General features: G+C 37.5%; 3 protein-coding genes and 1 long non-coding RNA gene across 15 annotated transcripts; 1 reads left to right on the top strand and 3 right to left on the bottom strand.

Moving 5' to 3' along the window:
• Window positions 1-66,012: 66,012 nt before the first annotated feature.
• LOC310902061 (uncharacterized protein) lies at window positions 66,013-95,948 on the bottom strand (the record flags this gene model as incomplete). The annotated part of the gene is made up of 3 exons (XM_083842972.1): window positions 95,888-95,948; window positions 67,667-67,760; window positions 66,013-66,630 (listed from the first exon to the last, which is right to left on the bottom strand). Exon 3 carries the CDS (start codon window positions 66,409-66,411, stop codon window positions 66,013-66,015), a length of 399 nt encoding a protein of 132 aa, XP_083699098.1. The 5' UTR covers window positions 66,412-66,630; window positions 67,667-67,760; window positions 95,888-95,948.
• Window positions 95,949-98,858: 2,910 nt separating this feature from the next.
• On the bottom strand, window positions 98,859-249,367 carry GULP1 (GULP PTB domain containing engulfment adaptor 1). 8 transcript variants are annotated; one of them, XM_083842930.1, is made up of 12 exons: window positions 249,229-249,367; window positions 175,128-175,218; window positions 163,692-163,753; window positions 140,394-140,465; window positions 131,917-132,015; window positions 129,250-129,387; window positions 127,509-127,625; window positions 127,031-127,123; window positions 118,297-118,521; window positions 115,359-115,497; window positions 108,736-108,830; window positions 98,859-100,937 (listed from the first exon to the last, which is right to left on the bottom strand). In XM_083842930.1, the coding sequence occupies exons 2-12, from the start codon at window positions 175,153-175,155 to the stop codon at window positions 100,866-100,868; spliced, it is 1,140 nt and encodes a 379-aa protein (XP_083699056.1). In that variant the 5' UTR covers window positions 175,156-175,218; window positions 249,229-249,367; the 3' UTR covers window positions 98,859-100,865. The 8 variants fall into 8 exon arrangements, with proteins under 8 accessions (XP_083699056.1, XP_083699060.1, XP_083699057.1 ...); XM_083842934.1 differs by lacking the exon at window positions 249,229-249,367 and adding an exon at window positions 249,114-249,213; XM_083842931.1 differs by lacking the exon at window positions 249,229-249,367 and adding an exon at window positions 198,194-198,314.
• Window positions 249,238-269,530, top strand: LOC310902059 (uncharacterized protein; the record flags this gene model as incomplete). 5 transcript variants are annotated; one of them, XR_014586431.1, is made up of 3 exons in its annotated part: window positions 249,238-249,513; window positions 265,197-265,299; window positions 267,027-269,530. XR_014586431.1 is itself a non-coding variant. In XM_083842969.1 (2 exons), 2 exons carry the CDS (start codon window positions 249,238-249,240, stop codon window positions 265,230-265,232), a joined length of 312 nt encoding a protein of 103 aa, XP_083699095.1. In that variant the 3' UTR covers window positions 265,233-265,580. The 5 variants fall into 5 exon arrangements, 2 of the variants coding, with proteins under 2 accessions (XP_083699095.1, XP_083699096.1); XM_083842969.1 differs by lacking the exon at window positions 267,027-269,530 and having other exon boundaries at window positions 265,197-265,580; XM_083842970.1 differs by lacking the exons at window positions 265,197-265,299; window positions 267,027-269,530 and adding an exon at window positions 264,170-264,577.
• LOC310902069 lies at window positions 250,735-272,790 on the bottom strand. Its single transcript, XR_014586462.1, has 3 exons — window positions 271,222-272,790; window positions 270,488-270,537; window positions 250,735-251,236 (listed from the first exon to the last, which is right to left on the bottom strand). It is a non-coding gene; the product is annotated as an uncharacterized lncRNA (long non-coding RNA).
• Window positions 272,791-288,358: the final 15,568 nt, after the last annotated feature.

The raw sequence follows: 288,358 nt of genomic DNA, 5'->3' as shown, positions 1-288,358 counted from the left end.
CATGAAGAAATTTGAGATAGCAAAGCGCCAGTGCTTTGCCTCACTCAGTACCAATAGTTTTGATCCCCTAGAATCACGGTGCCACAGAATTCAAGTCCTAATGCACACAAGGTAACTTTATTAAGGTGTAAAACAAGGAGAGAAAGATACTATGGAGGTTTTAGGACAGCTGTAGTCTAGTCTACAGTTTATTTCAAAATTAGGGTGACATGACATGAAACAAACCAAATGTTTGATGTGGTGTGAGTTTAACTGTATAAACAATCAGTCATTAACTAAGAGTATATTTTGTGTGAAGGCAACACTCACATATAATTTAGATATTACTGAGCCATTAATGGAAGTGACCACATTAATAGTATCCTACAGCTGTTAGTGGATGTGCAAGAAAATGCCACATCAGTAAAACCATGACTGAAGATTTAAAGAATTAGAAAATGTTTGCTTTAGAACAGGGATAAGAGAGAGGCTTAAGAACTTCTCATCACTAGTGGCTTAAAAAGCAGCTGTATACTTCTGTTTTGCTTAAGCAGCTATGTACCAGCTTAAGCACCATTTTCTAAACAAAGAAAAACCTTTGGCTACTGATTCAGAACCTCATTTTAATACAAGACCATAACAACAGTAGTAGGTTCCTTTATTAAATAGGTTATAGTCCATATTTGACAATGTTTTGGGGTTCCAAAAAGTCTACTAGGTGTTTCTCAAACATCATCAATAGGGTGGACTAAAATACAATTATGCAAGTCAGAGCAAAATGGTAGGCTAGAATATTAACACGGAAACTGAAACCTAAACAGGATTCACACAGTTTATGCACGTTAAATTTTGATACTACTACTCACGTGATCATGGGAGTTTCATAAATCAAGGTGCTGAGTCCTCAAAAACTATAGTAATTTTGTTGCTACTTTAGAAACAAGATACTTGCTTGGTTATCACCTGAAATTAAAATTCTGGCATGGAAAAGTAGCGGTGAAATGCTAGTACTTCTTAAATGGCCTTGAGAAGAAGTTTTTGTTTATGTTACCAAAGGTAAAAGTCATTCTGCATTATCCACAAAGGACAGAGAATACTTTGCTGATAACCACAACAAATGAAATCTTTCTTGTAAAAAGTTGTACAGTACACCACTGTGAAGTCCTCACATATCAGAGTATCCCTGAACAGTACTACAAAGCTTTATGCTTTCTTCAAACCTCCTATATGTTCCTGTATTTTTACAACATAATTTCCCTTTATGTAAAATATGCTGAACAGTGCATAATTCCTTCTCTGTACAGTATATTTTGCTTTATGTCCTACTTCTATCAACCTCTATATTTGCACAGAGATATGATCCCATTTATTTAGTTTAGAATTTACCATATTCCGTGCAATGAAATGGATTATTTTACTTTCTAAGTTGCCAGGGTACTTTTTTTTCCTTGCAGATTTATGTTCAAGGAAATATAGATAACATTGCTTAAATGTTTGCTCCCCTTATCTTTATGTTCTAGTCAAGTCTCTTGCTTCCATTCAGAGAGAGAGAGATCCACATATAGATATCTATTATGGGAATGTAGTGAGTTCAATAGCAACAGTTTCACATTTACCATTACCATCCAAAATCTCACTAAAAAGTTGATTGAAGGATATATTTTTTGTATATTCACATAAACACATAGGTCTTTTCAATTCAGTATCACTGGTTTCTCTGGCTGTTTTTTTTCCTCCCAGAAAATGGAAGAGCAAAATAATGTTATTAAACCATACTGATCAATCCAATTTCTCTAGAAGCATAGATCATCCTATCAGTGACATCCACAAAGAAATTTCTCTGAAGCTAGACAGCTGAAGCTTCATTAAAATATTTCTGTATGCCTCTGTTCACAGTTAAAACATACATAATATACGCCATGATTAACCACAGCAGAAAAATTCACTTGCTATTTCCAAGAGTAGCTCACAGAAGCAATTTCAGAGAATTATATGCATAAAGGGAGCTTACAGTCCATCAGATGTTTATGCATTATATCTGGTCAGGTATTCCTTATTATTCACATGTCAACATTAATACATGCTGAAGAAAATAGATTAATGCTGTTTATGCCCATAGCTTATAGTGCATGCCTAGAATGAAGCTATCAAAATAAATTTGTTCATTTTGGGAATTTTAGGTTAATTTGATGCTATAATACTTTAAAGTTCATAGTATTTCTGATTTTCAAAGCTTGTCTACTGTGCATAGACAACCTGCTCCACATAAATATTACTTGAACATAAGTGGAAGGATACGTTTCACAAAATTGAACTACCAGAACATTTTAAAATTAAATCTTTATCACAGCTTAAATAGAATCAGATTCGTTTTACTTGAGAGAAGAAGCTGCACAAGCAGCATTAATGTACTATAAAACTAGGTAATGTAAAAAAAAATTTTTCTCTGTGATCTTTGAAGTCAGAAGTGAATTATGCTATTTAGATAGTTTTGTCACCTGTGAAGTAAGCAGGTATTAAAGGCAGATAGCAAAAGCTGTAAAATCTGTACTGAATAAAGGTTTAGTACATTTGGGGTTTATCAGCAAAGCCTTTGAACTTGTGAAAGATTTATAGTGTGTTAATATCAAATACTGCAATACTAATAAAACTCTTAGAAAAAAACTCAATTTTGTAGTGGGGTGGCTGATATTTCTCTTATTCTGCTTCCTGACCTGCAGAAAAGGGAGAAGCACTTCAGTAGTGAAAGTACAGGTCAGAGCTGCATATAAGAGCAGAAGGTGACAAAGGTGGCATTGAAGATGATGGTAGATTGGCACCTGGTAATATCTTACATTGTATCTGACCTTTCATTTTTTTGAAGTTGTAGAAAAGACATTTTTCATATGTAATAGATCTGTATCAGATCTTTATCAAGACACCTTCATTTCTCACCTCTGTGGGCCCAGTTCAGATGGATTTATTCAGGACAACTAGCGCTTTATTTATGGTCCAGATGGTACTACCAAAAACCATTTCACAAGGACTCAGTACTACTTGATCATGAATAGTGTGATCCTTCACAAAAAAATAAAAAATAAAATAAAATAAAAAGAGCTGACCTTCTGGAAGGTCTCTATCTCTCTGAGGTTAGCATAACCCCATCAGTCTTCCCAATGGAACACTGTATATGATTGCTTTTAGGAAAAATAAAACACTGAACAACAACAAGAACAACAAACAGTATTTGTACACGGATGCTCGCTTTCTGAATGGAATTCTTTTTCTGGCAGTTTTGAAGGCCATCTTGTGGCCATGGCATTTCATTGTTGTGCCTCAAAACAGTTTATTTTGACAAATGGACAAATTCTGATCTCACAGTCGTAGCAGTCAAAACTAATGCCAGGGAAGACATCAGAGCAATTGGGGTTAAGTGAGGTGAGCAGTCAAATTTTATGACATAAGCTCCCACTCAAGCTGTACAGTTACTCAGATTATATTAAAAGTAAAAAATGGGATTTATTTTTTTTTTTTAATTTCTTTTAATGGGGATATAAGTATGCATATAAGGAAATCTTCAAAGCACGAGGGTTTCCCCCACCAGTCACAAATACCGGCTCTCGTGCAAGACCACGTGGGAATCGCAGCTCTTATGCACCCACTACAGGAGCCCAGCACTCAGGTTTATCATGCTTCAGTTTAATGAAGCAGTGCTTAATGAAGCAGTTTTCAACAAACAGTGAAATCTCTGATGGAGCAGCCTCATTTCAAAGAGAATTTGCAACAAAATGCTATAAGAGATCTGGTTCACTTGTTTCAAGGAAAGAATATCCTTTAAAGAAGGACTTTATCTAAATCTTCAAGGTAGCTTCTCCTGTGTTTCTTGTACAGTCCCACAGGAGCCGATGGGAATTCACTAAGGGGAAAAAATAATTTAAAAAAATGGGTCATGTTTTCTTATTTATGCAACTTAGAAGAAAAAGTGAAAAATACTAGAAAAGTGGACTGATAAGTCATTAATAGGTGCATACCAGAACATTTCTAGAACAACAATGTAGCATAGTTTTCATCCTCCAGACTTCATGGCAAATGATTTTGCAGGATTTTAGGAACACATCTAGATGAGTCTTTTAAGGTTGACACACAAGTACACATTCGTAATCGCCACAAGTACATTGTTTGTTACTGTACTTTGGCACAGCTATCCTTTTCCTTCTCTCTTTCTGGATTTAGTTATAATTCACATCAAAACATTTAGTCACACTATTTAGATTCTTTTAAGCACTCCTTTAGTTCCTACATGGAATGGTAGGTTGCTGAAGGTCCATGTTAAATCACCTTTAGCGTCTCATTTTGGTTTATAAAAATTGATCTCGGTAGGAAAGAAACTGCAGATTATCCATCATGGTTTATCATGTTTTATTGGTTTTGTTGTTGTTTTTTTTTTCTTTTTTTTTTTAAAAGAAAAAAGACATTTCACATTCTGATAATGATTCTATTGACTAAAGAAAACTATGTTGTGAATTTTCTGACTAACAAACATTTCTAAAAGGATAATTCAATGTTATACACGCTGACCTAATTGCTTTAATAGAGCCCTAGCTTAACAGAAGCTAGTACGGTAATACAGCAACTGAGGGGTGATGTCCTTGGCTGATATTGCAATAGAAATAACAAAGCAGTGACAAGGCATGGACATGAAAAAGCCACTTCCTACAAGCCTGAACATAAGTGGCCAGACAACAGCATCCTTCTTTCAAGGCTTAGTCTTGCAAACAACCGGCAAATCTGGCAAGCCTGGGTCCTCCAGTGCTCTCTCCTGCTGCCAGGAGACTGCCCATATTTTGTCTACATTCACCCTGCAGCTCCAAGCTCTGCCACATCCTAAGGCAGTTTCTATTTGTGTCCTTGAAAGTGAACCACAAGCCTTGGGAAGTCTCAGTATCTCCACAGAGGAGCATGTGAGAGGCGCCTCTGACGAAATCACATTGTGATACATTTATAAACACACTGTGACTGATTGAAAATGTATGCTGGGTTGAAGAAACAAGGAAAAAAAAAGTTCATTGTCACCTGGAAATGATTTGCAAGACAGCACTGCACTTAGTAACAAAACTAAGGTTATTTCCCAAACATGTAAACATTTCTCTGCAAACTGCTGAAGTCATAGGCTCCACTTTTCCGTTTCCTTGGGGGCAGCCAAGAGAAAGCAAGCTGGTCACCATTACGGGACTGCACACAGAAAGTGTTTTGCCTTGGCCACTGACCTGCTGAACAGGTAACCTATGCAGTGCCTTGGGCAGGGACTGTCCTGGCTGCACAGTACTTCATCACAGAGATGTTCCTCCTCCCACCAATCACTCAAGTTCTAGCAGTTTGCCAAACAGTTTTTTTCCTGTTAGGTACAGTTTATAACACACGTAGATTTTACAGCAAAATTAAAGTGTCTAAACAAGGTAGAAGATGTCAGTCAAGGGCAGAAAGCTGTGTTGTTTGTTTTTTAAGCAATCTGAAATATTTCAGCAGCAGAAGCGTTAATATGCATATGTATAAGCTGTCAGCAGTATTTATAGATTTTCCTCAGACTAACTCATACCATATTGCAGGGGAATAATTTTATTGCAACTGCACTGAGAAAAATCATTTCTACTGATTTCAACTCTTGTAATAGTGAAAGAGAGATTTCAATGGTTGGTTTACAGCTGGCCCCCTAATGCAGGAAGGGATGGAAAATAGAGAAGTGCAGCTTTTCCAAAAGCTAAAGGTGTTGTGGCAGTGACCACTGGAACATTGGTGTCGCCTGGTACATCGCAGTGTGAGAAATCATGCATTTGTTACTATGAATTTCCCTTCAGATTTCACTTCTCTTTCTTGTTTTAACCACTTGCATTTGAGAGAAAGTAGATACATTAAGCAAGGCTGCTCAGATTCGCAAGAAAATGTTTATCAGCACATGCAAAGTCCCTTTGGGCAGACTCATCTGAGAGCAGCTCAGCAATGCCTTACACACAAGAGCTGTGATTATGGTGGAGGTTTGAGCATCACAGTCTTCAACTCTGGAGACAGAGAACAACGCTTTGTAGCGATACTGGCATGGCCATGGCAATCAAGGAGAAAAAGTAATTACAAGTGACTAGGAATAAACAGTCCCTCCTCCTCCAAAAGGAGCAACAAAAGGAGCCCAAATCCAGCGGTCACACAAATCAAGACCTTCTCCATTTCTCACTCTGCCCCCCAGCAAGTAGGCTGAGGGTGAACAAGGGGTCTGGGAGGGGACATGGCCAGGACAGCTGGCCCAAACTGACCAAAGGGATATCCCATATAACACCATGCTCTCAATGTATGGGATCGGGGTGGAGTGAGTCCATAGCAGCTGTTACTAGGAGACTGGCTAAGCACTGGTCTGCTGTTGGCAAGTGATTGCCTTTGCATCATTTTTTTTCCTCTCTCCTTTTTCACCCCCCTTTAATTTACTGAATTTTCTATATCTTGACCCAGGACTTTTTCTTGTTTTTGCCTTTGTCTCTCCCAGTCCTGACAGGGCAGGGTGGGGAGTGAGCAAATAGGCAAAAGTGGTGGGTTGATCCTTACCAGCAATGAAGCACCCTATCTGTTTTAAGAAAACAGAAGAATATACATATTTTTTTAATCCAGAATTTCTTGTTAAGTGGACAGCAGTAATGCACAGTAAATGCTGAGGCCTGGAAGAAGGTAATCATGAACTCCACAGGCATCCTACAAATCTACAAATGCTTTCAGCAAACTGCTTGCACAGTGCTCTGACAAATGATTTGGGCTCACACAAGCTGCCTTCAGGTTCCTGTTCCACTACATATTTCTTTTATGACTTCAAGTGTGTCACACAAGCAAAGGCCTATTGACTTAAATGAACCGGAGAAGTGGAAAAAAAAATATGCCAGTAATTAACGTAGCTAGACTGGCAAAAGTCCCTGAAGACACAGTAATTTCCATTTTCATATAATTCTATGGGGAAAACTCAAAGGAAATCTTCCATCACCATAAACAGGGCACCTTTTCAATGTCATTGGTGCCTTACTCTTTTTGGTTAAATACAGACTGTTCTGCTATGATTGCTCTACACGCACTCATATATGGGAGGCATCCTAGCAGCTTTCAGAGCATCCCAGTTGCTTCTGTGGACAATTAGATTTATTCTGGTTATCCCACCCACCCCTATAGCATCCCTAAAAGTCCTCTGCAACCATATGACTTCACTTACGTGAAGTACGTTGCCTGACTTGAATTGCTATCTGTGACTGCCTTGTAAGAAATGGGTGGGGGAAAAAGCTGTGAGCAGTAGTCCTGATCTCTGGACCACAGCACGGTCTCCAAGGCCTATCTTGCTCTGCTCAAATTCCCTGGAAAGAGAGGGTTCCACCTCATGGCCACGGCCTTCCATGCCCTCCCTATTTGGGAAACAGGCAAGCAAGACCAAAACTAGCCTGTTTTGATAATATTTTTACATGCATTCTGTCAGATAAATTAAACAGTAGAGAAGGGCTCAGTTGGTTTTGCACAAACACTGAACACAAGTGGAAAAGGACGTGGTGTATTCCACTGCGCCAAATTACTTCCTAAATCAAGATTAAGAACTAAAGAGTATGACAACTGAGTTTAGGAATGTTCTAAAAGCTATGGACTATCACTTCATTAATTTCTACATCTTTTGAACTGAAATAATCTGAGGAAAAGAAAAAGATGCATCCCCAGATCCCTTTCAACCTCAAAGTCCCTTGATGTTCCAGCTGCAAACCTCCACAGCAACGCTGCAACATGTAGAGGAGCAGCACTGTTTTTCCACAGCACGCCCAAAGCAATTAACTTATCTGAAGGAATATAAAACAGGACAGCTGGGGGGAAGGAGAGGACTAGGGACTGGGATACGATTACCTGCTGCAATTGCATATCTCCCCTATCCTTTCCTCTAATTCCTAGAGCTGCTGAGCATACCCTGAGGGCACGGTGGGACCTTCCTCCCCACCAATGCTGCTACACTCACGGGAGTCCCAGAAGAAAATCTAAAGCATTTTTACCTCCAGTTTCTCCTGAATATCAAGGGCTAGGCTGCAGAAGCTGGTGTGAGAACTGCACACATCTCCCTTGAAGAACTCATTGGACCTCTGGCAAGCTACGAGCATCCCCAGCGCAGATAACCACTACTTCAGTAACTACTACTTCAAGAAGCACATCACGAATACACAAGTGTGTGCACTTGGCCATGCTGCTTTGTAGTGTTTATATTAATGTACCCAGTCATGGTGCTCTCCAGTTTACAATTCCAGGTACAAACATTTTTCTGCAATAAGAACCATGCCATCTTAACTATGATTAAGATTTCACATGCAAAAAGTATATATATTTTTTCTATTCAGTACAACTTTACCTTGCCCTGAATTTTTGTACTATAAAGAGGGAAAAAAAAAAAAACCTAAAAACTGCATAGTTGTCCATCAAATCATGTGAGAACATTATCAGGTCATACCTGACGTGTTTTCACTGAAATCAGTGGAACTACCTGTCAGGATACCTAAGCACAGAGAATTTCTTTCCTGGGTTGGGATCACATCCAGTCTTCGAAGGAAGATACCTTTTCTGCCTTTTGCCTGGAACCCTTCCATCTCTCAACACAGAGTAGCTTGAAGAGAAATCAATGTAAAAATACATGTAAGCAAACAAAGGAAGACACAAATAGGATTTATTTCTTTCCAGGAGGATCCTGAATGACTTTGTTACCAGACATTTGGTGTCCTAGAAAGCAAAGGAGCAGGAGGAAAGGGGAGAATGGGAGGTGGGACTGTACTTAGGAACCTGAGCCTGTTTTCTCCCTACTGTTTCTTGGAGTTTCTAGGCACTAACAGTATTCTTCTTGTTGAGCTCAACGATTTTTGCTCAGGGTATTATATGTTATCACCTGAAGTAGAAGCTTCTGAGTACAGTGCAGACAAATTATTTTTGCATTGCAGTTATTCTTTGATGTGTTTGAAAAAATTAAATCAGGATAACAGGAAGCCTATGTTAAAACCATTTTGTCCTCCTCAGTGATTTTTACATGTTTCATCCACATTTTCATTCTATTTATACCAGTGCTGATGTAACATTTATTAGAGCAAACATTTTTCCTTAGACAGCTGAAGGGTTTTTTTGTTGTTGTTGTTTTGTTTTTCTTTTTCTTTTAAAGACAGAATTGGTCACTATATAAAACCAAAACTCATTTAGGTAAAACACTTGTTACAAAGAATTTTATGGAGGTCATCCATAAGTCATGGAATATCACTTTGGAAGAGTGGATTTGCCCACTCGTCGTGGGACACTGCAAACTCCTGGTCTAGAAAAATGGTAGGCAGATTCTGCAATATTCTGTTATCATGAGTACCATACCATATTATATGATATTATCACGATACCATATTATTATGATACCATACCATAACTATGGTATCATGAGTATTCAGTTAGACACAACACTGAAAATCGAGACTAATCGAGAAAGCAGCAGAGACTACCCTCACCAGACATACAAATCTAGGCAAATCAAGTACTTCTACTTGCTATGCATTTTAATTGTGAGCTGTGAGTTAATAGAACATCGCCTTCCAGTATAAGGACAGCCTCATATTCTCACAAAATATGAGATGTTTTCTGTATATTTCTAAAATATACATTAATTTAAGTCTGCAGAAAGAAAATGAGAACACTGCAGGAAAGAGACTTGAACTCAGAAGTGAAGACTAATGCTAGTCAGCATTGGAAAAAAACTGCCTCCTATTACAAACAAATGGATAAGTTGTATGACAGGAGTCCCATAACACTGAGGAGAACTGAAAGCTGTAAAGTTGTTGGAAACTTCCTGGGAGGTCAGCACTACTTTCACCCTGAAAGTTATGTCTTACCATTTTTGAAACTTACCACTACATTTTAAGTCACCATTGACTATTTTGAAAATATGAGCACACACCAATTTGTTTTTATCCTGTTGCTATACTGATTAGTTAAATCTGAACTGTTTTATCCTCAGACAATTACCTCTCACCGCTCTTAGTGCTCACTCTTCTACAGATTTCACAAGAACATATCGTGCAACCTCCTCTAAAGAAGAGATTTGACCATTAGGTTTTGAGGGAAGGTTTAGTTGAACATTCATCCAACCTAGTAATTACTGCAGAACACCCAGAGTAGCTTGTGTTGTAAGAACGCTTTCCAATAGTGCTGGTATGATTGATCATTAATTTACACATTTTGAAGATGGCATCTGAAGGCTAGCAAAGATATCCTGCAGTTGAACAGGGATTCCTCTGATGGTCTTTACTTCAAGACCATTTATAATTTCCTGGTAAATGCCATCTAGAGGTGAAATCAGGGGGTGGGGGGACAGAAGGGGAAAACAGTTCATTTGTTGGTAAAACTGCTGATTTGGACAGATCGAATTTCTCCTTTCTTGGTCAGGAAGTATTTAGTGAAAGCAAGATAAATAAGACTGAGGCATTTGCTATCTAAAAACAATATTTTTTGCCATATTCTGTCATCTCTGCTTACTTTGGATAGGTTATTTTTCTTACTGTTTTAATTCCATAAATAAAAGAATTCCATGAGTGAGAGGATATGAGGGAAGAACATGACTCCTCCTTCCATCTGAAGTCTCCTTATTTTTTAAATTTTCTTTCACATCTACTTTGTTACTATTAAGTGGAAAAGGACTTCTTTTTTTTTTTTGTGTGTTGACTACATGGCAGTTCAGACCTAGGAGATTCTATGCGATATAAAGAAAAGCAGATGGCTGGCCAGAGGTTGCAGAATTTAAGGACATTTTACTTGAAATTGTGTGGGATGATGAAAAATAACACTAAGGGACAATGAAAATGACTGAAAGAGCAGTATTTATTCCAGTGACCACATATTTTTATTTATTTAAGACTACAGCTACCTTATTTTATTAATTCACTACAGCAACTAAGGTAATAGAAACGGGAGAAAGAAAGCATTAGAAAGAGAAACCAATGGAGAAGTCACCTGGACATGACTACCACTACAAAGCTAAAAATTGAAAGAGGCCTAACTGCATGTGAAAAATTTCAGAGAACTCTCGCATGAGTTGAAAGATAAGAGCAGTTTATCACAGAAATACTGATCTTTTCCCATTTCTTCACTGACTAACTTATTTCCATGTTTTTGGTATTTCCAGGTAGCAGAATCTGCTCAAGAATGAAACTTAGTAAAATTGCTGGTGTTACTGCTCCCTTCACAAAAACATGGCATCATCTTGAACCAGCAAAGTTTACTGCAGTGTGGATAAAGTATTTTTTCCACATCTAAACACACTTCGATATTTTTCCTAAGGAGAAATATCATTAGAAGAGCAATGCACTATTTCTTATTCTGCAAATATTCTATATTAAAAGCCAAACATTTAATATTGGAAATACACATCTGAATTTGGAGATGAGAAATATAACTGTGGAGCATCAGTGAGAGAGAAGACTTCTGTCTCCAACAGGTAACGCATACATTAAAGCGGTTAGATAATCAAGTATGTTATGTGGACCATTAATTCCTGTGAAATTAATGGAAATAGACACACTGTTCCCACCACTATCCTTAGGAAAAGCCTGAAATAGTTTAGGTGGAAGTAAATACATAGAGAATTAAGTGCAGTTGGAACAATGAAACACATCCAAGCCATAACTCTGTTTACCCTAAAAAGCAGACATACTGAACAACATTTATCAACGGTTTTAAATCCATTAGTAATATAGACTAATAAGTTAGTAAGTAATATTATTCAGTATATTTTCACTGTGATGAAGCCGAGTCCAATACTGTATTCTGGTAAGAACAGACACTTGGCATCACCACTATTCTGACCATCCCAGACATTTATTCAGAGATGGTCAAAGTTTTGGCAGAAGAATATGAACTTTGGGAAGGAAAAAAAGTTCAGCACTAAGCCTTCACTTGTTAAAAAGAAATATTAAAAAAAAAAGTTGGCTTTAGAAAGATGTACTAAGACCAAGTTTCCTGAGCTGCTGATTCATCTTGGTGGAGCTCCATGCATGTGTTCTGAGTTCCAAAAACATCTTACCCGTGTATACAAGCCATGGCCAACAGCATTACTGAGTCCAAACTTATGCTGACAGCATCCAGAAGTGTTTTGCAAACCCGAAATACTGCACTGCAAAAGTAGTGCTGCAAAGTCAATGCAGATGATATGCTGTGCCCACAGTCCCTGCTTTGAAAACATAAGGACCACTTTCTGTGCCACTTTGGGGTACCACAACCATCTTCTCCAATAAGAAGGACTTGCTGATGATTCCTCCAAAAGCCTTTGGAAACCAGTGCCATGCCACAACCCTGGGACAAAGATAGACAGTGCGCAGCTTTCACGCTATCTGAAAGTACCAGATCATTTGGGGCAATCATCCCTGCTACACTTTCTAGAGCCATCCCAACATTATATCAATGTATGTGGAGGTGAAGAGCTCAGCTAGGCCCAGCTCTAGGATATGGCAGGGTCTCTTCAAAGTTTCCTCTCCAAATTTCTCCAGAATAACTGAGTATTTGCTGCTGCCGAGAGTCCAGCACTGGTACCTGCTTTTCAGCTGCTTTTTTTTAATTTTAGCAGGCTGGGGAGAAACCTCTCATATATATGTGTGTATATGTATTTTATACAAGTGAATAAAACTCAAAGTGTGATAGACCTAAAAAGCCTTCAAAACTGACAATAAAGAGCCAATATTAAAGAAAAAATACATACTAGAATTGTGCCACTTAAGGATTTTGCAAACCTTCATCATACTGCTTAAAGCTACAGTAAGACAAAGACTGAATTTTCATAACTGTACCTTGGTGGTGGAAATACCAACCTTAGAAAATTGATGTATAGGAAAATACCACCCTATTTCCATCTTTCCATAGTACACCTAGTTATATATTTAAGAAGCAGATTAAGAGCTCAATATTGCGATGTTGTAATGTCTGAATTAAAACTACATTTTGGTGATAGATGCAGCAACATTTCTGCAGTGAAAACAGTTAATCTGCAATGAAAACAAACACTTTCAAGTAATGTAGATTATAAATAGATTATAATCTATAGGTCTTGTGTAAAATGTCACAGTTTTAGTTGTTCAATAGGTCTTTTGACTGCAAAAAGTTTGCAACTGGAAAACAAGTTTGTCTCATTCTTCGAAGCAAAAATCACTTACTCCATTATTCAGGCTGCGCGCTCTGGCCAGACCCAGCAGAACTTGCTTACATCTGAATCACTGCATACATAAAAGGAGAGTTCCCGATGTTTCTGCCTGCCCAGTTAGCTTCTATAGCTAATTCCTTCACTGAGAACAGTTTTATAGGGGAAGTGAGGTGCCAGTCCTAAAAAAGCACAAAGCCAAAGGTTAAATAAGGACTTCATATACTATTGCTTCCTTAATTATCCTGGCACTAGGTTCTGGGTTTGGCACAGAGCAGGTGACGTTGTATTTAGGAAGGTATTCTCAATAGTAAGGAAGAATCATAAGATGCCTACTAAATATTTCTGTTCCTATCAGTGATTCACTTGTAATTTAACCATTTAATTGTTGAATTATTTTTAAAGCAGTCTCTCTTCAAATTCTTTCTTCTGACCTGTCAACAATAACTTTATTCGAAAGAATGCTTCAGCCAAATTACTCCGTTTCCCAGGCACTAAACAACATTCCTGCAGACTTAGATTTTATAACAAAAAAATCTCTTTAGAGTTATATGGTAACAGCCCGTCAGTCCAACCAAGAGCAAAGGGAGCTATGTTCAGAGAATTGCACTACAGTGTAGACCTGATTTACTTTTCCCAATTTAAAAACAACACTCCTGGAAAAAGTGATGTGTAATAATAAAATGCTGTTATATTTTGGCCTAGCTTAGAAAAGCTAGCAAAAAGCAAGTTTGCAAAAGCAAACACACACAAACAAAAAAGCCATACCCTAAACAAATGGCAAATTCTAGTAACTAACTGTCAGTTCGGAAGGCTTTCCCCTTGTCTGCCTCAATCTTTTGTCAATCTCTTTCCAAAAATGTCATATCGTTCCTTATATTCTGATGATCTGACATTCTGCAAATAGGCCAGCACTACAGCACCTTCTTTATCTTTTAGTACAATTCTGACTTCTGTTCAGATATAATTCAAGTTTTATGCATACTAACTCCTAAGCATGCTGTTCTACTGAAATAAGGGGCCCCATTCATGTTTACTGTCAATATACATGCACAAATAGGTCTAAAACAACTCCTTCGTTTTTGAGTCTCATGCATTACAGAGATTCCCCTTATAACACAAAAACCATTTATGGTTATAATTAGGATATAGCTGCAACCAAAATCGGATCCATCTACTCTAAACGCCACCCTTCTAACAAGTGAAATACAAGAAGATAACCACACCATTTAAGTAATTTTTGAACCTTACCTTAAGAGATATGAGAGCTGCATACAATAATTTTGCCACAGATTATCTTCGCATGTTTACAGCAGTATTGCTTTAGGCACATTAAGGCAGAATTGGCATTTTTACTCTATTTTTCTGGATGATATGTGCAATCTATGACTTGACTTTGGCACTCTTTTGTTTTTCATACAACTAACCCAGCCAGAACGTTATGTGAACACAGTATTTAAATGTATTTCATTTAACTAAAAGAAACTATGCCTTTTTGTGCAAGCCTTTTTTTTAATTTTTTTTGGCTGCATTATTATTCCCTATACCTAAGAATACTTCGTTACTTGGATTGTCTACATATAACCTTCTGTCCCTTGGCTATTTGCCTTGCTTGGAAATACCTTGCTAAGACATCTGTGCTCATGGCAGTTGCTTTAGCAACTTTATATGCAGGGATAAATTCACATTTTTTTAACTTGTTAGTGGCAGAGGATAACAACCTTCTGTGTTTAGTTTTTTGTTTTTTTTTTCCCCTCCTTTAAAGCAGCTGACAATTAAAAGCATTATCCTTTTAGCACTGCAACCAGGAGATAAAAGAAAAGAAGTTCTTAAAGATGTTAATGCAGAAATTGAAATATATTTTTTAATGTAAAATAAGCATATTTTTCATTCCTCAGTGTTTTCTGTGACTATATGTCTGCAGTGTGGAAGCTGGGAATCTTTCTTTGTAAAGCAGAACAGAGTAAGACATATATCTGTGTGACTTTTGACTGTGGAGTAAACACTAACAAGTCTAAAATAGTTTTTGTCATAGAGTTTATGATGAACTGGATATACCCACACGCACCAGAGTGCATTTTCTTTTGCTGAAGAGACAGGTACAGGCAGAGCTAGAGTCCAAGTGCTGCCACACAGAGCATGTCTCCACCTTCCCGGGGCACAACTGCATACCGGAGCAAAATTTTGGCAAGATTCACCTAAAAATTATGCCCTCCCTCCAACCACATACTTTTTAAAATTGCTGTTTGAAATAAATGCAAAGATGTTCACTAAATGTTACCAAATTGTAAAGAACTACGTAGAAGAGACAGCATAATACAGAAGAAATAAAATGCAGTATACTTAAACATCACTCATTACTGCATATAATAAAGAACATAGGAAAATTATTTAAAAATACAGATTAATCTAGTGCTGTTATAAAGGTATAAATAATTCACAGAAAACAGAAAGTAAGCTAATATCTACTGATATCAAATTGCCCAAACTCCTAGTATTTTAACACAAGAGAAGATAGTTCATGCATCTAGACTGATTCATACATTGATCTACTCTCATCTGGCCTAGAAACAGAATTACCTCACTTCACAAAGATCCAAGGCACAGCTGAGGTCAAGGACAATGCGGGGTTTTTGACCTGGCTTGATGCAAGGTCATATAGGAGACTGACATTAGATTTAGGCTCAGTTGAAAAAGACACCCAGGAAATTTCAGGTACTGGAACAAGCCCTGAAATACACAAATGCACATAGCAGCAAGCCACAGAGAATAAAGAGGATCACGTAAATACTGCCTGAAGGTTACATAAAATAAATTCAAATATTGTTGCTTAAAGTGCGGCATGAACTCTATTTAACACAGCCTAATGGACAAAACCATCTGGGAGCTGCCCTCACACTCTGTTTTGTAACTTTGCTGGGAAGCAAATACGATATGCTCAAGCCAACAAATGCCGCCATTCCACTAGCATCCTGGGTAACACAGCACCTTGAACCACAGGTAAAACTGGCTGTGATTCTTGCAGATTTATGTCACTGTCAGTGAATGATGCAAAGTGGAGTTTTCCTAAGAATGAACTACCAGGTGAAGATCTTCCAAACTGCAATAGGAATTGGTCATTTGGCTGACTTGTGAAAAGCTAGCCATAGGAACCTCCACTGAGAACATTTTGCTGTGAAGCTCTCTAAGGAATTTATCTTGAATTCTGTAAAATCCTATTTAAAATGCTCCTTTCAGGGATTTTCTGTTTCAGATTAAAGAAAAGATTGATATAATTTGTCTGATATTTTTCATACTCAAAAAGCAAACAAAAATTTCTGCTGTCAGTTTGGCAGGGAACTCCAGCTGTCGTTTGTATATGAGGGCAATAAATATCACTGTACAGCCAAACATTGCTGTGACAGGGACAGAAAATAAAACCCTGGATGCAAATGCTTCCATAACTGGAAGTAATTTGCAGCATGGCCAGGCTGTTAACAAGTCAGTGCTACAGCAGACCTGATGGGAAGCACATTACTGCATCACGGACTCTTGATGGAGACCCCATTGAAAGGCTTGGTGACGGTCATCTGGTTGCATGTGCAGAAGTCCCGCTTTGAAGGATGCTCTGCATGCAAAGAGTAAACTGCCTAATGAAGACAAGTGGAGATACAGGTAGAGCCAAAACCAAATAACTTATGGCTGAAACATGAAAAATAAATTCCTCCCTGCAAATACAGCAGGCTATAGTGCAACAACACTACTTTCTCCCAAGAAACTCATAACAAAGATGCAAATAAAGTTACTCCCAGCACACCATGTGAGCCCAACAGCTGATATGAGGAAAAAGGACTCAACAGAGCACAGATTTCTAGAAGTGTCCCACATTTGCCTTCTATAATTTATAGGATTTTCTTGTCTAAATATCAACTATCCCATTTTAGTCTCTCCAGTGATTTCCAAATCGGTGCTTCAAAGCATACTGAATTGTTGCTTTCATTTTTAAGTCAGTGTGAACAGACCAGAAGCAGGTAAGGTCTGGAGACAGAAAAATTTTAAGAAATAATCATGGAGACTTGCAATATAAGAAAAGTCTTCATACAGACTACATAGACAGTATTCCCACCACAACACACAGTTCGAGTGAGGCTCTTCCAGTTTGGGCTCACAGAGTAAAAGCAGGGTGTGAGCTGCTTCATGTTTCTGGGCTTTCAAACCCCCATCCTACCCTCCTCACCCCAGCATTCCAAGTTTATCTGGAAAGCAGATATTTTTCAACATTTAGCGTCTCATGAATAAAAGGATCTTGATGCTGGAGTAAATACGTATACTGTAAGGACATTTTGGCAAGCCTTCTATTGTCTGGGTCTTGTTAAACTCCTACTGACACTCATACTTGCATTGTACAAAGGAACAGAAAAGGTCAGGTGCATTCTTAAAAGTAATGCCAAAGTTTCTTTTGGATAAATTAATGACCAATAGTTTATGTGCATTAATTTTGTTGAGCGTTTTCTCAGAATTCTTGGAATTAAGTGTCAGTTATATAAATTGAGGGAAAAAAACAACAACCTTAGCGTGTACACAACAGAGGATTCAGACAAATGACTCAATGCTACAGAGGCATTCCTGAGACTCAGTACTCTGAGGATTTTAAGGACAAGATCATCTTGTTTCTTGAGTCTGGTTTTTGGTAGCAGAAGCCTACAAACGCAAAATCTTTTTTTCTTCAAAGTTAACTGTTTTTTAATGCTTAAATTTCTAGTATTCTTAGTGCGAGACTGCTCCAGAAATGTTTTAAAGCTTCATTCTACTCTCCAGATTAAAACAACTTTGATCCAGTTTTTACACCTTTATTCTCATGCCAACCTCCACCACAGAAAGAGCCCTCTAGCAAACAGCTGGTAACAAGAGTAAAGACCTTCTGAGTTATCATCATTGTAGTTGAAGCCCACCAGGTTCTTCTAGCAATTGGTAACTTTTGCTTAATGCATACAGCAAGATTGTAGGGAGTGCATAGGCAATAGTCTGTGTGTGTCAGGAAGGATTAAATGCACCTTTGGTTTCTTGTTGTTGCGTTAATCTAGATAACTAATACTCCAGAGCTAATACAGCTTCACCAGTACAATTATGTTGTAGTGACACATAAAATACCCATGACTTTGCAAAGAAGTTAGAAGCTAGTGCTTAGGTATATAGTTTTTGTTTTGTTTTGTTTTTTTTTTTTTAAGATTTTCTTCCCTTACACATTCCTTATGCTGAAGAAAAAAATAAAAACAAAAACAAAACTACACACACACTAGCTGATTTTCTTATTAAAAAAAAGAGTAGGAGAGGTGTGGTAGTCCTAAAAGAGCATCTGCACTTTCTGTAAATATTAATTTTTATTTATTTTTAAGAAATACTTTAAAGCATTCTTGTTATATCTCCCTGTTCTATCTTGAGCTACAGAAGAACTGTACTTTCTGGGCAGTTACACTAGTACTGCCTTCTTGCTTCCCAAGCAAATTCCACTTTTAGAGTCATTTAGGTTGGAAAAGACCCTTAAGATTATTTAGTCCAACCAGCCACCTAACACTACCAAGTCTACCACTACACCACATCCCTAAGTGCTCCATCCATAAACCCTTCAGAGATGGAGACTCCATCACCTCCCTGGGCAGCCTGTTCCATGAATACATTCTTCCTGATGTCTAATCTAAACCTCCTCTGGAACAACTTGAGGCCACTGCCTCATATCCTGTCACTTGTCACCTGAGAAAAGGGACCGGCAATCACCTCACTACAACCTCCTCTCAGGTAGTTGTAGAGAGTGATGAGGTCTCCCCTCAGCTTCCTCTACTCCAGACTGAACAATTCCAGTTCCCTCAGCCACTCCTTACAAGTTGTTTTTTTTTTTTTTCCTCTAGTCCCTTCACCAGCTTTGTTGCTCTTCTCTGAACCAGTCTTATATTACTGATTCCCCCTACAGTATGTTCTAGACAAAAGGGCACATGTGGTAGATGATAAATGAAAGCAGTTGTTCCTTAAAATCACATTAGAACTGCAGCAACTGAGCTTTGAAGTTGGGCATTGAGTACTATAGATATTATGACAGGAGTTCCTCAAATTGATAAACTAGACCTTTAAAATACCAAGAAGGTACGTGTGAAAAGGTACGTGTGAAATCCTGTTTTCATTTCAGTTCAGTGGAAATTTTCCTGACTTCAGTAAGTCCAGAGACTTCGTCTTTAAGCATGCATTTCATCTAGAGTCTGCATTGAATCATATCACCCTATAAAAGTGTTTGAAATGGTGGACACTCCCAAGCACAGGCACAGCATGCAAGGCATTCTTTTAAATCACCATGCCCACTGCCCTGCCTCTTACACGTAGACCTTGCCTAAATAGAAGCGCTTGCAAACTTCATGTGAACTGCTAAGGGGTCAAAATTAAACGTGTGGAAACACTTACTCAGAAGGTAACCAGACTTTAACTTCTGTTAGGTGAAGGATGTTGAGCTGCAGCAAATTTAAGTCAGATATGTACTGTTGGTGATGGCCCATGTGTTTAGAAGTAATAGGAGAAAAAAAAAAAGTATTTATTTCCAAAAAAAAAATCCATCTCTTGGGATTGTCTTTTTAGCTGTAATTCAGAACAGACTCTCAATTCAACCGATTACCCTTAGCATTCTAATAGGACATTCATTTCTCAAAAATAAAAATGTGTCAAATCCGTTCATGCAAAGAGCAAGATTTGGCTTTTTTTTTTTTGGTCTCTCTGTGATGTTTTGAATCAATTGCTTTTCAGAACTGACATGCCAACAGACAAAGTGTGTTTCTAAAGAATGTTATAGCTCTCCTTTTCCTATAAATATCACTACAAATTTAAGTCCTGAACGGAAGGGATACTTAAAACACAAAATATAGTATTCTGGTGGAACATTTCTTAAGCTTTGTTACAAATTCTAACATGGCTATGAACAGTAACTTCTCATTATGTGCCTCAGGGTTTTTCCTGCATTTGGCAAAATTGTTTAGTTAGAATTTTGTTGATGTTCTGACACTGAGGCCAAAAGCAAATCTAGGCAGGGTTCAAATATTTTTCTGCTTCCCAAACTAGTACAAAAGTAAAACAAACAAACAAAAAACACCCAAAAGTTTGAGCCTGTTTTCTCTCTACAAATTGATGCCTCCTGCTTCAAGTCTTGGACAGAAGATGACAATGCTGTGGTGTTTTGGACATCTACCTGGTGGAAAGCCAAGGTCAGTAGAGGTTTTAAAGACTTGAGTCTTTAAAGACTTTTTAAAGAGAAGACAGGGATTTAGGATTCCATGTGAACCAAAGGAAGTCTGGCAGTAATATCTTGCAATGTATAGAATCATTTCCAGGTTATATTTAAGAACAATGCTTGCTGTTTGCATGCCCGACTGGTCTCTAAATGAGGTGGGGTTCATTAAGGAACCTGCTATAGTTCTAGCTTATAGCCTATTTATCTCCTGATATTTAATTTCAAGTTCAGAGCTTGTTCAGAGGAGAGGGGATTAAACAAATGGTTTTCTGTGCTACAAAAATCATATACACTTGCCCAAACAGATAGTAAACAGAATTAGACCTGAAATTTTGGTTGCGACTGATCTACACATTCTCAGAACAGCTTTGTTGCAGCTTTTTGGAGAATGTTAATGGATGGCATCTTGGGTGATAACAGTCACAAGTTTCAGAATGAAAAAAAGGGAAAAGGAAAGAGAGAACCACCAAAATAAAAATCAAGTATCTCTAAGAGGCAGGTTTCAGTGAGCTGAAAGAACTGGCTTGCGAGCTTTCATACAGCCTCCCAGGAGTCAGTCGTGGGAAGACCATTTGAGGCTGGTCCTATGTTTCTTCCCTCCCTCCCATCAATTTTCACATAATAAAGAAAAAATATATATATCAATATCAAACAGGTGACTAAAAGCTAATCCTAGTGGTAAAAAGGTACTATTTTGAGCTAAGCAGAGAATTACCAGGTTAACAGGTACTTAATTACAACAGGTGTTTCAAAAGAGCAACATCATGTATTTAGAAAATTAGCTCTTGATACCTCAAAGCCCTTAAGAACTACTACTGAGAACAGGTAAAAATTATAGAACACTGAAAAAAGCCAAATGTGATAAACATTTAACATACTATATGTGAGTTAAATCCTAGGAAAAGCGGGGGAATTGTATGATGACAAAAGGAACTTAGTAAGTGGTGAAAATAGCCACCGCTTAGCCAGTGGTGAAGATTCAGACTAGACAATATTTCCTAACAGTGAAGATAGAAAAGCCATAGGACAGGTTGCTTGAAAAGGTGACAGTCTTCAACACCAAACGATTTTATGAAAAGGCTAGGAGCACAGAAACAACAAAAATCCTGTCCAGATAAGCCTTGACTCAGGAAAATCAGGTGGTCTGTCAGGCGTCTTTCATTTCTTTTTCTGTGATTCTGAGAGTTGTCCATTATGGACTACCTAATCACTCTTTAAAAGTTTGTTATGCTGGATGAGCACATGAACCTATAATACCAAAAGTAATTCAGAATGAAAAGTCATCTCCCTATTAAATACATTTAGCTACTAAAACAGAGCCAACAGAAATACCACAAAATGGCCAAACCTCCATGTATTAGAAGTATATACATGCCAACAAACCTGCAAAGTTTTTTTCCTTTAAATGTATTTTTAAAAAGTCAAGTACTAGCAAACTGTAAGCAGATTCTAAAAGTACACCAGTAAGCAATTTACAAGTTGTATCCACCAAACATATGGGCACACATCTACTCTAATTCCTTAGAGTTAGAGACTTCCGATCATAAATTGATTGGTCCTACAGGATATCAAGAGCTAAAAATTTTCACTGTTTGGAACAAGCCCCACTTTGGAGGAAGACTGGAAAAAAAAATGTCTTCACCAGAACCTGGGAAACGTCTTCCTGCTCTTGGACTCTCCATTTAGCCTGTTTTCCTAAATTGTGCTAAAAATACCACACTGACAACACTGAATGTGAAAACAGAATTAGGTAGTGGGATTTGGCTGCATTGAAACAGAATTACCTATCACCAGAAGAGTTTAAATGTATTACAAAAGAGTAGGCAAGTCCCATAGCACTCCTGCGAAAGTCTTTTTTTAAAAAAAAAAAAAAGTTGTGCAAGAAAAATACTGCTTTGGGATCAACAGATGCTACAATCAATTCCATGTGTTTTTAAGAATGAAAACTAGAAGAAAAGTCACGCTGACTTTTTAACTTGAAAGTCCCTAGGCCTTTTGAAAAATCACTGAGTTATGGCTTCTAAATAAACTAGAGTCTGTTTAGAAACAGACATTTTGCTTTGATACTAAATGAGGCTTTCTTTGATATATTTTTAGGTTAATTCATATTTATGGGGTTTAGTTCTTTTATATGTCAAGACTTCATGATTTTACTATAAATGTCTGTGATGAAGACATAGGATTTTAAACACTGTCCAAGAAAATGAATGAAATGCTGAACTTCTAACCAAGAGGTCTGATATATCATGTATAGCTCCAGATTGATGAGTATTAGACACTGAAATAAAGCTACTGTTTTGTGTCCCCCCAGTCAAAAATACTCTTTGCCCTCTTAGTCCCAAAAGCAGATGAAGCACAAAGTTCATTTCACACACCACTGAAAAAAAATGAAAAGATGGATAAAACACTACATTTTGACCTAAAAAAAAAGAAAGAAAAAAAGGATTTTTTCATTTTTTCATTCATCAAGAAATTTTTAGTGCCAACTGGTGTCTGATAAAGCTACTTATCTGTGTTTTCCTTCCCCCTATTACAGAATATCAGTCATTTCTAGCACTATCATGGGGATGAGAAAGACTGATTAGATTTTGCAACTCAAGTTACACAAGCAGCCCAATGCAGTTGCAATCTTATCGGAGAGAGGTAAGGGAAGTCAATACCTCAAGACTGCAACTCATTTAAACTCCCAATGACTCAAAACACCAGTCTGGTATTTTATCTCTTTGCAGCAGAAAGTACTTTAGCCTGTAATATTAACCTCCCAATGCCGCAACTGGCCCAAAGTAATCGTAGAGTCAAATCCTTAAATTGGCATCATAGAAAACTAAAAACAATTCCAGACTATTTCAATACTAGCATTATGCAATACCATTCTTTCCTTATCTTGGAAGAAAAAAATATTTGAAATTACATCCAGTTTGAACTCCACTGTGTGTACTTTGGAGGCATTAATAAACACATTAAGAATTCATTTTCCTATTGTCTTCATAAAGAGAACATATTTGTTCTATAATTCTCAACAGCAGAGCTCAATGTCACTACAGTGAGAATGAAAAAAATGCTACATTACACTTACAGTTGACAAAATGACAAAAGTAACACTTTTTTCCTCTGGTTTAAAAAAAAAAAACAAGAAACAGTGAAGTGTTATGTAGACTACATCATTTATCACCCTATTCCCTCAGGAATCTGTCAAGGATTTGCTAACTTTTTTTCCCCCCCCAAATTAAGGCAGTATTTTTTGTGTCCTACACTTGTACAAATAAATTAAGTATAATTCCCCCCCCCCCCCCCCCCCCTTTGAGGAAATCTCCCTGTTTCACATTACCTCAGCATCATCTTAAATTAGAGCTGCATTTCTAATTTCAAAGTTTAAAAGACCATGCACTAAGACCAATAGAGTATATAGAAGTCAATGCCCATTGAAAGTCTTGGAGTCTATATATTGCAGAAAATTCAAATACTTGATGTGCCTTTTGGAAGCAGGCATGCAAATGTTACTGCTGATTTTTAAAAATAAAAAATAAAACAACCCTATTCCTTAACTAAGGCAGCAAATAAGTAGAAACTTTTGTTTTAAAATCATATTTTTCAATATGTACAAGGTTCTATAACTCTCCAGCTGTGATTTTCTGAGCAACATCTTTTCTAGTTCTTTAAATCTCAGAGTACACTATCATCTGACTTCACTTTAGGAATCACCCAGATTTATAACAAAATTTATTCCAGATTAATTTAGTCCTTCCCTTGTATTTTGATCTCTGATCTTTTACTGTTAATAAGGCGATTCACTGTGAAAAAAAAAAATCTCAGTTCATGCCAGAACAAGTTAGTGCCAACTACAGATTTTGAACATGATATATTCTTGCATTTGACAGTTATTGCAGAGTTGAAGTCAACTTTAACACCAGCTGCAACTTTCCTGTATTCTTAAATAGTCGTGATAAATGTGTCTCTTATCTACACAAGGCATTAGCCTCCTCTAACTTATTAATGAAGCAAATTCCACACCACCCCATACTGTTAACAAGCAGTACAACAAACTTTGCATTCATTGTTTCTGGCTTAAAACTTTATATGAAGAAAATAAACAAAAAACAGCCACACCACAAAGCTGCTTTTCTCTTATATATTTATATATAAATAAAAGAGAATTCCAAAAACATTAGAAAATTAATAACTCAAGGGAAAAAGTCATCCATGATTGATCTTGATGTGTTCTTATGAAGAAACAGAAGACCTGTTAATTCCCAGAGCTTGGAGCCTTAAGTGCAAAGTTCACCATTTTACTCTTGACTTCATTCTCTCAACTCTGATTCATGCTAATGAGTGTCCTGTCCTTATGCTCAACACATGAATAGTTGTTCCCTTGCCAAAATATTCCATGGGGGATTGTGGTACATGCTACAACACCAACTTACTCATACATACACACTCACAGTTCCTCCAATTTTTATGTAGCATTCTTGTGCACTGGCTCAAACTACATCCATTTGAACATCAATATAGACACAAAAATCTTTGGAGACCACACTAAGTAGTACAGGATTGCTCTATGGTCAGCAGTAGGAATCGTACATATGATTTAACAGCTACAGTTTCTCCTTTCTATATAGTTGGACATTGCGTGACCTGATTCAACACAAATGTGGTTGTGCATACAGAAAACTTCCTAATTCCAAAGGATGAAGATTTTAATGGAAGACTCTTAAAGATCTATGAAGCTTACAGAACGCACAATATGCCAGAAACATCATCCTAATGGCTGAGGCTTGCCCTTCGCACACAGAGAAGCTGTGGAAAAGAATCTAAAATGCACAGAAAGCAGGCAACATTGCACCTACCATGTGGTCATGACACAGAAGTTAGTTAATTACAATAATATTACATCAACAGGAATAACGTTACCATACTGCTCTGCGCTGGTGCAGCCTCACCTTGAGCACTGCGTACAGTTTTGGGTGCCACATCATAAGGACATTAAACTAACAGAGTGCGTCCAAAGGAGGGCAAATGAGATGGTGAAAGGTCTAGAAGGCAAGACATAAGAGGAGAGGCTGAGGTCCTTCGGTTTGTTCAGCCCAGAGCAGACTGAGGGGAGGCCTCATGGCGGCCTGCAGCTCCCTCACGAGGGGAGCGGAGGGGCAGGCGCTGAGCTCTGCTCTCTGGGGACAGCGACAGGACCCGAGGGAACGGCATGGAGCTGGGACAGGGGAGGGTCAGGCTGGGTGTTAGGGAAAGGTTCTCCACCCTGACGGTGGTCGGGCACTGGGACAGGCTCCCCAGGAACAGGCCTGCTGGAGTTCAAGAAGCATTTAAACAGGTGCTCAAGAAACGTAGTTTGATTTTTAGGTGTTCCTATGTGGAGCCAGGAGTTGGACTCTATGAGTCTCATGGGTCCCTTCCAACTCAGGATATTCTATGATTCTATGATTTTGTTTTTACATGAAGACAAACAAAAAACCCCCACTCAACTACAGACGACTATGGAAGGGTGAATCCTCTGTTGCAAGAAAGTGACTCTTCATTCTAACAGTACTGTAAATTCCACCTTATATTTATCTTCATGGAGCAAAATTCCTCTCAGCATCTCCCTTAGAACAAATTTCTATGCTAGTTTTAGGACAATTCCATCTTCATTTCAGCAAACAAAATCCCTGCCCAGCCTCCTACAAAGCTGTAGCAAACACAACCACCCTACTCTGTACAGACACAGTTTTGCCGTGCAGCTTCTCCAGCCACCTTCATGTTTGCTGTAATACAGGTAAACTTAAATCAAGACCACAGCAAAAACAGATGGCATACTTATAAGAATTAATTCAAATAATTATAATAATAAAAAGTACCTCTCAAAAACAGGGCCAAAGTAAACAAAGCTAGCCTTACTTCATGCTTCCTGACCCACAGCTCTCTCTTCCTGGGATCAAAGCCATCCTCTTAGCCCCAGTCCGTTCTCTTCTCTGGCAGTGGGCCCTGATAGCTTGATAGATCCCAGCTGCTTTGATCTCCTCTCCTTGTAACTCCTTCCTCTCCAGCAGGCAGGCACTCACACAGCTGGCAAACCTGGTTGCAGTACCCTTGCAATCATCAAAGGAGAAATACATGTCAGAGCAAAAGAATGCAAGAAAACTCTGAGAACATTTCTGCTTAATTGGGCCCCTCTAAACCCTGACAGGTCAAAATCTGAGCAGTGTTTTACATAAATCTGGATAGAGAGAACACATTGGCTTCATCCAGCAGTCAGAAGTTTCTAGAGCAGCTATTTTCACTTTTTCCCCAGCTCCTGCCCCCCCCTTCTCAGCACTATTATTAATAACAGACATGATTTGACTATCCCACCCCTTACTTCACTGTCCCTCCTCTAGCAATGAGACGAGAGACAGTGGTAAAAGGCAGAGGGAGAATTTTCTTGTTTCTGGTTTCCTGTGCTTGATGGTTTGAGATTCAGGGCAACATAAGCAAAAAAATAAATAAATAAATTTAAAAAAATAAATAAAGACTGTAATTAAGACGAATTGCTGCGGTACATGTCAGGCAGAGCATGATGCAAGTTATCTTCTAGCTGGTTTGGATACACCAATGGATTGTTTTTCTCAATATGAATAAGTCTATACAACAGTAAACATTTCCTGTTTCATTGCAGACCTATGTGCTTTGCAGTCCTACTGACTATACTGGGGTTAGACAGAGTTTAAAGACAGCAATTTGGGCACAAGCATGGTATTAATTACAACAGCTTTTGGCAGCTCTAGTGTTGCTGCTGCCTGACAAGAACTATTTGAGCAAGCTTCATTATTACATAAATCACTGAGTAGGTGTTTGATGCTGCAATATCTATGCGGAAATATGTTAGCTTTTACTCTGTCCAATTTTTCTTCCATGCCATTTTTTTCCTTTGAAATTTGGAAGAATAGAAACTATATTTCACAAATTGCTTTCCAAGCTGGAAGATCCAAGTGCTCCTGTTTTTATATTTTATTTTTTAAAATGAGATTTAATTTTCCTCTGAAAACCTGGATTTAAAGCGATGAGTATACTGAATTCCTGGAAACCATACCCTGTAGTGGAATTATTATTCTAAAAGATGTGTCTTATTACTTCTTAAACCCAGAATTCAAGTCATGGGAACCAGGTCCTCGGTGAGATTTTGAAATGCTTGGGATGCATGCAATGCCCATCAATTTCAAATACTTTCTATAGTCTGCTGTGAGGCTGGTATTATACTAGTGACCTCCTGTGACCATTCAGGGTAATGGAAAAATTAGACCTACCTGGGAACAAAAGGTACGATATTTCTCCAAGGTTCCTTCAGTTAATTTGAGAGATCTTGGAATGCCATGGGGAAAGTTTCCTTCTAGACACCTGCTTAGAAGTATAGGGAAAAAATAAAAGTGCAGTTGGTGAAAATTGAACTCACTTTGCACTTCAACACTGTCATCAATGATGGCATAAGAAACAGTGAATTCTAGTAATGTTGGTATTACCAGCATCTGTACATACACAAAAGATCATCAAAAACATAACAGTACTCTTGGGATAGGACTAGAGACAACAGAGCAGTACATATGCTTCCATTTATACCAAGCGTTCATTTCTGGAGGCAGCTTCAGATTTAGCATAATTCTAATTTTAATTCAATATATGAGCATTTGTGCTGATGAATAAGGAATCTGGTAGACCAACCTTTCTCTCTAGCGTAGTATAATGTAGATATGGATAATTCCATACTTTGCACCACAACAGGCTGAAAAGTTCAACTCTTTACTACAAAAGTATGAATTTAATTATCTTTGGATTCTACTTGTTTTCATTTGTAGTTTGTTTCTTCACTATTGTCATGTCCTGATTATATATTAGCTGTTATTATAGAAGATGGATTAAAAAGTACACTTTCTTTTGTTCTCAGTAGACAGTTTCATAAGACTGTTTAAGTCCTCTGAAATGAAAATGCCTAATTTCACCCTCAAGCAGAGCAAATGGATTATTTTTTTTTCAACAGGGATTACAAAAACATTATCTGACACTCGGCCTATATACTGAGGGTCAAGGAATTTTCAGAGTAGTCAGATTTGTTGGGGCAGCCCTTATAATATTATAGTATTTTGAACTTCTTGTTATATAGCTTACTGCAGTAAGCATTGGTGTCATCTGAAAAGTGGTGCCTTGAACAGCAAGGTTTCATTTGAAAGTAAGGAAATCTGCATAAAAACAAATGACTTCCTGCAGTAGGAATTCCCAGGAAAATAAATCATCTGTCATTGCAGAATATAAATAAGAACAAGGAAAGGGTGAAAAGAAAGACAGCCAAGCTACTATGCACAAAATAAGTTAAAATGACCTTCCCACTTTGCCGATATTTGGCTCTGTGATTTAGAGGCCATGTAGCTCTTCTACAGCTGACCTTGAGCTGCAACTGCTGCAGGAGCCCAACTGTCCTCCAGCTTGAGGGTCTTGCACACTTGGGTGTTTTCATTACACAGCCACTCTACAGAATTCAGAACTGCAATTTGAGAGGAAGAAAAGGTATAGTCTGAGGTATACAGAATCCCCTCCTCTTCCACTGCCTCTTTTTTTTTTTTTTTTTTGATGTGTCCCTGTAGCTACCCTGTGTCTCATTTACTCCATTGTGTTAGACCAGCTGGCTTTCTTCCTTGGTGACAACAGGGAGTTTTAATCAGAACTGCCTGTTTTTTTTTTTTTACTATTTTGTGGATTTCCCATTTTCTAAGAGCCTTTTATTTATTTTTTTTTTTACACATGAGAACAGGGAGTTACATAAAACTAAGCACAGGAAATATTAAATGTATTAAATCCTATTCTTTTCAGAGTTCTTCCTCTCACTAAGGATTCACAGATGAGAGGACTCTCAAGGGTGACATTTAACATTAAGCATTTCTGTGCAAATTGCTTGGTTACCTAGTCCTTCTCTCAGATTTGCTTCTGCATTTCATCCTCACTGAATTACATGTAACAGCAAACAGCTCATAAGTATATAACATATTTCAGCAAGGAATGATACTGGCTGCTGTCAAGTCTCATTGAAAAAACATTGAATTGGTTGTTGTAGTTTTTGCCTGTTTGTTTTTTAAAGGAAAAATCAGTTTTGTGTTTTAGTAATATAAGTAATGAAAGTTTTTAATCATTTCAGTAATGAAATACACACAATTGACTCGGTTTTGTTTTTAAAACTTTTCTGTGGATTGTACATGAGTATGAAATAATATTACAGCAGTTCACATTTTTATAATCTCATTACAGATGCAATTTTCATAAACAATTACAAATGAAATCATGTTACCACTCTGGGAATCAGTTTATATTTTCCATAAAACCACAATGACAACAGCGAACACAGAACCTTCAGTCTGCAACGACAGGGATGGACCCCAGTTAAGAGCCTAAACCAAGAGAAGTTGGTAATTAATCTGGTGTATAAACAAGTATGACTGATCTATGTGGGCTAACCTCTATATTATTATCAAATTAATGGATGTAATTTTTTTAACAATGAAAGAATAATAGATCCTCCACAGATTATGGGGATGCTATTATAGTAACTTCTTTTATATAAGACAATGCAAAGCCTTTCCAAATATCAAATTACTGGAAAAGTGCACTGGGGCAAACCCTAGAGATGAAGTAATAGTGTAAGCTAGCCAAGGTTTCCCTTTCCTAGCCTGTTTTAAGTGATGTTTTTGTCACAGATGTAACTAATGACAAATGCTGTTGGAGTGAATATGGAAAAAACTTCGCAAAAGAAATGTTATACTTTTATTTTCCTTGCCAGGCATAAATTGGTTCCATATACTGTTACCACGAACCCTGTGAATGCTCTGTTCTGTGCAGAAACATATTTTGCTGGTGTAGATAAACTGTGTTCTCATTTTTATTGCTTCTACTCAATATTAAAACTACTTTTTGTTGCTTGAACTTTTTATTAGAGGCACAGATTTTATATGACTAATATGAAGGCTTAGCTTGTACCAGTATAAAAGCTTGAGAAAATCACTTCAGCTCCCTTGTTCTTTTGGTCTACCCAGTTTTGCTTTAGTTCAAAACAGAAACGTGAGCTCTATGAACTGACTGCTACATTTCAAGAATGTATCTCTAAGACACTGGTCATTTGAGGGTGTATCCCTTCATTTGGAAGAAGGAATATAATATAATATAATATAATAAGGAATATTGAACACAGAGAAAGAAAAATGCAACAAAACAACCAAAATTTCTCCCCTCTTGGCAAATCTCTTAAGCACATGCTTATATTGTTCAAGCAGTGTTCAGTATACATGCATGCAAGTGCTCTGTTTTAAGAAAAAGAGCTTAATGAAACCAGGGTCAGAAGCTTTTGCTTTTTTTTTTTTTTTTTTCATTTATGACACCCAATGGAGCCAAGATGCCTCTTTTTCTCTTTTTTTTCCCTGTGTGCTCAGAGGGTACTGCAAAACCTTGCTTCTCCCTTTTTCTTTGCCTCCAGGTCCCCTGTAATTGACTCTGACCAAGTGTTAGCAGTTACGTCCAACTCCCAGAAATTTTTCCTGAACTACGGTTATTCCTGGTGATTCATATGTCTGAGAATCTTACTGAAAAATAAACTATTGGAACTTTTAAAATAATTAACTTGGCTCTTCTAAAGCACAGCATCTTTTGAAGAGATTGCAACGAGAAATATAAGAGCCGTGGTGGGCTGGGCTGTGTGCTTGTGGAGTCCTGGCATTCGGAAGGCATTTGTCTTTATCTGCTTACACTGGGGCCAGATGCAGAAAGCCAAGGGCAACTTACCTCCCAGATGCAATGACTAACGATGTGTAAACTTATCAAAGAGATCTCCTCTTTTCCAATGAAACTGAGTCCAACATCATTTTTACTTCAGGACAGTGAAGGGGAAAGTGAAAAAAAACTAACAACGTGGATACACAGAAGGCTTGCACTCTTAACTAAACTGGTTGGTACCTTTCCAATACATCTTTTTATGTAACTTTCCTTTGCCCTCTTTCATGTGAATACAGGTATTCATTCTTGGGCGCATAGGGAGAGACGTAGGCTTTAAGATGTGTGATAATCAATAAAGATTGAAAACTCAAAAGACCTTCTGCTAAGCTTGCTGCTGACCTGCTCCAGGATGTTAGCAAGATGATAAATCTGTTTCTAGCTCCTTGTATTCACCTGGAAAATTAAGGAGTAATACATAATTAGTGTTTGTAAAGTACTCTCAAAAATATAATTATTTCCCCATTAAGTCCCTGTGTGACTTGTTTGACTCCACAGCCCACCAGTACCCCCATGCATCCTCCTAGCTAGAGCGTTTACTTGTTAGCATTTCTGGAAGACTTAACTTGTTGCATTACTGACCAATCTTGGTCCTTTGCTTTCTCCAAGGTTTGGTATTCTCCATGCTATATTGTGTACTGGATAGTAAAAGTTGAAAATAAAGGTGGGAAGTCTTAGCTAGAACCTACATTATTCCTTCAGATGCAAAGTTCTACGGATTGAAATACTCAGAGGGGAAAAAAGGGAACCTGCACTTTAATCATGAACACAACAAATTCATTGAGGAGAAAAGAAACTTGGATTGCGAGATGTGAAGGGGAAATGCTGTTAGCATGAAGGTTTCAACTCTGCAAGCTGGTTTACATTCCTTAGGGAAAGCGCTGACACCTAATTCAGAGATTGTTAATTTGACTTGCTAGCTCTCAAATTTCAGAAGTCAGGTTTGGTAACAACAGATAAAACAGAGTTGCAGTGAGTTCTTTACTGAGAATAACTCCTTTTCTTATCTCTTAGTACAAATGTTGTTCTCTTTCACAACCTTAGCAGAGCTGAAAGTGCAAATTTGCTGTGTATAGAAGCTGGTGCAGCAAAGTGCTTTCTTAATAGCAATCTTCAGCTCCCACTCTTCCTGTGGCACTCAACACTGAGGGGAACAGCTTCCCTGGTCACTACTATCATTGAAATTGCATCTCCTACCCTAGATCTATATTATCTAGCCTAGTTCTGATTCTCCAGGAGCTTGAGCAAATCTGTTCTCAGATCTCATTCACTGCAGTATTTACAGAAATATGTATTGGTTGAAAGCAAACAAAATATGGATTCATGAGTTTTGTCTTTTATTAGTCACTTGGAGAACATCTGTGTGCATTCAGACAGACAAATCCATGCAAAATAGGCTAATATTCACATCTCTGCTTCCTTTGCCTCAATACTCCTGAGCCTTCTTTTGGCTGTGGTTGGGCGCGTGACCTCTTTGCACATGCCCTGAACTCAGTCACTTTTCCTCTCTATCTTTCTGAACATGGGAGTCAGTTTTCTTCTGCCCTGTTGAACACCAGGCTCTCTTCCTTGGGGTCATTATGTCCCAGTGATTAGACGTGATGTCTTCACTTTTCCACGAGGGAAATTCTATCGCTCCAAGTCCTTGTCCTGGGGAGAATGAAACTTCTTTTCTTCTTCTTCTTCTTGTCCGAGGCACAGCTCATTCACAGTTAGTGACTGACTCACTCAGGGATGTGCCTGCAGCTCCCCTGCTCCTCCGCCCAAAGGGCATGTGAACACCGAGAGGCAGCAGGCATGTTCGCTTGTGCTCAGGGAATCTTACATGTTGTTTCTGTTTTGTTTCCATCTTAACGGAAAAGTGAATTACAAACAGTAATAACTAAACTAAACCCTCTTCTCTTGCCAATGCAGTGAGTCACCAAGACTTTCCATAAAAATAAGATGAATAAGCATATTCTTCAGGCTTTTATAGTTTACTATGCCTGCTTTTCGCAAAAAGGGAGTTTTGACACCACTTTCAGACCTACAGTCTTCTGCTCCTAGTAAAACATCGGGGTTATTAGCATGAAGCTTTTTGCCTGTGGATGATAAAGAAGTTACGCACTTTTCAACCAAAACTGAATATTGTACATCTTGGCCTTATGAGTCAACACAGCTTTTTAACTAAGCTGCTCTGTAAGCAAGATAGCATCTGCAAGATGAAAATGAGAAACAGCTGTATCACAGAGCTTTGCAAAATAAAACTTTGTTTACACATTGTATGGATACATACTTGGTGATTCCGAGACATTTCAAAAGTTACACCAACCTCTTATAAAGGCTACCAGCCCTTTCATTAATTTCTGTGTTGGTTTAAAACAAAATGTGGTGCATGGTTCAACTGATCTGTCAATGGGATAGACACAGCATGCAGTGAAAGCCTGCATTACTGTAGAAATTCAGAAGTCCTCTCTCTGGCAAGACTTTACAGGGATTTCAGTGTACTATTTCATATCGCTGGAAAAAATGACAAGTGGAAATGTTAAGTTTCCTTAAAGGGGGTTTTCTCAGAGTAACTGTAGAACTTAATGTATCTCTCCTTCTTATAATATAGCTATTTCCCACAAACTGTGAGGTGATTGTGCTTAGTGCAATTCAAGCACTTCAGATGAATGCAGTCTGTATTCTGAACTATCTGAACAAAGGAAGGGAATCCGTCAGTTTAAGGACTTAAATCATATATAAAAAGTTTCTAAACTTTACATCAACACTCTGGAAATTAACAAGGAATCAGTGAAATTATGGTCCAAGCAAAAAGCATGCTCTTCACTACCAAGAGCAGTGAGCAAATTCTTTGTATGTGGTGCAACTTTTGCACTTCATGGTTGAGACACTGTTTACTTTCAGTTTCAGACAGTGTATGAAGTTGTTAATGGAGGTATGATATCAGCTGCTGTTGTTTCTGGATGCTCACTCACTATTACCTCCCCACACACTTGCTAGTTCGGTCCTATTTATTATTATGCATTGTCTGCAGTCTTTGATCCAGCTTTCTGTCCTTGTGATTTTTCTAATCCAGAAAATTTAGACTGGGAGTAGAATTTAAAAAATACAATATCAAATAGTTTGCAAAATAATTAAGACTGCTATGTAAACCAGAGAACTACGGTATGCCTATAATAAGTGTACAGAAATTCATTTTGATCTATCATGCTTAGCACAGAGGTAAGTGCGCATGTAATTAGCTCATTTATTTCATGTTTCTTCGTCTAGTAATTCTGTAATCTTTTTTTAGAAAGCAGTCAATTTATTTCAGCACAATTTAATTTAAACCTAATGTATGATTTACTGCACCAGTGATTCTGTGAAGACAGAAATTCCTCCTACTCTGGCACATCAGCTACCCTATTACCTGCCCCATTTCAGCAGGTGGGAAGCAGCTACTTGACATACTGCTCTCAAGGTCAGACTGAGCAAAACCCTACAATGACTAGCCCTTTGCTGGTGAGAGGGTGCATTAGTTGATTTAAAAGAATCACTGTGCTTCATTTTGGAAATGTCTGTTTAAACAGAAACAAATGGGAGCCTTCCATGAACTTCAGTGGGTTTCAGCTTAGATCTTGCAACGACACCAAAATATATTTTCATTTGTGAGCTGTCGTCCACACAGGCTGGTGCAGCAGTGCTCATGGACATGAGGGCAACCCAGACCTGGCTTGTTTAAAGATTGGCTTCTTTTGCCAGTAGGATGTTGTAAAGGTTTGATTGTACCTTCAAGCCTCGTGTCCATGTATAATAGCAGCAGGAAACACAGTCTATTTTGCTGGTCCTTCTGAGTGGTGACTACAGGCACAGCAGTGAAGAGAGGAGGCCATGAGGTCCATATACCTGCATAAAAGATGACATTTTACAGGTTGGGACTAGGTCCCTGTGCGTCAGTAACAGATGTGGCCAGATTTATGATGGAGGGTGTGTTAAAATTACAAGAGGGTTGAATAAATTACTCCGTTGTTCCAATAACTGAGAAACAGCAAAAGAATTGTGTTCAAGTCACATTTTTCTCCTGGTGTTTCTCATGAAATGATATAAATTATAAACTCTCCATTATGAAGTTGGTGGGTTTATCATCACCTCCATTGAAGCTCAAAATTACAAGCTAAGCCCATGAATATTAACCTTTTCTACCTGAGAGCCATGCACTTAACTATTTTTTCCTTTTCCATAAACCAGATGCTCCTTTTTATGTCAGGAAATTTATTTCTACACCAGAACAGTTCTGATTCCTCTCTGCATCTGCTGAATTTCAGAATAGGCTAATAAAGGGTTTTAGTGATACAGCAGAGTTGATCAGTGAGTTCTCAATAAAAGAGAAAAATTAATAAAATCCTTTCCTTTTCCTAAAAGTATCATAAGTAATTGACAATATTTAATATTTGGCATAAAGGTTTTATTTTCTAATGACTGGGATTAATCAATATTTTTATTAAGATAACTCAATCTAGAATACCATATGCAGATTTTATCATTATCAAACAGCAATCATAGAATCACAGAATGGTGTGGGTAGGAAGGGACCTTAAAGACCATCTAGCTCCAACCCTCCTGCCATGGGCAGGGACAACTTCCGCTAGGTCAGGCTGCCCAAAGCCTCATCCAGCCTGGCCTTGAACACCTCCAGGGATGGGATATCTACAGCTTTTCTTGGTAATCTGTTCCTGTGCCTCACTACACTTACAGTGAAGAATTTCCTCCTATTTGCAGATATATTTAAGACAAAGGCCATTTCATTTCTTTGAATATGAAAGTTTTCTTTGGAATTGATTAAATTAGATTGCAAATTGATGAAATTTCTATATATTACTCTCTCTATATATATATCATACAGATTAAAGCAAAAATTATTAATTTTATGAGATGATAAAAGAGATAGCAATCACATGAAGAACAGTGATGTCTTCCACAAAGTAAATAAAATACAAAATAAAAGCTCTTTAGAGAAACTTGCATTGGACATTTGCTTTTCCTGCATTGTTTCTCTGAATTTAAATTCCAAACTGTAGAATACCTCCTAGCCTCCAAACTAGCCTGCACAAAATGTAGCTTCTTTCTTTTCACTGAGTACCCACATATGGACTCAGCTGTTTCTCCAAAACCAAATTTACAACTACTCATTCAGGAAGCTTAACCCTAGAAATAGCTTTCTGTAGCCCTCTTCTTCCTTACTTTATTGTTGTATGTAATTGTCAGCTGTAGGCAACAGAATGACCAAATTTATGAATAATTTCATAGTAAGAAAGTATAATAGATAATTCTTTCATGTGCCTAATAGTTACAGTCATGCTTCTCTCCACTCTCCTTCTGTACCTGACTATGGGCTGTTCAAAACCTAATCCAGGGCTGCTGGATCCCCAACTCAATTTAATAGAATTGATGCAAAATATCTACACAAATGAAGCATGAAAATTATTGTAGTTTCTCATGTTGTATTTCAGGGATGTGCCAGCTTTTGTGAGACATTAAATAACAATGATTTTAGAAAGTGTTAGCATTATGCTTCAAAGAAGTCCTCAGGGCTGAACAATTTTTAGGTTCCTTCTAGTTATCATAAGTTTTTGTCAATGCTAAATATGTCATAAATCAGGTTTTGCCTCATTTTAGGTGAGGCAGAAAGTGTTTACTTCAACAGGTGAAACCAAATGTTTCAAGGACATACCAAAGAACTGTTTCTGATTTATAAAAAGGAAGAAGGGCGTTATGAAAATTAACTTTGAGATGTACTTGATAATTTGCAAAATCTACTAGTTTTAACATTATGTCAGCAATTTTTGACAGAACTGCTATTGGAGGGCTGTTATGACATTTTTTTGACATATTAACTCAGCATATTGTCATGTATTCTGAATAAAGAATATTTTCATTTGGCTTTACTGACAACCTAAGCAAGAATGATAATGAAAAAATGAATTTTCCTTTTTTTTTTTTTTTAAGTTGAAGTTAAAAATGATTTGTAAATTAAAACTTTCAATAGATGCTCTTTGAAATGTTAATAGTTTTATCTTTGTGTTCTCAAAAGCTGAAAAGCTGACAGTTTAGTTAAACATTATACTCAGACTAACTCCAAATATAATAAATTTTGAATTTAGGACAGGATAGCTAAATGGCTCTTAAAGCAATGATTTTATATCAATGTCTTAAATATGAAAAAGCAAATAAAATCTGATTGGCTTATTGCAGGCCAATGTTATATATGCTCCAGTGACATTTCACAAACCTCTCAGGACCTATAGTTTTTAAACTGGTACTTTAAATACTACTAATCGTCAAACACGACTTAATTAAATTTTTGTTTATTTTTTTAAATACCTGAGGGCTTTAAGCTGCACCTTTTTCGTTACACCAACATGAAATAATAAAAAGTAGCTTCTATTGAAATGTAATGTTAATACGCACAGAAGTTTTTAATGCCTATATTGCCTATATCAGGCTTACCTGATCATTTTGTTGAACAAATCATACAGCAAGTCTAGCTGCTAAAATTGCTGTGCTTGATTTGATTTTCTTGAAGTCCAGTCTTAGGCAATAAACCAAGAAGAAATTAAAAGCAAAAGAGAACTTTAAATGCTAAATGATCCCTGAACTTACAATTAAGAAGATGGTTACTCTACAGAAACAGGAAATGAACTGAGCAAAGAAAACACAAGTTCTGTATACACAGCTGCCTCTCTAAAATCCAGAAAAATCTGTTTTAATATTGTATTATTTACGGAGAGAGATAGCTAATTGAAAAACCTTATAATGAGAGCAATTAGCTGCTATAGCAACAGAATTAAAATTAAATAACAATTTATTTTACTGATGGAAATTATTTAAAAATCCATCAGTGATGATTAATCTGTGCTTGATTTTCCTGATATTCATTAATAAAAGAGATTTCCTTTCCAGTCTGCCAATAGTCACGTATACCATGCGTATTAATTTAGTGAATATATCATATTGGAATAAAAATAGTTGAAATAACAGTGGAAAAAAAATTATCTATGTTGCTTGGAAAGCTTTTGACTGGACAGTATAGCAAGACCATCTTCTCAGTGAGATAGGTTCTACCAACCTGTTTTGAAATCCATTTTTACACTTCATCTTTCTGGAAATACTGTGATATTGTTATAGAGAATTTTTGTAATTTCAATTATCCATGACCCTTCTTCTGGTTACCCTAAGAATCACACATAGACCTTATAATATTTTTCCCCTCAAGGTGTTGAAAGTTATATATGGCTTGTCCAATTTTTGAGACAACAGATCAGAAGTCTATACGTGCCTGTTCTAATCTGCTTTGCACTGGTGGCAACTTTCAGGATGATGATGCATTGGTACAGAAATGCAATTAAATACCTGAGGCTGAACAGCACAAGCAATGTGACATGAGACGGTTTAGATGCAGAATATAATGCATCGAAATGGGGGGAATAGTATCTGAGAAAAACCAGCCAGTACCAATCATGCAGAATACAGCACGAATGCAGAATTACCTGTGGAGGTTCCCAAACATGGCTTTTCTCAAGAATGGTGATGCCGAAGCTGAAAACTGCTGCTTTTCAGCAAAGCTAATTGGCTTGCAAGGAGCATCACAAACATGCATCGTGACCATTTCTGTTAATCTTCAGCTTGGAGGTCTCTGACTGTCTTTCTCTTGTGAGGAGAGGCCATGCATGCATAGTACACAGAGCCCATGGAATTAGGGTGTTGGGAGAGAAAAAGAAAAAGCAGTAGCTGAAGTTAATATTAAAAGGTTCTCACGTCCACCTGATTCACATTTCACAACTGCAATATAACTTAAAAAATCACAAAGCCTGGGCCACATTTCAGCCTGTGCTGGTGGATCACAGTGCCACTCCAAACATCTGCACTGGGATAATGCTAATGCTGTGCTGCTGGCATGCTCCTCTAGCCTTTGTCTTTGGCTCCATCCTCAGCTGGCGTGCTGGAGCCTAGAAGGTGTTCTCCAGAGAGCAGTCTGCAGCTGTCTGACAGAGATCCTATTCCAAGGCAATTTTCTTTCAACAGGAAGAGGCTTTGAGAATACCTTATGCATCTTCAACCTTTTACTTGGCATAAAGATACTTGGAAGAGACGATATTACTCAGCCACCCTAATAGTACTATTTCCCTTAATACTGTACTAAAGGGTAATGTTTTAGCACTGACATGGAAGGGTGATTGATGTATATTGAACTGCCAGTGCTATTTCTGCTGCAGTTTTCTCTCTAAATCTCCTTTCCAGGTGTTGCCTCTTGCCATAAATTGACAGATCTGAAGAGATTATAGCACGGAGTGCAGAGACCAAAGGATATCCTAGATGAAGGACATCCTAGGTGCCATTTACCTATGTATAACTATGAAATTCATTACTGGAAAGTGGAATTTTTTATCTATTTCTGCTGCAACGATGATTATATACAGAACAAAAATCAAGAAAGGACATAATATAAATCACAGATTACTTGAGCAGCTCCTCTAGCAGTTTTCTATTTTCTCTTCCACATTAAGAGGAAATATTGTAGAGTAAATAAATTACCAAGAGGCTTAAAAACAATCAATCAATTATATGGCTAGACTGGAGGGCAAAGGAATGGGTACACCCACACCACACAATGCAACATTATACAGAGACCCCCAATTAGGGGCAATCAAGCCAATGGGACATTTAATTACTTCACTAAAATATTTTGCCTAATAGAGTTTATTTACAGGTACAGCTTGCTTTTAAAAATAGACTAGTTATCATTCTTAGCTTTATAGAAAAAACACTTGGCAGCGATTGGCTGAGCTCTTCCCTCTCCTCCACAACTTTAATTCCTGTGTTTTCCTGTTGCAGTGCCCAAGACCATTCCCTTACTCCTTAAGCTGCTATTTCATAGAGATGCTATCCCTGGTAAATCAAACAGATTACAAAAATAATATATACATCTTTTGCATGTCCTTAACAGGATCTGTTTACTGTTACTTAAGAAGCAACAAAAGCATGGGCACATTTGTATAAAATGAAAAAAAAAAAAAATCAAAGTTCTTTCTAGAGTGAATAACACCAACTTATCCCTTATGTATTCCTATGAAGGGAATTATTAAAGATTGGACTTTAGCATATCTAGCCACAGTAATGTATCCACCTTTCCATTGTTTTTCTCAAATGCTCCTGTTCTGATGTGCTTCTAGTGAAACAAGAATAAAGCATTTCCTCTGAATTCTGTACATTTCTCCAGGTACTTAAACTTTAGAAACTGCAGCAACCGCATAACTTCTACCAAGCAGCAGCAAGTCACCCAAACATCCCTACTTCATTTTGACTAGGTGACTCTATACAATCTAGGTCTGAAACAAGTCCTTAATGTCACACTGAAAATGAAGCCAGTAATTTCGATGTATATCTGAGGCCTTTGATACAAAATGCATTAATTAATCTGATTAAATACTAATTAACTTGTTACATCTTTAATTAAGGTGTGTGAAAAAGGTGTATGAAAAAGATGTGCCTTGTTTAAGTTTAATGTTAATATTAGCTATGTTGCAAAAAAAGACATCTTATTAGCTATTTCCTGTCTTCAGACAATGCACTTGTGAAGAATCCCTCTGCATATCCCATGAACAAGGGCTGAGTTACAGAAGCATTTCTGTGCATATACTTTTCAAAGCAGTTTTCCACATTTTGTTTGCTGATAATCCGAGCCAAATATCACATGGCCTTTCAGACAGGTTTTTTTTTTGTTTTGTTTTGTTTTGTTTTGTTTTCTTTTTTTCCCCTCCTTGCCACCACTGTGGGGCTCATTCAAGGAAGTAAAAGCAAAACTCTGTTATGCAGCTGGCCTTGCACCTGCTCCCTTCCTATAGCGTTTCCTTCTGAGAGAGGCAACGTTACATGTGCCTGGCTTTGGCATCAAGTCCAGGAGGAAAAGTCCAGATACAGCTTTTCTGGAAATCTCTTCAGGGCAGACTGAACAAGCTGGGCTAAAAAATGTTACGAAAGATGTTTTTTCCATCTGAAGAGAATGAACAAAGCATCTTACTCCGAAATATTACGTTTGGAGGCTGAAACTCGAAATATTATTGAATGGTGTGTAGTGGGAGTAGCAATATTTAGGCCTTCAGCCTATTTTGGGATAATGGTCTCTGAAAAGAATAGGCTGAGAGCTTTGACTCGATGCTATAGGTTGCCAAGGAGCACCCTTCCATGCCAGTAGGCTGTGATGGATTTTGCATTACATTCACAGCACTGCTGGGACAGACACCATGCTGCTGGCCAGGACAGGGATTTCTGCCCATATCACTTGAGAAATTCATCAAGTTGCAAAATGCCTCCAAGCATGCCAGCATTATAAAGTATTCAATTTCCCTGCCTCATTGGCTCCCCCTTTCCTTCCTGAAATCCTATTTAATCTCCAGGAACAGGAACATATGCATCCCGTATGTATCTGAATTTCCAGCTGCTCCTAATGTGCTTTCTGTGCAACAGTCCTGGAAACGAAGACATCCTGGAGACAGAGATCCAACACTGCTCCTGGCCATTCTCAGATTTTCTTTCCACCTTGTTCCCCATAAACAAACAAAATAATAGATGCTAATTTTCAGGGAAGATGGCCTCTTTATCTTTTGTAGGCGGAACTACAGATAAAAATGCTTTGGCCACAGCAGAGAGAAATGAGTGCACCATCAAGTGCTGTGGCTATCTACATTTCCCCCTGTTCCATGTTACCTCCTTTTACTTTTGTCACCAGCTGCTTTGTCTAGGTAGGTACCCTCTGCTGGAGCAGCCTTTTTCAGCTCTGTGGGGATGCTGAGCAACCCAGGAGCCATAACCTGTAACCAAAACACACCTCACCCTGAAGAGCCAGGCTTTATCCTGGTGTAGAGGACACACTGCTGTGAACAGTAGCATTTGCTTTCCAAGAACGGAAGAAACTTCGAAGGCCATGGGAACATCCCACACAAGACTGCGGTAGATAGTTGTTGGTTTGGGACTGCTTTTATGACACACTCTAAAAGAAAATAGCATCAGTGAGAAATGCGACACTTAGATATGGTGCACCAAAGAGCAATTTATGACCCCCGTGAAAAATAAAACTGCCTTTTTGGTGAACAGTGTGTTCTTCACATCAACAGCGAGTCGTTTGATAGAGCGTCTTATGGTGCCTGTATAGCTCTTGCTGCCTTGTTGCCTTTCCAGTTTTCCCACCCCTTTCATAAAGGAAGGTAAAGATATAGCAAACAGAAGCTCTCTTTCTGCCCATCCTGTCAATTCAAGACATGCCATTTTACTGGGTAATAGGAAGTATCATTTCAAAGCCCTATATTGGGAGAATTTATAAAGATAGTTTCAAGATGACAGAAAGGCATTTAGTTATTTAAACCAGATGAAATTTAAAAAATTTGCTCAACTGTAGCTGCATACTTCATGCCAGTTTTTCTTACCCAGTGGTAATAGGAAGGAGAAAATAATTGCCAGGCATCATCCATCATACGCTTAGGGTAGTTTAGTACTCGTTTATGTGTAACTTCAGAGCTGCTCTGGATGCATGATTGTTCTGACAGGCACGTGGCTTGCTCTTTTTGTCAGCGGAGCTACTAGAAATAACTTTTTTATTTTACCACCTGGGCAAAGTTTACCATGGACATAAACAAAACTTATTCAAGGACCTTTTTAGTGCTTTGTTAGATCCAGCAAGCCAAAAGGCTGTTATTGGTGAGAAACGGGGAAGTTGAAAGAGCATTATTTACAAGAAAAGCCCCCTTGGAGGTCAGTGGCTTGAATGAAAAAAGCAGACAAGAATTGCTGGATGGGATCTGGGCCCAAGTCAGTAATGTCACACTGTATTTCATTTCAGTGATTACTGAAAGCAGGGCAACATGGACTGAGTCAGTATCTACAGGACAGCTTAATTCACTTTTGAGCCCTCTGAAAAGCCCTAACTTGACTTGCATCCATTTACTTGCTTAATTTTTGGAGATTGGGCCAGAGCTCCAATTGAGATCTTGGCACACCACATCATGCTGCTGGGATATAATAAATAAAATAATGAGGATGCAAGTCCTGAGCAAAAAACGTTTCTCATCTCACTCTGTATATGCAAAACAAACAAACAAACAAAAAACAAAACCAAACAAACAAAACAACAAAGCAACAACAAAACAACAACAACAACAACAAAACAGAGATAGAAGCCAAGCCTATGGAACTTATACCTACATCTTTTGCTTGCAAATTCCTTCTTCCTTCTTCTACCTTTACTAATGGCTCAAACTTTCAACTTCAGAGAGCTCTACTAATCTGTGAAACCTTCTGTAAGATTTCTCCTATCTTCTAGGTATTCTTGATGTTTTCTCTCTTGCTACATCTGCTCAGATATGCTTCATATGATGCAATGAGAGAAGGGATGTTCAAAAAAAGGTTCAAGAAGGAAAAGCCAGTATTATGAGAAGTCTTTCAAAGAAATGCGCGGCTCATAATACATGGAAAGAACCTGAGCAGAATTTGATTCCAGTGTGAGTGCAAGAGAAATCCTGTGACTCTGCAAGTTTGAAACACAAATCAAACCCATAATCAGTGTCAGAAAGTGGTTAAATATGAAAGATTGCTGTGAGTAATACAGAATTATAGAGTATAGTTGTTGTTGTTGTTGTTTTTTTCCACACCAAAAAAGGAATAGGATGAAAAGTTGCATGCTGTAGAACATTGGCTATAAATCTCTCACACGTAGTTGCATAAAGAAAAAAAGCAATGCTAAGAGTCAGATAGGAGGTATTAATTCTTCTTGGAGGAGACAGTGCTAGCTAGTTCTTTTTAATGCCGAACACTTCAATGAGCTCATAGTAACTATACTCCCTGTGAAACAACACACTAGATGGGCCTCAGGAAAGCAGCATTACAAATTTAACATGTTAGAAAATGAGCTTAGGAAATTTGTAACAAAAACTTGCTGGCAAATCCTGAAAATCCATCAGCCACTCCATGACCAAAAAAAAAAAAAAAAGTTGTAAAGTCTCCTTGATGACTTGCAGCTTTGGGCCTGGTAACAAAGGACTGTGTTCTGAAAGATACATGAGTCTTCAAGAGATGTCTCAGAGGTATTTTCAAGTCACGCAACTAACTAACTTCCCTTAATTTTATAGGTGATAGGCATTTACTATTACTAAATTCATTTATGGGATTTTGATTGTCTCTACAGCCCATAACAATGTTAATTCCTTCCAAACCAAAATCATTTCATTTTCATTTCCCTCAAGGCCCTGGAGTCCTTTTTAGAGGAAACATCTTTTTCTTTTTTTGGCTTCTCTACAGATATCTATTATGTTAGGGCAGAGGTTTTATTGGAGAGATTAGAGATGGAAAGGACTTACTTAGTCATTTAGGACTTATTTAGTCATAGACACAGTCCTGCAGTCCAGTCCATTATCAAGTGGGTTCTCACTGTATTTTCCCATGGCACTGTCTTCTGGCACTCATATTAGTGAAGTTTCCCCAAGAGATTTACATGGTGTCCCCTTTCTCCTTTTTATCCTTTTGTCCTTTGACATTGACTGTTTGACCCTTACTCCCTTCTGCGTACATTAAGCTTTGAAAAATGCTATTTTACATATTCCACTTCACTTTTGTTTTTCCTGATGGAGATTTTAGCAGTGTAGTACTTATCCTGTGTGGACAGACCTTAAAGGGAAGACTGAGGCTTTTGGTGTTGCATATAAGAACTTACTCTTCAGATGAAACACAAGTAAATTCAGAGGGAATCACTCTGAGGTTTCCAAGATTTTTCTCTTTATTGAGGAGGGAATGCAAAAAGCCATAGAGTCCATAAAATTTGGATATTATAGTCTTACAATTATACAATGGTCTGGAATTAGTGGTAAGGAAAGAGGATCATTAGCTGATGCTTTGCAAATTATTGCTGACTGGTGACTGTTTTCCAAAATGTGGGCTACAACTGGAACATCACCCTGACCGAGTCATCATGATAGCACTGAAATGCTAGTTTTGAGCATTACGATCTATCACAATAGATAGATCAATGCTAATTTAACATTTGTCTCCACATGGATGATTAAGAACTTTTAAAGATAACTACTTACTAGTGAAGAGCATGCAGGCCTTTCAGTCTGACTCTTTTCTCTTGGTTGGATATTTTGGCAACTCCCAAAGCCTTTATTGATGGATCTGAGAATGAAAGTCCAAAAATAATCAGTTCAGAACTGAAGTCACAGTGAATGGTAACCTATTGCCCCAGTCAAGCAAACTGTTTGTCTTTTATTCTCTATTGTTTTAGAAAAGGGCTATAGTTTTTTTAAGTGTGATTTTATCATGACAGGCTATGATGATTTTAACCTGTATTTCAGACACTGAATAAATGGCCTATGATAACAGCTTAACTGATTCACTGACTTTCTCTTAGATGTTCTATTCTTTTAACTAATTTCTAATTTGTTAACCTGCTTACCAATACAAACCTCCTTATTCCTTTGGCGGAAAGTACAAATGGTATCCAAACTAGAGACAGCAGTTCCTACCTTTCAGCTTGTTGGTTACCCTGCATAAGATTTGATTTGGATTTCAGGGTTAAATGAGGGTAAGATAACCCTTAACTCAAGAGCTTTAGTTTTGTGTTTATCAGTTACTTCTTTTCCATTAGGTTTTCAAACGCGGTACGTGTTTAATTTGTTCTTTCTTTTGCATGTATGTTTTAAAAATTGCGGCCACATTTTCCTTCCAAATGATATAATTACTTCAGGATGTCTTCACTTCTTTCTTGTTATTTTTGCTGGAAACAGTGAAAATATACTTAAACTGCTCCTTGGCAGCCCTATATATCATACCGACCCAATTTATAGCATCTGCCTTGCAACAGTGTGTACCATCATTTGCCAAACGTTCTGTAACTGCAAAATAATAAGAAAATAATAGTGGAGTGTTCCTACCCTTTTATGCTCTCTATTCTGTCTCCCACATGTCCCATGGAGCCTACATAAGGCAATGTTTTGTTGGATAGATTGTTGAGTCAGCGTGGAGAAACAGAGTCAGACCCGCGCTGGAAGTATTCATTGAGCAATGCTCATGGCTTCCCAGGCCAGGGCTCCGGCATCAGCCGTCGAACATACAGTGCTAGGTCTGTTATTAAAGAAAGCTGTTGAAGATTAGTGATCAGCTAGCAAAGTTTAATAGCAGAACAAATATCCTTCTGCAGACATGGAAAACAAAAGAGCAAGAGAAAACAGTTGTATAAAATGGTACCTGAGTACTTTGAGTTATGTTTCGCTTTGAGATAGGTTTATGTCAATTTCCTCCGATTTTGGCACACTGCAATTAACACTTTGTTTTTTGTTGGGACTCCTAAACCTCTATGTGTGATCAGCAAGGGTCTGATTCAATTTGGTATACTCAGATTACTATATAGATGGCAATTATACAACCTTCTTGTAAAGCCTTACTGTGCATTCTGGAAGATTAAGGTAATAAATGGGTGAAAGATTCACTGAGCTGTATAATTGTTCTTTTCTCTCTCTCCCTCTCTCTTTTTTTTTTTTTTTTTTTAGCTTCAGCTCTGCAAGACTAATGCTAAACAAATTAGTATGTTTCCTTCCAACAGCTGTAGATAGTACACTTCATTTGCTTCCTCCTCTGTTGCTCTTATACCTTCCCACAGAGAGGTCGACGAGCTTTTACTCTGAGATCTGCAGAAGAGAATTGAAGAATTACACCCTACTGGTTTCTGAAAGCTGACTTCTTCACCTTCTCTGCTTTTAGATTTGTTTTGTAGTGTTTTTTCTAGTGTAGCTTCCTTCTCAGTGAGTTCTATGACTTTTCCAGCACAAAATGTGTTTGCCAGATTCTCAAGAATTTCTTTACTTCCCTAGACATTCTGCAGCACAGCTATTTTTGCTGGGACATGTTGAAAATAATGTTCTATATATCCTCAAACAAGAGTGATCTAGTTGATCCCTCAAATTATTTCTTTGGTGGGGATCTCTTATCCTTATTTTGAATCATACTCTCATTGCACAATTTATGAGAAGCAGCTCTCTGGAAGATGTGAGATTGTGAGATGTGAAAACCGTGATAGATAGGAAAAATTCAATAGCAGAAAAATTCATTTCTAATTGGCAAGTTATGGGGGTAGGCAGTTCTTTTGACACCTTAACTTTTTGTTCATTATATATCTATTTTTACAGAGAGACCAGTTGCAAGAGGCCAAGCAAGGCATGATGGAAACCCTGTAATGAATCTGCTAGTAGGAAAAGTCTTCAGTCCCAACTTCTTCCACATGTCCCACTGGTAGCCAAATCACCAAATGCAATCACTGAGGCTGAAGCTGGCCTGAGGCTGCCTCTCTCATCATGATGGTGACAGCCACCGCTGGTGGGTTGTGGATGCGTTGTTAGCTGACCTTTCTCTCTGCTCTGCCAGATCTTGTTTTCTTTTTGAAGTGGTGTCACTGTGCAACAAGAGAGATAAAAAGGGTTTCATGCTCTTTGGGGGTTTGAACCCCCTCTACCTTAGCAGTTCATTCAAACGGTGCCTCCTGCATCTGATCCTTTGGACACCATTATTGGGATGCATCGCACCTTCACCACCACTAAGCAAGTGTCTTGTACAGGTGGAATGGCTTCAGGCATAGTATTTGAACATGTCTTTGTGTCTGCCTGCTGTTTGCATACACCCTAAATAAAATCTATTTTCTTTTTAAAGGGGTCTATATACACCATATTATACAATTGTATAAGCTTGAGTGTTAGACCCACAATTTTCAAAGGTAATAACTGCTACATCTAATTTCTTACTGTTTTTATTTAATAGTAAAGATTTTGCCTTATCACAGTTGCGCTGCACACCTTTAGCAACTTAAACAGTCAACTAGGACATAAAATGCTTGAATAATTGTAATTATTTTGGTATCCTAAGTTAGCTGAGTCATAACAGGTGTTGAGAGGTCACACCAGTAGGGCCATTAAATCAAAGTTAAATCATCAGATTTCCCTGAATACACAGAAAAAAACATAACGTGTTAAGTCATGGATCTGGGCCTAAATAAATGTACTTGCCTTTTTCTGATGTGCGTGAGTTGGATCTGCAGCTGACTAGATTGCCAGAGAAGCCAAGATGTAGTGGGAGAAGTTGGCATCCTGTAGCTCTCCCACCCACACTACCTTTCATCTTGGCCCTAAAATTGTCCTTTCAGAAAAGTCTAGCACCTCACAGAAGCAGGAATCATGAAGTGAGGAAGAACATGTATCATCTATTTTCCTATCTGAATATTTTTCACTGTTCTTCATATTTTTAAGTTCCCAGCACTGCACAAAATCAACAGCTTTTGAGGGTCTTGCTTTGATTCCTCAGCCTTTAGAGAATGTGAGTATAAGCAGGTCAGCCAAGAATAGGTGAAAGGAGATAACAATTTCTTCCCCACAAAGATACTTTGGTCATGCCTATTTGAAGATGCGCTATCCGATAATAAGTGAGGAAATAGATTTGTAATTATGAAATTAAGTACTAAGATTCTGAAGTATTTTGAAATCAGTGTATGCTATTAATGCAATCAAGCATTTGAAGCCATATATTCGTTAAAAACAAAACAAAACAAAACAAAAAAAATCAGAAAACAAACTATAACAGATGACTGAAGCCACACTTTGAAGTAAGGCCTTTAAATTCACTCCTTTTTAAGTGGAACATTATATGACTACTTGTGTGGATGGATAAAGCAACAAAGTGTTACATACATTCTCAAAAACAGTGAAAATAAAAAAGCCACTTTCCATGTCATAGTTTTTAAATTTCAATTAAGCAGAAAAATACCGCTTTAGTACTTGAAAAACGTTCTAATTAGTAGTCCCATGGAAATGCTCTGCACTAAAACTACAGAAATAATAGAACAATTTTGAAAAATAATGGAATGCACACACTGACATGAATATATCCTATGGCATACAGTAGATATTGTGAAAATAAATAGTAAAAATTACTATGAACATTGAGTCATGTTCTGCTATAGTTTTCCTTTGGAAGTAATGAGCATCCATACCTGCCAGTGCCTTTGCCTTCAAGGGTCCCACTTCACAATTACTTTTGCTGTACGCCTGTGAGGTTTGAGAGACTGTAGGAAAACCCTGGCTAATGTATATCCTTTCCTTCAAAGTTTTATTTAAATTGCATTTGGAGTCTGTATCAGTGATCAAGCTTTTAGACACTATAAAAACAACAGGAAAAAAAAACAAACACATGCAATTTTTGATATATTACTCTGAATACCTCACTGAGCTGTGAGAGTTTGTTTACAAAGTTGCTCAGCAGCTTCCCTTTCCATTAACTTCATTTGCTGGCTCTTTGGGTCTTTAGCTGACAAAAGGAGGGGTTATGGAAAAGAGAATATATACACTATTTCAAGAGCTATGCTACCAAATTTTTACTCTGTTTAGATCCATTCAGAATAGGTATTTCAGTTCATTTCTAAACATTTCATTTAGAAAGACAACTAAATTTGCATAGTAGAAACAAAGAAAATCATTAGCCTTTCAGAATTTTCAAAGCAGCTGAGCCAGTTCAGTGTCCAACATCTACTGAAATTTATTGGGATTTGACTTAATTCCCTTAAATTTTACAGAAAATACCAGCTTTGTAAGCAGCTATTGGAAAAATTGAAGTCATTACTATTAGCCATGCCATCATCTTAACACATAATTAAAAAAAATAATAATCAAATTTCTCAGAAAAGAAGGAGGAACTCTGCATATGGGGAGCTTCCATGTCTGGGAGTAAGTAAGGCAAGGAAAAAGAAGACAGGTCTTAAGGAAGATGAAGGTATTGCAGCATCATATAAAACAGGCTTTACATCCAAATGAAATACAGAAAATTCTAAAAGGTTTGATTTGGGGGAATGAGCTTGTCATAGAACCTATTTTGTAATGGTCATATACATAAATTTTTGCAACATTGCACTTAATTATCAACCACGCTGATACTTAATGGCTGAAATATTATGTAGGTGAATATTTCCACTGGTGACAATATGAACATTATTCATGCATGTGTCTAAATATTTTGTCATTTATTTCTGCATTTCACTCTTACATCTTTCATTTTTAATATATAATCAAAAGGTCAAAAAAATTATTCCAGATGAAACAGAATAAAACTATATGAAATAAATTAAAACATTTTTTCTCCCAATCTTCAAGTTTTTCTAAACTCTGAGGCTATCAGATACTTAGGAATCTCCTGGACACCCTTAGAGTTGGAAACCTCATATTAGAAGTGAGCCTTAGGGAGTGATTATTTTTTTCTGAAATAAAAAAGCCAGAATTAGTCAATGTTCCATGAACATTTTGAGGACATACAAAGGTGATCACAATCAGAAATACCACCTTGGAAATATTAAGGAAACATGAAATATGTAAGCATTTACAGGAGCTGAAGGTTTTTGTTTGTTTGTTTCTGGCAGACAGAACTTATTCAAAAACGAGAGGCAAACTGGTTTGGATTCCCTACTCTGTTTCACGAATTATCACTGCATAATAAATATAAGCTTTGGCCTTTTTGGATAAACATGATGGTTTACCCAGCACCCAGTGCTGGAATTACCTGGAAGATGTTTTAAACAAGTGAGAAAGAGGCCCCAAATTATGCTACTACTTACTCAAAGACATTAATGAATTCTTTTAAACTGGGTGTTTTAGTAGGTAATCTTTTGCTTCTGTTGAAAATAAGCATGCAGTAAGTCATATTTTACTGTCAGATATGTAGATTAAATAAATATCTACAGTAAGGGAATGGTGAGATGTTTGGCAATATTTATAACCTATACAGCCCTGATCCCTCAGACCTCATTCAACAGAGATGCTGAACTTAACACTTCTAATCATGTGCTTCATAGGAATTGTAGGCTTTGTACATGAAATCATTTCAGATATTTAAATTTCATACCTACAAGAAAGCCTCCTTCTTCCCAGACTTACTTTGAATCAGCTAGAATCTTCTCTAGAGGAGCTTTTATTGAGAAATATAGTTCATGTGGTGGTTACTGAATCATGAATTCACAGCAAGCATAAGCTGGGCTTTCTATCAACTGGAAAAGCAGAGATTTTGGGGGGCTAGCCTCATCCTACCCATTTCAGAAAAGACAGACAAAAAACATTCAAGTACTAAGGCAAATGTTTGAGGCAGATAGCAAACTGCATCTATTTTCAGTAATGGATTTGAAAGACGTGATCCGTACCTCATTTCAATACTGTCAACACTTTGAGAAAGAGCTGGCATTGAAGATATCATCTGCATGACTTCTCTCTCCTGAGAGGTCCTGTACTGAAAAATGCACAGTATTTGGCTTTCTCTGCTCCTGGATGCCCGGATGTCTCAGAATCTGTTTTGATAAAGACAATTTGGGCACACCATTGTTTTGTTTTTTTTTTTTTTTTTCCCAAAAAGAATTTTAGACTGCAGGACAAGTGCAGAGAGTGCAGCGATCACTGATGCAGGTCTGTTGCTTTTGATAACGGGGCATTTTTCAGATCACTTTTAGGATAATTTTCAGACCGTGGAAGACTGCCCTGGGCATGTTCCTGTGGGAACAAATGGTCTGTTTATTGGTGCAAATTTAACTCATTAAACAAGATATGTCTGTTTATTTTGAGAAGGCTTATGGTGAGAACTTTTCTGCTGCAGCCTTTTATTATGCTTTTCTCTCTATTCCAGTAATAGGAAGAGGTTATATATTCAAGCTTCTTTCTCAAAGTTACTTCCTGAGCAAGCAATTCCTCTCACATGGAAGCAAGACATTGCTCCACTACCCATCCAGCACAGTAACTTTAACACATCCACAAAGAAATGCAGTGCCAACACCAAGGATCTATCTTTTGTCCCAGGTTAACACTACATAGTATGAATTTGCTGCTATTGCATTATTTTAATAGATTGCATCTACTCTTAATAACACATGATTTAACTTTGAAAACTGTAATACTAAAAATCAGAAGTAATTATTTTATTCTGCAGATTTTTTTTCCCAGAATTCTGAAACCGACCAGAAAAGACTGCTTATGTTTAGATTAAAGACTAAAATTGTTGCTTTTTAAGGGAAAGAATCACATACCGAACCCATCAATATTTCTAGGAAAAAAGCTAAGTGCTTTCTTCTAGATTCACAGAAATTACAGAAGTTGTCTATATGCATAAAATGGTGAATTTTGCTAGCCTGGACTGACACAAATATGCTTGGCTCCCTCAGTACCAGTCCTAAATCTCCACTATCAGTAGGAATTCTACCAGCATTGGCCCATTGGCTAACGTTAGTTTCTATCATCCCTTTTGCTGTGGCTGAACCCCTGCTACGGAGCCCCTAGATATCCAAGACCAGTGTGCATCACAGAAACTTCCTCCTGCATGAAGTCCCTGTGCTGGCTGGCTCATGCGTAACACTGATTCATAAGCCCTTAAAGGCTACATGCCAGCATGAACTCTAGTCTTCAGTTGAGCTTAAGATCTCTGGACAGCCAGAGGTGACCAAAGAGAAAATCCAAGGAGCTATGACTAAGTCTCCAGTAGGAACATTTTTTCAATCATGCCTAACCCCACATCATTAGCCCTTACCGTGTGTCAACGCACATCCATTACTGCTTCAAAACTCGTTAGGTACAACACAATGCTGATAATTTAAAACTTAATTCCTGGTTCCCTCATCAAGCAAAATCCTGAATCCTGGTTGTTATCCTGTATTTATCCATAAATCAGCTACCATGGCTATGAGATCCAGCTCCAGCACTGGCTCATACCCAGCTGCAGTGGCTCTCCAAGTCTTTTTCAATGCTAGTCAGGTCCTTGCTGTCCTGAGTCTTTAACTGCCACATTAAACATGAGCTGGAGAGACTGGACCTAGTCAAGAGGTCTTTGCCTGATTTATCCATGCGGAAAGCTTTTCTCCCCTGTGGAGTTATGGTTCTACAGCCCTCAACAAACCTGAACCCTAATTTCAACCCAGCAATAAACTGATTTTCCTCTAATCCAAAATTCTTGGCAACTAAAATTACCTAATTAGGGTGTTTCTGTTGGCACTAGATCTTTTTCTGTGAGGGTGAAACATATTACAGTTGTATGTAGTTCAAGCTCCTTAAGCACCGCCAGCTAAAACACAAATTTGAATCTATCTGAGCATCCTCTTGGGCAATGGATCTAGTTTTAAGTCCAACACTGTCAAAACCGGGCAAGCAGTTTCATATGGAGCTGCTTATTGGCTGTTGTCTGCATTAAACTTAACCCGAACACTAATATTAGCCTTAACTTTAATCACAGGCCAGCAACTGCTGCCGCTGCAGACATAATATACTTATTTTATAAAGCCTTGTCAGTTGAAACATTGGCCCTGATACAATCACTAGTCCTAAAATGGAGCTTTATTTTACTAGTTTTCCTCAGGACCTGAGCTAGAACCAGATCTATAATTGTCTATCTCTGAATTATTTTTACAATAATCTTGGTTTATCATCTCCTACCATCTGAATCCAAAACCTCAGAAAAATCTCACCTGCATTCATTGAATGAATGTTCAACATGCATGTTCCTGCATTCATTCTTGGTGATTCATTAATGCAGCTGAATAAATTGACTCAAACCAAGAGAATTATATGTTTTGAAGAATCTGCCTTTTAGACTCAAAATCATAAAAAACCTAAGCAGAGGGTTTGCTTTTATCTTACCAGTTTCCCTTATCCCAGCAAGGTGCCACCTCTGACTGAATGACAGGAGTTGTCCACTTGTAGTAATGCTCTGTCTGTGCATCTCAGCTTGCTGAAGCTTCACCATCAGTCAGCTGACAGTAGCCTCATTACTTCTGCTGGTTAAGCCAGCACTAGGAAATGTAAAGGGTTTGCCTTTGAGCCTTTGGCTCTGCAGGCTTACAGAGAATGAAAAATACCAGCTGGTCAGAGTCAGACAGGTAACTACTTGGCAATTCCCCTTGCTTGGTAATTTGGTGGAAGCTTTCTGACTTCACGTGATTTCTCATTGGGATTTTTGGCTAGTGTCAGACATACCAGCTGAGAGACATATGGCAGTATTTTTATTTTTTTAATATAAATACAGCTTACTCATACTCTACACAAGGTAAAAATCAAAGGTGAAAATGGGTGACTCACTAAACAGAAGAACTGCAATGTAATTATTACTGCTAAAAGTAAATATCCTACTGCCTACTGCCCACACGAAAAGACAGTGCTCATCCAAATTATGATAAGTGTCACAACTGTTTGAACTCTCTCATGAGTGTCCTGAATATTGCCAAGATCAGTACCCAAAGCCAAACCTTCAGATAAATATCAGATGCCAGGTGCTTGGTGTCTCTGGACTAATACAGTCCAACGATATTCACTCAGACAGGACTGCCTTTCTGTTCATGGTTTCCACTCAAGAAGGTCACATTTTAACTTGCATTCAGCAATATACATGTGAGCTGCTCTTAATAAATGAATATCATCTGGAATACTGCCACCATAAAGCTCAGTTACCTCAGTTTCTCCTTTCTACTGAAAACAAAACTTAATGGGATAGGACAATACCTACAGGTTTCCTATTAAGCCAAACTCCAAGCAATGGCTTCTTTTATGCAATAGTCAGTCCACAATAACTCTTGTGACATATCCCTTAGAAAAAGGGAAGACCATCTCTCTATTGCACTGGAATCAGCTACATACCGTGAAATGGTACCAGGCAGAAATCAGTGATCCTGCTGTATCCTGAAAATAGGACATGGCAAGTTAGAAGACAGATGTCCAAAGTCAAAAAGCAAGGTTTGAACACAACTCTGCCAAGACAACCCAAAGAGACTTTTATGCTGTTAATTACTGCTCTTGTTCCCAGAGTTTCTGCCTCCTGCCAGCTACAAGGGAAGGACTGGGAGGGAAAGGCATGGGGCTGCCCATTGGTCTCAAAGCCCATCAGCAGCACTGGGGAACTTCCACTCTTTATTTAATGCTGGGAAAGAGCATGATGTCTGAGCTCACTGGAAGCACTGTCTGAGCTTCCTCTCTTCACAGTTCACATTGCTGGAAGTATCAAAGGTGTACATATGTTGGTGTGCAGTGCACACTGGAGATTTGTTTTATTTCATTTTAATTTTACTTTGTTGCTACTGATTAAAAACATTTTTTCTCTGTCTTTCCTAGAAGAAAGCCTGGCATGAGCAACCTACTCAAAAAAGTCATGTTTTGGCTTTGCACTATAACAAAAAAGCCTCCGCTAACTGCATCAAACTCTGATGTCTGAGGCACAAATCATTCCATGTTACTACTCTGGCTTTTAGTTAGGAATGGTGTATATGACAAACATTTCAAATGATTAATATATAGCCTAACTCATCAGCTTCTATCTCAATTTTTCCTTGTTATATTAAATGATAGAATTATTGTTATTGCTATTTTTCATGAGAAGAATTTATCCTAAATCAACAAGCACTAAATCAACAGTCAACATTTTCCTTCTTCCTGAGGCTTTCTAACATCATCTTCAACCTGCCAAATCCTGCTACAAACCTTAGCAGAACACAGTTTTCATTCTTTGAAGCACTCTGTAAACCATTCCTTTGAGGTCCACTATGTAGCCAGAGGGATGAGTTTCTTTATCAAAACATATCTTGCCTTGAAACTTCAGGATAATCGTAGTTGTTCCCATTACTCATCTGCAAAAACAACACTAAGCTCAGCAGGTCTGTGGGAAACTGAAATAAACTGGGATGAAGGCTGAGATGGGAATATTTCAGTTGAAAAGTTTCTCTCAAAAATGAAGTCAGTTGTCACAAACTTAGAGATATATCAGTTCATTAGTTCACTATGATACCTTATGCCTTTAAAATCGCAAAAGAACAGATGTTCTTTATCTGAGAAATTTTTGTTGTTATTGTTGTTATTGTTGTTGTTTTCTTTTTTTTTTTTTTTCTTCCAAATATCCTTCCATGACAGCACAGGCTCCCAGGAAATATCAGTTTCCGCTAGTTCTTGTAGAAGTCCTCTGGCTATATTTGCTCTAGTCAAGTAATTAGGCATGAGAATGTGTTTAGGCCCTGAGGCCAAGTGGCCTGGCATGGCCTACCTCTATGGTAGACAACCATAGGTTTGGAGGTTGGTCTCCAAAACAAGAGTTTCTAGGGGTCTGCCAACAGGGAATGGTCACTACAACAATTTAGCAGCCAAAGCACCAAAACATGCCCAGAAATTGCTTGGTACAGTATTATTTAGAGAGGGTTGAATTTGTGCCGGTAAACTTCTGTTTACTAGCACAGACACTCACACTCCACACAGAAATGTTCCCAGGAACACATGGATTTACCAATATAGACAACAGCATTTCAAGGGGCCAATGGATTACAGATTTACTGGGTGTGATTTATGATCCTTCTTCCCTTAATGGTGTCCTGGAATCTCTGTGGTAGCAATAGAACATCTGATAGAGCTGTTCTGTCTTTGTGTGATGTGGAAAGGAAGGAATAAATGTAGGTGCTTGGGTTGTTTAATAACTTGCTAATTTGCAAGAAGCATGTTGTAGGTAAGACACACAATGGGAACATTAGAAAATTGCAAAATAAAAACCAACCCATGATTGATAGTGGATTCTAAACAGAACAAAATCTAAATAAAGTATTTCAGAATTCCCTTATCCCACTGAATTCCAGTAGATTGCGCATGCTTTCCTGTGTGTTTTGGCAGTGGGAAAAAAATACAAAAGTGTCTCTCAATTCTGGAAACACAAGGAGTACATATGTCCTTTGCAACATGTTATTTCAGGTCTGGTATTCAACTCTTCAAGCAATTTATGTCATTCTGACATCCTGCCGCTTCGTGACAAGACTGTAACTCACCACAGGAAAACTGGTTTGTTGAATTGGACTTTGCAAAGTATAACATAAACAAAGTGCTGCACAACATCTTTCAGGGCTTGCCTTGTTTTCTGTTGAAATGCAGAAAACCTTCAGAAAAATGCTTTGCCAAATATCTCCTTTGTGCAATCCTCAGTACCTTCTAAAAGTCAAGAAAATCTGCTAGTATGAATGAAGACATATCCATATATAGGGTTTGTGCCCGAGTACGGGATGTATGGGAAACATCTTGAGGAAGACAGAGGATTTGCATAGTGGGCTGTCATACTCTCTGACAACAATGACAAAATATTTTCTACCTGCAGCCTGGTGTGTTTGAATGCTCTGCTAAATGTAATCATCGGAACGACTGACTAATTTTTGAAAAGCACAGGCTGTAAACGATCTGGCTGCCTTTCAAATGTATATAATTGTTTCAGAATGAGCAAAAAGCACGACGAGGCCATGTGAGGCCAGCAAGAGGAGAGGAGGGAAAGTCTGGATTAGAGACTTCCTGTATGAAAAACATCTGCACTGGTGCAGGAGATGCTGCACTTTCGCTGTAGTTTGGCTTAAATATTTACTGATATGATATGGCCCATCCAGCACGCATCACTCACCCAGCCTGCCCAGGTATGCTGCTTTGGTGATTTAGGAATGCGAGAGGACGCTCAGAAACACATTCCCTTTTCCAAAGGAAGTGACCTAATTCAATAGAGCACACTCAAACCAAACTTCTGGAAAAAAAAAAAAAAGTGTTTTGTCATCAGTTTGAATGGCAGGCTCCCCCCCCCCCCCCCCCCATGAAATATTGTATATTATTCACTTTATATTTCATTCAGAATGGCTGAATGCGTGAAGCATGAAGGCCTGTGTTTTCAGAAAACTGTAAGAAACTAAGAAACTGAAAAGGAATTATTTTGGCTACTTACTGCATCCTATCAGTTCTACTGATATGCTGGGGAGAACTTTTAAGAAAATCTTGCATAAATATCTCACAACCAAAGTGAGTCAGCTCATCTAATTAAAAAGAAACAACAACAAAGGCACAAGAACAGAAAAAAGTGACATACAAACCCAACATTTTTTTCAAATTTCTCTTAAGAAACTGTTATAAAAGATGGCCCTTATGTTTTTCACTTCTCAGACAACAGAATTCTTTAGTGGTGTAAATGCTATTTACTGAGCTTGCTTGGGAGGATCATTTTGAAAAACCCAAGTGATTATACATTATACCTCATCCTCTTGACATCCTCCAGGGACCTCTCCTCCTAAAGACGCTTTTAGAATTTAACTCCATCAAAATAATTCTCACCAGCACACTCTCCCTCCTTCACCCCAGCACCTCCTCCCCCTCTATTCCATACACAGGCTACAAGAGTAACAGAAACAGAAGGTAGCTTGTTCAAAGCTTTGCAGCACATAATTTCCAAAAGGCTATTCTCCACTTACATAATTAAGTATCAACACGACAGGCAAGACACTCCTAGTGTTTAGGAATTACATTAGGAAAAACATGACTCAGAAGGCTTATGGTAATAAAGTTAACAGGAACAGAGTCATAGTAGGAAATAGAGAATATCAAGAGAAGCTCTTTCTGTGTTTTACCACAGTGAAATTACAGATCTGTATAGTTCTGGTGTTTATTGTCCCAAAAAGATTCATAAAAGAATCACAACAACCTTGCAATAAGCGGAAAACCTACCTTACAAGATGCTAACGGAGATCAAGTGGGTTGGCTTATCAAAAATATTCTGATCATGATATGTAAGAAAGAAAGTAGCAAAGCATTCTTAATTTATCAGTTATATGCAAAATGAGATGCACTAAGTTCCTGTTCAGGTATAAAAAAAATATCAAAATATACTAAGAATTAGCTATCAGGGCTTTTTTTTTTTTTTTTTTTTTTTTTTCATGCAATGAGAGATGTTCAGGTCCTTGGAGACTTTCCAACAAGACTTGATATCTCAGAGATCTGCTGAAGCTCTAGCACAAAACATGGACCTGGTACAAACCTCACTCAGAACAAATTGCAAGCCAGAATTATCCCATTATTCACTTGTGATCTGACTCTGCATAGACAGTGAATCTCATGTCAACAGTGGGAGGCAGTCTGTCCAACAGATGGACCAGCTGAGCCTGAAGGAACACTGTACGTGTATGAAAGGATAAGATCACACCATAAAGAAGCAGACAGGTCACTCCTGCTCTGCTAACTTTCTGAGATAGTAAGAGATGTGGTAAAGAGCAGATGCTTATTGCCAGGAGTGATGCTCCAGTGGCAAGAGGAAGCTGAAGAAAGGATGTAAACAAGACACAATCCCAAAGCCACAAGGTAACAAGGGAAGGATAGCTGGTTTGTCATATGCATGCGAGGCATCAGAGAGTCTCTCCACTCAATTTCCCATTGCACTCAAGTGAGGCAGAAGCCTGTTCTCAGCCAACTTCTTCTGGCCTCGCTTGACCCTACAGGAGAAGACAATGAGAAGGAGCCTAGCTAGACGTAGCTTGCCAGTGGGTGCAGTCGCTGAGAAATTCCGTGTCAGACTCAATGCCTTGACTGTCTGCCAGGGATCCGGCATGCCTGAACGCTGGTTCAGACACATATTGCTGAGTGACTTCAGTGTGTTAGGAAATAAGATTGATGCGGTGAGCGGTGCTATAGCTCTCTATATCCAATATAACTTGTATAGAAAAAATACGCTTGTACAAACACCGCTGGATTCTTTCTAGCTGAGATAAACTATTTATGTAAGGTTTATTGTTCTGGGATAATGTAGGTACTAAAAGCTATATTATTCTCTTTGATTTTATTATATTTGATATTTACATATTATGCAAATTCATTAGTAACATGAAAATTAAATATAAAATTAATTTCTACTGTAGATCTTTATTTCCATTTGCCATTTGGGGATCATCATTCCACAAAACTGATACGTGTCCTCTCAGGCTGGAAGCAATTTTGTTTATATGTCATGAATCGTTCTGAATCATAAAATCCTATGAGGAAACCTCAATTTCTGCTATAATTGTTTCCACTTTAAAAAACAGGTCATTTCCAATATATAAACATCCATGCTGACTTCGGTATTGCCTTGTAGGATGAAATAATACCTTATGTGTTTGGTAAGAAAAAACAGTTCAATTTAAAATAAAGGACAGATCATCATGTTCCCGAAACACTGGATTACTGGAGACCAAACTGAAATCCCCAGAAGAATTTTCTTTGCATTTGAATTAAAACTTATCTCCTTAGGAGGACACAGTAACAAAGAATGGAAGCACAACATCACATGCAATTTTACATTAGTAAGAATCAATGCACATTAGTTTTTATCAGGGATCTTGAAAGCTTTCCTTATGTGCTTTAGTACATTCCTTTTACAAATGTAGGGACTTTTGATTGCTCTCCCTGTGCAGAAGTTATGACTCTTGTCCTGAAAAAAAGAACAGGAGCGGACATAACAGTACCAGAGAACTGCTTGCCAATTCAGAGAATTTTCTTTGCTCTGCAGCTCTTCCACAGGCAGGGAGTGTAACTGTACGATTAGATTTCTCCTCCTGGCACATGTTGCAACCAAAAAGGAGCAGAAAGTTCTTTGCTACCTGTGTGCTGTGACATGTCACATGCACCACACAGATCTTATTGATTCCTCTTGATCATCTCTGCCCCTGGGGTGAAAAGCACGATCCTGGAGAAACTCTGAAATTATTTAAATAGACAGATAAAATTGGAATAGGCTGTCACATATGATATATAGTTGTTTCTTACAGCAACTGAGTTTAATCACGGTGGGATGAGAGTTGAACCTTCTGGAGACTAAGAAATGACATTACTTCCTTAATTGGTAAGAGGAAAGCTAAAGAAATAAGGCTGGATACATTTTTATAAAAGCATTTAATTTACCTTAACTAACTTGTAAAGAGATGCAAATATTCTTGGGTTCTTTGATAAAAGAGGATAGCCAGCCCCTTTTTTGAAGCTTCTTTATTTACTGGCCTCTTCATTTCTACTACAGATGTTTTCCTGACTATTTTTCAAAGAAACTCTTCTTTCTGCAGCCCACTCTGTTTTGAATGGAAGTCTGAAGTGGAATTGTCAGTGGTCAGCAGACAGCAGCAGGAGGAAGACCTCTGCTTGCTCATAATCCATCTGTAAATCAGCCCTATTCATTACAGTTGTGGCTTGGGAGTGTGGAGAATGGGACTGAAAACTATACAGATGCAGAGTTAAAACACAACATTGTGCAATCTGGTTTCAGTTCTTAAAGAAGCAACGTCCCAAAAACCTGAGATGATAAGATCCTTAGGATGATAACATTCCTGAAGAGATATTATTTTTAGGATTTATCCTACTTAATCAGTCATTATAATACACTGTTATCTTGGCCAACCTTGCTACCTGAAAAAAAAAAAAACAGGTCTTTAAAATGAGGCATAGAAAGTAATGAATGGCTAGGTACCCAAAAAATGTTCTGTAGCAGAAGTGTTCTGACCATGCTGGTAGAGTGCATAAATCATTAGCAAGAGGCTGTCGGGCTATCAATCAGTCTATATATGACTGGATCACTTAAAGTTGTCCTTAGATAAAAGCAGAGAATGAATATTGAGAGACAAAGGATACAGCCAGTGCTTTCCTCTAATGCAACTTGGGAAAGTGATCTCAGCCTTACAGTAAAAGTTTTAATGAAGCAAAGCAATGGGCTCTCCCTGTGCTAAGAAGAGCAGACGTGATGAGTAAGAAAGCAAATGCAACAAATCACCAAGATGTCGAAATAACCTTTGGGATGGAGAAAGAATGTGACAGAGAACAAGTTAATTTGAGTGAAGATATCTGGTGCATTTTCATTCTTGGCAGCGGGCAGCTCAAGCTAAAAGCATCCTTGACTCAACAATAACTGATCAGCAGCAAGCCTCTGTCTGGGGCATACCAGTAGCACAGCCTGGCCAAAGCACACGTCCCACCTGAGGCAGAGCAAGAGGCTCACAGCTTCTGGGGATTCGAGCTAGCAAACCCAACGCCACTGCACTGTGAGCGTCCCAGCTCAGCTCAGAAACCGCACAGCTGAATTTAGACAGTGCTGTGCTCAAGCTCTGCCATTTGGCTGCCCGAGGACTAAGCTGTACTTTGTCCTCCTACACTTCATTTGCTGCATTCTCACTGAAGCTGCATTCTAAGCCTATTAAGACCTCTGAAAACCCTCATGGCAAACACGCAAGGCTTTTAGGGACCTGGACAAGTCTCTGTTTTTTTTTTTACAGAAGCGACGGACGAGAGTGTATCCATTACAGTGAGCATCTCCGCTACATAGTAGCCTGGCAGTGCCCGGGTAGCACTGCCCAGCCTGAAAGCCTTCATAGTTGTGTAGCAGTTTCAGTAGTTCTGAAAGCAGAACTTGTACATTAATTGTCTGTTCACTGTGTTGTTTTCTTTTTCTTTTTTTTTTAGAAAACATTTCTTATTTATTTTCAAATAACCTCTAGAATTGCTAACACACCTGTGCAGCAGGGGATGTCAGTGTCCACATCCTCTGTAGACCATTGCAAAGAAAGATACCATTAAGTTCAAAGCAAGGCCCTACTTGCAGCACAAGGAGTTACTCTGTGTGTACTGAGGGCTTCTCATGCTGATATGGATGGTTGGATCGTCTTAGTTATTTAATGAGATAAAGATGAGTTGGAGCTGAAAGTGTCTGGAGGGATTTCTGGTTTCCAGGAAGTGTCAGCTCTATCCACTCTTTAAAATTAAAAAAAGAAAAATTGTACTCATGATCCCTATTAGGATCTGCCTTACTCAAGATGTGCCAGTATTTTTTTTTAATAGCACTCCACCTCTTTAGCTTGAATTAATTGAGTCTCCACAGTGGTGCTTCACACTCACTTTTCACTTCAGCTAGTCTATGCACTGTTTGAATGTTGGAGGGAAGACAGGTGTAGTGCCTGGGTCTGGGAGATATTCCATACTGTAGGAACTAAGAGTGCATGCCACCAGAGCAGCTGCTAAGCATCACCAGGAGACCTCTCTTCACTGGAAATGCAGAGGCACATCATGGCTGCCCATGCACCAGGGTGTAATCCATCCAGATTGTAATCCATCCACACCTTATGGGTGTGGATGGGCACAAGCCACCTTCCCTGGGACTCGGGCATCTTATAGCTGGCACCTCTGTGGCAACGCTGTGGAGAAGATGCTGCCTACACTCTGTGACCATCCCCAACTGGTTTGTTATTGTTAACAAAGGATGCACTGCACATTCCTCTTAATAACTGAACAGCATATTACAGCTATAAAGTACAGGTCCTAGTGTCTGTGTTTCACATTAACTAAATATGATTAATTGCTAAATGCAAGTTCTCCATACAATAAAGACTGAGCAATATCAAGGCATGCCTGTCATTTTTTTCTAACACTAGAACTCGTTATATTTCTTGTTTGAGTTAAAGCAGTGATTCTTGAGAACCAGATTCCCACTTCAGCAGAGTAGAAATAGCATGGGAGCTTGCAGACCTTCTGTGAGATACATACTATTCTTGATTTTTTTCTTGGTACTGAGCTATACATAAAATGTTCCTTAAGGTAAATGCTGGTTGAACTAGCAGGGATGGACTAACCACATTTCTATTTTTCACAGCTCTGTTGGTTTGCTAGCTATCTAGAAGTTACATTGATCAGATTGTATGAGATGTGCAACAAGTGCTTAAAGAATTTATTTCTCGGATCAAATTTGTTTTTACTGGCTCAGGGGCTAAGTTTGAAAGTTGAAAGTTGAAAACAATTATAGGAAACATTCACTAGTCTACCACTCAATACCAGAAAGTCCTTCAGAGTAAGATTTCTTTCTAAATTTATATCATACCATTTTTTATATCATATCATACCATCTTTTCTCATATGCTTCTTTCAATGAAGAAGGTGTCTATGAATTAATAATGCATTCATAGAATCATAGAATATCCTGAGTTGGAAGGGACCCATAAGGATCATCAAGTCCAACTCCTGGCACCGCACAGGTCTGCCCAAAAGTTTAGACCATGTGACTAAGCGCACAGTCCAAACGCTTCTTAAATTCAGACAGGCTCGGTGCAGTGACTACTTCACTGGGGAGCCTGTTCCAGTGTGCGACCACCCTCTTGGTGAAGAACCTCTTCCTGATGTGCAGCCTAAACTTCCCCTGCCTCAGCTTAACACCGTTCCCACGGGTCCTGTCACTGGTGATAACGGAGAATAGGTCACCTGCCTCTCCACTCCCCCTCGCAGGGAAGTTGTAGACTGCGATGAGGTCCCCCCTCAGCCTCCTCTTCTCCAGGCTGAACAGGCCCAGTGACCTCAGCCGCTCCTCATATGTCTTCCCCTCTAGGCCCTTCACCATTTTCGTCGCCCTCCTGTGGACACTCTCCAACAGTTTCATGTCCTTTTTGTACTGTGGTGCCCAGAACTGCACACAGTACTCGAGGTGAGGCCGGACCAGCCCAGAGTAGAGCGCGACAATCACTTCCCTCAACCGACTAGCGATGCCATGCTTGATGCACCCCAGGATGTGGTTGGCCCTCCTGGCTGCCAGGGTGCACTGCTGGCTCATATTCAACCTGCTGTCAACCACAACCCCCAGATCCCTCTCTGCGGGGCTGCTCTCCAGTGTCTCATCGCCCAGTCTGTACGGATAGCCAGGGTTGCCATGCCCCAGGTGCAGGACCCGGCACTTGCTCTCATTAAACTTCATGTGGTTGGTGACCGCCCAGCTCTCCAATCTGTCCAGATCTCTCTGCAAGGCCTTTCCACCCTCATCCGAGTCCACAACTCCTCCAAGTTTGGTGTCGTCGGCAAATTTGCTCAAAACACCTTCTAGTCCTACATCCAAATCATTTATAAAAACATTGAAGAGGACTGGCCCTAAAATGGAGCCTTGAGGGACCCCACTAGTGACCATCTGCCAGCCAGATGTGGCCCCATTTACCACAACCCTTTGAGCCCTGCCCGTCAGCCAATTGCTCACCCATCGCATGATGTTTTGGTTAAGTTGTCTGCTGGACATTTTGTCCAGTAGGATCCTGTGGGAAACCCTGTCAAAAGCTTTGCTGAAGTCCAAAAAGATCACATCAGCTGGTTTCCCTTGATTGACTAGATGGGCGATCTTATCATAAAGGGAAATCAAATTTGTTAGGCAGGACCTACCCCTCATGAACCCATGTTGGCTGGGACTAATGACTGCATTGTCCGCCAGGTGCGCTTCAATAACTTCAAGGATCATCCTCTCCATAATTTTACCAGGCACTGATGTGAGACTGACAAGCCTGTAATTGCTAAGGTCTTCTTTCTTACCCTTCTTGAAAATTGGCACAACATTTGCCAGCTTCCAGTCCAATGGGACCTCTCCAGATTCCCAAGATTGTTGAAAAATAATTGAGAGAGGTCCCGTGATGACGTCAGCCAGCTCTTTAAGCACCCTGGGATGAATCCCATCCAGACCCATGGACGTGTATGGATCCAGGTGGAGCAGCAAATCCCGCTCACGTTCAGGGTTGGTTGGGAGTTTGTCATTCCTGCTGTCATGGTCCCCCAGCTCAGGGTACCGTGGGTCCCAAAGCCCATCATCAGTGTTGAAGACAGAGGCGAAGAAGGCGTTAAACGCCTCTGTTTTGCCTATGTCATTGTCTGTGAGGAGACCTTCCCCATCTAGTAGCGGACCTATGTTTTCTTTGGTTCTCCTTTTTCAGTTCACATATCTAAAAAAAACTTTTATTGTCTCCCACAGACATGGCCACCTTCAACTCTAGTTGGGCTTTGGCCACACGAATTTTCTCCCTAGAAACACAAGCAGCATCCCTGTATTCCTTCCTCGTTGCCTGACCCTCCTTCCAGCAGCCATACACTTCCTTTTTTTCCCCTAAGCTCCAGTAGAAGATCCCTGGTCAGCCAGGCCGGCCTTCTGCCCCGCCTGCCTGACTTCCGATATTTTGGAATCACCTGATCTTGTGCTTTTAGGAGGCAGTGCTTAAAGATTGACCAGCACTGATGGATGCCAATGCCTTCAAAAGCAGTTTCCCAGAGGACCTTGCTGACGAGTTCCCTGAGCAGCCTGAAGTCTGCTTTCCCATATCCAGGGCTGAAGTTTTGGTGGCAGTTTTCCTTCTGTCACCATAAATTCTAAACTCAAGCACTTCATGGTCACTATGAGCGAGACGGCCGCCAATTGCCACGTCTCCCACAAGACCCTCTCTGTTCTCCAGCAACAGATCTAGGAGGGCATCTTTCCTAGTTGGCTCCCTTAGCACCTGCACCAAGAAGTTATCATCTAGGTGCTTTATGAACCTCCTGGACTTGCTCGTGTCAGCCATGTGGTGATTCCAGTTGATGTCTGGCAAGTTGAAATCCCCCATGAGGACAAGGGGAGTTGATCTCGAGGCATCTCTTAGTTCTGCAAAGAATAATTCATCAGTGTTGTCATCCTGGTCGGGTGGTCTGTAATAGACTCCCACAACGACATCCCCTTCATTTGTTCGTCCCTTAATCCTTACCGAGAGGCTCTCAACTTTGCCATTGCCAACTTGAAGTTCCACACTTCTTTTCTCATATGCTTCTTTCAATGAAGAAAGTGTCTAAGAATTAATAATGCATTAATAACTTGTTTTTAAATACACAAAATAGATTTTTAGTTATACTTCACTGATTTATGTCAAGACATTTAAAATACAAAACAAACCAACCACTGCCTTCACAAAGTTAAAAGTAAACATAATCAGAACTCCATGCAATTAAATATAATGTTGCAGTGTTTTAAACATGCTTGTGCAGACCTGACATAGCTAAATGATGTTGTCACCAGTTGCATGTTCACCACATTTCTTTTTGTATTTTTATTTTGTTAGCCTGATAGTTTTTCCCTTGGGAAAGTTTGTTTTATTATACTAATCAGTGGCTAGTTGCCTTAGTCAAATAGAGATATGTGGAGCGAAGTTCTCGTGTTTCTCTTTTTGCAGGAAACAACCAAGCAGACAAAAGTATGTTTTCATTTCTTCTGCACCACTTTCTGCTAGTTTAATTTTGTTTATATGTACGCGTAAGGCAAGAGATAAGAGAATTACAGGCCCAGACCTTGCAGCTCTTGACTACGGCAGTTGTCGGAAAATACATTTCAAAAAAAGAGCAGAGTTGCAAGATAACTTGATCCTTCAAAAGAAATTTTAGAATGAGGAAGTAAATGAAGGACTGACTAGGGGAAAAAAAGCCATACTTTATTTCTATGATAATAGAAATGAATGTTATTAATATTATAATTATGACATTTATGAATATTTTGATCTTTCCGTGCATCATTCCAAAAGCTCTATACCAGGGATGACAAAAAAATATGTGCCACGTCATTTGAGGTACGTTCAGAGCTAGTAATTAATTCAACTAAAAAAGAAGTGCTCCTTGACTTTATTTTTAAAGAGTGCTGGGAGATGCACCATTCAGCCATGGACCACTTTACTGAATTAAATTAATTTAAAATGTATATCTTCAGATATTTTTTTTTTCTAAATTCAGAAGTGGAAGTGATCTATGTAATATCCAGATGTTTTCACGTAATTAACTGAGGTAGTACTCAGTGAAAGGTTCTTGCAAGGATTCCATGTGGGCATGGAAACGTACCTGATTGTCCTTTGATGGAGGCAACCTGGTTAATATGCAGAAAGAGACATTTTCAGTGAAGCTCAGACACAAGGAAGGCAGCAGACATCCATACCTGAAATTTATTTTACCGTTTATATTACATTTAAAATTGTAACTGATTAATGTGGTAATTAATTTTCTGTTTCTATTTTTTATTTTTAAGCACGTACTACTCTTTTAAAATAAGGCGTCGGCACAACATAGGAAAAGCCTGCTTTACCCTTATTGCTTGCTTTTTACTCATTAAACTTTTAATTATTTATTTTTAAACAATTTATTATCTCTTAAAAAGCTCGACTAAGGACCCCCTCTCAAACTTTTCTTTCATCACTCATTTACTTATATTAGAACTCACACTGCTCAAGATTGCACATACTCTGCAATCTCGATTACCAGCACCTCAGCATATATCTCCAATGGCCCTACAGCAACACCTTTACAAAACCTCCTGTAGGTTATGTGTTGGATCTATTTCTGTCTAATCGATAGGTCCATGAAACAGCCATCTTGCCTTTAATTGTAGGTTCACTTTTCTACCAGTCAGCAGACAGCTCCCAGGCTGCTGGGGCTTAAGTAGTTGGGTCTCTCATGAGTAATTCACTTGCTAAAAGGAATTCAGACTGAAAAGTACTTTTTTTCCTTGTTTGCCTAACTAAAGTGTCCTCGTTAATTGGAAGCTCCTGTGCTATAGCCTGTGAAGGTACTAAACTACATGCATGGTCTTGTATCAAAAACAAAATTAGAAAAATAAAAAATCTCTATCTTGTCTATTTATAGCCTCTTGAATGGTTTTGACTGATTATGCCTTGGCTGCATGACTACATTCATTCTCTTTTACACCAAGAACTGCATGATAATTGGGGAATTTATTCCCTGTGTACCTATATGATTTACTATGTAATCATATAGGTACACAGGGGAAGGATTCATGTATTGTAGTATTTATATTCAAATTTCTTTTTTCTTTTTCAAAATATAGATGCATCTCAACATATTAGGCAGAGCTAAGTGTTTTTTTTGCCAGCTCTCTGTTTTCTATTAAGCTTGCCAGAATGAAGACAATCAAATAAATGAAAACAGTCACACTAAAACACATTAGATGTTTCTTTTCCTGTGTGGAGGGCTATAACACTGTCAGAAGCTCAGATCAACACAAAGCAAGAGGTGCTTGTCCTAGCCAGAAAGGTCCTCGGGGCTTGGAAGCACATGCAGGGATGTGAAGGCCAAAGGGGAGCTTATCTGATGAACTGTTCTTATTGTCCAAGAACTATTATTTATCTCGCAAAATGGTGAGATAAATAAAATTGGCCATAAAAGGTAAAACTGAAGACTATCATTGACAGATAACAGAACAGAAGGAGAAGAAATGAAGTAGGCCATGTGCCATGAGCTCTCTTTTGGTACCAGAAGTGTTCCAAACTGTTGGACAACGTGGCTAAGAAAAATTCATAGGATACCTTTATTTTTTCTGTAGATATAACTGATCTCTGAGATTAACCTCTGGTCTCTGAGATCTCTGCTCATTTGGGGAGGAAACTATAGATTGGAGAGCCCAATTATCTACTGCTAGGGAGCTCTGTGAAATAATGTTTTACTGTGTTAGCAGAATAAATGATGGAACAACTATTCCCTTATCTGTCAAAAGTTCATAGGGGAAAAACAGATCTCATAAGCCAGAGCAAACAGACTGAAATTGTTAATTCTTTAATGTGTACATAGTTCACAAAATTAACACCAGTATAGAGCTGTAAACAAACACTAGACCTGGCACTGTTAGCTATTGTATCTTACTGTCTCACTCTTATTAGCAAAGAATTATATTTTAATTAAATTCACATTCATTAGCAACTGGATGATGTCTGCAGATACTAAAATTGCAATGAAACTTTACTTAGAGAGGAAACTGTGTGAATGATCTAACCAACTGCACATAAAAATAACCTTTTAGCCCCTCAAATGCTCTGGAAACATCCAGTTACGTTCCACACTGATTGCAGCATTACAGATTACAGTGTGATACAGATAGCACCATCACAGACTTACAGCAGGGAGCAGAATGAAGCAATCCACGCTTTCTAGGCAAGCAAACAGCAAAATGGGCTCGGTGAAATGGCCAGCAGCGGCTGGGATGGGTGCTCCCAAAGCGTGTGGCCATATCCCTTGGAACCAGCCCCTGGAGCTCACTGGCAGGAGCTGCCACGTGTTTCACCTCTAGCACTGCTGAGAGCATGCTGTGCCAGAGGTACGGGGCAGTAAGCAGCACATTACACAACAAAAAATCCTAAACAGATCAGCAACTAACACAACCCACAGTATCCATCATGTATAATTAGTGCAGATGAACAGAAAAGACTCTCACCCTATGCACCTGTCTGCCATCTGCCCATAGCTCCTGTCCTTGTGTCCAGTGGACCATTTAGGCATTGCTCCCAGCACAGAACTGTTTGCCAGGAGCTTTTTCACCCACCTGCATGAGGCTTTGTTGACTTATCATCCTTAGCTTCTTGGTTTAAATCAAACTGGCCTTCCAGGCGAATATCTGACCTTGGGGACATAGCAAGAGGCTCCCAGCTTCAGGACCAATTCAGTCATACAGTGAAGCAACCGAGTGCTGGTCTGCTGTCATCTTCTTGGTCACCGGACCCCTGGTATAAAACACAGCTATTGTGAAAGAGTCAAGCATCATGCAGAATTTCACTGTCCTATACAAGTCCCTGAGCAAAACACTGCCTCCACAAATACTGGATTACCATTCCAACGAGCAGCCTTGTCTTGCAAGTTGTTGAAGAGCTCAGATCAAACATCGCTTTACCAAAGAGGCTCTGGAATGGGATTCACAACAGTTTAATGCTGTTAAATGTTACTTGCAGCAAATCAGCACCCAATGGCCATAACTGAAAAGTAGCATACAGAACAAACTCGGGGTCAGTGCTAGGATCAGCCCATCCCATGGGACCTCAGAGACAGGACAGATGACACGAGGCTAAATTGGCCTTTTTGAAGAATTGATTCAAGCAGAAAAACATGCATGTTTCATAGGTGAAATCATGCTATCTAACCACTAAACAGCGAATCTCCAAACACAGAGAACTTAAATGTGCCATCAGACTAGAGGGCACTTCTGCAATCCTGAAAATTCAGGTGCCCAATTAAGTGACAAAGTGAATAAACCCAAGTCATCTCCGTGGGGACCAGGAGCAGACACCTAGCATTAGCTGGTCCATGCTCCATTTCTTATACTGGTCAAAGCCAACATCTGCATATCTTCCAATATGCACCTTGACAGAAATGAGTTTTTATACCTTTTTTTGTTTGTTTGTTTTAATCCACAAAGTGCTATCTCTCTGTCACATGCAACATAGTTAGAAGTAGCATAAGCAAAATTTCCTATAAATATGCCAGCTATTGTTCTTTTCCTGTATTATTATTCATTTGGGTTGGTACAAATTATCAGGGGAAGTAGATGATTTTATAACACATTATTTATTACATATTCAGCATTCAGCACTATGCGTACTGATGAAGTTAGCTAAGACCATGTTCACCAATTCCAGGAAAGAAAACTCCCTCGGGTCAGCTTGTAATTCTGGCTATAAAAACATTGCCTTTCCAGATTCCCTTCTTTCCTAAAAGCTTTGGACTAGAGATAAGCCATGGAAGATTTCCTGAAAGCTGGGTCATTGCAGGCCACAGATGGGTCCACACATAGATTCATCTTTCATGGCAAGTAGATATCTCTTTCTCTTTTAAAGTTGTTTGGATTTTGCTGCTCATCTATGACCATTCAGTCACAGAGTGGAACCCTCCCATTCAGAATGGGAGGAAAAGATGACCTGTGCTCTCACTGTGGTGCTTGAGCAGGTCCCACAAGTGCCCTCGACAAATCCATTAGCATTTGCTGTGTCTCATTCTCCTTAATCTCTTCTCTGAGTGGAAAAGCATGTGTGGGGTGGCCCGTAAATGCATTTGTATGCATCACTGTTTTGTGATGTGATTTAATCACAAGTAATGCACAGGATTAATGAAACATTATTTTTCATGACCAAAAGCAAACAAATCCTGATATCCTACTCTACCACATGACAGGAGCAATGACTGGGTTATCCATTTTATATCTTTATAGTTTGTCATTCACATTTCTTTGTTTGCCCTTTTAACAAAACAACAAGCATGTCATGAACATGTGGATTTTTTCACCACCAGAAGATGCAGATTTTTTCATCACTGGTGAAATCCCAGATACATAAGTGAAGTTGGCTAACGGAGATCCTGATTTAGAGGCTTGAGTGAGGAGCCAAAACTCCTCTCAGCAGTAGGGCAGGATTTAAACAAAAGAAGGATCTAGTTAGCTCATACTGCACCAAACTACTTAGAGTCTGTAAACAACAATAATTATGTCCCAGGTGGCAGGGTAAGTAAAAGAATAAAGCTGAATTATTCAGCTGAATTATTGTAAAATACAGTTAAAATAGCGCATTTGATATCTATCAAATTTCATGCATTTCCTTAAAATATCAATTAAGTAAAGGATAAAAATGAGCACAGACGGAAAGAAAAAAAGATGTGATTCTCTGTGCTTCAGGATTTTTTCTTAAAAGGGATCTGTACATATCCTCAGCTTCCAACAGAATTGTTTTCTAGAAGGCTGTCTGCAGCAAACTGTGGCCCTTAACATCACGTTAGTGGTAGCTGCAATGTATGCAGGACTCTGGCAATGAAGAACAGTTTCTGCCTATCAGGAGATGTTGCCTTTGGTGCCAGCAACCTCAGTTAGCATAAACTTGTCTTTCCCATCGCCAGGTCTGGCCTCCCACGCACCAAGGAGAAATACGGGGTTTATTGGTTGAAATGTTTGCCCATTTTCCATAGGAGCTGACCCTCTTCCACAAGGCTGGAATGTTGAGGGAGGAACTCCATCAAGAGAAACTTCTTGGATGTTTATGCATATCTACTCATAACAAGACTCAGTTGCCAGAAAAGTGTTTTATATTTACTTCATTTGCCAGTTTTCTATAAAACCCCAAAAGAGCTGGAATTAAATGATCTGCACTCGGTACAAGCTGTTAATTTATTCAAGCACTGTTGGATATTGAAACAGAAAAGCATAGCGTTGTTTGATAATGAAGTCTTTCACAAAATAGACACCATATTTTTACTGAGCTGTGGTTGATAGAAATAATTACTATTTTGAATGTATTCAACCTCATTAAAATACTGCTTCCTTTTATCAACCTTTTTGCTTTTATCAATCCTAGAGGTAGCCAGGAAAATCTTTTCCTCAAAGACCTCATGTAGTTTAATAAAGTTAATTGAAATGTAATTAAAGCTACAGGCTGAGGGTGGTGAAACTGCTGTGTTTGGCACAAGGATCTAATCCTCAGTTCCTTCTTGGTCACGTATTTCTGACTTAGAAAAGAGAAATGGACATTTTAAAATCCTTTACTCACACGAGTAGCATGCATGCAAGTGAATAGTTCTTTTGCTTATGCAAATTTTCCATTTCAATGGAAAATCCTCAAAAATCAGAGGATGTGTTTCCAAACTAACCCTTCAGCCAAAAATATTTGCCTCGATCCTCCAAAAGATGTTGATATGATTTGTGCCAGTAATACAGATTTAGACTAAGCAGGAGACAAAACTATAAGTGGCAACAGTTCCCAACATGGAATACAATAAATGAAGGCAATAAATGCTAACATATTTTACAAATAGGAACATATATGTTTAAAAACATTTCTGTTCCGTTAACAGAGAAAGGAAATAAACTAAGCTGAAGAACTAGTTTGGCTTATAAAATGAGAAAAAACAAAACATAGTAAAGGAAATCAGCCTTCAAACAAAACATAATTAAAGAATAAGACACCAAGCCAGGCTGTCAGTAAAGCCCTGAAGAGCTGGAAAAGCTTTCTGAATTACAGACTGGTAGTGATAGACATGCCTTTCGAAACACGTACACCAGGTCTATAAATTTGCAAATCTGTGTATGCTCTAGAGATGACCATGTCAGCTAAGGTTAAATAAAGGCATTCAAAACATATGTCCCATGAGTACTTTCCAGAAAGAAGTGTAGTTGAGGAGAAAATAGAAAAAATATATAATACAAACAGACTGGCTGAGAAACAAAATGAAAGATGCTTATCACAAATTCTTGATTTTTTTTTTTCCCTGAAAAATCTATAGGACTATAAATTATAAACATACAATTTCTAATACTCTTATCTGGCTATTTTTGGTAAACAATAGACTAAACATCTACTGAAATAATTGAATATATTTGTGGTTAGCTTTCTTTGTGCATATTAGAAATTGTCTAGAGAATTTCTAGATCTGCAACTGTGTCCAGAACAGTTCCAATATGCTGTTTAAACTTTCCACCAGCAAACAGCAGCAAACAAGCAACCTGCAGTACAAATAATCACGTTACTTGAATAGTGTGAATTTGAAAATATTTTCTTTCCTTCATTTTTGCCAAATGGGAGCTGGTGACTCTCCCTTCAAAGCTGCCTGATCCTCATTTGAACATAACTAATTAACAATTTAAATAGACAGAACCAGGTGGCATTTAGCTTTGTGAGTTGAAAATGCGTGCTTTATTTATTGAAGTGAAAAAATGAGATAGGTACTGACTTACCAACAACTATGGCACATTACTGTTGCTTTGCTCCTCGTGTCTCTTCTCTGAACCCAGGACAAAGGCGAACCTCTCCCCACCTGCTGTGACTCACAGACCACAGCAACAAGGCTCACTGCCCGCTTGCATCAGGATCAGAATCGGGTAGGTTGGGAGGTCCCCAGAGGCCGTACAGTCCCATCAGGTGCTTAAGGCATGGCTGACTTCAGGGCTAGGTCAGGTTCCTCAGGACCTTGTCCAATGCAGCACCAAAGACCTTGAAGGATGGACGGACCAGGCTCCCTGGGCTACCTGGTACAGTGCTGAACCACTTCACCTCTGACGTTCTATCCAGCAACATTTCCCTAGCTGCTGTCGCTAGAAGTGTGTCTCACCCTTTGGCTTTGCATGTCTGGGAAGAGCCTGGCTCTGCCCTCCCTGCAATGTGCGCCCCCCAGGGAGCTGAAAGCAGCAACTAGCTGCCCTCTGCCTTCTGCTGTCCATGCTGAACGCGCCCAACACCCCCAGCCCCTCCATACACGACTGGGTACAATCCGAACCAGGTTGGTGGACCTCTGCTGGGCTCCCCAGTGACTGTCAGGAAACCTCTTGGCCTGGGATGTCTGGAACAGGACACACTGCTCCAGATGTGGCTCCACAAGTGCCACACAGACAGGAATAATCACTTCCATCAACCTGCTGGCTATCCCTGTACTCCAAATATCGCATGTTTATTTTAGGGTCTCTTTACTGTCTGGGAGTCCAGCTTCTACTCTTTCAGGCTTTCTTTTAGAAAGACACTTCCAGTGCTTTGAAAAAGAAGATGCTCTCTGTCTGCATCCTGCCTTTGGACTCCTGCAGATTTTCTTCTTCCTCCAGGCTGACCTTTAGCCTGTCCTTTCTGGAGCCACTCCTCAGCTACACTGGTTTTTAGCTTTCATCTATCTGACAGAGTCCCAGTTCCATCACATACTGCGTATTGGTGCTGTATCACCCAGAAAATATAAATTGTGCTTACTTTATGGCCACAAGGCACATCTTTGTGCTAAAGCATGGAAGATCTTAGTTCAAAATCCAGACATATTTCAGAGGTTTCCTGTATAAAAACACAATTTGTCAAAGTTACTGCACAAAATGTTGTGAGATCACAAATATTGCCACGGAAGAGACTTCTCCAAGCTCGGTTTAATACTTTCAGACAGTCACTGAGTCAGTATACTTATCCTGGTGGCAAACCAGAGAAGTTCCCTTAGCCTCATACATCTGCTTTCTTGCCAGTAAGGAAGACCTCAGGAAAGACTGACAGAAAATACATACTATGCTTATACGTGGTGACGGTGCTTCAGAAAAGTCTTGCAACAGAAACAAATGAAATGTATTCATATACTTCAACCTTCAACGGGCTTACTGTACACAAAGTTTATATCAGCTGTGTAGTAGCAGCTGAGAAAAGCAGACTTTTCATTACGCATCCTTAGCATTGATACTGAGACCACCACAAAGATCTTCCCTTCTCCACCAGAAAAAACAGATTTTATTAGCTAACACATGCTGCTTCTAAATGTATAAGCACAGCTACACAAGGTAATTGTGGCTTTCTTGCCACCGTTAATGTACCAGAAGCACTACCTATATATTTTCCTCTGAGCTACAGACAGAAAGCTTAGCCCAGTACCTGGTGAACCTTCATGTTGTCATGCATGGAGAAGAAATGTTAATCAAGACTTTGTACATCTTTCCTTCACCAGCTTTCATGGTTATTCTGACATAAAACTAGCATGGTGATGTGCTGCTGTTGTTATCTTGAGCCACTGGCGTTCTGGGTTACTTACAAACCAGGCATGTTTATTTATAACTGTGCTGTTGGGGCAAACTTGTGCAGACAATTCAGCTGCCCTTCTCCATAAACTTTGATATATTAAAGCTATTTTTGGCCATCAGCTATACCTGAAAGCCATGATCTAACTTGTAAACTGTGAATAATCTCCTCCATTCTACCTGCTTTGATACTGTGCCAAAACATAGATTGGGAGGAATCTATCTCCCTTTTATTTTACTAGTCTTCATTCACAGACATAAATGTGTTATCATGTGGGTCCATGCAAATTACACACTTGAAGTAGAAGCTGCATTTTCATACTGAGGTATTTCAGAACTGCTTCCTTTGTTCATGTTTAACTTTTTTTTTTTTAATTATTATTTTATTTTTATAAAAGCAGCCCTCAAGCAAGAGGGACCCAGGCAATTTTCTTTTTTGGTATTTAAGCCCCAAGAGGTGACATGACTCACACCCACTGCTCTCCAGCAGATGATTTCCATCAGAGGTCAGCAGGAATTGTGTTTAGGACGGGTCCCAAACAGATGCTCTGCACAGACTGTTTCTGCTGGCCTGTCACGTCTTTGCCTGGAAGGGTGCTCAGGGCTATACTAGTCTGAAATGAAAAAAGGGGCAGAGAAGCGAGCTAGGAGAATATATCAAAGCCCCAGAAAACTACTTCTTAAATTAAACATTGTCAGATCTTGCACGTATTGTAGGTTGGCTTGGAAGAATCATCTGGCTGCTTGTTAGAATCAAAACTCCAGAGATATGAAGCCTGTCATGAGAAAACTGGAGAATAATGAAATATTTCTTCATTGCATTAGCTAGACTAAGAGTGCCTGTACTGCAAATTTTACTGTCTTTAATGCCAGGTTTGGTTTTGGCTCAGTTCGAAACAATCTCCACTGATTACATATTTGTGGGGTGATTATATACATATCAAAATGTTTTTAAAATGTTTTTTATTTGACCTTTGCTATAAAATGAAACAATAAGAAAGTCAGAACTATATACTATACCTCAAGCTGCACGTTTTAGAACAAGAACAGCAGTAAGGCAGAAGTCACTGCAAGCTGAAGTTGCTCCTAGAAAAGTGCCATTTCTATTATTATTTTTAAAAAATATTATACTTTTGGCATTGTTTGAACTTGCAACATTAACAAAAGAAGCATTTAGAAGCATTAGAAACATAACAGTTTTAAGATGACTGTAGGATGCTTCAGGAATAAAGAAATCTAATAATGAAAATACATATAATGTGAATTTGCATTTCTCTAATGTACTTAACATTACACTATAGTCTGAGCTCGCTAATTAAGTTTCAATAGCAACGTCACTAAAAATATGCTACAGAATATAAACACCTCTTGAAAATAAATAATAGAGTCAATAAGAAATTAGCTTTTATACTTGCATTTGCTAATCTTCAAATTTTCCCCTGTTTCAAATAAAATTTGCAACTTGAAATGTGAATCGGTTTTTGTATTAAGCAAATCTTTCTTTCTGTTTTTTTTTTTTTTTCCTTGATTTCCTTTACTAGGTTATGTTTTTATGAAATAATTGATTGTTTCTACTTTAACCATCAGAAAGCAAAAAAAAAAACCTGTGATATCTAAATACAAGGCCATGAAGTCAAGAGAAAAAAGCATCATTAGCATTGAATGATCAGCTCCATTCTTGCAGACATTTGACAGCCTTATATTTCATTGATCTTGAGCAAGATGACCTATAAAATTTGTTATATGTAAGGTTTTTTTGTTTGTTTGTTTCAGAAAGTCGAGAACTGATTTAAGCCTGACTGATTTGAAGGCAGTTACTTGCTGCATTTGATTTTGATTGCACTACCCCATCTGCCTCACAAAACAAATGAGAAACTTTCTCATGTCTAATGACCTTACATAAGGCCAGTCTGCAGTTAGTGGCTCTCTGCATGACACCACCATCATAATTCAGTTTATTTGGCAAATCTGGTTTGGACAAGCCCTGCTGACCTCGCCCTTTTTATGTAAAGCAACCACTTTCTTCTCAGACCTAAAGTGGGAATGTAGGCCAGGACAGTCCAGACAACCTCTGTGCTATCGGGCATGCAATTAATTATGCTTCATCCTTTATCTCCTATGTGATACGTTCATTAGGATGAAACACGCATTGCTTAATGAGACATTTGACTTTATTATGGTTTCCTAACTGTTCAGAGAAAATTATATTTGTAAGTTTAAAGCACAGCCAAACTGACAGTGATAGACAGCTTGGCTTTAGCCACTTTTTTCCAAGATTTTGTCCAACAGCATCTTATTGAATCCAGCTGCAAATTTCAGATCTTACAGATGGTCACCACAATTCTCCGAGTCTAGAAAGCCAAGATGTTGGTGCCAGCTTATGTAATGACCCTTAAGCAAAGTACTGACAACAAAATCCATGTGTCTTCTCTGCAAACTTTTTTTCAAAAGTAGGCATGGTTGCAAAGGGGACCTTGACCGTGTGATGTTCACCAAGGGGTCAGCACTACCAGAGATGAACGTGAGGATATATGCTTTGGTTCTCTGAGTGGAAAGCAACAAAGCCAGACTGTTAATGATGGCTTTCTCGTGATAAATGGGAAAGAAGGCAGGCTGACAATTTTTGCTAGCTTTGTTTCTCTCCAGGGCATATTGACTTTCTCATGGCAAATAATGATATTTTTTTTGCATGTGAAAAGATAAACACTGCTTTTACTTTGTGCGGGCTGTTCTGCAGCAAAAGAAAAAAATCAAGCTGCAGTCAGTAAAATGGGTTTTTATTTATTTATTTATTCTTATTTTTACTCCTTGCGCCTGTCCAGCTCCTATGTCTGTGAAACACACTCACGTTTCAAGGCGGACATAAGCTAGCCTATAATCATTCATAACAACAAGCACAAGGGGATGTTGTTCCAAGGCTTCTAGTTTTCACTCACTACAGTTTAGAACCCATCTTCTTGGCTTTAAAGAATTGCGTGCAGCTAATAACAAGCTCTAAAAATTACATAAAGATAGCTTTGTCCCTGTCACTTGAATGCTTGCCTAAGCCTAGTAGCCCCCTTCTTAGTCAGCAACTGACATCTTACCATGCAGTCGACTGCTGGTTTTGAAGTCATTAAGGGACAGCTGTGGACTGAAATAGAACAGTGGGAAATGAATAAACTTCTGTTACAAAAAGCAGATCCTGTTCTTATAGAACAGTAAGTGTTGCTGTGCATTTAAAAGGGACGAAAGGTAACACGCCTAAATTAAAGGGACAGAATTGCCTCCTGACAAAATACAACAATATAATTTTGTCAGATACTTCTCTGAAGCACCAGCACCTCCCTGAGAAGGAGGAGGAAACTGCATGACATTTTGAAGTTTGGATGACCCAGCAGGCAGTTACATTAATGGCACAACCCTGTCCTTCAGCCTTGTATAACACTTTATCTAGATTTTGGCTAAGCAAATTGCAAGAGTGTAGAGTTTATTTCAACATGAAAAATTATATTCCCCTTTTTTCTCTCAGTTGCAGAGACTGCTTGTTACAAAGTTCTGAGAACTAAATTTCTAAAATGCTTTGTATTTGTTAGGTATTTGAGCTTGAATTATAGTTACTAAATAAATTTTGAATTATTTTTAAAAGTTATATTCTATTTAAATAAGTAGCTATCAAAATGAAAAGAATAAAAATGACACTCTTAATGCTACTGTCTGATAATTAGAAAATACGTGATTAAATATTCATATTTATACAGATTCATGTGTTGATAACAGGAAACAGGATGTAGCGGTGCTAAGTTCTAGATACATAGCTAGACCCTGTTCAAAGTTCAGTCGAATAAAACAGCACTATGGCAATATAAATCAACTTCAAATCTGGCCTGTGACTGTGTTGTTTTCCATTTGGACAGAGGGATTTGCAATGCATCAAGTGGCCATATCCAAAATAAATAAATAAAATGAAAAAAATATATCTAGCCAGAGTTATTTAGGCAGAGAAATCATTAAGCTGTTTGATTTTGCACTCTGTCCATGAACTTTACACACCGTTAGGGATGAATGCACAATTTTTCTTCCCAGAAAGAAGAAAATTGGCCTAACCAGTATATCCCCCTCCTCCTTTGTCCTATTTTAAAGGATCTGTAGAATTAAAAAGTCACCATTGGAAAGACAAAGAATTCTGTGCCACTGCCATGGTTTAAAGCCAAGGCACTGGGGAAATAACCAGCCCCTGAAGTGGAGAGATTTTGGAGAAGGAGAGGGAAGGGAAGTGGGAACAAGACCGTATGGGAAAAGGGTAACCTAGGGAAGGGGACAAGGAACTGAGAGCACTACAGTACATGAAGCAAGGGGAGGAGGTTGGGAGGAGAAGCAACACACTTTGTGGATAACAAAAATTAGAACTCAGAAGAAAAATATACAGTTTGAGATACAGCACAATTACTCTTCACCACTGCTTCCCCTTGGACTGAAACTTTGATAAAGCAGAAAAAAACTCCTGGACCTCAGTTTCTTGTGTTTTATTCTGCCTGATCTGTTTCTCTCACTGCAATCCCTGGGAATCCTACGGAATTTTTTAATAGTGCTAACACAGTGACTCAATACTAAACAAAATATCCATATTATTCTGCCACCTCATTTTTGGTAGGCATTTAATTATTTCAACACCCTTTTCTTACCAGCCTGCTAGACTGAAGATAAAAAAAACTTAGAGGTACTCCGTAGAGCCCCAAATTCTTCAGGTATTCACTAAACTATTGCCAACTGCCAGACAGTCATTTTAAATATATCAAATATATCATATCTAGCAATAGTGGACTCTCATAAATTTATTCTTACTGCCTGAGATTAAGACAAATTGCTCTCAAATTTTTTTTTTTTTTTTCCCTAGCCTAAACTTATCTGTACTTATTCCAGGGAGCTGATTTTTCTGTTACTCACATGGTCTCCTCTGAGATTTTTTTTTTTATTTTCATTTTATATAACCTTTGGCATGAGCAAAAGCCTTAATAATTTCGTTGATGTTTTCTGTTTATTTGACGCCACCGTCAGCCATCTATTATTTATTCCAACCCTTAAATGACCTTTAGATGTCAATTAAAACATTTTTCTTATAATTATTACTATTAATAGCAAAAATTCCATCAAGGATTGCTGCAGACTAATATTGTCCTCTAATGACCATGTTATGCTTGCAAAGTCAATCCACATTCACTGGGTCTTATCCTTCACAGGTGGTCCAGTAATTGCTGCTCATACTCTGTTGGAACCCAGGCAAGTTTATATTTTTTGTGTACAGTTCCTCACTCTTTGCACCAGTGCCTTTTTTCCATACAACTGGAACAGTATTTCATCAGGCATCAGAGATCCTATGTGTTTATATTCATCTTGAAATTTTCACAATTGTCGCTAAGGTTATTTTCAGGTACTTCTATTTTCAACTGCTTTATTTTGAGTTTGATCTGTCTCATAAGTTACCTTGTTCCAGATATTATGTTAAAAAAGATGAGGTTTTTTTTCTCTTTTTTTTTCTTTGTCATTTTCTTTGTCATTTTCTTTCTCTTTTTCTTTTTTGCACGTTTTCTTTAAACATGAGTGCAGAAAAATCTTGCCTGACTTGGGATCTTGTCATCCTTCCTACACTAATTGTGCTCTTGTGACCCTATCTGCCAATCCCTTGAATGTTCTTCTGGCACTTACAAAGCAGTGTGTGCTTTCTTACAGAGGCTGACCACTGTTCTGGTTTGTATGTGCTGTGACAAACGTGACAGCACAATATACTTTTTGTTATGCACTTGAATTTCTTACACTGAAATGGTTTTGATTCTCTGTCATCTCATGGATGTGAGAAGATAATCTGCTTTCTACACCTTCCATCTGAACATGACCAACCAGCCAACCTCTAATTATTTTATCAGGGGGTTGTTCTGGTCCTGCAGTAGTCTCTGACAAAATTTTGTCCTGGATCCCAGTCTCTGCCTTTTATTACATTTTCAGCGCCTTCTTTCCATGTGGTGTTCAGAATTCCCTGACTGCATTTCATAATTTTCCTCTTCCTCCTGGAAACAGTTGAGCTGAGAATTACTTCAGGGGTCTTTGAATTAGAAATCAAAAATAAAGCCAATTTCTGATAGCAACCTTTCTCATTGGCCCACACAGCACTTAAAAGGATGTCTCAAAACTTTTCAGTCAGTCTGCCACATTTCCAGAAATTTCAGTCTTCAGTGCAATTTTTCTCTATTTTCCTGCAGGATATTTTATTTTATTCTTTGTGTCAACATTCATGTTGAGCCAAGTAGTCTGACCAAGTTCACATTTTAGAGTCTGTTGATGTTCCAGTTGTAACTGTTCATCATCACTTAATTCTTGCACAACACACAAAACCCTGATATCAACATACTTAGGACACAATCTCTGAAAGTACAGTTATTCAAAAAGAACAATGGCCTCTATTCATTCACTGAGTAAGGAAGTCCCACTTCTGGAAGAAGATCATTGGATTTCGTAAGGCATTATCTTGATGATTTTCATGAACAAAATTTAAGAGAACTCTGGAGAAAGAAAAAAAAAAAAATATATATATATATATATTTAAATGGAACCACGAGAACCAGAAAAGAGAAACCTTGATTCAGAAAATGATGATTTTCTCTATAGCTCTATAAAACCTTTTCACGTATTTAATCCCTAAATGAAGATCTCAATAATGACTAAATCCGCAGATTGCTATAATAATCTATACAACATTATGGAGATTTTCTAGAATTGACTCCCTGTGAGAACTTTCTGGACTTATACTGAGACAAATAATAAGGTTCAACAGAAATGATACGAGGCTACAACATTTAATTTAGAAAGTCCTAGAAGACTGCATTGCTGCATATTTTTACCAATGTATTTAAACATACAGCTATGCAGAATTTAACTTAAAAGACACTACCCAATAAAATAGCATAACAAACAGAATAGCTTTCTAGAATCATGGAAACAAAAAAGTCCTGGGAATAAATATATTTAATGTCTCTTATTTACCATTTTATTCACCAACACTAATTACAGCACTTTTAAGTTACGTCTGCTTTCAACTCAAGACCACAAACTATGTATTTTGTTACCTACTTTTACATTATTTATTTATTTGTACTATTTAAATATTGCTCAATGTTTTCGGTTCACATTTCTCCCACTGGCCATCACAGAACTGCTCACATGCAATATTGCATTAACGTGAATTTTAAGATGAATCAGTAGGCCATCAAGTCACATTACTTACAGTTTGCAGACAGTAAAACAAACCATAGTCATGTAGCAGAGACCTTTTAAATATAATGGTTCATGAGAATGGACTGGGTTAGCAAAATGACTACTAGATGGAAATGGAAAAGATGTGTCAAGTCCACACATATACTGATTCTTTTCATCCTCTAAAAAGAAATACCAGTTGCACTGCTTCATGTGTATTTTTATTCTTGAATTAGCTTCATAAAGAAGAAAGCTTTACATTTATACTAAGTGAGGATGCTAAAGAGTGCAGAGTAAGACCAGTGATAAGTATAACCAGTGATGCCTGGCACAAAGTCTAACAGGCTGGGAAGAAAAAGGATATTCATAATAGGTTTAGAGGAGGTGCAAGGGAAAATTAGGACGAACATGCTTTGGGATGGACCCTTTGGGCAGTACATGCTGATTCAATCTATATGACAAACAAGACATCTAAGAAACAAGAGAATATTTGAATCTTAGCACTTGAGCAAAATTATTATGTAATAGCTACATGAGCTACTGATAGAAATATTTGTATGATTGATATATTGATATAAAATAGTATAACAAGTTCATTAAGGCTGTGAGATTCACAATACAGAGGGAATATAGATTTACTTGATGTCTCTGAATAATGAGTAACTGAGAACAGAAATTGGGAACTGTCACGTTGGCTTTTTCTTCTACAGATCTCCACAACAGGAAGTCCCTGGTTAAATCTCCTCACAAAGAAATTAGAGGGTATATATCCCTGAGGGTTGGAATGACAGTCCAAGCAGAATGGTGTTGCTAGCTAAGAAGTGAATCAAATGGCAGTTCCAGTGATATAAGGGGAAAAGGACTCCATTGAACTTAGCTGTTTTTCAAGCCTGAACACTGTTAAATAGGACTCTTCAGTAATTTGATTTGTGGCATAAATTTACATCTTTGCCTTGTGATGGAAGAAAAATCATCATTTTCCACAATAGATGAGGAGAAAACTCAGCACTTAACTACCATGGTCCACGCTAAGACTGGCCTACAATATGTCTCAGAAGACTCCTTATTGCAGGTACCTGTATTTTTTTTGAGTTTTCATTTAAGTTCAAAATCAATCCAAGTCTCCAGCATTATCTACTCTCATCTGCATTCTTTACATAGGAACTAATATACTTTTCCAATGAGGAAGCATGTGTTTTATACAGGAGAGCTTGCATCATCTCCAGCAGTTTTATGGGAGGCTACAGATCCCAAATGCTAAAAAGTGACCCTCAAAAGCTTTTGTACAAGTCCAAGGACAATTCCTTTTGTTCAGGCGCAGTGAGATGGCCAAAAAGCTTAATTGCAAGGATTTCATCAGAAGGCTTGGCAAAGGTTGTGCACTTGTAGACAGTACTGGAGAATTGGGGGTTGGGGTTAAATGTGCTGCAGAGAGTGCTGAAAGAAAAGACTGAGCACAATGGAGTCTTTGAGTTAGCAAAGTTAAGTCCAGGGATAAGCTCAGGACTGATAGAGTTCAAGTGCCTCAAAGTACCCAGAAGCTCTGTTCCTTCTTGGCAGACTTGTGAATTGCCCTTCTGTTTCCCCACTGCCACTATCTAAACTTAGAGCAAGCTGCATCAGCTGGTATTTTCCTCTGAACTTCTGTGGAATTTGGGTTCTGAATTCCCCATAGGTCCTGAGAAAAAAAGCCTTAACAATGTTCAGAAATCAGTTTGCATGTAAGCGGGGATATCTAAGAGAGGTTACAGCTACACTCGGCATCTTTCAATGCAGTTTTTATAATATTTGATTTTCAGATATCCCAGGTTTTTAACATAAGGACTCTTACAAATAGAAAATTTTCAAAATAAATCACATAATGTCAATCTTCAAGAAGAAAAGCATGTGGTTGAACTTTCTATTAACAGATGGAAACATTAGATGAGCCCAAATAATTTAATAATCTCTGGCAATATTAATTATAGATCTGAAACACCTTGAGGAAAGAAAAATTGAATTTTACTGAGGGACATATATAAAACCAAAACCAACAAACATCCCAAATAAAACAGTCTAATAAACACATCAGTAAGTTTTTTTGTTGTTGTTGTTGTTTTTTCTTCTCTAATTCATGCTGTAATTTGGTTCAGTGTCACCTTGACATAGATTGCTGTTACATCTAAGAAAGCCACACAAAGAGAGCCATCTGCATGTGATAGAAACTACATCTACTGTGCTGTGGTCAGCATTTCACCAGGCAATCATTTTGAAAGGCTGTTACGAAACATTGCAGTCTCCTGCCATGTTATGTTCCTATAAATATGTGGCCCAAGTAATTGTTTAAAATTATAGCTGTGTGATATGCTTTATTAAAGAGAAGGACAGCAATGGGATTAGATGAGTGATACAGCCAAAATAATAAACAGAAACAGCTGAGATGAAGATCCTTGTGCTGTTTAGGGTTTAGATAACATTACTCCTGCCACTTCTTTCTGTGCTATCATTCATAACCGGACAGTTTGCTACTGAACCTGACATGGGCTTTCAGTGTGAGAATAAGCGGTGATTCACTTACCCATATTCATATTAAACAGATGTTATACCCGCACTTTAGAGTGGTAAAAGAAAGTGGCCTATATAACTTCAGTGTCTTGGTAGCTGAAAGAACCACAGAAATATACTAGGCTCTTCTTATAAGAGATAGTTCTTTTCAGTCTATAGTAAGATAATGCCAGATAAATTCATTTCTAATGAATAATAATAATAAAAAAAACCCACGTTATAATATAATAAAATATTTTATTATTACATTTTTTTCTCTAAAGCTCCATGAGCTGTTGTCTTTCAAAAGCTTAAAATTTCTTTCTTTATAACAAGGTGGTTTAAATTAACTTGTTTACAGCTCTAGCAAGAGGTATAGACGAGTGGCAACACTGCTTTTTCCTGAGCTCTGTCCTAGCTGTCTTCTTCGACTCCCATCCTTAATCTCATCACTCCTGTCATCCCTCTGTATAAAGCAATGAAGCTAGGCCAGTGACAAAAATTAATCTAAGATTTTTGTAACTAAAATGAAGCAGATGGTTGTCAAGGTTTTCCTAGCAGAGCAGTCGAAGATTTGCAAACTGCATATTCAGACTTGAATCAAAACCGCAGAGCATGTTGGAGTTTTGCTTGGGTTTGAGATTTCCCAGAAACAACGGAAACGTGATATCACTTCAGATCAGGGACAAAACAAAAGTCAATTTTCATTGCAGAGTTCAGCTTGTGGTTGTGTCATATGAAAGAAGCTCAGGTTACCAGTGGCAGCAGTAAAAGCTCTGTTCACAGATAAGTTGAGATATAATGAGATGCAAAAAATGCTCACTGATATCTGACCTAAAAACCTTGCAGCCTGGCAGTATTAATGAAATTAACTTTAACTAAAGTTTTCTAGGGCATGTGCTACCAATGACAGCTAAAACATCAACTCAGAGAACAAAACAATTTGGCTCAACAAAGAAAGCACCAAGAACGCTTCCATTGCTTTAATGGTTTGGGCTCTCCCCCCACCCTGAACTGCTGGCTGTATATTCATCTACATAAATTCATTATTTGCTTCTAAATGCAATATTTATGAAGAATAATATAATTTATTAATTGATATTTTTGACTTATTTTTGCTTATGAACTAAACAGAACTTTGTATTTCCACTTTAATACATGTTACTACAAAATTATTAAACACATAAGTACTTTATAATCTCTTCATTTTGATAATAAACTTAAGGCAGGAAAATAGGCTTAAGGCTGCATCAAGGATTATGGAATATCCCTCCTCAGAGGCATGGGACATTTCTTCAAAGGCCAGCAGCCAGCCCTGTGTCCCTGCTGTGTCATTGCAGCTTAACCGTGTCCCTGCTGTGTCATTGCAGCTTAACCTATGAATTAGCAACAGTTTTATCTAGGACAGGGTGGACAATCATAGAACAACTCAAAACTTAGTATACTACAGATGCAGTAATAACAGAATATCGCTTACTATACCCTGCTTTACTTTCTCATTAGGAACAAAATGCTGAACTTTGAAATTTATTTATTTATCTAAAGATATTAATGTATTTTATCCTTTTTACACTTAGCTGTACTTTTGATCTATCTGCACAGGGAAATGTGAAGGTTAAGAAGACTTCTGCAGCCATCAGTTATTTTAAATGCTTAGTATAAACAAACAACAACAAAAAAAAACAGCTAATGAACACAGCTAAACTTTGACTCACAGTCCTGTGTTTTCTAAAACACTGGTATAGGTCTCTATTCCACAAATACAGAGGGAAAGGTTTCTCTGTTCATTCAATATTTCATTAAATATGCATCAATACTTGAACATACTTTAAAATGTTTGCACGATCTACCACATCTGATGCAGCATCCCTGATATTTTTTTCTCCTTCTTTATTTCTTCCAGGTCTTTTAGAACATGAGGAAGTTTTCTGTGTGATTGAGAGAAATCATATTTCTAAAAAAAATTAACCCTTTGTATGGTGGCTTTGAATGATGATGTTCTGTTTGTGTTTGAAGAATGAATAATGCATAAATCATGTTATTCAAATTTTCATCCCACTTTTCAAACCTTTTTGCACCTCAAGGCTTGCTGTATAATCTTGTCCTTTGAGTGGTGTATCTGTGTGAATGAGAAAGAAGAACCTTAGTTAAGTAGGTCTGTGAGGAGAAAATGCTCACAAAATGAGCTTCTTCAGAACATGGTTCTGGCAAATTTCAAAGTCAGCCATTGAAAGCCAAGCTGGGTGAAAGTCTTCAACAAAGAAAATGGTCTTGAATTAGGGAGAATCAGCAGACAGTGGGAAGAATGGACACCTAAGGAATGCAGCCGCTTGTCTACTGCATCCAATTGCATTATCACAACATGGGTAACTATGTTAACAGTTTGTTTAATAAAAAAAATAGTATTAGGATGTATACATCTGAAAAAGATGCATAAAGAGAGAACACCTCTTGCATATCATTAAAGCTGTCTTTGCTTAAATTGTGAAATGTATTGACTTCACTTTTAAGAAAATCCTTCAAAACATGGTACTTGTTTTGCTTGCAGACAAAACCACCCTTAGATTTCTAGCATGTTGCAATTTGTTTTGCTTTCTACCTAAGAGTGTCTTAGCCATTTTAGACTAACAGCATATGCCACATATACCCAGCATCATAAGACATCAAACTGTGGCAAAACACCATTTTGGTTTAGTAAGAACTTTACATTCTTTATCAATTTCTTGCAAATTCACATTTATTATTCACAGAAAAAGCTGGAGTAAATAAAAAATATTCCTATTTTCTCCTACTCATTTTAGATCCCCAAAGTAAAGCTAATATAAATTATATATCATAAAAATTGAGATCCGTTAGGGTATGTAAGCTTGTAGATTCCAGTAAAAATCTGGGTGGACAATATTATTTCACAAGATTCATAGCAGCATTAATCTGGAAGTGATGAAGACCACAGCTCTTAGTCCTAATTCATCTGCTTACTTGCAGTGCTATTCTGGGATCTTCCAGGAGTGTTTTTTTTTTTTCTTTGAAATTATAGGCATATACATAAGTATTTGCACAATTAAAGACAAGAGGAATTTAATGTATTTGTTGATAACCTAACTCTAGTCATAATCTTAAAATGCAAAAGGTTTGTATTGGATTTTCCAAAGTGAATGTTGCCTTCATATCAACATAGAAAATTGTATTACTCTTTATGAACTTAGACATTTTTCCTCATTTCAGAGAGGGATAACCAAGAATAACCTAGTTTCCCTAGAGGCAAAATTAGAAATATGTTATGCTAATTATTATAGGGAGGGGATAATGTCTGCCTATGCTAGGCTAGGCATGTAACATATGCCTATGTTACCTAGTGCGTAATAAAGGATATCTATGGGACAACTACAGGGAGAATCACCGTCAGCTTGAGATATTCATTATACTTTGTCAAGAAAGGCTATAATAGAACAATATAATTTCACTTGAATGCATAATAGTCCTTTGATAGGTCACAAAATGTATTCCCATGCACGGACATAAATATATCCCTCGGACCAAGGAACTCCTTGCTGTTAGCAAGTAGTAAGTTCCACGACTGTGAAATGTATAGACTGGAGAAGGATGGCTTTCTCTATATGTTATCATGAGCCCCATGCATGTGAATCATTAGATATGAAGTCAGGCAGCGAATACTTGGGAAGCCAAAAGGGCATGCCCTGTGTCACAGAAGGTCTAACCGAAATGTACTATGCACATAAACGCAGACAAGAAACGTGGCTCATTTCTTCTCTGTCAGTTGCTAAAAATACTGACACAAAGTAGAAATAGTGACTGAACAACAGAATTGGGTAGCTTTCTCTCTTCCCTTTCCCTGTACTGTCCTCAGTTGCAAGTCTTTCCTCTGCCTTTCCCTTTTAATCACAATAAGAGGCTGCTGATGCGAAAACCCTTCATTTTTGTCCCCAACCCAAACCATCTCTCGCACCAACCGCTGTGATTGTGCTTGTTTGCCCAGCCAGACTGTCCAGACACCAGCTCCAGCAGCAGCTTCCAAAGGAAACTGATAAAGCTCTCATAACCTGGCCTGGCCCAAAAAAAGCCTTGGCAGGCCTCGCATAGACATACTGCGCCCCACAGTTCCCAGAAGCTGGCCTGCAGCTCACGTCTCCATTTTCTCCACCAGAGCCAAAGAGTGACTCTGACTAAAGAGTATTTAACACGCAGCAGAAGTCAGGAAGGCCCCTGGCCACACTGGCAAAGACTCAGAAGAAAATCTATTAATCTTAAATACAGTCGATGAGGAAAGAAGTTTGTGGGAAGACATTTACCACAAGAACCTTCTAAGGCCTGTCTTTTCACTGCTGTTTGACATGTTTCTTCCAACCATCAAGAAAATCCCTCACACAGGATCCTGACTATGCCCTGGAGTGCCCAGGACCTGAGCCAGCTAGGCATGGCAGCCAGAGGCAGTGGCTCATTTGGGAGTCAATATATTCATCAGTGGTGGAGGTGAAGCTGGAAGCTTTACTGTTTGCTTGGATGTGTGGCCTTACCCTGACATAATGCAAAATTTAGAGGAGGCGTTTGGTCCCTTTTTTTTGAGATTTCTAACAAATAGCACACGAGCCTTCAGCAATACACAAGAGGATGAAAATATTAACTGAGTATTGGTAACGGAGAATACTGTGGGTGGCGGACTTTGGGCAGTGGAGCCTGCCAAGCCTGTGGAGCAGCTATTCGCTTTTCCATATGCATTTAATCTACCACAGCCACAGACTGGTCCTAGGAGAGCACTGAGGAAATCAAGAGTATATTTGGCTTGGCCTCAGCCAGCATCTCCTTACCAAACAAACTGCTGAGGACCGTGGTGGCAGCCACATAAAGAAAGGAGTTCCAGACAGCCTTTAAAGGGAAGCTGGGACTGATTCACAAGTATCTGGTCTGTCTTTCATGAGGTTTGAATACTTATACTTCAAACACATCCTATAAGCAGCAGCATTTGGAAGCCTCATTTCTCTCTCAGAAGAGACAGATGCTCCACAGGAAGTAATTAAAGCTTGTGGAGATAAAATAAAATAAATTAGAATAAAATAAAATAAAATAAAATAAAATAAAATAAAATAATATAAAATAAAAAAGCAATTAAGCCATATCAACAGAGGTTCAATACAGGATTTCTTTTCAAGTGGAGAAAAGAAAGTCTTGTATAAACTACTCAAGAGACCAGATTAATTAATGCGGATATGACTATGTAAGCATGATTCTGGTGCCTGCCCAGGGGTGGCTGGGGTGAGGAAGAGGTGAGCTGGAATTGTCAGGAGGAATCCAGGGCTGAAACATCAAATGGAAGCTCTTTTAAGTTCAGGCTGGGATGCAGCCATTCCATCAGCACATGCAAGCCATCCTAAAACATAAGGTATTTCACAGTCAACAAGGCCAGTGAGGGCTGGGATTTTGGGGCTGCCTTGGCCTCCTGTTCCTACTCTGACTGGAACATCTCCTCGCTGTCTCTGCTTCAACTGCACCTGTCACCATCTCTGAGGAGATGGAGCTAGAAGTGCCAGCTGGGCCACACAACCCTTCCTGCATATTTGGGTCTGATGAACTCCCTATTGGGACAGTGATGTCCAGCAGGTGGCCTTGTGGTGCCAGCAGCCTTGGGTGAATCTCCTTCAATGCTGTGCCCCTCCTGGAATTTGGAAACCTACTATTTAAGGCTAATTTTGACTCCAGTGCAGAGGGTGTCTAATGCCTTAAATCTTAATCTTAAAACTGAGTTTTTTTCTTCTTTTTTTTTAGTTTAAGGGAATAATTCCACAGCAGTGAAATGATATAAAAAGACAGATTTTATATATATATATATATATATATACACTGTTATTTATGTCTACGTCTAGATATGCAGGTACATACGATAATACATGAATGGTGTGCAAGCCAATGACACAAAGACATACAAAAAGAGCCAGAAGCATTTTTCTGACTTTATCCTACCATACCAACAAGTGTAAAGAAACTGGGAAACATGCAATACAGGAGCGCTACTGGAAAGTCAACACACACTTGCCATAACAAATCAGCTTTGAAAAGCTAATATTTAGAAAATCCCAGAACACCACATGGTAACTTTGCTCAGAAATTATGTTTACAAAACTAAAGTATGGCACTTCTCTTTCCCTGCTTTAAATAGTCAAAATTTTTCTAGCATATATTTGTTAAGCTTTGTTTTGACAAACTACAGCATCATAAAGCTAATATCCAAAAGATGGGTAAAAAAAAATAAAAAAATAAACCACAAGGTTGTAACAACATTACCCTACCTAATAAGAGGTGTTAAAGATTGAAAAAATTAGTCAAACTGCAGAAAAGAAAGAAGAAGAAAAAAAAAGCTCCTAGGATTTCATGCCAAATACAAAAAATATATCATAAAAATACTTTCAGAAGTGGCTACATCAAGTTGTGGTCAACCTGCACAGGTCATCTAAGCACTGGGTTAATTGCCTCTGGTATCTTGCATCAGAAAAAGCCGAGCACAGCTGTTCAAGAAGTTTATACTGCTTCAAAAACCTTGAACTTTCCCTGTGCCTCCACAGCTCTTAGTACATACACATCTTGTTTCCCTGTACATTTTCACCTAAAGGAGTACAAAATCTTCATTAGTTTATGCTTAAAATGGTGTTCTCCTGGCGAGTAGCCACACGGACTACTTTCCAGGCATGTAATACTGGAGCAGGTTCAGGCAACGCTCAACCCATGTGATGCTGTTGCATACAGCGTGGAAAACAGCACAACTACAAGAACACATGGAGCTGTAGATTACAAACTAATTTATCATTCCTGGAAGACAGCATGGTTGTCAGGGCCAACCATAATATTTTTTTCCAGCTTTCCTTGGTAGGCTTGCTTACCCTTGGAAACATCAATGTGCAATTTTTGATTCCTAGGTAGACAACTGGGTTTTAGGTTTTAAGAAAGAAAGGTGTCTGCCATTATTTCTTGTCTGAATATTGAAATATAATTAGTTTGCGTACCTCACACTTTCCCATAAAGTTTTCTAAAAGAACTAGAACATAGAAAAATAAAAACAATTTTATAGCATTTAAGCAGATATTATGATAAAAATAAGCATTAGTCAAATGCATAGAAGCTAGAATGTCCTGTGTACGAGTAACCGCTCCAAGTTTCAAAAGCTCGCATTTATAAAACAGGGGTGGTGCTTTTTTTTTTTTTTTAATAGATACCATAGATACCATTAAACACTCTCTCTCTTTCTATCTTTTTGCTTTTTAATTAAATATGGGGAGTCAGAATGTATTCCTGTTTTACCTAACTCTGGAGGAATGTATCTAAAGGTACTGTTTTCCAGGGTTTACACTGGACTGAGAAAAAGAAAATTTAAAATGTTTTCTGTTTTATAACTCAGAGGGGGCCAGTGTCTGGAATGCTTTCAACATCTGCCTGCAGTTACTTGCACTGTGCTTTAAATCCTGGTCTGGAATGACTTGACGTTACCGGAGCTAGCGATGTTTGTAGAAATCTCTATTCCTGTCTAGAAATTGCAGTGTATGAAGCACCTCCCTGTTTAACCACCTCAGACTTCCCTCCTAATGTAGGAACTGCATTGGGAGGCATCAGTGTCTGTACAAAAAGCATTTGATGCGCTCATTCGTGCATTACTATTTGCATTGCACACCAAGCAGTGTGTACAGCAATAGGTACTGGCTTTCAAATTCTCATGTGGATGGATCAATATGAAAATGTCACTTCAGATACTGTAAATGTGTAGTTTGCCCACAGTTTGTCCACTTTTTCTGAAAAATAAAACCTCTCAATAATACCAAGGTATAGTAGTATTTATATATGTGATAGATACTGCTCAGCAGCATTTTCTCAATCAATTATAAGCTGAAAAAAGTTCAAAATTTATCTTCTTTTCAGAACAGTTAAACATCACGGGTGTCTTCTGTGGTCTCTGCTAATACAGGTTTTTCTTGTTGATTTTCCTTTCTCATTGCTTTCCAGTTTTGATTGCAACCATAAGGCCTGCGTATGAAAACACCAAGAATCAGGACAATCCCTCCACATGTACTTTAAAATAAGACTGCCAAAGTCATAATAGTGATAATATTCTCTTACATTTTTTTCAGCGGAGAATGCCTTCTGCAAGTAATGTTATAATTTCTAACTAATTAAACTACCTCTATATGCAGTCTGCATTATTGCTGGTGATGATCATGTTACTAGCTCAACCTTAATCTGCAGCAACACAATGGTTCAGAGTCAAATATTGTTTAGAATATTGTGTGGGATTTTTTTTCCCCTTTGCCATTCAACCTCTTAACCAGGGAGGTCTGTGACAGACTAAATCTGTGGTCCTGAGGAAACAATCCCTGTTTCCTAAATTTCAAGTAAATTAATTTTGGCTATATGATTCATGTGGCTTTAGTGGCCTTACTGGTTTATTTATTAGACTGCCAACAGGCAATTTATCTTGCTTAGGTCTCTAGTCACACATTTCTGACTTTTTAATAACATTTAGTTTTTATAAAATACCTATGTTTTCAAAAGCCTTTTAAATAATCAAACCTTCCACAACATTATATTATTTCAGTTTTATACCTCAGTCTATTGTGATGTAATGACAGCATTCAATTTTGATGACACCAGATCACAGGCTTGACTAATTTTTTTACAGTGCACATTAAATATTATGGCAATCCATAGGTAGTAATAAAACACAGTGAATGCTAACAATCCTTAAACACCTTGAAGGACAGATTTAATGTCCTTAACGATGAGAAAACAGACATACAACTTGGAAAGGCAAGAATAAAACTTTTGATCATTAGACACTGCTATTGATAATCTGAAAACAGCATGAGGCACTAATTATTTAGGCTTTTGCTTCTCAGAAGCAGTATGCCTGATCAGCAGTTAAAACTACATAAATATTGCTTCAGTAGGGAAGACAGCATGGATAAACCCAAAGAGACAAAATCCCAAACAGAATTTTCATTTTCATGTGAAATTTCTCATTAACTCTCACCTCATGAAAACCCTCTTACTTTATTTTTTCTTTCCACAATGTGGTTGCTCATTTTGCATCCCAAATTAATCTGCCACAAATTACAACTGTGATCATGTATTATTATTATTTATTTTTCCAGGCTTGCAGTGTCTCAGAAATCCAGATCTATTGTGGCTTCTTCATAGTATCCTAATCCATTATGGTTGTAAAAACACAGGGAACTTGTCCACTGGTACATAATCCTGCATTATTAAAACCGAAGGAGATTTTATTTTGCCATAATGGTAGTTCTTTTCCACTATGGGAAAAAATAAAAAAAGTACTATTTGAAAACAATGAAATAAAGATCCTTTTAAAAAAATCAATATATTTTAAAATTTTCAAAAGTGAACCATCAAAGATTCCTAAAGAACTCATTATTTTCAGTGAAACAAGCTCAAAATATTCCAATTCTAACAGGTCACCTTTGTGCTTTCTTGTACCAAATTAATATTGCCACAGGACCTTTTGTCTTCAGGCTCAGAGTTAGTCTACAGCCACATAACACAACCAACTTCCCCAACCTTAATTATAGGAAGCTTTTTTTTTTTTCTCCCCAATTTTTCCCAATTCAGATCTAAAAATACATATATATTACAGGAGACATTTTAGGTTTTGTGTTCCTAATTCAGATGTAACAAAGTATTACAGGAGACGTTTTAGGTTTTGTACAGAAGCTTCAAAAAACATCTCTCTTTTTTTTAACTGAACAAAATGCTCGCAGAATACATTCAAAAATAGAAGAAATAAAACTTGCAACTATTTAAATGCTATATGTGGTAGATCCCCAAGAAGACTCAGCTGAATGGATTTTCCAGATATCTTTTTAGTCAGAAAAGCCTTGCGTTAGGATGAAACTGCAAAGGTAACTGCAGTCATGAAAAACCTGCAGGGTCTGTTCCGAGACTCCTGTTTTGGGAAAGCTCTTTTATCATAAGGAGATTAATAAAGAGATTAGCTCAGATAGTTCTACCTGTTCTCGTGGACAGCAAATATGTCAAATCTGCTTCTTGGTGGCCCTTGTGCAATCCTGAGATAGCCATAAAAGCTGATGTGGCAGAGAGAGATGTTATTAACTCAGTTAAGTTTCATAAACATAATCACAAAGTTAGTAAGATGCAGAGTATGATATTTTTTTCCACCTCATCTTTCTGCTATACTTCCTTCCTATTCTGCTCCTTCTTTTTCCTATTCTTTATTACAAGGCATAAAGCTTTACTGAACTAAATAGTGGAAAATGTGGGGGAATAAAAAAAAAGGGAAAACTCAAACACTGATTCTGCCATTCATATGAGCCTTGAAGTTTAATCCACTCCAGAATTCACTGTGGGAGAATAAACTTTCAGTTATGTAGCCCAAACTATATATAAATTAGGCTCTCAAGATATTTCTTGAACACAAAAGGTAAATTGCATATTTACATGTTCAGAAACCTTTACCCCACCTCACACAAATATTATGCGGTCTATGAAACCCACTGAAAGAATGTTGTAAGTTCCAGGCAGTGTTTTGATCTGATAAATAAATAAATGGGCAGTTTCTTTAATCTCTGCACTGACACTGAATATTGAAATGTCTCAAGAATGCCGCATACATGAAAAATGTCAGGCTTTACTATGAACAAAATGTTCCCTTCCAATCTGAAATAACTGGTCAGAAGGAGATCCTTTCCTCTATCCTACTGATGAGAAGTACCATGTATTTTCACTAGCTGACAATGCAACTTATGTCCCAGTCTTTCATAAGAACATTTGTCTTAAAATGGGGGAAAAATGCAGGTTAATTACGTACTAAATCTTCCTTGCTTTGTTGTCTTTTAACTGAAGCTTACAGAACACCACCTTGCAGGCATTTTTGGTTGCATTTTGGACTGTATGGCTAGTTAGTCAGATTTTTTTAATCTGCATTTTTTAAGAGTGACTTTTGCATCCTCTGTTTTTAAAAGCAGCAGCAAAAGCCCGAAGTGTCATCTTAAGAAAGCTAATAGCTCAGCTGCATTTACTAACGTATTTCTTGAGAGTGTCCAAAGGGTGACAATCTGCAGCAACCAACAGGATATAAGGAAAACTGGGAGTCTAGATGTTTCACTGGAGAATTTTCAGGCAGTGGCACTCTCCCCCATTGCAGAAGGGACTCTTTATGTGAAGCAGAATTACTCTGAGAGAACGAGACCCTGCTTAGTTCAACAAATTGAAGAATAATCATCATAATGAAGTCTCTGAGCCAGCTCCATTTCTGGGCAAGTTCAATCACCTTTGGGATTACACAGTTACGCTTACCTCTAGAAGTGTGAAAAGACTTGGGGAACTTTCTTTTTCCTCTCCTCCTTTCCATAAGGGAAGCCAAAATAAAATATAATGCCTTTTGCCACATGAAGGATGTATCTTTGCCAATTTGAATGACCTGATCAATTATACATCTAGCAGAAATCTGTCACATGGAGAGACAAAAGACACACACTTACAAGCCAATCTGCATAAAGAGGAATGGGTTAAGCTAAGAACATCCTGTGATGATGCTCAGTAAGTTAAAGTCATTGAAGAAAACACACAAATTAACCCTGTATAAACTTATTTGACTTCAGAAGTATTCTAACCTAAGCACCTTATTTACTTATGTGGTAGTGTAGTAAGTAGGTGGGAAGGAAAAAAACAGTCCACATCATAAAAAATAAATAATAAAAAATAGAAAGGGAGAAATCTTACTTCTAGCTGTTAATACCACTTGGTGTGATATGGCAGTGCAGCAGCTGGGCAGCTGACAAGTGGAACTAAAATCCAGTATGACGCATCAGGAAGTAATGCAGTCAGAGCATGGTCAGCAGTGTGAGCAGAGCTCAAAGAAATTTAAAAAAGAAAACAAAAAAAGAAAAAAAAAAGATATCCAAACAAAAGAAGAAAGTGCAGTGGCACAAATCTGGTATTTTAGGACAAATTCACAAATCCAAAAATTTCTCGTTCACAAGTAATTTAGCACCATATGTCTAATCCTGTAGATGATGTTGCTCTTTTTCAGGCTTGAAAACAGGAAGCTTTTGTTAAGTGTAATGCCCAAGGTCACACAATTAGCAGAAGCACTTGACATTCTCACAAACAACCTCTCAAGCTTTTTTTTTTTTTTTTTTTTTAAGAGATTATGTTTTTAAAAGATAATTGAAGGACTAGGAATTGGTAACAAGAGAGCTTCCAAAGACAAAGTTATTTTCAGAGCAATGGGAGAACTCCCATTTCCTCTAAGGAGAGCAAGAGCAATCACCTAGACCCCTTGTACTGGTCTCAAATATATAAAGTAAGTCTGAAAATGTAGCTCGCAAGGCTATTGCATTATCTGTAGAAGAACACCAATACTAGTGGGAACATTGATACACGAGTGCAAGGAAAGAAGAATAGCTTATGTTTAACTCACAGGAGATTACACATACCCCTTTCTTGTTAGCCTGACAGCGTTCATTCCTATAAACTGTCCAAGCCCCAACTCTGCAAATAGAAGAGGTCAGATAGGTTTTGAGTTATAGCGTGACAAGAATTTTTGCAATAGAAAAACTCCTTCACTAACCAATAGGTTCATTTAGAAGCTTATTATATTTATTAGCTAATTATAAGGAAAAAAAAGGCAAGAGTCCATTAAAAACATGAAGCACTGCAGAAAGAAAGGAATGAGGAATTAAAAATTTCTAATTACTAGCATTAGATAACTGCATATAAAACAGATTTTCTCTCCTGATTACTGATCAGGCCAAACTCAAAATCAAAGGCCAGAAAACGTGTTTGCAATTTTATACCATCTGACATCCGATTCTTACCAGTAGATTTAACTCTTATCAGATCTTACCAGTTCTTCATCAGTTCTTACCAAGGTGACTGAACTGTTCTTCATGGCAGGTCTTACCCAACATTTACACACCTCCCCTCCCTCCATCCATTGAGCATTTAACTGAATGAACATTGTGTTCTAGGATGCAATTTATTTAAAAACATTTATTTTAGGCAAAATTAAACAGACATTTGAGATTACATAGAAATACAGTTTCCAATTGGATCACAGAACCTTTTCATTAAAAATGCACTGCTGTGTTGATTTAAGTGTTTTTGTACGGATCGACCAGTTATGCAATAATTAACCACGCCATTTGCAGTCAACTATCATAAAAATTGGTAAAGAAAAACATTTCTTAAAATGTGCAAATATTATCTTAATGTTACCATTGATAATAAATGACCACTAAATATATGCTTATTATGTAAAGCTTTTTAAAGTACAATAAAAATACAAATTCTATTTGTTAAAAAAAGGCCATTGCTATGGCTACTAAACATCCTCATTATACAAATTCCAAAATACTATATGACAAACAAAATTATAAAGACTTTTCTTTATGAAACATATACTATTCTATTTGTTAGTGATTTTATATATATTTATATATTTATATATAATACTCTATATGAATGTTCAAAAGAGAGTAACAGAGAGGAAGACTATTGTAATGGAGAACATTAAGGCCCCTGTTCAGCAAGGTACCTGAGCACATGTCAAACTCAGAAGAGGAATAATCCATTCAGGAAGAATTCACTTCAGCAGACTTTCAAAGGCCTTTGCAGAAGTACTTCATTGAACAGGGCATGAAGATATATATGTGACGGTGAAGTTGCAAAATACATTTTTTGTGTAAACTGTAACTCTTAAGGACAAAACCATAACACTATCACAAAAAAACTTCTCATTAAAAAAAAGGAAAAATACACAAAAAGCTCTATTTTTTTCTGCATCTTTATGTTTTATAAGGGGAAAATAAGAGAATTTTTAAAAGGATTAAATTGAACTAAGGTGGTGTTCGGGCATCAAAACACTGATGATGATATAAGTTTAGCATATTATTTTATTGCTTATGTTCAAGATTAGTGAAGAGTATGCATAGACAGGTCAGTGTTGAACTCACTAGCAGTTGAAAATTTTGGTTTGCAGTTGTTTGTGTAACATGAACAACTAGCGAGTATGAAGGACTTATTAACATACTAAATTCTTGAAGCAAGCTTCAAAATTATATTAAGACATACAATATCGATGCAGTCCGTGAAAATAACATCCAACAGAGCCTGACAGTGAATGCTCACGTGTTGAAACCAACTTACAGAATTGATCCCAGTAAACAGAGTGCCTGCTTGTGCACAAAATTACAGAAATTTCTAAGTAAATGCAAGATCATAATCTCATTTTCAAATTATTGTTAGCATGTAATGAATTCCAAATTATACACTTTACAGTTTAGGTATAAAATATCAAAACAAAGGGCAGTGACTTTGTCATTTCGGCAATTTAGCAGCTCTTCTATGCTCGTTAAACACTAATTAGCAGACTAACAATTTGTTAGCTTCTAAAACGTGATTTAAGGACTTAAAAATCTTATGGATTTTACAAACTAGTAACAACAGATATACAGTGTAATAACTGTACAAGGCAATAGAAATTAATTACATAGCATTTAGATTTCTTTTAAGCATATATTAATGGTAGGTATTTTCTGCTTTCTTAACCGCAGTTGCAATTAATCATTTGACTGATTGAACTTTAAATAACGGCTTAAAAATTTTATTTCAAAATACTGCCAAGTAAAGCATTATGTAAAAATCATGCTTGCATGTTTGCAGAGAGAGGTATGTGTGAGCTTTCTGAAGAACTTCTCCAGGCTAATAGTCATAAAGCATAGTAAACTTGGGCAAATGTTTGAGAGAAAGAAACACAACAGTGTAATTTAATTCATATTTCATAAACAAATACAACTTTTTACATTTGTACAGGGAAAGACTGGAACTAAGTTGGGTTTTTACAGAAGCAAACCTCATATGAGTTTACATGTTGAAAAAAGCAATTTTTGGCACGTGGATAATATTCGTGAATACGTGTTCAAAATATAAACACTGCGTAGGAATTTCACATTTATTTTCTTGGCATCAGCATCTGCTGTCTAGTGGGTCAAGACAAAATACTGTGCCTTCAAGAGTTAATCCCATTTTGAACCCCTCCTGCAATGAAACAAGACATAGTTAATAAAAAGGAAAGCAATTTCAGGAGGAATATCACCTCTTTCTACAAACATGTACGTTCAAGCTTATTTTTAGGTCAAATTCTGAGCATTAGCACTTCTATGACTTTTTGAAAGGATACTACACAGGATAACTCTCAGACATTTACATTATTTGGTCAGCCAGTTTTTCTAAGTTTCTCTTAGTCATTAACGTACAGAAGAATTTATCTGTGGTATAACAAAAGAAATAACGTTTGTATATGAAATGAAGAAAATATTATTAGAATAAAAATATTGAGTATTAGTTTACATAAGTTGAACCATGTTGTTCTTGAGTAAAATTCAACATGATTTATAAGCAGGAAAGATCAGATTGCTATATAAGCAAAAAGTTTATTATATTTATATTTGAAGGAGATCTAAGTCATGGACATTGTTATTAATTCCACATTTCTCTTATAATCAGTAATCCCTTATCTTAGAAGTACTCCAATGGAAAGTGTAGTGGTACACAACAAAATCTCAGAGGCTTGTTCTGAATCATTCACTGTGTGGTTACACTGACAGGTGTATACTTTACAGCCTATGGTCATCTGAGCCTTGCTAAAAGGCAAATAAAATCATACCTGCTTTATTGCAATGAACAAAAGGTGAATTTCAAAGGCGTGTAACACGCAATGAAATAAAATATGATGCTCTTTAGAAAGAGCAAAGGAATTCTTAAAAAGTTCAGATAAAAATGTCTCTTCTATTTTATTAGCAGAAGCACTAAGACAAGGTAGACATTACCACCTGCTCTATTGAAAATAACTTACTTCTCAAGTACCTGTATTAGGTTTACAAAATGTACTTAGCTTGCACCAGTTCTAAAACAACGACATCACTTTTAATAGGGGGAAAATACTCTTGTTTTCATTTCTCTTTTTTTCTTTGAAATAAGCTGATTATTTATGTCTTGACCTCCACAAGAAAAGTCACCTTTAAAACCAGAAAATTTTGGTCTTTTAGGTGAAAATATTGTAAAGCTGCAAGCAACTGGAAGCAAGGGCTCTGAATAGAAAGGCCATGAGAACATGGACTCCAGTGGCACCTGTTCCAATGTTCAGCTCAGTACAGTCTGAGCCTACAGTTCACTTGGACAACGTTGATCATGTGCTATGAAATCAATACTATGTGCTTTTATGAAGCAAGCATGTTGTAAACAAAAGAGATCTTCTAGTAAGGCAGCCTGTACTAGGACTGGGTATGAACTCAAGTCTTTTCTCATAATGCATAGGAGTACCTCAAGAGGATACCTTTTGGCTTTAAAAGATAAATCACAAATCACATCAGCTTCATTTCAAACAAATGTAAACCACATGCTAGATTTTTAAAAGTGTATGAATATTTAATAACTCCACCAGCTACTACCATCAGAAGAGCAATGCTGAGAAATAGAATAAAATTCCTGGAGATGGTTACTAAATGATCTCAGATCTTCCAAACAAAATCTACATTTTCCTAATATTCGTATTATAAGATGGTGAGACAAAGCATTACTGGATTGTAAACCTTTTCCAACTGTGCTTACTTGCCTTACCTGAGCGACATCGTGCTGCCAAAACGCACTGCTATATTTGACTTTTTTTTCCCCCTCTGTGCTTTTCAACAAGCTATCAGGAAAAGCGTTCAACGCAGAAGATATTTCGAGCAAACTGCATAAAGTTCCAAGTCAAACACAACCTGTTATAAATGGGCATTGCTCATTTACCCAATGGATGCAGTTTTGTTGATGTAACAGAGGAGGACTGCTTACACAAGGGCACAAGTCCTAGGATTAGCCCTACATTTTAGCCTGCTGAATCATAAAACCCTCAGTTTCTGCGCATCTTAAACTCTATCTAAATATTATCTTAGTCTGTCTAAAATTTAAAAATTATAAAATTTTAAAAAATTATATAATTACCTTAATCTGTCTAAATATTATCATAATCTGTCTAAATATTTAAAGAATGCTTCCAGTTTTGAGGTTGTAAAAGGGAAGGTCAGTGCTTCAACCTGGAGATGCTTAATACACTGGTTTAACAAGGACGTGCAAGTTCTGACATAGCCCTCTGGAGAGCACTTTCAAAGCTGTGCCAGCCCTATGACTGAACACGCGTACTTTTCATGTCCTCCTGAATGCTCTTATCTTTCCTCTCTATATTTGAGCACTGTTTGTTGGTGTCTCATGCAGCTGCATGTCCAATGCTGTTTTTCTGGACAGTTAAGAGCAAATCAGATCTGTAAGTGTGCTTATCTTACTGCTGCTATGTTGATCATGGAGGATTTTTTCTGATGTTCACCTATTACGTCACACAAAAACTCACTGTCATCACAGGATCAGATTCTATAGTTACTAGTAGGATCTAACTTTCAGGGCAACCACAGAGTCAATAAAACAAAAATAAACAAACAACAACAACAAAAAAAAACAGCCACAGATCAGGACATCAGGATAGCCACCAGGGCATTTTTCAGACCTCAAAAGAATGTCAAATATAGACTTATTTTTAAGAGTATTTAAGGTAGAGGAAAAGAAGTGTGTAGGATTATAAACCAGGACACTCAAAGGAAGCTCGACTGCCTCAACCAAAATTCCCATTGAATTAAATGTGGCACTCAAAAAGGGAAAAAATCATAACGTACTATTCCAACAGACTCTTTGGCAAAGTGATTGCAATCAAATTCCTGAAGGTCAGGAAAGCACAGACTTGATACCTCCCACATCCATCTCCATTCCCAGCCCCACAAGTTTTTCAAGCGAACTCCAAATTCTTCAATAATTCTGTATTTTTGCAGATTCCACTTTGGCAAATATACGATAATTTAAAAATTGTACCCCATCAGCTGTCATCAACCAAGCTGTGGAAAGACAAGGTTTTAAGAAAAGATTCTACTTTATATCAAGACACAGCTGAGCTGTGATTTATGCAGGCAAGAATATCAGCATCCTATGCTGTAGTTTTCATGGTGATGCAGAACACTTACAGCTTTACATCCACTTTCAGGGATACAGTTCATATACACACACTTCTCTCAACTCTTATGGTTCCTACTTGTTGTTACTGTATGATTATTATAATACCCATCATACAGTATGTGCCTACCTTCTACTCTCTGCTCCAAAACCCAGCATTCACAGCTGTAATAATAATGATGTCAGTTGGAATCACTGAGTAGTCATAAATTGAGTTATAAATTGTTTCATTTTCATCCTTTTCTAATAAACTGGATTAATGTATTAGGCAGAATACTTTTTCTTTAAAATGATATATAGTCAGCACTTGGTACACATTACGTACTGTATATATAAAATAGATATCATTAATTTTAATACTCAGAATTTAAAAATATTTAATTTAAACATTTCAGCTTCTAAAAATATATGTTCTTAGCATAACACACTGCCTGTTCATCAAAAAAACATGTGCACCATGGCTTCCTGTACTTTAAAGACTCGTGAAACAGTAACGTCTCATTTAGTCAGAGAACAGTTCAAATCAGCTGATTTTTAGGGAACACAAAAAAAGACCATCCCCAGATACTGGAGAGGAATGGGAAGGAGGACTATAAAGTGTATTGTGCCTTGCTTCTGTGCTCATATCTCCATAATAACAGTGTCAAGTAACTTTTTAACTTCCAAGATGACTTAACATAAGTACTGAATATCTTAGTTACCCAGAAAAATGACAATATTTTGCTAACAGATGTGATGGGTCTCTTAGAGAAGCAAAGCTTGTTTTCAGTAGAAAATGTAACCTGAAAACAACCACTCTTCCAAAACTCCCACTTATTTTTTGATTCTTCATGATACAAAGATGTGAACTATTCTGGTTAAAAAAAACAAGCAGTAAAAAAGGACAAGTACATCCATTTTATCACAAGGTAAATATGTCAAAGTCAACCCTTACGGCTCTGCCTGAGGTTAGCTTGTTTATCCCTTCACCACCTGCCTTTACTCAATGAGTTTAATTCAGCCCAAACCCAATGAACCAATAATAAATCTACATGTCTCTGAGAAGATAATTTAGAGGGCTGAGCATAACTTACTTCAGATGCAAATAAGACAAGCCTTCTGACTGCTTTGGGCCATGCAGGGAGAATGGCCTGCAGCTCCTGGAAGCTTTAGGACATTAACTACCTTGAGATTTTAATAAATCATAGCAGCTGTTGCTAGTATGATTCAAGATCCAGGGAAACTTCCCTTCACTGCAAGATTTCTGGGAAAATAGATTTATTTTATTAATGCCTGGATGCAGTCAAAATAGGATGAAAATATGTTTCAGCACAAGGGTGGGGAAACAGGAGATTGGAGAGTCATCAGAGAGAGGTCTGAGCTGTAAAACTCACATCTCAGCACATGTTGGAGTACAGAGCTCTCCAAGAAGATCAGCAGAAATCGGACTGAGAAATGGAATAGAAAGAGCCTAACTATGAAATTTGGATCCTCCCTAAAGTTTAAATGCAAGCTGTTCCCCCAGAAGTCGAGGAATTTGATCTGATCTCATGGGACAACAGACTGGACTGAGCTGCTCCAACCACTGGCTGGCTGACTTGCCACTCTGACTGCAAGTTAAGCTATATTTAACAATACCCTCTCAGAATAATTTTATATTTAGAACTATTAGATGTTTTATTAAAAAACTGACATTTGTACATTTATTGAAATATACATATTTACTGAAGCTGAGGCTGTACTTCGAAAATATGAAGACGATATCTCCCTTAACTTGGCACTTCAGAAAAGGAAAGCAGCTTATATTTTTCCTTCATGTTCCCTAATTTTAGATTTCTCAGAGCACATTACATACTTTGTGATTTTGCCTTTTGTAGCAGTAATTTTTCTCTTCCTCCTTATAGGCTGTGTCTAACAACTGCTGACCTCTAGCACAGCTATCTTCTGCTCATTGCAAGTTTTAAAGTAAGTATTTCCAATTATAAGGGCTTTTACATCACTGACTGTACTAGTACAAAAAAACATCTATATATCACAGGTTTGGGTAGACCATTTCATCAATGACAATCCAAACAAAAGAACTGGACATTTCTCTAGAACACATGGACAACAAACAGCAAAGAAAATGAAGGCTTAGTATTGTCAACTAAAGAAAACTAAAATCAGCTGTCTCTACCTAAAAACTGTAGGCTTCTAAAAATGAAAATGTTCCTGACTTACAAGATTGCACATATAAAATATTGTCCTGGTTCCAGTTAGGACAGAGTTAATTTTCCCTCCTAGTAGCTGGTAGGGTGCTATGTTTTGGATTAGGATGAGAAGAGCGCTGATAACATGCTGATGTTTTAATTGTTGCAGAGCAGTGCTTACACCAGGCCAAGGACTTTTCGGCTTCTCGCTCTGTCCTGCCAGCGAGCAGGCTGGGGGTGCAGCAGGAGCTGGGAGGGGACAGACCCAGGACAGCTGACCCAAACTGGCCAAAGGGGTATTCCATACCATCTGACGTCATGCTAAACAATATATAGGGGTGGCTGGCCGGGGTGGGGGGCCGGCTGCTCGGGGATAGGCTGGGCATCGGTCAATGGGTGGTGAGCTATTGCATTGTACATCACTTGTTTTCTTACACATTATTATTAGTAATACTATTATCATTATCACTATTATTATTATTATTGTTATTATTATATTCCTGTCTTAATAAACTGTCTTTATCTCAACTCACCGGCTTCACTTTCCCGTTTCTCTCCCCCATCCCAGAGAGGGAGGGGGGAGGGTGAGCGAACGGCTGTGTGGTGTTTAGCTGCCAGCCGGGTTAAACCACAACAAATGCAAATCTTAAAAGCTTTTAGATATATACATAAACACACACACACTTATATTCATAAAAATAAAAACCCCATACATGAATGAGTGCACATTTCATCTGTAAATGATTTAAATATCATTATTAAAATATGTTATACCAACCATCGCTGACGCTAGGCACCCAGGAAAGCATAAGAAGATAAAAGAGATATTAGGAAAAAACACATTTCCATCAGTATTTTTCACCACTGATTCATATTAATATAATCTACAGAAAGAACTTCTGCATGGCAACTAAATCTAACAGTGACTTACAAAGTGATCGAAGGATGTCATAGCAAAGTAACTGGACATAGCTTTTGCTTTGGCCAATCTCAGAATTGACTTCTGCCCGCCCCCCCCCGTCCTGTCAGCTTTGCCCTTGATCTCAGCTGGATTACATGTGAACAAGTTTTATGCCAACACAGACCTAACTATTCATTTTCAGTAAAGGTGTCAGGGTATGCTAGACTCTCTGTGAGACTAGTTTACAAATCACACAGAAAAGTGAGAAAAAATAAACATTTATGTACAGGGCAAACTAATGCAATATTCTTTGCAACAGGACATAGCAATGCATTAAGATTTTTTTTTTCTTAGGTCAGAGTAAAAGCTGAAAAGTTTTCCATTTTATGGCTTCAAAAATCTTTGATAAAGATTTCTACTGACCCATTTACTGATATTTTATAAAGTGATGACACTTAGAATTCATGGCCTAACAATTTACAATTTTGTCAGAACATCATCTGTAATAAGAACTCCTACCATGTGAACTTACCTATAACCACGGGATTTTTCCCAGTATCCACAGATACTGTAGTACACTTTTTCCTAAAACAGGCTATATTCAATGGAAACAGTGATATATATCAATGTGAGGTGTGAAAAGATTTGTTTTTTTTTTTTTTTGTGCTAAAGGGGTTGGTAATAACATCATGGCATTCACAAAACATAAGTAATTTTAACAGAAGTGCAAAGAAGACAGCTTTGGCTTTTTGGTACTATCTGAAGTGATAGCAGGCCAAAGTGCAGATGAGCAAGAATCTCCATTTTATATCTCACAGTGAACGGATTTTGCCAGTGGTGCCACCCTAAAACTGACACGAACAATTAAATTTGCCCATGAACAGGAATTCCAAAATTTTACTTCGGAAAATTAAACTGTACTTAAATTGTATTAAAGACATTTAAAAATGGGGAACTCCGAGAGCCTGAGAGCTAGCTCTTGTACTTTGCAGGCTGTCAATATACAAGGGGTCTGGGAACACTTCCTGCTGAGGAGCCAGGAATCTAGAAATTCAAGTTCCCAGTATTTTCAGCCTTCTGTTTTGCTGGCAGGCTGCTGAAAAAACAGATAAGCAAGTTGGCAAGGAACTAGCAGTTTGGAAAGTCTGATTGAGAAGACCGACTTAGTCCACAACTTGAAAGTTTTCTCCTATCACTGCTTCAAAATTGGGTCAATATCTTAACAGACACCATAGACTATTTCAGAGCCAACAAACATTTTCTGATGAAAAAAACACATCAGTTCAGAATTCTTGAATCAACTTTTAATAGTTAAGTCCCAGAATGCCATAGTCAAATATGGATACTTTTAAAGACAGCAGAAAACTGCTGAAGAATAACATGGTGAGTGCATCTGTAGGGCTCTTGCCTCAGCTCTTTCTTAAACTTCACTCAGTCCCTTCCCAGGCAGAAATAGGGGTATCCATTTTGCTTACACTGCTGAGAAGCCTTAAATAGGTGCAGGTGTCTGTTTTAACACCACAGGCTAACATTTGAGAGGAATTTCAGGCAGACAAATTCAAATTCCGACTCAAAGTCCATGAGTACAAAAAGAAACCATCAGATTTTTTTTTCCCCAGGTACTTGTGTGTGTGCAGCTTAGAAAACATTTTAAAAATATTCTAAAGATGTATTTCAATAACATTCATATGGCCATAGAAAAATACATAATTAACAACTCAATAATTACCTGCATCTCATCTAGTTTGGACTGAATGTCTGGAGGGAAATCTCCTGCTCCGCAGCTAAAAGGGTCAAAAGGTTCTGCTCCAAAAAGGTCTCTCTCTGGAACAACAGAAAAATGAGTCACTGAGAGAAAAGGTATGATCTATGACAATAGCTCCTTGAAAAAGTCAGCTTACTTCTCCTTAAAAGCTGAATAATAGCATGTCCAGATATGCAATCGATTAACTGCAATTTTTAACATCTATATTTTAAAGTCCTGTCTTGATTAGTTTTCCAAACCTCTATACTCAAATATTTTTCCAAGAACACCATCAACTTCTGTTTGAGCCTCCATGTAGTTTTCATTAAATGCTTGTGCCTTCTAGAGGAATTCTGGGGACGTGATGAGAAGAAATTCCAATTTGAATAAGGGAGCTCCTACTGAAATGCCTTCTGGAATCAGGCTGTATAGGGGTTTCATAAATGAAGAGGGAAAAACTGCATGTCAATTGTCAAATTTCATCTTAACATTATGTCAGAAGCATATTTTCACAAATAAATTAGCTTTCCTATCTCCTGTCTGCCACGCCTCACCATCAGGTTAAGGCCTTTGGTAAAGACAGATGACTACCCTTACTCACAGAAGGTCACTTGATAGAGTTCCTCAGTGCACAACTGGTAGTAACAACTAATTACCAGGGCCATAAAACCCAAGCAAGGAAGAACAGGTTAAAAAAAAAAAAGTGAAAGAGAAAGTAGAAGACCATGAAAGCTCACTTTACCCTAAAATTCCACTAAACCTATATCCACAAATACGATGATTACAAATTTCTCTCTGTCACAACATACAGTTTCAAACTTTTTAAAAGCAGGATACTTTCTAGTGCCCTTTTTTTTTTTTTTTTTTTTTAAATCTGAATAAGAAACTTCTAATACCTTTCTTTTTTTTTCTTACTGGAACAGTGTAATGCTACTACTTCTTCACATCCGACAGTCTAAATATATATAGATATATTTTTTCTTCTCAATAATAAGAATTTTTTTTCTCTACAGGTAACAGTGCCATCTATATACACATGTTCTATCTCACATTGCCTTGACCAAAACTAGTATGAAGCTCGTTTTTCTAACACAATCCAACCACATTGGTGGCAACACTCAAAGTTAACGCAGTTTTATCGTTGCTGGAGAAAATATTAACACCATTATCCTCTACTCTGACTTTCATTTTTGACAAGAAACCTGGTAATCGTACTACCTAACTTAAAAGTGTTACCTTAAAAGCCTGAATAGGGCTATTAGTATCTTGGAAATTAATAGCTGATTTTCTGGTTTAGCCCAGAATTTTACCCTTAACATACAAGATATGGAAGCTGACAATTGAGAACCTGACAAAAAATCCATGTCAGCGTTACCAGTCATGTTGTCAATGCTGAAAAGGCTGCATATAGGCTCGTATAGGCTAAATATAAGTAATTATTTTGGCATCCACGGAGTCCAAATTTTAGACCTCTACTTGTCTAGGCTCTTCAACATTTTATTGTACACACAAGTGTCCACGGGTTTTGACCTAAATCATTTGATGTTACCATGCTGCATATTTAAAATATATGTATATATTTTAAATAATTAGCAGCTACCATTATTCCCATAATAAAGTACAGAAACAAGCAAGAACTTGAATAATTACACATTTAAAATCACTTCTAGCAGCTACAAATTGTCACATGAGAACAGAAGATGGCCCAGATCTGAGAACCTTATTCCAAAAGCCCACTTGAGCCCCCCAAAAATCTAGTCTTTCCATCTTTCCTGGCAGAGGTAGACCACCTTTATGCAAAAGAGACTTCAACCGGGATAATATAATGTAAAAATTAGGATCTACCTCACCCCTTGCCTCTCTCACATCCAAAATGGGTCTGCTCCAGTGTAACCACTGTCCTTACATGTTCTTTGCTCCACATCTGAAGGTCACCAAGTAGGAGCATGCTTTAACTTTCAAACTAACCTCTACTGAGGAGAAAGTAATGATGCTTTATGTTTCTCATAAATCTATTTGTTCAGTATGTAGGTCCACTTTTTTTTTCCCTCCTCTCTTTTTCATAGGTTATTTTTACCCGAAAAAGGAACTGACAGTTCTGTGTGTGTTCAGACAGCTAAAAGCAGCCAGTTTCAACACTAAGCCTTCACAAATATTCGAAGAATGTATTTATGAAAGAAACAACTCTTTCATTTCTTAGGACTGAAAGGCCTCATCGCTATTTTTGAAAGCACTTATTTTGTACATTATTCTGCACATTTTTTTATTCATGCCTAATTATTGTGCTTTTATTAATGACACTACTGAGCTAATTAGCAGGAGAATGGCAGAAGCTTTAGCTCCTTAAGTGGAACATGCCTTCACGTGAAGGATTATTTTATTCACGTTGTTATTCAAGGCCAACTTTAATGTTATCCAGGGAGTAATTTATTAAAACAGATTTTTAAAAACAGATTAAAATAAAAAAGATGAAAACAGTTTCTTAAAACATATTAAAACTGTATGTAATCAAATTAAAAATAGGTAAGTATTTCCTGGCTGAGTTTCTGTGAAATAGTTTGGGAACTCTCTCAATTTGACAACCATTTCAGTGAAATGGCTGTAAAAGTGCATAGTACAACTGCTTTTCTGCATTTAAAGGTTATGTGTTATATGAGAGATTGCATTGCTAAGAGTCAGGGAGAAGTAATGCACCACAAAATACTTTCAATATCATCATCAGTATTTCTCTTTTTAACAGAACCTGAAGAACATGTGGAAACTGTATGAATACAAAAATCTAGTCACTACAGAGCTCCACTGTTGTATGGGATCTCCCATAAGCTTCTCTGCCGGTATTCACCCTACTTTTTGCTTTGGTGCTCCTTTTTAGTAGAGACAAGAGAAACCAGCAATATTTTATTTCATGCTACAGTATTTACATGAAAATATATTAAATATAACAAGAATATCTTGCCTGGCACACACTCAAAAATAACTGTAGTGTAGATAGGCATTTCTTTCTCCAATACAAAGCAACCAGTAAGCCTTTGAAAACAATCTCCTCAAACAGCACACACAATTTCCTTTCCCTCATTCAGTCCAATCCCATTCCTTCTTGGGAAGAAATAAATTCACTGCTTGGGAATCAACAAACAAATTCAAAACTATGAAATACTAATGTTCTACATGCATAATTCAAACCACAGAAAGACATGAACAGGTAATAAATTCTTGTTTCTGTAAGTGATCTGACATTCAGGACAAGAAACAAGTAATACTGGAGAGTAGCAGCCTGCGGTCCGTGGTAAACTCAAATCTAGCAATAACCAAGCAAACAAAACTCTACAAATATTTGGCTTTTCTGCTGTATTTTGCATCCGAATCTTCTTTACATTAGCTATCATCCAGATACAGAGTTATGCTGATACATGTTTTCCCCAGATGTCCTGGAGCAGCTGTGATGACAAAAATTAATCACACTGAAGATAAGGACCCAAGAAAGTATTTGGAATAAGCTGAGGCAGTGAGGTCCAGGAAACCTTTCTGTTAGCTGCAGGCTACTTTTTTGTTTGTTTGTTTTTTGTGTGTGTGTGTGGGGAGGGGTGTGTGTGTGTGTGAGTTATTACACCATAAAAAAAATGGCTCCACCATTATTCTGACAACAGACTCTGGAAAGATAGCACCTTGGAGCAGATTTCTACATCTGCCAGTTATGACCTTGGATTATTGCAGATGCCTTTGAGTGAAATAAATGTTGGACAATTCAACAGAATGTTCCTCTCTACTCTTCTCTAAGATAAGACAATAATGCCGTGCCAACAAGAAATACACAAATTAATTATTTTTCAAAATAACTTACAAGAACACTTGCAGTCCCTTACCCCATGCTCTGAGGAAGCAGCAGCATGGTGTTTAACACAGTATTTTTGGCTGCATGAAGTATGTGTCAATCTTTCAATTAAATAATTATTGTACTGGGCTGCATTATTTCTGTTTAGCCTGCAAGCCAGTCACTGTAAAATCAGCATTAAAAGAAGTAATTCTCAGAAACATTTTGAGTAGAAATACAATTCTGTAAAGGTCTTTTGTTTTTCAAAGAGTCACTCTTTTGTAGTTATTATCTAAAGAGACATCATGTATATGACCAATCTACAAACTCCTTCCCAAAGAGCATGAGCTTTTCTCCTTTAAAATAGTCAAAAAACAAAACACACAAAAAACCATTTGCTATTACTTGGATATCCACTACTGTGTAGACATTTACTGAGAAGGCATATTGCTCTACTGCTGAATAAGAATTGAAAACTGCAAGAATCTTTTCCCTTTTAAAAAAGCTGAAACGATTTGGAGATAACCTTTCCAATAAAAGGTGAGTGCTGTACTCTTCTTCCAGTATTTACAGTGTGAGTCTTCATGAACTACTTGCGGAGCACTAATCAAAGCAAAAGACATCATTTATAAAAATGATAAAAAACAATAAAACCATCCTATAATTTCATCAAAAATGATGAGAAAAAAATGCTCAAGTGCTGTGACAAAGAAAGAAGAGATAAGAACACGAAAGAAGACCTCAGAAAAGAGACTCAAAACTTTGGCTCATTTTGGTTGCCACCTATCTGACTTGTACTGGAGAAAGAAACGCCAGCCTGCCTCTACTGGCAGCAATAACATATAAAACAATGCATTATTGTACATTATTAATACTGCAACATAACACAGCTTGAATGAAGTTCTTAAGGGATCTGAACTTTCTCATCTAAGACACTAAGTCCTTGTTTGAATACAAAATCTTCTTCTGTTTCAAAGTGCATTTTTGACATATGCCGAAATATGTTAATAGTTGATGAATGCAACAGTTTGCAACATATAATATACCAGGACATAGACCGAAAGAGCCAGGATCAACAGTATACACAGAACAGTATATCATTCTGTAGTCCCCCTGTGAAGCATGGCACACAGAGGAGCACGCAGTATTAACAGGCAGCTGACAACATGCGGCACTGCCTGCCACGTCTCTGAACTCTGTAAGCTTAATTTAAATGCAAATGAATCAAGTGTAAAATAAACAAAGCACTTTTAAACAGTGCACATCTTTATTTATTATAACGTTATTTATTATATTTTCTCTATTAGAAAGTCCAGTGAATCAAGAAATACAAAATCACACAGGTGGAATACTCAAAACCACTCAGTTTTGGGTGCTGACTTCCATGTAAACCCACAATTTCTTGCAGTGGAACCAGGGCAGGATAACAGCTAAAATAATCTTGTCTTATAATTCAATTCAAGCTACTATTTTTGAATCTGGATATGCATATTGAGATAAATTTTATGACCATATCTGAAGTTTGTATTTTTGTGAAAAAAAAACAACATAAAAACAGTTAATATTGGGGGGGGTGTCTTTTCTTCTGTTCTTTACAAAGACAAAAAAATCTTACTATAACAGTTTAGTTTCTAGTAAACTATTTGGTTTAATATTCTGCTAAACTATGAACATAAACTATTTTAATACTTTTTAATTCTGTTAATAGACCTTTTAAAAAAACTCAAATTTGTTTCAAATCATAAAATATGATGAAATAGATTAGATTTATTTATTTATTTATTATTAAATCCACAGCCTCAACATCTCTTCAGAGGATGACATCTTTGTAAGCAACTGAAAAGAAAGGTGTGTACATAAGGTGTTGGGAAGATGCTTGCTGACTGAAGTTTTACAATGCATCTTTATAATTGTGCACAGTTTGCACTCATACCCAAAAATTCTATGTACTAGCAACATTCTCCCAAGATGGATAGAAACTCTTCAAATATGGTGTATGGTGGCAGACAGTAACACTAATGTTCCTTAGCCATACTAAAATAGGCATGACAGAGAGAAAGTACTACCTTCAGACTGACATTCCTACAAACTCCAACATTGTTTGTGTGTTTGCTTCCCTCTCCCTCACCTCCCCCCAAGTGGTTTCCAAAGCTTTCAGAAACAATCTGTGGACTCTTAAATGACTTCCAGTGAAGCTGAGAATCTTAATCTAACGGCCTTCAAACATTTGGAAAATACATTTGCTATTATTAATCATCTTTTAGTGGGCAATTCCTGAAAATTTCTAATGTTGAGAGGTTCATCAACTATAACTGAAAAACAAACCTGTAGATGATATATGAAATGTAGTATTAAAAATATTATTCCAAGAATCTACAGTTTGAGGGATTTCTTAAACTCTTTCTCTTCTGCATCATCATTCACCATACTTATTCCACCTGCTATCTTCCCAAGAAACATAGATTTTAGGTGCTACAAACGTGGCTTGACAAGGAAAGAACTAAAGGGAAGTCAAAATATTTTCTGAATTAACTATGAGAAACATACTATAAAAGAAAAGGCAAATTACAGTCCCCATACAGTTTCATCACGTAAATACATTTGTTTATAATGTAACTTGGCAGCAACATCAATGACGGGGAAGATGGTATAAAAATTAAATGTCATTATCAAATGTGATTTACAAAAAACATACCTGGCTTTTCAAGCAAAATGTATGCAAACCTCTTCAGAAGCTTTAGTTTTAAAAAATAAATAAAATGTAAGAAAAAAGTAGGTCAGTTGTCATAAAACTTACTGATCTCTGCAGATCTACTGGGTACTGGAGGAGGCTGTGTACCATTGCGAGTAGGTGTTGATGACTGAGGGGATATGGGAGAAAAGGGAACCATATCAAAGATGTCAGTGGAGGGTGATTTAGGTATCACACTGCCTGCCTACAATAAGGACAATAAATATTAGGGCAATATTTCACATGAAAAAAAAAATCACAACACTGAATTTTTCAGCATGCAGATAAGAGCTACAGTTTCAAAAAAGTTAAAAATAAACATCAGCATGCACAAAACAGCTCCTGACACCAAGCGAATGGCATTTGCAGTTCAGAGTCTCAGACATGCTAAAACTCCCCAATACATAAGCAGCATTGTAATTTTTCCATTTTCAGTAAATCCTGTACAACCAGGAATATATCATGGTTAAACCTGAAAAAGCTAGTGATAAGCAGTTCTATATTCCAGAAGTATGAATACAGTTATTTTCACAAGACTCACTTCAGGAAATACGGCAACAGCAATACGCTACATTTCTGAATGCACAGAACAAGTAGCTAAAATTAGAAGACAAAATCCCAGTGTTACTTCTTTACTATTTCTTCTGTTTGTGATCAAAAAAACCACACTGTGATCAAACCTTCACATGTATTTTTTGATAAGTAACAACTGGGGCACGAGATACAGTGAATATTGATTTCCAAAATAAAACTCTCATCCTTCATGTAGAATGGAAGGAATTAAATTCATAAAGCACAGAAGGTTGGCAGGCTTCTAAAAAATACTGGATAAGCAAAGAAACCCCAAACATGACAATTAACTACCACTCTACAGTCATATTTATTTTTAATGACTCATTCCTCCTGCCATCTGTCCATTAATTCAGGACACAAGTGAGGCACAGTCAAATCAAAGCATACTGAATGCTAAAACAGGTGACAAAATAGTTTAAAACTCACATTGACAGGCTGACGGCAAAATGCATATGGAAAACTAATGTCAACGTTATTAATTAGACGTCTCAAAAACCTACATTCTGCATATATGAATGACACACTGCTGTGCACCAGGGAAATCTGCTACTTTTAAATAAGACCCAATTTGACTAAAATATTCACATGAAAATTTTTAAGCACAGATTAAATTAAGTCAGATTGATTCTTCTATTCAGAACACATGAATACCACAACCTGCCAGATGGGTTGTCTTTTGCAGTGCTGGTCCATGAGAATTTTATGGCCCTAAGTCTTATTTGCAATGTTTCTTTCTTTAGTGTCTGTGCTGCAGCAACTGCAGCTGCCCATTCACGACACATTACACAGATTTCTAAGCCAAGCCCATAGGTAGCCTTGAACTACATCTGGAAGCTGCAGTGGCTGCTGAAAAGGAAAGGATATTGATGCATGGTCTTCCTCAGTACAGTGCTAAAAGAAAACTAGACTCTTGGGTCCTACGTTACATATTCCTAGGAGTTTTGAATCCATGCTTTTAATTTGGACAAGGAGAGATCTAAAAAAGTTCAGTATTTCCAAAAAACAGGAATATTTCTAACTGGGTATACTGAAATGCCAAGCATAAAAGCAAACCACATTGTCATAGGCTGCTTTATTTTTATTTTATTTTTACCCCTATTTAAACAAAAACAAACAAAAAGAACTCCCTCTGTCATGGTATACCCCGTCAGACCTGAGCTGAGCTTCTTAAAACGACTAGTTTTAAAGATTTTTACATACACAGATCCCTTACTGACCTCAATATGAGAAAGAGCATAGCAATTTCAAATATTTATTGTGAAAAGGTTTCAGTGAAGATTCCTTAGACACAATTGTCCCTTATTACTGCATTCGGGGACCTTACATTAGCCTCCTGGTGCTTTCATGCATGGTCAGAGACTCAGTATAATTTGTGTTGAAGGAGATCTTGGGAAGACATCTGATCTGACTCAAAGCAGAGCAATGTATATGCTTGACCCAAAGTAAACATACAGAGTCTCGTATCCCATTCATCATACAATAAAACCATGTCTGACTGTAGGTAGGTTTTGTCTGCATCTGGAAGGTGGGATTGGTTCAATGCATAAGTACTTGCCATATATTAACCTACAATTAACATTGATAATCCTGGAAAGGCTCTGAAACAGTAAACACTAACACGGATTCTTCTTATTTGCTAAGTGTTTATTGCTGCATAGAAGATGGATAAATAAGCAGTATTTATGTTTAGTCATAGATGAGCCTTTTTGGCACAACAGCAAAACTCAAACTCTATGTTGACATTTTCTGTCTATACGCCATTTTGTTAAAGTTGATGGACATTTTGATACTATTTGTTTAAGTAAAACTATAAGTCAGTTATTTTAAGAAATGCGTGTTTTAAATACCTATAAGCACAAGAAGCATTTTTATTTAGTGAACACATGCAAAAAGCCATGGATTGCCAAATACAGCCAAACATTACTTGCAAATGGAAGAGAAATTGAGATTATTAGCATATTGCTATGAAAAAGCATTGCTTATAATTAAAAATAATTTTAAAACTTCATTTTGCACAGAGTTTTTATAAAGTATACTAAAAGGTAGATAACTGCTGATTACTTTTGTATTAATTAATGACGGAAAAAAGCCCTTCAGACTGGACCTTCAGAATTCCTTGATTTGAATAGCTATTCTTAGTATAACAATTTCAACAGAAGATTGATAGATAGCAGATTCATTAATGGACTAATTTAAAATGTTGGAAAAACTAAGAATTTTGTTTTGGGGGTGGGAGAGAAAAAGCTACGTAGAAACAAGAGCAAGCCTTTGCAAATTCCATATTTTAAGAGTACTGCTAGAGAATCCAAGATACATCTGCTCTGTCCTTTAACCACTGTACAAAATGTGAAATTTTTAACACAAGTTAATACACAACAGAACACAGGAAAGCCAAAAAAAAAAAGAAAAAGCTTTTGCACAGCAGGATTACACGAGGTCTCGGGCAGCTGTATTCACTGGTTGGCTTTGGAAGACCACTTTTTGAAGGTGGTGGTATTAACAATCCAGCTGGTAGTCTAGAGTCAGGAGAACTCCTAGGAGTAAGCGTAATGGAAGAGATATCTAAACAAGGAGGTGAATCCTCATTGTTACACCAGAAAAAAGTAGAGGGTCTTTGAAACATATGTTCATCATTATCACACTTTATGTGCAGCAGCTGAAAAGGAATCACAGAAAGAGAAAACATTCTGAGGAACTGAATGTGGTAATGTCAGGGAAAGATGAAAAAGACATTTCATACTTCAAAAGGGTTTGTCTGCAACTTGCTGTTCAGTGCTATACTGATGTTACAAAACTCGATAATACTTTAAAACAAAATCTAAAAATGTACCGCAACAAGAGGTAGCCCAGTGTTAACTGGAACAAAGAAGATCCACGCCTTGATAATCACATCAAAACAAAATGAAGACAGGGATCTTTTCAAAAGTAGACATGTCAGATTAACTGACAAATGTCAAAATCCACCAACATAATAGCAATATCTCACACATGCACGTGTAAATTAGCAGTTAAGCACATATCTGATGTCGAGTAATAGAGTTACTCTGGTGGTTAACACACAGGCCAGACTTTTCGTTCTCCATACAAGGAAACACCTACCACCTAAATCCCACAAATATTTATAGAAAAAATAATAATTACCTAACTAAAATGTTCTTTCAATAGAAGCTAACGACACACAAATTTAAATATCAATATTAGACTTTGTTTCATTTCCTTATCTGTAGAATTTATGTATGTAAACATTTATGGACAATAACAACTGCCATCTTTTCTGTGCATATGAATAATTCATTGAACCTGGAGAACAAGATTTTCAGTAGGTAAATCAAAACCTGAGATCCTTTGTTGCAAAACAAAGGGATCCTCATTCCCCTACAACAGCAGCACAGGATCCAGGACAGAATAACACTTTGCTGCTGCGGAAAGAAAAATGTTGACGGTTTCAAGATTCTCTGGATCTCTGAAGTCCCACAGAACAGCTTCTAACAGAGGCAAATGAGTAACCGTCACACCACAATACCAGATGGCAAGAGCCATCCACCTAAGACGAGCGTGATAACTTCAAGGTTCTGGTCTGAATTAGACAGACAAGAGCCTGAAGCTGGCTGTCTCACATGAACATGGAGTATTTAAGAGCACATTCCAGCAATATTCATTGCGTATTGAAAGCCAACCAGAAGGTGTTGCCCATTTTGACTAAAAAAAAAAGTCCCTTAAATTTTGCCTGAATGAGAAATATCTGCTATGCATAACAGGTTTCAAATGAAATGGATCTTTTCTAGGTGAAATTAGAAACACAGAGCCTTTAGGATTGATCCTGGAAAGAAAAGCAGAATGAAAATGTCTTAAAATATGTGATTTAAGAAACATATCCAACCAACTCTTCTGTTGGGGCCAAGTTGTAATTTCTACCTCAAAAACATCTTCTCATCATTAAGGCAAGGTTTTAGAGAAGGACAGATTCATCTTTGAAATCGAACAGAAGGAACTGAGCGTATGTGCAGATGCTTCTTCTTGGCTAGAGCAGGAGTTTACACACCTAGAAGGCAGGAACTGGGCCTGTGCTACAGGTACCTTGCCTGAAAACCACTCTGACTTGCCCAGGATGAAGCAGTGGTAGATATGTGCAGCAAAAATTTCTAAGTCTACTTTCACTCTCTTCATATAGTGTTATATATCTGATATGAAGTGATTATTTCATTAGAAGTTTGCATAACTCCAGCAGATCAGGAATTAATGATTTTAAACTTTTCTTTCTTTCTTTCTTTTTTTTTTCTTCTCATTATTATGTATAAAATGGAAAATTTAAAATCGTTTTGAACTGAGTCTTAGTTCCTTGCTTCATTTTCCATACACAAAAGTCAGGTTTAGGGCCTGGATATCCAAATTTAATAACAATGCCATACTTAGGAAAACACTAACAAACACCACAAAACTCTCTATTTCAAAAGTTGCAGTTTATAAGAAAAAAATGGTTTTATTGCAATTATAAAGAATACTTCTGTATTGGGAATTGTGGAACTGAGGATTTGGAATGGTAGTGAATAAAAATAAAAGCAAAAAGATTTATATCATTTTGCTTATTTTTTTCAAGAGTGTTACTAGGCTACAAGCAGATGACTTGCAAAGCATTTTTCCTCCACTGCCATGTAATACTTGCTGCTATACATATACATGGAAAAAATAGAACTCATAAAAATAAATACTGGAAGATACTAAATATAAACAGTCAAATTAAAGAAGCAAAATATTTCCCTGGAATGCAGAACAGCAGACAATGAATAGTTTCCATTAAAAAGGCAAGTATATCATATGAAAAAAAGAAAACATACAGAAAGCAGTAAAATGCATATAGGATGCAAATCAGCAAAACAATATGGATGAACTGAATACACAATATTATAAAATTGAAGGAGTAGAAAATAGGCAAAGAAAAAACACAAGCATTTTCCCATTTGGCACTCTCAACAGAAATATAAATCAAATGATATGCCTAAACACATTCCAAAACTGTTTTCTGAAATAACTGAAATAGGCATACAGGTTTTTTCTCTTTTTTTTTTTTTTTTAAAACACTTCACACACACATTAAATGGGGGTAACAGGTGCAGGTGGCCCATGCTCCTCTAATTCACTACTTAACATTAAAAAAGGTCTGATCACTCAATATCTTTAATGCACTGGACTTGCTAAAAAATAAACAAATGAGGTTTTGGCAACACTACCACAGTAAGAAGTATTGACCAGGCACCTACATATTACATAGTCTTTAGTCTTTTCATAGTTGTAGTCTATTAGTCTTTTTCAGAAGACTTTGATTTTTCTCTCTTTAAATTTCTTAGCCTGAATAATCTCTTTTTTTTTTTTTTTCCTCCTGTCTAAAGTTGGTGTTAGGACATTGTCTCAACTTACTTTCTTTTCTTAACCATATTGGTCAAGGAGAAAGCCTTCAAGATACGTTTGAGATGTGTCAGACATTCCCAAAACAGATTCTTATCTTATTAGCGGTTCCTCAGTGGCCTACAGTGGTTTACTGTTCAGTCTACTAAAAAAACCTGATGGTGCTAACTGTATGTAACCACAGCCCACACGAAGGCCTTGTGTACAGCTATCCAAGGCTGTTCACTAAACACCACCAACAGTTTAAATAGCACAAATAAAACAAACAAAAACAACAACATGTCACGTCAAATAGTGCTCCCAGGGATGCACTGATCTTTGGAAGTTGGATTTATACGTAGTAGCAACATCCAAAGACTTATTTTGATATAAACTCAAGCAGCCTCATCATAAGTAAATAACAGAATGAAAATCAGATTGTTCCCACATAATCAAGACCAAACGCAAGAAAGACCCGTGATTAATGTATTGCCAAACCACTAAAACAGATGAAAAGCAAACAGCACAGATACAAAAGTAATGGAAATTTTAGCTGTACATGCAAGGGAGTGAGAAAAAAGAGAAACATCACATGCCAACATTTCCCATGGCACATGTAAGTGCAGCTAACCATACTAAGGCAACCGGACTTCGATACAGTATGCCCTTTATTAATTCATTCAGGAAGCGACAAAAAGTGACAGTTTCTGTTGCATAATACAAATATGTTTATATTTTAGTCACTGGCTTGTAAAAGTTTCAGCAAGACCAGCATACTTAAAAACATCAACCCCAAAGCAGAAAAAAAGCTAAGCAGTTAATTATTTACTGAACTTGCTAAAGAACCTTAAATCTAAGTAGCTACAATACTCAGCGAGAAAAAGTATGCAGAAGACTGATAGTTTGATGTTTGACTTTCACAATCGATTTTATTCTTAAGTATTGGTTATATGATATAGTTTTTTGTTTGTTTGGTTGGTTGGTTTTTTGTTTCTCACTGCTTTTAATGGCTTCTTTTATAGGTTCAGAAATAAGTTTTATTTTTCTCATACAGTTTACGAACTGATAGAAAAGGCAACTAACTTAGGTTGAGGTTACTTTGGCCATTTGTCTAGATTTAGAACAGCCAAAGAAACATTTTGTTAGTGATGCTAACAAGAAACTTGAGAATTTTGACAGCAGATATATCCCTCAAAAGCAGAAGCCTACTTGCTGTCAGCACTTCACACCTGCTTATATGTTCCAAAAACGTGAAGGGCACATGACTGCATTTTTCATGCATGTAATTTGCAGCCATTTCAGTCTGCCAGAATTATTTAAAAATGAGTCCTCAAATAAATCCTTACATGGCCTGCAAAAGATCAGCAGTAGAAGCAAGAAGAATCAGGAAAGCAGTTTTAGATTAGGTTTCCTTTTGTATTTCACAAAGGAGCCTATAACTTGACTTCATATGAACTCTAGAAAGAAAAGTCACCTTTTTCTGTAAAATGTTATCATTATTATTTACAATTTTCATGAGTGGATTTTTTTTTTTAATGGAACAACTGCGAACTAACAACAAACACCAATTTCTTTTCATTATCATTGCCTAAAAAAGAATACAATTAAAACAATTAAACATGGATGCTTCAGCTGGTAAAACACTCTCATATGTAAGTTAGCAATCTTCAAATATATTTTTAATTCTGTGTTCACAGTGAATCTTTAGCTTATAATTCACTATTTGCATTTTCCTCTCTTAGTTAGGCCACTGACAATTTTTGGAAGAGTGACCATGCGTAATATTCCTTAGATGTGTTTTGTTATTAGAGAACTGCAAATTAAAAAGTTTTAGCATTATGTTTTGCAAATGAGGTGTTCTACATTATTACTCAAGAGTTCAACACATGATCACAGGAACAACTCCTTTTGGAGAGGTAAATCTGTCAGTAAAATCACATATTGCACTCTAGAATGGTACTACTAATTTGTTCTTAAGCATCACAGATACAAAGTAACATCTTTGATACTACAGACAAAATATCTTTAAATACTTTGGAAGTAAAAGACTATCTGAATTTTTAGTCTTGATAGTAATATATTTGATCTTGAATACAATTCCAGCAAACAGCTTTTACGTACATCTTCATATTTAGTTACCAAACCTATTTTAAATTACGAGTTAGAAAAGTTTCTTTCAAATGGCAATCTGGAGTCATCTGCTCAAAACCAAAGCATGCTGAAACCAGGTATGTTTTTTTTAAAATGTGCAGTCATTTATTTAATCCTATACACATATTAATTTATACATCCACAGTTTAAAGAAACTCAGATTCTGTCTTTTTGATACCAAAGTCCCATCAGAAGACAAAATCTGATCCTGTTTATTGGAAAATGATCTAGGAATCAGAAGACCTGAGCTTCAGCCTTCCTGGCAGGAAAAGCAGAAAATGGCTTTTTGTTTGTTTGTTTGTTTTCTAGCAACAGTGTCCAGAGTCAGTGAAATAATACAAAGGGAGTAGGACTTCAAGTTTCTAAAGGTATTTTTCACCTACTTCATTTCATTAAAAATCAACAGGAAGACTAATATGTCTAGAATAACTAAAGAAACCAAAATCAATAAATTTCAAGAGGAACCAACAGGAGTAAAGAATGCTACACTGGTGCTGCAGGTAGACACAATGGAAAAAAAAATGGTTTTCAAGTGACAAGTGGGAAAGACATTCTATTCTAGATCAATAGTTTAACAAAGAAAGCATGATAGTGGCATCACTTGGTGTCTGTAACTGCTTTGTTCCATACTACAGGTGCAATAAGTACTTAAAAGTCCAAGCCTTCCCTCAAGTGGAAGAAGAAAGCCACATCCACTGTCAGCCTAAAATGATATCTGCTTAGATTGCATAGCTTACAGCTCCCTTCCATAGGGATGGGGATTGGCAGAGAGGATGTAGCACACGCAATTCAAATGTTCATATTTGTCATGTTCTGGTAACTGTCATCACATCCCCTTGCAACATCGTGGGCTTCTGCAAGTATATGCTTGTTTAATCAAGTTGCTAATGTTGACTGCTAAAGAGCTAAAGCACTTTCTGATTACCAAGTGCTTCCAAGACCATGCATTAATCACTAAAAGAAGAGCACAGTCAACAACATATAAGATAGGAAAGCTATTTCTGCACATCTAGTAAATATTAAGAAACTGTAGAAGCAGTGTGCAAATAACCAAGAACAACCTAGAAAGCATAAAATCAGAAAATCCAAGGTATTATTTAAGCATAAACAGAAGCAGCTTTACAACAATCTGTAGTTGGCTAGGGAAACTAAACATTTTGTTAGAAGTTACAGTGCTGCCAGTTAATGGCACAAGTAATATTATTGGAGTAGGTATCAAGTATGAGAGCTTAAACTTGCCATCCCTCATTAAATGATGCCTCTCTAGACCGCAGCACACAAAGTAACAGCAAACTGCACTGATACAGTCCATAAGAGGAAAAAAAAATCCTTAAGCTGCTTCTGCTCTCTTCTAACAGGAGCTGGGGCTTTAGAAAGTCATGTATGAAATGATAGTTGATTGAATTAAGTGTGTAAGATTTACTGCAAAATATAACAGACAATGAAATGTGCTATGAAGTGTTCATAACCTCCTTCTTTCATACATGCTTGTTGCTCACATATTAAAAGATAAAATATTTATCACCAAATCATATCTCCTGCCCTTCCAAGCATCCCAGCTTATGGTCCCTTCATCAAACTCAGTCTTGGATATTTATGCTGCTTCTTCCTTACACTGAAAATTTTCAACCTACGTTGCATCTGTATGTACTTGCTTTTATGCTAGCACAATTGATGGCTTTAATTTAATTGATACAATCTAGTTTAAAGCAGACCTATTTGAATGATGTCTCTTGGTAAAGAACAAAAGTCGATAGTGTTTGGTGGATAAGACTATGTTTCTATATATAATCTGAGAAAGACATTTTCCTAAAAATGTTTACTTTTTATTCTTGGGTGCGCATCTCATCAAAAAATCACATAGGTTGGAAAGTCACCTAATCCAAACTCCTGGTCCAGCAGGATGCATTTCACTAGAGCTGCTGAGGAACATGCCCAGCAAGGTTTTGAATATCTCCAAGGTTATAGATACCCCAGCATGTCTGGGCAAATTATTCCAATATTTATCCAGATAATTTATCTAAGACTATTTTATTGTGGAAGCAAAGTAGATATTAAATATCTACAGGCTCTTACTGCAATTCTAGTCATGAGAGAATTCAGAATTTTTTAAATTAATGATTATTTAATATTAGTAATCATCAATAATTAATATATCATTTTGTTGTAGCATGATATTTAAGCAATATACATATTCATTGTACCAACTGTAATTAACAATAAAACACTACCTAGAGTTTACAAATCGCTGTTCCATCTTAACACCATCTTTAATAATGGATAAGACACTACAGAATTAAAAGAGAAAAGAAACACGGGTGCGTGCTACACACACTACAGGATATTTTTCTTGGTCATTATTAATACATTTCTTTAATTTTTTGCTACATGTATTTACCTAGTTCATTAATTTAAATGAAAGAGAACCATGCCCATGATAAAAGACTTCAGTGTCTGCTTAAATGAATTAAAAATACATTTATATTCATAAATAAAACAAATTGGCTTTAATTATAATTAAGGAAAATAGAATATTTTTACCAAATTGATTTTAAATGTAGCATATGGGAAAAGTTTATCTCCTTTTATTGAATGATTCATAAGTGAGAAGACATCCATAATTAACAGTTTTAACTGTGGGAGTTACGCAAAATATTTATAATTTATTGTGCTCTCTCTACTAAATAGACTTTAGGAAAATGAAATGACCTTGACTTTTCATCATGCAAACAAACATCTAACCAATACTAAAGAAGCCTATAGACACTACTGAAAAATTGTCATCGCTATAAACATACTTTTACATTGCCCAAATCTTTGAACATCCATTTAAAGATAAATGGTGCACATTCAGGGTGGGAACAGGGTGGCCCAAGGTACACAACTTAAAAGCAGTATGTCTTTTTCTAAGATTTTAGTATAAGTACATTAAGAAGTTCAATTTATTTCTACAGTTACCTAACAGTGTATAGAGAGAATAGGCTTTTAAGAATGGGAGAGTCATTAGGCTCAATCTGCAATGCAACTTGCATTTTCAGGGGTCCTGCCTAGACACAAGTCACTGTCAATCAGTCATTTAAAAATAGTTTTGTCATCTATAGGAACTGGAACAAGCATTAGAAATTTTGACTGTTGAGGAACCCTTAGGTGATCCTTTTTACCTGCCATGCTAGTTCCTGAGGCCCTAATGACTCCTTGAAAGACAGATAAAAGTTTTTAGAAGTCATTCAGAAAGCGGAAGGTGTAAGTAACGATATGCTTGTGACAGAAAGTTTGTAGAAAAAAAACCAAAGCAGTGTTCTCAAACCAGATGCTTTCAGTTCAAAACAGAGTTCTTCATCCTTAGCTAGCATGCTTAGATATCTGCAAAGGAGTATTTACAGTCTTTATGCAGCAACAAATAGGTGTGACAAGACGCTTGAAGAACTGCCATATATTGAGACTGCCATTTGCACTTCTGTTGTGTCACAATCTTACTGTTACTTCAGTACTGCACTTCTACAGATTTGTGACATGATCACTTGAGTTAATCACAATCACTGGAAACAGCATGGATACTAATAATTATCAAAACACAGATGATTATAAATTTAGAATAACGTTAGATATAGGAGTTATGTTCTTGTACTTACTGGAGATGCATGTACTTGTGTTATTCTTAACTGATTTTCCAAATCCTGAACTTTATTCTTCAGTTCTGTGTTTTCAGTTTCTAATTCTTGAATCTACAAAGCAAGTGATTATTGCAACAGCTATTGGGATATTCATTCATTTTAACAATATCTATAACTCGTCCATTTACAATAAGCTTTATCTGAGTTTTGGTAATTTAGAAGTAACGCTTATCTAGTTATCTGATTACAAAAAATAATTAACTCTGAACATCTGTATCTTATATATTTCAACATTTCATTTCTGTTAGTCACCTCAAAAAGATGGAAGAACAAAATATTGTTTCATGCTTGTCAGGTCTTTATTTAGTTTTCTTTTTAAGTATCTGTTGAAATTCTTCCTAATCTGAGAATGGAAATAATGCTGTCATAGAAAACATAACAAAATTACAGCAGAATGTTCCTTTTATCTATTTAGAAATTATAGTTCAAAACTTACTCTTTTCTGTAAACCTGCTATTTGTTTTCTTGTCTCAACATCTTTTCCTCCGGATTCCAGAAATTTTCTGTAAGCCAAGTCAAACGCTTGACCGATTGTTAAAGTTATCTCTTCCGCCTTTACATAAAACAAATTGAAAGTAGTGCATTAAAAATATTTTTATAATTACTTCCATTTCAGATGATCACAAAATACTTTACACCACGTATCACGTTCAAAGGGTTTGCTTCATCTATCATGAAATCAACACTGAAAGGAGCATGGCAAAAACTCCTTGGCAAAGTACAGAAAACATTACGAAAGCAACATAAAAATATCCCAGCCTCTTCTCCATCAGCACAACATTCAGTAGAGGTGTGTGAAGACCTCAGGTCTAGAGGAAGGGGGAAATTAATGCCTCTGTTAACTAGGAAACAAAAATAAAACCACCTTTATAATGAAAATACAAGAAACTATTTTAAGCAAATTAGACTGATTAGACCAAAAAAACCTTACAAGGGACCGCTTTAGAGAATAACTGTTTAAGGTAGTAAAAGAACAGTGTAATGGATAGAAAGAGTATGCAGTGCTAGCTCTCTTCTTGGAAAGATAACGGCTGGCTGAGGTGGGATCCTTTAAAATCTGAGCGTGCTAGTGAACAAAAAGTGAAAGGAAAGAAGAGAAGTACAGTAAGTGGCACATCAGGGCAGAGGGAGGAAAAGGAAGGTTGGCTTTGAAGACAAACATCTGTGCAGAAACTGCAAGGGCAATTTAAAATCACACGAATGTGTGTAAAAGAGACAGGATAGAATCGGAGAAGAAATGAACAGATGTGTACAGCAATTCTGAACAACGTCTATGTAATAGAATGATATATAATGACATGTCAATTCTATGTAAGTGAATATGCAACTCTTTTCTAAAAAATAAAAATAAAAAATTACTTCCCTAGTGTTTTCTTTGTATATCTTAGCTACTGCAGGTCAAATCAGAAAGAGAGGCTCTAGATAAAAAAAACACCTAACCAACAACAACAACAAAAATTGCAACTAAGCATCGTTTTTGGTGTTGATTCCAGTATTTTTATTTGTTAATTACTTTCTGCCAAGGAAAACACATGACACGTTTCAAATAGACACCATTTTCTTCATTTCCTATCCTGAAGTTTAAATACATATATTTTCTGCTATTGCACATTACTGAACAGTTGCCCTGCTTTATCTCAGACATGCGAGAATGTCAGTGGTTGTTGAAACTAATTCTCTGGTAGCAGATCAAGGCACTAAAAGCTTGACAGACGTGGCAAAGGGGTGGGAGGAAGGACAGAGAAGGGGCACTGCTGTAATAAAAAATTACAAAAAACTGAGGAAGAGAGGCTGAGGAAGACACATCGGCAGAAGTGCCTGTGATGGTATCTCAACCACAGGGTTGCAGTAATCTCTGCAAAACAGCTGTGCAAACATTTCAAGCTTGGTGGGATGCACTCTGTTCTCTGAGAGTATTTCACATCCTTGGCATAGGATATTGAGCTGGGGAGTAAGGATTGTCTCAGAAAACCATCTTAGACCAAAAAAGAAAAAGACTCTCCTTTAAATTAATGCATCTAATTTACAAGGCACTATATTAGCAAGAAAGGTTATATCAAAGAGAGCCCAGTTAGCAAGCAGGCAATTTGCCTTTGTTAACCATTCTTGCTTTATCTTAAAAGCAAATGCCATAACTGGCACCCACATTCTTCCAAAGAAGAATCTTGCATACTTACACATTTTTCACTGTCAAATACATAGCATAGATGCTTATTTGATTCTGAGTCTTTGCATATAAATGTAAATATCCTCTTGTCGGTTTTATCATCAGCACAAAATGATATCCTATGGAGCTGGCAATTGTGCTGAACCTCCTGCAAATAAAAATAAAGATTATTTTCAAGGAATTGCTGCTATACTTGCCTGGGATACAGAAAACCTCTGTATACATGAAAGAGCCCAAGAAATGGACTTAAGAGTATAAGAAAAGTTAAACTCAGCTTGTCTAACAAATATTCCCATTTTTATTGAACGTAAGCAGGAAGTTTTTATTTGGATACTGTTTATTTGGACAGTAATTTCTATTCTAGAAAACTTTTTTTTTTCTTTGTGTCCTTGTGCAATATATTTAGGAACTGATTATGTAAAATATTTTCTTCTTCATCCAGATGCAAACCATCTTCAGATTTCATCATCTCCCAGGTTTTGCTAAAATGGTTGTACTAAAATGAGTCACTACCTTTTTACCTTAAGTGCAGAAAACAAAAATAAAATGAATTGTTATCTAGATATAGGACACTGAGAAATAAAGTAGAAACCTTAGTAATGGCTTATTTAAGGTGTAATATAAATAGCTTTAAACATTATTATTTACATATTGTAGATATTGTATTTCATTTTCCACTAGAAAGTATGTACGAGCTACTTAAAAAGTTGCAGTTGCAATGTTCTTCGGCTAAGAGAGCTTGATGAGAATTAAATAAAAAAAAATTTGTTGTTTTTCTTCAAGTCTCTTCTTGGTATTTTATTTTATTTGGCTTATTACATGGGAAAGCAGTATTTGCTTTAAAGGAAAATATGCAGTTTAGATGTGAACTATTATCTATGGAAAAAAAGTTTCTGTGCAGCACTGGGCTTCCCAGATTGCAATTAACTCATAAACAAAGACATGCCCTCTCTGCAGTCAGCATTTTATCCAAAAATGTACCATATGGCCAATCTTTTCCCCCTCTCTTCCCCCTGCCCTAACTGGGTTCTCCTTTCTCAATCTTTACAGCTGTTCTTCTGTGCATCCTATTTCTCTAGTGTCCCCGAATCTCTCACACAAGTTGTTCCCATTATAGTTCTTTAACGGAGTTACATACAATACCACATGCTTGTTTTGGCTCTTTTAGGTTCATAGATCAGTGTAACCACAATTAATAGTCATCACATGAGCAATAACCAATATTCCTTTTTAACGATACTGATGTTTCAAAAACACACTGAAAAAAATATTGTAGTCAGCGATGATAATACAGAATTCAAGTAATTTCCTAAAGCATCAGTAAGGTTTGCAAAAAGAAAGAAACCTCAATTCACATTTGCTATTACACATAGCTTTAAGAAAAGAAAGGGGAGAGGTAAAAAGACTGCTCAGAGCTGATAACCACTGGAGTTTGTACTTACAAAGTTGTAATGAGATTAAAATGCTCTTATTCCCCCAAGACCAAATGTCCCACAGCTTTCTGTTAGTCTCTATCTTTTTTTTTTCCTTTTTTTTTTTTTCCTTATTTTTTTCCCATATGAAACTGTTATTTTGAAATGGCTTTTGCCAGAACATGGGGGTTTGGTACCCCATTCTGCCATACAACGTAAGGAGGATGCAAAAACTGCAATGAAGTTGATGTGGATATTTTTATTCCCTGTGCTTATGAATTACTGAATTGTGGTTGTATCACAAGTTTGAAGAGAAAATAAGTTGCAAGTAGATACAGTCCTGAACAAAAACTAGCTTTTCTCCAAAGGCAGTATCACTCTCTGAACGGCCATAATTATTCCAGAACTAAAAAGTAGCAACAAACATTTCATTCAAATCCAAAATGCAACATATGCATAAAAGACTTAAGAGCACTCATCTGTTACAAATTGCTGACTACGGAATAATTGCTCATTTAGCTTGATCGTATTTATGTCATTCTTCTTCTTTGAAGTCTGTGAGAAGGATGTTTTGCTTAGTACGTAACCCCTTCCAAAATACCAGAGCAAACAAACAAACCAAAAGCCCATCAGTGGGATGACACGATGGACCACAACTGCTGAAAACGCAGGAATTGTTAGATGAAAAGCATACAGAGTAGTCCTTATGGCCCAAAGCTTACAGACAAATGGATAACCCCTGAAAAACATACGCATTCTAGGGAAGGGGGGACACAATAATAAAACTCAAAAATACCAGAAGGGAAGAAAAAAATGAACGAGTTAAAGAAAGTGAGGTGCAATTACAAAGCAGCATCATGAGGAATGAGTCACTGCAAACAAACCATCTCCTCAAATTCACGAAAAACACCTATGTGTGGGCACCTACACCATGGCAACCACTTGGAATGGAATTCACCACATGCATATTAACATATAATTAACACTGCATTTTCATCTTCCTCAGAGTTTAAAAGTCCTGGTGTGGAAGGATTATAAAAATTACATCCCACATTAGCTAAAGTCTGTATTTCGGAGCATCATGTACCTTCTTGGGAAGATGTTACCTACATGTTGTAAGAGGAAATGGCATTTTAACACAATGTTTTCATCAACAGATTGGCTTTCATTGTAATTGCTTTTAATATATAACAATATAAACATTAAAAGCAGCAAAAGCCATATATAGTTACTGCTTTAGCATCACAGATAAGTATGTCTCTTACCTTTGTTTTTGGATCTAAAATTTTTACTCCATAGATTGAAATTTGTAATTCAACTTTGGGAGTCTTCTGGCCTTCAGATTTCTTGATATGTCTTGCAAACTATAAAATGAAAAGCATTACAGCAATCACATCACTAATAAATTTATTTATTTATTTATTTATTTACTTCTCATTTCCTCTTAACTCCTGCAAAGGAGCAAAGGTAAACTCCTGGGGCTCTTTCCTTTCTTCTCCAACAAGCTCTTACAAACACCACCAACCATTCCCAGTCATATTTGGTCACACAACAGCATTTCTGATTGCATACTATAGAATATTCCTATGCGTAGGAAACTATAATTTTAAATTATTTAGCTGATTCTCTTGAAAATATTATCTGTAATTTATGCACTTAATTTACAGTGTTACATCAGATTACTAGAACAGTAGAAATATGAAAACCTTCTGACAGACATTTTGTTAACTGCTTGGTTGTTTAGCAGGGAGCATTATTATTTTTTTCCACATTACACTAATCCTATATGCATTTCCATACAAAGTCATGAAGGATATGTATCATTTGTTTTAAGAAAATTAATTCTTTTAAACAGGTTCAGTGTGAAAGCACTATAGCTGTCAACACACAAATATTTGATCTATCCTATTCTCAGAATCTATTTGCTAACGGTTCACTAGCTGATGGCTAGACGTTTCCTACAACTGGGTCATAAATCCTATTTAACATATTTTCCATCCTTTTATAAATCCTTTTTTAACAGCTGGATCTGACTTGCCTTTCCTTCATGAACACTGTGTACAAAATAAACAAAGAGCCTAAAATTTGCTACTGCTGTCAAAAGAAGTGTCATGAACTTAGGTAACTTTCTCAGCAAAGATATGGCATTGCTCTGCACTTTGCTCTGTTACCAGCCCTTTTCCTCTCCAGTCTTTGACAGCTGGGAATGCTCCTTTCAAATGCATAAATAAGGACAATAACTCACTGAGGACCAGAGGAGCTGGAGTCTCTGCTTGGCACCTATATGAATGCACTCGAAGTTGTACCATGCTTCCAAAGTTAGTTAAAAACAAACCAAAAGAAGTACAAAAAAAAGCCTGCCACAGTGAAAAACCACACCACTCTCAAAACTGACCCTTAAATCTTACTAGCCATTTTGTATTTCAACAGCTGGGATTGCTACAGTCACTGACCAAGTATTTAATGAAGGTTTGTACATGATGACTTCCTAGAGAAAAACAGCTGTTCAAAAGTTCAGCAAATCTGAAATAACTTTTTGTTCTGCCTGTCTTCAGTGTCATGCGTATAGCTCTTGCAATTTATACATCCTTTTATACTCCTACTTGTCTTCAAGCACATTTCTCACGTATTTAAAGTACACTTTTAGTACAGTCTAATAACAATCCCCTAATCTTTATTTTACTTAAGGTGGGTCATCAAATATGAAGTTTTTATTTAAAAAAAAAATTTTAATTGAAAAAAAATGAAACAGCCTTACAGGCATTTTGGCTATCAATATTTTTTGACTTTCTAGGAAACTTCAAAGTTGCTGTAGGAAAAATATTTTTCTTCAATAAAAATTAATCCAACCCCTCCTTCCCCAAAGACTTAAATGTTATACTACCAGCTAGACCTGTTTGATTTTTATACCTCTGCTTTAAAAATATGTGATAGGCCAACAAATGTTTTATTAGCATAGACTTTTTTTAAAGGTGAATATAAAATTAAATCATCTCTCAGATCATTTTTGTACCTTCACATTTTATTTTATTTTATTTTAATTTAGCTTTCATTTCTGATTTATGGTTTGATTATAAACTTTTAGGGGGTAAAACTTCAAGGACACACGTGTTGCCTTTTAACAGTACAACAGGGCTCTGTGCTTGGCTTACTCTGATACATGTAAAACTGAATGACCACAAAACACACGCATCACCTGGAAAGCTTGGGGATTTCAATTCCCAATGCACATCATAGTGCACAAAACCATACCTACCCCATAAATAATAATCCCGTAGAATGCAATGATTTGGAACAGCCTTGAACCTGAATGAACGCTAGCTTCCTGGTCCCATTCATTATACGGTAGATGTGCACAAGTATTTCTGTGCAGTAGTTAACAAGAAGGATAAATAATATTCAATTTTATGGAGTTAAAGCCATAGTGCATATTAAGAATGTTGATGAAAGGCTTGGGTTTCCAACTTTAATAATCTCATCAAGGACCTGAACAGCTACAACATGAAAACAATTTTAATTAAATGAATCTGAGTAAATTACACAAGTTTTAGAGCAGCTGGCCAAAGCTTGCTCCAAGTAGTCAAGAAGTCTTATAACACTGAGGAAGTTCCAGAAGATGATTCCTGCCAATACTAAATAAGGGTAAACAAACTGACCCTACCACGTCTCTGCTCCCAAAAGATATATGTAAGGTTCAAGAACTGAAGAACTTAAGCAAAATGAAATTAATGATGATCAAAAAGCTTTTTTAAAGAAAAAAAATGCAGCTTGTCAAAGTAGACAAGGTATTTGACTAAGCTTTGCATGCCATTATATTTAGGAAATGAAGCAATACAAAGAAAGTATTAGTGAAGTTAGTCTCCAGATGCAGTTATAAACAGGAAATTGTCATTGGGCAGATATGTTTCTAATGTATTCCAGCAGGGTTTATTTCTTAAGCATGACAGTACTGAAAAATGACCAGGAAGAAAATAATTACTAATAAAATCTGCAGGCTGAAAAAAAAAAAGATTAAAAAATGAGAGAAAAAGTTACTAATGATATGTAGTGAAATCTCAAATCATTACAGAGCAAGTTTGCAGAATTGTAGTACTGATCTAGTGGCAAATAATGTAAAGAATACATTGCCAGTATGCAAACAAGCCACCTCTGGTGCAATAACAACTTTGCAATCATACATTTGGGAACAAAATTTCTTTCTTCAGAGATTAACCTATGAAGAAAGAATTAAGTAAGTCTTGGTGTCACGGTAGGCTTTCCACAAACTGTACACTGTTCTCATGATGCAATGACCAGGAAGAATAATGCAATCCTTGGATATTTTGAATTAGTTCTTAAGAAGACCAGAGAGGATGCACTGTATCAGCTGCTTGTGAAATCATAACTCAAATTCTACATTCTGAAGTTTTCAAATTCAGAGGAATGTTGACAAAATGGAGAAAAGTTACTAAGTATTTGCAAGAGTTAGCACAGGGCCAGAAAGGCACTTTATAAGCAGCTCTATCAACTACAGAAATGGTGCAAATCAAAAACAAGTTAATCATGGAAGACATAAGGAAAAGAATCTCCTCACCATGGATATCCAAGAGAGATGAACAAGCTTTTAAATCAAAGGTTTACTGAGATCCAGTGACTGAAAAGTACATGTCAATAAATTCAGAAAATGTGTAGCTATTGTAGCTATTTTCTTAATGCTTTTCCTGCCCACTCCCTGATCTGTGTAATGACAGATACCATACAGACACAGACAAGTAATTTTATTTGCATCTGACCTCTTCAGAATGCCTGGTTCAGCCACCTCCCAGACTTGTGTAGGTTTTGACCAGCAGACCTGAACCCATACTCAGGTATCTGCCACTTGACTTTTTTCTCCTCTCCCTATTACTTCTATGTGTTCATTCTTGTTAACATGGTGTTGTGGTTTAACCCGGCTGGCAGCTAAACACCACACAGCCGTTCGCTCACCCTCCCCCCTCCCTCTCTGGGATGGGGGAGAGAAACGGGAAAGCGAAGCCGGTGAGTTGAGATAAAGACAGTTTATTAAGACAGGAAAATAATAATAATAATAATAGTAATAATAACAACAGTATTACTAATAATAACGTGTACGAAACAAGTGATGCACAATGCAATTGCTCACCACCCACTGACCGATGCCCAGCCTATTCCCGAGCAGCCGGCCCCCCCACCCCGGCCAGCCACCCCTATATATTGTTTAGCATGACGTCAGATGGTATGGAATACCCCTTGGGCCAGTTTGGGTCAGCTGTCCTGGGTCTGTCCCCTCCCAGCTCCTGCTGCACCCCCAGCCTGCTCGCTGGCAGGACAGAGCGAGAAGCCGAAAAGTCCTTGGCCTGGTGTAAACACTGCTCTGCAACAATTAAAACATCAGCATGTTATCAGCGCTCTTCTCATCCTAATCCAAAACATAGCACCCTACCAGCTACTAGGAGGAAAATTAACTCTGTCCTAACTAAAGCTAGGACACATGGACTCTTGGGGGCCTCTGGACACAGGAGTTTTACACTCCTCATTTTGTCCTTTCAGCACACGCTGCAAACAAAGCAATATTTGTAGCTCATGCAGTAATAACATTATTTAAGAGCGTAAAAATCTGTAGCCTCCCATTGGCATAAAAGTGGACAATGATACAAAATTATAATGAATCATTGCATGGCTTGGGACGAGATACAAATGTCCAAATTCTTAAGCAGTTAGCTTATACATATACTGTTCTCAGGCAAGACACCCAAATTTGGCCCAAACATAGTATGAGCAGCTCAGTAGAATGAGATAGTTTTTATTTAACAGCTTTAGAATTAACCCTGTATTTTAATATAGTTTAAAATAATTTAATTCCCTTTAAAGGGAAGCAAGACATACAAATCAATCTATCTTCTATGGTATCATTTTGCTTTTAAGTGAAAGAAAAAACTTCCATATGTCTTATCTTTTATTAAAGTAGCAGGGAAAATAACATTTTCATATTATTATTAAAAATATATTTGAAATGCTTATGGCATTGAGCATTAGTAAACTGCATTCAGAAGGCTAATTAGCAAAACAACATGAGGAAAATAAACATTTCAAAATCAGACAGGAGCTTCAGTTAAAAAAACAGTAGTTAAAAACTTTTCTGCCAAAATCAATTTTAACTTATGCATATCAAATCTATGTGCCTTTATTTAATATATACACCTCTTTTGGTGATTAAGAAGAACCATGAAATGTCAAAGGTGGAAGTTTCTGTGATTTGGGTGCTAATCTTCAGCCGAGGCTACAAAGGTTCAATTCCTTCATTTTACACAGACTTCCAGTGTGTCAGACACCACACGTGCCACTTCATGTGAACATCTATAAAGATGTCTGCTGGGGGGTAACACAGTTATCTAAGCTGAAAGACAGCTTTCTACCAAACTTTGAGACGATGATTTTCCTCTACTTTTTCATAACATTCACCATAAAGACATGCCTGACGAAAACAATCACCATTTCTTCTAGGTCCTATTATGGTCCAAGCTCTCATGCACATCTTATGTGGATCTAATGAAATTATGATATTTCAGGTGGCTTCAGAGTGATTAGTGCCACTTACATAATCTCTGTTCATTCATAATCACTGAGCAGGAAGGTGGGTAAAAGAGAACAGCCATAACTGAAACAAGAACAGCCCAAAACACAAGTGTTTATTTCCAGTTTCTCCCTAACCCTGCTCAACAGCACTTTCTTACTAGGGGTCTGGTTATGCTGCCCTTTCCATCTGTTGTGCTGATCACAGAATCACAGAACTGTCTAGGTTGGAAGAGACCTCCAAGATCACCGAGTCCAACCTCTGACCTAACACTAACAAGTCCTCCACTAAACCATATCACTAAGTTCAACATCTAAACGTCTCTTAAAGACCTCCAGGGATGGTGACTCAACCACTTCCCTGGGCAGATTGATCTTGCAATCTCTTTTCACCTCTGGCAACCCTTCAACTTTCTGACAAGGTCCAAATTCATTTCTGCAGACTAATTGAAACATTATGTCCCTCCTTAACTAAAATAACATATTTTAAATAAAAATACTTTACAAATACTTTATTTTATCAAGTGTGATTTGACATTTACACATTTGACTAACATAGACTTATTCTGATCCAACATCTTGGTACCACTTTGCTGAGTATTTATTTCATTTTATAGATTTAACTAGAAAACTGAAAGGAAGAAATGGTTTGTAATAAATTATGAGAACAGTCCCCCTTATCTTAGAAATGAAAAAACACACTTGAAAGTATTAGTGTACAAATTTCTTCTTTGTCCTGCAGTACTGCCCCAAGTTTGAAAATCCAAGTGAAAATCCTGACTAGATAAAAACTTTGGACAACCTTCCAGAAAAATTAAATACGGATACTTGAAGCAACTGTATATTCAACATTGCAACTGAACCAGTAAAATTAGCAAGTATTTAGATAGTAGTAGTAGTTGCATTCAGGATTAAAGAAGTAGAATGAAGCATCAAGAAAATGTAAATTCTTCCAAGTTATTTTATTTTACTGCAGAACATCAGCCCCACCTGCTGGTGAAAGCAAGGTCAAGGAGTTGCATGCTAGTTTTGCGCAAAACTTTATTTTGGCAAGTGAAAAATTCTTTGTTGTATGAGTGGAAAGCTTTTGATTTAAAGAAGTGAAGAGTTTCATTACAAATGTATTTTCTCATATAGTTTGATGATGTGATGAAAAAATAGCTTACAGTGACAGTATTCAAAAGGTTGTTAATGCAGTGCTCTCTAGTTGTAAAAATAGCTCCATGTGTTGAGTCATTTTTTTAATATATTTTTCTAGCTATTAATTTTCATTAAAAACAAACTGTGATTTAACAAAATTGTGATTAAAAGCAATCTGTATATAATCAAAAATACAGCACCAGAAGCTACATACTTTAAAATATATATATAGCAACTCTCTCACTCCAAAAAACACTAAGAACTTTTCCTTTTATTGTAAGGCATTAGCTTTCAAGCTGTTTTGCCTTTTTTTTTTTTTTTAAACTAACATTCTCAAAAAGGAGAGATTTGTGTTAATAATAAAACTCGGTATCTCTAGGCTTCTCTTCAAAGAATTCCGATACAGAACATAAATCAACATTTTATGTTGTAAGTATTCAATAGCTTGAGGATTACTTCAAACATAATCTGTTTTTATTTGCTCTCTGAAATTCTGCTCCAATATTTTTCAGTTGTTTCCAAAAATTATCTTTAATTACTTTGAGTTTTCTAATCAGCTTGAAATTATATGAGATTCCGTATAATATTTGTCAATTAAGCTCCGAACTTCCAAGTCTGAAGAAAACGCTGCCACTCTGTCAGCAGTGATGCTGACACACATCTCCAAGGTGGTTTATTTAGGTAACACACATAAAAAGTTAAGACAGCTATTTACATACTCCATCGGCAGAAGAAGAATATACTGAAAACTCCTACTTGAAAATTTTCATGCTAGGGTGCCAAATGTTTTAACCCAAGAAAGGAAAAATAGTTCTGGATCTTCATGCACGTCAGAGAACAGGTAGTTAAAATCCTGGTTTCAGAGCAAAGTATTTTAAGGGACCAAATCTTATAATCCAACATACCAAAAACCTGTAGTGTTCAGTAAAAGCCCAGGGTATCGTGGATCCACCAGTGAACTGTCCTGATAGACAGGGACACTCAGCAGATTCTTTACTTTAGGAGGAGTCTAAGATAACATCTTAAAAATGAAATGGAAGCTTCCCCATGCCAGACTATTATATTAACATTATTTTTGCACCAAGCTAACTTTGTTCTGCATAGTGTTATTGTATAAATGGAAAGCATCCAACACAACAGGTTTCACTTCACTATTACCTGTAAACTGTGTAAGGTACATACAAAACCATACACTTTGTTTCTACTTGCAGTATGATGCTTCTGTTAAAAAAAGAATCATATCTACATATACTTACACTTGAAAACATCTAGGCGTTAATGTCTGACAACTTGCAATACAGTACATCTTTTTGGCATAGAAGACTAAGAATTGACTAAGCTAGTCTTTAAAGGCAGCTGTACTCTTTTTAGTAGAACAAAATGACAGTGACGAACTGTTTCAATACAACTGAACACAATTACTACGCAGTTCTGTAAAGAAAGCTTATTCAAGGGAACCCTCAATCTTACAAGTTGAAATACATGAAGTGTGGTTCATGCCCTTAATCCCCTGCCTCCCCCTCCCCCCCCCTTTTTTTTTGTAATTATGGTAATAACACAGAATCAAGATGTTCCACACAGACTCCATAATTTTCCATCTATTTCAGAGGGGCCCTTGTTTAAGTGAACACTGAAAATCCTAGAAGTAGTTATGGAAAGTACAGTAATAGGCAGAACAATTTTTACAGCTAAATAATAAACCAGTGCTCCAGTAGCATATTCAGCAGCTCAGCACAAACCAGCACAATTCCACTGTGAGGTGACTTAGCAAACAAACCAAATCAGCATTTCCCACCACAACTCATAGCATTTGGAGAGCTTTAAAGATATTGGCTGTCACTAACAGTAAAGTCAAAGCTGTATCTGATAATATGGACACAATAGGGAAACATCTACATGCCAGCGAAAAGTCAAGTAAAAGTAACTGCTTCCAGAACTCATTAATTTATCTGGAAACACCTGCAAAGTGTCTTATTTGTGTGAATAGCTTAAGAATACATTCTATTTGTATTTCATTACAAAGGTTCCTTACCTTTAACTTTCTAACTGCATCTCTGACAACTTCTGTGCCTTTGGGCTGCTCTACCTCCGTGCTGCCAAGAAACTGAAAATAGCGTAATTGTGAGAAATAAGATAGGCCCGACTCAAGTAAATATACTTCCCAACTATTTCGAAGTAGTATTTTGGAAAGACAATCATTTCAATAGTTAATAACATATCTATACATAGCTATTCATAATCAAGAGAGTAACAAGAATTAAATTATAGTCAGACAAACAACAGTTATTAAAAGCAGCTTTTAAAACCATTTTATATATCTTGATCCTATAACAAGTCATGAATTACACGTTAAGTACCTTTTTCCACTGGGAAACTGTCATTGTGGTAACCTCTCTTTTAGAAAATAATGAAAACATACAAAAACAGGGATATAAGATAATTCCCATTGATCAAAATGGGCCAATGATTTGGACTAGATAACTAAAAATTACATACTGTGGTACAAGACAAACTAAAAAGGAGTGATTCTAGTCTTACAGCTGCTTGGTACAGTAATTTCATAGATTTAAAGGAAATAAGTCCTAACTTATATTAAGGCTCAGATTCAAAGAATTTTTAATACAGGTTACTTTTTTTTTTTCCAGTGGAAACCAAACATACACCTGTGAATACACAAATCATGATATTGCTACAGGATCTTACCATTTCTTTATTTGTACACTGAAATTCCTTTACATCCTTCTGTGCAGTTTTGCTTGTTTCTACTAAACTTTATGAACATTGGGATAATCCAGCTCAAACTGCATTTGTTTGTGTAATAATCATGGATTGCCTACCTGATTTCAACATTGAAGTACACTTGATTTAGTCACACCATGTACCTGTAATATGCCAACATAATGCTAGCAAGAAAAGATGAATACTCTCTTTTCTCTGAAGAATACAAGTTCCTCTGTGTGACACGATACAGAAAGGTTTTATAACTTTTAATTCTTAGCAGTTTCAAAAACAACTTGAGTTTGTCAAGCTACAGATGCTTTCAACACTAACTCAAAAGTTTGTTTGTTTTTAACTTTACTGACAGACTATATTCTCAAGCTGTACAGTGGCAAAGAAACTTTGCAGCTCTACCAATAATTAAGTCTTATTATAAATTTGCTACTGACAGAAATGTGTTGTGTCACCTTGAATACAACAGGGTGTAGATCAAAACACAGTGATCCAGACTCGTCTGCTGTCAATGCTCCCTGATATTATAATTTTCTACTTAGGAGACCAAAGTTTTCCAATAACAAAGCAGAAATCTCTATTATTGATTTGTTGTCTTTCATGTAACAACTACAAGCACTTCAGTTAAGGGATGTGCTCTTCCCTGGAAAAGTAAAAGCTTCAGAAAATGCATATAGAATAAAAAAGAATGATACCTGAATTATGGATACTACATGTGACATACAGACATGCATATTTATACACCACACACTTGGCACAACATGAGGCAAAAGTATAATTGCTGTAGGTTTTGTGACAAGGCAGGGCTGAGGCGTTACTACGTTATATATACAGAACAGGAATCCTGCATAAACAGGAAATAACAGCTGCAGATGTGGACAAGGCTCAGATGAACAGCAAGCAGAGGTCCCTGCTGTGTGCAGTGAGGTGGAAGAGAGTACTTCAGCTTCCTCCTCTTTGGACAGTTTTGAAACTTGCAGCTCCAGGGGCTCCGTCAGTGTAAGCAGACTGATACTCCTCAATACACACTGAGATTGTGTCAAGTGCCCTTCTAGATGTCCTGGGGTAGCTGCCTCACCTGCAGCCCCTTCCCTCATTTCTGATCATGGAGGGGAGGGGGCACTAGATGTCTAAGTACAGAGAGAAACTGCTGAAAGCACAGGTTGAAATGACTGATAACCCCCGCCCCCCCCCCCCCCAAAAAAAAATACATACAAATTGTGTTTGCTAAATATGTTATAAAAGAAATCACCAAGGCTTGAAGTATGTGGAAACATCATGAGCATTATATCAATATTTATGGAACATAATGTCACTAGCCCAGATTCTCCCAATCATTCGCAATGCCCTACCTTCCAGATGAACATCCGTTTTGACATTAAATATCACTACTGAAATTTTTAATACACTCAGCAACTTGTACTTAGAATTACAGCTTATATTTATCAAACTGTTCAGCATAGGGAAATACAGCAAGATGCATTTAACCTATAAATAGAAAGGAGATTTGTAGCATTACTGTCAATATCACTCAGGGATGATGACACCATACATGCCATGGGTTATATGGTTTGCATGTGATATATATGCCTGTTAATTGCAGTTCTACTTTTTATTCTGAATTTTAGTCATAACTGCTTACATTTCATGCCTGACCTCCATAAGCTCTTTTTTTTTTTTTTTTTTTTAAGTTACGGTAATCAAGAGAAAAACAAGAGCAAATATTCTGAACATTTGTATTAATTGGACTGATTTATTTTGGGGCAAAATATTAGCAGAATTTCAAATCAAGACTACTTATTTTCTAATTACAGTAAAGTATGAGTATACAATATAAGTTTAACATATAGCTAACATATTAACTAGAGACTCTTTACTGCATGCTGTTTCATCTGCTTTGCACATTTTCTATGTCATCTGCCACACCACTGCATTTTTTTCATATTAACTACCAATTCTTATGGCATTACTCACAGTAGTTAAGCAAATGCATAAACTGAGACTTTAGATGACAAGCTCAATGGCATGATGGCCACTGTGTTTGTATAATCCCAAACATAACTGATGCTCTGTCACCTCTGGGACTTCAAAAATAATAAATAACTAATTCATCATCCTCATAAATCTGGGAGATGGCTACTTCCTTACTGTCTTTTCAGCAGATTTTTCTCACTGAATCTCACACAAACACACAGAGAGTACAAAAATATGTTATATCTGGAATCCAGTACAGTTGTGGCATTGCAAATATAAATATTCATAGTGGAAGAGGTTCTAGAAGAGAAACTTCAAATTAAAGTTGATAAATATTAGACTCCCATTTTCAAGACAAGGGTCCTTTAGGAAGCAGGTTTGTAGAAAGATGGGTACTTGTCAAGTCAGTGATTGCTTTGATCACTTCAGGTTCTGTCCCACAGCTGGCTCTGCAGAACCATCTGACACAGAACACCACCACCATGAAACATAACTATTCCTGAAAGTCAAGCTATTACTACTCCTACACTTAATATAATCTCTGAGTAGAGAAAATAATGTAGCACTTCTCCTTCAAATCATTCAGTATTAACCCTAAATGCAATTTAATAAGTGCATTAATTTCTTAAGCGTTCATTAACATTAAATACATAATACAGGTTAAAATATTTACATGTGATTGTGTTAGAAATGTTTACTCTTTGCAAGTAGTAAAAGGCTTCTTCAAATTGGTGCACTCTGTGCATAATAAGCCAATTCAAACAAAAAGGCTCAGTAAGCTGTCAGATGTGCCACCAGACCCATCTCTGTAAATATTTATGTATTATTAAGTTTAGTGCTAATGAGAAGTTTTACCAGAATCAAACCAAGTTCCATTTGAATTATTTAAGAAGTTTAAAGCTCATGACATCTAATACTCTGTATAAACATATAGCAGACTAGGGCGTATTTATTTCCAAATTACTATTCATTTTTCATTGCAGTCTGCCATTCTTCCAAACACATTCCCTACAAAACTGACAAAAGGCTAAGTTTCTAATCCAATACTTACTCTGCTCTCACTTGCAGCTGGTTATAGTCAGAAGTAACTTCTATGACATCAACAGATCTTATCAGTCAGTTTAACAGATTTTTTTCATTTAAAATATATTAAGGCTTGTTTTTCCCTTATTGATGCTTGCTATTAAGAAAATAAGCTTTCTGAGCAGCTATACACAAGACAAACACCTCAGATCAAATTCTTTATAATCCAATATTAGCAGAGGACCAGGCATGCTTGCTCCACATACAAAGATTTGCAAGATAGTGCAGCTGTGGACAATTACCGGGATCTCTTTCATCTTATTAGAATCAACGTAAGCTTTATCATTGACAGCAACTGGAAGAATAATTCTGCCCTGCAATGGCCAGGAGGGTTGTCTTATACAGCAAACTTATAAACAGACCCCTTGTGGGTAATCAACTCCATGAAGAAGGAAGAGTTAAATGAAAATTTTACTCTATATTTAACTTAAGGAAGACATGTTATGGTTCAATTCCACAGTGAAATTATTACAAATGCTTTTTAAGTTGTATTTTGGTTGGAGAAATTATTAAAATAATAGCTATTAATAAGGTCAGGTGAGTTGTTAACACTTTTTTCCTTGCCATTCACAAGACACTCTCCAGTAATTCTTCCCCATCAGCTTAAATTTTGTCTCTCAAAATTGCACTCGTTTCAACATTTTCACACACAAAGTCTATCCAGGTGCTTTTCTTCAAAAACTACAGGGAATTAAAACAAAACAAAAACACATCCACCCTTAGGAAAAACAAGTTTCACTGGAGTCAAAAGCATCATTAAAGAAAATATTGATTAAGAAATAGTTTTAGGTACATTTTTGAATATGTATATAGACTTCCACTCTTCCAGTAGAGAGCAGTGTAGGATATATTAGTAATAAAACATCTGTTTTCTTTTGCCATTCCGTTCCAATTAAAAACAAAAACAGAAAAACCCTCCAGTCTTTCATAGTGACACTTTTCTTTATGACCGTGAAAACCTGAATGTGAAGAAATTTTCTCTTATACAGATTTATATGCCATTAAATGAAAAAAAAGTACTTACTGAATTAATACTGTAAAGAAAGGAAAAATAAGGAATGCAAACTACTGGATACCTGCTGCCAACATTTGACAAATTCACTTTACAGAAGAATTTGATGGAATGCTTATTTACTGATTAAAGGAAAGCAAATATATTCACATTCTAATAGCAGCAGAATGACAGTACACAGTAAAGAACTAGGATGAAAGAGCTGGGAGACCAGTTCTGAATCTACACAGAAAATGTACAAACAAATGTCTAAGCTGTTAATCATATCCTAAGATATGAACAATTTTTGTTCAGCCTTGCATACATGAGTCTTCTCTGTCAAACAGAGGTACATGGACTACAAAAATGCCCGCCTCTTCCTATTTTGGGTTCCTTCTCTTCCCACTCCCTACATTTAAGTTCTCCCCCTGTAACAGCTTCCTTAGTTCTCTGCCGGTTACAGTCTTTGCCAGGGTACAGAAATGTTTGCATTTTCCCCTTTGGGGATATGCACATCTAGCAACACCTTAAAAACAACTGTCTGTCCCAGACATGACTGCTGCTCAGATGAGATCAGAAATCAAACTGACCACATGAGAGTACAGAGAGAAATGTGCCACAGACACCAGCACATTTACCGAATAACCCCTGCTCGTCTGACATGTAACATTAGGCATAAATAGTGACTCTGATAGAGGAAAAACATTTTAGGCATTTTTCTGAGGGAGTATTCAGGTACTATTTGCAAAAAAAGACATGACTACATGACTAGAAATATATAGAAAAAAATAAGTGTCTTTTAATGGAAATTAAATATTACCAGGTATTTCATCCATCAGTAGGATTAAACCAAAAGTGTGAGAGAAAATACAGGTGAAAATGTTTAACGCAAATAATTATAGCAAATAAATATAAAGAAAGAGAAACAATGATAAAATACTAAAATGTTGACAAAAAATACATCATTAGAGAAATGAACCTAAAATGATTAGGTAACCTTTAACTACAGAATCTTTGAGACACAGTGATGTAAAACATGCCATGCTTCATTTTAAGCAACCAGCAAGCCCTGATGGTTAATTTTCTCCTATTTTCTAGTAGTGTAATAACTAAAAACTCTTTACTAACTAATGTGTAAGTATGCATCAAATTTAAAGACTGAGATGATATGTACCAATAATGAAGATCATTTTATAAGTACAGCTTAACATGCCTTTGAACAGCTGATGGACATATATAATACAGACATTTCTTGGAGCTGTTCTTGCCAGGAACCTGAATGTTGGAAGCAGAAATATCTAGAGATATTCTGGTAAGGATGTGCGAGGAACTGAGGATATTAGGCAGTCCTAATCTTGCCTACACCTGTCTTCTGACCCATGGATGGTTCTGATGAGAAATTACATCTCTTTTCACTGGGAAGAGACTTAAAGCCTGGTCCAAGTAAGCTACATCCAAGTAAGCTTGGTGTAAATTTAAAGGCAAAAAATAACTGCACCAGGTTAGATTCCTCAAGTGCCACTGCATTTTAATCCACAGCCACAAGAAGACGCAAACACAATAGGAGTGTAAATTCTATATTAATATAACCAGTGTTTTTGCAAGCAGAACTTCAGGAGAATGTAGGAAACACTTTGTTAAAGATGAAAGCTTCTCCGAGAAGTCAGCGTGGTAATATGCTAGGAAAGCTATCAACAGGGATATATTTGAAACCAAGTCAGATTCCAACACATTACCAGAGATGTTCTCTGCATAAAAACATCTCATCCTAAAGGTAAAAGAATGTTAAGAGATACAGCTGGTACCTCCACACGAAGATAAAAGCAGGCTGGAACAGAGAAAGCAAGCAAAAAAAGGTAAAAAGCTTATCTTGTCAGGACTGTCACTGTAGAAAATAACAGCTGTACAAGAAAAAACATTCCCCATTTTTTCAGTCCATCAATCTCTACAGAGTGCTTCAGAAGTGCATATCAACCTGTATCACGCCCGAAGAGCTGTCAGGCTGAATCTGAAGCTTATAATGGAGCCGAGGGGCTGAGGAGGGCTGCACGCTGCACTCCCCCGGCACACCCCATTATCAGCTTTCCAAATTTTCGCCACAGGCAAAGTGAGAATAAATACAGCTTCAGGCAGATTTACTTCCTCCTCAAACTGGAAGAGGAAAAAGCAGTTCTTTACCGCTGCTCTGCAGACTTGTTCGGTGCAGTTAAGGATTCACTGCTGGTTCAAGTGAGCTCTACATTAGTACCCAGCAGGAGCACACGGGCAGCAGCAGGGTCATATGAATAGCCCTGATGGATACTCCAGGTTTGAGCAAAGAAGTGTAAGCTCAAGTAATTTTTAGAAAATGTATAAAGAGCTGTTGCTATATGGGAAAAGAGCTTAAAAGGAAAGATTTAAAACATGCACAAATGATTACATCGAAGGTCTGCTTTTCTTTTAAGCACATTTCCTATAGCTGGTATATTAACAAAACAATATAAAAATCAAAGAGAATATTTGCCATTAAAGGAAAAAGGGAAGGGACAAAAGAGAAGGGGAAGATGGTAGAGTGAGCAAATTTATCTCTGGAGGAAAATCATTTCTTATCATATATTTCCTGGTTGTGACTGGGACATGCCTTCTTCACGTGTGCTGCACTGTCATTACCTTTCACATGTAAGAATCCTTTGCTCACAGACTGCATAAAATGAAGAAGTTAAACAAACAAAAACCAAAACACTTCCAAACTTAGTTTGGAAATAGTCGGGATATACTCTGTGTCTTCAGTTGTTGTCTTTACACGTGAGAACAAATTTGATTTGATTTTTTTTTTTTTTCCAAAAGGATCCGTCCACTCCTTTTATTGCAACACGGGATGTCTGTGGATAATCCAAAGGCACCATCTTCAAGCCATAATAGCTCCTTTGCTTCAGTACAGAAACTATGAGCACTTTACACAGATATTCATCTAATGTCCTTGGAAACAACGGCATCATGTTCGTATCTTTTTTCACCACTATTATTCATCAGCTCTGCAGAGCTTCTTGTAGTGTGCCATTGTTATCTCATGAATGTTTTAGGTTAACAAATAAGAAAGAACTCACCAGATCAGCATATCATTGACCAGCGTCATCTGGCTTAACCCATTTATGGTCTTTGTGAGTCGCTCCTGACTTGCCTAGAAAATAACTGAGCCATCCCTGACTAGAGACACTCAATAACTCCAGCTCCTGCAATCCTCCATCGTCACTGTCATATGAGTTCACATTTCATTTAGTCTCTGACCTTCAAGAACTAGAAGAACTAGCAACTCTGAAATCACTGTCGAAACTTAAAATATAGCATCTCTTTCTTCATGTAAGAGTTATCATTACTGAACAAACATTCAGTGATGGTGATTATTCAAGCAGACTTTAATTCTGTTCATGCGGTTGCACAGGAAAAGGTACTTGAACACCCACAGGAACTGTTCTGTGAATGTACCACATATCCAGACAGGGAAAACAGAACTGACAAACTTGGCATTTCCTTCAGAAAGGTATATTCCGAACACGAAGCCTGTGATACTTGGTCACCAAAGACAAAATACTGATGAAATGCCTCAATTCTGAAGATTGTATTCTTGACTGGATTATTGCCAGTGCAAAAATATTTACATAAACTTTTTTTCATTACTATAAAACTCTACCTTGACTGAAGAGTCTACCCCAAAATAGCTCACATTCAGTATTTTCAACTTCAAACATTCAGCCTAATAAAAGAATAGGCAGATTTTCAGCTTTACAAGCCCGTGATTCACAAGCCCATGATTCAGCTTTTTCAGTATTTTAAACTTTCAAACGTTCAGCCTAACGAGAGAATAGGCAGATTTTCAGCTTTACAAGCCCACGACTGGACAGTAGACTTAGTTCTGCACCACAGGAATTGGATTTGACTGAAGTGTCATTTCTTTATGGAAGTAGTGAAGTTAGACTAAGCCATCAAAATTTAATGAAATACTCTTTTTTTTTTTTTCACCACAACAGAGATATTTTCAAGTATCTTAATATAAGGACGTTGACATCTCGTTTGCATTTTTTTCATAAAGGAGACTCCAACATAGTGATTTAACTGAATTAACAGTAAGACACAACTTCAGCAACTCTTATATTCCACTCACATGTACTGGAGTAGTACAAATATTTCTGTTTACAGATCCCTTTGCAAAGATATCCAACATACTGCAAGAAACCTAAGAATGCAGAGACCACCTTCCTTTAATCCCCACTTAATCAATGCAGATGCTAACTAGCAACTAACTGGCAAGCCTAAAGGGAACTGCACTGCACCACAGGGTGAAAAAATGTTTTCATTGCTACTACTTGCAAAAAAACACTAGTCTACCCAAACTGAGGTTACAGTTCATTTTCTTTAGTATTCCCATAAAGCTAATAGAGGACCCCCCAAAACAAAGAGAAAAAAAAATGCAACAAAACAGTGAAGAACAAACTAACAAAAAGAAAACCACAATCTAGTACAGCACTATCATTAAAAAAACAGTAAGATGAGGACACCAAGTGGTGGTGTTCTCACAACAAGTTTCTTGGCAGTTATCAGTATAACGCCCTGTATACGACACAAAAAACTGCTGTCCTAGTTTTTGACTCTGCATTGCCCAAAGTATCAACCCCCTGTTTTTCAGAACACCACTGTTCCTGTAACCGTAGTATGCACTGGTCTGCTCTGTGTTAGTATTCTGCGAACAATCTAGCATTTTTTTTCCCCCCCCACAAAATATAGCAAGTTAAAGCTTGAAGCTGATTTATTTGAGCTCCATCTGTCTTGCTGACTTTGCTGTTGCTGCAAAATATTCAGGCTAATAAAGCCTCCCTAAAAATAATGAAAATTGAGCTGAGCTGATGAAAGACCGTTATGAAGAAACAAAACATGTTTTCAATATTTAATAACAAAACCTATCCTAGTTTGTAAAACTGGCAAAACCAATCTACTTTACCAATAAGATGAAGCTCGGTAAAATCTGGAGTATTTTCATTAACTCAGAACATCATTAATGGAGCCAGTTGAACTAGGGGTGCATCTCCAAACCACATGACTAAACAGGCCATGACATCATTCAGAAAACAGTTGTTCCTTCAAAGAGATATTTCCCAGATGATTTCAGTGTTAGGCACACATTTAGAGGAACACAGGCTTCACATTCTTTCTTTCAAAACAAGATGTACGAGAGCAAGCAGGAGTTTTCACGTGCCATTTCAAGGTGGGATTGTGCAATTCTAAGTGCTCATCTGGCAATAACTTCTTCAGATTGAAGCTGGGACACAAAATAATCACAGCTGTTGTTCAACGTAAATCAGCTCCACAAGATGTGGAAGAAACTGTAATTTTTTTTTTATACATATAATATATTTATAAAGATAAACAGAAAATATTGAAGCTACTCTTTTGTAGTGAAAAATATTAACAACATCTTCCAAAAGCAGACATATTGCCACACACATTTCCAATTTTTGTGAATGAAGTTTATTTTCATCTAAACCCATTTTTACCTCCCTTGTCCGTCACTAACATGATAATGCTGAACTTGCAGTATCAGACACTTGCCATGGCAACATGCAATGGTACTATAAACACAGAAACAGGAATTCCCTGTGGGATAAAACAGAAGAAGTCACAGTTAGGAACAAAACTCTCATTCAAACATAAACAGCCTTAGTAATAGGAACAAGTAACTACTGACCATTACTCTTGCTTTATTAAAGTCCTTTTCCATTTTATCCATATGAAATATGAAGTCGCCTATATTAAGGCTGTTGCATCTCTTCTAAATTAGGACCTGTAACACTGTGAGCCTTACTGTACCACAGATGAAAAGAAATAACTCTTATTTTAATTCTTGATTCATAGAAACACTTGGCTGTCAAACAGAGAACAAGCAGCACACCAGAAAACAGATATTTTGGGGAAAGAATCACGAATGCATCGAGCTAGTTATCTAACTTTAGTACACTGGAAACTTAGCAGTACTTTCACGGATTATTTCATACAACAAAAATTTTGAGCATAACCTGAACATTTAACTCTCATTACCATAGATCATCTGCTCTTTAAAATCTAGTGTTATAGCTATAATTTCTCTAACAAATACTTTTTTATACATACATTCCAAGCAGAAATGTGACTCCGAGGAGAAAATGGACACCACAGGACAGATATTTGTAGATACGTATATTAACAGAAACATGAACTGAGAATTTGCTTTGGGTGGGTTTGTTGTTGTTTATGTCATTGTTTTGTTTTTGTTTTCTATACTGTAGTTCCTATACTGAGAATCACCATTTGAAAAAAATAACCAGCCAACATTTTCTTAGTAAAGCAATTTCAGTGGTGAAAAACCTGAGTCAGCAAAATGTAATTCCTAATCACATTAATAATCCACATAGATGTGCTTAAATAAATGCACATAAATTAATAGCAGTATTTTGACATGTGGCCAAGAAAATGTGTTTTCTGACAGTAACTTGTCTTTTTTTTTCTTTTGCTCCTAAAAAACACTTCCTAAGCTACATCTACTACCCTAAGAGTATTGTTAATTTTATGCAAATGACATCTGTAGTGTCTTCTCGAGTCACCAGATTCACAGAACACCCTCAGAAGTTTGAGAGAATAATTGACTGGGGTAGCCAAGTAAAAATCAGATGAGCTGAGTATCTGTGGGAGTTGAAGAGAGAGAAGCTCCATGAGCAGAGAAAAAAACATAGGTGACAAAGCAGAGCAACAATTGTGACACCCCCGAACCCCCAAACTGCATTAAACTTGAAGTTCTGAGAAAATACCTTAAAATTAAGTGGGTATCTTGTGGGAAAAGGGACAGGGAAGCCAGGACAGATTTTCTTGTATTGGTTTAGTTATATTGTTATATTGGATTTTTAAATTATTTTTTTCCTTCATGTAACCAGAACACAGTCTTCTCACAGCTGATTATTGCTTTATACACTTGTTTCATGTAAAGGATGGTCTTTCTTTAATTCATATGATCTCACATTAAAGCCAGCTATAAAATCTACATACAGGGATCACTATGATTGAACACATAGCCTTCAGTATCTTCAAAAACACCAGTAACTAGCAGTTTTTCCAAACCTAGCTATGAAGAGAGCTATTTAATCCAAGATGCTGGTAAGAGATGGCACTGCCTTTTTACTCTACTATTCCAGAGATATTTGAAACAAATTTGCAGAGCACTAACTAAATATAGAAAATATTTTCCTCTAAATAATATAGTTTATAGGGAATGGGATTTTTAATTAGAAAGATTATTTTAACAACTGCAAAAATGTTTAGTAGTGACATATTCAGCCTGTCAGCATGAAGTATGAAGTGAAACCACCGTCACGTAGACCTTAATATCTGCTAACTTGAAGATTGATAAGTAGATGAGATGGACATCTCAAATGAACTATTCAAAAGAGCTGGAAATTACTTTGTACGTTATTTTACAACAGCAATTAATCCAACTCTGAAATGTTATCTGCCACTTATTTCATATAAAGTATTATGCTTTTCAATATAAAGAGTTATCTTCTGGTGCTAAAGTAGTAAAATTAATCTCGTCTAGATCATTGTAGTGATGCTTGCATTCTCAGCTGAGTGCAAAATAAGAAAACAGTGTATTTTAAAAACAATCATATAGGGATTTAGTCTTTAAAGTAGCCACATACTCCTTTTTACTAAGAGACTAGATATTGAGAATACATTTAGTCTTGAGCTCAAGGCACTGAAGTAGAATTCAAAATTTGAGATCTGATTAAAGAACAGTCATTTGGGACAAATTTGCAGAAAACATCCAGTATTACCTCAGTTCCATATCTTTAGGGTAACAATTCACCCATTTCTTGTCTCCATTATAATTTAATTACTCTTTCTGAAGAGTAAGCTCATCAGAGGAAATTCCAAGGTGTTCTGTCACTTACTTCTTCTGAACTTTGATCTATGATTATTTGCATCATGGTACCACCTAGAGGCTCCATCTCATTATTCTAGAGGCTGCACAAACAACACAAAGATAGCCCTTAGCTTCAAGGAACTGATGATCTAAGTGAACTGTGATAAATGACGATAAACTCTTGGAAATGCACAGCATAATTTCCGTTAGTACCTCTGAGTGTTAGTAATAAAAATCAATATAAAACATTGAGCCACATTCTTCCTTGTACACAACATTCTAATAGCTAATAAAAATACAAGTAAAAATCTAAAACTAGTACAAAACGAACAGAGTGCTTTCAAATTTTAAAGACAAAAAGCATGCAATTGAGGCTCAATTTTCTCACCTTCCTCAATTCCAGGTGAAGATTGCAAGCCCCTGAAATACGGTACAAAAGAAGTAAGGAGAATTCACCCGACCACATATGAAATCAGGACAGCTTATACCATGTAATTTAGATGTCCACTAAGTTAAAAATAAAAATAAATAAATATAAAAAAATCCCCAGAGCTGTATCTACTTTTAAACCTTTTAAAATTGGTTGGAACATTAAGCATGCACATGCAGGTGAAAACATGCACATGGTGAATACTTTTCCATTTTGAAAATGGTTTGCCTCTAACAGTTGCAGTTCCTCAAAGCCTCATGTAGTGCAAGTTGAATATGGCCTCTGAATTTTGACTTATGATGACCCAAACATTCCTGATTTCAATGGATTTCCAGAAACAAGGTTATATTCTAGAGTAGACAACTTTCCTCTCACCTTATCTTATTAACTGAATACTCTAATTCATGTGATTTGCTGAGTAACTTCTCTCTCTGACTCTCTCTCTAGGATCTCCTATTTCAAAAGCACAAAAGTGCTACAGCAACAATAAGAGATATGCCTTAGGGACATTTTCAGCCAGTGCTTCAAATGATCTGCTCATTCCAATGCACCTTTTGGCTCCACATTTATCATCAAGATTTGATGTATATCCTTGTTTCTCCATTTTTCCTCTTTTTAGAGGAACTACAGCAACAAATTGAAAGATTTCTCACTTGTAAAACCTCCAGGAACTTCCTAGATATGGTTTCCTTTAAGGATTCAGAAAGAAGAAAATGCTAGCTATGAAAAAGTATGCGTTCATCTTTCTTTTTTTTTTTTTCAAGCGCAGATCAATGTAACCCAACACTCTCTCCCTCTTAGTGGCCAATAATTTCTAGTAAAAATGTGAAATATTTGAACAAAGCTTTACAAATTAGTTCATACAAATATGATTCTTGGCCATGTCCCAAACCAGTAATGAAATGTTCTCTGGCATGGCAGAGCTTAGGTTCTCAGGTTCAAAGTTCAATGTGCTTTTTAAGACAGGGCAAGGCGGACCTTACAATTCCTAAATCCAAGTGATCCGAAGGAGGCATTTCTAAGAAAAATACTCATTACAGTCCAGGATCCACAACTGGCTACATACATTATTATTCGAATAGAGTTTAAAAAGTCACAGGCTGCAGCTAGTAACTTGTCCAATGGTTTCTTGATGATGAATCCTCATAAAGAAGATGAGCATGTATGAAGTTCTTTTGTTTTTAGAATAATGAATTTATTTTACTTGCTTTTCTGCCTGGCTGTTGGACAGATTCCTGAAGTCTTGTTTTAACTGGTCAAGCTATGCCCTTACAGATGTTCCTGTTCAAAAAGTTGTGCCATTTTCATATTTTCTCTGATTCAGTTCTACTTTTATATTTTCCAGTTTGTTTTGGGAGAGTTGCCTAGTTATTTTTAGTGCATAGTAGATGTGAGAAGAAGGGAGTGTTTCCATAAATACAGCAAAGGCTGAGAGAACAGAAATATCCAGCTTTATCAAAAATGGGAGGTGAGAAGAGAACGAGTTAATTCATCTGCAGGCCTGATCCTAATTTAAAGCAAGAACAATCCATAAACAGCTGGGGGTCACCTAACCCACACATACAATAATCCCAGATGTTTGAACTCTGTAGCCTATTAGTTCAAGTGTCAGACATGCAGCTCACTTGACAGTCCAGAGGCTAAAAAGTCTGCTTAAGGAAACCTCACATTCTCACAGCCGACAGCTCACATGGAAATATAACTGTGCAGAAAGAATCCCTGGAGGGCATGCTAATGAGGCTAATTGGTAGTTTTCAGCAGCCTTAAGAAGAGGCAAGGGAATAAATATCAGCAATAGAGAAGGAACAGAAAGGGATGAAGGGAGAGTTGTGCATATCTTTGCTGACCCTAAGGTTTTTGGAAATTCTGTCCTTTTTCCTTGCATACTGATATTTACTTCATTCATTTTCTCTGGACAAACCTCTGAGTTTTGTTTAGTTGTCTTGAACAGACATTTGTATCACTCACTGCCTGTTATTCTTGTGGTGCCTGCTCCTTTCTGTGCTGCCAAGCTTGAGGAGCTGAGGATTCTGAGCATCTTTCACAGTCATTAAAGATCTATAATCAAATATTAATTTATTCTTTTTCTAAAGAGTAAGAAAATGACACTTAGAGTTGTTACAAAGCTTCTAATGATTTTACGCCTTTGTCTCAACAGTCTCATTGCTCAGCATCTTTGAGGGAGCTACTAGGTATGGGCAGCGATGCATTTATGTTCAAAGCTTATTTTTACACTTTTGTTTAATACACTGTCTTTAGAAATATACTTTAGATGTTGTATTCAATACTAAATGCCATATTACAAAGAACTGCCATTGAAAGAGGGTTGCTATTACTACTACAAACCTTCTGCTTCATTCTCTGTATGTCATACATACTAATATTTTCTTCTACTATCAGAGCTTGTTGGATTAACACCTTAATTTATGACTGTTCTACATTCCAGAAAACAACTTTCTACAGCAAGAATAGAATTGCAATTATTATTTCTACAACAAAAATAATCCAAAGAATGTACCTGGCAGATAGGTCTCAGGTACCATGGTATTGATCAGTGTACTATTTTAATCATGCCATCAACAAGTCTCTTTAACTGCAGACCATGCCAGATAAATCAATCCTATGTAGCCTCCTGCTGCAGATTTTCAGACTTAGCCAAGACAGTGAACACACCCAGGAGACCAAGCCCTTACAGTGAAAGGCTAAGAATAGCCTTGAGAAAAAAAAAAAAAAATTCCACATATAAACTATGTCCCTTGTAATCTAGAAGTTATATGAATTCCAGGAGTTTCACACTCCAGAGGCTCTGCATCTCAACATGAAATACAGCAACAATAACCCATTCTTAAAGAAAAATAAACTACAAATTGCATTCAGGCCTAACAAGGTGGTTAGGAAAACGGGTAACAGTTCGTTGTGAGAAGCAAAGGGGGCAGCACTTGTTCAAACTGAAGATTACAAGGCTGGTGTGTGTGCAGATGTGTCTAAGACTAAGAATCACAAGTTGCAGCAAAAGAAACTACAACTAGAAATGAGGGGAAAAAGAAGTTTCACAGTGACAATGATTAAGTACTGGAACAGGCTGCCCAGAGTCTGCACGTCTCTGTCCTTGCAGGAATTTAAAGCTTGATTGTATAAGGCTCTGTTGTGTCTCACCCAATTTTTAAGTTAGCCTTTCTTCAGGTAGGAATCTGCTGGATGATCTCCAGAGACCCCTTCCAACCTAATTTATTGCCAATTCTTACATTTCAATGCCAAAGCAAATCCTAATGCAAATATAACTGTAGCCAAAGGACAACTCCATAACATTCAAGCAATAAGGCATTTGATCTTTCTAAAATCGTGCCTCAACATCCAAAAATGAGCTAAGTCTTCTGCAGCTTTACATTTTCAATCCAGGTTATAGTTGTTAGATATATCTACAGTGCCAAATAAGTGATCCTAGGCCCTCTTACAAAAATGTGTCTAAAGCTGTTGGTTGCTACAAAAATATTTTTCTCCTACGAGAGAATTAAACTGAGACTGCTCATAAAGTCAGAGAAAGAGGAAAAGACTGTAATTAAGCAGCTACAGTGCTAAGCAGAATGGATATAAGGCAATTTATGGCAGAGAAGCAAACAGCTTGCATACCAAAGAAAGAAATCTGCTCCTAACTGTCCAGAACACAACTCTAAAGCTGTGGCAGGTAACTGGCTAGCTTCAATTCAGATTTCTTTATTATAGAGAAGTTTGAATATACTATTTAATACATTAATGAGAAAGGTACTTAAAATACCTCCCAGATCCTATGTGCATATGCAACCATTAATTGGTGTGATCTGTTTTTAATTCTCACCATGAAATCATAGCTTCTGTTTCTTATCTGCATTGCAAATATGCTTCATAATCATAATTGAAGCACGTCATATAGTGCTTAGACATTTCAAGTGAAATGGAGCTTCAAGTGAAAAGGAAGAAACCAAGGGATCATATGCAGAACCTGAGAGAGAATGAGAGCTCTGGAGAATAGATCAAAAGCTACTGTTTTGTCTTTTAGTTGCAGTTTATAATGTATTCAAAACCACAACCAATATTTTTATCTCACTCACAATTAAAATCACTGAGATTTTTTTTTTCCACTATCAAAAATATCAGACTACAACATCTGCTTTATTAATTGTTCTACCTGAGACAGGTAAAGAAATTACACTTCATGTTAAACAGTTTAGTCTAGTATCTCAACAGCTTTCTAGTTTTTCTTAGCCTTCAGTAATTAGATGGGAATGCCCTGCCAGGTATGGATATAGGGTAAGTGAAGCAGATTTGTAGTCTCTTCATTTACCCTACAGAGCTCAAGGGACAAAACCGAAAAGGTTATCAGCCCAACTTACATGGACTTAAAGTTCAAGTTTGCCTAAAATTAGCTGTAGTATTTGTAAACTAAAAGATAGGCATTAGCCAAAGCACATTGATCAATCATGTCCCTGCTTTCAGTACAAATATGTATTCATCTTTATATTCAATCGTTACACTGCAGAATTAGCAGTATGTGTAATTGGAGCATCCAAAACACTTCACATACCCTCAACTTCCACTCTTCAAGTGTTTACTACCTTGTCAAATTTTAATTACTTGGATCTAAGCATTCGGTCTCATCTATACACTTCAAAAATGATACACAGCTTGCATTTATGTATGACACTGGGAGCTTCAGTCAAACCTAAAGCTCTCTGTTAAAGCTACACACAGAAATGGACCAATGGACCTTAAGAAAGAAAAAATGAAATCGCTCAAACGTCATTCCTTCCTTGAAGCAAGACACATTCTGAGGAATAAGAATGACCTGTAAACCATGAGGTTGTGTAGCTGCATATTTTACTTGTAACTAAGAGGGATTTAGACACCAGGGAAGAGGCCTTACCCATGTCAAAAGTGCACAGCTGCCTTTCTGCTATTTGTCTAAACTTCTCAGCCAGTGTTCAGTTATAAAAGATATCGGCACTCCAATTATAAGCAAGTCACTTTTTCAAAGCTTTCAGACAAGCAGCAGAAAATTGATGCAAAAAACAAAACTCTAGGTGCAGATGCACACAGACAGCATAAGGCATATATACCTTCCAACTCTTGAAAATGGTCTTGACATGCACACATCTGGGGGGCATTGTGAGCTACATAAGTATACACAACATGCATTCATACAGCCTTTGAACCTCTGTGCATTCATATGCAGGTAGAGATCTACAATGATCTGCAAATCCTACTCATCTTCCCACTGTACGGTGATAGACTATTGACTGGAAGTAAGGGCTGGTTTTGTGCTCAGAAGGCTAGACAAGGCTCAGGAGATGCAGACTTAGTTCTCGTCCCTTTGGAAACTGGCTGTGTAAGCTCAGACAAAGCATACTTAGAGAATTTCAGAAGAACTTTCTGAGGAACTTAACAGAGCTTTCTGAGGAACTTAACTGTGCAGGTTTTAAGGAAACCAAATATTCACCATTTTTCACATAGACAAAAGACAGCAACTGGAACTGCTTGATACTGAACAATTACAATGCAGCTCTCCTCATTTAGCTACTTAGAGGAGATGTTGTTTGTTGTTGTTGGAAGTTTATGTTTGAAGTTTATCCTCTTGCATCAAAGTTGTTTATTTCATTGCATATTTGTGCATATGATACCAGCCTCCTACCCTTTTCCTCGAAGTATGTTAACTCGTAAGCAAAATGGAATAGATAGATCCCTTTCTCAAAGGCACAGAAGTCTTTTGGCAGTACCCCTTGTAGTCTCTATGTTTTGTTTACATGTTTATTCCATCCTTGGCACAATGAGCCCCAAGTTTAATGACTGCAATGTATCAGAAATAACTAAGTTCAGATTTGCATTTACTCCTTTCATATTTCATTTGGATATTTTCATGACACTCATTTTTCTTGTAGTTAAACACTTACATTCGTTATGTTTACATCCAAGGCATTTTGAGACTAATGAAAATTAATTGAAATTCAGTTACTAATTCTAATTATAATAAATGTAATATAGGAAAATGAGTTATTTCCACTAATGCCCTCTTCTATTTCATTAGTTTCTCATCTGCAACATTTTCCTGCTCTGTTTGGAGTATCTTGCAATACCTAACTTCACCATATAAATTTAAGTATACTTTTAATAGCATGTCTTGTACCTTTGTTTACCTGGAAAGTCTATATACAATTTTCTCTTTCATATTCTTTCATTAATTTCATTAATTGTTTTTACTGACACACAATTATTCTGTAATATGTTTACTGGGGAAAAAGGAGAATTTGCAAGAATAGCCATATCACCTTGTAGTAGGAACACAGTTTACACCATGAAAACAGCTTTTGATAATACATCATGCTAATGATACAGATATTCAAATGATACAATTGCACCAAGAGGCTTGCTAGTGTAGTTACATCACTTAAGTAGCACACTTGTCACCTAAAACTCTTGCTCCAGAAAAGCATTATCTGCTAGTCCCGAATGATAAGAAAGCTGAAGAAATAGGAAATTATGTACTAAATTTTGTTTATTGTACCACAGTAAGGAATAATAGCATTAGGTACTGCAAAGCAGGCTATTTACTATTAATGCACTCTCTCATTTCTATAGTTGCAATATAAGTCCAAGGTACATATTTAATAATTGAAAGATCATTCACGAAACTGCACAACAATTCACAATTAACTGTCATAAAAAAAGCCACAATAATACAAAGTGAGGTTACCTTTTTTTTTTTTTGGAGGAACTTTGGTCTTTTATCTTCAAAATCTCTTCTAAACTTCATCAAGAATCATAAGTATATCCATAACAATACATGAAGTTTTAAAACAAAACAAACATGAAGCAAGCAGTAAGACAATAGCTGTTTAGGAATTAGGAAGCCATCATATCTCTTGGTAAAATAAACTCTAAAGGCTTTAATGTGCCATATATTATGCAAAATGGCAGCTCTTCAGACCTCATGCAAGGTTGACACTACTGGCTCCATAGGATGCTGGTAGCCAACATAAACACCAGACTTGCAAAGCAGAACCTCTAATCTGCAAAACGGAAAGATGTGCATGTAGAAATATGATATAAACCAAAAAGACAGCCAAGTGACCATAAGGGGACCATTGGAAGAATATAAATATAATTTAATACAGAGAGACAGTAAACGTTGTTTTGGGCAGCAGCTTAACAGAAACACATCCCTCAGGGCAGTATCAATTACATGATGACAACAGTCAGTCCATTTTGAAGGTTGCAGTCAGATTCCATAAAGTCACACTTTGATCACACTTTTGTTGCGGAGAAAACACTGGCCTAAAATCAAGAAAATTAACTTGAGGGCAAAAGAGAGCCTTTTTTCCCTACAGTATGGAAAATAATACAAACATCTGTTCTTAGTTATGGAGCATTACAGAGGAAAGATGAATTAAATGAGAAATTTTAGTTTGCCTTCAAATTTTATATCCTGGTAACATAAATAGCTTTTGTTAGGTGAAAATTTCCATGCTGTTACATCTAAATGAGTCTTGCATCCCTGTATATCATGTTATAATGCGACTATCACTACCCAACTTATAAATGATTTATTATTTTTTTTGGGGGGGGGGGGGATGTTATGTGATTAATATGCTTTCAGCTGGAGTGACATATTCCAGAAAAACAGGGGTTCGCAAAGGAACTGATTGCAAAATTCTCACCTCAGTAGGCCCAGATTTCACCTCCAAACCATACTGAAATAAACCCCCTTTACCCTCCACAACGTAAACTCCAACTCCCTCCCCCAACTTATGCCATACACAAACCATGCTGAAAAACAGAACATTCACTTTTTTATTTAAGGATACTTCTCATGGACTCCTAGATTGTACTTGCAGAAGAAACAACCTTGCCTATGTTTTGTTGCAAAGAGGATTATTGCCATAAATCATCCAGAGGATGCATGCCCGAAGAGATATCAGATGTTACTGATTTTTTATTAAAGAGTTCTCTCCAGTTTGTGCAAAAGAGGGCAATTCTGTATATCGTAGGTGGCTTTTAACACCCTATTACCTTGAGTAGGAATGTTCTTTATAAGACAACAGTCAACTCATGAGCTGCATTTTGTCAACATGCTTTTGCTAATTCCTAATAGATGTGTAAGGAAAAAGAGTAAAGAAACAAAAACACATCTTTTCAATTTTTTTTTGTAAAATTCTTCTTTTTCTGATCATCTCAGAAGATTAGTGTCATAGAAATGCCTTTTTTTTTTTTTTTTAAATCTAAGACAGCAAAAAACATGATTTTTCATCCAGAGTAATTTACATTCAAGAAACTATATAGCAGAACAAAGCTCACTTGCCATGGAAAAAGAACACCTCTGAAAAGAACACTTTCCATCAACTAGATTTAATTTTCTGAACGTCATCTTTTTTATTCTCTATTATTCTTCACTCACATAATTACCTTCTGAAAGAAATCAAATGGAAAAGTGTTGTCATTTCCTCCCAACAAATACAAAAGCTTTATGGATAGAATGTTATAGAATGAGAAATAAAATGATGGCTATGAAGATTTGAAAAAAAAAAATAGTAATCCACGAGTCTTCTTCAATACTTGCTTCACAGATGCTTCCTGAGTTTTTAGTCATTAGTTCACGAGCCAGTTACAAGATTTGAAATCAGCCGGGTATATTAGTTAAAAATCAAGATGTCACAAAACTCAAATGATATGCTAATATATACAAGGTCTCCTTTTAAACAGAAAAATACTGAGTAACTGGGTAAAAATGATACTTCAGAATTAAAGTGAAAACATCATTTAAAGCTAACAGATAAAATGTGACTTTTTTTTTTTAAAAAAAACATACATACATTATGAGGCCTGAATTCACAGTGAACAGGAGCAGAAGAACTTGAGCATATATTAACCTAAATAAAGCAGACTTCTTTTGGACAGGAATTTCCCACCTCTTCTCTTCTGTCCCAGCAGTTATTGACAGTGTTGTTTCTGCAGTTAGCACCACCCCATCACTGTCATCTTTATTTTAAAAAATATTTCTGCATACCTGTACTGACACCTATTTATGAGATATGCTTTTAAGAAAGACAATGAGACAGGCAAGATGAAGGAGGTTTCTTTTTTCTCTTTAAATAAAGATCACAGATGAACAGGTCTTGTTCAATGCATTAATAGAATTCATAGCTTCAACTTGCTCTTAAAACAGATGGTACAATAACCCCAGCAAGTATTCCTCCCTCTCAAAAACTGTAATATAAAAGCCAAGGTGTCTGGTAGGGCTATCCAGTTAAATGGTAATACATCCTTTGGTCGAAAATTCAGTTTGAGAGCACACAGAATAAAAACATGTTCATCTGGCAACTAGCAGAAGATGATTCAAATTTCCACTACAAACACTTGCTCACTGTATGGTAGCATTAAGCGAAAAAAAAAAGTTGCAAATCCAACAGCAGGAAGTGCCAGCATAGGAAACTGAGTCTTGGTCTGTGAAATAATTTTCAATTTTATGTTTAAAAAGCAAAACAAAACAAAACAATTATGGGATAAAACACAGGGAACATTATCCAGAACATGCCATGGTGGAATCTCATTGAAATATCCTCCCACTATAATGGCAAGTAATAAGTTGCCAATTTCTAAGTTGTTATTTTGGAAAGATTCTTTTCCTATGAACAGATGTCATTAGGCTAATTAAAACACTTCATCCTAACTGAGATAAGAGAACACCGGAGTAAGACTTCTGATTTTACTATTCAAAAATCCAGTTATTATTCTACCATATTTTCTCAGTATTTGACATTTCAATGTATCCAGCAGATAGGATCATTACTCTTTGTCTTTACTACTGTTCAAAAGGAGTGTTATTCATTTTAATTTTTATAGCACTGTACACATGCAACCTGATGTTAAATTCCTTTGCAGTCCAAATTTCCATCCATTTGGCATCTATTAAAAGGAAATAGAAAATCGAGCAGAAGAGAAACACCTGCTTGCTTTCTACAAAATCAAGTAATTCAGACAGAAGGAGAATCATCTGGCCCTTATTTAAGAAATAGAAAATTTTCATCTGCAAAACAGACATTTACTTACTAAGTTTTTCCTCGCTATTTCATTTGGCTACTTCATGTCCCTGCAGTTTTCAAATAAAAAGCAAGATAGAATGCACTGCGTTCTAAAGGTAAGAGGAGAAAATAACTTCATATTTTCTTACCTTTGCATTATAGGGAATATAATGCTTTGATAAGGCTTCAGGAGTGTGCATCCATGTTTTGTCTACAGAAAAGCAAAATAAAAGAAGCACTGAATAGGTTATTCAATTGTTAGTTGAACTATTATGACATCTTTCTGGAAAGCATCAACAATCCTAATTTTCCTCAGATAATTATCTGTCTGAAGTAGTTATTGGGGCTAGATGGAAACACAGTATATTTCACAACTACACAAACATTTACATGAAAGAACCTTGTTACTTCTATTTGCTAAATTTCTAGTTTCAACTGACCTGATTTACCGCAACTACTCCAATTCCTCCCCCTCCAATACGTTTATTGTTCTAAGGATGTTTGCTGCTTCTGTCTCTCAACATCAATATTTTCTGCATCCTATTGCTGCTTAAAGCACTGACGATATGCTGCACTTGTAATGATATTTGTGTGGGGCTTTTTCTGATAGATTATCAAGACATTACAGGGACAAAGGAAATTATTGTTGAAAAAGTATCAAAGTGATAACTGATATAAAAAAAAAAAAAGCCCTAATCTCTCTGTAGGAAAACAGAAACAGGTCAGCTCATGGTAAGTGATTCAGAAGTTTAGATGTTATTCAATTTTTCATGACATATTCTAAACAAATTTGCCTATTTTCTTTTACCAATTTTTGCATCACAAGACTGTACTTTTGTCTTACTTTTCCCACTGCATACTTCATATGGTTACATCACAAGTTTATTACTTGTGCAATATATTTTTCTTCCTTCTCTTTTAATAGCCATTTAGAACGTTCTACATAATTTAGGGTGGAATTACAAACATTAGAAAAAATTACTCTTATTAGAAGTTTAGAAATATTTTATTAAAGTTTTATTATTTTATTTGAAATCATTTGAGAAAAAAAAAGTAAGCTATTTCCAAACTACTTAACTGTATTACCACCTGCAGGAGCCTATGCCATTGAGTAATTTATATTCCTCACATTCAATATTTAGTAGTATTTTCTAACTTGACACCACTTCTCTTTTAATTACCATGAATTAAAGTCACAAATCTGGAACTTTATTCAATTAAGTAACAGAATAATAGCGTAAAGCAAAGCTCTCCCCTTGCATATTCACAGACAATTCCCCTTGCCTTTAATGGGACTTGCAGTTACAGCAATTACTTTTTTTATTAGCTACGCATAAGAACAATAAAATCCAGCCCACTTCAAACTGCTCAAGAGCAAAAGCCGTGACATTTATTGACACTAAACAAACTAAATATTTGTGAACATAGAGAAGCAAGAAGCCTGTTAAACAAGATATTCACCATAATCACCACAGGAACAGGATCAAAACTGCAAAGCCAGAGGAAATTTTTTTCTTTAAAGCAATTTCCTTCTAGCTGAGAATGGGTTCAGCTGCATTGCTGAAGAATGACATTAGCACTTCTTAATTAAGAAAGCAGGATTTGTCCACTCGGAGGCAGGCAGGAGTACGGTTATGCACTGCAGTGGCTGCAATTCCAAATCCCCCCATTTCACGTGTGCCTTGTGACTGGAATTCAGCAACCTGAACCTGACTGACTTCCCAGAATATTTTAAGATCTGAAGCCTGATCTCCATTCTGAGTACAGCATCAACAGCTACTGTTATCCACAAGTAGAAAAGGAACAAAAAGGGTGTGAATTAAGAACACTAGAATAAATCCTGACAGCCCAAAAGTTAACTGTGAGCATTACATTTCAAGTCAGGGCACTGCTGAGGGGCTGGCGAGCAGGCTACCGCCCGCTCTCAACTGGAAGTCCCAGGTCAGAGAGAATCTGTCATGTAAGATGGGACCACACTGCACACCATACCACTCACCACAGCAGAGTGAAGACCTGCACAGTGCAAATCTAAGCTCTGAAATATGCATTCACACTGCTAATGTGAATGTTTTATTTACCCATTTCTTGCACATCAGCTCTTTACTCACTTCAGCAAGATACCAGCATACTTATAAATTATTTAAAGGAAAACCCTGTAAAAAATGCTCCAAAATAAAATATTGAATCTCTTAAAAATAACAGCAACAAAACCAATCCCCCCCTCATTTCAGTGCCTAGCACTAGCACAAACAGGCAATGGGGCTGAAGTTTCTAAAGCCTACATTGACTACCCGGGTACCAGGAAAACTAAGTACTCTTTGAAAAATGTCACACACTTTCTTCCCCATGAAGGACATGTTCAAAGCTGAAAAATAACATTATTTAGTTCAGGAACCAAGCTGGAAATGCTGGTAATGTTTCCAATATTATCACTGGGCAAAAAGCTTTACCTGAAATATTTCTGTGAAGTCAGCCACATGTGTATCAACATCAAACTGCAATGATACAATAGCTCTAAGAACTGGAGCAAGGAATAACACTGCTAGGAAAGTGTTTCCATTACTGCTGGCATCCTTAACTATGGGAAGACAAGGAAAAACGACTGTGTTTTCTCAGGTCAAAAGGAAGAGGAAATCAGTAACTTTGCCATGTACCAAAAAAATGCCTGGATTTTATGAATCTCGTGCCATTGATTAAAACACTGAGCTGGCAAGCAGCATTTCCAACACCCACACGCAGATCCCCACAGTGTGACACAGGCAGTAAGTTTTCCACAGATGTTGGAAGCCTATTTCCTAGAGGCATGCAATAGTTATGGGTTACTTGCATATTTGAAAGAACTCTTCTCACTGAACAGAGTCAATGTGAGGCAAAATTCACATTGATAGCAAAGATATAGAAAAAGTCATGCGGATGTTACAGAAATGTTTGTTACCAGCATTTCCCTCTGAATTGTAAGCTCTGATTTCCATACTCATAGAATCATTAAGGTTGGAAAAGACCTCCAGGATCATCTAGTTCAACTAGCCCCTATTTTGGGCTAATGCCTCTATCTTTCAGCAGCTGTTTGAAATACTGCTTATCCTTAGCTTGATTTCATAGCAAATGAGAAATATCAAATTTCAGAAACTGTGTATTCAATCAACCGGAATATTAGGAAAAAAGAAAACCTATAAAAGAGGTATTCCTTTAAACATTTGACATAAGTGTAGCTTGCTATTAGCATGATCCTTCACTTCTACAATTATTTTAAAATGGGTTGTCATGGTTTAGTATGTATTCATTGTGAAGCAACAAACAATATGAAACCCTACAATAAAATGCAATGAAAAACATAGCTCATATTATTACTTTATTATTTATATAGAAGCAATAGTTCTAGACATTTAATAGATAAAAAAACAGAAAGTCCTAAAGAAAGGACCAAAGGCCTAGATAAAACAAAAACTGACACAGGTATGCATCTAACGTAACGCAGAAGTAGAAAGTGAAAACTACTATTATTTCACCTGGTGAAAACTACAACTATTCCAGACTGTGTCTGAAGCTATTAATCTAGGCTGCCTTAACATTTACATTGAAGTTGACATAAGTGCCCAGTTTTTTTTTTTGTTTGTTTGTTTTTTTTTTCTTTTCTTTTGAGAGTTATGACTTTCAGACACCTGCAGTCCATGAAAGCATAAACAGAATTTAACAGGAATGAAGCATGAGAGAGGCTAGGAGGCAGAACCCTGAGTTTGTAGTGGTTTTGACAAACACAGTACCACTATGTTGGCATAAAGAAAGGAAGAAGGTTGACTGTTCACAATTCAAGTGCACAGAGTAAGCCACAGTCTTGCTTAAAGAAAGCCAGTGATCCTGTAACCTATATGCAAGCCCTCCTCACGCTCTGCATGCTTGCTGTGCAGCGCAGACGTTTAGAGATGCCCTGTAGCAGTAGGACAGCATCCAATCATATTTCGAAGAGGATTTGAATAGGGTGAGAGCCTCTCAGATTTTCCTCTCTACCAGCGTACACTGGCCAGCTAAGACCACTGGGAAAACCACATAAAACTAATATTTGCAAGTGGTTTGACAGACTGAACTGCAATAGCAATTCACTCTTTTCTAGTCCCCCCTAACTCATACCAGCCTCTTTCTATAAAGGAGAGATTCCTCCACAATCTGTATTTTATGTCAAGTACTTGCTCAACACACCATCTGGAACAAGGATGCACCAGTGTGAGTCACTTCAGAGGCCTCATTGACACTAGAGAGCAGAAGAGAAACGTGCAGACAAATCACACACTGAAGTCAATAGACTCAGGAACTTCATAAAGTACCAAGATCAACTGTGCTGCACTTAGTGGAGGATGACATTAGGTTAGATAACAGCACAGCTGACCATTTATCTAACAAAAAGGAAAGCAGTAACAGTGCCAAGAAATTGTTCTCCCCTTGAGATAAATTCCTTCTTGTGTTACTTAGTGCCCAGATAGTACAAAATCAATTGTGTAGAGAGGCATAGTTGAACTTTGAACTAGCTTTTCTAAATGGCAAAACAATGCTTAGTAGTGCAAGTTTAGTTAAGCCTCCAAAAAGCCCACACTTCATGGATTCTACATGTGGCTCTGCCTAACTTTGCTTCCAAAGCATTTATCAAAGCACGAGACCGAGTGGCCATTCCATTTAATACAATGAACAGAGAGACTCTGATTTGAACTTTTTTTTTTTAATGTTCCAGTGACAATACAGTCATATCTAGAAGGTAAAAATTAAAGCTTATCTTCTTTACTGACTCTTTGACATCAGTGGATGCTTTCCTGACCAACAGAAGAGATCTTGGAATTGTCTTCCTGCTTTATAAAATTTGTTATGAAAAGAAAGATCTCATAGGAGAATCAGTCTACCAGCAGTCTGCTGAAGAAGAGACAATCCTACAAGATTAGTGTTACATCTATGCATTACTAATTCAGGGAAGAAGGAGCTTACTTGTATGTGTGTGTGTATATATATATACACATATATATATATATATCTGTATCTTTCATTTTTCCTAAGTTATCTACGTTTATATCAATAAAGAAAACCTTCACAATGGGATATACAAGAATTGCCACCCTGATGAGTCATTTCCTTTATCCTGCAGTGCAACAGACAGCCAAGTTTTCCCAAGTTGCACTTTTGCTAATCCATCAACACGTAAGGTAAAATCACTCTTCTCAACTGCTACAGACAACCAACTGATACACTGAGCCATGAGACTTGATGGTTGTTACCAGAGTTTTGACCTAAACACAGTGTTTAAACATTATTAACAGAAACCTACCCCTAGACTGTAATTTGGCTAGAGTATTCACCTCAGCCACCTTGTAGAGGAATGACTGGGTACCATCTGTATATTCAATGACAGTAATTTATTAAAGTTATTTCAATTGCTTAATCATAGCCAAATTCTCCCCGAAATATGTATAAGCAAATGCCAGTCAACATACGCAATGCTAAAATAATTACTTTTGTTGTATCGTTTTATTTTTGGCAAACAAAGCTTTCTTTGGAGACATTTGTTCTTTGCCAAGACATCAAAGCCTATCTTCCTAGAACAGAATGAGTTTTGCAGAATGTTTAGCCTTTTCATGTCCTTCTACTGTAATATTCAGGACATTTAGAATGGTTTTAAATAGCTATTTACTAAAATAGCAAAATGATATCATAGCAAAGCTGAGTTGGCACAGTTACAGAATACCCCTCCAAAAAAAAATATCTAGGATTTGCATTTCCTCAAATAGTAACTTTCACTACCCAACCTACGCACTTTATACTATATATTTTAAGACATGGATACTAGTAGCTAGGACACTTTTGACAAGAGAGAAAAGACAAATCAATATATTAGTGCAACTACTCAGTGATTAGCAAATCCTTGCCTTTGCACTTGTTGTTTGCTGATGTTATGAACTTTTAGCAAGTTCAGTTTCCTAAATTACTAGAAAAAAAAAGGAAAAAAAAAGCTCTTCAGCCTTTACCTCTTCTGTCTTCTTGCCACCAAATGAGCTACACTAAAATACTTAAGTCTTTGCTACAAGCTTTGAATTGGAGTTCAAAGAGAGGTTAGTGGGCTAGTATAATCTATTTTAAGTGACAACAGTTTTCATAAGTTTTCACTAAGGAGTACACACAGATCAATACTAGATCTCCAACTTTTGCTTTTGGAGTCAGAGTTCAGTTAAACTTTTCATTATAACACTAAACAAATGTGGGAAAGTATCAATTAAGCTTGATAAAAGGCAATTTTATAAATCATTTCTAACTTCAAGAACTTGTGTCAGTTTGGAAGGAAAAGGAACACAATTGGGAAATCTTAAACTTAGAGTTACTATATTTTTTTATTCAGAAAGATTAAAATACTGTAATAATTTGTTTTCATTTGAAATTATATTTTTTTAAATGCCGGTAAACTGGAAAGAGAAGAAAGGAAAGTGACAATAAACATTCAAAACAACTACAACATGTCAATCTGTAGCTTTCTCTCATTTATCTATACAAGCCCCATGGTTTTATGCATCTAAAGGACGTTATTTCACAAAATAAAATTATTCTGAATGGCATATCTTGGATATCATTTTTAATTTTTCAACAGTTTTATAAGATGAAGTCCTACAAATGGTAGTAGTCATCATGACTCCAAATTTATTTCACTGGAAGAATGACATTCCATTTTAATTAAACAAAAAAAAATGCAGAAGATTAAATGCACTAAGCTGAGAAATTTGAGTTATAAAATGGTTGGTCTCTGAGAAAAGCATGGGCTGACCTTTCACTGACAGATTTTCAAAGCTGTCACACTGGAGCTGTAAGACTTATGTCTTGAACTTTATATGCTCACTCAGAATAATACATCTTGTCTTTAATTAGATATTCATCCAGTTAAATAGCAGGGTACCTGTGCAACTCATGAAACACATTTAGAGTAACTTCCCCAAGGTAGCAACCTAAATAGTACCTTGAGCAACAACTCTATATGATACACTAATAACTCTACACCAAGAATTTAATAGCTTGTAGATCTTGAAAGGTACTATTGTCTAACTGCTGTACAAAACAAATAATATTCTGTAAATGAGGCTGCATACATTTTAATAGGATGGAAACCAAAAAGCTTAAGAGTCCTCCAGTACTGTTCCTGTTTTAGAGTCAGTAGTTAGTGCTTTATGGTTAAGGAGTGTGTATGTTCTGAAAGGAGCCCCTTCGGTTTTGCAAGAGGAAAAAGAAAATAGTTATTATGGTAAATATAATTGTAAACATTCATAGATCTATCCTGTGAGCTGCCTAGATATTCTTTAAGCAGGTACAATACTTATGATTTCTGCAATACTCTTCTGAAGATAATGCAGGCAAAATAGGCAACAAGAAATTACAATCCTGTCCTCCTATTCTCATGTTAACAGCTGGGGAAAATAAATTCACTCATACCTAAGAATATCCTAAGATTTAGGCCTTATGGAGGTGCTGCCAAACTCTTATCACCAAAAGGAACAAGACATTATACAGGGCCAAAGAGGGACAGAATAACTGCATGAAGTTTCAGAAGAAAAATTAGGTTTACCTGTGCAGACACAACATGAATTCTACAGAGAGTTCCCAGTGAGTATTCCTCATTTGCAGCTGTGCATCCCCTAAAAACATATTATAACCATTTCTTTCCTAAATAATTCATGCCAGCTAGACCTGTTCCCTCTGCTTTCACAACCCAGAGATGTTATTATTTGCTTTATTTTCATGGTGAGGAACGTTTTTTTAGATCCCTGGGGAAAGTGCATAAATAAATAAATATATGCTTGCATACAAGTGCATGCATACACACAGGCTACAGGAAAAGACACTTCGTTCTCCCACCAATGGATAAGGATTTGGTCCTTTCCAAATTGAGGCAGTAAACCTGGAACTCTCCTTGTTGACATACTTAAAAGGGAACCTTAGTAGCCTAATGAGAAGAGTATCATAATACAAAAATACTTAAAAAACAAACAAATCCACAGGCAGTTAATGAGCTAAAAAGGAACTGTTATCTGCATATTCAAAAAAGAAAGATAAAGATAAACCAAAACATTTGTCATGTCTTGAATGTAGCATAAGTCTAAAATATAAATGAAGATCACATTATAGCCAGTCCACTCCTGGAAGAGAGCATCCTGTAACCTTAGATCACATTTTTTTCATATATCGAACCCTGACGATTAAATGCATCTGTCTACATTTTCATAGATGACGCTCATAAAAAGCCATTGCACTGAAACGCTATCACTGAAACTTATGATTTATTATAGGCTATTAACTCAATATATTCAATTTAATATTATGAATGCCATCTACATCCCATGGAGCTGATAATCCAGCAGCAATTACCAACCTTATGAAATGCTATCATATGGAAGGAAAAAAAAAACAAACCACACACATTAGAAATTTCAGATTCACAGCAGTTTTAACAGCAGCTTTGGCACTGAACTTTGTGCCATATGTAAACTAAGGCTGACATTTACTCTAGGATGAAGCAAGACCATTGGGGTATAATAAAGAGTGAACTAAATTCAGCTGTGATTTACGCCCTCCACAACCTCAGTAAAGTTCGTTGGATTTCACATATTGTAATTCAGGGATAAATTTAGCCCGAAGTGGATATAGCTAGCAACATTTTTAGGACTATTTTGAGACACTCAAAGTTTCACTCTCTTACTCCCAGAAGGTTTGGATTACAGCTATTTCATACTTAGAAAGGTCTCTATCTAGAAGAAACAGTAGTTTCCTTTCTCATTTTTAATGGGACAAAAGCCAACAAAGACTAGCTCATTCTTGTTTCTTATAAGCACCAGGTCTTATACTAATGGCTTTGAATGAAAGACCACGGAACAAGAACAGAAAAAGCAAACTAAAGAAAGACAACCAAGAACCAAAATCAAGCACACACAACCCTCAACAGCAACTAAACAGGACAGCAAATACTTTCTCTTTGCATATACACATTATACTTACACACTACCACATAAATTGAGAACAAACAGATAAAGCAGTTTAGATAACAGTACACTAATGAGAAAAAAGTATGACGACACAACATTTACAAAGGCCTTTACAAAAGAATTACATCCAAATCCCTAAACTACTTAAAAGAGACACTGAAATTATCAAGATACAGAAATATGTAAAGACTTAACAGACTCTGTTCTAACACTTCCCATGCTACATCATTTCAAAGCAATCATGCTACCACACCTGATTTTAAAGAAAAAAATTAGTAGATCATCAGAAACAATGAATGAAAACTGGATCACATCCAAAAGCAAGCTCCTGATACTGTGGATAGATTCAAAAATATTTTCACAAGCTTGGTCATATTAACAAAGTCACATGAACATAATGAACATTGCTCTTGAATAGTTTATTGTTGTTTAATTATTTGTTTTTAATAGAAAAAAGAAAGATACTTAAAAAAGATAATCCATAAACACTTCTTAGAGTATACTGCACTCACTGGATCAAGGAATGGAAAATAGAGTATATATTTTTGTACAGTTCTTAAGTCAGATAACATTTCTAAATCAGAGAATTTTCTCCTTAATATATGTAGTCAGTAGTCCAACTACCTTACTCTAAGGCCAACAGAAAAGCTGTTTTACTTTGAACAGGTACCAAGGTGTTTTTTGTTGTTGTTTTATTTATAACAGAACTTTTTTTCAGTCAATGTTATTTCACAAAGTTTGTTACCCTTATATATGAGCTTAAGGTTAACTGATTAGAAAAGATATTATAACTTGGACTGCAAAAAAGATTCAATTTATTTTTGATTGCTCGTGTAAGTACTCCCTGAAACAAGCTAATTTTTTTTTAACTTCCTATTTTCTTATATTTTTCATTATCATTATTAGAGTGAAGGATGAAAAGCTTGATTTTATTCATATTCAATACAAGATTTTGTCACATCAATTAAGCCTTCAACTAAAATGACCACCAGCCGATAAGATATAACTACAACTAAAATACAAACAAAATATTCAGGTTAAAATTTCCTTTTTGTGCTAAATCTCGGGGATTCAGATGGTCAATGACTGTAATGGCCATTTTTAAGGACAGAGCCTTCAGCACACCTGTAGTCATTGGAAGTGGCTGTTTCATTCCCTCATCATGGCATTCAAAAATAAATTTACACTGAGTACTTGCCCTAGACTTCATACACACAGTATAAAATTCTGCTGAGAATTTTTCTCAGTTGCAAAATGAAGTAGTGGGAATAATGAAAATGGGGGTCTGGGCTCTAAAGAGGACTGCTGTGACTTAGGACAAACCTGTTGTTCAGTAAGATGGCCATGTAATACACTGTTTCTGATACTGAATGCAGATATTGGAACAGTCTCTCGAATTATTTGGAATAAGCTAGGCAGCACTATTAGACAGCTGGTAGACACAGATTCTTGATTGGGATGTTACAAATATCTACACAAGAAAACATGTAAGTACTTAAGAACATGGTTTATGGATTTTAGTTTATTTCCTGTGCATCTGTCTTGCTTCTGGGGTATCAGATTATCCTTAATTGTTTTTTGCAGCCTTTGCGAATATGTTTATCTTCTCTGTGATCAAGCTACGTTTTCTGGTATTCTGAACTACTTATCTCAGTTCATCACAATGTAGCAAGTAAATGTACTAGACATGGAAGGATGCAGTGATGCTATCACTTCATGCTGGTATAATGCATGACAGATTCCTTTTCTTTCAAGCTTTGATATTGATACCAAAGCAGGAATTCTTGTTATATAAACATAACATTTACACTCGCTCCAGTGGAGTTTACTTAATTATTGAAGCAGAGGCTCTGGCTCAGTGTGTCATACCTAAGGATCTTTAGAAGAAAACATGAAAAACAAATCAGCCCTAATAGACGATATTTCCTACTTTATAAACAAATAGGAAAAATGGCAACAAACCTGTCATTAAAACAAAGAAAGAAAACCAAAAAAAAGCTGCACCTCCTGTGCTTCATCTAAAATTGATGCTTAATCATAAGCAGACCATGAAATAAGGAAGCCATAAGAGCCACTCTAAATATTTAGTGGTTTGATATACTTTTGGAAAGGGTACATTTCAGAATGCTACAAGTTCAGAATAGCTGCTTAAAGCTAAGCGACATCCTGCAGCATGAGATATTTCAAGCATATTATTATTTTTTTTTTTCTGAAACAGCTTCTCCAAGAACCTAAGGAACATATAAATTAAATGCAGAAGTTACTAACTCTTTAGAAGTTTTAAAACCCTCTAGCACATCCCTTGGTGCATGCAGGTTAAAAAGCCACAAACGTATAAACATATATATGAATGTATGTGCACACATCTCAGTGAAGAAAATAGTATGCAATTCAATATAAGCCTTACAATCTAAAAAGTGCTTTATCAATCAAGAACAATTTACTCTGTACATCATAGAAGGATGCTCCTTTCTACTTAATTTATTAGACGTAATGGTTATTAAGTACGTTGTTGTATAATTCTTATTCTAGAGAATTTATACAGGATATTTATGCCTTCCATGGAACATTAACAAAATTACTTACCTTTCTTCCTGCTAAAAGCACGATTCATGTTGAAAATATGTCCAGTCAACTATGTTTCTGGGTTTGGTGGTGTTTTTACCCCCACTTTAACCTGCAGAACAATGCACACAAGAAAACAGAAATAGCCATTATTATATTTGAAGTTAGAAAGTTATCTTCATATTAAAGACAATGCAAATGATTTTAAAGATTCTGAAATAATGCAGAGAAATAAAAAAAAAAGAGACATGCTTTGCTGAGGAATAAACTACCGAACTAAGAAGATTTATGTTTGAATGCCGTGTGGTACTTAATACAGGAAGACATTTCAAAGCTTTCTGTGAAGTTCTCACTGACATTTCAGACGTGAAGCAGGTGGTCTTATATGTATACCCAAAGTCAAATACTACACGCAAATAGGTTGGAAAGAAAGCATTAAAATAACTGTTGAGTCCAGAACTCCCTAAATCATTTGGTCCACATTTGCACTGCCCCATTGTGTGTCATTTCAGCTGACAGATTATTTCAAGCTATGCTTTCATCTTCATGTGGGTTTGACGTTCAAAAAAATCACAATACAAAGTCTCCTCTTCACCCAAGGATTCAATACCAAAAAGCTGCTTTCTATCAGTGCAACTACCTCCTTGCTCCAATTGCCTCAGGCTGCATCCTTACAGGTATGTTGATCTGATCGAATTTGGAAAAGTCAAGTGTAAATAACAGCTATACAGCTACATGTGTTTAGAGCGTAACAGAATTTGCAGTAAATTACATATTTCCTTCACATGAAAAACACTGATAAACCCTTAGATTAGTCATAACACATTATTAGAATTTTGTTCTTGACCAATATTTTGCAGCCAAAAAAAATCAATATTCCAAACCATCCCATTTTGTAATATTGATTTTTCTTTTTCAACTACAAAGATATTCTCTCCACTTCTTTCCATTTTGCTCAGATCTTCCAGTCAAAAGCTGCACCTCTGCCCTGCTATAAAGGAATCAGTCAAAGAAAGAGAAAAAAATAAATCAAAACACTTGGTATCACATTTTCTCTGAAGTAAGCTAGAACATTAGTACCGCTTTGAATGAAGAGAAAGTTATGCCAACATTTCAAAGACTAGCAGCAAGACAATGACAGATTTATTATTATTATTATTTAAGATACTTGGTTCAACTCAAACACTTTTTGTAGAGTTTGCCTTGTCTTAATAATTACATCCAATACTAAATTAAAGCAATTCTATCCCAATTTCTCAATATATAGATGGTTCATATTTTTCAGATTAGGACATGTGGGCAATTACTGCTACAAAAACTCTGCATTTTATTTTCAAATAATTGTAGTTTTGGTAGCACTTCTTTTCCATGCAATACTATGAGAATGAAGGAATAAACACTGTTTACTAACCTACAATCTATTATCCTAGATCTACAACACAGCAACATTTGCTTTTGGGAGAACATTTAGCAGTTAGTTTTTGTTTTACAAATTTTACTGAGCATTTAAGAAGGGAGAATAGAGTTAAATAAGAAAGCGTAGTTCCCATCTAGTTATTGGGAAATAATGCCAAAAAGCTATCCAGTTGTCAACCGACATTGCTGTTCTTGGGGAACAGAACTGTACAGTACTCTACTACAGTAACCCATGAGAGTTTCACTCGAAGCTTCCCAAGCACAATGAGTTCTCTTCGCAGGGAAGGCCACCAAGTAGGACTTCAAGGGCTGCCATTAACATCATCCAATATGATCAAGTGAAAATGACAACAGATTTGGTTTTAAATGAAGCAACAAGTGATGAAGTTAAGACCATGCAAATTTCTGGTTTTCAAGCTGTAGATGTACACATCTGAGTAGACATGTACATATGCACACAGTCAGGCTGTTGGCTGGCCCATGGTTCTAGAGAACACCTTTAAAGTACTTTGTTTAATACAAATCGTAACTATGAACACTATTAAGGGGCAAGAGGGTGACATCAGACTGTTGTAAACCGCATTGGCAAGTTTTTGATCAGAAGAAGAGAACAGTTATGGTTAGACGTATCTATGACACCTTTACTCACGGTATTCCAACAGACCAATGAAACTAGTAAGTTCTGATCATGAATGTTAGACAGATTTTCTGGTAAAGCATCATTTTGCTTCTCACAATGTGCGATGCACAAAGCTGCTGGAAGAAACTGATTTGCAAAACACTCTGTTAAGAGCTTATAAGGAAGCCAAAAGGAACATAGGTCAGAAAATCCCATGATGGTGGGACCCTCTGCAGATGGGGGAGTCCTTCCTGTGAGACTGTTTGTTTAAGAAAGTGTAAAACAGCTGTAGTAATCAGAGGCACAAGGGAATGGGCACATGGACCAAAATACTTCATTACTCATCACATAGGAAGACACACCTATGTAAAGAATGTTTCTCCACCTTACTACAAGGAGTTTTCTTCAGCTTTGTCCAGAAACCAAACCCTTCTTGAAAAAACAAACTCGCACATGATTGCACAAAATGATTAATTAGCAAAATATGAAGAGCTACAGACTAGGGAAATTTCAGGTTACTTCAGGTTATCTATTTGGGGGCAGAAAGAAACAAGAGACAGAAAGGAGAGAGAAAAAGCTTAGAAAATATTTTCATTAAGCTAACAATAATAAAAATATAAATAACAGCCAAACATTCTGGGCAGCATGGACGCGTTGTCAGTCTGAACAGCAATCATGTGGCATGGCAAGTTGAGTACTAAAGCTGCCACAGCAAACCGAAACAGTAACAGGGGAAAACAAATGCCTTCATCTCCTTTTCCCTTTGTCTTCGCTGGCATTAACCCCTTACTTTTCATGGTGAGGAGCTTCTCACAGGGAGGAAGAAACTGCAAAATGGCAAGGGTTGCAAGGAAGTTGATTTGGTGACCGAGGTGTTTGTAGGTTTGCAGTCTGGTGGGTGCAAGGGTGGTGAGGTTTGAAGCCGAAATCATCACCTCCGTAATTAGTTTTTATCACTAATGATAATGGCGGTTGCTGTCTTCTAAGCTTCGTGCAGCAAAGGAAGCAGAACAAAGGGAGGCAGTGGCAGACTTCCAGCACCGAACAGAAAACTGATCCGCCCTGGCTGCTGCAACCGCACAGAGGCTTCCACGCAGACATCAGCACATGCCTGTGGGCTCCTTCTGAAATGTTGTGTGCTTTGCTATGTTTTCTAAACTTAGATCTGTCTCAGACAAGCCAAGAGAGAGGTTACTTAGGAAAGGGCTGAAAAAACTACGCATGTAATTTGTCTCATTCCCACACAGTAATTGGGCATTCCTCAGGATTTATTTGGGTTCCCCCCAAATGGCATTCAAATGGTATAGGCTATAACAATTATCTGGGCGGAACCAGTTTATTGTATAACTATTTTTCATAACACAAATCATTTTTTTCAAGAAAACTTCCCTGAAAACCCCCAGCTTGCACCCACCTGCCCCCTTTAAAAATAAAAATAAGTCAAACCTGCCCCTTCCCTCTCAAACACACACAGATTGCACACTAAGCCAAATTTAGCTTAGGAAAAACTGAAGATTTGGATTCTTTTCTCAGACCCCAGCCTTTTCAAACATGTTGGATAATATTTCTTAAAGAATGAAGCACAAAACGCTTTATATCATTTTTTTTGAAAGGGCTGCAGTGCACAGGAATGTGTGATTCATTGACTTCCAATGAACCATAGGCTTATGAAGTTATTTCTGAAGGTAAGATGAGAAAGTTTGGAACATAACAGACAGAAAATTCCTGTGCTCAGTTAGACCACAACACTGTTCAAATATCCCAATATGACATGTGACATAATGATGGAAATAGGCAGACATGGTGTGGCAAGTAGCAAAACAGCTGGGAAAAACAGCCCTCTTTTAGGGGCTCACCCTTCTTGTGTGACAGGCCTGGACAGGAACACCCAAATCTGAAGGCTAAAAATGCTCCTCCAGCCTCTTGTTTGCTCTGAGCTCCTGAAACCAGCAGGGCAGTGCAAGAACCACGCATGCACCAATTTTTCATCTCTCAACCAATATAGGCCTGGCACCATTGTGATGATCCTTTTTTCCTGCACAGCAAGAAGTCTTTCAGAGCACAAGTAAAGCACTGCACATACAGCATGTCTGCCAGGGCTACAGGAGTGTTCACAGAAAGTCTGAAGACAGTGTTTTGCTACGAATACCAACACCGAGAGGCTAGGAACCAGAAAACGTACGTGGAACCCATGCATTTCACATCAGTTTCCAAAAAGTTCAAGCTTTTTGCCACCCCCACCCTCCCACCCCCATTTCCTAAAAATAACCTCCTATTTTCAATAGGAAAGGCTTCTCAAAAAGAAAATACAGATGACTAACAGGTGACAGGTGGGTATCACCAGGACAGCTGGTAGCAAAAACTACTCAGGCAAGATCAGCACTAAGTGTTGTTTCTCAGCAACAAGAAATAAATCCCACTATTAAAGTACTTGGTGTAGCACTCTGAAGAAAACTTGTTTAAGTTTCAGTGCAAACACCAATAAATCCTCAGACCAGCTGCAAATTGCACAATCTTATTAAGAAAATACACAGAAATACAAAATTTACTTTTTTTCACAAAGTAGATCTAGATCTTAAAGCATTAAACAGGATATTTAATTTACAAAATATTGCATTTTTAGCAAATGTATTTGTAATCAGGTAATTTTTATCATTATGCTGAGGGTTTACTAGTGGATTACATTACTCATGGAACAAACTGAAGTTGACACACTACAAATGAAAGATGTAATTTTAAAACCAGGAATATTCCCTCCTTCCATCAACTTCCTACATTCTGCAAGAAAAATCAATACTCTTATTTTGTTCCTTATGAGAGCACAATCCTAATGGGCTGCTCAGGAGCTTTCTTTTCCCTCAAATCCACAAGCTCCTGTGTCTAGAGAAACACGGTGAAAGATTTCAGTCATGTCAGCCTATTTTATTCTGCTGTAGGAGAACTTACAGATGTCAGATGCTTAGAGCCAGCAAAGCAGCTTCCTCCACGTTCCCTCACAAAGAACACAGTCACTTCCTTCTACATCCAAAAAGAAACAGATGGCAAACATCTTGCTCACTTGAATACAAGGGGGTCAGTGTTTGATATCCCACTAGGCAATTGATCATCTATACAGGATCTGAACAAGATTTTGCTCTTTTCCACCACCTTCAGACACGAAGTGGGTGGAGAGTTTGCAGAGCTTTGCCAGTGTTTTGTTTTTAGAAACACTGGAGTGCATTCAGTGATGGCATCCACCATGCACAGAAGAACATACAACAGCTCTTCAAACCATTCTGGTGGAAGGGATACAAGACTGTCAAGGTTTTTGACTTGAAGCACGAGTAAGCCTCCAAAACTTCAGACTCAGTCCTGGCTTGGATGGGTATGTACAGTTTTGAGAAATGATAGCATCATGACAAAAATGACACTGAATGACACTGAACATGGTCACTTCTATGTAGGCATCATCCCTGAAAAAGCTGATTGCTGCACACGCAGTCTAGTGAAGCTGTTTGTTTCATTACTGGCAAATTTTATTTTTATTTTTTAAACAACATCAAATTCATGTTAACCTTCTACAATTTTTAATGCTATATTTATTGCATTGATCACATGTTCACAATTATATTGTAATAAATACCAGTGAAAGGAAAGGCAGGCACAGAAAGACTCATTAGGTATCTTAAGGTAATCTCCAAACGGATAAAACACAGCTTTATTTTTTCTTTTTTTTTTTTTCTGTTGCACAGACCTCACAGTGCATACTAGATATTTTCCCTGCTACAGTCCTTTCACTTGAAGCTCACGGGGCTTGCCACAATTTGTTATTTCTTTCCTATCAATTGCTATCACATTGCTAATCACCCTTTCCCCAATAGCTCTGAACTATGACGTGACAGATGGGTTTGTAACTCTTTAAATTCACTTTTTCTTTTTTTTTTTTTTTTAATTTTGTTTGTTTTAAGCATGCAAGATCAATATGATCAATAACAGAAATTATTCACTTAGAGAAATGAGAAGTATGTCCTAAAAACAGTTATAACCATGTCAAACAAAGGCAAAAACAACAACATTATTTAAACCTATTTATCTGTGGGACTTCAAATCCATATTTTTACAAATTCTCTCATCTGCGGACCTTTGTTTCACCTCCCCTGCAAGGAGAAAAAGAAACCTGTGGAAATTTTAGGCGTACAGACCACTGTGTAGAGCATATATATTTGCTTTCTTATCTTTTACAGTCCCACGATCACCTCCTCCTAGTGCTAAAAGTCACATTGAAAAAAGTCACTGCTTCGCAAGCTTCTAGTAATTCATTTTCTCATGAGCAATTTATTAATAAATTACATACTTTTGAAATTATGACTTGCAAAAATGTGTTTAAAAAGTCTGTCACTCACTTCACAAAGACTTTTAAAATTTGCAATACTGAACATGGATCCCTTAATACTAAAGTCACTAGATTTCTCATTAATGGTAATACATTCAGAATCATTAATTGCTTAGCCTCAAGGACAGCATTAAGTTGTGTTTATACAGATGGGTTAAGCTTTATTAAGTGATCGTGACAGTTTTCAAAATTGAGAAGCAGTTGGCAATACCTATTTTGTCACTCTTACTAAATCAGTCTCAGAGCGAGTACCTCAAGAAGTAGATTATATTCTTTTTTAAGCAAAATAAATGTAACATGATAAAGCTTATATATTTTACACCTTCCGATCACATTCTGAGGAGTCTCAGCATTCTGACAAGAATGTGATATGAAGTTAAAGCACAGATATGAAACTGACAGAAAAGCAAAGAAACCCAGATCATATTTATTACAAATTAATCTCCTTATCCCCGTCTCATAGAGCAGGTATGTTTAGGTAGTTCATTACAATGTGCATTAAGGAGAAACACTCAGATTTTGCACACCGTTATGGTTACTATGGATCTTATTTCAGGATTTTTGATAAGTGATCCATCCTAGAGCAATTTAACAGAAGTGATGAGAATTACCAAGATATATATTCCTCCACAATGGAATTTCCAAGCTAGTGAGGCTTAAATTTCTTCAATTTTCCTTACTAAGAGTGTTCTGTATCTTTTAACACAGTTGGGACTTCGAAAAATGTGTAATTTTTTAAAATCTTGACAGGTCAGCAAGTTTAGACTCAAACTCGCTTTGCAACTAAAACACAGAATTGTGCTGGCTGCTTGGGACCCTGAAGACACAACTCCACCCCTGCTCCAGTTAGCTTCCACGTAGCTGAGACATACTGCAAATGTAATTCACAGTTCTAATAATCACAGTTTGTTCAGCTCTGCATAGAAAAGCCCAGTAAGGAATCTTTAATATGTGGGGAAGAAAGAATGTCTTCTCTTGTCCTTCATGAAGCATATGAGAGTTAGACCGTGATCCAAAGACCACTTCATAAAGCAGCTCCCTCTACAGGTAGGGCACCATTCTGTGCTGAGTCCCCAGAAACAGAGGAGAGAAACAAATACGGATCATTCCGTGGTGTATCCAGAGAAAATCTGGACAATTACTAAGAGTAGATTCAGTGACTGACCCCATAGCTCAACTACTGGATGCAAAGGGCAGAAAGGTGTTGGGAGGGAAGTAGGTACCCATACATGCCATATTTTCAAGGATAAAGTTTTAGGTTTTTTTCTTGATCTATGTCTTTGGGCCCAGTGACTAGAGTGCTAAACGCTGGAGCAGCAGAACTATGAGAGTCGCACAGCACCTTAGCCCTTCCAGAAATTTCAGCTTTGATGCCAAGGTCTCTAGAACTCAGCAATACGGATTCACAGTGTACCAGATATGACTTTCAGTCCAATTTTTCAGATATATTTGTGCAGGTGAAGAGGGGAAAATGAATTGCACTTTAAATACATTAACAAATCTTTAAGGTCTCTAGGTAAGACATGACCACACATTTTTCCATCAAAACAAGAAACCACAGCAAAACCCCAGAAGATAACATGAGCCTCTACGGCATCTAAGGACTTCACAAAGTGCTGCTACAGCAAACTAAATCTAGGATGCAGCTGTGGAAATAATAAAAACAGAAGCCACAACATAAGACTGCACCGTGTATCCAGCTGTTGCACCAAACTTCATGCTACTCTCACCTCCCCCCAACAGCAAACATATTCATTGCCAATTCAATGAAGCTTGCATAGCTGTTCAGATTATTTAAGTTACTCACAGGACAAGTCCACACAAATAATACTAGTATTTGCCAATGACAGTTACACTATTTGATGTTTTGGATGCTTACGTAAACAACTTCATGAACATTTCTTGCATACCACTTTTCCAAAACACTTGAATTTCACTGTATCGTCAAAGAATCAGATATACGAGAGAGCAAATTGAGCATCCCTGTTTGTAGTTATGTATTTCACAGAACTTTGTTTCAAAATAAATAGCTAGGAGTACTGAAAAAGAACAAGCTGTGAAGTCACAAATGAAAAAACTGAGCACAAAGATAATGACTGAGAATTGGAGCAAGGCATGAGAACTTCTATACTCTGGAATAGCCATTACAGCACAGTGCTAAAAAATCCGGCTCAGAAACACATTTTCAGCTACAGTTTTCTGTGCTTTTCCAAAATCTGGTATGTTTTAATGGAAAAGTTATGTAAGAAGACTCAAGGAAAGCTCATCCCTTGGAAAGTGCATGAATATAAATGCATTTGCATATATGTGCACTTTAAACTGAATCACTGATGGCATGCGGACAAAAAGGACTTATGAATTCTTTTGAACATGTTTAAAGATGAACAGCCTTTAAAAATGAAAACCTCTAAAAAGCTGTTGCAGAACAGCATTTAGGTCACTCCTGAGAAAAACTGTACTTCTCAAAGAAGGAGTAAACACCATTCAACAATATTGATGTAAAACACAGAAACGCAAATTTCATTATCTGAACTAAAAAATAGTCCTGTTATGGTTGGGGGGACAGAGATGAAAATCAAATGACTAATTAGCAATTACCTTGAAAATTGAAAGCCTAAACCATTATTTTAGCTAGGAGAGAAAACTGCATGTGGAATTACTTACATGCCTTGATAAACTGGAAAGGAACTGAACAGGAAATATCTTTGTCAGCTGGGAGTAATGGGAGACTAAGTACTGCAGCTCATTTATGGACAGAAGTCCCAACTCAATCTTCCAAACCTCTGTCCTCGTTCCTCACTTCAATTATGACACTGAGCGTGCAACTAGTAATTTGGTTCTTGAACTGCTTATATATATTATGATTCCACTGAACAAACTGCTGTGCAGACTTAATCTCTCTTTTCTATTTCATCCAGAAATCTACCTCTCTGCTGGCTGCATTTCCAAATGTTTACCTTTTTGGCCACAATTCAATGTTTGTTTTTTTTTTCCCCATTTTTTTTTTTTTTTTTTTAAACTTTAACCACTTATGCTTAGCCTTCCAGAAATTAATCCCTACTTTATCACTGGACTCTGTCTCACTAAAGAAAGCACAAGAACTATCAATACCAGCAATACTTCAAAAACTCTGTTATAAACAGAAACAGCAAGATTGTGCCTATTCAGAAAAGCATGATTACCACAGAAGCCAAATGAAAATATTTTTCTTACTTTATTGTCCTTCTGAAGGTCAATATCAATGAAACTGCCACTATAAGATTTCTTTTTTTTTTTTTTTCCAAGCAGCAAAACCTCACCATGCTGCCACTGAAACATGAATGATTTCAGCATCCTACTAACATCGTTTAGTAGGTATTAACCGTTCAAATGTTACTGGCATCAAACCGGTAGGAGACAATATATTTTGTAGTCTTTTCATTTGTAATACATATACACAACCAAACAATTGTACGCAGTAAGTAGCCAGAAGGAAAAATAAGATTAGAAAGCAACTTTAAAGTGAAACACATTATTCAACCTCTGGATTTCCTTCTGTAGAATTTCACAAGCTACCCCAATGCCCTCTGCACTGGGGGAAAAAAAATAATAAAGGAGTGCAAAGTAATAAGCCGAATGCTATATATATATTTCTTTAAGCCAAAGCAATGCTGGAGCTAAAATTGGTGTAACAAAAAAAGGTAGTTGCTTGTAAACAATGGGGAAGCTGATTCTTCTCCCATAATGTTACTTACCATTTACGGTATCTTTTAACAAATAATGCAGAAGTACCCACTGACATTAAGTAAAGTTTATAAGTACTCCTATGGGATTATCATCATTTCATCTTGCAGATGGATAGATAAAGACAGAGACGATACATGGCCTCCCAATGTCACTGAAAGAATTAATTGGCAGCTGTAGTGAAAACAAGGAGTTTTGAGTTCCACCTTCCTGTTTAATGATTTCTCTAAACTGAAAATACTCTCTAGCGTTCAGACAGCCCATTAAAATGAAGATATTTTCTCAACATATTTTTATGGCAAGCTTAGCTGGTTCCTCTAAAATTTACATTACTACAGAACCAGTAAACTTCTCAAACAGATCTCACAACTATGCGGTTAGCCAATAGCTAAGCAGAAGTTTCAAAGCAGTTACAAGAGAAGAAAGATGGAATTACATACTGGACAGAATGCCAGCCTCCACTAATTCTCTAGCCCCATTCCTCATGTTGTGACTGTGAGCATAGCTAGCATCAACAAAGGAGGATGGATGGCACCCCTACCCTCACAGGCCTGCTTTTCCTGTAGTAAAGCTGTGAATCACTGAATTTGTGCATATTCGTGGACTCATCATGGATTCCAGTGAAGCTTTACTCTCCCTACTATGCTGCTGGTTTCTTTTTCTGCTCTCACTGGTACTTTGTCTTTCAAATGGTCCTAGCTGGCCATCTGAGCTTTATGAAACCTTTTGACATTGAGGGCATATTGTACTATTTCTTGCTGTTGCTCTGATGAACTGGAGCAAGTTCTTTGCCAAATGGTACTCTTACTTTTCATTTAAGAAATTTATACCCAAGGAGTTTCTCCTTCAACTGCCTGGAATAAAAGGAGAAGTGATTCACTGCCACACCTCGAACTCTGCTCAGCTATCTCATTACAGCTCTCTCACTAGGAAGTAATCCTACATTTACCATAAAATTTTCATCAGCTGTTTGTTACTGTCTGCATTCAATACAGTGAAACTTCGGGTTAGTTGCCATTTTTTTGCTATTGCATGACACTAAGGTGAGATCTTGTCTTCAAATAATTTGCCACTGTCTTATTTAAAATGTCCGCAGCCTTAAAACCTTTCAAGACTGGTCTAACTGCCTAGTACAAATTCCGGTCTCCAGCATTACATAGCTTCCTCTCAAAAGGATGGTATTTGCTTTTCAGGGTTTTTCCTTTTTTTCCTTTTTTTTTTTTTCCTGATAAATAAAAGAAAAATTGAACAAATTTACAAACAATAAAATAAACAAAGCTTTCCTATGCTTCTTCCCTAGTTTGCATTGCATCAGATAATCATTTTTGCCCTGAACTTTAATACAAGTATCACCCTAAACTATACCCCCAAACTCTCATTTACTAGTTGTTTTGTCTATCTGGTTTTGCGTTCTGGCACTGCGTCCCTGTCTCTAGCACACAACAGATTCATTCGCATGAAACCAAATCTTTTCTTTGCTTAGGGTGATGAACAACCTTGTTCATGACATTTACATCTATTGATTTGCCTGCTTTGTGACTATTCCACTACAATATGTTGATCAAAATTATTTAAACTGACAGTTCACTGCATTAGAAAAATCTGTGCTTTACACCCAAAGTCAAAACGATATTTTATTTATTTTTTTTTTTTTACCCACACAAAGGACCATTCCTTAATACCTCTTTTTGCCTTTGAATCACAGAATGGTTTGGGTTGGAAGGGACGTTAAAGCCCACCCAGTTCCAACCCCCTGCCATGGGCAGGGACACCTCCCAGCAGCCCAGGCTGCTCCAAGCCCCTACCAGCCTGGCCTCGGGCACTGCCAGGGATGGGGCAGCTACAGCTGCTCTGGGCAGCCTGGGCCAGTGCCTCGCCAACCCGAGTAAAGAATTTCTTCCTTATATCTGATCTAAACCTACCCTCTTTAAGTTTAAAACTATTACCACTTGTCCTGTCAACTACGCTCCCTGACAAAGAGTCCCTCCCCAGCTTTCCTGTAGGCCACATTTAGGCCACTATAATGTCTTCCTTGGAGCCTTCTCTTCTCCAGGCTGAACAACCCCAACTCCCTCAGCCTATCTTCATAGGAGAGGTGCTCCAGCCCCATGATCATCCTCATGGCCCTCCTCTGGACCTTCTCTAATAGGGCCGTGCCCTTGTTTTGTTCAGGGCCCTAGAGCAGAATCCAGTACTCCAGGTGGGGTCTGACAAGACCAAAGAGCCTCGTCTCTGTAGTACCAGTTGCACATCAGTATTCCCAGACTCAAAAATTCAGTAACCAAATGGTATAGAAATTCATCACTGATAAATGGAAAGCTGCTAGCAGACACTGGTAATTACGAGGAGGGGAAATAGCAAGTTACTTTTGAGAACTTTTGTTATTTAGTAGATTTCTAGCTATCACACAGCTGTGCATCTTCCTCCTCAGGACAAGTTAACAGGCTGCACTCCTGCTGTTGAAAAGATACCTATGAGTAGCATCAAAATTTGAGCATAAATTATCACCGCAAAGGCCAAGAACATGCTTCAAATGTTGTGATATCCACTACTAAACTCAATGCTGGAATTTAGTGCAATCCAAGCAGTCTAACAACTCAGTTTCATGATATTTTCAAGTGCAAAGTCAGTTTCATCAGTTTAGAATCTGGGATATAACTCCTCAAATCAAAGAAATAATATATATATTTTATAAATAAATTTCATATATGGATATAGATACATAAACTTGCTGTTAAATTTGTCTTTTAAGTTATGTGACCAAGTTGAAACACTAACAAATTACTACTTTCGCTCAAGGGTAAAATGCAGTGTTTTATCTCGTTTTTGTCATGATAACAAATATATGCACAATTAATACTGCTTATCTCATGAACAGAGATTCACTAAACTGCAATAACACCTCAATCATTTGTCTAAGCTCTATGACTTTTACAAGCACAATGGAATTCATGTGTCTTGGCTACCAGCTTATCTTAAATATCCACACAGCCGCCATTGTCATAGTATTTGACACCTTCTTTTAGTCACGTAGTAACAATCCACTAACTTTACACTTCAGAGCTGCATTTTTTAAATGGCTGAGTAAAGACTGATGCTCTGGAGAACTCATTTCTCCTGCCATTTACCTGTAAAGGTTCAAACACAGTGGGGAAAAGGCATTTAAACAGATACGTAAAAAATATACAGAATTGAGTGGTAGGAACAATATTCCTGGAAATATGCTCTGTGCTTTGAGAGGGCACGTTGATAACAGCAACATGGAGCATGCCCATGTGCAGAACACCCACATCAAACCATCACAGAAGCGTAGAAGCATATGCAAACAAACACTAGTTTTAATTTTGAACAACATGGTGGGGGGGGAGGAATAAAACAAAATCGTAAGACTGGCAGTTTTAGATTAACACCATTTATCAGGAGTCTATTGAAATACAGTGTGAATGACAAGTCACAAAATATACAGCATCTTCCTAATAAAAAATCGCAAAGCACTGAGCCGTGTCATTTATTCACAGGTAGAAGAGGACTCTTCCTAGATATTCATAATACAGCACCCAGCGCCCCAGTACTGCCTGCTAAAAGCAGAGGGGCAGTCAACCAGATACACTTTTTATAACACTTACATATTAATAGCCCAGTATGGCAAAGTAAACACATTATAACAAAACACTAAGAGTCAAGTTCACAGCAATAAGTCTGCAAGAAGGATTCAATTCACCCAGGAAAATGAAACTTTCTTGAAAAGGAAGGAGATGAAAGCAGCATGTAGAAGAGGGACTGAGAAAAGCCCTGCTTGCTGCTACTGGAGATGAAAGTTAAAAAATGAATTTTAAAAAGTGGTATGTTAATCTCCATTTTCTGATTGTAAACATTTCTTTAAGGATAGTTATATTTGAGGTGCTAAAAACTTCGTAGAGAGCCTTTAACCATTTCTAAAAAAAAAAACAAAAACTGTTAAAACCAGTAATATTTCATAGCTGAGCTTTGATTTTCTCTTATTTTACATCACTGAAACATGACCTATATGGTTATCAAGGACTGACTTTCATTCCTTTTTTTTTTTTTTTTTTAAATAGACCAAAATGTAAGTGTTCCTGTCAAAGTGGATTATGTTTAAAATCTAGAAAGACTCAATTACATTCATTCAGATTTTTCCTCTCCATCTGGAATTCCACTTTTCACTTAAAAATCTAAAACAGAGCTGTTAACCGCTATGTGTGTCTAGTGAGCTAATTAAGTTTTTATTTTTTAATGGCTAATCACGTACCGAGTTTTTGAGCTGTACAGATGTACATAAACCCCCTCAAAATATGATGACCTAGGCTGTCATTTACAGCCTAGATGATATCCAGGTGAAGCAACACCCTAACCTTGCCTCATATTATTTTTCAGACATTCATAAGTCTAGTTGGTGTTTGTACTTCCATTCCAGGAACAAGTAAAAAAGTTAATAAAATGAGGAAAGTAGGATACAGAACCATGGAAATGCCACTTATAATGCACATAAGACATTGATTACACTTTGGGCAGCTCCAGCCTTCCCACTTCTGTGGTATAGCACAATTAAAGGTGAGGATGAAAAGGAAGAAACTTATTACAAGTAATCCAAACAAGGAGAAAAAAAGAACATTTCTATAGTTCAAGTGACTGTAAAAGGCCAGCATCAAGCAGCCTGCTAAATTAGATTACATGATAAACAAGCCTGTAAATCTTCCAACTCTGGAATTGAATTCCAGGCAGTGATTTATAAACATAAAAAAACATATATAAACAAAGAATAAATAGAAAATGAATTACAATACAGTACCTTGATTCTTAACAAGAACACTACACGTTTGCATGCTATATACATAACCACAGAGATGTCAAATGTAATTCCTTCCCTATCTGAGGAGTGAACCAAATACAAACACAATTGCTCTTTTCACTCTGAGAGGAAATAAGCAATACAAAAGCTTTCATATTAAGAATTATATATTTAGGGAGAGAGATCTTAAAGTGATTTATAAAAGAAAATAGGAAGCAGCAACAGATGGCATATGGAAGTTTAGAGGAAAGTCGTCTTCAATTTCAAGTATCACGTAACAGGTTTCAGATAAAAAATGAAATTACCTAACAAGTAAGTGTAAAGCCACTGGGCTGTTTACCACAGATGGACTGACTGGTTTGTCATTTAAGACTTTACCACGATTCAAAAGTACTGAAATTTGGTGATCAGGTTTGTTTTGTTTTTCAAAAAATGACTGAGGGGTGGATGGAGCAGGGCTGGGCAACTTCTCTGTCTGCATCTCTGCTACAAAGGATAAAACATGCTATTGAGTTGTCTCAGAAAACCATCCAAGCTGACCTCTGATACTTTGATTCACCTGTTTACCCAGGAAGAAAAGTAAACCTCTGTAATTTTTTTTTTCTTTTTTGGTAGATAAGTAAAGAAGGGAAGCAAACCACTCTGAAGAGGACTTTCAATGACAGAATATGATTAGCCCAAGTCAGCATTTAGACATCTAATGGGCAAACTACAGACATGGGCATGTCTTACAAACCCAGTTCAAGCAATAGTTGTTGCTTGCTTGTTGAAAGAGCAAGAATCACAAATGCAGTAACAAAACCCACTAATTTTTTTTTTTTTTGCTTGTTTGCTTTCAGCACATATTACATGTATTCAGGTTGCTGACAGCATTTTTGGGAACCACTTCAAAAGACCTTCTATTATCTAACCTAATCATTTTCTTTACCCAGAAATCATACAAAGGACTTGTAATAGATCATATTTTTCATCTAATGAAAACCCTATGCCATAGCAATCAACATTTATAACATCAACTGAATACACAGTTATGTTTGTGCTAGTTTCCTTTTCCTTTTTTTTTTTTTATGTGCAAATTACAAAAGAAGAAAAAATAACTGTGTGTATAACCATGACCATTAATCATTTTCTTTCTTCTTTTTTTTTCTTCTCTCAAGTATGGCCTTCATGAGCACAGTCAACTAAACACAGATTAAGCAACTTGGAAACAGAGCATGCAGAAACAGCTAGATTTTCCTGATGACAGGCCAAGCAAAGCAACCTAGATGCAGGCAGTGCGCCATCACTACTACATACAGCTACAGAATGACAAAACCAATTATTATTTCTAAATTCATGCTATGGAAGTCCTATTAACACTCCACATCCCCAGGACTGCCACTTGCAAACACGGCAAAAATTACTCGGCACTAATCTATAGCTTTGGTGGCCTTCTGGTTATCAGTATTATAGTAAGTTAAGAAACCTAACTGTATCGCAGTATATTACCTAAAACTGATGATGGAAGTTGGTTTGAGCTACTGCATCAAACAAAGCTAGTGTAGCTGAACCCCAGGTACATCCTGCTCTGCAGTCTGGGCCATAAAGCACAAGGAGGGCAGCTAGGGATGTTCTCTGAAGTCACGCATCTGAATCCGCCAGACCTTACCTGTAAGCACTTTAAGATCTCCTGCATTTATACAATGATTTACTCAACAAAATCCTAAAATGGTTTCTCAACACACAAACACCATGATCAAGTTAGTTGGCTCTGTACTGTCAAAACTAAAAGGATGAATGTTCAAATACCGGAATGTTGCTCAATTGCTTCAGATACGAACTACAAGTTGAAATAACAGGTATGAATCAAAGTCCAAGTTATTCTCAACAGAATTATTGCAGCTTCTCATTCTTCTACAGCCCAGGTAGTTTTTAGAGAGAGAAAATTCACATACACGCAAGAGACTTCTACAATTTTCAATCTCTCTGCCTCACTTACTTCAAAGTGCAGAACTGGGCAGTTACAACACCAGTGCAGTACTACAGACAGCGTGACTAACCAGCTCCAATCTCATAAGCTCGTGCTTTTGAACACAACAGTAGCAGAACTAGACTTGAAAAAGAGGCGAGCAGTGCAAACACACAGTCATAACCTTCATGGATTCATTTGACAAATTTATGTGCAAGTATATGCTGACTTGGAAAAAAAGGGATTACTTGTGATTACATTCCCTCTCCAATACTGGCTGAAATTTTCATACACCTAACACCTGCGTATTTACACCTCTAAGCGCTTAATGGTTATCTGGCACCTTTCACTCACCCTAAAAAGAGCAGGCAGTAAAATAGCCATTAATTCTTTGCAATGACCTAACAGATATAAAGTTCTTGGCTATAGCAGTCATATCCCTGGCACCAGAAATGAAAGCTAGCTCACTAACTTAAACTAGCTTCATGATCCCCTTTCTGGTAATATGAAATACCTCGATTCGTTTTTAATGTCTGGCACTTTGATCAGAATGCTAATTAAAGACACATTTCACTTTGTGTCATTTGCTTTCCCAACCAACCAACCTTTTATTGGGGTGGATACACATTCCTTACTCTACGAATTCATCAGCTAAAGATCAGAACAACTAGAGTTGTGTTCCCCCAACTTATTATTGCTCCTCAAAAGAAGACATACTAGAATAAATTACACCCCGGTAAGGAGAAAAGCCAGGATTTGCCAGTAAACAGAAGGTTTCCCAAACCCAAAGCTTTCTTACACAGAGTTCCCTGTCAAGTCAGCAGAAATTTCTCTAGTTCAGCTTTCTCTCTCTCTCCTTCCCATGCACACAAAGCTCTTTAAGTGCTGAGAATACTCAGAAATCTAAAACCCCAAAGCAGACTAATGAGATGATAAAGCCAGGGTTGATAAAGATATAGGTACTTCTGTAATTATGAATGGCATTGTTGTGAAACCTATACAGTGGCTGTTGTTAACTACAGAAAATTTACAGTGGAATGGGTCAGCTTGCTATACTTTTAGGAACTACCCAGATGTAAACACTACAGGAGTTCAACCCAGCTAAAATGTAGAAGCCAGGCTGCTGATATAGCTGCATCTCGGACAGGTTGTAAGGACCCATCACATCCTCTTTCATTTTTTTTTTTTTTAATTTATTTTGAATAGAAAGTGTGTTCCTTTGCACTGATGCATGTTTTAAGTAACAACTACCTTTATCAATTGCCTTCAGGAAAAGTCTGCACTAAGGCATAAAGCATCCCTAGTATTTCCTTAGTACTTGATTTTTGCTGAATTTAGTTATCAGGCAAAGATAAAACACAAACTAGAACAAGAGTTCTCATGGAGTTCTGACCTGTTAGTTTCTTTTCCCAGATCAAGTTCTATACCACAGCCAAAGGGCAGCTAAGCTCAGGTGCTGAGAAGTTGCTTACATTGCCATGCTTAGCACAGAAGTAAGCATCCATTGCTTACAATTACAAACAATAGAGGTATGTTTTTTTTTTTCTAATTTTATATCTTTTTAAAGCAGTTGAAAGAAGCATAAAGGAAAGATGGAAGGCACATAACATAACCTTCCTTTTCCAAAATTACCTGGAGTTCAGGATGCAGAGGGGATCTTTCTTTTCCTCCTGTCCCTGCCATCCCAGAATATCCCATCTAATGATGATTTCCAAACATTTTGATGCTACAGACCTCTTCTACCACCTCCATTTCTGTCTTGCTACTTTATCTGACAGCAGAGCAAGATAAGCATGAAGAACAAAAAAAACATTCAAAGTACAACTCAATACACACAGCAGAATATTACGTCACTCATTATAATACTACTTTAGTCGTTACTAACACAACATTTCCAAAGGCCACCAGAATGGTTTTCTATTGCACTAGTCTATACGTAAGCAAAAAGTAGCAAGCAGGGAGTGTATTCTTGAACCACAGGAAACCAAAACCACTGAATAAGGTGTATTAATTACAAGCAATGCCAAACTGCGGCGATAGCATAAATCATTTCATAGAGCATGAAGACACAGGTTTAATTAGAAGGATGTAAGTTAATAATGTAAGTTAATAACAATGACAAGGAAGAAAACAGAGAGAGGTGAAAGGGACACATGGAAAGTTAAATTGACCTGACAAATATGTATCATGTCACTGTAAGGAAGTTCAAACTGAAACTCAGGAAATGGCCGAAGGTTCTGGCCCTGAATATCAAATCTGAACTTGCAGTTTAAGGCATTTCATGAATGAGAAAGGATTAGATGCTGAGCTGTCATGCTGGAAAGCAAGTGTGAGTGATCAGGTGGGACATCACTTCATTCCTTGTATCATGCACAAAGTCAACCAGATTATTCTGTTAGTTAAGTAAATTGCAGAGAATGGAGTAACCAATGCAGTAGGGCACCCAAAATCTTGATCAACTATATCAAATAGCTTCTGCAGTGTTAACACTTCTTAAAGACAGGGCAGATCTTGCTATCAATGGACACCTTCCTTTTATATGCAAGTCCTCAGCTATTACGATTATTTAAATTAACAGGGATAAAGCACTTACAATTATATCTCAACTGTACCCTAAACTAAAGGGCAATTACAGTCTGACCTTATACATCATGCCAACAGGCACAGAAATGCACCCATTTCTTTTAAAAATTGCAAAAAGTTTGAGATAAAAATGCTTTAAAATGATGTAACTGCTATGCTTTCAGAGATGCTAAAGCCTAATGCTGAACTAAAAATAAAAATCATATAACCTAGAAGCAAGATTAAAAAAGGATAATGGTCTATAAAGAAAAAATTAATTAGAAATATGGCAGAATCTTCACCACCTGTACAATTTCAGAAAAGTTTAATGATCCTCTAAAAAGGAGTGACTCTCTCCCAAATGGCAGGAGGATGTCTGTAATATAGGTGCTAAGAAGTAGCTCAAGGGAATACCACGAAGCACACCTAGAAGCAATTTTGCAACTTGAACCATACCACAAGGGTACCAGAGGCAATAGAGCCAACCAAAAAAAAGCAGTGATGATACCAGCCCAGCTGCTTAGAAAGGGAAGAAGAGACCCAGTGTGTGGTACAGTAGCAGCCAGGCAGAAATAGTGGAGAGAAAACAGAGCTTTAAATAAAGAGATCATAGCCAACACCACCAAGTACATAGTCAGGTCTTTACCAGTACACAGGAACTTGCTGTATTCCCTAAACACAGAGATATCAGCTCAGCTTGGCAAAACCATTTAGATGCCAATACATGAACAAATTCTCAGTATCTTATAAAAATTAAGTAACTAAAAGTCTCAGCACTAAGCTTACACAAAATGCAAAACATTTGCATGAATGCAAAACATTCCATGAACTGGAAAAGTCAAAGTTAATTAGTTTGCTCTAAACACAAGACGACATTTTTACTATGCTAATTTATTTGAATGGGCCATTAAAGTGTATGGGCAAATACAAAGTCTGGAAAAACAAATATTATGGCAACTTGGATGAAACAAAGCCTTTCCAATGAAATATGAAATGGCAATTCTGTATTAAATTCGACTGTCATCTTAATCCTTCCTGAGATGTGAACTCCACCTGCCTATTGAAAAAAGAACACGAGAGGCATTATTTGTCCCACTGGCTCCTCATGCAGGTCTCTAAAGAGCACTTAACCTAAACACTAATTTATGGCATTATGCTCTTGGACTTCAAGCATCTCAAATTCCACTTCAGGGTATTAGGCCAACTGCTGTTTAAATTATGTGTAAATTAGCTAAATCATGACCCTCCACTGGAAAGATCTGTCTTATAGATCATGTCCTTAGGGAGTTGAATGCTGTAATGACAGCTTACCACCGAGCTAATCAAGAAACAGAAAATGGAGTTACAATTAACTAAACCAGAGGCACTGGAAAAAAAATAAAAATCAATGGTGTTATCCAGCTGAACCAGGTCGTGCATACTAGAATCTCCCACCATTTGCTACTGCAGTACATTAGAGCTGTAATAAAAAGAAATGTTAAACTTGTGCTAAATAAATAGGAATGTTGAAACATTTCTTTCGACTTCACTACAGTGAAGTTACAACTCCTTCACAATTTTGGAGTTTTTAGATTCTGTTATCAGTCAACATCAGATTTTGGTAATGTCACTGATTAAGCCTGGTAGTAAAGATTTCTCTGTGCAAGTGTATGGATATTCCATGTAATTTCTGCTGTAACTGCAATGCTACATTCTTCCTTTAATTACAATAAAGGATGGATACTAAGTCTACACATACCTTTACAAGTCCAAGGAGTCAACGTTCCTAAAATTAAAGGACTTTCCATATAAAAACAGCTTTGCCTTTAAAATCCAAAAGTCCACATACTGCGTAAGCCTGCTGCAAATCAGCAAAAGCTACACAAGAATCTAAGCATCTTCAATAAATCAGTTTCAAGTAGATCTACTTCTACAAAGTGACTCTGTTTCGGATAGGAAATCAGTCCTATGAAGGATATTTGTCTGCAATGGGTCTGGCTTTGCTTTGCCCCATTTTGGAAGGGGAGACCCATTAGTCTTTTTCAAGTGCAGAGATAAAAGGAGAATCCTGTGCATGCATGGGAGAGATTTTGAGGTGTTGTCGTCAGAAAAATAAAATAAAGTAAAAAATATCTAATCTCCTTCCATTTGTTCCCAGGCTACAAGATGCTTTCGCAACTGACAAGTGTAGATTTTTTATTATGATTATTATATTTTATTTTTTTTGTCTCAGCTCCCATCTGCCCTGGGAGAAAGATATTTCAACAACAAACTCTTGCCAAGTAGTGAAACAGTCTAAGGAAGAAAGCTAAGGATTTATATCTCTTCTGTTTTATTTTGGAAAAAAAGGCAGAACAAGAGCCTTTCAGCCTTTCGTCCCAACCAACCAGGAAATGAGAATCAGATGACCTGTCTGAGGTTCGTTGCGGAAATACCAAAATTAAATCATAAACACACACACATTGACTTCTGGAAAAACAGTAATAACTAAAGTCATCCTTCATCATCCTACAACATGCCACCATGGCAGTAATTCCAAATCCATGGAGCTTTTCACTGAAACTTAGTTAGTATTTGCATACACCTAATGTTGAGGACATCAAGATCCACAAGGGAGGTCAGATAGGAAATGTAAATTAGCAATTTCTTTTTGAGAAGTAATGAAAATAAGGGAGCATTTTTAGGAGGCTGCAGTATCATAGCAATAGCCATCTTTGTGCTTAAAGGTGGCCTCTGGGAAAGCAGCAGACTGACTCAGCCTAATCTGGCTTAAGCTCTACACTTTCTCAGAGGGACTTGAGTGGATTTTTGGATTTATAATCAAATGAAGCAATATACACTTGCTTTAAAGCACATTGCTGCAACTAAAATAAGCAAGCCAAAAGAAAATTTTTGTCAATGTTTAGATTGCTAAACAAGTGTTTATCAACAGATGTCTGAAAAACAAAAGTTGGGTACAAACTTGCTAAATAAAACATTCAGTTCTCCAAAGGCTCCTAGTTCCTTACCCACACTTACAAAACATTCAGCTTTATTATTTAATATTTTAGACAAATATAACACAGCCACCTCCCTCATCCATAACACTAAGTTACTGAGTTTTGCCTTTTTTTTCCCCCCCAGTAAGTCAACGGAAACCTCACATCTGCTGCCTTTCGTTTATCCAAGTAAGCCTTTCTCTCTACAGTAAAGAGAAGAGAAACAGGGATGCTGCAGCAGTGCTTCCAATGTAAGTGCTGAGTTATCAGGCATGGAGAAGGGAGGGACATTTAAAAAAAAAAGTGCAAAAAGAGGAAAAGTCAATTTTTAATAGTCATGCCAACAGGCAAACTGTCTCTCAGCAGCATGGTTACTGAAATGCAGTAGCTTCGTCTGCCAGAGCTTTAAATCAACACCTTGGACCTGCCACACACTCAGTGGCTGACCATAATAAGAGTACTGTTTGATAATAAAAGTGGACTTGAGCACCTCCATAACTTCCAAAGTCTATAAACTTAGCCATCTGGCTTTGTTAACAGTTCTTTAAAAGAAAAAAAAAAAATCTTACCTGAATTCCACAGTCTTATATAAAAAACCCCAACCACTTAACCAAAAGAGTTCAAATATTAGCATATTACTTAATATAAAGTAGTTAACAGCAACCACTGAAACAGCTTACCCTTCCACATTCAAATTTCTTGCCAAGGAATAGAGCAGACAGTTACTCTCATGTGGAAGAAATCACTTATTTGTCAACATTTTTGAACCTTTGTCACTGGTGCTTTATAGTTTCTCATGTATTAGAATAAAAATAAAAAATAAAACATATTAGTAGTGAACTGGTGTTTTATAAAAGCATAGAAAGTATTTTCTTGAAATGTAGTGCTATCAGATTAATGGAAATTACTTCACACTATTTCCATTATTTCACATTATTTATTTTGGAAAAAAGTCAGAACAAGAGCCTTTCAGCCTTTCATCCTAACCAACCAGGCATTATTTCACATTATTTCCACTATGTTTTTAGTGGCATTCTGCTGGAAAGACCTAAATCAGCAATAGAAGCATATCTTCAGATAGGAATTCTGATTCCAATTATATTCCCATAATTTCCTTATCCACAACCGTCCTACACTAACAAAAGCACCGTTTAACACACAGAACAATAGCATGATCATTTATTAACTGAATTCCACCAAACATAAGACATGCAAGGCATGCATCAGTAGACCAAAATCCTTTAAGGAAAAGTTGATGGGTAATCTTATCGTAAGAAAGAGAGAGAGAGAGAGAGAGAGCGAACTGCACTCCTACAGACGCTAGGAAGTTCATCTTTAGGAATGGTACCATATCTTCTTTCAACACATGAAAACTCAATCCACTCTCCTACAAAAACAGGTGCCAAGGAAGTCTGCTCTTGCTTCCTGTATCTGGCATTACCAGAGAAGCACACAGCACGTGGCCCTCCTAAGTAACCTGCCTGGCCTTCACTCCATGCTGTTCTCCATTTTAAGGTACTTACGGAGGATTTTAAAAATATTCTTACCATCTTAACTAAACATTTGAATCTGCCATACAAATTTTCCTCTTGGTATTTCTGATGACTCACTCTGAGCTGTTCAGTTACACTATTCCCTTCAGTCCTCTCAGATCTGCTAACAACTTTCAGGTATTGAGATATCAATACCAAGAATTATTACCCAAGCAGCTAAGGATGCATGAAATGCACTCCTCTGAAGCATGAAATGATCATGATCTTCTATGCAGGCATGACTTTCATTAGTCTGTCTTATGCTGCCTTAATGTAAAAACTGGTCTTCTTTAGAAATGCAAACTCATGTCATTTCTTATTTCTCTGCTTCATTCCTCTTTCCCTGACATGGTTGCTTTCTTACCCAAGAAGAAAATACTCATCATCATATGGTGCTGTCCTTCCCCACCCTGTACCTCGTCTTCTGCTAATTGTCACTGTTTTCTCATTAGTTCTCAACTTATTTGCACCTGAATCAGTCAAATTAATTGCTTTCCTTTTTTCTTGTCATTAGTGAAGGCAGCAAACCAGAGCAGAAGCCAATGCCTCCAGCACCTTATTTGACAACACCCTCTGATTTATCATTACATTTTACTTATTTATTTGCTGTTAAGTCACTTTTCAAGAACATCAAAGCTCTTGCATTCAAGGCTTTGAGGATCTCTTTTCAATTGCAAATTCAAGAAACACAAATGTCAAAGGCTTTTCAACTATGGCACAGAGCCCAACAAAAATAATTACTCACTCCACTACAACGAATAAATAGGTGATACAATATACAAATAAATAAAAATAATGATAATAAAACACCTTTTGTAATATAACTCAACAGGATAGCAGCAGCCATTTCCACCGGTGACTCAGCTCAGCCTTTCTTGAAGGCCCGTGTTGTTGGTTGCTAAGGCGGGAAAGGCCTTGCCATGTTCGGCCACTTGACACCACCAGGCCCAGCCCCAGCAACTTATTTTGGCTTTGAGTAAGAACTAAAAACCTACTTGGAGGTAATAAAGAGCAGGTTTACACTGGTTACTACCCTGCTATTAGCTCTTTGCAGCCTGTTGGAGATAACAGGCCTTGAGGACACCTATATGTGGCGTGAAGTCAGCTAATTGTGCCTCCAGTGAAGCACCATGCCTCGCACTTGGTGACATACCAGAGCTATCTTTGGATAGAAACAATATACAGCAAATAAGGTTCATATGCTTCAAAGTGAAATTGTCAATTGAGGTATGAAAAAGAAAATAAGCCAAAGGATGCTTTTGAAGATCCCGAACTTCTAGTTTTTTTAGTCCTTTCAGTGATTCAGCTATTTTATGTGGATGACAACCTTCACCCAAGCCTCTTTAAGAAGCTTTCTCTGGTTTCACTTACTTTCAACCATTTCTCAAGGATGAAGCAGCTTTCTTCCTAGTTCTCTCCCTCATACTCTTATTCAAAATAAGTTATTTGGGTTTTGGTTTGCTTTATCTTTTCTATCAAACTATTTGTTTTCATATATTCTCCTTTCCCTTGTCTGTCTCTCCTTATTTCATTCAAGTAGAAATTCAGAATGCATTGCAATGGAAGTAGATTTGACAGGGTTTACTCAGCAGATGGGTTGTTATATTCAAGACTACTACAATATTCTGTTATGGTAAGAATAATGATTTATAATTCCCTTTCTTATCAAACACAATTCTTACCAATTCTTACAGTTCTTACCATTAGCTCTTCCTTACATATTCATAGAAACACAAAATAGGAACTTCAATAAAACAGATGACAGTTGATACTGAATGACTGTCTGAAATTTATATATATGTGTATATATATATACAGCGTCATCACAAAGATTTTCTACCATCACACATGAACTTGATATTTATGAAAGTGAAGTTCTGAAGTTTTTCACTGTGGTCTCAAATTACTAAGAAGGTTAAACTCCTATTAAACCTATTAAACTTCAACTTCTGAGGGTCTCTACTGAAAGCTAGGCACATCATCACTCAAATCCAGATCTCGATTCTTACCTATTTTTTATTTTAAATAAAGACTGTTTTTGTTGATATTCTTTTCCTAGTCAAGAAGGGGAACAGCAGAAGCAAAAAAGGCTTCAAGACTTTGTATCAGGCACTTACTTATTCTATTTGTGCTGCTAGGTACTAAAGCCAGATCTACGAAAGAAAACTTATCTTTGAATACTAATATTCCAATTCATTTAATCTAGCAGGTTGCTGTAGCCTCACTTACCTATCTATTTCAAAATCATTACAAATGGTTCAGTAAGTTCATTAATTATATCCTCTAATAATAACTGGTTATGTCCTTCAGACCTGCTGATTTATACTTTGGGTATACCACATTCATTGTTTTATTTTTTTGTTGTTTGTTTTTAAGTCAACAATTTGGCAGAATCATTTCACAATTGCCTCCCTTGTTTTTCCTATAAACCTCTAGTTAAGGAACAATCAAAAAGTCTTTTAAAAAGCAATACACGACCCAAAAAAATAAGAGAACAATCTGAAAATGCTTCTCACTTGCTACCGGTTGCTTCTTTGTATAATTAACAAGAATCCCTTCTGTCTTCTTGCTTTTCCTGTAACTTGGTATGCTAAGTTCAACAAAAGACCCCCAAAGTACCAGACTAATGATAGAGTATACCAGTAGAATAAAATTTGAGTGCTAACATATCAGAAATATTTTCTAATAGACCGTACACTGCACCACAATGTTGTAATTTTACTGCCTTGTTATTCTGCTAAACAAAATACATCTCTATTTTATTAATTATGCAATATGTCATGCTCGCCTATTTCATTTGCTTCTATCAACCCTCTGCAGGAGAACCAAAATAATAAATACTGAAGGTTATTTGTGTCAGAGTGTATGTTCAAGAGTTACAATGTACAAAGGTTTTTTCTTTGATCTAATGTGAAATATATCCTGTACCATTTCGTCATCATGACAGTACCAAACTCAATAAGCAAATGCCATACTCTCACACTAATGCTCTATTTCTTGTGTTTTACCTTAGGAAAAAATAAGAAAAAAAAAAAGCGCTAGTAATTTCATCTTTTGCATCAACATATTTTTGTTTCTGCTGCAAATCTGCACTATTAAAGAGTCAGATTCCAGACTGAGAGGATAAAACCATTAACAACACACAACAACTTCATGGTTGTATTTGAGCCTGTACACCTCTCATCTCCCTAAAAACAACAAAAGCTTTGGGTACTCAGCCCCTCTCTGCAAACTTAGGTTTTAAAGACAGCATCCATCCTTACATTTTTCTGTCTGATACAGAAACCAATCTACAAAAGCATCTGACATATATGTAAAAGTGTCTTTCACACCTAGTTAGACATCTCACCCTTGAGAGGCAAACACTGTTTAATCCAAAAACAAAAAGCTGTTTAATCACAAGAGAAGACAGGGAGAGGAAGGTAACTAACACCACCATTCTAACTTTCCCTTCTACAGTAAAAGCAGGACAAGAGGAAAGGCCATGGGACTCTGGAGGACAACAGCCACCCAATAATGCAGCATTCAAAACTGGTTCAGAAGGGAGCAATGAAAGTGGAAATCACTGACCCTGTGGCTATACTGTTATTTATTTGCACTTCATCCTACAGTATCTGAAGCCATTGCCATAGTCACCTGCCAGGAAATTGTTATTCACAAACTCATTCCTATTGCACCGTTTGCAATCAGTGTAACCAATATTCAAGAACTATATTTATAGAGCACCTCTCAGTAAAAGGACTCAGATGTGTAGTAGAAGCTTAAGGCAGTACACCAGTTTTATTCAAGGTGCAGACATTTCAGAAATCATGCAGCTAAGTTCATATACTGGAATTATCAGAGAAAGGCACAGAAGTCCCTTTCCTGTGCTCTGTTCTTGTACAGAAGCCAGCAATTTGTCTCAGAGTACAGCATCAGCTCTTCAGCTTTAGGTGGGTGGTAAAACAGCATCTGTAACACTGAGTAACAATATCCCTCCTCATTTACATCTCTTAATTATCATAACGCCAAAATATGTGCACCACATATAAAGTACACCATGTATAAAAGTGGTAAAGAATTTTTTCACTTATACATGTCAAGAGTCAGCAGCTGTACACAGGTCAGTACTGGCCACATCCTACAACACCACATGGGAGGGGAAGCAGAAAAAAAATCCACTATTAGAACACTGTCCAAATTATAAAAGTCCTAGTATGCAGTATAAGTTCATCTTAAGTATTCCCTTTTAATTCTACCTTCAAAGGAGGGAAGACGCCTCTTCATAATTATAGCTTGATGGATGTGATGCCAATTCTAGAAAGCAGCATACAGCATTTCAGTCTAAGCGATAAAATGTATGCAAGGTACAGAACGTTTGATATCATCTCAAAAGGGTTTGCTCCAAAGAGCAAAGTGTTCCCAGTCATTTAAATTTTATTTTCCAGAAACTCTTGGATGAAGCACTTGTTCTAGTGGACACAAAGTCCTGAAGTAAAGTCTACAGTGTGAGATGCCATGCAACACATGCATGTGCCACACAATAATGAGATACAGCAGACTCAAAGAGGAAGCAACTAGAACATGGATTAGGCAACAGCAACTGTTTTCACATAGGTAGAAAACCTCTCCACAAGTCTGATGGTCATCTAGACAGACTCTTGCCTATACAGTCTTAAAAACAAGGGGGGAGGAAGCTTTCATAACTTCAATGTGGTGATTAGAGATGTCAAGGAAAGAAAGGTGAGCAAACCAATTAGTATGAAATCTAAAGCCATTAAGCCAAGTTCTTCTCTTAAGGTTAATTCAGGGAGCAGAACATTAGGGTGCTTCTCAGGAGGAAAGTTCTGACTTTTTACAGCTCAAAAATCACACTGTCCTCTATAAAACAGAAAGAGGAGGAAAAAGTTATAAAGGATTAAGTAAATTCCCAGCTTAGACATATTCATATCTCACACTTTATATTAGGTAACACAGATAGAATAAGAATGCATTTGCGAAGATGAAACTAAAGATGCAGGCATTCTGAGGCTGGGAAGAAATATCAAAGTAGAACACCTCTTAATTCCTCTGTAGGAGAGAAATTTATCATGGGGATATTTTGAAGATCTCTAAGACTAGAGAAATGAGCAATATATAGACAGCCCTATCACAGGATGCAACAACTATTTTATTCCTACTGCTTAATTTATGCCCAACTAATAGAATATATCTGACAAGATCAAGGAAGTGTCTTTTTATGATTGCAATGAGGCCCCAAAAGCCTGAATCTGATTGCACCCTAAAGAACTAAAGGCCAACTGAAGAAATGCCGCGTGCCTGAAATCCTATTGATGCTATGGCTTCTTGATAGGCAGCAGGTCCAGATAAGGGTCTGTGCAAATCGTTTCAACACATTAATATAAGATGCTTAAAACAGATTCAGAGCACAGTATTTTTAGGACATACATTTTTGTTTGTCTCACCAGCTATTCAGAAGGTGCACCAAACCCTGACAAGTTAGCAGTCACTGGAGTCATCAGAGATCATTCTCTTACATGCTGCTACAGATGCTAGGAGGGAGCATGTGGGCACTGCAGCCAGCTAACTCAAACCCTCATGTAGCCCAAGTTGCAGTGCCTAGCACAGACAAGCCATATGGGACTCATTCTCCAGCCTTCACTGCTGTGACTGGGGGTGATCTACCTGTCAGAACAGACTACTCGGGCAGTGAATACACTTTACTCTTAGACAATATATTTCATGTTTTGTCTTTCTTGATAGTGCCATGAAATTGTTTTCTGCTTGCTTTATTACTACTCTCACAAAAAAAAAAATCAACACTGTAGAAAACATCGATTTCCGTGCTGTAGGAGTGCTGAACAACGGAAATTTTCATAAAAACACAAAAGAACAGTGAAGTGTGGAGATCAGATGGGCCAGTGAATTGAAAGTTAAGATGCAGCGCTACGCTTACTTCTTAGCTGGCCATTAAATGTCCCCTAACTGTGCCTCGGTTACTGATCTGTAGCATGTGGACAGCATCAGCACACCACACAGAATGAGTTAGCAAAAACTCCTGGAAAAATCTGAAAGACTCACAGGCAGTTTTGGACATTGGTAACCAGTATGTTTTGGAGGACAATGTAAGCAGGGGAAGCTGACAAAAATGAACGTATTTTGCTACATGAATGGACAGTACCACGTGTAAATACAAATCTTTTACTACTACTATATCTCATTTATTAATTGTAACCACCTCCAAAATATTTATCTGAATTTGTTTATTTAACAGAATCAGAACAATTATCAACTAATATGTGGACCCCTGCCTTATGAAGGCTAAGGCTAGCCCAAGTGCAGTACCTAAGAAGCGATCGCACAAGTTTTTGCTCACTTGTCCATCTTTACACACATACAAACCCATTACTCTTACATAACCTTTCAGGTATGTATGAGATAGCTGTCTACAACCAAACAGAAAAAGCTTGGCATGATACACTTCAATTTGATTCTAATCCATATTTTAAGAGATGCCACAGAAACAAGAAAGTCACTGACCACCCAATACTTCAATTCTGCCAGAAATAAAAGATGAGCACTTCTTAAATATCTCATGTGTTGATGAAAATGTCCAGAGCAAAATACTTCACCACCAGAATATTTTAATTCATATGGAGACTTTAAAGGATTTTCTGATCTATACCCACATGCTAGCTTCAAAACACCTATGAGGTTAAATAGTTCCAAGCAGATCACAGTCTGAGATCAAAAGAACACTGATAGATCAGCATACTAACTCACTAAAACCAAGCAAACAATCAAAAACCAAACAAACGAAAAAAACAAATAAGGCAGAGAATTACCTGTCTTTAACTACTTGAGGAATGAATGGAAGGAGCATATATACATACGTGTGCGTATACATTTATAGAGCCCCACTGTGCAATTTCTCTGCGCTGTATACTTCAGTTATTGAACTTGGTGGTACCGTTCCCTAAAGAGCTTCCTAAGCAGACAACCAGCCTTCCCTTCAGCCATTCACTCTCTTCCCCTTTAAGTTTGCCTGGGGATGAGACACAGAGAACAAAGAAAGGCTCAGTAGCAAGTGTTTTGCAACCAAGGAGCACGAACTGGATTTTAGGAGCTGGAATTCAGGACTCTTTCCTCTGTACACTTCATAATGTAATTATAGGATTGCTTCTTGCTCAACAGCACTCTTGCAACACAACTTTGTTTTCTGTGGGCTTGAATGCATGAAGATGCCAACAGTCTGAGTTCCTCCCTAGACAGTAAAAATACCATTGCCCTCAAGAGCAGCTTTGCTCTGAAGCTGTTCAGCACTGCTCTGAAGCTGTTCTGCACTGCTCTGATTTATCCCCATGGGATCCCTTCATTGTAAGAAAGGTTTATACTGTAACCCTGCATAGTGTGGGATTTACTGTTTGGTAAGGCTGCTTCTCTCACAGGGCTGCTACAGGCCTGGCAAGTTCAAAGCATCTCTGAAGTCTCTTGAAGCATCACTATCACAACAAGGAAAAAAACAAAAACACCTTAGTTGTACTTTGCTAGACTTCAGTGCATACTCCAGACCTGATTTGTAAGAAGAGAAGACAACAGTGATTATAAACATTGCCCAAAGACAGATGCAGAACTGAAAATGGAGCTAGAGACAGGGAAGGTGGAGAGTAGACAAAGTTCAATTTCATTGCTGCAGAAGGGAAAAAGTCCCCTGTAGCAGGTGCCTATAATAAGTTGACACACACACACAGCTTTGGGAAATATTCCCTTTACCTTTGAAAAAGGACCATCTTGTGCTTAATGTGTTAAGTAAATGAAGCTGAGATTTGGGTGATGAATGCCAGAAAAGAGTTTTCCAGTTTGCTAAGCTAATGCACAAACAGACACACAAGGCTGCGCTTCGGTTTAGCTATCACACTAATTATTTGCTCCTGAAAAGGCTGTGCTTTTTAGGCTTTATTGGAGTCCAAATCATAATACATAAATCAAGATGATTCAGAAATAGCAACCACACAAGTTCCATCACATGCCCTAACATCACTTTTACAAGGGATTTCGGCATTTTCAGAATATCTGCGCATCAGAGGCAAACCAACATCCATCCCCACAGCCCTCCTTGGATGTAAAATTATATTCTTAGGGGCTGCAAATTCCAAGCCACAGACTCAGAGGCGAGTCACCCAGCTTCAGCTGGTACTTTTCCATGAGCACCAAATTGGGTTCTCAGACTCACAATAGTTTTGTCAATTACAATTGCAAAAAGCCAGAGGAGCAACTGAAACCTGAGCTGGAGACCTGCCCCTTGTCCCCAGAGCCAGGGTGGCCACAGCTGGCCGTTACAGTGACTTCTCTGTGCAGATTCTGTGCATCCCTTAGTCCTATAGGCACACGAGCAAAATGAGCCTTCAACCCCTTCTCCATAAACCTGGCATCTGCTCGTCTCAAATTGATTTAATGAAGGAAGCAACTACTCTGCCGGCTTTGTTTGGGTTTGTTGTTTTTTGTTGTTGTTTTCATTTATATATTCCTGTTTGGATAGCAACTGGGATTTAAACAGTGACAAGTTACTCATTTGAAGCGTGTTTTAAAGAAAAGAATTGTTTTATCCAGTGCTAGAAGTTCAATTACATTTGCGATTTGAGAATGATTACTTAAATAAAGCCAGGTTACAAATGACAGGTTGCCTAAATCCACGCAGCCCAAAACTGCATAAAACAGAATAACTTGAGCATCACAGCCCTTAAAAACTGATTGGAGATGATTTAATCTCTGCATAAATGGGTATAAAAAGGAAACAGAACTGTTATGCCCAGAAAATAAAACTGCCAACACAAATACGCCTGGGTGATTGTCTAAATGGCCATATTATTTTCCAATAATAAAATGCATCTTCTCTGTGTCCAGACAGAAAGTACTGAGTAAATGCACTGGACATCAAAATATAATTTAGTTGAATTCTTCAATCGTAGGTTTATTCAGGAAGAAAACCCAGACTATTTGAAGGTGTTTTTTTTTTTTTTTCTTTAAAGAGTAAATAAAATCAGATTAGGAGCTCCAAATCATACAATACACAATCCCAACTAACTGATGGCTCCTCCAACATCACATAGATAGTGGGCACACGGAGGTGCTGGGAGGGAGTACGTGGGCACATACCGCCTGGGTACGGGCAAATCTGGAGCAACAGACAGCAACATCGCTTCATATCAGAAAATGCCCGCATAACAGAAATTGTCAAACAGGGCAAATCTGGATCTGATTGGACGTCAGACGTAGTTACTTTCAGTGCTGGTGTAAAAAATGAAAGTGATGTCAACATCTACCGATTCAATACTGCTCAGGATTGGTCATGAAAAATGTCTTCATTATTAAAGCTGGAGAGTTTTGCACCCGACAGTGAAGCAGCTGCTAAGGGTTGGCAGGGTTCAGAGGTCAGCCCCTGACATCTGCATCTGGATAACTACCAAGCATTCTTTCAACTAGTGAAAAAGGAAGTTACAGTGATTACAACTGAAATATATAGAGTACCATTTAAAGAAAAATGGATGAAGTGCTTTTGTCCTGAAGGATTCATCTACCTGCCAATGACACCTTCAGAACATACGTGGCCCTCCAGATATTCTGCAGCACATCACTTGTAAGCAAGGCTTTAAAAAATAAAAATAAAATATTATCAAAGCTGAGCCTTCAGATTCTCTTGTACTTTAGGTTCCAATGAGTTGAAGTCACTGCTGGGCTGTAGAACTGTGTCCCCTTGGGTTTTTCTGAGAAGTTTCCTGTTTATTACTACTGCATACACCTACACTTGGAAGCACTGCTGATTGCCCCACCTGTGCTACCTTGTAATGGCCTAAGCACATGATATGCTACCTCCAGCATTGTTTCCAGGTGCAGAACTCAATGGTTTACAAAATATCATCTCTCATTCTCTACTATTTCTTGTTGTGACCAGGCCATTACACAAAAATGATATGCAAGTGGGGAAAAAAAGTGTCAGGTTTCAAGTAAATAAGACATTACTTCAGAAATGATAATCGTATTTCTCTCCTGTGATCACACCTTTTAAAGAACCTTCTTATTGCTCTGCTCTTGATTACAGTCCATGAGTTAGTCACAATATTATAATCTACTCTTGGCTAAATCTGTTTTGTCCTTAATTACAGGCTTGGAGCGTTCGACTAAACACATGACATGAAGTGTGACTGCCCTTGCGGATGGAAGCAATACAAGGAATGAAGATCACAAGCTTCACTGCAACTCCTAGGGTTATACCAACATTGCAGCTGTACACGTACAGAAGTTTGCCCTGACCTTTAAGAAAATTGGCTTGGTTGATGCAAGACATAGTAAGACTTTAGAAGCACCACCCAGCTTCATCCTGTATGTTTCATCCCACTTCTCAGGAGTGATCTAGCAAAGAAAAAGAAGGGTGAAACAATAAGTTGCGCAGTGCAGTGCTGGGAGCACTAGGATTGCAACACTTTCAGCATCCCTGGCAACTTCCTTGCCATTATTTCAGATTGTCCTGGCCATAGAGACATTGCCTTTCCTCTAAGATAAAGTCTAATTGCTATCAGATACAGGTGGTGGAAAACACTTGACATGACAAACTATGTAGGCAATCTACTGTTTAAATTAAGAAACCTTTCAGCATTTATTTATATGACGTAAGATAGAATCTTAATTTTCAGATATGTTTTAAATGTAATTAAGAATACTGTATCCAGGAGAAGAAGAGGAAGGCAATTAAAAAAAAATGCAAAACTACAACACTGCATTTAATTATCAGTTACAAAACTAGACTACATATTGTGATAATCGACAATTTGCTACATATTTTAATCCAGAATAAAGATATTGTATAGGTAACTTTCACAATGCAAAAACTCCTCTAGCAAGAAGCAAGTAAGACAACTATACTTTTAAAGTGTTTAAGATAGATTTCTCAACCATATCATCAGATAAAAGTATTAAGTCTTTTTTATTAAACCACAAGATGGTTAAGTTCAATTTTGATCTGAATTCTTAAAAGCTCTCAGAGATCTTAATTTGCTGAACACATTGCACTAGAAAAGCCTGTTTAGCTGTAATCAGTGACCTAAAGCCAGATACACTCCAACTTCTTGTTTTGCAAATCACATTACATAAAGCAAGGATAAGCCTAAGTCATACTGAAAAAATGTATTATTTAGATTGATAAAACACTTTTAGATAAGAAGCTCAAAAACTATCCCTGGATCAAACCCGTTAATAGAATTAAACATCTCTGCCAAAAGTTTCAAGCAAAGTAAAATCTAGAGGATAAATACAAGAAACACAATCCTCCATATAACATCCTTTTAATATGCTATATATCTAGTCAATAATCCCGTGGCAAATGTGATGGCAGATGTTCAGAGAAGCACAGATTAAAAGACAGTTTTACAGGCTGCCATACGTCTTTCATTTTTCCCTCCCTTGCTTTCTTGGTTAAAATCTCTCTCTGTTGGGATGACAGAAAGCACAACTTACACTGACTGATGATGGAACACAGATGCCTGCAGTAATCCACAACTTCTGGATGTCACTGCTACATGTACCTTGTGTTTTGTGCTCTGCAACAGACTGCTGTTGCTGGAGCTGGGCAGCAACAGCTATTTAACAATTTCAGTTAAACACAACTATAATATCATGTTGTATGGTGGAGTCCTGGTGATGCCATGCTTGGCAAACACTCGACTAAATAGGGAAAGATACTGTTTCTAGATCATCTCTAAACACAACTACATTGTAGAAAGGTCCAAATCTAATACTGGCTGCATGAAGCCAAACGTTACATTCTCAAAGCCTTCACTGCTACTCCATAGCCTTTAAAGCATTAATTTTAAATCATATCATCACTTTAGCTCATCATTACCTTCTTGCCAGGATAGTGCTTGGATCAATCCTTTTCCAAACCAGATTAAAAATGTATACGGTACGCTTTCATTTATAATTAGCAATGCAGATAGATAGATAGATAAAAAGAAAAAGCAAAGAACATCCCTTCCTCTTTGCATTTTACAGGTGTATCTGCTTCAAACACAGTCAGGTTCAAGCCTATAGCCATTCACTTTCCCACTGAGCATTACAGAGGCTAGAAGCCTGATGGACTCATTTGCACACTCCATTTCTGCTTTTCTCCAGGCTGTACTAGATATTCTTTACGATGCACATTGCCTTTTCATCCCCGAGGCACACTGTAATATGCCATAATAAATAAAATAATAAAATAAAATAAAATAAATAAAAAAATAAAATAAAATAAAATAAAAATAAAATAATAAATAAAATAAAATATAAAATAAAATAAAATAATAAAATAAAATAAAATAAAATAAAAGATATGAGTACAATTCAGGTTGTGCTACAATTACAGTCCCGCTATTGTTTCATGAATTGTGTTAAGACACAATATGGCATTCACTTTCACGAGGACTAATATTTCATTACAACAAGTTATGTCTGGACAATTTTTATGTGTGTATGTAATGACCAAAACCACAGTTACCAAGTAGATAAAAAGCATTCTGAGGATTCTACAAAGCATATAAATACACAGTAAACTCTACAAATCAGTAATAGAGCTCCTCTACTCAAACATTAACATTGGTCCCCGAAATCCAGCTGTACAAACCATCCCAAGCAAAATCACTGCTGAGGGTTGCCACAGAACAGGGTGGGATGGGCAGTGATGTGGCCACAATATAGCCACTAGGCCTGGGCACAGTGCAAGCCCATGCAGCCAAGCCCAGCTCCAAGAGGATAACAACAGACCCCATTCAAAGGGGATTTTCTCCTGACCCAACACAAGCTCTCTCCAACAGCTCTGCAGGAATTTATCTGAGCTTTGCCTTCTTTGGCTGCGTTTACTTTTCTAGAAAATAATTACTTAAACAAAAATAAATAAATAAAATAAAACCTGATCTCTGTATTTTTCTGATTTCAGATTAGGACCAACCTAACTCTACAGTGGGGAGCAAATACTTCTTATATAGATACAAAACCACAACTCATTCTTGTCACATAGAGGAAAAACGTGGATAGCATTTTTAATACATTACAAAGGGGCTGTATATATGCACACAGCCCTACAGCAAACAGCCAGTCCTTTATAAAGGCTGGGACCACTGGTATACTAAACCCAGAATTTAACTGCAAAAATGTAGTTGACCTTTTGTTAATGCAGATTAACTACTATACAGCCAAAAACAAGAGAAATGCAACCCAATTGGAAAAACACTCATACATACACATTCAGGAAAACCCAGGATATGAGATATACAGTACAGATTAGCAAAAGATGAAATCAGCAATTTAAAACTGGTCAGGTAACCTTCAGAGCATCCTAGCAGAATTATTTTACTGACGTTACTGCCTATTGAATTAAGTCAAACTTCCCGCAGTTATTTAGAAGCTAGTCCAGCAGAAAATGAACTGCAAAAACTACAGAGCTGATATCAAGATATTAATGATATCAATATGGGAAGCTAAATGAAGGAAAGATAGCCTACCCCCATTTCATCTGATTATTTTATATTCTGTAATAGAACACTTACCATAGCTCTTAAAACTCAAGGTCACGCAAACATCCATGCCCCAACCCCCCTATTACCAGAACAACAACGAAGCTTTTTCAGAACCTCCTCCAGAACTAAGAACAGAGCATCAGCCCTGAGCAAGGCTGTTGGGTGAACAGGGAGAAGACACTGATTTATCTCAGCAAGGCGGAAGGAGACATGAAGCCCTCTCATCAGCTCGTAGCAAAGGGAAACTGATGACTTGCAGAGCCTCAGTGGGAAATGCCTTGCATGTCATCTGAAGTCATTAAAGCCCCTGGATAACTGCTAAGCTCCCCTGACAGGTAGCTGGAACACAGGGAGAAATGGATGGGAGCCTTTTTCTCTAGCTAAGTCTAATCTAAGTCAGACTTCTAAGTCCAAGAAGTGATTTATATTTTTTTTATTGACAAATTACATGATCATGAACAAAACTTTAGGCGACTTACACAAACATGTTAATCATCACTATAAAGATACCTTTATGTGAAAAGCACTTCTCATTCACTGTATCTGTATAAGTAAAATAACACATTACATGAACACATGTCAAAATGGGTTTTCTGAAGACAGACTTGTAAAGAAACCAGAATCCCAAGGAAGCCCTTGTGTATCAAATTTATACCACTACCATAAATAATTGTACTAAAGCAGGATAGTCTTTAATGATGCAAACATAAACCAAATGGTGAGGAGATTTGAACAAAAGATTTATTGCAAGAAACAGCAACTGTGTGATCATATCAAAAATAGACGTGTCAGAACTGCTACTGGGAAAGCTCAATTCAAGTGATAACAGTTAAAACAGGCAGCGTACTGAATTGTACTGGAAAAGGGCAAAATACAGAAAAAATTCTACAAGGTAAAGCTTTTGAGGCTTTCTTACTACTGTATAATACATAAAATTGTCTCATTCAGTATAACCATTCTCATTCTTATAGCCATAAGTTTTCTAAGATAAGGGATTTTAAGTTAGCTCATTTTGCATATTGCCTATGCTATCCACCCCACACACCCCTTTTCCCACATTTACAGCATTAATTGTGAATGATGGATCAATAACAGTAATATAGTGTCTAACCTTGGCATTTTCTCTAACTTATATTAAATCCTTCCTGTTTGGTAAGGTATTTGCTATCTAAAGCTTTAAGGCATCTCTGCTCATATATCAAACACCATCTAAAACACAAACCTATTTCCCTGCTCCCTCCTTTTTGGAATAAAATCTCTCTGTACAAACCAGAAATGTGGTTGTTCCACTTATTCCTGAAAATTATTACACTTCACCTCTTTAGAGTGTTAGAATTTTGGGGGCCTCATTTGTGGGATAACTGAATTTTGTGAAAAGAGCAAGGCTAATAGTAAATCTTACACGGATTTCTAATGCTCCAAAAGCCAAGTAAGACATGACCTTCCCAAGTTTATATAAGCAAATCCTCTGAATTCAGAAAGGCCCAGTTGAAACTTGTGCTTACATATACGAGACTGACAGATATGAAAGTGAATTCTTACAATTTTTTATTAATATATATAAAATCAAAGTTCATGAGCTAATTCTATAGGATTTTCCATGCCTGTGACAGTGTTCTACAAAAACATGGTACATATTTGAAAAAATGGTACAACTTCATTTTTTATGGTACACAGAACCGAAGAACATTACCACTGCTACGATTTTTAATGAAATGAAACAACTGCTGCAATATCTCTATCCTCTCACAGTTTAGTTATGCTCTAGATTTCCTATCCCATGGAATGACACTCAAGTTTACATCGTTGTGCTCAATTTCCTTTTGAGATGTCCCTTCAGAGGTATTCCTGAAGCAACCTGCCATTCCTCTGGAAGCAACATAGTATGTAGCAATGTGCGTAACTAGTGAGATTGCTGAGCCTCTTTTCCCCCTACATCCATTATTTATAACAGGAATACAGTTTAGCAATTTATTTTTTTTAAAGGGCATGATTTTTCAAACTAAGCCCTAAAGAATAGACACCTAGGATCACACAATAATTAATTATTTCAACTGCTGTGCTAAAATATTGAACGGATGTCCACTAATCAGGTAGCTGGCCCCTGAGAAATCAGGAAAATATATTCAAAGCCCCTTCAGCGGTCAATTTAAATGTACATGCTGAAAGAAACAGCTCACTACTGGTGTTTGGCAACTGTATTTATGCTATTATAACAGGAAGTTCCCTTTGTGCATTCAATACACAGGCACACAGAGTTTCCAGCTACAACACTGATAAAAGCTTATGCTTTTTGCATGCTCAAAACTTTCAAGTACTGGAAAAAATGGCTGGGCAGACCTATCAGGGTAAATTCACTTAAGCACTACAGAATTCATCTCTGGTCCATGAAGTCCTTGACTTACAGATCAGGAAGAGAGAAGTCTTGTGTGCTACTGTGTTTGTATACTCTTCCCTGACAAACAACAAGGAAGAAAATTATTACACAAACAGGTCAGCACAAAACCAGCACCTATCTGATTCCATGCAGCCATTCCTAAAATGTCTTCTAGCTGAGTCAAGGTGGTAGGTCTGCGAGTCTGCATACTAGCTGAGTTGCTTCTTGTCCCTTCTAGCCTCCGTAGCCTGTGGGGTCTTGCCAGCTCTCTCTGCTCCTCACTGCGGTCTCTGAAGCTTCATGTGAGCTGTGACATCATGCAGCACTTGGCAGGTGTCACAATGGCTCTGCAAACGCCTCTCCCATCAGCAGGCTTGCTTGTCCTTGAGGGGACGAAGGTGCGTCCCTTCTGCCACTTGGTGGCCCTGATCTACACACTCTTGACAAAAAAAGGAATGCAAACAAACAGCATATCCAATGGAAACAAAATAGAAACAGCCATTTGAAGACAACTCAGTCTCATCAAAGTGGTCATTCTGCCACAAGGCAGGGCATCTGACCCCAGTTATGACACCTACCTTGGTAGTTTGGCTATTAAAGTCAGGTCATGCTAATTTAAACAACGACAACACTGTAGGACTTTTTAGATCAAGATTTTTCTACAATATATAGTGGGAATGAAATGGTTCCACTACACAAAAAACCTACAAGTAACATTAGATGTGCCATCCCCTAGATTTCCCAAGTTCTGTGTAAAAAAATACACTTGTGTTTTCAACCCCGCAAGCATGAGGAGTGCCCACAGTGCTAAGAATAAACAAGACAGGGTGCTCTACTAGAGCTTTATCCCAATGCATCGGTGAAGACACCAAAATAGATCTGGGTGCAGCCTGAAGCCATAAATAACACCAGCTTACGATACCAGTAGGTTAAAGGCCAAACCTTCCTTGTAGGATGGCTTATCAGGACAGGAAGAACAAAATCAATCTGTACCTGCCATGATCCTAAAAAATGCCTTTTTCTCAAATAACAACACAGGAGACTTAGTTTTGAACAATGTGACAAAAGCGAGAAGCACAAATCAAAGAGAAACTACCTATTGAAGGTGTTTACTAAGATGGCAGAAGCTTCTACAACATCCAACAGATGAGCAGTTGAAGTGATTTGGGGAACCTCTGTACCTCGAGATCACATCGTATTTTAGCAAAAAGCACTTAAGCAAAGGAGACTGTTCTGTACACATCTGCTAACAACAGATCACAAAAACAAAGCTAGGAAGGGAGAGCATTCCTGGATTTAAGGATTTAAGATTGCCTGCTGTACCTGTCAAAGGCCATTAAATTTCACTTAGTTAAAATTTCCACATCTGAAAAGCTAAAGCAAGAACTTCCAGTTTCAATTTAAACATTCAAAGGATGGCTACAGTGCTGTTCCCAAATGGTAGTTTGTTAAACAGATTAATCATCCTCCCAATTGAAAACATATGCCTTGTCTCTGAAGTGAGTTATCCAGCACCTGCATTGGTGATTGACTCCTGTTACGTGCCTCCCTCCAAATGAGCACCTGCATTACTACCCACTATTTTCCAATACATCAAGGGCACTTCTCATTTTTCTTTCTGATAAGCATGAAGTCCCTAATTGCCAATTTTTTCCACAATTTTATGGATCTTTTCTACAGTTACCCATTTTCTAAACAGCTTGGTCTGCAGGCAGTCATCATGGTTCAGACTGTACCTTAGAATCAAATTTCATTGAGACATAGGCAAAGCACATATCACCTACTCCATCGCTTACGTTTCACCTCATTCTCTCTACTAGCGTTACATCATTCACCACCTCTTGCAAATAGTCAAGACTGATAACACACATGCAATCCAGACTCACAGGTGTCACAGAAGACAGAAAGCTCCTTAGAGAACAACTATTTCAGGTGTAGCTGACTGATCAGGTCTCAAAACTTTCCTGGTGGAGACAAATGCTGATACAACTAGAAGCATCAGAACAGCTCACTGTCACCTGAAAGGGTCTGAAAAAAAGTTACTGGTAGCTTCTGGAGGACACTAAACAAAGAAAAATACTCAAATAAATGTAGTTTACAAAGCAGCTGGCCCAGCTGAGACTTGTGGAGTAGGAGCATGTATCTTCTGAATGTCAGCAAAGTCAGCAGTACCATCTGCTGTAGCTCACCTGTTTTATTTAACACCTCTTACATAAGGCTGACAGAGACCCAAACTGGATTTTGAGAGAAGCAACAACTGCATTAAATTTAATTCCAGCTCCATGGTTTCCTACATCGTCAAAGATGCCATAACGTGTTAGAAATGAAGTGGCCACAGTACCTGCATACCGGAACATTGCCATCCATAAAATCTGCCATTCCATTATGAAACAAAAGCACTAACACTCTTCTCTTAAAAACTAAAGAAAGCAGTTTGGAATACAACTTCACATTTTTTGGCAGAACACGAAGATCTAGCAACTAAACAGCATGAAACATGCCATCAGGGTGACTTCAGATAACAATTCATGCTCAGATGCAGCTGCCAAGATTCATTTCACCTTGATGACACTGGACCCTAATCAGCTTCTTTTAAGGAAATCATAGAAGATGCATGCATTTTTTTACAAAAATGGAAACAAACACACCATGACCGCGAACTTCAGGCTGCTGCTTACTTTTAAGAACAGAAGAGGATGACGATGTGAGGGGGATGAGGGCTCACGAAGCCTTCCACGTTGTAGCAGTGCTCCATTGTTTCACCTCGCCTCCCTCTATTCCTGATCTTTTTCAGAACAGCCTTGTCAGAGAAAAAAGCTACTGGGTTTGGAAGATGTTTCTCTCCTCAGACTATATGAATGACAGAAGAGTTGTTCCATGGTTGTTATCCAAGTCTTAGTGCATAGCAAGAGGAACAAGAATTGATGGGTCAAAACAATTGCCTATTTAAATAACTTTGCTGCACATAGAGCTATTTTGCTTTCAATTAACACTTGATACATTTTCACTTCCAGTTTACCACCAAGCAATTCCTATTACACAAGCATAGATTTTTTTGTTACCTAAACCTTTAACTTTTCAAGAAATTCCAAAAGATGCCAGACTGGAATGGAAGCCATTTTTTTTTGTTAGCAACCCTGGGATTTCATGTTTCATAATGCATGGAGTTCTCATTACGTTGCGTATGCAGCCTTGGGAGAGAGTGAGTATTTCACTTGTGTCCTCTTAACTGCAGCTAATAGCTATTTTTTTGACAGAGCAGCCCAGGATTTCTAAGAGCACTGCACACTGGGCAAGCCCTGGGATTCTTTGTTTGGACACTTGAGTTCACAAAAATCCATGGCTACAAAATTCAGGTATTGAAGTACCCTTGAAATTACAATTCTAAACCTTCTCTTTACAAAAAAAGTAAGCAAATCCCAGCCTTAATTTCAATAAGGACAGAGAATGGCTAGCACTGAAAAAAGCCGACTTTAACTGTGGCAGGTAAGACAAGAAATTTGGGAGTGTCAAGTGTTAAATTTAAACCATGTTATCTAGTGAGGTTGGAATAAGAGTAATTACTCTGATAAGAAAACAAATTTTGTTTCAGGTTCTTGCTGATATTCCTACTACTACAAGGGAAGTGATCTATGCTAATCAGCAGGAATGCAGCACTAAATGGTGTCTCTTCTAGGTGTGGCCAGAAACCAGACAAAATATCAGTACATACAAAAGTATAGTGCAGATCTCAAGTTTGCATAGTTATTTGGAAGACAATAATAATTTTGTGGCTTCTTCCAATTTGTCATTATACACACAGAAAGAAGAAAAATGGGGTTTTTCTTTTTCCCCTCTGTCCTTACCAGAACGGTTTCAGACATGAGTTAGACTTGGAGAGCAGCAGCGATGTTGTACAGCAGTCACCTTCCGTAACCCTGTCTTGTAAAAGTCTGTACATTTGCTCCTTGGGATCCATTTATCCCATGCAGTATTTCAAGCAATCCACCACTCCTTTGCTGTAGGCCAGTCCAGTGAAGCTGGCCACGGGTCTGGCCACATCTTTACCAAGCCTTCCTGATGGGCTCGGCCCTGCCTGCTGGTTTCCTCAGAGCTCTCCGCCAGGCTGAACACTACATGTGGTCCTTCCAGCAAGGAGTCCAGCCAATGTACAGCTAGCATCCCTTACTCCACGTGGCTGAAAGCACCGGTCAAAGGAAATCCTGCCACACTTAGCAGCTTAGGGAGACACTCTATAGGAATCACCTCTAATTTCAGGCTCCCTTTGCCAAAGTTATGTCTACCTCCTCAGCCATTTAACACATTCTGAGCCACTGCTACCACCACAGAGCACTTAACCATACCAGCAGCCCTGAAACAATAGACTAGCAGTCTAACTGACCAAGTGATTTGGAGCTTTATATTTACCTACAAAATCAGGTAACTGAAGAAACTGTAGCACAGATGACAAAAATTCAACAACAACAACAAAAATCTAAAAAAAAGAAAAAAAAAACAGAAATAATCTTCTTCCAGAATTCAGGAATAATGAGCTACTTCACCAGCATTACCGAAAACACTCATTAAGATATTGTCAGCTGACTAGAGTTTCCTAGGTTATGCCTCTGGATTTAGGTGGAAAGTAAGGTCTCCTTCAACTCAAAACCACTTATCCCTCTGAAAGGTTCTGTGCAACAAAATATTTTGGCTAGTGCCAACTATTTTGAAGAAATCCAAAGTCTCTTTATGATTTAGACATAAAACACTTTGCTCAATGCCAGCTTTCTTCTTCCTCCTCCCAGGACAGCTATCAGATTATACGGGTCTAACACAAAGTAATAGTGACAGTCTGGGCTAGGGTTTTGTTGTTTTGTCATTGTCCCTACTGAGATCTCACAGTAAATTATTTCAACTACACTGGTTTACAGCTTTCTCCTGTTGTAATTCTGTTATGGATGAATTCTTCTTTCACAGAAGTAGAAAGAAATGGGCACTCCTTGTCAGGACAGTCTGGATATGGCACCCCCTCACTCTCTGCTGCAACAGGTCAGTATGTTTTCCCATACACATTACTGCACAGCAGGGCAAGCATACATTATCTGCCACAAGGGGACACGGGATGACTGACCACCCATGCCACCACCTGCAAGTAGTACAGCTTTTCAAAGTCTCAGAGAACAAAGTTGCTAAAAGCCAATGCATTCCTTCCTCATAACTTTCCAGGAAGACTCGCAATGAGGCTGGTGAACAATGGGGGCTTTACCTTGGAAAAAAACCTTGAACTGACAGGAAAAATGGCTCGGGACTGTCAAATTCAGAGTGCGGGCACACAGCCACGTCCCAGCACACACAGCTGCAGCTAGGAAAAATGCCAGCCATACCGAGACACCGCACAAGAAAAATGAGGACTATTTCCAGGCAACAAATGCACTCACACAGCTTCTTACCCAATTCATATCTAGTATCTGAAACAACATTATACACTTACAGAAAGCATTGGGTGCAAATGCAAAACAAAACAGTTATTTTCATAATCATTAGGTAACATTTGGCTAAGTTAAGACTTGGCACAAGTAGGTAGCCAACATCCTTTTCGTTTACAAAATTAGGGCAGAACCAGTACACCCAATCACACTGAGTAATGGTACGGCAGTGCCAAGTGAGCTCTTGGTAGGCAACTGCATGCCTTATGCTACTTGATTGCTTGATCGGATAACACAGCTTCGCCTAACTGCCCGAGAAGAAAACATCACAACATTAGCAAAAAGTCAAAGTCTGGAGCATCAATTTAACAAAAGGTATAATTATGAAAACCAATTGGTGCGAACTTGTCATGTTCCCTTCTCCTTGTATGGGATTTGTTCTCTAAAAAGCAGAGGAAAATTCTAAAGATTTTAGTAAACTTGAATTGAATGGAAATTATATATAGCATCATCCATCTGTTGCTGTCTTGCTTAAAACTTGGCAGTATCACTCTGTCTTTCAAGTGCAGAGCAAAAGAAAAAAATTCCAAGGGTCACTCTGAATTTGGTCAATACAGTCTAGATTTTTACTTTATTTTTAAAGAGAACATAATTTTGCACATAAAACCATGAATACGTTCATTATTTCTACATTCTGTGGAGGTTGACATCCATATTGTAAGCAACCTACTGGCTGTTCATCTGGCATTATTCACCATTTATTTTCCGTAAACCAAATAAGTTTCCAGAGCTGATAACTTCCCCACCAAAGGCATATCAGTTCTACACAAAAGGTATGCAGACCTATAATTTTTGCCTGATCTCTCCTACATGATCAATTGTTGAGTTATTTCTGAATGTCTCATGCACCCATCTGATCAACACATTTCTGGAGATAAGAATGATCAAGGCTCTAATAAATAAGATTGGCAATCCCCTGATTTTGGAGACATTTTTTTTTTTACATTATTTGATTAAATCACACCAGCATATTCAATTACTAACTGGATTATCCTGAATAACTGTACAGCAAACACCTTACACTGTATCTGGCATTAAACAAAATTATCTGTTTCAGGCTAAGTGATGTAAGCCACTGTTCTCCAACTTGTGCTGAACAAATACGTGAGGACAAGACCAACTCCGGGTTCTCTGTGCGGACACCTGGCTCTGCATACAGAAAAAACCATAGCCTCGACTGTCACAAGATTTTATAGGATCACAGTTAAAACAGGATACAAATACCATGCAACATTTACTTAGTTGTCCTTGTAACATCCGGATATGGATAAACAGAATACCAGGAACATGTTTTCTGAGTTCAGAATTAAGATCCAGAAAAAAAATACTTCCCAGGACGGCAGAAATACTTCACTCCTATCATGGCACTGGGCAATTCCTGAAGCCACATGAAGAGCAGAATATGGAATTTGAAACAGATTCTTACCCTGTACTAACTAGTAACCACCATATGTTGTTGTTATATTGAATTAAAGCTGAAATTTGCGTTCATGCTACAAGAATACTGTGTATCTTCATTGATGGTAAGGAAGTCAAAAGACTTGATGTTCCTAAGTGCTTTATCAAAGCCCATTGCTAATCTTAAATATTCCTAAAAAAACCTGCATATAGTGAACGTGTACGAAGATACAAACACATGTCTATGTCTTGAAAAATATTTCAATATATATATTGGCTAGTAAAACTTTTAGAAATATGAAAAAGTTGCATTCATGATTAGTGTCAACACATTCGTGTAAAACCAAACTCCAGCTTTGTGATGATCAAATAAAAATCAAGTGGATAACAGTGAGCTTCAGACACTAAAGTAAATGTATTTATTGTCAAGCTTCTACTGCTTAAAGAACGCAGTCTCACAAAGCCTACTTGTGCAGTCAACAGGTTTTAGCTAATAACTTTACATTGTCACAGCGAGAACAGTTACCAAAGCCTAATCCTTTAAGTAGAACACAGTACAGCACTTAGCATTATCAAAACCAGTTTAAAGATGAGAATTTCCTGTATTCACAGAGCAGTAGATAACATGCATGCTAGTGACTAAGTCTCACAGCTTTACCTCCTAGGAGAAAAATCCAAATTTTACAATGGGACACGAATGGTTTTGGACATTCTTGTTTATATAGATAGTATATCAGTTGGCTATTCAATGCGAAACTCTTCTTGTATCTTAATACTCTAACTCCAAATAAAAGCAGCTTTTCAAAGGTTAGATTTCTTCAAGATTCAGCTTTGAAACTCCGATAGTACGTTCAGTATTTGGATATTTACCAGGAAGCCTTTCCTCCAGCAGTCTTCCAGACAGAACTCTGTTAAAACCAGAGACAAGTGTGACACTACCAGCTCTCCAGGAGCGAAGACTGTCGCCTGTCAAATTAGGCTGGAAGCTCCTCTTACAACTGGTACCCTGTACGGATACGGCTTCTCTCCACTACAGACTTTCCTGTCAGTGTCACACAGCCAGTGCTTTAAAGGCAGCACACAGAGATGTTCTGTCCCAGTGAGCTGTCAGTTCACTAGTATCAAGGGCACCTAGAAAAATGAGGGGCCAGGACTGTAACACCTGCTCAGCTATGGTAGTAAGCTGAAATATGTTTTTTAACCTATATTTTAACAGCAGTTAAATAGAACTACTCTCTAGACACTAAAGCAATTTAATATATTAAGAAACAAAAATGGATTTCTTTATTAGCTAAGTCTTCTTAAGAAAATATTAAAATTACTGGATGTTACAATCCACAAAAAAAAAAAAAAAGGACAGAAAAGAAAAGAGAAAAGCAGAAAAACCCTGCACATGCCCAGGAACTAAACTGGAATTGCTCGCTGCTTGTCAGGTACAACCTGCCAAGCTATTAGCTTGCACTTAAAAGCTTGCATTTGTTCAAATGCTGACCTGCACATCACAGAGTCTTAGCACGAGAAATGGCTTTCAGGCTCAGCTGCCTTCCAAGTGCCATCCATCATCAGAAGAAACAGATTATTCCCTTTACAGTCTGCTACGTTGCCAAATTCTTCTGGCTCTGTTCCATCAGTCCCACCCACACAATGCGGGGGAAGAGCAAACCCTAACTCTGTATCTTGCTCTTCCTGCAGTGCAAAACGAAAGCAATTGCTGTTTGATGCCATTTAGAAGGAAACTGTGGCGGAAAGCCAGCTCTGTCATCGCCCAGCCTCCCGTTCGCTGTGCCAGTCAGGGGTTCACGGGGAGCAGATAAAGGCAGGCTGTCAACTTGAAACATGAGGAGTGCAGAGCTGGGAACGTACCGTCTTTTGCATAACATGGGACCAGAAACACACCAACACACAGCAGGCTGCCCTTTGGAAGCCCTTCTAAAAATACCTGCACACTTGTCACCGGTACAATACCCCACCAGGGTACTGCTGTGCCCCAGAACTGCCTCCTGCAAGACAGGCTGGTGGGGCTGCTGGGCTTTCCAAGGAGGCATTCCTCCCGCAGCTTGTTTGTACTCTGCCCTGTAAATAAGATTCCCTTTTCAAATCAAAACATCCGCTCTTTCATTCACAGCAAAATGAACAAATTGCAGAGTAGGTTTATTTGCAGCTAGTAAATAAAAAAGCCTACAAACGTAGCTTTTGTCTACCTATGACTGCACTTAATAAAGCCCATCGGGTCAAAGCTTCAGTGCCTGGTACTGGAAGCAGCGCCCATACTGCTGTAAGGAGGCTGCTACAAAATTACGCAGCGACATGGCCAGGTTCTCCAACCAGGCAGTAAAAAGTAGGTGCATCCCAAGGATCCTAGTCCCCTTCCCTCCAAGGAAAAGGGAGAATAACATCAATGGCTGTAGGATTACCAGTTCCTCGTACAAACCCAGCCCAGAAGATGAAAGATGTCAGGAAAAGCCTTTTTTGTCCTTCCCACCCCGACACGTATGAGGCTAAGGAGGAAGGCTGGGGTCACCACTTCGCTGCAAGTTTGCCTTCTGGGTTGAAAACAGCTCAGTAAGTTTCCGAGCGGCAGCAGGGCCAGCTGGGCTCTGCTCTTTCACATGCAGTTTACATTCCAGCTTCATTCTTGCGGCCACCAGAACACAGAGGGTTTCGTAATACGTTACGGATGGCTTGATCACTTTGGGCCCATTTGCTGACTGTTTTGCCAGTCTGGCGGGCTGACTAACACACACTGGCAATTTGCTTAGTGAAAAGATGGCAAGAGAAATTTGAAAAGATTATCCATGAATTTTTAAATGGCCTAGCACTGGAAATACACCAATCTGAACCTACTTTCCTCCTTTTAAAGTATATGCCAAAACCACATTGCAAATTCATGTAAGATTTTCAGACAGAGTCAGATTACTCTTTACTAGAGCTGCAAAATGCAAACCTACTGTCCCTACAGAAAAACAGCTCAAGTCCCACACATCCAAGGGATTCTTCAGAGCTCAGGACAGCAACGTGGTTTGAAACCTAAGGCACCCACCCTCTGGAGATAGGACACACACTGCACTTCACATGCCAAAACCCAAAAGCAACAGCTGCAGCATCAGTTTGGGGGGAAAAAGGGGTATACAGCTGCTTCACCTGGAAGTCTGGCAGCGAACCCAAAGCCAGCTGTGCACACCCTACCCCAGGCAGGGAGCAGCCCACCCGGCCCCACAGCTTGCTGTCTTCGCACGGTGCCAAATTGCAAGATGAAAGCCCTGTGCTTCTCTCACTGACATCCAAAGCGGGGAGCGCTTTCACCACTGGATTTCGGCACAAAACCCTGCTCTCAACCCTCCCCCACCCAAGCTCAGCAGACTCCATTTCTGTTAATTTAATTGCCTTCAAATAATTAAATTCCACTCTAAGTGGGGCTAATCTGTGCTGCTTCAAACTAATTACTACCTTGGTTCCAAAGGTTCTTTTTTTTTTCCTTGAAAAAGATTAAAAATGAGAATTTATTCTTTAACCATTTGAGTCTCGGTTGTCTGGCAGACCTGCCAAATGAATCCATCACCATAAAATATAGCAACAGCAGCAAATCCAAGGCTAAGGCAGCCCATCTTTTCCTGTATTTGATCTGGATTTTGTGTGTTATGCTAATTGAGGCTGTTAGGTAACATTTTGTACACTGGTTAGTAGAGTTATTTGTGGTTTTCCTTTGCAAAATAACATTTTTTTTTCCCTTGTTGAACATAATAAGCACCCAGTACTACCGTGTAAATTAACACTGAAGGCAAAAGGGAGGAGGGGAAGCTAATAAAATCTTGCATTAATCTTACAGGTGGGGTTAACGATGCCAAGACAGAGCTTGAAATGAACGCCATTTGTAGGATATTAGCCTAGGACTATGGAACCATAAGATCACACGAGCGTTGTTCAATAAATAAATAAAAAACCGACAAGGCAGTTTTTCATTCGATATTTGGCATGCCAGTGAGGGTAAACAGGGAATATAGATATAAACAACAGTTTTCTATTCATCCCCTCTCTTCTTCCCAATAAACAAGACACTGGAAGAGTATTCACTCTAACTGGACGACTAACGATTTTCACAATGCCAGTACTGAAATTTAGGGTTTTATACTTAGGCAGAAGGCAGAGGGAAAAAATTGACAAATAAGTGAAGCTAATACAGACTCTTTTATAAGAAGGCCGACTGACTGTCTCATGTGAGAAGAGCAAGCAGAAAGGGCCCATTTATATGTCTCTGTCACTGACAACTACAGCTGAAATGTATCTTTAGGAGCCTGATCTGAAGTTGAGAAGACTTTCAACACACTGTTCATTCTGCAGAACTCATATTTCTGGGTAGTTTGCGGTGTTTCTTTTTTTTTTGTTTCCCAATTTATGCAACAGATCAATTTACTCTGATGATCAAGAATCTCTGATCGCATGCTGGAGATATGCTGAATGCTGCCTTGAAACACCACCTCCATATAGACATGAATTTACTTGAATAAAATGTATGAAATAAAATATAAAAAAGAGCTTGCACAATCCCAGCAACTCAGGTTTACGCAAGCTTTCCATTAAGCTAAGAGACCAAAGCTCACAATCTGAGGCATCTCATCTGAGCATCTAGGCCTTTTTGCTTTCACAGAAATATTTTAATCTAGAGACGTCAGCATAAGCTATGATACTTTACATGTGTCAAAGCATCATTTGTCAACCACTCAAACTCTGACAGCGTAACCCATGCAGCTTAATACTGCTCATGACACAGCGCACGAACACGTGCCCTTCTACCCCACACTTCTTCACCTGGTATCAGAAATGCAGCTGTATTCTTACAACAGGAAACACGCACATTAAAATCCATTTTATCTTGAATGATAAGAGGTGTTTGTGAGCAAGTTAACTCATCAAACAAAACCATCCTGGTATTTGTTTCATGGCTACCTCTTGCTATGTGTTCATCAAGAGCAAGTCCTCATTTGCCTACCTACATACCTTCAGCATGCAAAGGGCTTCCCAAGTAGAAGTTCAGAAGTATAATTTCATTTTTATGCATTACACTTTCATAAGAAGCTGCCATAGCAAAACAGCTAGACTTCTGTTCTCTCTCAAAGCACTAATGACAATATCATTCTGACTAAACAGACCTAACATTATCTACCTAATGCCCTGTCAACTGCATCTGCACATTCTGTGATCTAACCTGGTAAAGAGAAGCAATGAAATAGAAGTAAAGCAACAGATAAAATAAGCAGCATGCAAAAGAGAGATAAAGAAAATCCAAGAAAAAAAGGGACACAGAGGAAATGTAAATTAGTACCAAAAGCTGACACGAGTCTGTGGAAGCGTTTTGGTTAGAAAGATCTTACACACAGGGGTCTAGGACAAAGATTAGCTTCTTTTATTCCATGATTAGTGCCATTTCATCTGCCCTGAAGTGGCAAAGGAAAGCATTCAGATGGCAAAAGAGATGCATTATATAAGCTGCAACAACCTTCACTACAATATAGTTACACCTGTCAATCACACCATGATATAAAAGGAATCATATTCCTACTCAGTGGCTACAGCTGATAGCACAAATGAGCACCATGTGAACTCAATACACACTCTATCGATCACGAACAAGTCAGACCTACGCATCTCATCCTGAGCACATAATTGATTCAGCAAAAACGAACGCTTCCCCACCCACCAGCAATCATACGACTTCTTGGGCACAGCACACTGTTGATGAACACAGAAGACTTTTTTCTGCCTACAGAGACCCTAAGATAAATTTGTTGTAGATGAACATACATACTGCCCGGACTGCCGAAACAACTGCATCATCAGGCATTAAAATTTAAAATTTGTGTGTTTCCTACTTCAGTGGCTACCATCACCACAAAATCAAAGGGAGCACTGCATTGGAGACAGAATCTGAATCAGAAAAAGCTCTAAGAACTACCGACTGTTTCTAGACTTTCTCCTGTGTAACCAGCATAATCAAATGTCATTTTGTTTCTCATCCAGGAACAGGCAAGCAGGTATATAATACAAATTAGCTCTATCAACAGAAGGTACCCAACACAACTGATTACCTGTTAGTGCTATCAGCACATTTCTATGATCAGGTGTAGATATTCAGTATACTCGAGTACTCAGAAAAAAGAGTTATTACTGAACTCTCTTCCCCCCCTACCTTGCATCTCACCTGAAAGGTATCTGTCAGAAAACCCAGAAACCACAATCATAAGCTATGAAGAGTTGATCCAATAAGATCACTTCAATTTCTTAAATTCATGCTTGCATATTTTACCGGCTCTTGAATATCAGATTTATCTAACCTAATACCTGGTCAAACACAAACCAGTAGGTGATTTGTGACACAGTTGATCCTTTGTTTTTAAACCTGTAATTGAAAACTGCACTGGTGCCAAGAACAAATTAATTGATTTCCTAGGGTGGAATGCACGTAAAAATATGGGAGAGGTATGCACTCGCTTGGACACAATCCACTACAACTCTTCAAAGAAGTTAACAGGCTCTTATGAGCTGTTATTACAAATCACTGAAATGTCTTCTTTGGCCAGCCAGGAAAGAATGAAATAAAAGTAAAGCAACAGATAAAATAAACAGCATGTGAAAGTGAGATAAAGAATATCCACAAAGAAAAATGTCTAGTCTAGGGGCTGTGCATATGTCTACCATCTGAACAACATGTTGAGTAATCTTAACAAACTCATTAACAATCTATTTCCCCAAATACTGCAGATTGAAAAATGGGTTTTAATAAACAAAAGCAGTTCCTCTGAAGATGGGGAGAAATAAAGCTGGCAATTAGCTTTCCAGATTGTTTTCAGCACTCTGAAGAGGTTCATATTGAAAAATATATATATATAGCAGCATCTATAAACATGTGAAACACAATGTTTTCCAAGGAAAAAAAAAAAGGTTTGTTTACCATGGTACATGTATCCTGCTCTAACAAACATCACCAAGGTTAAGTTTAGGATGCTGGAAAATTACTGTTTCCATAGATTGATCCAAACAAAAGGGAAAGAACTAAAAATGTACTAAAAACTCATATGAGTTTAGTCATTCGGACCTCAAGTTTTAGGCTACACCTGACTTCATTGAGAACTCTGTGGACACAGAAGAGCCCAGCAGTGCTTGCCCTACAAGCTTACACACCCAGGAGAAGGTCCCCAAGTCACCCTCTGGACTTGTCACAGGAACCCATGCTCCCTGCCACTTGAGTTTGACAATAGCAAGAAGCCCTCCTATCTTTTTCCACCACGGGGGCGGGGGGGGGAAGAAAACTACTTCTGGGATGCTGCCAGTGGAAAGCATGCAAAGACATAACACTGGCAATTAATTACTCACTAATCATGTCTTAGTTTCAGGAAGAATACAACCAGAAATACTTCAATTATTCTTTTGTTTTTATTCACAGTAGACATTCATAGTTACAATTACTAAAGCTTAATGCAGACATTTCCAGAAAACTGTCTCTAACTCACAAAGACTTTAAAGCAAGCTCCATTTTGTATCTCTAACTTAAACAAATCATTCTCCAATCACCATGCTATTCAGAGGTGACTTTCCAATGAGAAAGGTTCTGCAATGGGAGAAGCAGTATAGCAAAAATTAAGTATTCTGGTGCTTAAATACCTATCATAACTTAATACAAAGTTAACACATTCTTCCCACTTGGGAGAAGTTAGATTCAGAGGTCATTTATAAGTATAGAGCTTTTTCCCCTGATTTTTATGGACAACGATCAGTGGATGAAATTTCATGACAACAGCATGACTTTTCAAGCTGCCTTCCACCACAGAACTGCCTACGTTTTCGGAACAGACAAAGAGATTGTGTATTTTACTTATTCATGTACTCAGTAAATGAGAAAACATTCCAAAACATTTCAAAATCTATAAGGCAGGTTTTACTTAAGCATCAGTATCATTTTATTTCCAGGCTTGCTTAAATTTTAAGAATTCTAAAGCTTGAATATATTGAATGTAAAAAGTTAAAAATTTACATCCCAGCCGGCAATGATCTCATGTTAAATTACGAAGGAACAAAGCACTAGCTGATCTGTCTTTTCAAAGAACACAGGATTCAAAGGACCAAACAGCTGACAGTGCAACACAGTCATTTGTTTGCAATTGCTCAACTTTTGATATTTGTCAGAATCTTTGACCATCAGAAGCAGCAGCATCCTACAAGACCAACTTTCTACTTCTTCAGCTGACAGCAAGGTAACATATAAGCACTGCTGGCTGTTTTCAAACAGACACGGAGGGGTAAAAATACTGAGCGACAATGGCCTCAGTCACTTCATTTTTTTCTTTGAAGGAAGAAATGTTCCTGTCAGCATGGGTTAGGACAGGCTATGCTAGCAAACATATCTCTGGTTTGTTTTATAGGGCCATAGCTCGAGATCACTGCCACACACTGCACTTTGTGTCTCCACAACACTGGTTGGCATCAACGTCAATGTAAACATTTGTGAAGCAGATACAGTATACCAGCTTAACCACTAATCCTCATGATTGCTAACACAGAGCCATATGCTGATATTTCAGTTCTCTGTGTATTTTATTTTTACAAGCTAGGCACAGTTCTTACACATGCAGCATTTACCAATATTCACTCTGGCAGAAGCAATGGGGTTAATCAAACACCAGATAACTCTGCAGGGATTGAACACCAGGAAGGCTACAAGACAGCCAAGTAGCCTCTTCCTAAAATAGCAGGACAACAGAGCACTTAGCAGTGGAGGCCTGGGCTGCCATTTCCCTCAGCAAGCTCGGCGAGCCTCGCCATCCGCACAGCCCAGGGAACGAAAAGCATGGTCAGTAGTTCTGATGGTGGCTTCAAAGCTCTGTTCCACTTGTCCGAATTCAGGCTCTGTCCTTTTTGAAAGCAGAATGATGTGATGCTAGTGTCTCATCCTGCAGGTGATATACTACATGCAATGCTTGAACAATGTTAGTAATCATTCAGAAACTGTAAAATGCCAGAACAGTGCTGTGTGATCCCAATAGGGATCCCTTACAGGCATACATCATGACAGCATGCATCTATGTAATGAAAGACTTTTTCTATAGGGCTGCTGCTCATTCATCAAACAAAATGGGTGCTCTTTCCCAAAGGTGCAACTTGTTCAATAGGTAATTGCAAAGCCCGGTGCATTGTTCACCACAAACTCCTGAAAGCAGAGTTGGAAAACAGTCGATGCTCATGAAAGAAAGCTCTACAGCAGCTCTCACTAGAGCACTTCAATGGCCCACAAACTGCACTGCATTTCAAACCCAAAACCCCTCACAAAAAGTCTTGTCCTCATTTTACAGTGGCTGTTCAGCATTTAACAGATTGAAGAGTTGGAGGTCCCAATTGAAGACACTTGCTATCAAATATCCAGCAGCCTACTCCAGCGCGAGGTGGATTACACTCAGTTCCTGACTGGTGCTGCACTGACTGGTTGCACTCAAAGACTACACTTTCTTGCTGCAGGTGCAGTAAAACCTGGCAGAAACTACTGAAGCCATCTGCCAAGAAACATGTGTCTAAGCCCTCAGGTGATATTTCTGAAAGAGCTATAGGATGTGGAGTACTTCATGTACAAAGCAAGCTGCCCTTGATTTCAGATACAATGTCAACACTTCTGGAAATCAGAGCCAGGAGTTCAAGTATCTCTAACAGAAGTGAAGAGCTTTCTAGAGCATCTTGAATGGCAGAAACAGGGAGAAAATCACATTCTCCAGAACAGCTGGTTGATGAAGTTGAATTCCAGGCTCTGGAGAGGGAAATAAGTTCTCGAGGACAAAGTTTTTTCTTCCTGCTTTATGCAAGACCAACCCTTTCTGTCCAAATCCCTTCCAATATCTTCGTGCTTGTTCTCCAGACAGGCTGCACAAATCCCTTCCCCTTTCTGCCCCACTATCACCCTGATTCCCAGTCCCTCCTCACTTACAAAACATCCACAGTGCTCCTTGACCATTTTTAATACCATCTAAGTTCGTGGTCTCTATCTTTTTATCCAAGAAGTCCAAATTTTACCTTAATTACCAGCTCTTCGTGTGACATCTGCCTCCTCTGATCAAGGTACATCTTCCCAATGGATCTTGCTCTTCTGTTCCCCTCAGATTTGCCATTTGACCCAGTACTGGCTCCTAGTCCAAGCTCCTCTCCTCTCATCACCAGACTCCCTGCCCTAAAATCTTGACCCAAGTTTTCCTCTCTCCCTTTTCTGACTACAGGCTCACTTTGGCATGGAAGGGACAGGCAGACCTCCCACATTCCCTTCCAAATTGTATTCTATGATTATTCTAGATATGAACCGGAAGGAAATCTTAGCTTATACAAATGAATTCTGCAAATTTCCCAAATACAAAAGTAATAGAAAGCATATCCCTCTTATAAGACTGGTATTAGAAAAATGATACTACATGTCACTAACACATTACAAGTTTTCTGACACTTTACAACTTGGACCAAACCATATTAAATTATTTTTTTTCAGAGGTTTATTTCTGGGGCTTTTCTGAATAGATTTTTTTCTCCCTGTTAGTAATATAGCTCAAGTTATATCGGAAAAATTAAGATAAGAGTTTAGTAAAAATTTAAGTTAAAAGTAGTTATATAGTGGAAAGTGTTTGGGAAACTTAGGAAATTAAATTCCATCATCTCCATTTATGATGTGCATACAAACACCACTGCTAGTAGAGAGATTTCATAACTAAGATTATTATCTAGCCTCAATTTTGTGGACTAGCTATGATTCACTCGAAGATGCTTCCAGAATGACAAGTATATAATCAGTCATGAAAACCAGTTCAATGAAAAAGTGGTATTATAAAGCTGCAAGCAAAGAGAGAGGGAAAGAAAACTCCTTTTGAGAGGCCACAGCATAATGCTGTGATCACACATCACTGCTCCATCAGCAACGGATTTAGCAATTCCTGCTAAACCACTCCAGTTGCTCCCAACTCATTCTCCTTCCCTCACCGTAGGTTAGTAGTTGACCTTTTAGGTACACCGGTTCACATGGTTTCATAGCCATACTCTTAAGCAACTGTTTTAAAATATTAAAAAATGCAAGTGCAATGTGCCAATTTGACAAATGTCTCAAGATAACCAAGAGGACAACATACGCAGTTTGAAATATAAGTGGTATTTTTAACAACTACTTTCAGGTTAATAACATATTTTTTTCCCCCCAACACTTACATTTGTAACAGAAAGCAAATAATAACTTAAGCAAATACTTCAGCATTTTCACATATTTGAAGGATATTTGTGCTTTGTAGTAGCTCTTACAGTTATTATCTGTTCTTGCAAAGAACAGAGCTGTATTTGTCTGCAAATCACATCCTGACTACCTTAGACACACCAATATTCATGCCAGACCTCCCTCACGCTTCTGCTCTTCTGTTCCCCCCAAATTCCTACTGCTGCCAGCATTTCCCTTCTATTAGGCACACACAGCAAGTTGAAAGTATTCACTTTAATTCAACTGAATTATTCAAGCCGAGTATGTTTACTTCCATATGTACACAGACCCTTAATAAATCAGTAAGAACACAGCCTCATACAGAAGCCACATCAAACCCCCAGGCTACTACTTATGCAGAGGGAGTCCAAAGCAAGCATCTGTGTGACAGATAGAACTTTTTACATGAACCCACAGCTTTCCTCAATCTAACATACAAACTATTCCTTTTCAAAATTACAGCCTACTGGCAAATATGAAAATGAACCTAAAGGCCTCTCTCAACATATGTTACCCCAAATAACTTACAGCATAACTGCCTGAAACTCTAACACAATAATCTAACAGTTGTACCTGTCAAGAATTTGCAAAAGGATTCTGAATACACTCATGAACTAACAACAAGCGTAGAGACAGCCAGACGTTACACTAAGAAAACTAAACAGAAGAAATGGCACGGCACTAATATTTAGGTGCAGCACTGAAACTGGAGAGATCTCACAGGCTGCCTCTTAACATCCCACTTGTGGTAGATGGCATGACTCCGAATTCTAGCCAACCTGCGCAACCTCTGAAACTTCACACTCTTCTTGACCACATTACGTCAAACACTCTGCCCCTCCTGAATTCTCTTCACAGAGTATTAAAGCACAAAACATTACTCTGGAGGTATAAACCCACTGTTTCTGAAACGGAGCTACCTCCCAGCTAGTGTGCTCAAATCAGAAGCTAACGTGCTCAGGTCTGTCTGACCTGATGTGTCTCATCAACATGTATGATCAATAATTATGGTCTTATTCTCAAGAACAGGTTTGCACACTTTCTTAATTTATAAGACTCTTAATAGAATTGCAGAAATTATACTTATTTCTTTTTCCTCCCTCTTTAAGCCCCTGCTATCAGTGTTGTACTGTTGCAATGAGAGCCAGTGTTCAGCAAATAGAACTGAAAAAAATGCACAAAAAAAGCACCACTTACACTACTAAAAACTCTGTCACATATTTAAAGATATTAATTTCAGTATAAATCTTAGGTCTATGGCCATGAACAACCAATTCAAGAAGCAACAAGAAAAAAAGACAACAAAACAAAACGACGTTGGCTTTGCTACTTTGCAAATCCAAATGTTCAGAAGGTGCACACCCACACACAGCCAGGCACCTTTGTGAATCCGCAAACTATTCAGATTTATCTTAACAAAAGCAGCTCCTTAAACAAATCACAAACAACTTAAGCAGTATGTTAGCCTCTTCTTTTTCATGGACTGTACATGGTAATGTACTTGCTAGCTAGCATAAAAAGACACTTCAGTTATTCCTGGACGATATAGAATAGGACCCCAAATCCCGGATTTACAAAAGCAAACCTTTTCCTTTTGGGGGAAAGAATGTTTTTTACTGACACAAATAGGACAAGCCACTTTTTGTCTGTACCAAAACAAACATGTATAATGTTCTGAGAGAGGGGTTCTCAGTGTTCTTTGCAGACAGGCTCCTTTGGGCTGGTGCAAGTTATGTGACTGAAACAGCCTATTTGTCACAACTGAAAAATATGTTTTAAAAGTAACCAGGATCAAGGTGATCAGGTCAATGGCAAGTTGAATATTGCAATCTAAGTAAGAATAGGCACTTTGAATAACTCTGAAAGCAATTCTAAGCAATAAGTATAAACTCAAGTTTTATCACTAGCTTAACCTATTGACCAAACGGACGCAGGTGTGGGGAAGCTCGAAGGAAAAACCTTCATCTCTCTGTCACCAAATTCCCAGTTTGTTACAGCGAAACATCTAATCTGCTCACTAGTGCCCTCCCTTCAGGCGAGGGATTCTTTCAAAACCCTTCTTAGACCACAAGGAGGTCTTTCATCACACTCCACATTTGCAGTCCAGAGCACAGCACAATTACATGTATTCTCCTTTCACAGCTATCACCGCACTTAGAATGTGCATTTCAGGACTGGAAAAGCTGCAGGACACTGAACTGGCAGTTGTTGCACTAATGGCATGATACTATTATTTTAAAGCCCTGGACATTAAGGATTAATGAACTGTATTCACTCTAGAAGAAGAAAAATAAATAAAATAATAGAGTTACTATTATGACTGAAGCCTACACCACAGATTTATTTTTACTTTAACTGTTGTTTTCTCTTTTAATTTGAAAACATGGAAAAAACATACTTTAAGCATATTGGCCTTAAGAGTTACCTTAAATCTCCAGAAAACCTTGCTGAAACTTGTGATATTATCACACTTGCATCCTAAGAGTCCTACTCATTATCCAGCTCAGCACTATATTCCAGCTAAAATTACACACGGTGTTTTGTGCAGGACATTTGCATTTCTCATCACAGAGGACAAGGGAACAATAATAGGAAAAGCCTCCTTTGTAAAACACATTAAGTATTAAAAACCACAGGAGGTTAAAAATGTCCTGTTACATGACATCATTGCAATTCAGCAGATGAAGGGAAAACAATTTAGAACAGGATTTGTCTTCTCTTTTGATCCAGATGATAGCACCAGATCATATTTATTCCAAGAGGTCTGGGTACATTTTATTTTATCATCCACAGTCTGCACCAAATCTTGAAAATCAGCTTAGAAGTCTAGGAACACAGAGCCCCAGAGTGGTCGTGGAAACAATATTTATGAAACATGGTAGAGATCAAAATTGTATTCCTGGTTAAAAAGGCAGAGTCTGACCTGCAATGGCAATGCAGTAGCATTTCTATAAGGACAGCTAAAGAGGAGACAGACATGAAAGGAATCCACATTCCTTGTTTACTCCTGAGGAATCACAGACAAAGATCAGGCACAACAACCAAACGTGCCTGATATTCCTCCAAATGTTGAATTCTTGCTTGCATCAATTAAGTTCTCACTAACTCCGGTAAACGAACTGGGAGTGCAGAAAGACATATGCATACGGTTTCAGTGCAAGAAGGAAAGAACACTCAAGTGATATTGAGCTACAGCAGTTAGAGCAAATGGGATGCAAATGGGATTGGGATGCAAATGGGATTGTAAAAATCAGTGGCCAAGCCCTGCGTTTGCAAGGTTAACAAGAATGTGGTGGGCAAACAGAGGTATAAAGGGAATGAAGGGGAACAAACAATCTTCAGCAGATGGAACAGATAACTAAAAATACATGAAACTAATTTTATGGATCATTCAGATAAAAAGAATAACAAGAAAGAAAAAAAATCACTCCAAGCCTAGATAAAAAACCATGAACAAGCAGCAAACAACAAACAACAGAAGGAATATATAGAAGAGCTACCAATCCAACAAGCACATTTTATGAAACAGCCCTGGGAAGCTCCCCTGTAAAAGACAGAAGATCCCAAAATTCTTTCATGTAATAATAACCTTCAAAGCCTCAGGACAGGCGTTGCTGTGTAGCTGCTTGTACAGGGAGAACAGACAGCAGAGACAACACGCGGGATTTCCAACTCCATTAGCTTTTTATTTATGGAAAGCACTACAGCATACCATGCTCTGAAAACACAAAAGTAATTAAAAGAAAAAAAAAACCTGACAAGTTCAGATGTTGCACATAGAGAAAAGGGTCATCCAAGGACACTGCTGAACAAAGTATATAGAAACAATACCTGAAAAATAACAAGCCCAACTGGCATCATAAGCTTTTCCTTAATAAGAAACACAGAAGACAACCGAACATACTGTCCAGTTTTAAAACCACCCAGGTTTCTGAAGGAATCTGTAAGAAAAAAAATAACTGGAAATTCTGGGAGCACATGGGGTTCACCGGGTTCTTCAGGCAAATGGAAAACAGAAAATTCCCACAGAAAAATTGGCAAACTATTTGATTTGTACATACACACCCCAAATCCAGAATGAGGATTATTTATATAAGGAGACTTAGGCAAGAAAGATTTATATATACTGTATATATACTGAATGTCTCATGCCAGTTCTGCTGAAGCACTGTTACCTATAAGTGAAGGATTGTGTCTGCTGAAAAAAAGACTGAAGAGGGCTAAAATGAAAGTTTCAGGACAAGAGAATGTGATAAAATGTGATAAAAATAGAAAAGATAATAGGTAACAGACTGAGTGAATTGCATGAGCATGATAAAGAACAATATTAAATTTCACAATGTTGTGCACCTGTAAGATCAGTCCAAAATAAAGTACTAGCTAGGTTTCATCAGCAATGACAGGGCTTAATGGATAATTTTTTCAGAGCATGGGAAAAGTGTTTTCAGCAGGTAAAAATTACAGGTACCTCTGTCACTAAAAATCAGCAGGGTTCAGGCAACAAGCAAGAATCCAGTGTTTCTCCCACGTCATTCTCCAGTCAGCCACACATCTTTCACAGGGATGCTAACACCGATCTCTCTCTTCTAACCATTCATCAGGTTTTGTGAAACGTATAAAAAAAAAATTGGAGCAGGCCAACACTTCAAAATTATTGGCAGGGAGAAAAGCAAAAGGAAAAAAATTGATTACCCCACTGTAGCCTAATTCCACTAGAGCTTAGTCTGAAAATAAAGCATTTTAATGTTCGGCCTTCATTTTCAAGAGCAATCAGTCCCCAAAGCACCAGAATCCTTCTCTATCCAAGCAGCAGCACCACGACCAACCGTAAAAAGATCTCTTGAAAAGTAGTTAAGGACTGGCACGCCCTGCTCTACATTATGGTAGGACTTACAACAGTGCAGCTTCCAAGTGCAAATTGAATCTTCAGCTACAGCATGTTTTATTGAGTGGGGATGCTGCCACAACCACAAGTCCCTGGACAAGCCAGAACTATCACATTGTTTGTTCTGGCCCGAAAAGCTCTCAGCTCATGAATCTATTCTACATGATGATGATATTCTCCCCCAGCTGATCTATTAAACAGGAACAGGAGGAGTATCAGCTTCCATTCTCAGCAGAGATCAGTATTCAGCTAAATTTAATTTCATAACATGAAGTAGCTATCTTAAATACAAGCTTGTCTTAATCTCTTATCAACGCATGAAATCTGGGAATCAAATTTGGCAAATGAACTTCAGGCACTTCCAAGTAGCTCTGATGAAGAAGGACAGGCACAAGCACACACAGAATGAACTTAAAACTACTCATCTCTTTGGACTGCCACAGAAATAGACATTTTTTGCCATTAAAATCCATCTCCACAACAGACAGTCAGCCTGATGATTGACATAAGGCAACGTACAACACCATAAATTAGACCAAGGCATTCTTGGTTATTTAGCCATTGAAGGAGCACTGAATCCACAATATTTATTCTCTGTGATATATATTATGACAATGACAAAAAAAAAAAAAAAAAAAGAAAGCCACCAGACTCCCTTCTTTAAGCAGTCAGCAGGGCCACTCAGGGAAGTCTGCATTTAAAAAAAAAAATCATGAGAAATCAAACCCAAAGAAAACAAGTTTAAAGGATTGCTCAATTCCTGTTTTTCTATTATTATTTAATGAGTAAAATAAGTATGCTATTGTATTCAGAAGTCAATGCATTTTTCATTTTGAAAGAAAGGCAGGAGCCAGAAAAACACACTTCTGTGTTATTCCGACGAAGCTTTGCAGGAAAATAAATAAACCTCCCCAATACACATCTCTAGTAACCTGAATTTATGACAAAGCTTAATAAACTGGGTATAGTAAGAAGCAGCTGTGTTTTCCACAATACAGCACTGTTTATCCTCACTTGTTAAAGCGGACGTGCCTTGCAGAATATAAAACTACATCAGTGAAGGATAGAAAGAGACTGTTTACATGCATGAATCTGTTCTGGTCAGGTCGCTGACAAACTCTTCTGCAAGCAGCAAAAAAATCCTGCACACACTGAATGAAGGCTTGCAGGTTCGCACATTGTACGTGCTAATTTGAAAAACAACCTTGTGGCATCTCATGCTATTGCTCCACAATCAGACTGAACACATGTGAATTGTCCTGTCCCTCCCTTCAAGTGCTTGGTCTTACTTGACCCAGTTCCCATTGCAATATTGCACACACCTGAGCCACACCTGAGAGGAAGGTGCTCCAGGCAGAAAAAGGTGGTAATGGATAGGAAAAGGCTTTGACCACCCTGTCGGCTGCATCATGCTGTGTCAAGCTACCTGTAGAGTTGCATACCCTGAGAAGACACATACTCTGAGAAATCAAACCACAGACAAGAACAGAATTAATACATCCATGACACAACACAACTAGTAACAGGATAATTGTGGAAAACCCATGTTTTGGATGACCACACATCAGCTGCTGCTCTAGCCAGTACTTTGCCATATACAAACATGGATTTTCCTAATACGCATGTACCAGGGCAGACTATAAAGGAATAACTGATGCATTTTCAGATGAGTGATGAGATCTTTTAGTAGAGAGCATAGATCTCTCTGCCATTCACCCTTCCATGCTGTATGAGGCTGAGAGTACGCTTGATAAGTTGCCTCCTCCAGACATGTTTTTAAAAAGTCTTCCAGATGCAATATCTCCTTAAGGATCGTACCATGTAAAGCATTCCTAGGTACATAGCAAAATGCAAGTTTCAGGTTTCTATCAAGACATAGTAAGATTCAAAGCAAATTTGCCAGCTGAGAAGAAATACAGTTTATTCATTTTACCATACACAAACACTGGATGGGACTTAATGTTTGGATCACATCTTCTAATAAGCAGCTGAACATAGTACACAACTGGATACTGCTGTCTGGGGTGGGGGGTGGGGGGTGAGTATTTAGAGCATAAACAGGATCAAATGACCTAGAAATACACATGCCTTGCAGCAAGCACGAGAAACACCACAGTAAATACAACATACACAAACACTCTTTAAGAACATCTGGCAAAATTCACCATAACAAATTCAAAGCATTTATCTCTAGCCAACCACTTATTTCTTTCAGAACTGAGATCTTTAGTATTTTATTTTGTTCCTTAATATCCAGGCATATTCTTCAGTAGCTGGACATTTTTTCCCCTGCCATTTGGCTAAACAATCTAAGAACTTCATTCAGCAAAAGTAAATTGCAGATGACTTAGCAAATGGAAGTGATTTGGATTAAATAGAAAACAGATTATTTCAAGGTTTAAGAAGATATGGGTATGCTGGTAACATAACACATCTCAAATACATTCCACTAATCTTAAGTATGCTTTTCTTTACCTTTCACTAAATATCTAATCTGTGGTCCGTTTCTTCACACCTTTTAACCACTGCTCACTTACAAGGTCAAAAAAATGTTAAAATCCCAAACTGAAAGCATATATAGTCACAACATAGGTGAGTGAGTGAGAAATACTTATGAGACTATTGTGGAATCATTAAGGTTTATGGTTATATGCCTATTTACTGTTCTGTGTATTTTACTAAAACAACTTGTTACAGTTGAAAACTTTTTGTCTTCTTTTGAAGAAGCACAGCTAGGCATATCCTACAAATCTGTCTGAGGAAGGCACAACAGCATTGTCCATAGTGATTTTGGGGGGTGAGAGCAAGGGCAAGAGAAGAAAAGCGAAAAAATTAAGAGGAAGCAGAAGGTGTGCATGGACAGGGAAGGAACTATACCTCTAGCTTAGAGCCGAAATGTTTTAAACAACATTTAAAATCTCTCCCATTCCTCCACTTTTCCTTGCTCTGCTTTTGTTTATTTTTTTTTCTGACTCACTACTCAGAAAGTTCCTAGATTCCAATCAAGCCTAACAATGGTACGGAGGAAACAGCTCCAAAGTGGGAAGAGAGAGAAAAATCTCATGTAGGCTTTATTCATAAACCACAAAATTATAAACAGTAAGGGTATTTCCCAAGAATAGTAAGAAAAACACTACATAATAAAGTGCAATATCCTTAAATTATCCGAATATGACCTGGTTCTGTACTTTCTTTAAACCTGAGAAGAAGAACGCAACAGCAAATTACCTCCTTGCCTGCCTCCATTTAAAGCCAATGGAGGAACTCTTACTACCATGAAAAATTCTATTTTGATGAGCAGAGCAGAACCGAAGCCTCAGAAGATGAAAGCACCATTTTCCCTGATCTCCACACAAATTGATGGATGAAGCAGTACAGAGTGATGCAACGAAGCTGGTGTTCATCTGGTCACTACCACCTGTGTTACACAGCCTGGGAGTTTAGACCAGGCTTACCACTTCTACATAGAAACATCCCACCCAAGATGAAGATAAGCAGGGAAATTCTTCAAACCCACTCGAAAATAAAATGCATTGAGTAAAATGTCAGCAATTCTGTAACACACATTGGCAACAGTTCTGTAGGAAAAGGGAAAGCAGAAAAGGCACTGAAGGTAAGTACCACAGGTAAATCACAAAATGCTCTGACATCCATAGTTACGTTAGCAAAGAGGAGTGGAATTAAGCATATCACATTCAAACCTGGGACTTGCATCATGAAGTACGTCCTTGCTCTCCCAGTTCATGTGCTTCCAATACCTTAGAAACTGAGCACGACAGTCACATCCCTATAAAAGCTCTTCTAACATTGTAGAAATTAGTTGTTACAGTACCTAGATTGCAATGTTTTCCTGATTATGTGGGAATTACCAAAAAAAATTAACTTGGTTTTTATCTTACTTTTTATAATTTACGATTCTGCCTCCCATTATGTTGATGTTTTCTAAGTGGGATATCAAGAGAGATCACAGAGGAATCACTGCCACGTTTTTACAAAGAATGAAGTGAGAGCATGGCTTGGCACCTCAGCGTACTGGATGCAGAGATCAGATGCTGACTGTTCCTGCTGATACTACACTTGCTTGGGGCATCCCAGATTCCCCCAGTATCAGTGGAATATCAAAAGAGGTTAAAGTTGTAAATAAAACATTCATATAAAACAATGTAAGTAACGTAAATTGCCATATTTTGTAATTATCTATTTTAAACGCATAGATATATGAAATATGGTACCTCAGCAGTGTGTTATCACTAAGTAATATGCAATAATTCTCTCATTCTTCTTACCCTCAGAAAAGTGAGCAACAAAAGGGCAAACCCAAACAGCAAGGCAGTTTTGCATCAACTGCTGTGTGTAAGGAGCAGCCGCTCCCTGTGGCATTAATGCAAGCCCACGCAGCGAGCACGCACAGCACACACCACGACACGCTGAAGTGATCCCTGAACTTACTGCCCGCTGCCCTGCCCACTGACACTGATACCTACTGCCTCGCGGCAGCGCTGTCCCCTCTGCAGTCACATCGCTTCCGCTTTGCCAGTCAGTGTAAAAGCAAAGCAAATACCAGCACTTTTTGGAGAGAAACAATCAAGAGTGCTGTCAGCTGCGCCGTGATCTCCTGACAGATGATCACTACAGCTCATATGATGCGGCTGAGCTGAATTTTCCACACCTCCAGATTTGCTGTCTGTAGCCATGAGTTGGCTCAGGCCGCTCCAGTCAAAACCAATACAAAAGCACGCAGAGTCCCATTGAAACTAAAGAAAAAGGGGGTTCTGAGGACACAATGTCATTTTCCATGTGAAGGGGGACAAGAGGATCATCATCCCATGCATTTCCAAAGCCTCATGTACACAGGTAACACTTCTGAATAGAAGGTTTTTCCCCCACTTTTTGCAGGGGTAAGACAAGCAGACAATTTGTCAAATGTCACCGTTCCACTTGCTTTCCTCTGTATTTCTTCTAACTTGCCGCCTTTGTATACTCATTCAAGTGTAAACTGTAACACTGAGCTAACCATGGGCAAAGTGTATTTTCAACCTTAACACAAAATCACACCATTTTTCTTGCCTCATGATTTCCAGTCTTCCAGCTGGTATTTTCCTCCTACCTCTGGAAGAATCCAAGCAGCTTACAGAAAACAAACAGCTTTAGTTCCCCGTTCTTTATGGGAGTTTTGGCTACCTTTCAGCATAAAAAGTGGCCGACATGGGAGGGAAGGGAAGCTGGGATGTAGGAAGGTGCCCGGAGCCTCCCATCGCCACCTGCTGAAGGAAGGTTGTAGAATCCTTTTTACAACTTGCAACCTCTTTAGGTAAGTTCTCCGAGTCTGCAAAACACTAAAATGCCTCAAAAAAGATAAAGGAGACTCAAGTTAGGAGAGCTGCGCTAAATTATAAGGCTATTAAGTCATTTCATGACAATTCCAGCATTTCTGAGGGACTGTAAGAGAATGTTACTTTCTTTACACTCTGGCTTCCTAGCTATAGACTTGCCTTTCCATGCCTTTCAGCTTAACAGTCCAACACAGGACACAAAAAATCCCCATCAAGACTTGATACAACAATACTGTTACAGCGAAAAAAAATACAAGCTTTCACTACAAGAATACATACAAGAAAGGGCTGCGTTGGCAGCTGCAGGAGAGCTGTTTCACCCAGTTAGGTGAGAGATCTGTAAATTCTCTCTTTCAATAACATCAGCATTATACACACTGATGTTGCAGTTTAGCAGTGTTGACATACTGCATTTCACACCACAAAACATAGCAGAAGCAGGCAATTAAGTGCAATTACTGTATGGCACAGAAAGATAAGAGAATTAGTATCAGCTCCAGTTGCAGAATTTGTTGGAAAAGTATTTCTTCAATCCTAAGCCTATTTGCACAACAGAATAAATTGAATATTAATACAACATATAGCTTACAAAATTAGTACTGCAATTTTTAGGCTACCTAAATCAAGAACAAGATCATACTAAACTCAGATGTTAAAGACCTTTGTGCTTACAAATCCCCTGTCCATGCTCCTTGAAAGCTCACACATGTGAAACGGATTAAGGGGCATGATGGTGGGGGTTAGGCTCTCAAACTACTTTCTGTTGGCTACATGGTCCCCTGCTACCATTTTCAGTCCTGAGTAAAGATTCGGCACCATATTATATGTATACTACAAGCAATTCACCTCTCACTATTACACAGTACTTTAATGGGATTTTTTTTTTCAAAGTTATTTTAACTGCAGTTCCTCTAAAATAGGTATGACCTGTGTACACCAGCAGACACACACTCGTGCATACCACACCATGCCATACCCTGCAAGATGAAACTACCATCTAGCTGGATACCAAGTGCCCGCTGCTTTGGAAGTGAAGACTATGCCCATGCTGTCACTCGATGAGGTGGGAAGCAGAAGAAAAGACACACTATCAGCTGGTATTTTCAGGCCTGGGATTCAATCTGCTTTGATTTCAGCACATGAACAAGCAGCTAGAACCATCAGCAGAGACCCGTCTTGCATCTGATTATAAGCAAGAATGACAATGAAATATTTTGACATACTTTTCCCATTTAAAACTGGAGCTTGTATCAGCAGAAGCTCAGACATGGTGATGCCATCATTCATGATTTTAGTCCAAGCTTTGCAAGACATGTTTTTCTAGAAGACTCAAGACCTAAAATTGAGCTTTTGTTTAAAAAAAAAAAAAAAAAAAAAAAAAGAACCACACCACTGTTTAACATAATCAAGTTTCAGACCTAAGGAACTGAAAAAAAAAAAAAAAAAAAGAAGAAGAAAAAAACTTTAAAGAAAGAAGAAAACGCTAAACATTTGAAAAGGACAAAGTGAAAGCCTGTATTGTTTTTAAGCCCATTTCATAATTTTGTTATGGGACCTGACTCATGATCTTTGAATGCATACGGCTGCCAACACAGCATGTAGGAAGGAGGCATTAGAGACAGCACATATCTGCACAGCAAGGCATTTGGAAAGATGCTCCGGACAAACATTAAGAAAATAGGTTTGAGGACACACCAAACTTTTTTTAAACAACTCCTAATGTAATTGGCATGCAAAGATGACTGCCGTTCCAAACTACATTTTGAGATGTGATTGCAGGAAAAATCATTTTTTATTGGGAACACAGTCACTTATCTAGGCTCATTACCTCACTTCTGCTCTGCTTTCCAGAAGATTTCACAACAGATGAAAAAAAAAAAAGTATTGTTTCAAAAGACCTTCTTTAAAAGAACTACATAAAAAAATCTGTACAATCTCTCAATCTGGCAAAGGAGAAAATCTACTGATTGTGTTCTGTGTGCCTCTAGGTGTAGGAAAATCCTGAGTTACAGAGGGCAGCCAAGGAGCAGCTCAGAGGATGCTGTGCACCACAGGGTACGGGTGAGAGGGGCAGCCTCTTGCTGCCAGCCAGGGCAGCCTCTGCCTTACCCAGCCCTGCCTTCAGCTTGGGCTCCTGCAAGGGTTTTGAGTGCCCCTGAGCACCTGGGAAGTGTAAGCACAAGATTTAAGTTCCTGAGAGCGCATCCTGCCTGGGAAGAAGTGGATATCTAGGATCTGCATTTAAAAGGACAAAACTGAAAAAGAGAATGCGCTGTAAAACAGCACAGCAGCTAGCACTCTGGGGTCTGCTTTGCATGTTGCTACTGCATTTTGTCTTCATCCAAGATTGCCCCCATTAAAACTGCAGAGGACCAGGAGAGCAGAGAAAGGGAGAAAGAAAAAACAAAAACACGCACACAGCTGAAAGATCTTGAAGAGTTCCAGAGAATCCAGCAGTCCTCAAAAAAAAAAATTATCTAAAAATAACATGCAGGAATTTGAATGTTAAAGTTTTCGTGTTATTCTAGGGATTCCAAGAAGATGGCAGCCCTTAGAGATGACTCTCCTCTATCCACAGCTATTGCCAGACACGGGAATACCTGCTCGCCCTGCCCCACTAAAGTGGTACAGCATGCTAGAAACAGCCATCAGACACTTCTGAATGTCAAAATATTTGCCTTAAAAGTCACCCGTTTCTAAAAATAGAAGCAATCTTTGCTTTACAGAAGAAATGCAGTATCTTACTCTCAGGGCTTTTCTGGTACTTCTTTGCCACATTATAAAGTAGTCTGCATAAAACTTCAGGTGTTGGGAAGCCTGAGCTCTGTTTCTTGCTCCAGTGAAAGCTCACTATATATACAGTTGTTACAAACTCACGTCATGTCTCTTCTACAGCAGTGTCTGTATCATTAAGCTACAAAATTGTACAGTTGTTCTTTGCCTAATACACAATTATAGCCCCCAAAACACAGCAATGCATTTCAACCTGAGGAAATGATGGTTATCAGAGTACCCTCATAGCTCGGTGATCAGAACATCTGCTTAAACCAGCAGAGGGGAGGAGGAATTAAAGTGTAAACTCTTCCCTGGGAATTCAAGATGAGTTTCCAGCTGGATACACTCTCTGTTGAAATCCTGGATAACATCTACCTAGTAACATCACCTCCTTCTCTTGATGTTCAGTTCAGCATAACAAACAGGTTTTGAAACTACCTGGCAAGATGCAGCATTTCAGATGACCTTGTGCTTATTAGATTGGGTGGAGCTAAACCCTAGGTAGAAAGTGCTTTTAAGGCTGAGGATCTATGTCTGACCAACACTGGAGTTCTTTCAGTGCCCATGGAAAGGTAAAAACCTGCATGGGCCCTCAACAATGCAAATGAAGTGGCACGGACAGGGTCTATGCCTGAATATCTAAGACTAGAAACAATTTGATGTGGCATTTAAGTCATGGGGCATCTTCAAGGAAGCACTGACGGAGGGCTAGTGAGACTAACTGCACGGAAAAATCAGGGATTCAGGAGGTACTAAGATGGGGCTGACTTCCATTGGGAGCAAGGACTTGAACAAATATCTCTAAATGAAAAGCTGTGTATTGAGGGCAAGAGACCTGAAGAGAACACTTGGGTAGCTATGCAGAGGCACTGTGTGTTGTAACAGTGGCAGTGTTGTTCACTCTTACCAGGGACACAAGCTGGTCCTCTAAAGGCGCTTACCGCTTCCAAAATCAGATTGCAGTAATGCAAAAAAGGGGATGGGGAAAACGTTTATTTGTGCCCAATTAGTGTATTCTTATGCAACAGCTCTACTAAGCGATTAATCCAGGACTTTTTGTCTCACGAGCTGATTAACTCGCCACACAGCCTCAGCCACTCATTTCACCCCCAACGACGACCAATGGTTCCCAGCCACCAGATGCTGCAAAGGAAACCTGATGCACTTGGTGGGCTCTTGTCACACTACGGACCCTCCAAAACCGAGGGAATTAGCATCCTAAGCAATTCACGTCAAATACATTAACAATTCAAGGATAAGGGAGTTCCTTTTTCGTTCTTTTTCAAGACTCAGTAGTCCCCCATTGAAGCTAAAGTTGCCCTTTAATTATTTCACACAGTAGCTTTAATTACTTTCTTATGACAAGTTCAAGCAATATGCTCTTGAGGGATTGTCTCACAAGAAAAACTAATTTGATAACCGTAACATAAACGCCAGTTTATTGTATTTGACCTCTCCAGTTCTTTGTGTAAGTCTTTTGATTTGGAGTTTCAGAGCATCCAACAATATTTACAAACGTTGGGTAAACACCCACTCACATGCTGCTGTTACATCTCGGTTTTGCAACACTGTTTAAAGGCAAAGGATGAACGTGTTACTTTAATGAGCTCCTAAAGGACATTCTGAAAGGTCCCACCAGGTGAACATTTTGCAGAGCAGTAGATACAGTCTTTGAACTCTGAAAAGACATTCAAGCCTCAAAAAGATTACAGAGTTGCTACCAAAGCCCAACAAGGCAGTGCCAACCATTAGTTTACATAAGTCTCATCCGCTGCTCTAACTACACCTTCCTCAGCTTTGCTCATCCAGTACCAGTTTGGCATTTCCCCATGAGGTTTAAAATGCATTACACAGGATCCTGCAGTAGTGGTTCACTGTTGCAGTTGAGATTTTCTCTCTTTTTTTTTTTTGGCATCATAATCATTTTCTTTCCTGTACCCATCATTCCCAAGACACGCCCAACACTACCCAGGTCACGCTTAAGACTGTCATCCTTACTGCTAAGGCGATCCTTGCTCCTGCTGATTTCCAGTCTCTTTTCACTGATGTCCCTGTCTCAGGAGCTCTGTTAAAGGCACAGACCTGACGGTTCCCTTGCATCCCTCAATACTGCACCGTAATTCCTGGGCTTTTAATCTGTGAATCACAACCTTTATTCAACATTTTCACATAAATATAAACGTTTAAGTTTATATAATCGCTATAATCACAGCCACGCACCTAAAAATAAAACATGTACCCCAAACCATCCGGCAAATAACCACATACTTACTCTCATCATTTTCCCCACTATTTTGTTGTTCCTTTCCCTGGGTGCATGTGGATAACCTCCAAACATCAGGCGCTGTCCCTGACATAACAATTGACTAAGCCGTTCAATAATTAAAGGCAAACTTTTCTGTTCTTGTTCAAATGGCCACAAAATAGAAGCTTAACCTTCAGAAAGGTTTTTTCCCCCCTTGCAGGAATTGTCTTATTTTGATTACCATCATCAGAAGCGGAGGGTTGAAGCTCTGAGGAACGGTGCATCAGTACAACAGCAGAACAGCACTACCTAAGTTGGAATTTAGTCTAACACATAGGGGAAGAAAACTATTGAAAAGACACAAGTATTTCTAAGTCGTGGGTGCACAGCTACGCACATGAGAAGCAAAAAAGGATGACTGTTTATATTTATACTGAGTAGACCAAACACGTTTTGTTAAAACATTGTGCCTCTCTCTACACGCAATCCAAGAACCTTCCGAATCACCTCTGTACGTGCCTTGCCTCCCAGTCGGGGAGGTCTGGAGCATGTTTTTGGTCACTTCCCTATGCAGACACCCCGAGTAACTTGTAAGCCAGCAGCACCCCCCAAACTTCCAGACCCGCTGGGGCTTGGGCTGCGGCTCAGCACCCACCGGGCAGCTCCCGGAGAGCCGGGATCCCTCAGCAGCTCGTCGCGGTGTGGAAGTTAAAGAGCGAAGCCCGGCGAGCTGCGGGAAGTTTCCTGGGGCAGCGCGACCCCCGGCTCTCCCCACAGCCCGGCTCCTCACGCCGCCACACCTACCCCGGGGACCCGCCTCGTCGGCCGAGTTGGGAGCGGCGAAAAACAGGAGACCAACAGGCGCTGCCCTTCCCCGCTCCCCTCACAGCGCACCCCGAGCCGCCCCCCGGGACGCTACCTGCGGGTGATGGCGGCCGCCTCCCCGCTCCGCTCCCTCCTCGGAGCCGCCGAGAAAAGTTTCCTGACGTCAGCGCGGGCGGACGGCCGGGGGACCCCGCCTGCCTGCCGGGCCGGCTGCTCCCGGGCTCCCCCTGCCTCCGGCCGGGAGGATGAGGAGGAGGAGGAGAAGGAGGAGGAAGGCGAGGAGGAGGAGGAGGCGCCCCTTGGCGCTCGGCAGGGGGCGCCGCTAGCGGTGCGCGCGGAGCATCCCTTGGTTGGAGCAGTTGGTGCGGTTGGCTCTGAGGTGAGGTGGCCGCAGCCCGCCGTGTCCACGGGCAGCTGTGGCGAAAGGCGCGGCTCTGAGGTCGCCCAGCAGCCTCGGTGACGCCATCCCCGGCTGGAAAGCGTCACAACAGGGCCTCTGAGGGCAGGGGGGAGCCGCCGCCGCCGCCGCCGCCGCCCCGGGGCTGAGGGGGAGCGCCCAGGGACGGGCAGCGCCCAGCCGACCTCCGGGCAGGGGGCCCGGCTCCTGAGGAGAGGGTCAGAGCGCGGGCTGCTCGCGCCCTGTCAGCCCCCGCGGCTTGTTTTACTCATGCTCTGCCCGCTTTCCTCGATAAAGTGGTGAGGACACAGGAGGAAAACAATCGGAAGGAGCGTGTGTTAGCTGAGGAACAAGACTGCAAGTTATTGGCTCAAAACGCCTCAAGGAAAGACAGAGTTTGGGAAAGTAAGTTAAGGGAGACACTCGTACACATCTTGGGTAAATCCGTGATGAAGAGTAAGTCTCTCAGTAGTGTTTAGATCCATAGCGTTTGAATGATGCAGTCCCTGCACATAATCCCTGTCAAAATGTGCTTTTGGAAACACCAGAACATTGCACCAATATATTTTGCAAGTTACGGGAGATGCTACTTAGGGACACACCATATTTCTAATAAGAAGAAAAGGAATTCAAGTTTGCCCTCTCTCCTCTATTCCCCGTGGCCTTCTGCCATGATACCCCCAGTGACAGGATAGGAGGTGTCTTTGGAAAGGCAGGGAATTCATCCATCATTCCCCCGGCTGATTTTTTTCACAGCACAGCACTGCTGTGCAAGTTGCCTTTCATTTTTCATTGATCAACAGACAAACCTCAAGAATAGCTATTCAGCAGAACAAAACATGCCACTGAAATCAAAGGAAAGGTGTTTCGTGTGTAGTGGGTGTTTTGTTTTCTTTATAGATGGAAAACAGTTCAGGGTGGCAATTTACAGTTAAGAGCGGAATGATCACGATGGAATAAACATGAAGGGTAAAAATCAACACCAGGCAGCTTTTTAGATCAGTAACTCCTAGATAATTACAAGCATAGATGTGAATTATATAAAAAGTTAGTCTGCCTGTCTTTTCCATTCACTCCTAACCTCAATAAAGAACCTCCAAAATGTATACATGGAAATGAGACAAATTATGTCTGCTCTAGAGGTTATTAGAAGGCTTCTTAAATTTCCCATCAGTTCAATTCTCTCACAGCAAAGACACAAACCCTAACATATGCTTTCAGAGTTGTTTGTAAACTTTACCAATAAACTAAGAAGCTAGGAAGCTGTTGCAAAGGATTGTGGTGTAAAAAAAAGATTGAGCTGTTGGAGAATCATACCTGCTAAATTCCAAAAGATAAATAGACAAATTTATCCTTCCTGTGAAGGATGGAAAGTGGAAAACCTTTTGAGGAAATTTGTCTGTGAATTATATCCTGAATAACAACATAGCCAGGAATAGTTTTCAGCATCCAGAAAATATTAAACATTATTTTGAAAAATAATAATAAACCTGTCTGTAGTGAAATATTAAGACAGTTGAATACCTAATGAGTTTGAGAAAAATGCTTTTATTTCATTCACAGCTGATCCTTGAGTGGTCGGTATACACTTCCAAAATACTTTGTTATTGTTGTTGACATCTATGCCCATACACCCTTCATCAGCATCTTATGGAAACTGACAGCAGCATTGCATGTGTCTCCTTATCCACTTGCCTGTAGAAAACTGAGAGAAAGGATAAGGAGAGAATCTGTGAAATCTACACAAGCATGGAAGAAAAAAATAAAGGTAAATTTCTACCCAGAACCATGCTTAAGAGTAATAAAAGCAGAGTAATCTAGCCCATTTCAATGTTGATTTGTTAATTGTGTGCAGCATGTAGACTCATCACCTGTGTTTCTTATGGGTGTGACCATTTTTGAGGAAAAAGGCAGTTTATGTATCGATTTCTTAGACAAAACTACAGTTCGTTTCAGTGTCAGGAAGCATCTTTTTATATTTGGCTTTTCAAAACATACATCCAAGCCTTAATTTTTTTTTGAACAAAAGAAGCACTCAAAAGTGCAAACAAGCACTCAAACCTCTTTGGTATATGTACTGTTTTTATTTTGATCAGAGAAGCTCAGCTGCAGTTAGGTTACTAGATGAAATATCAAAGTTTTGATCTACCTATTGAAAATATATATATTTGTGAAGTCATAGCCTCCCTTACAGGTTTTACACTTTGCAAAACTAAGCTTCAGGAGAATGTTGGTAAAACTCTAATTAAGGTCAGTAGCTCACTCATAATAGCAAAGCAGAACCCAATAGAAAAACAGAAAACGTTTTGGCTACAGAAGTACATTATCTTCGGTTCTCTGAAAATGATCCAGAAAGCAAGGAAAATGTGCAGTTAAGGGTACTTTCTGAAGGACAGAGTCTTCATCAGAGAAAATTAAAAATATAATATGATAGAGTGTGTGTGGGGGGGGGTTGTTTTTGGTTTTGTTTTCCAGATTTTTCTGGCATGAAGTCAGGGTAGATTTTGTCCAACTTCAAGTTACACCATTTAGAACACTATAAAAATATTTGTATGCGTAGAATGTGTTTCCTCAGGAAAGGATGTATTTAAAAATTCTTTCTGCATGCAAATTAGTTTCTTAAAAACTGAGACATTTTATAAACACAAAAAAAAACAGTAAGTGAGAAGCTTTGTATTTCTTAATGTGTTATTTTTGATGTAGGTTGCCTTGCAGTATTTAAACAAAAGAAATGTATAGCAAACCTATTTTCAACTTAAATTCGGTGAATATTTCCTGAGGAGAATAGAAAAACGTGTGTGTTTTTTTTTTTTTCTCCTTCTCCTGTCATTTTTCCCCATCAACAATGGCACTATGTGAATAAATAAGAACAGTGAGAGGAAAAGTAGAGCAAAAACATAGGAACTCTAGAAATAGTACCTCTTTACCTATTTTTTAAATGGCATAATCCATGTTCAAGTCTAGGAGGAAAAAGAATAAAACTGTGACTTCCTCTGTAGTCTAGGTCCCCAGAACCTGAAGTGGACCAAGCCAGGTCATTCCTGGGGCTATCGTTCTAGAGTGTTGCAGAGAATTTGAGCACAGAACAGGCACAGAAGAAATGAAAAGATATCCTCAAAGGAGAACAAAATCACATTCACATACACATAAAAATTGTCTCCTTATATGAAAGGATATTTTATTGTTCTCATGAGGTTGTAAGCATCAGTCATGTAAAGAGATAGTGATGACTGAGTGGAGAAAATACACGATGTGCAAAAGCAATGGAATCCGCATTCATCTACATCTGTACCTGCACCAAGATCAGAGAGTAAATATTAATCGCTTGGATTGATTTAACAGAAAATAGTTACTAGAAGGAACAAAGATTAAAGGATTGCACCAATTGCACAACCTGAAAAGTTTCACCTCCCTACTGAGCACCGTCTCACCCCTCACAAAGACCAAAACCTAAATAAGCATTACCCTGCAGGAATGTTCAATAAATAAGATAGCAAAGTACCTCCATTCAATCTTTCTTATGAAGAAAAATTGCCACACAAATTTCCGTCCTTGATTTCTTATTTAACCTGTGGGCCTTTTTAACGGTGTCATGGAAGTATAATTTATACCCTCAATTTAAGTTTTCCTTGCTTTACCAGAAAACTGGCAATGTTTACACGGTAAACAAAAATCACATCCCAACATTGATCTGAACGGCATTAGGAGGAGGAAAAAAAAGGTGCGCATATCAATAAAGGGAAAGACATCAGAAGCAGTGTCAGTTTGTGTATCGCATCAGAGACAGCAAAGCCAAAGAGGGCTGAATACCCAGACAACTAGTTGCCTTATCTTCTATAATCAACTGGGTAACCAGGTAGCTGTTCCTCAGCTCATCTGAGCAGATGTTGGCCTCTTGACAGCAGTTATGTAGCAACACGTTACCTTAATTTTCACTTTTTTTTGACAGTTGACCAGAACCCCTTGAGATAGGATTTACTGAGAGCCTATGACAGAGGCTCATATATATTGGAAGATCTGATGTGGAGTTATTTGGGAGAGATGGAAGAACATGAAACACAGCTATTTTGTCTAGCTTGATTAACTGGGAATGCAGTCATACTTCAAAGATGTGAAGGGTTATTGACTCAAAATTACAAGATTTCTTGCATTCCTCTCAATCCATTTATAAAAGGATTCCTGCTGAATATATATAACATAAGAAAAAACACTCTTGTGTATATGAATGTTTGTGTATTTGAATTTTTCCTCATCATTGGGAAAAAAATATGTTCAGAAAGAACTATTAAATTTTCCAGGTGTCATAACCTACTCAGTTTTTTCCAGGTGTCTTAAAAAGTTGAGCTGTTTAAAGCCTCCATCTGACTAGAGTCCCTGTAGTCCATCAGTAGTGACTGATTTACTGTTGATCATTGTAAACCTGAGCATGAGATCAATATCAACTAACAATCTATCTAAAGAGGAAGGTTTTCTATGCCACCCCTCATAGAATTTCCACCCCAAAGGGTTCAGTTTCTGTATCCCTAAAGTTTTGTGGAAGTGTGTAACATTTTTAAGGTCGTGTAGCCACCACTACAAAATACTTACAAAATGGAAAAGTAGTTTCTCATGCAGAACTTCTCACAGACTATTTATTGGAACTACAAAGCCAAGAGAGAAAAGGAACAGACTAGAGGCATTTCCTTTTCTCAAAACTTTGGAATGAAGACACAATGGAGACTCTTCATTAAAAATAAAGGCTAATATGAAAATAAGGTATTCCTTGTGAAGAACAGGAGTGTAAAATACTTAATATCACTTTTTTTCCTGAGCAAGTTATCCTTTGAAGTGTAGTAGAACATTTATTTAAGAAAGTATTTGAAATAGTCTGTTACTTATTCTGTGAGAATGTTCTAGAACCATAAGGCAGCCTAAAACCTAATTATGCTTCTTTAAGACAGGGAGAATAAAAGAAATCATTACTCTATCATCTATACTACACGTGGGCATCAGTTTTCAAAACTGTTTAGTATCTGAAAAGATGCAATAAAAATGTCCTCAAGGATGTCTAAATCCAAGTGAAATTTCACATCAGCTCTTGTTTGAACTCACAAAGAATTTTCCCAGGGATTTTGGAGAGCAGTATCATAATATATTAATAAAATATTTATACAAAAATAAAACCTCTAAAAATAAATTTATCTGTTAAACCCTTTGCTTTTAGGGCTTCTCTTAAATAAAATGTTACAAATGAGATGGAATTCTGAAAGAATCTCTAGTCCTTGACATAAGCAATATACTATCTATCAACAGTTAAACTAGAAACTAAAATCTTCAAAGCTATTAAGTAAAATAGTTCAGGTAAGGCATAACAAAAGCCAAAAATTTACTTGAGACTTTCAAATCAAGGCCAATTCAATATTTTAAATGCATGTTTCATAACCCTTACTTTTCTCTATTTTCATTTCCTTCTTTTCCACATGTAATATTTCATTCCACTTAATGCAACATGCAGAGGATTAGATGTAGATGCATTCGCAGTTAAGGATGAATTTTACTTATTCATTTTAGATATATTGTCGTACAGATGTAAACCACAATCTTGATGACAAAGGATGCATTTAATGTTCGTTTTAACATTTTTTAAAATTATTTTGTACGTAAAATGTAAAGCTCAAAAATAAGAAAATTGATAATTCTGGTAGAAAGATATGAATGCTGAGCACAGCACAGGGTTAACACCAAAACAAAGACCAAATACTGGAAGAAAAAGAAATAAAGTTACATTAAACAATGTTTTTTTGTAGTCTGTAGCAGGGAAGATATACATCCAATTACAACTGCTCTATAGTTTGGAAGTCTGGAGTGTAATTAATTATCGACATTATTTGTGTTCTGCAGAAGTGAGCTGTCATCCATTTTAGTCAGCTGTGCAATCATTTTTAAAACTACTTGTCTCCATCATGAGCCTTTAAATCTACCAAAATCATGAAACATATCTTGCTTATTCAATTTTCAGAGACAGAACTATGTATTTCTTTCTAGAAGTTCAACATTAAATATTTTTATATGCACCCTCTGTCCTGGAATACACATGTGAAAAGCAGTAAGTTCCATTAATCTCTTCCAGTGGATGTTCCATCTGAAACTATAAGAATCCTTAGTAAATGCCAGACAATTAAACTACCTTCTTAGATAAAACAATAGGAGTAAACATCACTTTAAAACATGGTATTGGTGTGTTCTGGTGCACACTTCTCAAGAGCTGGCATATACTGGCACCTTCAAGCAAGGAGAACAGAACATCACCTTGTAATTGAAAATGCACCCTTGAGCCAGCATCTGCAAATAGAGAGTTTGGACAGACTTATCTAGATATTTGAATTAACTTTGAAGTTTTCCTCTAATCTTCTTAGGTACTATTCTTGAATTACGGGAGTGAGAAGTGAATGTAAAATTACTTCTTAGTTGACAATTGATAGTTGTGATTTATGAACTTATTCATAAGTCTAAGTGTTTTCATTGGGCACAGGGTCACATATTTCCATGGCTACCAGAATGAGACTCGTCTGTTATTCCCTACCAAGCATCTCAAACTTTTTTTTCTTCCTTTTTCCATTTTGTTGGTAGATATCTCACATAATTATTACTGGGTTCGTGCTTTTAGATGAGAAACTACTCAGGCTGTAGACAGCTTGTAAATGTACTTGGATATTGCAGGGGAAATTCAACTCATCTGGAAAGTAGCAGTACATTATAAAAATAAAGCAGTGGGTGCAAGGAATCTATGAAATCTGAAGAACATTAAAACATGCCTGATGACTGATATCCCCTAAGGCCTATGACTGATACCATTTTGAACTCTCCTAACTAAATATATTGTCTGTCTCATACTTGACAGTCTCAAAAATTAGTTCATGGTCTTCTGATGTTAGTGACTTTTGTTATAGTCCCTTGGTCAGAGCTGTCCATCTTCCACAGGTGGTGAGGTAAAAACCAGCTTCCCCTAATGGAAACTGCAGTTAGAATTCTGTTCATAATGATGTTCTACAGATCCCTTTTGTGAAAACAAAGGATGAAAAATTAAAGGAATAAACATTTCCCAAAATTTGGACCTTACATGTGACCATGTCTCAAACAGCTGTTCCTTGAAACTAATGTGAAACTGGTAGGGTAAAAGGCCTAACTGAACTTTGAAAAGATGCAACAGAGAGTGCATTTTAAACTTACATGTAATTACATGGAGTGCAATACTTTCCCCGAAAGTTCAAAAAATGCTGCTTCATCAATAGCAATTTAATATTGTGATAAAATCTTGTTCAAGATGAACCCTGACTTTATCTACAACTCCTACACCCCCCCTAGAGACTATTTAACATTAAGTACATTTCAAAATGAAGCCTAAGCATTCCTTTGAAAGTAATAATCGTTCTGATTCATGATGGCTGATGTTGTTGTTATATTACTCAAAAAAGTGATGGGTGGTTATTCTTTGAATAAGGAGCATACAATTCACAAAACTATGCTAATGAAGCACTTTGCTAGTCAAAACAGCAGTATAGTATAGCTGTACCAAAGAAGACATAACTATACCGAAGTTGACAGATAACTTGTTCTGGGTGTCTTGTAGCCTCACTTTGTGTGAGAAAAGGGGAAAAATTTGTTTTTGATTAACTTTTATTTTAGTAATGACATCAATAATGACTTATCAGTCAATAGTTTTCTGTAATAAGTTATTTCTCCAACCACCTTTTTCTTGCTAGTTAATTCCTAACAAGTAAATTGCCTTTTTTGCCTCCTAACACCTTCTAGTATCAACTCACAAAATGATTCTTACAGCTGAGTAACATACACATGCTCTTTACTAAGATTGCCACACGTGGGTGGAATGAATCTCTGGTGTACGTTGCTTATTGGGATACCTACCTCTGGGTAGCCCATTCCATCCTTGCCAATCAATAAGAAACAGGAAATCCAATTTGTTCTGCCAAACCAAAAATCTCAGAAGTCTCAATTAAAAGAATCCGGAAAAAAAGTTACTAAAGAAAACATAAGAACAATAGAATACACATCTGCTACCAATCTCATTTCCTAGCTGTCACTTGAAATTTCTAAGGCATGCTTTAGCTGCAGAAACAAAACAAACAATTCAGCACCATTTCCCTTCCTTTATTCCCCACCTAGTAATCAGGATCACATTCAAAATTAGAAAAGGAGAAAACTACAATTATCCCAGAGTTAGGATAGTGACAATACTCTATAAATATATTTTAGATGAATATACATTGTGCATATTCCTTAGGAATCTCAAAATGAGCTTGAAGTTTTTATAGAGATGATACATGAAATACATACCCATGTCTGAAAGGTAGCATTTTAAATATTTTTTCTAAGTTTCTTTTTTTCCTATTTTAGCGTTGTTTTCCCATTTCAAAAAAAAAAATTGTTTTCTTTACTTCTTATTGTTGTCTTTTCCGTGGTTGTATTTCCTTCTATTGATTTTTCATTCTTTCCAGAGTAGAGCTGTCCCAGTCTCTACTTTGCACTCGCTGCTGTGTATTTCTTCCCCTAATTTTTGTATGCAATATAGCAGTTACGTGGCTTTAGCTGAGTCTCTTCCTTCCTCCCCATACTGATCATTCAGATTTTGTTAACAGGAGGGACAGCCTTTGGCATCCCTACCAATTGAATTAGATGTAACATGGGACCACAGGAATAAAGAATATTTTTTATTTATTGCTGAGTCTTTTGTAGTTTTCATCTTTACTCTATGCATTTGCATCAGCTCTGAAGCCAGTCTTGCTACCATACAAAGTTGTGAGCAAATATGTTCTCATATTTCCAGCAGTCTACAAATTAACTTACAAGTTACTATTGCTGCATCTTGCATGAACCAGAAACTTCTCATGTCATGATAACCCAGCCACGATCTTCCCTATTGAAAAAACATTCTTCCAAAAGTAATTTTTTCTTTTAATGGCTACAAGAACATGAAGAACCTTAGCTAATCTTCCTAAACATACAGTTTTTTCCTGTTATGTTGTAAGTTCCTTAGCTCACCTTGAAGAATGACATCCCTTCAGAACCTTTCAACGTTTGACATTTAGAATGGCAAAGCTTTTCATATTCATGAAAAAGTAACTTTCCAATATGGCACATGATTTTACATCAGCATGTTAGCAACTCCAACCAAATAATGCCCCTGGAAAAGCCTCCTAATCATCCCACTGCAATCTCTCTTCTATAGCTTAATGAAGCAAGGGCAATACCTTCATTTACCAACATCAATAGATTAAGAGTAACTACCCTAAAAGTGTATTTTCTTAGTATTTGTTCCTAGAATATTTTTTCTAATCATTTTCTGCTGTCTCCGACTTCATATAATTCTGAATCATTCTGTCATTTATTTTTCTATGTTCTTTCATTTTGTTCCTATAAAAATTAATTTTATTGTTATATTGTATCAGAAATGTCAATTCTGTATTTTTCCTTCAGTTTGTTGCTGCCCCCTTATTTGTATTATCACAAATTGTTTCTTTATTTTATTCCCTGTTCTTCTAGTAGATGTCATTTAATATTAACCCTCCTTTTGTTAGCCCTTTCTTCCACCTTTTGTTTGGGCCCCCCTCCTATCCCATCTTGTGTTTGCACAACCCAGCATGGAACCAAGTAAGAAAAAGTGACCTTCAAATAAATATTCCCTCAAATTTGAATATCGCCTATTCAGAAAGCACAAGAAAAATAGCACTGGAAGCATCCAGCATTGCACAGAAATGATCCCTGGGAGAAGATCATAGCACCAAATTGTCTCACACATGGTTAGATAAATAATAAAGCTAGCTGCACTAAGTACCTACTTGTTCCAAGTAGAGATTCATACATCCACTTGTCAATTTATAGTAAAAACAAACAAGAAACCATCCAGCACATACCTAAAGTCATACCTGAGATAAAAAGGTAGAGAGAGAGTTTGGAACTTTTACTCTACAACCATGCAATGGAAGAGCTCAAATGTCTCTAAAGTTTAACTTGTCATCCCACTTCCTCAGTTTAGAAAGTATTCTGGTTTTGTTCAAAGTATTGGTTTTGTTCAAAATGTCCTGTTGATTCACACCCTCAAGTACCCTCTGGATAATCGGGCATCCTTTTGTTCTCTGCTTGGCATGAGGCACTGATAAACACTACCAGTTCCCATTTTCTACAAGTCTGAAGGGTACAAGATGGAGGCTTTAAAAAATAATAAAAAGCAAAAACACACACAAAAGCAACACAGAAGTACTACAACTACTTGACAACCAACATACCAAGAAGTAAACATACAGCACAGATTAAGCATGCTGTTATGAGATGAATGCCAACTTGATGGTTACAGCAAACATCTGGCCTTAATCTATACTGCTCATTAGCTGGAAGTATTGCACACTTGGGTTTAGATGTAGTAAATAATGCCCAAAATGTATACCACATGGATATATTTTTAATATATTGTTAGAACTGAAAGAAAATTAAACAAAGTGAAACTCCCCCAATAAAAGTTCCTTGGCTGCAATTTAAATAATGCACAAAAGGTCAAAGAAAATGACGCAATTCCTTGGATAATTTCTGATTGCAAAAATGTTTTAAAGGATAACTTTCCTTCTTCACCCTTAGATACTTCTTTCCTCGCTTTTAATTATGCTAGCTGAGCTGTTTGTGAGGCCTCTTTGTAAGTTTATTTACAAATATCTGTGTTGAAGAGAAACCTAGAAATATAGGCTTTCTTTTTTCACTTTGGCTTTCTCAGCTGTTAGAAGGTAGGATTTTAAAAATAATTGATTGGGACAACTAGGACAGCAAACAACAATTGGGAGAGACAGTGAAGAAAAGGCAAGAAAGATAAATGGAGTCCAGTTACTCCATGTACCCCTAAGTTAAGGATATACAGAAGGCAATTCTTATGAAAATATATAAGAAAAATTGGAGAATATAGTAAAGAGGACTCTGGGGAGAAAAAGAAAAAGATAGGAAAAGAAAGAGGAAATGAAAACTGCAGTAGCAAGTGACCCAAGGAAGGAAGGAGACAATGAAACTAACTGAAATTTCAAGCTGTGGGGTATAATTTACTGATGGGTTATGCATCAACTGTTTACAGACAGAACTTACTAGAGCAAACGTCTTAAGTTCAGCAGCAAAACGAATTGATGTTTCCCTCCCTGAGGATCATTAATCCATATTATTAAAAAACTATGAGATAAGAACATTAACCTATCACAGCTAAATGACATGCCAGTTCTTGATAGTCGTCCTTCTACTGATCTTGCTTTTTATGCCACATCCAAACAATTCTTTACCATTGTTATTATAAGCTAGGTTTCAGACTCAGATACTGAAAAAATGCAAAATATCACTTAGCCTGTACCCTGCTATTGCATGACTGTTTCCTGAAGTCCTTCACCATCCCCATTTTAATCTAGTTTAAGTTTTTTAAATTGTGACCTTACAAAATAAGAGAGCTACAGAAAACAAACTTCGTAGGTTAACAAGGTTTTCACAAGAAAAAGTGATGCTAATGTATGTGAAGCTAAGGCTTATTTAGATCACTATGGACTTTTATATCAGAGCTGTTATCAGCATGTGTTACATCACTGCATGTCCCTTCCTCTTGAATCTTGCTATGCTACATTATGCCAAGGAACATTCAATTGTTAAAAGTTTATACATTTTAAAAATGCATTCGTAAAGATAGAGCTATTTTTTTTTGCCATCTTATTACAGTTTCATTGTTTTGGAGACTTCTTCAGTGTCAATGCAGTTGGGAACAGTCTTTTGCAATTTTATTAAAAATGAAGGAAGTTTGATTAATGTCTCCTTATTGAAATCAACACCAGCTGGATTTTATGTCCCAGTCATAATGCATAAAGACTGTATGTGTTCAGCATATGAGCAGCAGAACAGAGAGGTTCTGTTGCGTGTTTATTTTTCTCATATGGCAAACAAAAAAAGCATTATAAAAATAATAATAGGGAAAAAGGGAACATGAGAAAGTGTGGCTTTAAAGACTCAAGTCTGTAGAAAGTTAACATCAATAGCAGTCAGAAATAGTGCTTAGGTCCATGTGTTCATTTCCAAAAGAAACTTTAAACATTTAACTGAAGTATAGTAAAACAGACATGAAATACACAGAATCACAAGTTAAAACAGCTGTTTTCAGAAAGAGTAGATTTACTTTGCTGCAAAAATATTTTTGTTAGAAAAAAGGAAAAATTCCAAAGGAAAGACAACCACAGTTGCAAGTCAGCAGTTTAAAGTAGAGGTACTTCAATGTCCTTGGTTAGGAACATTTCATAAATAAATAAATAAAATGTAGAAACAACCAAGTTGCCCATTTTAATTCCCAAGAATAGATAAGCCCTTTTCAAGCTAGCTTGTTATATGAAATCCAGTCTTCCAGCCAGCAGTGTTGAAGGAAGATCTGATATAAGCAGAAGCAGGAATGTTCTGCTGAAAACAAAAATATTTAGGCTTCTGTTAGAAACAAGAGTCTGAAAAAAAAGTGTAATTCCATCTTGAAACAGAGTGTACATGGAGAAAAGAATAAGAATTCTTCAAGTTACTTTCTCAAAGTAGATGATTTTTTCCCCCTATATAGCTTGGCTTGCATTCAAATAACAAAGGTGTTTGATAATCTGTGCAAGGCTGCTCCTGCTCAAAAAAAGAAAAGGCAAGGTGGCAGAGTTTTCTTCCTTTTTAATTCATAGTATACAGCAACTCATAACAAAGGAAGAAGCAGCAAAGATGTGTGGTAGAAAATAACGAAGCTTTCCTATATTTAAAATCTGAACAGTTTGAAAGTTGACAGGTCATTTACGGTGGTTTTTTGATTGAACCTGCTGGGTAAAATATTAATTAGTTCTAAGAATCAGAAAAGTTAACTGAGATTGAGAGCTATACATAAGAAGCTGACCTTTAAGACCAAATCTGACAGGAGCACAGCTAACACAGTGAATTGACTAGTAGTATTTTATCACATTGTCTTAGCATTTGTTACCAACTGGCACATAAAAATCTTGCTGGAAATGTATTCCTGTTATGATTGAATTTGTGTGCCACAACAAACTTTAAATAACGAGGCTGTCATTCAGAGCTGTGTTCAGCTATGGGTAGCAAGCACGAGAAGTGTCCTAAGGACAACAAAGGGACATTGAGGAGTAAAGATCTACAAATTTTCAGCTGAATATGTTGAAAGCACTACATAAAATATAAGTGCATGCTACAAACATCCGTCAGCTCTCTGAGCATGCGTGTAACTGGCCAGATGTAAGTTGTTCACATACTTTGTTTTAGAATTAGAACTCATAAAAAGTCCAGTGAAGTTCCTAATCATTAAAAAAGAATAAAATTGAGTTTTACCTTTTTACAAAGGTAGAAATTAATACATACTGTTACGTGATTATGTTGTAAATGACAAGAAACCTTTCTATTAACAATCACAACTGTGCATTATTCAGTTCAAACGCTACAAGATTAGCACAAGAGAACTCAAAGAACTCTGGCCCTTAATTTGTTTGGCAGCAGGACTGAACCCTTAAAAGTTACATATAAATCATATGACTTTTTTTTTTTTTGGCTACATACCATACACTATAAGTGAAGATGAACCTTAAAACATTCCTTCCTTTTTAAATGATTATATTTGTGTGCCCTGACTATCAAAATAGATACGTGTTATGTTTTTCCTACATTACAAGAAGGAAACTAGGTAAGAACTAGCCTTTAAAAAAAAACACTGGAGAAAAATTGCCTACAGAAACAAGTCTCTTCTGTCCAGCTTGACACAGAAGAAAGTCAGTGCATTTAACAATATTAGAATCTACTACTTCGTAGCCTCAGAGCGTAAAACAACCTAAAATACACCAGAAGGTCCAAAGCATGGGTGAAGTCATGGCCCTTGCTTTTCATTATATGACTGCAAGATAGACTGGCTATGCCTGGAAAGCCACCTGCACCACGTCAAAACTAATTTGAATAATACTTCCACCACTGCAGAACTGATTAAAGCAACATTTACCTTAAACAGAAACATGTGCTGTAAATTTGCATACAAATTGCATTCACTATTATGTATTTCTTGATGTCTTGTTACTTTTCCTAAATTGCATGCAAATAGAAAACTACGAGATAAACACTGTGTTAATTTTAGATCATTGTTGTACAGGTTGGAAATTGTGTGTCTTAATATTATATCATTTGAATGATTTACCTCCTTGTGTTCTAGTCTTACATAGATTTTTTTCTACTGCCCAAATTATGCTACCAGTTGCAGTATTAGCAAAACTCCAGAGATCAAGAAATAGGGAGAATGATTACATATTCAGATATATACAGTTAAATTGTTCAATATACTTCTGAAATGCAGAATTACAGGCTATTTCTACAATACAAAGAAGTCCCACATTAGTCTTACTGTGCAGACAATCAGCTGGTATGATCGTTTCTAACTTTCTTATACCAATAACTGTCTATTAAGCTGGTGAACACCAAAAAGTCCAAGTCCTACTGCAAGTCACTTTCAACATGTTCACAGGAAATCTTATCTACAGTTAAAATAGTGACCCCCCTTATCTGAGCTCCTTTTCAAGCCCTTGTAACTTATTTTCATGTCGATTACATTTGTTAACAGTGTTTGCTCCTTCTGGTGTGAAGAAGTCCTCAGAGAAACTAAGCACAGTCAAGTGCAGATGATTTCTCAGGAAGCAGTTCAGCAGAATGATGGGGTGGTAAAAGAAAGCAGAAAAAAAAGCAAATTGGATTATCTGCTCAGTGATCTGGACTGCAGATATACTTCAGAGGCTTTTCTGCTTTGTTTGGTGAGACTTTACAAGGGAAGATTTATATTCCGTATCATGTTGGTCTACTGAAAGCCTGAAAAATGATGGTTCCTCTGGATCGTCACTTACTTTCTGTCTGGGCAAGAGAAGGACTGAAGACAGCAGTTTACACAAAGTGTCAAGGGGGTGTCAAAGAAGTGAAAATCCTGCATACAAAATGGCTGTCATGAACCTGATTAATACAAGGAAATAAAACTCATTCATCTGTTCATCATAGTAGGTGTCATCTCCCAGCTGATGATCAATTTATATACAGGTTGTTTACCTGCCTCTGGAAGCTGGCAGGATATTTTCATTGCAAGTTCACAGCAAAGAGGCAGCAAGCCTTTCAGATAATTACTGATCTACTGTTGCACCTTGCTGTGAATTAACCTCACTAGCCTGTGAAGGATAGCCTTAGTAGGCACATGACACCAAAACAAGATAGTCCCCATGCCTATTACATTTGTCTCACCTGATATCTAATTTGATGATAGTAAAATAAAACCCGCGAATTGATCAGGCATGATACAACAATAAGTAACTGAAGTCTGAATAATGTGATATTTCTACATCACTGAAAGCTCCTAATGGGGAGGAGAAAAAAAATATTGTTCTGCCTACTCACACACTAGACAAAAGACTGGATATGGTAATTCAGCATGTGGACTGTTTTGACTAATTCAGCAAACACATTAAGACTTACCTGTTGATGCATATTGTGCCATCATACGTTAATCTAAATAATATTTGTTATTCATATCTGGAACCGTTGCTTGTAATACTTGGATAGCGTTGTTGCAAAGGAGATCTGGAGCCAATAACATTCTCATTCCCTAGATATTATGGACCTGTCCCTTTTGGAGCAAGCATTAGATGCATCTTCAAACCTCCAAATCCTGGTGGGAAAAGGGAAAGCCAAAGTCCAACAGTGGAGAAAAAGGTATTGGCTCTATTGCTGTACTCTGGATGGTGTTCCAAGAAGAAAAGAAAACAGACAAGAAACAAGCTCTGATTTGAAGGATGATTCTATGTTTCTGGAAAAGGTGCACAGCAATATATTGAATTTTCTTAATAAATTCTAAGGCCAATGTTCATGCCTTTGTAATGTATTTAACTTTCTCTGGTATATCAAATTCTGTTTGTTGTTTTTTGTTTGTTTGTTTTTCCTTTGTTTCTCCATCATTTGGCTTAGGTTTTTATACTGAACACTGAAATATAAAGGTGACTGCAGAGCAGAGATGGAATAGCTCCACTCACTTCAATGCAAAACAAAAGTGAATACAGGCGGTTGCTTCTGGGCACAGGCATGATCCTTGCTCAGATTTCTGAAATGGGTTCTGTGTAACTTGAACAAAGTAGAGATGGGATAACTTCTTCAGTTTTTGAAATGATAGGGGTGTGAACTAACTGGGGGAGGTGCCAAGATATTTTTTCTTTAAACCTAAGACAAAATCTTACTCCTCTCTGCTCTCCAGGTTAGTTTTTTTGACAGCTGTAAAACTGAGCAAGAGCCCTGGAGAAAAACACGAGGGGAATTAGAAAAGATTGATGAAACCATCGTCTCGTAGCTCCAGAAAGCAATTCTGACATTTTTCAGAGTAGATCAAGATATCATGTAAACACACAGATCATGAGTATTGAATAGACAAGAGGGAAAAAGAAAAAAAGTAAAATATAGATAAATATGCACCTTTCCAGGACATGCTTTTCTTGCAGAAGTAATCACTTCCCTGTCTCTAAAAAAAACATACATTTGATATGAAGAAACAAAGAACACCTGTCTTTGATTATTCCTCTGTGGAAGGAAATGGTAGAATTTCAGTAAGAAAATAGGACTGCCAGCTACATCATAAATGGAGTCAGAAATGTCTAAATTCACTTTACACAAACTTTTCAGTCAATGAAATATGCCAGCTAATACAGTCAAAACACACACATTGTCTTAGTTACACAACGTCCTCCCAAGACACATTGGATGTTGTTTTGGTTTTAAATGGAAGAGAAAGGGTTGGTTTGGTGGTGTTTTTTTTGTTTGTTTTCTGTTTATTCCCCTCCCCCCCCCCCCAATTTGTGTTGTGCTTTCTGAAGAAAAGCTTCTCCTTGAAGAGGAACCTACTTAAGGAAGGTAGGAGGAATATATTGCACATATAACTTGCTTTGTGGACTATCGGAGAGCTTGATAACCATTATAGTCAGTCCAGGGAAAAAAATAGGAAGACAAACTAGAAAGCAGTCACTTGCAGGAAAATGCAACTATTGTTGGGACACAGTTGTGTCCCCTGTGCAAGCCAACTCTTTTTCCAACTATAATATTTTGCTGAAGGAATAATATTGATCATTGCCCATGTGCCTCATTTAGCGTTTATGCTAGGGGAGCCTGATGTATACTGTCTGATAATGTCTGAAAGAACAGGCACTCATTTTTCTTTAGTCTAAATTACAAGTAGTTTAAATACTGCGTAAGCAGTGTAAGCCTTGAAACCTGATATACCATATGGATATCATATGCCATTTCATCTTTTTTTTTCCCCAGTGTGGTTGAACTCACAGCTTTTCTTGTACCTGAGGTTTCTCCCATCTGTCTCCTCGTATATGTTTTAGTGAAGCTTACAGTGGCTAAAAAATATTTTCACTTTTTACATTTGAATGTTTACATTTTACATTTAGAATGGGCCCAAGGTTCGAGCAATAGAAGAGAAGGCAAGAGAATTGGGAAGAGGTCAAAAGACGCAGATTCTTAAGATAAGTAACCTAAAATGTGTGATCTGACTGAAACTGAAAACATGTTAATTCATACCGCAAACCATTTGTCTGTGAGAAATCCTATTTTCAAAATAGTATAAAGCTTAAGTTAGTAGTGGTAGACATTCTTATGGAACAGTTAGGTCTTGTCCTGGGTCAAATCCTGACCCCGTAAAGAAATGAACCAAGTAGAGAAGTTTAACAGGGAATAAGTAGTGAAGATCCTCATTTACCCCATCACAGCAACCATTAACTGTACCACTTCTTACTGGGCATCATGCTCTCAGCTTATTGGACTTGATGGCTAGCTACCTGCTAGTTTTCAGCTGCAGGTTGTCCCCCTCTAATTTAAAAATCCACCTGATAAACATCACTCTTAGGTTTGTTATTCTGAACTTTACCCCATCGCCTCAGCACTGGTAAACTCAAACACTGTTGAAGTTTGCCTTATTTTTGTAGAGATTTTTGACATGTCTGCATACAGAAACTTGAAATATAGAGCACAGTTCACTGGTAACTTATTTCTAGCCTAATCATATAAGCAGTGTACAGTAGATAGAGTTCTGCAGTTATTTTGCTGTCATATCACTATCAATTCAAGATGCAGGTAAGTGCAGGTAAGGCCTAATTGAGACTGGCATTTTTATTTACAGGGGAGAAAAGCAAAATCCATTCTTCCTTGCCAAATAAATACTTCCAAAGGTAAAATATTAGAGTGCATTGGCCTCACAATGAATTCTGTAAACTAATATTTTTAGCTTCATTTATCAAGCTGTGACTGCAATTTGTGACTATAGAAGTCAATATGTCATAGGTCAGGTTTCTATTGTTTTAGAAAAATGAAGACAACCACAGTCACATTTTGCTACATATATTCTTTAATCAGAAAAAGAAAGATTACTTGCAGAGCAACCAAGTACAAACTTGGTATCACTGAGGTTGTTTTATGGTGTGTTTTACACATTTCAGAAATCAAATTATTACATGAGTTTATATAATATGGTACCCATCCAAAATTTTCCAGAGATTAAAAAAATTTGCTAGAGAAACCTAAAATAGAGACAGATTCACAATAAATACTTGTTCTCCTACCCAGTACAGATGCCAATCCACTGAAACTACAGAGAGTATCACTGAATGACAGAGCAAAGTGAACTTTCTCCTTCCCATTAAAAGCTCCCCATAATGGGAAATATGTGTTACAGGAAATAATTGCATTAAGCTAATTTCTTGGTAGCTCAAAATGTACTAAAAGAATGATTCATCAGTAACATTGAGAATCAAGCAGGCAATACAAATTCAAGGAAGTTGAACCAGCAAACTTTAGTCCTAAAGGCCCATAGATCTTGCTGTCAGACAGCAAGGTGATCTACAAAAACTCAATATAAATATCTAGGGACTAGAAAAACTTGTCAACAGGTTAAGTTTAGCTTTTTTTAAACCTTTCTTTATAGAGGTGTTCTTCAGACCTGCCACACACACACCCTTCAGATGCAGTTCAGTTAATAGATACAAATACAAGCTTCAATAGAAGTGAACACTGTTGGGAAGAAGGCAAACAGGAGAAATATAAAGAGCAATGTTTTTCCACAATCCAATGTGAAATTAAATGCCTTTCACACACTGAAAGTACATCCAATTCACAAAGCTCTAACTGCTATGCCCTCTGCTCCACTATTTTTCACTTAAATACATAGCTGTTACATGAAATTAAATAGACAAAAACAGACGTAGGAAAGACTTGGTCCCTGTGAAAATGAAAAATTCCTCTTTCTTAAAAATGCTACCATCTGTTTTTCAGGGTTAAATTACAGATTTTCAACATGATCTCAGTGGGAGACTATAGAATTCTTCCAAAGCAGGAAAATCACCAAAATTTGGCATTTGAACATTTTTGTGCTTCCGTACAGCTTTTAAACCTATATACTAATAAATGCAAAATATTAACGATCTGCATAAAAGCAGATTTTTTTTTTCAACAGTCTACTGCAAGGCTGCATTACAAATATTACGCAAGTGCAATACTTTTCCACTGTAATTGGCTTTTTTGACAAGCACAGATCATTGTAAGGTAGCCAGACAATGAAAAGGAGTTAAGCTTAATATTTTCTGTTTAAAATAGTTTAAACAAATAGAGTTCTTGACATAATTTGTTCTGCTGCCTTCATTCTCTCTGACATTCAGAGCTGCAGCTCACTAGTCAAATTCCCCTTCATCCTCAAACCTGCATCAGGGCATTTCCCCACCATGCCTTACCCCTGTCCCATATAGCAGGGCACACAAAACTAATGCCATCCCTCACAACAGCCTGGAAACTACTGCTGGAGATGTCATGTTCTTGGAGGTGGTTAGCAGGGAGAGTGTTGTTGCTACTGTCAGCACTGCAGATGTTATCAAGCACATTGTAATATCTTCTTGCTGATAGAAGCTTTGAAAAGCAAATATGTGAAGTGTCGTTTGACAACGAAATAGCTATGAAATCTTAATCTACATTCATATTGTGAGACCTGACCAAACTGAAAATGGGGTAATAGAATCAAGAGAAGTATATGCCTGATAGCAGCTACTCAGTTCCTAAGCTTCTGATGCCACCAGTCTGCAGGGGAACTAGCAAGGTGCTAGAGGCTAGGCAGAGAGAGAGCATGTTTTCAGAGTTAGTTACCACACAATACATCACATCAGCAAAACATACTTTTTAATTAGTTTCTGAAACAAGATATGTAATCTATCATGTTGTTGTAGTACCTTTATGCTGTATTTAACCAAGCCTTTCAATGTGATATCAATTTTTGCATTTCTGAAAAGAGCAATATTAAGGCCATAAAGTCAGAAGCAAAACAAACAAAACAGTTCACTGGATCCAGTTTGGTAACCCAAACCCAGGATTAAAACAAACAAAAAATGCATGAAAAGGAATGCTGTTTTACTTTGAGAAGCATTTATAAAGCATTTCCCATAACATGTCGACTTCCCTGTAGAATCAATATTTGAAGGTAAAGATGTGACATTAATGCTTGAGTTGTTTAATATAGTGTTTGAGCCAAATGTTCCATTTTGCTTATTTCCCATCTAAAAACTTCCTTTGCACAGCTAAATGTATCTTTAACTGAATGCTTAGACTTTGCAGACAATAACCAACAGCTTGCTGCAGCCCATCTAAAGTCTGTCTACACACAAAAATAGTTTCTGTGCCTCACCCAAGTACAAACAGGCATGACATTCTTTAAGCTTCAGTAAACCGAGAAGCTGAATAAAAGAAATACTGATTTCTCATCTGATACACACAGACATCTCCAAATAAAAAGTTTCTGGGCAAAATACTCCATAGACATCCTTTCATTATCACTTAACACTTAAAAATACTTAAGGTTTCTAGAATAGCATACCTTTCTCAAAGAAATGGGTTTGATCAAGTAGCCGTGGAAGTCAAGATCACCTATTTAAGATCAGAAATGTGGCACTGCAATAGCTTTTCAATTTTTTCTTCTTTTCCCTGAGCAGCCATTAGATAAGAATTATACTTAAAAAATTTATCTTGCTTTATTGTAACCTATCCTTCAATGAGTGAAGTGTCAAAAAATTTAACATTTATCAGATAAGACTATTTTATTTTAACACTATATATAGCTGAAGAGAAATCTTTAGTACCTTCTAAAGGAAATATAAATTGTTCTGAGTCACTGACTGTCTCCCATCATCCCAGGAAAGGTGAGGTTAGTCCTTAAAAGCAGGACAAAATGCTTTTACAGTCTGCTTATTTACCTAACAGCACACAATAAGCAACTATAAAATTTATCCTGCATAAATTACATTAAGCCTTGCAGCAATTATTGCTATCTTTTTTGGTGTATACTCAATTATTTTTCCCTTCCTTTGAGAATATGCAATATTTCTCCTTTTATGGGCATGTCGTCATGATGGAAGGTTACCATTATCTCTGTTACTTTTTTATTTCATACAGGAAAAGCAGTCTGCTTAAAAAAAATAGCTTTTTCTTTTATGGTATGGTTTCTGGAGCCTTTGGACACCAGATCAGCTAATACATCCTTCCCCCCCCAGTACTACATCCAACATTTCAAATTTTTAAGGAAAGGCTAAAGGCTATGTAGGCAAAACTCACCACAAAAGTGTGACCCCACAGTACCAGCAGCAAACAATAACAGCAGATACGGTAACCATCAGGCACAACAATACCACAAGCCAGGCCCACAATCTTCCCATTAATACTACACAGTCCTTCAGAAACCTGGTTAGACCAGGTCCTGAGCTTAAATGAGCTCCTGCTCAGAGGAGGGCCCAGATGTGGCTGGTCAGGGCATTTAAGACCTATTAGTGCACTGAGGCCTCTGACCTTATCTACCAAAAACCTATTGAAATCTTTAAGGGGCAGTGTTTTTATTATATTGCACCATGCCACTCTGCATACTAGTATTTTGGTGTGAATTGTTTTACGGGTCTTGTACCCATTGACTCTTTGCAGAGCCATTTGTGACTCCTCCAGAAAATATCTCTCTTGAATGCCTTCTCCCTATTACATACTTACTAATCAATACTTGAGATTTCACCTTTTAAAACTTAAAGCCATGTATATTAATTGTTCCCCAGAGTTACTCGTAGTCTCTTGGGATTAAGTTACAAGAGGTTTCTTTCCTCTCTTTTCCACTTGCTTAATTAAATATCCACATTTCTTTGAGCTGAGCACTACACTGAAACAAGGCTTAACTAAAAGTTATGCTGCTTTCTGCTGCTCTGAAAAGCTTTTATTGATTGACTCAGTTTTTCCTTCATGCTTAAGACTACTTAGTTTAATGAGGCTTTGTTATAATAAGGGAAAAGTGGTAAAGGACAAACACCAAACCCCCAAAAATTATCCTTTAACAGACTGTTTCAATTACCTTTCACTCTGTAACTGTACAAAGATGGGTTATTTGGACATGCCATTTCTTTCTCAAGCTATTTGAATAAGATCATTAAAAGTGCAATTTGTAGGTTCAGGGTGATAGAAATGGAGAACTCCTGTGGTTACACAAGGTCTATTTTGCCAGCTTCTTGATATGAAGTCTGTTTAAAAAGTTTTTCTTCTCAAACCAGACCTGCACAGGTTGACCGGTTTCTTTGTAGGATTTAAATGAAAAAAAAATTGAAATAAAAATAAAGAATATCACTGCAATACTGCAATATAAGGAAAAACACTGAAGGTTGTGTTATAAAGTATTTCTGACAAACACGATAATAATGCTGAACAAAGAAAGGATTCTTCAAACAATTTCACTTAATTTTGACTGGGTAATGGAACAACTATTGTCTGTTCTTTAGAGAAGGTCAAGTTTTCATTTAGCAAAGTTATATAGATTGTAATGTCTGAAACAGAACAAGGAGCTGCTGTTTTGAAAAATTGTCGCAGTCATCATTCCTGATGCATAAGATAGAAACTGGTAGAAACAGGTACTCAGGTATACAATGTAAATTATGATAAAAGAAGATTAAATAATTCCAGGATGATTTCTTTACACAGATTTCTACATTCATACTTTATAAATAGTTCCAAACTTATTGTCTATTTTTTCTTTAGTTCTTTTAATGGTTTTATAATTTTAAGTTGATTTTGTCCTACATAAGTAATCTTGCTACTATACAAACATACACTTAAATATATTAAAAGTAATAATGCTTAAGATCCAAACACTCTCATCCATCAGAATAAACCATGTTTTAAATGCTAAGTTACTGGTGATAAAAGATCATCAGATTGTTTTTAATGAAGAAACTCTTCAGGATTTTTTTTTTTTCCAAAATATACTGATTGTTACTGCCATAGTGTTTCTGTGGAGGTACTCTCAATATACAGAAACAGACCTTTCTTAGAGACGATGCAGTGTGTGGAGAATGTGCCCTACAGGAAGATTTTGAGAGATGCTGGAAGAAATAAATATTGTGGCTTTACCTCACACTGCAGATGCTGTTTCCTATTTGATTAGACCCTCACAGATCAATGAGGAGTATAGGTCTGATGTGGTACTATATAATGCTGTGATATTGTTACATCATGGTCAGCCTTGCTCTGTCACAATGGTGATAGCATTTCCACATTGGATTGAAAATGAATGTTAACTAACTTAGATTTAAAAGTGTGAACATTTTTTCCCTGAGATTTTTTTTTCTTCTTTTAAACAATAGAATGATCAGATCCATCATAAATTGAAGGGTGACAATTTTTTTTTTTGAAGCAGATTACATAAATAAGAAAGTTGTTGCATATCAGCATTCAGAAGAAATCTCTTAAATATCCTTCTAGATGTACAGTTTGGTGGATGAACATGTATGAAAATTCACAAAAGCAGGTGTTGCTGCTGCACTTTTCAACAGTTATTGTGATCTACTCACTTGACCGTAAGCAAATGTAAATTTTGTCATTATCAAACAGGAGAATGTGCAGTTCTAGTCTTAACTTTATTTTTTTTTCCAATTTTAGTTAAATGTTTTGAACCTGTTATACGCATGCCATATCATTGGTAATCTGTGTCGTGTGCCTCCTTTCAGGACTCCTACCATGCTGTATATTTTCACTTCTTTTACTCAGCTTTATTTGGAGACTTGGGGAAATGACCTTGCCATTTATGAATATGTTCCTATAAGCCAGAGAAAATCTAGTAATAACTGTGACAACCCAAGTATAGTAAAAGTAATCAATGATTTCCTCAGGGAAGACATTATCCAGCTGTGTTGAAACATGCAGGTTAGCCAATTATTCTCTACCTCAAGGAATCATATCAGCTTCAGGTAACTCATTTGCAAGGCCCAGTGTGTACCAATAGGCCTTAATTGCTCAGATCAGATATCCTGGGCTCTCCACCCACACACACCCTCAGCACAAATCTATTTAAGATCCACTTCCAACCTATAGGAAGTTCTCTTTTTGAGGTGTAGGTAAGTGTTTTTTGTTGTTGTTGGTTTTTTTTTTTTTTTTTTACTTGGGCTTTGCAATTCCTCTTTTGGTCTAACATGGCACTCTGTGTTTGTCTCTTACATTTACTGATGTTATTGCACTAAGTTATATGGATTGCTTTTAGTCTCTATGGGTTTTATGTATATATATTGTGTATATACAATTTGTTCTGTTTGATTTCTTCCAAGTATTTCTTTTTCTTTTCTTTTTTTTTTTTCTGCTCTGATTTTCTCTTTTAAAGTTTTCTTCTTTCACTGTTCAGGTCTGTGGGCCTGTATCCTTGGTGGTGAAAATACTGCTGCTGGATGTGTTGTGGTTAGCTTTGTCTTCTTACTTGTTTTCTTAATGAAGAAAGCTTTTCCTTGTTTCTTCCTGACATTGCTTTCCTTGTATGTTCTCTGAATTTAGTGCACAACGATAAGTTACTCCGCGTGTTACTTAAAAATTCTCTTTAGGAAAAAAAAAACACTTTTTTTTTTGTGTCTAGGTGTAAGGAGGAGCTTTTCTCATTTCTGTATTAGCTCTGTCCCTTGATTATCATCAGTGTTGAAGATGAGAGCATCCCTACAACTGGTAAGGGAAGATGGCTGTTTTATTACCTTATTTCATTTCAGTACTCCTACTAGACTACTTTCATTTCTTTTGCTCAGTGTTACTGGAAGCTTGGAAAGGTGAACGTACTCTATATATGTTGGTTAAAAAGAGTTCTGTATAGTGACACTGATAATTGCTTTCATTGAGCTTAACAGAAAGTGTTTAGTAAGTTAAGGAAACCGGAAGATGAAGACAGTTAACAACCCAAGGAAATCTGAAATGATTTTTTTTTTTAAATATGGGAGAGACAGGTGGAGTTGTTTGACAAATAAGGTGACTATGCTCTCCTGTCTGTCATGTTGGTAATTTGTTATATGTGACTTCTAAAACATAGCAAATAAAAAATAGGGATATCCAGATTATATACTACTATAATTTATTATATCCTTGACAAGGAAGAAAGCTAAATGGTTCTTTAATTTTAAGACTTAACCATGGAAAAATACATTCATTACTGTTATGTGACCTAATAGCCTCCCTGAGGGTGAGGGTGAAGCTGTAATTGAGAGCAGCTCCCTTCCAAAGAGATAAGGGGGAAAATGAGACTGTAAAAGTATTCATTTCATTACTGCAGTTATTTCAAACTTTTAGACTTCTCAAGTGTTCAGATTGTGCTACCTAAATAATTGCATTCATTGTCTGCATGCTCTGAAGGTATCTATTATAGGATGGGGTCTAGCTAGTGTAGTAGCTCTTTATCTTTCATTTAATCCTATTTAAACATAAACAATTAGCATAGTATCAATCATTATTACCTTTACCTATAAATTGAAATGTTTTTAAATATATTCCTCCAAGAGTTACTGCAAGTGCTACTCAGTTTAAAATGATTTATTATTACAATAATATTAAAGATTTGGCCTGCAACACCAGAAATATTTCATAACCAAGACAGTTTGCTGTTAAATATTTATTTAGTGTTTTGTAAGCCATGTGCACAAACTACTGAAATTGCTTCTTTCTCTAAGATGAAAGCAGATGAGGATCTAGTGAGCAGACCAGTCATGCCTGACTATAGTTGGTTGATTTGTCTCAATAATATTTTAAACTTACTGGGGATTTCCCAGCCTTAATGTGTTTAAACTAATTGGCACATTTTGGTTATTGATTTCTGAAGTAAGGCTACTTAAACTTTGCTGTGCTAATATTACAAACTAGAAGACTTGAAATAATAAAAGATCATGTAGAGGTGTATCAAATAACTTTATCTCTTTTTAACTTGTGCCTCCAGCTTTCAGAATTACTGCTAGAAGCACAAGCTAAAATAAAGTCAAAAAACGCAAGTCTACAAGATCTGAAGTCTAAAAAACTGTCAACAAAGACTTAATTTTTCCACTGAGTTCAGAGTAATGTTCTCTTGCACCCTTCAAAATAATTACTGTGTTTTGTTAATCCTTTTTTTTCTCATTCTAAAAGGAAAGTTTTGCTTTATGCATTTGTTATTAGTAAATTGTGGTCTCCTGCCATTATTAATGTACTCTGAGTTGCTGGTAATGTTGTTGACTGAAGGCATTTTATCAACTCTTATGTTTTAAATAAAAAAACTTTCCTTCCAAAAATGTGAGTAATACCTTGTGCTTTGACTGTCAGTTTTACCTGTTAGTAGACTTAACCCTTCTGATCCTTAGGTACTGTGCTTATTCATAACTTATCTGTGCATAAAATTTTCAGAAAGCATCTCTGAAAAGGTGAGGCATTAGCCTTGGTGGGGGTAGAGCAGGTGCTCTGAGTATGTATGTTTGAAAGAAGTGTTTGAGTGATTAGCTATCCTGTAAGTATTCCTATGGAGCAGCTGTGAATGGCTGGATTTCAGTGGACTGTGACGTAGTAGATACTGATGTGTATTAAGGACAGATGTTCTAGTTGTTTTTGCCTTGGTTGTTTATTCTGCAGGTTCTATTTTGCGAAGATTATTGAAATTTCTGATGAAATAATTAAAAGAAGCATAAAAGCATAAAAAAACTTTTGTTGTAGCTAGGAAAACACTTGAAGGCTTGTATTCCAAGTGCTTTGCAAACACAGAACAAAATACGTTCAAATAATAAATATTTCTAAATTAAGACTTCACTCAGATGAATGCAAATGGCTCTCATGGCTTTTCTTGGATTCTGTGGATAGGGTTGTGCACTGCTACAAGCTAAAAAAGGTCTAGGATATAAATATTCATCACATCTTCCTTGAAAATCAAGGTATGTTTTTTTTCTGTGGTTGTGTGTTCAGAGATGGATCCATTTATTTGAATTCCTAGAGCACAGGATGAGGTTTCATATGTCTGGTAGCATTTGAGGAAGAAGCTCTTTAACAACTGTTTTGTATTGAGTGTAGGCAACACAAAACATTTGCTATTGATGGATAAATTGAAGCAATAGGGACTGGAAAGAAAACATTTCTTGATCTGATATCAGAGTAAGTTTTAATGTGAAAAGTTTTATCTTTACTAAACCTCAGCTTAATTGACATTAATTTGTTAAATAACTGGGGAGAATCTGGGGCAGATCAAATACCTTCTGAGAAGAGATTACTGAAGCTCTTCCTGCTCCAGACCGAGAATAGCAAGTCCTGTACAAATATGCCTAGCTTGTGGGTACCTCTATTGCCAGAGAAATGGCAGTTTTTGTAGAGCTATTGTTCATTGAACAGGAAGGCTATTTTCTACTGGGAAATGTTGGGGTAGGAAAGACTGAAACTAAAGACTTGAGTGTGGAATAGCTAGGAATATTTTTATTAACTTAATCATTTTACAAGAGCTTACCCTGCAATGTGCTTGAGATTTAGTCATGAGGTTTACATAGTAATTGAAAGAAGGGACAATGTGAGCATTGAGTGAATCTTGGTGATTTATTTATTCACCTTGTTTTAAAACAGTGTAAATGAAACATGGAGGCGTGTTGTGTGAGTACTGAAGTATATTTACAGACTTGGTAAGCATGCTGGAGTGAACTGTGTTCAAAAATAGATTTACAATGTTTCTTTAAAGTTAATTTAATTCTCTCCTATTTCAGTAATGTAACAGGAATGGAAATATTCTGTACATTTGTACTATTGAGAGTAATTTGCGAATGCAGAACTGGCTGAAGAAAGTCAAAAACATGAAGGATGATAAATTAAAAGCACACTTCAATGCAAACATTCTTTGCATTACCCTTCATTGCCCATGATGTATGTGTGAACTGTATCATTCTCTCAGATGTTTTGCATTATACCATTATCATTTTCAGAATTGTCTCTGTTCTTAAAAATATCTGGTACCAGTCATGAAACCAGTGTAGGGAGGATGAGGAAAGATGAGGGCAAAAGAGGAAAACAGCTGCATAAACACAGTCATGTATGTGCATAATATTTCTGACCTTTGACTTGAAGATCTCATTCAAACTACTGAAAGAAAAAGGTTCATCACCTGAAAGGTGCAAAATGAAAGATGGCAGAAAAGCTTAAAATAGAAACTATATAAACATATATAGAAGTCTGTGACAGGGGGGTCCTGGATCTTGAATGATCCATTTTCCCTATCTTCACGAATTTTACCTAGTGATTACATTACTAAATCAGTTCTTCGGTCTTAACTGATAAAACAATTGAAAGTGGAGAGCTTCTACACACCAAGGTTGTGTAGTGAAGGGTCAGAATAAAAAGGAATTGTCATCAATTTGAAACAAAGGGGGCTGATGGAACACTATAGATATAATTCTCCTTAACTACAATAAGATTTTATACATTATCATAAAGACTAATCTACGAGGTCAATCAGTACTGTACAGGGAGCAACGAATAAAGCATTACTTTGAACACCAGATAAAAATGATACTTATGTGAAATAGAAACACTTTGAGAGGAATCTTAACCTTGTAGTGCTTCAAAGATGGGTGTTGCAGATGAAGAACAAAATATTAACACAGATTGCTTGTTATTTTGTCATTAAAATTGTACTCTTAGAAAAACATCGTTCTGCAAGGTAATTCAGAGTTCTTAAAATCATTTGTCTTATGAAGATGTATTTTATGGGGCGAAAAAGGGGTTTTCTGTTCTTGATTTGATTTTGATTTTAATAAGGACACAGGACTACAGCTCTGTGCTAATACTGCTCAAAGTGAACAAGCTTTTTACTGTTGTGCAATAAGCTTCAAAATAATGCAATTCTGTAGGAGAACCATGTCTTTTACTTTAAAGATTTTACAATTGCATTCTATACTAATTCTATGTAATACAAAAACCTGTTCACTGTACTTTTCCACTTCCAACACAAACTTCAGTGGAGATTAAAGATGGAAAAAGATAGTAAGAAATCCAGCTTATTGGGTTGCAGAAAGTAGTCACTACTGCTAATCAGTATTGAAGTTAAGTGAAGGTATATCAGACAAGCTGAGTCTCAAGTAGTGCTAACTTTGAGATTACCAGTTGTCTGTTTTATAATGATTAAGTATTATCATGCTCATGCTGTAGACAGTGAGGTATTGTCAGGTAGAAACTGACCCCTCCTCTGAGGCTGTATGTAGGTTTTGTTTGGAATGAAAAATAACTTAAGTCACAATGGACACTAATGTTTTGGTAACTAGAGTCCATGCATGCAGCTAGTCAACACTCAGTATCACCAACCATGTAGGATCATCCAATGTTTTATTTTTCTACATGGAAGTCAAAAATGGATTATAGGGAGCCCCTGCTATGATATCCAAGCTTCACAGGTCTAGGAGTGTATGGATAATGTTTTGCTCTAAAGAAACACTGAAAAGTATGGCTGGAGTACTTGGTAGACGTGGAAAGACTTCAAGCTATGTATCTAGACCTAATTTATTAAAACAGTGATAACAGCAATAGAAGCGAACTAATCAGTTACCAAGAATAGAAGGTGACAGAGCAAGAAAGCACAGGCAAGATGGAGCTGTTGTCAGCCTGATGTCAGGAGATGCAAATATTAAAGCATACAAGAAACTGAGGAATTAAAGTAATAGCAGGCATGATATGAGTAGTCTATAAAAAAGGAACATTAGTTTCTAGATTTACAAGTCTCATCAGATCTGGGCACTAGTTTATTCATTTCAAGTGCTATGGAAAACCGCATGTTAGCATCATCAAGCAGAAAAAGCCCTGCCCTTGATCTGACTTAAAATAGCCATCTCTACATAGAGGGGTACCTGTAAACTACTGCCTGCAGAAAGACTATAAATGTGGGAGAGTGCTAGAGATAGCTGTGCCCTTGAACATTTGATAACAATCTGGAAGTAAAATAGAGCTAAGTGTTGGAATGAAGTTCACATGTAAAAATGACCTCTCAGCTCTGTGACTAGAAAGGAATTTCACAGAATCGTCTAGGTTGGAAGAGACCTCCAAGATCATCTAGTCCAACCTCTGCCCTAACACTAACAAGTCCTCCACTAAACCATATCACTAAGGGCTGCATCTTACCATCTTTTAAAGACCTCCAGGGATGGTGACTCAACCACTTCCCTGGGCAGTCCATTCCAATGCCTAACAACCCTTTCAGTAAAGAAGTTCTTCCTAATATCCAACCTAAACCTCCCCGGCGCAACTTTAGCCCATTCCCCCTCATCCTGTCACCAGGCACGTGGGAGAATAGACCAACCCCCACCTCGCTACAGCCTCCTTTAAGGTACCTATAGAGAGCGATGAGGTCTCCCCTGAGACTCCTCTTCTCCAGGCTGCACAACCCCAGCTCCCTCAGCCGCTCCTCGTAAGACTTGTTCTCCAGACCCCTCACCAGCTTTGTTGCCCTTCTCTGGACTCTCTCGAGCACCTCCATGTCCTTCTTGCAGTGAGGGACCCAAAACTGAACACAGTACTCGAGGTGCGGCCTCACCAGAGCCGAGTACAGGGGCACAATCACTTCCCTAGACCTGCTGGCCACACTGCTTCTTATACAAGCCAGGGTGCTGTTGGCCTTCTTGGCCACCTGAGCACACTGCTGGCTCATATTCAGCCGACTATCAACCAATACTCCCAGGTCCTTCTCTGCCAGGCAGCTTTCCAACCACTCATCTGCCAGCCTGTAACTGTGCTTGGGGTTGTTGCGCCCCAGGTGCAGGACCGGGCACTTGGCCTTGTTGAACTTCATGCAGTTGGCCTCAGCCCATCGGTCCGGCCTATCCAGATCCTCCTGCAGAGCCTTCCTTCCCTCGAGCAGATCGACACACGCACCTAACTTGGTGTCATCTGCAAACTTACTGAGGGTGCACTCGATCCCCTCATCCAGATCATCGATGAAGATATTAAAGAGAACTGGCCCCAGCACTGAGCCCTGGGGGACTCCACTAGTAACCGGCCTCCACCTGGATTTGGCTCCATTCACCACAACTCTTTGGGCCCGGCCATCCAGCCAGTTTTTAACCCAACGAAGTTGAGTTTTTGACCCAACATTTTTAACCCAACCCAAGTTTTTAACCCAATGAAGCGTACGCCAGTCCAAGCCAGGAGCAGCCAGTTTCTTGAGGAGAATGTTGTGGGAAACGATATCAAAAGCCTTACTGAAGTCAAGGTAGACCACATCCACAGCCTTCCCCTCATCCACCAAGCGCGTCACTTGGTCATAGAAGGAGATCAGGTTCGTCAAGCAGGACCTGCCTTTCATAAACCCATGCTGACTGGGCCTGATCACCTGATTACCCTGCAAGTGCCGCGTGATGACACTCAAGATAATCTGCTCCATGAGCTTCCCTGGCACTGAGGTCAAACTAACAGGCCTATAGTTCCCCGGGTCTACCCTCCGGCCCTTCTTGTAGATGGGCATCATGTTTGCTAGCCATTTAAGACACTTTTTATAGATTAGTATTGACAGTAAGCTTGAATACAGCTGAATATTAGCTTGAGTAATCTGCTCTGCTTCAAAAGTGTGTGAGTGGTAGCAGAGGTAGCTACTTCTAACGTGTGCTGGACATAGGTGGTGGTATGACTAAAGGATAGAGCTATGTGCCTTTATTTGCACTATTTAGATTAAAAGTAATAATCAGTAACAGCTCTCATATGGCCACCCCAAAACTTTCCTTGCTTGTGGTTTGCTTTTTTCTTGCCTCCCTGAAACTGCTTTATTAGAAGGTGCTATAATTAAAGCAGGTGAAGGTCCTTGGGCACTAAACATTAGATCTCCTCTTTTACTGCCTGACTAGAAAAACTCAGTTTATGGGCATGAAGTTGTGGAGTTGGGGATATATATGTTACTCTTCATACTCTTGCTAATTCAGGGTGTGTGGGGAGATGTCCGAAATAAGTGCCTTTTAAAAAGGCATATTTACAGGTTCATGGTTAAAATGTAGCATGGCTTGGCAACAGAATAGCATTGGGAAAATGTAGTCAGCTGCTGAGAGAGACAAAACTGAAGACCTTAATGGTAGTATGCTTAGAGAGTAGAGCTGTTTCAGTGTCACTGGAGAGTGAAAATACTGAAACTGCTGAGGAATTTGATATTAGGCATTTCAAGTGCTGTCACCTAGGCAATGTATCTATTAAAGGAAAAAATATTTCCTAGCAGCAGAGTTTGGTCCTTATTTGAGCAGAATTATTTCAGCTGGCCTGGAGAAGTAGGTACTGTCATCAGTGGTGGATTGCTAAATGGTCTTACTTTCTGCTTGTTGATTATTTGGATGTTTGGCTGAAGCAAGATGTACCTTTAAGAAGCAGCAACTGGAGGCAACTGCAGTTTGTTGTGCAAAGGCTGGGTAATACACCTACATGGCAAATGTGGAGCCTCTATGTACAGCAAAGCTGTAGCTGTCCTCAGACTGCTTGGGTTTGGGAAGTTTCTTTTTCTTCTGATGTGTTGGTCTCGGAAGTTGCATGCCTGGCTTCTGAAGATCCCAAAGCTTTGAAGAGAAAGTGACTACTACCAACCGTAGTGGGAGACGTTCCTATTTTTGTATACTGCTCATGCTTAGCAGTGCGGGGGAGACTGGATGCTCACACTCTGTTCTTCCAGACAGAGTCTTTGGTAGTTCAGAAACAATCAGTCAAACCTCTTGCTCCTGTTATATGCAATGAAGCCTGTGAAAGGGCTAGTATGAAGTCTGTAAAGGTAGTTCAGGCATTCAGTGTGCTGAGCTCATGCTTAGGAGCTGAGCCTGCAGCAAGGGACCCTTGTTATCTCGTTAGGGCTGGAGGGCTCAGTGGAGAAGTATACAGCTGAGGAAGTGTCTGCAGGTGGATAGGCTAGTGGTTTGATTTCCATGATGGAAGAAGAGGGAAAATGCTGGTAAATTGAAGTAAGAGGCTATGAAGGTGAGTGGTATTAAGCAAAAACCCATATTCTGAAATGTCTTGAGCAGAAAAGCCTTGTTACCTCCAAGTGGGGCCAAAAAGAATCAAATCAAGAAAAAATGGAGCTTGAAGGGCTGTAACAGCAGTCCCTGTATGCAGAGCCAGAGGACTGGCCAGGAAAGTGTACGCAAGCTGTTACAGATGAGTTGTATGTTGTTATGTGGAGCTTATAAAACAAAGCTACTAATTCTTTGCTTCAACTGAAATCAGAGGAAAGATTTGTGGGGCAGGCTCTCTGTGACTCAAAAGCATTTATAGAGCTTTCTGTTTAAGTTGACTAGAAATAAAATGTTAAGTGCCATGTTAACTACTGTAACCTGTGCTAGCTAGTCACAAAGATATAATGCCTTCAAGAAAGCTAAACAGTTATTCCAAGTGAAAATAGACTTTCAAATCAAGTTAGTAATAAAGTATCTGAAAACTTAATCACTGGACTTAAATTATGACCGAGTGCTTCAAACTTACTTTAGTGATTAGTTTTGGAGAAATATATGCTTGTGGAAGTGCAGATTGGAGAATGCCTTAATCATCCAGTCAGAGGAGTAAAGCAGATGAGCAAAAGTGTTCCTTTGAACTTTGCAATTAATTACTATGCAAAGAACAGATAAAAGACTGACCAGAAGATATAGACTCATGTCAGTTGTAGGTCTGATAAATGGGAACTTAATGGAGAAGTGGGTTTTAAGTGATGTGTTGAGTTATCTAACCTCTGCTTATGCAGACAAAACCAATATAATCTGATATAACTTTGGTTTTAAATTTAAGAAAGTGTTCTAAATTCTAGAAAGCATTTGTGTGTACTCTTCACTGAATGTAGCAATAACATTGCTGCCTGTTAGTGCAGCCATGAGATGAAGCAGCTACCTGGACAAATGGCCCAGTTGTGCTTGAGTTAAGACCTGTATGGGACCACAGCACTGCAATGCTGAGTATGTGGTAGACTGGTACCCAAAATTTACACCCATCCTTTAATCCTACAGGCTAGGTTAAATATGTCAGTTGTCTAGGTGAATTTGGACCTAGAGAGGGTTTCTCCAAGTGCTTCATAAATGGCATCGTTCTGCTGAAGAGACTGTGGGTAAGTTGTCATCTATCTTGAAGAAAAAACTACTAAGTCTTTTAGGTGGCCACAGAAGACTGAGAACCAAGAAAAGGAGAAAGATGAAAACAATGTGAAATGTGGCTCTTAACTCCTTCAGTCTGGAGCTGGGTTATTTTAGCATAGTCTGTTAACATAGTAAAGCCTGTTAACAGGTTGTTGTTTTGAAAGAGTAATCAAATGTTGCAGAAACTAACAGCAAGGTGTGATCCTGTGTATGTAAGTTTTAAGCCTGAGTACAACTGTCTTGCACAGGTATCCTCCAAGCCTATGTAGACCCTTAAATTGATTTCCAACACTTCTTCCTAAATCTTCCTGCACAATGACTTTACCCACATGTTATGCAACAGAGGAATGGAGTATAATACAGTTCTTGCTATCTCTGTTGACTTGTTTCTTTCACATTAATGTACCTGTTCTTTTGTCCTTTGAAGTTAGGAGTAGGTTCTGCATAGCAGGTGATAATCAAATCTGAAGATATCTACCTCTATATTGACTGCTACGGTGTTTGCAACTTCAGCAGTAAAACAGACACATGATCCTTAGTTTTATGTGCTTGATTATTTAATCTTAGTGTTTAATTCTTTTTCTACAACTGTTTTCAACATCAAAATCTTTCATTTGTGTCAGGCTTGAGTTAGGAGAACATAGCAAACCTTTTTTGCTTGTTTCTTGCCTCTGAGCTTGCTGTCTAGGGCAGTCCAGATCAGGTGTTTGGTCCTGGCAACATCGTAGTGCTTAACTGAGGGTGGTTGTAGATGCACAGAACTTTATTAAATCTATTGATCATTTTGTGGAATAACTATTAAGACAATTCCCCATACTTGATCAATTTTCTTGCCTGCTTACTGATGAATTACACTTAGTTGTACACCAGGAGTGGAGATCTCTGTGGGAACTTTACTATGGGACTCAGCATAAACAATTTGTCTTTCTTTCCAGCCTCTGAGAAAGGGGAAGCAAAACTTTCTGGCATTCACCTTTTTCTCTGTAGCAAACTTGGCACATGGTTTATTTGCACTTGGTTGATCTCTGAAAGGTTTTCTTTGCAGAGTGTCTGGAAGCCTTTCTTCCCTTCAAGGCTTAGACTTTGTAAATGCTAATGATTCTCAAGTGAGAGAAGGGGCTGCTATGTCCTGTTCCTTCTACTTCCCAATCTGCTGGTGAGAAAGTAAGCTGCTTAGTGCTCTTTGAGTTTTCTTCCTGAAGTTTTGCCTGATAAGGATTTTACTATTCTAACTCATTTGGTTAGCTGTAATAAGCTCAGCTACTTATTTTCTTCCCTGGAGCAGCCACAAAAGAATACAGGTTGTATATGGTGCAAAAACATTTTTCCATAAAACAAAGGTATCTTCTGATGTTGTAACTTGTGAATCCCCATTCTTAGTTCATTTACTGCACTAATTGACATGAACACTTCACCAAAGCTTTGTGGGATCAAGACTAATGCAATGAATTCAACATTTCTTAAGTGCGTGAAAGAAAAAAGCCTGAAAATAATGAAAACTCAGGAGAGTTTTAACACAATTCCAGCTTTTTGGAAAACATATTTGAATATTATGTAATTTGAATGATAAAACCTTTGGGGAGGTTTGTAATACAGCTGTAGTTGATAATTCACTTGTGCAGTGCTAAACTTCATTTTGTTCCTCTGGTAATTTTGTAAACTGGGTGAAAAATGATGGTTTAGCTTATGCATGATATTAAAGCTCTACAGAGATATGAATATGAGGAGAAGCATGAAGAAACTTAATGTCTTCCCTTCTGTTATCACTAAAGATTTCAAAAATAGTATATAAAAAATAGTATATACTTGTGCTGTAACTCTTCATGGGACAAGTAAAAAGGTGTATGCAAAACAAACTTTCTGAAACTCAGTGAGCACTTGCCAGTGGCTTCCTTACAAAAAAATTGAAAGCAAAAGTCTCAGACGGTAGAAAGCTGAAAAATACTGGAAAGTTAAAGAATATCTGGAAGAAGTTTTTTAAAACAAGTAGCAATTGCTGAGCAGTGGAAGTAAGAATAAGTGTTAGACCTGGCGTAGGATTTGTTGCTTCAGAGTCCTGGAAATGTTCTATTCCATTCTGAACTCTTCTTGTAAACATATGTCTTGAGTAGGCTTCTATTAGAAAATACAGGGTTTAATGCTGTGTGGAGGATGCACTGATTTAGGGTTTTGAGGTTTTTAATTTTCTGGTGATGAAAGGAAGAGCAGTGGTGCTTTTTTGATATTGGAAATATGATCTGAATACCGGATGTCACTTGCTCAATTTTACTTTTGATATTCAGTCTTTCCTTGGGACAGCTGTCACTTCTATTTTGGATGGATGGGTTTACACCTCTTTGCACAGTGCATGTTGAAGAATACTGACTTCTAAGGTAGTAGTAATCTCAGTAGTGTGAGAGACTCTTTCTAATGCTAGTTTTTACTACAAAGCTTATTTCCAGATGTTAGCTGCAGTACTTGTCGATTATATTTTTCTGTAATATTTGGGAGGAGTGTTACCAATAAACGACATCTTTTCCAAGTCTTCCTTTAGACTTGACATGTCCCTTTAAGCTGTATCAAGTACAACATGTTTATCCCTTAAGGAACTGTTTGACAGGCATAACTCTTCTGCCTATGGCAATGTTTTATGATGAGGTGGCTCATCCTCTTTTGTGAAAAATAATTCTTGGCATGGGGGAAAAATGCGAAGTCTAGGTTATTATTTCAGAGCAACAAATGTATTTGAACAATTTAACTGTAGAACTGATTCAAGTGGTTTATCTCTCCTGTAGAGGAGGATCACCAAGTGGAAACTTAAGAGAATCTCAAGTGTATGTCAGTCAGATGACATGAATACTTGTGTTACAGCTTCTATGTTTTCCAGTTAGATGAATGTCTTTTTGCGTGTCAAAAATAGTCCATTCTTTAATGGTGACCCTAAATGCTTTAAGCAATTATCATGAACTGTTAGTTACTCTCATAAATCTTATCAAACAGATCTGGGGAAACTTTGTTATCTCCTACCCTTTTGATGTTGCACTTAAAATGAATGGTTTGAATAAATCCCGTTCTGTGGTTCTCGGTCACACAGACTTATTTCTAAACTTAGTATGCAGGGTTGTGAAACTGATAAAATTAGGAAAATATGGGAAACGGAGCCTGATGAGCAAAATGTCTATGTACTCAAATTACCTTCAGTTTTTTTTACCTATGTATTATTCTTTCTTTTAATTCAACAAGTAATAGAACAATCTTGTGATAGCAATTAAAACAGGAATTGTCTATTGTGATACCTTGAATTTCTTAAAGACACTCCTAGAAGTCTTCTAATGAATTTGCTTTTGTCAAAATCAAGAGAGTGCTTTCTTAAACATAAAACTTGGCTATATAAAGCCCTTCAGCAGTAGCTATTTCATTTAACAGTTTCATCAAATTTTGTAATGAAGTCTTGCCATCAGGTGATAATGAATTCATCCTAGACTTAACTGTTTAGCTATTGCAAAAATACTTGGTACAGGCTGAGTTGCTTAGACTGACTTGTTCTCTCAAGGCATGTCCTCCTAGGCTACTTGAGATGGAATGTACTGATCCCATTGCCAATATTTGCTGGGGGGAGAGAGGGAAGCACCTGCATTTGTTACTTTCAGTAAGAAAGCTTCTCTGCTCCTGCCGCCTGTACAGAGATCAATTCCTTTTCTCCCTGTCTACACAGCTGTTTGGGGGAAAAGTAAAGTATTAACAAGGAGAGAATAGTATGTCAGACTATCTGAGCATTTGTAACTTAAGTAATAGAGCTACTAGGCAAAATTAGTTTGTATACTTTCCCCATAGTAGTAACTTAAAATCACTTTCCGATGTGCAAAAGGGTAAACCTTTAAAGACTTCAGAAAAAGAAGCACACTATAGTACTTTCATTCCAAAACTCATTCTTAGGCAGTGTTCTGGATACTTTGATACTTGCTGCAGATTATTTAAATACTATGTAAAAAGGGATTATTTAAGACCTTGGGCTCTGCAGTAAAATACTTTAGCTTGCTTATCAATTGGTCAAAACTTCAACTGTGGTTTATAGCTGCTTAAATAACTCCTATCTTGTTAAAATGAGCATGAACTGCAATAAGGGCTCTAGGAAGAAAATAGTCATGATTTTAAATGAATATGTTGAATGAAAATTACCTGCTAGCTTTAAACTTATAAACCAGAGAGTCTGAAATTTGCTTTTGAGTATAAATATTTTCTGTAAACACAACTAAAACATTTCTATTGAGATTGAATACATTTTCATCTTGCTGAAAACTTCAACAGTTACCTAGAATAGCAAGCAGAAATGCTTCTGTGGTGTGTAGAGAGGGAAAGAAATTTTTTGG

This window comes from Anser anser, assembly GCF_964211835.1.
Source record: "Anser anser genome assembly, chromosome: 6".
Classification (NCBI taxonomy): Eukaryota; Metazoa; Chordata; class Aves; order Anseriformes; family Anatidae; genus Anser; species Anser anser.
The sequence above is the reverse complement of the archived record's forward strand: the minus strand, read 5'-3'. Positions and strand labels throughout refer to the sequence as shown.

What these genes read in the sequence shown, in the direction of transcription:
- GULP1 (XM_083842930.1), bottom strand. Translation starts at nt 175,155, where the DNA reads ATGAATCGTGCTTTTAGCAGGAAGAAAG. An exon ending in ATATTCCCTATAATGCAAAG is followed by an intron (nt 140,466 to 163,691) that starts GTAAGAAAATAT and finishes CGCTATTTTCAG; the next exon opens with TTTCTTGGCAGCACGGAGGT. An exon ending in ACAGCTGCCCGAGACCTCGT is followed by an intron (nt 115,498 to 118,296) that starts GTAATCCTGCTG and finishes TCCTTATTGTAG; the next exon opens with GCAGGCAGTGTGATACCTAA.